This window comes from Stegostoma tigrinum, chromosome 4 (assembly GCF_030684315.1).
Source record: "Stegostoma tigrinum isolate sSteTig4 chromosome 4, sSteTig4.hap1, whole genome shotgun sequence".
In the NCBI taxonomy this organism is placed as follows: Eukaryota; Metazoa; Chordata; class Chondrichthyes; order Orectolobiformes; family Stegostomatidae; genus Stegostoma; species Stegostoma tigrinum.
Window position 1 is genome coordinate 15858681 of NC_081357.1, and position 288358 is coordinate 16147038.

The 288358-nt window shown below is 43.9% G+C and overlaps 1 protein-coding gene across 1 annotated transcript; it reads right to left on the reverse strand.

Annotated features, from left to right (window-relative positions):
- Positions 1–41117: 41117 nt before the first annotated feature.
- LOC125452683 (leucine-rich repeat and fibronectin type-III domain-containing protein 2) lies at positions 41118–223465 on the reverse strand. Its single transcript, XM_048531368.2, has 3 exons — positions 223005–223465; positions 77842–79234; positions 41118–42050 (listed from the first exon to the last, which is right to left on the reverse strand). Exons 2-3 carry the CDS (start codon positions 79212–79214, stop codon positions 41120–41122), a joined length of 2304 nt encoding a protein of 767 aa, XP_048387325.1. The 5' UTR covers positions 79215–79234; positions 223005–223465; the 3' UTR covers positions 41118–41119.
- Between the last annotated feature and the right edge of the window lie 64893 nt (positions 223466–288358).

A 288358-nucleotide genomic window follows, 5' to 3' on the forward strand; every position in this document is an offset into this window, starting at 1 on the left:
ATGAAGGCAGGCGGTTGGAGAATGTAAAGGAGTGAGGAGATTAGCAGAGATGGAGCCCATAGAAGAGAAAAACAACCACACAGATAAAGAGATGGGTGATTATGTGCAGGGGAGAAAGAAAATCTGATAATGGAATTATGGATAGTTTGCTCTTGTATTATATTAATCACTTTGAATCTTGCAATTGTGCTTTCATTTCTTTCATACTACTGCATATAAACTCATTAATGGTGAAGGTCTGCTTGCTGGGCTTGTTTCATGATGTTTGGATGGGCATTAAAGAAGAAGCTGATACTGAAACCAAAACACTGTGTCACAGACATAAGAACTAGAGGGCAGGATGGGAAAATATTGGTTAATTCCTATCCTCCCAAACCGGCTGAGGACAGCATGGGGAGGTGACAGCCTTGTGTTATAAGTACTGCGCTGTTAATCCAGAGACCCGTGTAACGTTCTGGATTCAAATCTAAAATAGAGAGTGTGGAGTTAATACTCTGCTGGTGAATTCATTGTCGATAGTCAAGGAAAGATCCATCTGGTTCACTAATATCTTTCCAGGAAGGAAGTCTGCCATCCTTACCTGATCTGGCCTACATGTGACTCCAGACCCACAGCAATGTGGTTGACTTTTTGCTGCCTTCTGGGAAATAAATGCTGACCCATCTGATGATGCCTCTTCCTGTGAATGAATTTGAAAAGATATGAATTTGGAAGATTCTATTTCCTGAACCTCTTCTCCTCCTCAGTCTATACTGATCATTGCTCACCGCTAGTCATCCCTCTGTCATGAGTGAAAAGTCCTATGGCGACTTTATGCTAAAAATGTATTTGAGCTGGATCGGCCTGGATTTTCTGTTTGTCAGAAAGGTGTTTCTGCAGCAAGATTGGCTGTTGGTCATGTGGAACCCCCAAAAGAGCAGTCTTTTCGGGAACTGGAGGTTCCACTGGGCACTTTCCCCATATCAGTGTTCATTTACGTTGGAGAATTTGGAGATCTCCACTGCAGTTAATTTTATAGATAGCCAGAGAAAGTCGCAAGATTAAAATTCCTGGACAACTATTAAATTGACCCCCAAAGCCTCAACTACCTCTCCCCTGGACCCCTTCCACATTCTGGGCCCTGACCAGATACTCATGTATCCTTATGACCCGACACATCCGTCTGTTCCATACCCAGATACCCTCAACCTTCTCTTGCCCAACTCAACACTGTCAACCCTCCCTGCTGGACCCAGTAGCACCCTTTCCTCGCATTTACCTCAGCTTACCTTAGGCACTCCATAAAACAAACGTGGCACTCTACCCATCTGACACACAATACTTGGCACACTGGAAAACGACCTATCTGGCAATGCCGCTCCCCTGATATCTGACCCGCCTGACACCCTAACCACTGGTTCCCTCTCAACCAGCACTCTACTTGTCTGACGCTCTGAACCCTACCCACTTGGCTTCCTAATTGCACTATTAACTAGGTTAAATAGCAATGGGTTGGGAAAGGGGCGAGATATAATGAGACCTGGTTGCAATATACAGCTGCAGCATGCAGTGAAGAAGGCACATGGTATGTGGGCCATCATAGCAAGAGGATTCAAATGCAAGAGTAGGGATGTCTTGTTGCAATTATACAGGGCCTTGTTGAAACCACAATTTAGCATTTTGTATACAGTTCAGTCTCCTTATCTGAGGAAGGATTTTCTGGTAATGGAGGGAATATAACAAAGGTTTACCAAGCTGATTTTTGGGATGGCAGGACTGACATATGACGGCAGATTAGATGAATTAAAAATATATTCACTGGAGTTGAGAAGAATGAGAAGGATTCTCATAGAAATCTATAAAATTCTAACAGGATAGACAGGCTAAATGCAGGAAAGATGTTCCTGATGACCGGGAAGTCAACAACCAGGGATCGCAGTCTAAGGATATCGGGTAGGCCATTTAATACTGTGATGAGGTGAAATCCAGAGAGTGGAGAGCCTGTAGAATTCTCCACCACAGAAAGCAGTTGAGGCCAAAATATTGAATGTTTTCAAGAAGGAGTTGGTTATAGTTCTTTGGACTAAAGTAACCAAAGTGTATGGGGAGAAAGTGAGTTATAGGGTATTGCCTTGGCCAGCCAGAATGGCAGAACAGACTCGATGGGCTGAACAGCCTATTTCAGCACCTATTTTCTATGTTTTTTTTCTCCCCCTACACTACTGCCATATAGCAGCAGTGCTTATTTTCTTTCTATGTCACTTTGATACTATGCTAGGATTTTTAATTGGGATACAAAGCTCAAACATGATTAGAGTGGTCTATTTTAATGATTGCTAATGAATATTGAGAGATTTGCAGTGACTGAGCTTAATCCTGGGTTGCACTGTTCTTGCACTTGAAACCTTGTAAAGTATAAGTATTTGAGGATATTATCCCTGCTACAAAGCTCAAAATGTGATTTAAACTTGCTTACTGCTAATCTGAAGTTGAAAGCAAATGGCCTGGGTTTGACACAGCCAGCTCAAAGTGTTAAAGTCAAGCGCATTTGACTGAAATGAGTTTGAGCATGAAGCAAAACCAGTGTTTCTTTGAGAGAATTGGCATTCATATCAACTGCTACAGGCCTTGTGTGAGCATAAATAAAGTTGTGAAAGCTACAGTTTATTTCCCAAATTGTTTAACAATTGAATTATTTTTTGGAAAGCAGAATTTGACATAATGTCTTGCTCCTTATTGTTCAGGAAAGATTGTTGAATAAAATTCGTGAGATGTTGCGAGTGCAGAAATGTAGACTGCTTTCATCTACTTCTTCAGGAAACTGACAAAGAGAAATAGACACACAAATGAAAGCAAACTGCTGCAGATGCTGAAAATCTGAAACAGAAACAGAAATCCATGAAAGTATTAATTTTTCATTTCTCTTCTCCACAGATGCTGCCAAACCTGCTGAGTATCACTAGTTATGTCTGTTCTTAATTCAAGTAAAAGTTAACTATTTTCTCAATCTCGATCCAAAACATCAAACTTACCTGCTCCTCTCATGCTGCTTGGCCTGCTGTGTTCATCCACCTTCACAATGTGTTATGTATGATTTAATGGGTTCGATTTTCCTGGATTGAAGTAAAGTAAGCTCATTTGGGCTTAAAGATATATTATACAATCAATAAAAAGCATACACAGTCTTGATCGTTTCATTAGACAGGGAAGTTAAAACTGAAAGTGCTGCAGGTGCTGTAAATCAAGAACAAAAACAAAGTTGCTGGAAAAGCTCAGCAGGCCTGGCAGCATCTGTGAAGAAAAATCACAGTTACTCACAGTCTTCAAACAGAGAGTGGTGAATCTATGGAATTCACTGCCACAGAAGGATGTGGAGGCCAGGTCATTGAGTACATTTAAGACTGAGATAGATAGGTTCTCGATTATCAAGGGGATCAAGGGTTACGGGGAGAAAGCGGGAGAATGGGGTTGAGGAACTTATCAGCTATGACTGAATGGCGGAGCAGACTGGATGGGCCAAATGGCATAATTCCTGCTCCAGTGATAATGGGAACTGCAGATGCTGGAGAATCCAAGATAACAAAGTGTGAAGCTAGACGAACGCAGCAGGCCAAGCAGCATGCTCCTGAGATGCTGCTTGGCCTGCTGTGTTCATCCAGCTTCACGCTTTGTTATCTTAATTTCTGCTCCTATGTCTTATGTTCTTATGATCTTAACATTTCAAGTCCGGTGACCCTTCCTCAGAACCTCAGTTCTGAACAGTCACTGGACCCAAAATGTTAACTCTGGTTTTTCTTCACATATACTGCCAAATCTGCTGAGTTTTCCCAAAAAATTTTGTCTTTGTTAAAAGATGACATTACCTTGAAAACCAATAAATCTAGCACTAAAATAAAACCACCCTGTGTCTCACCTGTTGTTGAGTAATCAAGCAGATTACGTTTTAGAAAATGGAGAGAAAGAAGCAAACTGTACTAATGTTTGGAACCATGTGGGATTGTTTGATTTCTGTGTTAAAGAAATTGTAAAAACATTTTGACAGGTTTAAATTGGGCTGTAAAGTTTCTTCAGAGCTTCTGAATGAGATCACAAGCTTAAAGAACACTGATCTTTTGCCTGGTGAAGTAGAGAGAAGCACACAGATAGAGAATTTATAGGCAGAGAGATAATGGCAAGATGATTTCGGGCAATTAAGCGATTCAAAAGATAAGTAAAAATAGTATAGATGGAGTTTTGACATGCTGAATAATGTGTCTTTGTAGGTGATCAAAACTGTCAAACGGTGTGAGTAAAGTGTCAATATCTGTATAGAAAGGTTCACTTAATTCAGGCAGAGAGAAAATTACAAAAAATCAAAAATAATTTGGTATGAGAGACAAACCAAATGGTTGGAATAACATCAGAGATAATGGGAACTGCAGATGCTGGAGATTCCAAGATAATAAAATGTGAGGCTGGATGAACACAGCAGGCCAAGCAGCATCCCAGGAGCACAAACGCTGACGTTTCGGGCCTAGACCCCTCTCTGATGAAGGGTCTAGGCCCGAAACGTCAGCGTTTGTGCTCCTGGGATGCTGCTTGGCCTGCTGTGTTCATCCAGCCTCACATTTTATTAGGTTGGAATAACATGTTAGGTATAAGAGTCGCATGACGAGGGTCTAACCAAATTAACAAGTAATCCAAAACTGTGCAAACCAATTAAGGTACAGAGATAATAACAAGTTATCAGGGTGATGGGTGTCAAACCAGGACAGAAAGGAAGGTTTTACAGACACGTAACAGTGTGGTGGAGTCACATGTAACATGACATGAACCCAATGTCATAGTTGAGGTTGTCCTCATGTGTCTGGAACTTAAAATGAGAAAAGAAATGAGAACCTACCAATTTGGCACTGCTGTACATTTGGGTGCAAGGTGGAAAATTTGGATTTCTATAACTCTGCGTTTGGCAATAATATCAAGAACACTCAGGAATAATTATCCACCAAATAGGTACAGCTACAGGGAGAGCCTAAGGCACTTTTGAGTCCATGCATAATGTTATTTTGATGCTGTAGAGTGAGGCGATCTATGAAAGGGAAACTTGGGCAAAGGTATTCGAAACGAAAGACATATCTGCGTTAGATGCAGTCCAGAGATAGTTCAGCAGACTGACACAGGATATGGAGGGACTACCATATGAGGGGAGGCTGAGTATTTTGGACACACGCTAATTGGAACATGAAAGAATTAAAAGTGATCCTATTGAAACATGTAAGACTCATAGGGGACATTTCTAGGGAGTTGCTTATATTTCAGCTCCTGTGAAACATCTTGGGATGTTTTATTATTTTGAAATTGTTACACAGATACAAATGTCTTGTTTACTGACTCTTCTTCATGTTTAGCAGGTCTGAGTAGATCTTAAAGTTTGTAGTTTTGTATCACTTTGGAAATTTATTTCCAATGAAGCCAATCTATTTAGCACAATGATGCAAAGCCATCTACTTCACAAGGCTAAAATAGTATCAGAGATAATGGGAACTGCAGATGCTGGAGAATTCCAAGATAATAAAATGTGAGGCTGGATGAACACAGCAGGCCAAGCAGCATCTCAGGAGCACAAAAGCTGACGTTTCAGACCGAGACCTTTAATCAGAAAAGGGTCTAGGCCTGAAACGTCAGCTTTCCAGCTCCTAAGATGCTGCTTGGCATGTTGTGTTCATCCAGCTCCACACCTTGTTATGTCAGATTCTCCAGCATCTGCAGTTCCTATTATCTCTAAGCCAATTTGATGGTAGTGGAGGCGGGGGGAAGGGGAGAGGTAAGGGTGGATAATGTAAGAAATAAAAACAGAAATTGCTAGAAAATCTCAGCAGGTCTGGCAGCATCTGTGGAGAGAAATCAGAGTTAATGTTTTGGGTCCAGTGACCCTTTCTCAGAGCATTCGATGCAATAATGGTGGACAATGTAAGATTTGGATCAATAAACAGCAAATCGGAATATTTTCTCAATGTTGATAATGGATATTATGGGAGAAGCAAAGAGATGTGATGTGCTTTGAGTCAATATACATGTACAAAATTAGCTCAAGAGAGGGTCAGAAGGAGCACTTGGATGCCAAGGCATGTAAGGCTATGGGCTAAGTGCTGGAGAATGAGATTAGAATTTGCTGTTGTTTCTGACCAAACTGAACATGTTGGGTTGAAGTGTCATTCTCACTGCTCTAGACTCTATGCTCCATTATGGACCCAAGAGGAGGTGGAGTGCCTCTTTGATTTTGCAGTCGAAGCTTCACCTGCTTCGATCCAACCCTTCCCGAGTGCATTGTATGTCCACTTTCATTGCAAGAGAGGTTGAGAACAGGAGCGAGGAAGTCTTATTGCAACCTTGGTGAGAATATGCCATGGAGCATTACCTAAGAAAAGATATGCTTTCCTTAGATGGAGTGAAGATTCACCAGACTGATTTCTGGGATGATAGCAGATTGGTTTTCTGAGGAGAGATTCTTAGAATCATAGACTCAACCAGCCCCCTACATAGATTGGAATCACTGGGCCTGTCTTCACAGAAGTTTAGATGGTTAATTGATTGAGTTGACTTGATTAATTTTGACTCGGTTGGTTCATTTATTGTCACATATTACAAAATACAGTGAAAAGTGTTGTATAGCGTTGGCACCCTTGCGCCATTAGACACGGAGAAATAAGCCAAAGCATAGAATATAAAGGCAGAAAAACAAAAAAATAAAGTGTCCAATTCTGCAATCCTTTGTGTTAAGTGCTCCATCATAGGCCATAGGCCTGTTGACCAGGCACGCGTACCCTTTGCCACACTGCTGCCCTTGGAACACAATTGCCGCTCTGTAACACCATCTCGCTTCCCCTGACATCCTGGCCACCACTCCAACCAGCTTCCTCCATCAGGCAACTGCTAGTGAATTCGTAGATTGACATTCATGATGCCCATATGCGTGAGCCACTTGTGGAGAAAGGTGGAGGCTTCACGTTGTATGCAAAATGTTTACAAACCTTGTGATTCAATTTTGAGCTGGTTTTGGGACTCCTGACCAGAGATGAGTGAAGTTAATGTCATGCTGAGTTTAGATGTGGAAACTGGCAAAGATGATCTCATAACCACGCAGCTTTCTTAATTTGAACTTAGTCTTGATGATTAACTGTCAATTATCACGCACAGGAGTATTCTCCATTGTAATGCCTCAACCAATTAGAGTCCACTCACCAATCAATCTTCTTACAATATAAAATTCCTTTTACAATGGTATTCCTTGTGATGATCTTGATGAGTGCAAGGCAAAAAGTTGGGATAAAATGTATCTTTTTGCAGTGATTCTCAGGTTTGAACTCTTTTTAAAATTAATGAACGCAAGCCACATTGCTCACGGTGCCTCCAGCGATTTCTGCTGGCAGGGGGAAAATTAGGCACCAGGGAGATTTATCTAAAGTCTTCTGACGATATAACAATGCATCCCCGCTGACCTCCCTCACCTCAAGTGCTGTTGGCCAACAATGTTGCGGAACACCAGTCAATACAATCCTGGCATGACCAAGGGCCCAGGAGCTCCAGGACATCAAGGCCCCCGCCCTTTATTTACACACATTCACAGTCCTTTTCGAGCAGTCTGCTGGAATTTTCAAGGTTTGGTTGACTACTTTATAGAGGCCCTCACCTTACAGTGTTTAACATCTTACTCTTCATTCTGTAACCACAGTTGCTGTTTTTAGCACTATCACATATCATTTAAATTCCTCTGCAGTCAACGTCATTTGTGATTCATCTACTTGAGTCACTGAAGCCCTGAACCATCAGCTCTGAGGCATCCTTGAAGAATTCCAATAAATATTGTTGGCAAGACCAACATTTCGTAAACTCCGAGTTGGCGTTTTGCTTTAGTTCTTTCCATCTTCTCCCTCTGTCACAGATTTCCATCTTTGAACCACAATAGACGTCAAACTGAGGTCCATAAATTGAAGGCATTTGTTACGAGTTGATTAACAAAAAAAAATACTTGAGCTATTTCCCAGTTTTGAAGGACTGTTGCTTTGAAGCACTGGGAAAGACAGAAAAATAGTCTCAACCTCTGCCCTGCTGTGTCAGCCGTGAATCATTTGGAAGCAATCTTATCTCCTCGAATGAGAAAGTTGACAGTCTACTTCTGTAACTTGAGCAAAACCCCATTGTCAGATGCATCAACTTAGCCATGAGCCATGCAATGGCAAACTCGCATTCTGCCACAGGTGAACAAAGAACATCCCAAGATGTGACATTAAACATGACCAGGGAGTTCCCCCTTGGAGTCTAGCCCAATGCTCAGCTACAATCGACACCAATAGATTACCCAAACATTATCCCATTGCTGCTTGTGGGAACCAGCTCTGTTTGAATTAGGGACAGGCTCAAAAAGGCCTGGCACAGAAGCCAGCCTATTATCCAAACAACAGCCCCGATTACAAGCCTTTAAGAAGTGAAAGGTTCACATGCTTTTGAGCTGAATTGATAGATACACATGGCATTCTGTCACTAGGAACGGAAGATAAATAATGTAAGTGCATGGGCGGCCAAGGAGAAAATCCAGAAGTTCGTTGTATTTTTTCGCATAAATACAGACACTTTATACAGATTCATAGATTCATACAGCGCAGAAAAGGGCCTTTGGTCCATTGAGTCTGCACTGATATAACTACCATTAAAGATGTGCTAATCCCAACTTCCTGCACTTGTCCCATATCCCATTTGAAGTGTTCATCCAAATATTATTCAGAATTGTAAGGTTTCCAGCTTCCCAGGCAATGCATTCCAGGTTCCAACAATCCCCTGAGTGAATAAAAAGTTTTTCCCAAATCCCCTCTAAATCTCCAGCTCCTTACCCTAACACTATGCCCTCTCATAATTTATCCCTTTTTTCCATTCATTCATGGGATGAGGGTGTCACTGGCCAGGCAGCATTTATTGCCCATCTGTAATTACCCAGAGGACAGTTAAGAGTCAATAACATTGCTGTGGGTCTAAAGTCACATGTAGGTCAGACCAGGTAAGGATGGTAGTTCCCTTCCCTAAAGGGGACTAATGAACCATGTAGGTTTTTCCTAACAATTGACAATGGATTCACAGTCATCATTAGATTGTTAATTCCAGATATTTGTTGAATTTAAATTCCACCACCTGGTCTGGTAGGATTTGAACCCAAGTGCCCAGAACATTATCTCTGGGTTAACAGTCCAGCAGTAATACCACTAGGCCATCACCTCCCCCTCAATCAAAAGGAACAGCTCCTCTCTATTCACCTTGTCCATACCCCTCATAATCTTATACACCTCAATCATATCCCCGCCTCAGTCTTCCCTGCTCTAAAGAAAACAATCCAAGCCTATCTGGTCTCTCCTTACAGCTCAATTTCTCCATCCCAGGCAACATCTTGGTGAACCTCCTCTGTGGCCCCTCTAGTACTATCACACCCTTCCTGTAGTGAAGAGACTAGAACTGCAGTCAGTACTCAATCTGTGGCCTGGCCAACATTCTGTACAATTCCAACATTACCTCCTTGATCTTAAACTGTTTGCCATGCATGATGAAAATAAGTATCGCATATGCCTTCATAATCATTTTATTCAAATGCTTTGCTGACTTCAGGGATCTGTAAATAACTATCCCAAGATTCCTCTGTTCCTCTATGCTAGCCAGTGTCCTGCCATTCATTAAATACTCCCTCATCTTGTTTTTGCTTCCAAAGTGTATTACCTTGTACTTAACAAGGTTAAATACCATCTGCCACTGCTCTGCCATTCTGACCAACCCATCTATGGCTTCCTGTAACCCACAACCATCTTCTTTAATATTAACCATTCTACCAATCTTGATATCATGTGAAAATTCGCTTAACAAGATGGCACATTCCACTTTGGATATCAGAGATAATAGGAACTGCAGATGCTGGAGAATCTGAGATAGCAAAGTGTGGAGCTGGGTGAGCACAGCAGGCCAAGCAACATCTTAAGAGCAGGAAAGCCGATGTTTGGGGCCTAGACCCTTCATAGGTCAAGGCCCGAAACGTCAGTCTTCCTGCTCCTAAGATGCTGCGTGGCCTGCTGTGTTTATCCAGCTCCACACCTTGTTACTTTGGATATCAACTACATGTTGGCACCCAATACCATTCCTCCAGCCTCAAAAAAAACCTCTGCAACATCATCTGAAAACAAAACATTTCAGAGGGTAGGAATTCTTGGGCAGGTCGCTCACCCCCGATTCCCAGTTAATGCCCATAATTAATGGGGTTTAAGTTAGCAATGAGATAGAATACATTTGCTTAGGTTTGCATGTTAGAGTAATTAGTAAAGTTAGGTCACATGGGATTCAGGGTGAGCTTGCCAATTGGATACATAATTGTCTCAATGGCAGGAGACAGAGAATAATGGTGGAGGGTTGCTTTTTGGACTAGAGATCCTTGACCAGCATTGTTCCACTGGGATTGGCTCTGGGTCCTCTTTTGTTGGTCATTTATATAAATGATTTGGATGAGAATAGAGAAGACATGGTTAGTAAGTTTGCGGATAATGCCAAAATTGATGGCTTTGTAGACGGTGGAGAAGGTTTTCTGAGATTACAAAGGGACCTTTATCAAATGAATCAATAGGCTGAAAAATGACATTTCGATTTCAATCTGGATAAATGCGAGGTATTGTATTTTGGTACAACAAACAAGGATAGCGCTTATACAATTAATTGTAGGGCCTTGGATGGTATTGTAAAACAGACAACCTAGGGGTACAGGTCCATTATTCTTTAAAGTTTGCATCACATGTGGACAGGGTGGTTAGAAAGGTGTTTGAAATGTTTGTTTTCATTGCTGGGTTCTTTGAGTATAGGAGCTGGGGCGTTAAGTTGAGGTTGTACAGGACATTGGTGAGGCCTCTTCTGGAATATTGGGTTCAATTCTAGTCTCCCGGATAGCGGGAGCTGAAGAGGGTTCAGAGGAGATTTACAAGAATGTAGCTGGGTTTGGAAGGCCCGGCTCTAGCGCTTGTTGTTATCCAGTTGGAATAAAGAAGTGTGAAACAAAAATGAAAAACAACGGACCATATCCATGATCCCTTCCCCATCACATACTCCCTAACTCATGCCTCTACCCATACTCCATGCTCTTTTACTCGCTTCATGCCAATCTGTGGCTTTTGAGTGCCAATTCATCCTGTGATGCACAAATCCACACCAGCCCACTTCCACACCCTACACTGGTAAAAATCTATGGCTCTGTAATGGGGCTGAGAAATCCCAGAATCAGATTCTTGTTGACATTTTGAAAATTATGGAAAGGCGAGATAAGCTGGGTATTTTTTTAATGGGATGTAGGCTGTTGAGAAGTGACTTGATAGGTGCTGAAAAATAGCGAGAGTATATTAGTTGATGGTGGTTTTTTTTCCCTAAAATGGGGAATTTCAAGACTAGAGGGCACATTTTTATGGTGAGAGCAGAGAGATTTAAAAAACAGTTGAGGCAATTTTTTTACACTGAGGGTGGTTTGTATGTGGAATGGACTTCCTGATGAAGTGGTAGATGCGGGCACAATCACAACATTTAAAAGGCATTTGGATGGATACAGGAATAGGAAAGGTTCGGAGCGATATTGACCAGGAGCAGACAGGTACATCTTGTTTAGTTTGGAATTATGTTTGGCATGGACTGTTTGGGTCATGTTGTATGACTCTCTGACTATAAATGAAAGTTGTGATTGAGATTTGAGAAAGCTTTGGAGAGACAATTGGCGAGATGCTTGTCAGGGAAAGAAATTCTATTGGGAAAGAGCAAAGGGAGCAGGACAAATTGGGCAGCACATTCAAAGGGCTAGTCAAGGCACAATGGGCTGAATTCTCATCCAAGAAGTGGGCACAGGGAGTCAGGAGATTTCACAGCTCAGCCTTAGGGGAAAGTCCGCTCAAAATTAGGATTTTTATTCTGCACCCGCACCACCCCGAAACCCACAGAAAGGGGCAGCCTGCCTAAAACAATGCATCTTTGTACTCTAGGCCTTGTTGTTTTCCAGTTGGAATAAAGAAGTGTGAAATAAAAATGAAAATAAAGGACCATATCCATTGTCCCTCCCCCATCACATAATCCCTAACTCATGCCTCTACCCATACTCCATGCCCTTTTACTCGCTTCATGCCAATCTGTGGCTTTTGAGTGCCCATTCATCCTGTGATGCACAAACCCACACCAGCCCACTTCCACACCCTGCACTGGTAAAAATCTATGGCTCTGTAATGGGGCTGAAAAATCCCAGAATCAGATCCTTGTTGACATTTTGAAAACTATGCGGAGTCTCCCCATTCTGTAAAAAGTCCAGTCCAATGGAACATGATACCTCCTTCTGTGTTGTCAGCTTTGATGATTCGGAACAGAGCTGGATTAATATTGCGCCAATGCTTTACGGAAAATGGTTAATGTAGGTCAGCTTTGAGCTGAGCAGCAGATTGCCTATGTTTCCTCATCTAAATGCTTTCCACTTTCCTTGAACAATCTAAAGTTAAACTGAAGACCCGAGTCGAGTGTTTGGCAATTCTCACCACAGGAAGTATTTTAGTCAGTCAGCTGGGATTCCGAAAAGTCAAAAGAATAAGGAACTGGAGCAGGTCATTTAGCCCTTTGAGACTTCCCAGCTTTCCAATTGTTCTCAAAGATCCATTTTTAACCATACTTACCTCTCTCACTTCTAAACACCACGCTGGTATGAGCTACCAGAGATCTAGAAAGTGCTAGAAAAGCTAAAAGGTCTAAAAATTGATACATCTCCTGGCCCCAGTGGGCTACATCTTAGAATTCTGAGGGAGGTGTCTGAGGAAATAGTGGAGGCTTTGGTCGTGATCTTTCAAAAGTCACTGGAGTCTGGGAAAGTCCCTGATGATTGGAAAATTGCCGTTGTAACGCCCTTGTTTAAGAAAGGATCAAGGCAGAAGAGGGAAAATTATAGGCCGATTTGTCTAGCCTCGGTAGTTGGTAAAAGTCTAGAATCCATTGTCAAGGATGAGATTTCTAAATTCCTGGAAGTGCAGGGTCAGATTAAAACAAGTCAGCATGGTTTTAGTAAGGGGAGGTCATGCCTGACAAACCTGTTAGAATTCTTTGAAGAGGTAACAAGTATGTTAGACCATGGAAACCCAGTAGATGTTGTCTATCTAGACTTCAAAAAGGCCTTTGATACGGTGCCACATGGGAGGCTGCTGAGCAAGGTGAGGGACAATGGTGTTCGAGGTGAGCTACTGGTTGGATTGAGGATTGGCTGTCTGACAGAAGGCAGAGAGTTGGGATAAAAGGCTCTTTTTCGGAATGGCAACCTGTGAGAGTGGTGTCCCGCAGGGTTCAGTGTTGGGGCCACAGCTGTTCACTTTGTATATTAATGATCTGGATGAAGGGGCTGAGGGCATTCTGGTGAAGTTTGCCGATGATACGAAGATATGTGGACAGGCAGGTAGTACTAGGAGGTGGGGAAGCTGCAGAAAGATTTAGACAGTTTAGGAGAGTGGTCCAGGAAATGGTTGATGAAATTCAATGTGAGTAAATATGAGGTTTTGCACTTTGGAAAAAAGAATACAGGCTTGGACTATTTTCTAAATGGTGAGAAAATTCGTAAAGCAGAAGTGCAAAGGGATCTGGAAGCGTTGGCCCAGGATTCTCTAAAGGTTAACTTGCAGGTAGAGTCCGTAATTACGAAAGCGAATGTAATGTTGTCGTTTATCCCAAGAGGGTTGGAATATAAAAGCAGCAATGTGCTTCTGAGGCTTTATAAGGCTCTAGTTAGGCCCCATTTAGAATACTGTGTCCAATTTTGGGCCCCACACCTCAAGAAGGGCATACTAGCTCTGGAGCGTGTCCAGTGGAGATTCACACGGATGATCCCTGAAATGGTAGGTTTAACATATGATGAACGGCTAAGGATCCTGAGACTGTACCCATTAGAGTTTAGAAGGTTGGGGAGAGATCTAATAGAAACTTACAAGATAATGTATGGTTTAGAAGGGGTGGACGCTAGGAAGTTGTTTCCGTTAGGCGGGGAGACTAGGACCCGTGGGCACAGCCTTAAAATTAGAGGGGGTAAATTTAAAACTGAAATGAGACAACATTTCTTCAGCCAGAGAGTTGTGGGCTTGTAGAATTCATTGCCACAGAGTGCAGTGGAGGCCGGGACGTTGGATGCCCTCAAGGCAGAGATCGACAAATTCTTGATCTCAGAAGGAATCAAAGGCTACGGGGAGAGTGCAGGGAAGTGGAGTTGAAATGCCCATCAGCTGTGATTTAAATGGCGGAGTGGACTTGATGGGCCGAATGGCCTTACTTCCACTCCTATGTCTTGTGGTCTTATGGTCTTATCTGTCACTCTCATTACATGTCAACACACCCACATCCGTCTGGGAGATATAACTTCTAATTTTGACAAACCTTCATATGATTTCTGCTTTCTGTAAAGTTTTTGATGGCTACAGCACAGAAGAAAAGCCCTTCGGCCCATCATGTCTGTGCCAGTCAAAAACAATCACTTGACTATTTTAACCTCAATTTCTGTTGTATTATGAGCCATTTAAGCCCATTGTACTTGGGCTGACTCTATTTTCCAGCCTGGCTCTCTTACCCAGAGCAGTTTGTGGGCATTGCACCTCAAACCGGTGACTTCAGCAGCTATTTAGCTTGACTTGCCTTTGCAGTACAGAGGGGAAATAAAAAAAAGAAATTGCATTTCTACTTGAGCCATTGCAACTTAGAACACTTTTGATAGTTGGCTGTAGGATGAGTGATAGAGGTCGTCTGAACAGCTATACACCACATGTTCCCAATGGATTATGAATCCCGTTGAGGGGCAGGTGTAGCATTCTGAGCACAAGAAATATGGGAAATGGATAGTTGGTAATGAAGAGGTGCGGGCAGATGTCAGGAGAGCTCCCTTGGGAAAGACGGTGGAAGAAAACAGTAAGCAGAACCCATGAGTGACACTTAGGAGATGAAGTGCTGGGAATGTTATCTTGGGAAGAAGATGGAATAGGGATCTGCAAACGGGAAGGACAGCCTGAAGTGATTGTGGAACAAATCCATTTTGGGTTTCATCTATCAATCAGCAAATGTGCATTGCTTAACGTGTTGACAGCAGCTTGTATTTATATAGTGCCAAGTATTTCAGCTTTCTGCTGTTTGGTGGGATGTGGGGCACCTACAGAGACCCTGCACCAGTGGGGAAAACAGAAAACGCTGAAGATGTTAAAAAAATGTGAGGCTGGATGAACACAGCAGGCTAAACAGCATCCCAGGAGCACAAAAGCTGACGTTTTGGGCCTAGACCCTTCATCAGAGAGGGGGATGGGGTGAGGGTTCTGGAATAAATAGGGAGAGGGGGGAGGCGGACTGAAGATGGAGAGAAAAGAAGATAGGTGGAGAGGAGAGTATAGGTGGGGAGGTAGGGAGGGGATAGGTCAGTCCAGGGAAGACGGACAGGTCAAGGAGGTGGGATGAGGTTAGTAGGTAGGAGATGGAGGTGCGGCTTGGGGTGGGAGGAAGGGATGGGTGAGAAGAAGAACAGGTTAGGGAGGCAGAGACAGGTTGGACTGGTTTTGGGATGCAGTGGGTGGAGGGGAAGAGCTGGGCTGGTTGTGTGGTGCAGTGTGGGGAGGGGACGAACTGGGCTGGTTTAGGGATGCGGTGGGGGAAGGGGAGATTTTGAAGCTGGTGAAGTCCACATTGATACCATTGGGCTGCAGGGTTCCCAAGCGGAATATGAGTTGCTGTTCCTGCAACCTTCGGGTGGCATCATTGTGGCAGTGCAGGAGGCCCATGATGGACATGTCATCTAAAGAATGGGAGGGGGAGTGGAAATGGTTTGCGACTGGGAGGTGTAGTTGTTTATTGCGAACCGAGCGGAGGTGTTCTGCAAAGCGGTCCCCAAGCCTCCGCTTGGTTTCCCCAATGTAGAGGAAGCCACGCCGGGTACAATAGATGCAGTATACCACATTGGCAGATGTGCAGGTGAACCTCTGCCTAATATGGAAAGTCATCTTGGAGCCTGGGATAGGGGTGAGGGAGGAGGTGTGGGGGCAAGTGTAGCATTTCCTGCGGTTGCGGGGAAGGTGCCAGGCGTGGTGGGTTTGGAGGGCAGTGTGGAGTGAACATTGGAGTCATGGAGAGAGTGGTCTCTCCGGAAAGCAGACAAGGGTGGGGATGGAAAAATGTGTTGGGTGGTGGGGTCGGATTGTAGATGGCGGAAGTGTCGGAGGATGATGCGTTGTGTCCGGAGTTTGGTGGGGTGGTTTGTGAGAACGAGGGAGATCCTCTTTGGGCGGTTGTGGCGGGGGCGGGGTGTGAGGGATGTGTTGCGGGAAATGCGGGAGACGTGGTCAATGGCGTTCTCGACCACTGTTCGGGAAAGTTGCGGTCTTTGAAGTACTTGGACATCTGGGATGTGTGGGAGTGGAATGCCTCATCCTGGGAGCAGATCCGGCGGAGGCGGAGGAATTGGGAATAGGGGATGGAATTTTTGCAGGAGGGTGGGTGGGAGGAGGTGTATTCTAGGTAGCTGTGGGAGTCGGTGGGCTTGAAATGGACATCAGTTACAATCCGGTTGCCTGAGATGGATACTGAGAGGTCCAGGAAGGTGAGGGATGTGCTGGAGATGGCCCAGGTGAACTGAAGGTTGGGGTGGAAGGTGTTGGTGAAGTGGATGAACTGTTCGAGCTTTTCTGGGGAGTAAGAGGCGGCGCCGATACAGTCATCAATGTAATGGAGGAAGAGGTGGGGTTTTGGGCCTGTGTAGGTGCGGAAGAGGGACTGTTCCACGTAACCTACAAAGAGGCAGGCATAGCTGGGGCCCATGCGGTTGCCCATGGCCACCCCCTTAGTCTATAGGAAGTGCGAGGAATCGAAAGAGAAGTTGTTGAGTGTAAGGACGAGTTCGGCTAGGCGGATGAGGGTGTCGGTGGAGGGGGACTGGTCGGGCCTGCGGGACAAGAAGAAGCGGAGGGCCTTGAGGCCATCACATTTTATTATCTTGGATTCTCCAGCATCTGCAGTTCCCATTATCACTGATACAATTTTAACGCTGAAGATGTTGCTGCCTGATCTCTCATTTCAGCTGAGTTCTCTTCTGGTTGATGGTGGCGGGAATGTGTCACCCCTTGATGTGGTGCAGACTCTCCCTCCTATTGGGGGTCAAAGTGTTAGATATTCACAATCGGGAATGGGACCCGCACTAGGCAGCCACAGATTTAACAATAGCGAGCCCCTCCCCCGCCACCCCGTACATTATGTGACCTTGTTCAGCATCTCCTTCAGGCACACACTGTTGTTAACTAGTTGATCCAGAATCTGGAAATGGAACCATTGCAGATTTACATTTTTGAAGCTCAGTTGGCAGAGCAGAGTTTGCTGAACTTAAGGATAATTAGCTCATGGAGCAGCTTGATGAGGTAAAACTTGTTGTTCATCAGTAATTATAACCATTAAATTCAACACAGAGTTATAAACTCTGCTTGACATTCAGGTCCAGTAGAATAGCAGGAAAGAGACATTAATAGCTTGATCCTGCCACCCAAGATGTATTTCCACCTCAAGATGTCAAGTGAATGAAAATACTCTTAGCAATTACATAAGAACATGAGAAATAGGAGCAGGCATAGGCCATCTGGCCCATCAACCCTGCTTTGCCATTCAATAAGATCATGGCTGATCTTTTCATGGACTTAGCTCCACTTACCCACCCTCTCACCATAACTCTTAATTCCTTCACTGTTCAAAAATCTTGCTATTTTCACCTCCAAAGCATTCAGCAAGGAAGCCTCAACTGCTTCACTGGGCAGGGAACTCCACAGATTCACAACCCTTTGGGTGAAAAAGTTCCTCCTCAGCTTAGTCCTAAATCTTCTCTCCTTTATTTTGAGGCTATGTTCAAGTTTCACCCGCCTGTGGAAACTGTTGCAGTTGTACAGGGTCTTGGTGAGACCACACCTGGAATATTGTGTGCAATTTTGGTCTCCTTTTCTGAGGAAGGATGCTCATGCTCTCAAGGGAGTGCAATGAAGATTTACCAGGCTGATTCAGGAGATGACAGATCTGATGTTTAAGGAGAGATTGACTAGGTTGGGATTGTTTTTGCTGGAGTTCAGACGAGTGAGGGGGGATCTCACCGAGACTTAGAAAATAACAGGGCTGGACAGTGTAGATGCAGGGAGAATATTCTCAATGGTGGGTGTGTCCCGAACCAGGGGTCACAATATGAGGATTCGGGGCAGTTGATTTAGGACGGAGATGTGGAGATATTTCTTCACCGAAAGAGTGGTGAGCCTGTGGGCTTCATTACCACAGGAAGAAGCTGATGCCAAAAGAGTGAATGCATTCAAGAGGAGACTAGATATAACACTTGGGGTGACTGGGATCAAAGGTCATTGGGAGAAAGCAGGATTAGGCCATTGAGTGAGATGATCAGCCATGATTGTGAAGAATGGCAGAGCAGGCTCAGAGGGTCAAATGTCCTGCTCCTATCTTCTATGTTTCTATCTTTTTATGTTTCTATCTTATCAATTCCCTTCATAACTTTATATGTTTCTGTATGAACTCCCCCTCATTCTTCTAAATTCTAATGAGTATAGTTCCAGTCTACTTGATCTCTCCTCCTAAGCAAGTGCTCACAACTCAGAGGAGTGAGTTGTTATGTAAAATCTACCCAGGAAACAGTGAGGGTGTTACTGTAATGTTGCTAACTTTTTACGCAGTTACATTACATTGTGTAACATTGAGTGATAAAAATGGCTAGGCAGGGAGAGTAAAGTGACTAAGAAAGCGAATGGGATGCTGTGGAGATAGTAGGAACTGCAGATGCTGGAGAATCTGAGATAACACAGCAGGCCAAGCATCATCAGAGGAGCAGGAAAACTGACATTTTGGGCCTAGGCCCTTCTTCAGAAAAAAAAACCTCTATTATGAATGCTATACTTTGTTATGAAAGGAATTGAACATAAAAGTAACAATGGCATGCTTCAGTTCTGCAGAGTATTTGTGAGATCACATCTTGAAAACTGCTTTAGCATCATACTTAACGGGGGTGTAAATGAACTGGTCCAAGATGGGGTTTACTTGATTCATTCCAGAAATGTGCAAGTCGTGTTATGAAGAAAGGGTGGAAAAATTCTCACTGTAAGTTAGAAGAGTGAGGGATGGCTTCTTTGAAGACGATATGATTCATGGGGCTGAGCCTATCCGCAGCAGGTTACTTCAACTTAAGATCCTGAATAAGGTGGACACAGAAAAAGGTAATAAAATGTGAGGCTGGATGAACACAGCAGGCTAAGCAGCATCTCAGGAGCACAAAAGCTGACGTTTCGGGCCTAGACCCTTCATCAGAGAGGGGGATGGGGTGAGGGTTCTGGAATAAATAGGGAGAGAGGGGGAGGCGGACCGAAGATGGAGAGAAAAGAAGATAGGTGGAGAGGAGAGTATAGGTAGGGAGCTAGGGAGGGGATAGGTCAGTCCAGGGAAGACGGACAGGTCAAGGAGGTGGGATGAGGTTAGTAGGTAGGAGATGGAGGTGCGGCTTGGGGTGGGAGGAAGGGATGGGTGAGAGGAAGAACAGGTTAGGGAGGCAGAGACAGGTTGGACTGGTTTTGGGATGCAGTGGGTGGAGGGGAAGAGCTGGGTTGGTTGTGTGGTGCAGTGTGGGGAGGGAACGAACTGGGCTTGGAGGCTTGGGGACCGCTTTGCAGAACACCTCCGCTCAGTTCGCAACACACAACTGCACCTCCCAGTTGCAAACCATTTCCACTCCCCCTCCCATTCTTTAGATGACATGTCCATCATGGCCCTCCTACGTTGCCACAATGATGCCACCCGAAGGTTGCAGGAACAGCAACTCATATTCCGCCTGGGAACCCTGCAGCCTAATGGTATCAATGTGGACTTCACCAGTTTCAAAATCTCCCCTTCCCCCACCGCAGTCCTAAACCAGCCCAGTTCGTCCCCTCCCCCCACTGCACCACACAACCAGCCCAGCTCTTCCCCTCCACCCACTGCATCCCAAAACCAGTCCAACTTGTCTCTGCCTCCCTAACCTGTTCTTCCTCTCACCCATCCCTTCCTCCCACCCCAAGCTGCATCCCCATCTACCTACTAACCTCATCCCACCTCCTTGACCTGTCCGTCTTCCCTGGACTGACCTATCCCCTCCCTACCTCCCCACCTATACTCTCTCCACCTATCTTCTTTACTCTCCATCTTTGGTCCGCCTCCCCCTCTCTCCCTATTTATTCCAGAACCCTCACCCCATCCCCCTCTCTGATGAAGGGTCTAGGCCCGAAACGTCAGCTTTTGTGCTCCTGAGATGCTGCTTGGCCTGCTGTGTTCATCCAGCCTCACATTTTATTATCTTGGATTCTCCAGCATCTGCAGTTCCCATTATCACAGAAATAGGTTCCAGCTTGTGGTGAGTCCAGAACTAGGGAACAGTGTTTAAAAATTAGGGATCACCCTTTTAGTACAGTGATGAGGAAACTTTGTCTTCTTGGAAGATGTAAGTTTAGAACTCTCTGGCTCAGGAGGCAGTGGGGGAGAGGGGAGTGTCATTAAATGATTTTAAGACAGAGTTTGGAGGATTATTTTTAGACAAGAGAATTAAGGATGATTGAGGGTAGATGGGAATGGAGCCAAAATGTAAACAGATCTGCTTAGATTTGATTGGATGGCAAATCAGGACTGAGGGGCTGAATAGCAGCTTTTTACTCCTAGTTTGTACATACCCATGTAATTGTACAAGATGCATTGCACTTCATGGCTGAACTGGTGGCTCGCCATTTTCGCTTATGCCAGGTAGCTTTTCACTGCTTTGCTTCAGAAGAATATGTCCACTTCTGCCTTAAAAGTATTCAAGGATGCTGGTTTGTTCACCTTTCAAGGAAGTAAGTTTCAAAGATCACAAGTTTCTGTGTAGAAAATGTTCTCCCCACCTTCAGTTCAAATGGGTGACCCTTCTTTTGAAACCGTAATGTCTAGTCCTGGAGCCTCCCACAAGTGAAGCATCTTTTCCACAACCATTCTGTGAAGGTCGCTCAGGATCTTATATGTTTCAATCCATTTGCCTCTTACTCTTCCAAAATCCATAAGACAATCTATTCATTCCAGTTACTAGCTTTCACAAACCTTTCTAGAAGTGCTTCCAATTTATTTACATTCTTTGTCAAATATGGAGGTCAATGCCGTGACCTAAATACTCTAATGTGATCTCACCAACATCCTGTATCACTGAAACATAATGCCTGTACTTTTGTATTTCATTTCCCTCATGACAAATGAGAATATTTCATTGGTTGCTCCTTAGATGGCACATTCCAAATTCATGCCCATTCCCATCCAGAAGAACAAAGCAAAATGCAAACCAAAAGAACTGTGGATGTTGTAAATTAAGAACAGAAAAGTAGATGCTAGAAAAGCTCAGCAGGTCTGGCAGCGACTGTGGAGAAAAAAATCAGAGTTAAAGTCTCCGGTCTGATGACCCTTCCTCAGAACTCTAAGCCTCTCACCATCCTAACTTGGAAATCTAACATCCTATCTTCACTTCCACTGGGTCAAAATCCAGGAACATCTTCCATAATCATGCCCTGACTACCTACATCAAATGTATGCAGCGGTTCAAAAAGGCAGCTCACCACTTCCTCCTCAAGGGCATGTATGGATGGGTAATTGATGCTGGTCCAGCCATCTAAGGCCACATCCTGTGAATGAATGAAAAGAAAAGCAACTACTAAACTTGAATGATCCAATCCCCTTGCAATAAAAGGTAGTATTCTGTTGATTTTCCTAATTACCTGCATTCTAACTTCTACGATTCATGCACTAGGATGCCGAGATGCTTCTGCATTTCAGAGCTCTGTTACCTATTATCATTTATGCTTATTTATATTCCTCCTGCCAAAAATTACAATTTATAACTTTCCCACACTATACTCAATATGCCACATTATGCAATTCACTTTAACTGCATCTGTTTGTAACTTCCTTGTATACTCTTTGCAACTCTCTTTCTAAACTACTTTTCTGTTATCAGCAAATTGTGAAATCAAACTTCCAATCCCTTCAACCAAGCCATTTATATACCTTGTGAAAAGTTGAGACTCCAGCACTGATCCTGCGGCATTATGCTCTTTATAACTTACGAACAAGTAAACAGCATTTTTAAGACTGCACTTTGTTTCCTCTTGCCCAGCCAATCTCCTATCTGTTCTGAAGTATTACCACTTACATCATGAGACTTTATTTTCCATAGTAATTTTTGATATGAAACTTTATCTAATACCTTCTTGAAATCTGAGCACCACCTTTATTCATAGCACAAGCTATTTCTTTATGGAACTCAATAAATAGGTTAAACATGATTTCCCCTTCAAATCCTCTCCCTGATTGTTCTTGAACTGTTCTAAGTGTCCTGCCACAATGTCATTAATAATAGCTTCCAACAGCTTTTGTTAGGTTTAAGATTGCAGCCGAATATTCCTCAGACAAGTGTACGAGGAGAGCCTTGTAAAGATCAGAATTGTGAAGAAAAAGCAGCATCTGGTCAAATTCATCATCAGAAGCAAGACTAAGCTTACTGTTAGTGCATGAAGCACAGGATGAACCTTTGCATTTAAGGCATTGATGGTACCGGAAAAGAAGGGAGAATGTTACAGGGAAAAAAAATGGGCAATGGGAATGTGGATGCACAAAGACTCAAAAGGAGTCAAAGGAAGTGGTGTTTGTTATGAGAAATTCAGGTATCCCGGAGTCAGGTTTTAGACTTGGCTCTTGTATATTCTGTTCCCGCACACAAATCTGGAATGGAATTTCATGTGCATAAAAAGGCTGTTATTTTGAATACGGAATTCAATGCATTGTTGTCATCCTGCATAACTTAGCAAGATACATTGTAATTGATGATGAAAATAGAACAGAGCTTTCTTTTAAGAAGGTGAAAAGCTTTAGCTCCTTCAGTTTTATTTGTGAGGCCCACAGGCTTACACTTTGCAAAACAACAAAGGCAACTAATTCAGCACACTGAAAAAGAAGTTGAATCGTGCACTCAGATCGATCAGCAGGAGAGAACCTTTAGCCCACCTTCATACTATAACAGTGAGAACAAGATTGGAGGAAGACCAGCAGAGCAGGAGCAGATCAGGCCTTAAACTGGACATTACAATGAGAGGTTGTTTTTGACATGTAAAACATGTGTGATTTGCATATTGGAATACAGAGTAAAAATTTCCAGTGTGTTGATGATGGCAAATGGGAGGGTGGGGTGGGGGGGTTGTTGTTGCTGCAGACTGTGAGGTTATTTATTGATAAACAGAGCATAAATGAGATAGCAGAATGGAAAGTCAAGTGACACATAATACACATGAGTGTGCTGTGATGCAGAAAGTATATGAGAAGAGTCACTGGAAACTTAATGAGACAGTTCTAATGAATGTGCAATACTTCTGATCCTCATAAATACAGGCACAAAAAGTCAGGTAAGTTGCTTTGATTCTTTCTGCATCTCCACATAGATTATGTGCCCAGTTTTTGGCCACTGCACTGTGGAATGAGGGGCTTTGCAGAATAGATTCATTGGAATGGTTCCAGGGATGAGAAATCGTAGTGACAAGGTTAGTTTGGAGATGCTGGGGCTGTTTCCTTTTACAGTGAAGGGAATCAAGTGCAGATTTGAAGAAGTGTACTAGGGTATGGCAAATTTAGATAAGGAATTCAAAGGAAAGGGATTTGAGGGTGTCAAAGTGACTCCGTGGTTAGCACTGCTTCTTCACAGCACCAGGGACCCAGGTTTGCTTCCAACCTCAGGCAACTGTCTGCCTGGAGTTTGTGCAGTGCAAAGATGTCCCACATTCCCCACAACTCATCCCTTACACCCCCTCCCCACAATAACAATCAAAAAAGGCTCCCTCACATACCACTCCATCAGCCTCTAGGTCCAACGCATCATCCTCCAACACTTCCACCATCTGCAATCCAACCCCACCACCCAAGACATTTCTCCCTCCCCACCCTTGTCTGCTTTCCGGTGGGACCACTCTCTCTGCAACTCCCTTGTCCGGCCCACACTGCCCTCCAGCCCCACCACACCCGGCACTTTCCCCTGCAACCGCAGGAAGTGCTACACTTGCCCCCACACCTCCCTCCCTCACCCCCATCCCAGGCCCCAAGATGACTTTCCGTATCAAGCAGATGCCCACCTGCACATCCGTCAATGCAGTATACTATATCCACTGTACCCGTTGTGGCCTCCTTTACATCGGGGAGACCAAGCTGAGTCTTGGGGACCACTATGCAGAGCTCATACGCTCGGTTCGCAATAAACAAATGCACCACCCAGTCACTCATTTCAACTGCACCATTTCAACTCCCACTCCCATTCCTCAGATGACATGTCTATCCTGGGCCTTCTGCAGTGCTACAACAATGCTACCCGAAGGTTGCAGGAACAGCAACTCATATTCTGCTTGGGAACCCTGCAGCCCAATGGTATCAATGTGGAGTTTACCAGCTTCAAAATCTCCCCTCCCCCTACTGCATCCCAAAACCAGCCGAGCTTGTCCCCGCCTCACTAACCTGTTCTTCCTCTCACCTATCCCCTCCTCCTACGTCAAACAGCGTCCCCATTTCCGACCTACTAACCTCATCCCACCCCCTTGACCTGTCTGCCCTCCCTGGACTGACCTATCTCCTCCCTACCTCCCCACCTATACTCACCTTTACTGGCTCCATCCCCGTCTTTTTGGCTTGCCTGTATCCTCTTCACCTATCTTGTCCTCTGTCCATCTTCAATCCGTCTCCCCCTCTCTCCCTATTTATTTCAGAAACCCCCTTCCCCTCCACCATTTCTGAAGAAGGGTCTATGCCCAAAATGGCAGCTTTCCTGCTCCTCTGATGCTGCTTGACCTGCTGTGTTCATTCAGCTCTACACCATGTTATCTCAGATTCTCCAGCATCTGCAGTTCTTACTATCTCTAAAGAGAACTAAGGGTTGTGTTGAACGGGCAGTTACTCTGAGCTGAGTCCATAAAAAGATCAGCTATGATCTGATTTAATGCTGGAGCAGGGTCAAGGGGCCAGATGGCCTGTTGCTTCTCCTATTCCTTATGTTCTTATGCTCTCGAAAGACTGTGTGCTCCCCAAAATGTTTTGGATGCTACTGGTGTCCTCCTTTATGAAGACAAAATCAAAATTATGTTTGCAATTTGTCTGTCATCCCTTGTTCCCAATCATAATTTCCCCTTGTTTCTGACAGTCATTTTTCTTTACTACACTACATATTCCAGAGCCTGAGAACGTGACTCCTGGTTCTAAACACTCCAGGCCACGGGTAAACATCCTCCCTACATCTAGCCCGACAAGCCATGTTGAAATTTTATATATTTCAATCAGATCCTCTTTTATCCTTCTCAATTCTGGCGAATATAGCCCCAGCTGAATAATTTCTTCTCACAGGACGGCTCCACCATCTCTTGTATAGCCGAGTGAACCATCACCACAGGATTAATTCATGGGATGTGGGCATTGCAGTAGTTGCCCTTGAGAAGTTGTTGGTGAGCTGCCTTCTTGAACTATAGCTGTACATAGACCCATAATGCCATACTGAACGGTGATTCAGGCTTGTAGGGCCAAATGGTCTACTCCTGCATCTATTTTCTATGTTTCTATCTTTCTATGTCCTTAGGGAGGGAATTCCAGGATATTGACCCAGCAACACTGAGTGTAGGGCAATATATTTCCAAGTCAGGATGGTGAGTGACGTGGAGCACCAGGAAAGTGGGGAGTGATCCATCGCAATCCTGACTAGTTCCTTGTAGATGGTGGTCAGACTTTAGGAAATCAGGAGATGAATTATTTACAAGCGAGGTTCCTGGCCTCTGACCTGCTGTTGCAGCCATTGTATTTATATGACTAGTCCAGTTCAATTTCCGTTCAATGATAACCCACAGATTTGTGCACAACCCCCAATGTACACAATATTTTCAGGGCCACTTCCTTTAGTTCTTCGGAATGCAGATTTTCTGGCCAAGGTGATTTTCAGCATTTAACAGAATTTATTTTCTGTGCATCATCTTCTTACTAATACAAATTTCCTTCAATTCAGTGCTCTCACTAGACTCCTAGTTCTCAAACATTTCTGGGAGGTTATTTGTGCCCTTTTTTTGTGAAAGTGGAAGCAAAATATGAGTTCAATTCTACGGCAGCTCCTTTATTCTCCATTGAAGTGCCCCAGCTCAGCTCGGAGATGGCTAGACCTGTCAATCCAAAGGCATAGATAATGTTTGGGGGCCTGGATTCAAATCCTGCCATTGTGGCAGAAATTGAATTCAATTAAAGAAGATCTGGAATTAAGAGTCCAGTACTGACCATGAAACTATTATTGATTGTCAGGGAAAACTCATCTAGTTCACTAATGTCCTTTAGGAAAGGAAAACTGCCATCCCTACGTGGTCTGGCCGACATGTGACTCCAGACCCTCAGCAACATGGCTAACTCCTATCTGCCCTTGGACAATTATGGATGAACAACAAATATTGACCAGACAGTGTTGTCCACATTCTGTGAATGACTAATAAAAAAGATTTTCTGATAGTAAGGGAGCCAACTGTTTTCACTAATTGACCTCTCCTCATATTCACAGAATATTTTACATTCTGTTTCCATGTCTCTGCAACTTTATTCTTATAATCTATTTTTCCCACACTTGCTCAAATACGTTTTATCTTCTTTTGCTGAATTCTAACTTGCACTTAATTACACTTTACATTTTATTCCTTGCTCTGCTCTGTTCTTACAGATTTCAGACTTAGCTCTTGATCATATTTTGACATTTTATCCTATAGTTATAGTTTGCTAAGGCCCTAAGTTTGCTATTATTTGCAAATTTTGAAACAACGTGCACCAAGCTCTGTATAATATATATCCGAAAGAGCAGTGGCCCTAACACTAGTCCTGGGAAACTCCACTATAAACCATCCTTCAGTTCAGAACAATGTTGATTATTACCTTCTGTTTCCTGTTACTGAGTCAACTTCATAACCATATGGTTATTTCCAATTTTGTTAAACAAGCTCTAACTTTGATCTCAAGTCTACTTTCTGTCGAAATAACAGCGCACATCACTATTAATGAGTAAATAATTCTGCTGCTGCTGCTTGTAGCTCCTCTCATAGTAAGCCACACTCATCTATTTTATGTCATGCTCTGTATCTTGTCTGCCATATTTATCATTCAGCTCTGCCTAAACCCACCCTTCTTTTGCTGCCCACCACTTTGATTTTTGATTTGCTTTCATTTGTTATTGTCACATGTACTGAGGTACAGTGAAAAGTTTTGTGTTTCTCATGTAGTACAGGCAGATCATACCATACAAATAACAGAACAGAGTGAGGAATACAATGTTATAGTTGTAGAGGAGGTGCACAAAGAGCAAAATCAACTTTAAATTTAAGGTTTGAAAGGTCCATTCAGAAATTTAATAACAGCAGGGAAAAAGCTGTTCTTGAATCTGTCGGTACATGTGTTTAAGCTTCTGTATCTTCTGCCTGACAGAAGAGGTTGGAAGAGAATATAACCAGGATGGGAGGACTCTTTAATTATGTAGCGCTGCTTTCCTGAGGAAGCAAGAAGCATAGATGGAGTCAATGAATGGAAAGTTGGCTTGCCTGATGGTCTGGGCTGTGTTCACAACTCTCTGTTGTTTCTTGTTGGCTTGGACGGAGCAGTTGCCATATCAACCTGTGAGAGATCTTTGAAGCTTCTTGGCTTGGACCAAATGGCCAAAAGACCGTCATTTATTTTCCTGGATGTCACTTTCTACAACCCTTGTGATTTCAAGCACACCTTTATTTGTCCTATGATTTTTCTATGGAAATTTGTTTTGCGTACACCTTAGCATCCCAATATAAGCTTACACTCTCTCCCACAGATTATTTCTTAAATTGATAAAAGACTTGCATTTACGTAACACCTTTCAGCAGCCTGGGAGCAACCAAAGTGCTTTACAGCCAATTAATGGGATTTTAAATGTACAGTCATGTGTTATAAGAAACAGAACAACAAATCTGTACACAAAGCCCCCACAGAGAGCAATGTGATACTCATCAAATCACTTGTCTTAGTGATTTTGAATAAATATAAATATTTGCCGGCACACTGGAGAGAGCTCCTTCACTTTTTAGTTTTCAGAATAAAGGCATGAAAACTTATGCGTTCCATTGGGAGAGTTACTGGGGTTTTAACTACAGGTCTTTCTGAATTTTTTTTTCATTTACTCATGAGATATGCGTACCACTGCCAAGCCTACTATTCGTTACCCATCCCTAGTTGCCCTTGAGAAGGTGATGGTGAACTGCCTTCTTGAACCGTTGCTGTCTACGTGATGTAAGTAGACCCACAATGCCATTCGCAAAGGAATTCCAGGATTTTGACCCAGCGACACTGAAGAGAAGGCAACAAACAGCGAACTTTGTTTTAACCGGGGTCATAATCAATCAGCATTCTTGATAAACCCTCAAAAAGAAATGATATACTTCAAATACCATAAGCTATCACCACGTGGAGGTGTCGGTGCCGGCCTGGGGTGGGCAAGGCGAGAAATCAGACGACCCCAGGTTATAGTCCGGCATGTTTATTTGAAATCACACAAGCTTTTGGAACACTGTTCTTTCATCAGGTGAAGTGGATAAAGGAGCAGCACTTTGAAAGCTTGTGATTTCAAATAAGCTTGTTGGATTATAGCCTGGTGTCTCTTGACAATCTATCATGATGTCTGAGTATTTAGGACATAAATAAAGTAGAGTAGCAATGTGTATAATCCCTGCATTATTTATTTTGTACTTACACTTTGATTTTAGGAGGTGCGTTGATGCTTTATATTGATTTTTTTAAAGGGATATTGATGTCTCGAAGTTTTGCTGGGTCAGGGTTTACTGCGGTTATGCGTGCCTCTTGATTATCCGGAATATTTGATCAACTGGCACACTCTTGGTTAATAAAAAGTAAGGTGTATTTCCAAGTCAGGATGATGAGTGTCTTGGAGGAGAACTTGCAGGTGGCAGAGTTGCCACGTGTCTGATGCCCCTGTCCTTTGGGATGGTCATGGGTTTGGTAGGTACTCTCTGAAGACCTTTGGTGCATTTCTGCAGCAGACTTATAGATGGTACATACTGCTGCTACTGAGCGTCGGCAGTGGAGGGAGTGGATGCATGGTACCAAACATGTGGCGTCAAGCTTCTTGAGTGTTGTTGGGGCTGCACACATCCAGGCAAGTGTGGAGTATTCCATCGCACTCCTGGCTTGTGCTTTGTAAAGACAATAATAGCACTTGCGCAGTACTGGATTACCAGGCAGTGAATGGCTGTCAAATACAGGAGTCGGATTGAACTCACAACCTTCAGACCCGTGGTGACAGCTATGGCTGGCAATTGCGTGCTTGCTGAATTGGAGTGCTGTTAATACATGGTTTAAGCCAATTAGGATTCTGTTTAAACTCGTCCCAAGCTCTGCCAATATTCCCTCTTGGAGCACAGATCCCTGAGGTCTGTGCATTTCAGCAACTCCTGGAACTGGAAGCCTATGCATCAACATGCATGGAGTGGCTGGGAAGCCACACAGTTTGAGGGTAATATTACTGTCTGCAAAATAGTTTGAATTAAATAGTTCCACTGGACACCTTTAGGAACCAATGCTCAGCTACACTACGTAATTGCACCATGCAGCACATATTATGTGATTTAATTTGATTTGCCCTAATTTCAGTGTAATAGCATGGCGATAGGGATCTACCAAGGGCTCCAGGTTCATCTTCCCAAGGTCACTGGACAGAAGGGCAGTCTGGTAAACAGCTCATTAGAGGGAGGCGATTGGTGTTGAGTTTATCATGTCATTGAAAAGGCAGGATCTTTGTGGTAGCCTCAGCTGGTACAGGAATTGAACTAGTGTTACTGTTCATCACCTGAGTTAACTGTCCTCCCCCATCTGTAAATAAAGAGGGAGAGAATACCACCTTTGTCGAGCTCTTCACACAGTACAATTGGTAATTTTCATGGCAATCCACCTCATAAATACATGTGTTTACAAACTCTCCCTGGTTCTATTGAAGCCCAATGAAAGTTTTCAAGTCTGAAGAAGGGCATTCGTGTTATTGAGGGAGTTGGATTCCTGGGATGGCAGGACTGATATATGAGGGAAGACTGGATTAAATGAGCTTGTGCTCAATGGAATTTAAAAGAATGAGGGAAGTTGTTATGGAAACATATAAAATCCTGATTGGATGGGCCAACTAGATGCAGGAAGAATGTTCCTAATGCTTGGGCAAGTCCAGAACTAGGGGTCAAAGTCTAAGAATAAGGGGTAAGGTATTCAGGGCTGAGATAAGGAATAAATTCTTCACTCAGAGAGTTGCAAACATGTGGACTTTTCTACTACAGAAAGCTGTTGGGACCAGCTTGCTAGATATATTCCTTTTGGAACTGGGCATGGTCCTCACAGCTAAAGGGATTGAGGCGTAGGGGAGAGAAAGCAGGAGATGGAATACTGAGATTACATAATCAACCATAACCATATTGAATGGTAGTGCAGGCTCTCAAATTGCTGAATTGCCTACTCCTACACCTGTTTTCTTTGTTTCTGCATTGCAAGTTTGTCAAGTCTATCCTGTCTTGATGGTAACACTTCCTGTATGCAGCCCAGGAGAGAAAAAAGTTATCCACCACTCTCCCTCGGATCTATCAGAATTTCTACAGGAATTGGGGTGGGGAAAGCCAGCAAAACTCCCAGAAAGTTTCGATCTGTTTACGCACATTTGATGATTTTGAACAATTATGCATGTAAGCTAAAGGAACACATAGCTTACCAGACACTCCTACAGAGGGTGAAGATAGATAAGTCCCCTGGGCCAGATGGGATTTATCCTAGGATCCTCTGGGAAGCCAGGAAGGAGATTACCGAGCCTTTGGCATTGATCTTTAACTCGTCATTGTCTACAGGATTAGTGCCAGACGACTGGAGGATAGCAAATGTGGTTCCCCTGTTCAAGAAGGGGAGTAGAGACAACCCTGGTAATTATAGACCAGTGAGCCTTACTTCAGTTGTTGGTAAAGTGTTGGAAAAGGTTATAAGGGATAGGATTTATAATAATCTGGAAAAGAATAAATTGATTAGGGATAGTCAGCACGGTTTTGTGAAGGGAAGGTCGTGCCTCACAAAACTTATTGAGTTCTTTGTGAAGGTGACCACACAGGTAGATGAGAGTAAACTGGTTGATGTGGTGTATATGGATTTCAGCAAGGCGTTCGATAAAGTTCCCCGCAACAGGCTATTGTACAAAATGTGGAGGAATGGAACTGTGGGAGATATAGCAGTTTGGATCGGAAATTGGCTTGCTGAAAGAAGACAGAGGGTGGTAGTTGATGGGAAATGTTCATCCTGGAGACCAGTTACTAGTGGTGTACCGCAAGGGTCGGTGTTGGGTCCACTGCTGTTTGTCATTTTTATAAATGACCTGGATGAGGGCGTAGAAGGATGGGTTCGTAAATTTGCAGACGACGCTGAGGTCGGTGGAGTTGTGGATAGTGACGAAGGATGCTATAGGTTGCAGAGAGACATAGATAAGGTCTTCCGAGGAAAGGCTGAGGGACTTGGGGCTGCTTTCATTAGAGAGAAGACGGTTGAGAGGTGACTTAATTGAAACACATAAAATAATCAGAGGGTTAGATAGGGTGGATAGGGAGATCCTTTTTCCTAGGATGGTGACGGCGAGCACGAGGGGGCATAGCTTTAAATCGAGGGGTGAAAGATATAGGACAGATGTCAGAGGTAGTTTCTTTACTCAGAGAGTAGTCAGAGAATGGAACGCTTTGCCTGCAACGGTAGTAGATTCGCCAACTTTAGGTACATTTAAGTCGTCATTGGACAAGCATATGGACGTACATGGAATAGTGTAGGTTAGATGGGCTTGAGATCGTTAGACAGGTCGGCACATCACCGAGGGCCGAAGGGCCTGCACGGTGCTGTTATGCTCTATGTTCTATGTTCTATTTAACAAGATCTTGGCTGATCCGTCTGCGTTTTGGATTCCACGTTCCCATCGACCGTTGTTAACATTTAACTCTCCTGCCTTGTGAGAATCTATCCATCTCTGCTTAAAATTTTTGGATGATCACAACTGCACAGTCTCCTGAGGCAGAGATTTCCAAAGTCACGCAACATTCTGAGAGGCAAACATATTCTGCTGATCTGTCTCCTAAACAGGGTGATCCCGACCTTAAATTTAAAAGAGTGCCTCCGAGTAATGGACTGACCCACACACGAAGGCAATCTTTCCACATCCACTTTGTCAAGATCATTCAGGATTCTCCATGCTTCAGTCAAGTCACCCCTGTCTCTTCCAAAATGCGATGAAAACAAGCTCAGCCTGTCCAACCCACTCTTGTAAGACACTCCATTCATTCCAGGTACCTCTTCTGTCTGTTCGGCATTGTAGATACATCGTTCGTTTAGTAAGGAGGACAAAATTGCACACAGTATTTGAGAATGCTCTCACAAATTCCCTGTGTAACTGAAGCATAACATTTTTACTTTTATAAATTCAATTCCACTTGTAATGAAGGATAACATCTTATTACCCTTCTTGATTATGTGTTGTACTAACTTCTTGTGACCCGTGGCTGAACACCTGAAGCTGTAATTGGAATTTTGCAGTTGTTCTCCATGCAACTAATATTCTGTTTTTTTTTAACATTCATCCTGCGAAGGTGAACAAATTCACATTTCCAATACGATAGACCATCTGCGAGATTTTTCCCACTTGGTCAGACAATCTCCATCCATTTGCAATCTCCTTATATCTTTTTTACAATGTACATTCTTACACTTTTGAATTTACTGAACCTGCCTTTGCTCCTCTCATCTAAATCATTGATGTAAATTGTGCAAAGTTGATGCCTTGGTGAGACTTATCTCAGCCTGCCAATCAGATATTTATGCAAACTCTCTGGCGAGTTTTGTGAAGATTTGTAGCTCAGGTTGAGGTTCTGGATGTAAGTTTGCTCACTGAGCTGGGAGGTTCATTTTCAAGCGTTTCATCACCTTTCTAGGTAACATCATCAGTGAGCCTCCGCTGAGGCGCTGGTGTTATGTTTCGCTTTCTATTTATAATATCTATACTAAATAGAAAGCGGGACATAACACCAGCGCTTCACCGGAGGCTCACTGATGATGTTACCTAGAATGGTGACGAATCGTCTGAAAACGAACCTTCCAGCTCAGCGAGCAAACTCACATCCAGATGCAAACTCTTTGTTTTCTGTCAGCCAGCCAATCTTCTATTCATGCTAATTTATTTGCTCCTACACCAAAGGCTTGTATTTTCCACATTTTAGTGCTTTCTTTTCATTCATTCACAGAAAGTAGGTCTTACTGGTGAAGCCAGCATTTATTGCCTGGAAGGCAGTTAGGAGTCAACCACATTGCAGTGTATCTGAAGTTACTTGTGGGCCAGACCATGTAAGGACAGCAGATTCCATCCCAAAAGAATATTAGTGAACCAGATGGGCTCCCCCCCAAACAACCCACAATGGTTTTGTGATCGGCATAAGTTCTTAATGCCTGATATTTATTGAATTCAAATTCCATCATCTAACATACTGGAATTTGGATCCCCAGAACTTTACCTGGGTTATTGGATTAACAGTCCAGCACTAATGCCACTGGGCCATTGCCTTCCCTTGTGCACCTTATCAAATGCCTTCTAGACATCCTCGGCACATCTATAGACTCAAATAAACACAGAGAAGGTTGGAGAAACCCAACAGGTCTGGCAGCATCTGTGTAGATAGAGAAACAGAGTTAACATGCCATTTCTCTCTGAAGGAGTCATATCTGACTTAAAAACATTTTTCATCCCAGATACTGCCAGCATTCTCTGCGTTTATTTCTGATTTCCTGCAGCCACAGTATTTTATACATTGGGGAGGCAATGCCCAAGTGTATTATCACTGGACTATTAATCTAGGGACCCAGGTTATGTCTTGGGGACTTGGGTTCAAATCCCGCCATGGCAGATGGTGGAATTTGAATTCAATAAATATCTGGAACTAAGACTCTAATAATGATCATGAATATATTGCTGATTGTTGAAGGAAAAAAAATCACTCATGTCCTTTAGGGAAGGAAACTGCCATCCGTACCTGGTCTGGCCTACATGTGACTCCAGAGCCACAACAATATGGTTGACTCTTAACTACCCTCTGGGCAATTAGGGATGGGCAATAAATGCTGGCCTTGCCAGTGACACACTCATCCCGTGAAAAAGCAATCTACAGGTTCCCCTTTATCCATTGTGGATGTTAGTCATTGTTGAAGGAAAAAAAATCACTCATGTCCTTTAGGGAAGGAAACTGCCATCCGTACCTGGTCTGGCCTACATGTGACTCCAGAGCCACAACAATATGGTTGACTCTTAACTACCCTCTGGGCAATTAGGGATGGGCAATAAATGCTGGCCTTGCCAGTGACACACTCATCCCGTGAAAAAGCAATCTACAGGTTCCCCTTTATCCATTGTGGATGTTAGTCATTCAAAGAATTTTGACAAATTTATTAAACATGACTTCCCTTTGGCAAAATTCAAGTTTAGATCTTTTCAAGTACCTTGAGCTTTTCTGAGTGCACAGCTAGCACAGACCCTATGACAGACAGCAAACTACCTGGCCTGTGCTTCCCTGTTACAAACATAGAGAATGGTGGGGAAATGTTTGTGTTTGTTTCAGATTTCCACCATCTGAGTATGTTCATAATTACCTGATTCCTTTTGGAATAGCAGTGCTGTATTTGCAACTTTCCAGTGCAGTGGAACATATACTGAAATGTGGGGAATTTGTGAAATTAATAGCAATGCATCTATTACCTCAATGGTGACCTTTCTTAAAATTCTCGGGTGGAATCAAGCCGGACCCGAAGACCAATCAGCATTCAGCTCCATCAAATTGCTTTGTACCCCTTCCTCATGTTTGAGTGAGTGGGCAATTAACTGGCAGATAGAATATAACGTGGGAAAATGTGAGGTTATATACTTTAACAAGATGAATAGAAGAGCCGAATACTATTTAAATGAAGAAAGACAGCAGAAAACTCCAGAACAGAGGGATTTAGGAATCCTCAACTGTGGATCACAGAAAAACCCAGCATCTAATTTGAATGGGTTATGTGGAAAGCAAATGGAATGGAGATTAAAAGCAAGGCACTAGTCAGACCACAGCTGGAACACCAAGAACAGTTTTGAGACCCATATCTAAAGGAAGCAGCACAGAGAAGATTCACTAGGGTGATACCAGCTAAAGAGAGATTTTTTTTGAGTACATAGGGCCAGCACCTATTGAAATATAGAATGAGAGGTAACCTATTGAAACATACAAGCTTCTTAGAGTATTTAACAGGATAGATTATGAAAGTTTGTTTCCCCCTTGTGGGGGTGAGTTTTGGGCCGAAAGGCATAACCTCAGAATAAGAGGTTACATATTTACAACCGAGACATGAAGGAATTTCTTCGCTCAGAGTCATGAATCCGTGGAATTCTTTACTGCAGAGTGCTACTGAGGCTTGATTATTAAGTATTTTCGAGGCTGATTCTTAATTTGTGATGAAATCAAGGCTTATGGAGTAAAGGCAAGAAGGTGGAATTGAGGATTATCAAATTGGATGTGATCTCATTGAGAGGCAGTACAGACTTGATGGGCTGAGTGGCCTAATTCTGCTCTAATCTTCTGATTATAATTTTGCTCTGTTCTTCTCTACTCTGCACCTTGTGGATTTGCAGATAATACTGGAATGGTTTTTGAATCCTCTATAGTGGAGGCAGAAATGGTGCAAGGTCAATTTCAGTTCATATTGGATCACTAAGACAACAGAAAAGACGGAATAACAGGCTGGTCGCTCACAGCAGCTTTAATCCTCATAGGTTTTTCTTGCTTTTTTATTATAAAACAAACAAACTACATTACGACAAAGTCTCGCGATACAATATTTTTCCTTTCCTGGTATAAAATAAATGAATGCACAACCTTCCAGTGAAACTGTCAGATGGTCAGAGAATAAAGAATGTCTCTGTGAGGTGTGATTTCCACCCCCCCCGCCCCAAACCCTGACAACGAACTGTGTCCATGGTATAAGCAGCAATCGCACAGGGGGTTGACCAAAGAACATTGACATTGTGGAGCAGCAATAAGGATGACCCGTGAAAGGGAGTTTGACATACCGACAGTCACTGGCCATGGTGCAGGGCAATTCTGCCTTTCCGTCTGGGGTTGGAGGGGGAGTGAAATAAATAAATAAATATGTATATGTATGTATATATATATATATATTATATATATAATATATGTACACCAGGGTACAATGATTATTCAACAACATTTTCAGAGATATTTATACATGTTTCCCTCATGGTCAGTCAATTGTCCCTCCATTTCCTCTTTCTTCCCCTACCTGGGGCAAAGAGAACGGTTGCTTAGATAAGGCAGCCTTTCGTCAACTGGCGGCTGCATGGCCTTGGATTGAACCAGCTTGCAAGCAGTTCCTTTATTCCCTTTGAAGGAAGTGTCTCCTGAACGAAGAAGCTTCTGTGTAAACTAATGCACAGCAGTGGAAGAGGCTTGAGACCACTGACTTCTTGCCAAACCCATTACTGATCCACTCGTCTACAATCAAGTGATTCTTGGGCATGTATCCACCCTCCCCACTCCTCCATGATTCCCCTTATATTTTTTCTTCCTTTGCTATTTTATCTTCTTGCATCCTTTTGTGACCTGAAACCAAATCAATAGACACTCAGACAGCAGGTTCCTCCCTTTTGGTCATTTCCTTGGAACTCCTATAGGTATCTTATTGACATGGCATTCCATAGGTTCGAACCAAGAGACTATGCAAAACAAAAATCTTTCAGGCAAATACTTGAGAGATGAGTTACTAGTCAAAACAGGACCAAATTCTGTACACTAACTGTAAAATATTGGGAGCAGGGGATGGAGACCGGACAGAATTCAAATGGCTGAACATTCAATTCTTTTCAAGCAATAAACACTCAGCATTACAAACTCTAATACAAACCGATGGCCAGGTTGAGCAACAAGCTACAGGTCACTTTTCCGAGGTGAAGTTTTTGTTAGTGTGAGTGTATTTTGCTTTGTACAAGTGTGCAGCCCTTTACAGGCCTTGATCAAGGCCACTGTTTGACCACAATGGCTGAAAGGCAGGATTAATTTGTTTTACAGTCCAGTCCTTGCTGTTCTCTGATCAATATAGACAGGTAGCACTGCATGATTAGAAAACGTTAATTTCATTTAAGTCTTCCTTCATGTCTCTCTGCTTCAATGTACCACTTTCATCCCAGTGTGTTGGTGAGGCCCCAGATACTTCCTGATTTTAGTCTATCTTCTGGGCTGGGTTCATTGACAATAGTCGGGTTGATCGAAGGATTTATATGCAGCCTCAGTACCTGCGTGTTAAAGAGGTGGGCAGAAACAAGCCAGAGTTTCTACTTACAGGTCTGTCTGCGTAGGAAATATACAAGTGTGAACTTTATATGAGGAGCCAACCATAACTGTTTAATGCATGTCAGACCATGGATTAATTTACAGAATCACTGGGACCAGAGAAGGTGGAAAAGTGTTAATGATAGGCTACGAAGGAGGAAGAGAAAGAAATTGTGGCGAGGGCATGGGTGGGGATTGAAGTGAATTTATTAGTTCATGGGACAATGTAAGACCAGGATTTATTGCATATCTTGATTGGGCAGTGAGATGCTTTCTTGAGCTGCCACAACACACGTGATAGTTTACTTTTCTGTTACAACTTGACACTACTGAGCATTTTGTTAGGCTATTTCAGACAAAAGTTTGGAGTCACCCACTTTGCAATGGCGTTTCTGGCCATAGATAGGTCATTTTCGTTCAGTGTGTTCAGAAAGACAGCTGTAAACCAATGTGCCATGAATTAGTAAGCCAATTCTCATGACAATCTGGCTCATTTGTGGTGGCACATTGGCTCAGTGTTTGGCACTGCTGCCTTACAGCACCAGGGACCCGGTCTGATTCCAGCCTCGGGTGACTGTCTGTCTGTGTGGACTTTGCACGTTCTCCCCGTGCCTGCATGGGTTTCCTCCCACAGTCCAAAGATGTGCTGATTATGTGGACTGACCATGTGAAATTGTTCCAGGGGTGTACAGGGTAGGTGAGCCAGCCATGGGAAACACAGGGTTATTGGAATTGGATGGGATGATCTTTGGAGGATTAGTATAGACTCGATGGGCTGAATGACCTGCTTCCACACTGTAGGGACTCTATGATTATCTTTGCTCCTAGCTTTACATTTCAAATTTAATTGGTTCACTGAATTCACATTTGTAAGTTTCCATGATAGGATATCAATTAATGTTTCTTGTCTATCAGTCGAATCACTGGATTTCGAATCCAGCATCGTAAACCGTGCTAAGGAAAACAAACATTGCCAAAAATGCCCAGTGGCTCAACAATGTCAAAGGAGAGACTCAATTGGGAGCACGTGAACAGGATGGAGGTGATCTGAGACGGCAGATGGAATGGAAGGGATTGGTTACCCCCAAAGGTGCTCTGTAAGTCTGCCTTGGACAATGGCCTAAAGAAATCATAGTGTCAAATCATCCCCACACCCCTGCAGACGGTCTCTCACCAAATTCTCCTTTGCTAAACTGAGAATTATAAATAGTAATGAGCTAGCAAATAAACACGCTCAGTCCACACATTCTGGATCCCATTCTGGAATTTTCCAACCCTTTCCACAAGTGGGTACCAGCTCACATCGACCTTTGAATGGCTTCAATCTACCAAAAAGTCATACCTACATGGTGTGAAACATCACCAGAGGAAATCAATCCATCTCCAAGATCCTTTCATTGACTGAAAACACTTCAGATCAACGGCCAATAAATTTTTTAAACTGGCCTCTGAAGCTTTCGAGACTGATATAGATAGTGGCCAGGCAAGGCTATCAAGGATCATGGGAAAAGTCGATGAAAGGGATTGAGGTGCAGATAAGCCACGAGTAAGGGAGGAGACCCAACGGCCAAGCAGCTACCTCTGCTCACACTATCCAGCCCCTTCACACTCTCTCTCTCTCAAACATTGGATTCTGAGGAGTGACTGAAATAACTTCTAGAAAGAATGAAAGGCTTTACTGATAAGGCAGTATGGCACACAACATCATAAAGGACTGAAATAACAAGGTGCAGGACTGAAGGAACACAGTAGGCCATGCAGCTTTAGAGGAGCAGGAAAGCTGACATTTCGGGTCTGGACCCGAAGAAGGATCTCGGCCTGAAACGTCAGCTTTCCTGCTCCTAAGATGCTGTTTGGCCTGCTGTGTTCATCCAGCTGTACATCTTGTTCAGATTCTCCAGCATCTGCAGTTCCTACTATCTCCGTCATAAAAGATGGGAAGCTTCCAGTGTTGGGGGAAGGGAATTTCATAAGCCTGCCTGCTCCTGAACGCTACCCAGTGGGTTCACAGGCAGTGCAACTGGGCAGACTTTTATCTATGCTTCTCTCTAAAATATTTATGCAACTTCCTTTTGTAATTTTAAGCTTCCTCCTCCATTGCTGCTCACAGCTAAACATTCTATCATTTGTTGACCTGTGTTGAAGAATTTCTTGAATTGCTCCCCTTCGTTCCCTGTTCCGGACAGCGATAATTCATGTCCCTACTTTCTGCAAAAGATTTGGGGCTGGCCGAACAGATGATCTAAAACTTCGAAGGGAATTTGCCAAGTTCAAAGGAGAGAAATTGTTTTCACTAGCGGTGTACTCCAATACGAGCGGCTATAAATCTACCAGTCGGTCATAAATCCAATACTGATTACAGCAAAGACTGGTGAGAATATGGAACCCATTCCCATGGTAGTTAAGGCAAATAGCATTGCTGCACTTAAAGGGAAACTGGATTAGGATGTGAAGGACAAAGATAGAATGATACAGAGGTATATAGGGTTCAACAAACAGGGATTGGAAGGGGGCTTGCATGGAACATGCATATGAGAAATGACCAAAAGAGCTGAAAGACCTGTTTCTGTCCTGTAAGTTCTTGGTAACTTAGCCCCTTTCATCATTTAGGATTTCTTACAAATAAAAGTTCTGCATTTCTGGTGTTGACCCAGCTTGCCTTGGATGGGACCTCTATCCAGCCTCACATGTACCCTCCCTGGCATCTCATGCAAACTAATTATAGCATCCTTCTTTTTATGCATTGGGACTGTGGAGCAGAAACAGGCAATACCATTTACTGCTTGGCTGTGATACACCCTCTGACCTTCCAATGGCCTGCTGACTGACTGGGAGTGAAGCATTAAATGACTTCATGAAGGAGGGGCCGATGGGCCACCCAGCATCCAGTGGAACCCTTATCCCAGGAAGAGCAAAGGAAGTGAGTGACATGACAGGGAGTTTGGGTAAGGAGGGGATTAGGAATGCTGACCCTCTGTTTTGTTGTGAGCGCCAAGGCATCATCAATAGCGCCAACATTGAGACCTCCTCCCTCCCTCTCTGTCATGTCCCAGGCTGGGAGCTGCAGCTAACTGCGACACTGGGCACATTGCACTTGGTTGGTCCATCGACAATTTCAGGCCACGTTCAAAGCCCTGGCTCACCTTGGCCTGCGTTATGAAGGAGCCACAGGGCAAAGGTTATATTTCATCGCTTCTGAGGCCAAGACGGCCATTCTGCATTCCAGTTATTTTTTGAAAAAGTGCTCAAAACATGGGAATCAGAGATGGGTTGGGGGGATAGTGGAAGGAAAATGGCAAATCGGACAAATCTCCCAACTCTGCCTCCCCCTGAGTGCTACCCAGTGTCTTGCACAGACAAGCGTCGTTGGGCAGACTCTGATACCCTTCCCTTTAAAATGCTGATGCAAAACCCTCTTAATTTGAACCAATCACTCACCACCGCCACCACTCCCAGTTTCTCGCTGTGCACCTCCACACCGCCCCTCCAAACCCATTTCCTCTAGCAGTCGATTTGCCTCGCACAGCCCCCATGACCCCCTAACCCACCCCCGCACCCTCCACCCCCAACCTCCAAAGTCTCCTTTCTCAAACGGTGCTCTCCATCACCCAATCCGAGCTGGAGTAGACCCCTTTGGTGATCTCGATGTCATTCTCGTCGTACTGCACCAGCACGCCATTGACTGACAGGCTCCTCTTAGTCCAGATGTTGGTGATCTTCCTGGGGTAGCTGCAGCACTGGCCAGAGGCAAAGTCTCCCATGTCGAAGGAATGGCTCCTCCGGGCCTTGCCCTCCATGGGCAGTGCCAGCAGCTTGTTGAGACGCGACTCGCTGCGACCCAGCAGTGGCTCCTTGTCTGAGTAGTGGGCCAGGGTGGACGCCCGGGACTCGTGAGCCTCCTGATCCTCCTTGCGCTGGCACCGCAGGTCGAGCGAGGCAAAGGCCCCCATGAGGCGGTCGATGTTGTGCCTGCTCGAGGCGGCCCTCCACTTCCGAGACAGGGTGCTGCTATCGCTATGGAGGCTGTAGCAGTCCCGGCTGGAGCCCGACGACGATGACGACGGAGGCGAGGAGAGGCTGCTGCGCAGGGATCCGCAGTTGAACTCCAGCAGCTCATCCCGGCCCGTTGCCTTGGGAGGCTGGAACTGGGGCAGGATCCCGTTGTGGATGGGGAAGGCTGCTGCTGCCGCTGTCTGCGAGCACTCATCGCTGACGGCGGCCATCTTGTCCTGGCCATTGCAAAACTTGTACTTGAGCATCAGTGTGACGATGAAGACCAGCAGCGAGGCAACAATAATACCCCCAATCACCAGGATCATGGTACCACCCAGAAAGTGGCCATGGAAGGACCTGCACCGATTGTAATCCACTCCGGTCACAAATTGGATACAGCCGACCACGTTGGTAGCTGTCAGGGTTGTGGCTGTGTCATCCCATATGGCCAGGACACAGAGGTCATAGCCAGAGCCAGATACCAGGTTCTTCACAACAAAGGCCTTGTTCGAAGCAGGAATCATCCTGAATGAAAGAGGAAACAACAAGAACAGCATTAGCATTGTCAATGTTTTGATTCCACGCAGCGTGGAAACAGACCCTTCGCTCCAACCAGTCCATACTCCCAAACTAAACTAGTTCCACCTTGGCCCATACCCCTCTAAATGTTCACGATTCATGGACTTAACTAAATGTCTTTTAAATATTGTAACTATACCCACATCCACCACTCACTCTCGAAGTTCATTCCACACACCAGCCATTCACTGTGTAAAAAAAAATTGCTCATGACTTTTTTAATCGTTCTCCTCTCACCTGAAAGGTGAGCCCCCTAGTCTTGAAATCCCCCACCCAAGGGAAAAAAGATACCTGCTATTCAGCTTATCCATACTCTCGTGATTTTATAAACTTCTAGAGGTTACCCCTCAACCTCTTATGCTCCAGTGAAAAGAGTTCCAGCCTCTCCTTATAACACAAACCCTCCGTTCCTAGCAATATCCTGGCAAAACCTTTCCAGTTGAATAACGTCCTTCCTATACCATGTAGATCGGAGCTGGACACCATACTCCAGAATAGACCTCACCAACGTTGTGCACAAGCTCAACAAAACGTCCCAACTCAAGGCCTGAATACTGAAGGTAAGGGTGTTAAATGCCTTTCTGACCACATTGTCTGTGTGACACTGTTGGCATGCTCGCCGAGCCGGCTGGTTATCATACAGTCACTTCATTACCATGCTTGGAAACACCATCAGTGCGGCCTTTGATGAAGCAATGTTGTACTCTGCTTGGTATGCATATGATCTGGTCTGTTATAGTGTGCAGATGAACACAGCAGGCCAAGCAGCATCTTAGGAGCACAAAAGCTGATGTTTCAGGCCTAGACCCTTCATCTGACGTGCGCAGTGTCATTTCCAGTTCTGTCCTGCATGGGTTTGTATATCGGGTCCAGTTCCATGTTTGTTTGTTGATATGAGGAATTAGATCCCATATACAAATCCATGCAGGACAGAACCGGAAATGACACAATCCAACTTTACAGACCGGGCCATATAAACGCCAAGTGGAGGAGAACAACATCGCTTCAGCTGGAGTCCGTACTGAAGATGCTACCAAGCATGGTGATGAGACATCTGCATGATAGCCAGCCAGCTCAGCAAGCAAGCCAACAACCTCATCCACAACCCGAGCTACAAATCTTCGCAAGATCCTCAAACTCTGTCGACACGTGATGTAAGTTTCAAAGAATTGTGAACCTGAGCCTCTATGTCTCTCTGTTTTACAACGCTCTCACCCAAGGCCCTATTTTCAAATGTGTAAATTCTGATTGATCTTGGCCGATTAAAATTATAAAGATAAGTAGGAATGGAGGAGGATACCAGCATTCTGCACAGGGACACACAGTGCACAGTGGAAGCCAATTCCATCACAATACTCGAAGGGAGATTAGATGGCTATTTGCGAAGAGCCAATGTGCAGGGTCATGAGGAGCAGTCATGAGAATGGCACTAAGCTGATGTTCCTCCCTGGAATCATAGAATTTTACCTTATAGCAGGCGGCCCATCACATCCATATCTGCTCTCAAAAGAGTTACCCACTAGGCCCATTCTCCAGCCCCATCTCTGTAGGCCCCTGACTTTGTTGCTTTCAAATATATGCTCAGCTTTCTTTTGAAACCTCCCTGTAGAATCTGCCTCCATCACTCTCCCAGGTAGAGCATTTCAAATCTTAGCAACTCTCTGAGTAAAGACATTTATTTTCATCTCACTTTTAGCTGTCTTGCTGACAATCTGGAAATTCTGATGTGCCAACGAGTGAACTAGCACAGGGATGATGGGACAAACAGCCTCCTCTTGTGTTGTAACATTGTCATCATTCAGTTATTTCCATCCCCACTGCAATTCCTATTCTCAAGTTCATCAGTGTGTTTAGACACATCCCATCTGGTTCTTGGAGCCTGATTAATTTTAAGTATTCAATACTACTTTCTCATCTGGTTTCAAACCGTTGTATCAACTGAATTTCCTACTTTCTTACCATGGCCTGAGCTGCACATTCCTCCTCAATATGAGCCAGATGCAACATGTTTGTTTAATCTTACAACCATTGCTTTTGCTTCCAAGTCTCCCATTTTTGGTCCCTAATCTGCATCGGTCCTCCTTTTAGATTAGATTCCCTACAGTGTGGAAACAGGCCCTTCGGCCCAACGTGTCCACACAGTCCCTTGCAGCATCCCACCCAGACCCATCCCCCTCTGTAAGCCCCACACCCCCTGAACACTATGGGCAATTTAGCATGGCCAATCCACCGAGCCTGCACATCTTTGGACTGTGGGAGGAAGCCGGAGCACCCAGAGGAAACCCACGCAGACATGGGGAGAATGTGCAAACTCCACACGGACAGTTACCCGAGGCTGGAATCGAACCTGGGTCCCTGGCGCTGTGAGGCTGCAGTGCTAACCACTGAGCCACCGTGCCACCGCACGCTTTTAATATTTTTTATGCTTTTAGAAGACTTTAGAAATTATTATGTTAGCTGTCAATCTCTTTTCATATTCCTTTTGCTCTGCCTTGTTTTGTGTATTACACTGCCCCGCTGAATATTTAGCCTTGTTTTCAATTGCATTTTCTATCTGACAAATGTCATAAGCACACCTTTTACCCTTTGACATCGTACGTACCTGAACTATCTCTTCTTTGAAGGTAACCCATTGTTCAACTGCTATTTCACTGGACAACTATTGACTCTAGTCTTTTTGATCCAGACCAACTTTTGACTCCAGAGATAATGGGAACTGCAGATGCTGGAGAATCCAAGATAACAAAGTGTGGAGCTGGATGAACACAGTGCTCCTGAGATGCTGCTTAGCCTGCTGTGTTCATCCAGCCCCACACTTTGTTATCTCAACTTTGTTCTCCAGTCTTTTTGATCCAGATCTGACCTTCCCCAATGAAGTTGGACCTTCCCCAATGAAGTTGGAATTTTCCCAACTCATGCTTTGTACTCTGGATGTTTTGCTATTCTTTTCAATTGTTGCATTAATCTTATGGTGCGGTCATCATTACTTGCCATATGGTCTACACTTATTGTACACAGCCCACCTCATTCTCAAGGATCAGGTCCAGCAGTGCTTAAATTCTTTTTGTAGAAATAGATTGTGCAAATTCTTGCCCCTTGACACAACTAACCACCCCAATCTTCTTGGCCCTTTACACAACTAACCACCCCAATCTATACCCAGATAACTGAGCTCCCCCATTATAATGCTGTAACGTTGCATCTTCCTGCAATTTTCCTCACAACTTCGTTCCTCTGCAGCCTGTCCGACTAGGCCTTTAGGTTGCACTGAGCAATCTAGCTGTACCTGTTTTTGTTTCTTAGCTCAAGCTAAATCTATTCTATCCTTGACTCCTCTGGGGCACCCTCTTTCTTCAGGACTGCAATGCACTTTGCCATCAATATGTCAACCCCATCTACTGCCTTACTATTCTGTATTGTTGTGCTATATATCTCTTCCATAAACCTTGATATCCCTACACAGTAAAGATTAAGACTAAAGTATATAATATTCCAGTAGATAACGCCGTGACACTGCTGCCTCACATTGCCAGGGACCTGGACTTGATTTCATCCTTGGGCAACTGTACGTGTGGAAGTTGCACGTTCTCCTTGTGTCTGCATGGGTTTGCTCCGGGTTCCTTCCAGAATCCATGCTCCTTGGCCATGCTAATTGCCCAATAGTGTTCAGAGATATGCAGGCTAAATAGGTGAGCCATGGTAAATGTTGAGTTATCGGGAATGGGTGGTTCTGGGTGTGTTTGGGATGCTCTTCGGAGGGTCAGTGTGGATTGATGGGCCGATTGGGGATTCTGTGATTCTAAGGGGGCTTGAAAGGGTTCAGTTAGTTAATGATTAAAGCTTTGGTCACATTTTCAGCAATAAATATGCTAGCAAAGCAAGCGGGAACCACAGGCTTACAAAGAATGGACAACAACTGAGACATGATAACAATCAAAGCCAGTAGCCTATTAACCACATTATCAGTAGGATGTTTGTATCAGAGATAATGGGAACTGCAGATGCTGGAGAATCTGAGATAACAAAGTGTGGGGTTGGATGAGCACTGCAGGCCAAGTAGCATGTTAGGAGCACAAAAATGAGATGCTGCTTGGCCTGCTGTGTTCATCCAGCTCCACACTTTCTTATCAGTAGGATGGTATTGGTTTTGGATAAAACACAGACAATGCCTATGACAGGCTGTCAGAAAAACTGAACGTAATATAAAACACTTGGAGAGCAAAGTGTGGGAATTATAATGTGTATGTTGTAATGTTTTCCGTTATGATCAGAGGTTTATGGATCTCACCAGAGTGAGTTTTACACTTCCTGAGGCTGACTCTCCTCGCATATACGTGAAAGAAACAATTGTAACCTTATTTCCCTGAGTCCTGTTGTTAATTTGTGGAATTGTCTAATAATTAGATTTGACAGGGTAAATGCTGAGAGGATGTTTCTCTCTTATAGGAAACTAGGGGCATGGTTTCTAAATAACCTATCTCCCAGTTCACAACATGTTGAGGACGAATTTCTATCGCAGAGGGCTCATGTGTTTCTGGAATTCACATTCCTAAAGTGTACTGAAGGCTGGGTCGTTAAATATGATCAAGACTGAATTAGGCCGAATGGCCTACTCCTGTTCCTCCTCATTTTGACCTTATGTGTGCACAGACTGTAGAAAATGTTCTAGATTAGTGTTAACCCTACTCCCTCCTTTCCTCTTGAAAGACTGCAGCGAGCCTCATCACGTTATCACTGTGTCACTACATTGGAAAGCACTTTATGTTAGTTGTATGGAGATTTGCTTCAAGCTGTTCCGGTTCCTACTCTATAACTTCACTGGAAGGTGGCAGAAGGCCTACAAGCTAATGCTATGCACACTTCTACTATACATCCAGCAATGTTCTATGGTGGCCCCGGAGCCAGATCTGTTTGACCCCATCCCAATCATAGTCCCCCTCCCTCTCTCTGGATGACCCATTCATGTGTCACTTTTTATTTCACCTCACTCTCAATCCACTCATTCCCGACTTCCCTCATTATGGACTATCCTAATTCCAAACTGATCTGATTCCTGATCCTCCTCGTTCCTGATCCCCTTTATATTCAACCCTTCTCATTTCTGACACACACTTTGCTGTCCAAATTCTTCCTCAATCCTAATCCTCTTTGTCTTTCCTCCTCTTCATATATCCTCCCTCCTGACGGTCCTTCTTCTCAACCCTCCCCTTCTCCTCGTCTCCTTTCTGCTCTTGATGCGTGTTCCACCTGATTCCACACCTCATGATATCTCTTCATTTCTGACACTCTCTTCAAATTCAGCTTCATCCAGATGCCCTCCTCTTCCTGATTTCCTCTACCTCCCGGCGTCCCTTTTCTCCTGATTCCCTTTCGCTCTTGATCCCCATTCTCGTCCTGATTCCCTGTAATCTCGATCCCTGTCTCCTCCTGAATGCTGCTACTTCCAGGTGCTCCTCTACCTCTTAATCCCTCTCCTCCTCATCTGTTTTCCTCCTGTTACACTCTCCTCTTGATTTCCTCCACCTTTTAACCTCCCCCCGTCTTGATTCCCTCTAATTCCCGATCTGCCCACATCCCCAGTTCTCACTTCCTTTTGATCCCCCTCTCTCACTCGTCCTTTCCCTCTCCCACAACAAATGCAGGTTTCACCAGTAGCATCCATATTCTGAGAAAAAGACCGAAAATGTCTATCGGGTTTTAACTTACTAAGAATTAAACACAATGAGAAATTCTTTGCTGTTGGCTGCTGACTTCACTGATAGTCGCAAGCCACTTCAGCAACAATGTACATTTATGTAGCACCTTCAAACAGAAAACAATAGCAAACCAATCACAGGGGCTTCAATGAAACAGAACTGAACTTCAAACAACATGGGGAGCGATGAGGATCAGAAATGGAGAGTTCAGTCCACCACAGTTTAAGGTCTGATCACCAATAAATGGGCCAAGGGAACAAGATTTTGACTAGAAGCCAGAATTGGGATTGTGCAGGGATAATAGTGGACCGAGGCCAGGGGTTGATGTATGTCTGCATGTATAACCATAAATGGCAAATGAGACTCAGTTCAAGTTAGGTTTAGGGCTTCACATACTATATTCACATATTTTCTGATTTCCAGTGAACATCAAGTCCTGAAGTATTAAAAACAAAACCAGAAGGCCATAAATAGAAACAGGTGTAGGCTGTTTGGCCCCTTGAGCCTCAGTAGGATCAGAGCTGAGCTTACATTCCTCATGTTTACTTCCCTGCGTTTTCACTATAATCTTTGATTTCCCTCTTGATCAAGAATCTATGTATCTCAGACATCTAATTTAGACTTCTGCCCAACAGTTCCCTGTACCAAGATAATAAAATGTGAGGCTGGATGAACACAGCAGGCCAAGCAGCATCTCAGGAGCACAAAAGCTGACGTTTCAGGCCTAGACCCTTCATCAGAGAGGGGGATGGGGTGAGGGTTCTGGAATAAATAGGGAGAGAGGGGGAGGCGGACCGAAGATGGAGAGAAAAGAAGATAGGTAGAGAGGCTGAAGAGATTACAAGAGAGGTTGGTCCGGAGAGAGATTCCCTGAGGTTGATCCGGAGGGAGGAGGGTAACTTCTTCAGGTTAGGCATCCCTGGAAGAGGCTTCGCAATGAGGTTAAAATTGTATCAGTGATAATGGGAACTGCAGATGCTGGAGAATCCAAGATAATAAAGTGTGAAGCTGGATGAACACAGCAGGCCAAGCAGCATCTCAGGAGCACAAAAGCTGACGTTTCGGGCCTAGACCCTTCATCAGAGAGGGGGATGGGGTGAGGGCTCTGAATACCAAGGATTCACAACCCTTTGAGAGAAGAAATTCCTCATCTCTGTCTTACGTTAGTGCCCCTTAACTCTGGTAGCCCTTTCATGACACAGAACAACCTCCGGTATTTGGGTTCAGGATAAAACCCAAACTGGGCCAATCTTAAAACAGTATCTCTTAAATTCAACAAAATGTGGCAGCATTTTCAGGCGCATTACATGTGCAATATAAAATGTTATGCAATATAAAAGTCAATGCAGTTTTCAGACTCCTCACATTTCCCTTTTTCAGATAGATTTCTATTTACAATTGGCAATTGCTGCTCTGAATTTTTCTTTTTGATAAAACACACAGAAAATGCACGTAATTAATTGTTATAGTCATTCAACTGAAAAAAAAACACTTTGGAATTTAGTAGTGGCCCACGGCTTTTTTATTCTGAAAGAAAATCAATCTTGTCACACTAAATGTACAGTACATGCCATCTCATTAAAGTTTAATTTGATTATGCTTCCATTCATTTACTCAGAAAAATTAAAAATGTAAATGACTAGCCTCATGTGAAATATTGTTCATCACGGGCAGTGAAGAGGAAATCAGTGAGTAAATTGAAGAGATTTCATTAGATAGAATTACATTACTCATAAAGTACAGCATATGCCATTCAGCCCAACTGATCTATGCCAATGTTTACACTCTGCATAAATCTCCTCCCACTCTAATTATCTTTTCTCCCTGACACTGCCCTGTAGCTTCCAATTGCCTCCTCCCTCATAAATGCATGAATTCTTGAAAGCATCAATCACTACATGTGATACAAAGTTTCACATCTTCATCACTTGTGTGCAGAAACTCTTCCCAATTTTTTTTCTGGTGTTTTATCCACTTTGAAACTATCTTACATTGATTTGGCCTGGTCTCTCTCTCTCTCTCTCTCTCTTTGTTTTCAAATGTCATGGCCCGAGAGAGTATTGGCCATGAGTTTTCTTTTCCTTTTGTCCAAGGTAGCACATGGCAAATGACTGTCATGGCTCAGTGTTGGCTTCTGCAATACAGTTGACCAGGAAACAATCTCCCTCTTACTGCCAACCATTAGGTGCATTGGAAGGACTCACTGACCGATAGTCAAACAATTGGCCACATTATAAATACAACTTCCATGGCCATGTGGTGGAAGGTGTGTGATTTACATACATTTTAATATCAGTTGTTTTTAAAAATTACCTCAGTTTAAGGAGGATATTGAGTCAGAGAGTCCAACAGCATAGAGACAGGCCCTTCGGCCTAAATGGGTCCGTGCCGACCAAACTCCCCATCCACATTTCCCTGTGCTTGGCCCATCTCCTTCTAAATCTTTCCTATTCGTGTATTCATCCAAATACCTTTTAAATATTGTTAATGTACCCATTTCAACCACTTCCACTGGCATGCGTACCCTCTCTGTGTAAAAGGGGTGCCCTTCAGTTTCCCATGTGTTCCTTCCCATCTTACCTTAATGTGATGCCCTATTGTTTTTGATTCCCCAACCCTGGGAAAAAGACTAAGTGCACTCACCTTACCCATGCCTTTCATTATCTTATACACTTCTATAAGATCCCCCTTCAGTCTCCTATGCTCGAAAGAAAAATGTCCCAGCTTGCCCAATCTCTCCCTATAACTCAGTCCCTTGATTCCTAACGACATTCTTGTAAATTTCTTCTCCGCTCTTTCCAGTTTAATAACATCCTTCCTGTAGCAAGATAACCAAAACTGAACATAATACTGCAAGTGCAGCCTCACCAACATCCTGTACAACTGAAACATAACTTCATAACTTCTGTACTCAATGCCCTGACTGATGGAGGCCAGTGTGCCAAAAGCCTTCTTCACTGCCCAGTCTACCTGTGACTCCACTTTCAGAGAACCGTACACCTGCATTCCAAAGTTCCTCTGTTCATTCTACCATTCACCATCAAACTCCTATCCGGAATTGACTTTCCACAAATGCAACACTTCACACCTATCTATATTAAACTCCATTTCCCCAACTGATCAAGATCCTGCTGCAATTTCTGCTAACCTTCTTCACTGACCATGATATCTCCTATTTTAGTGTTATCTGCAAACTTATTAATCATGCCTTGTACATTCTCATCCAAATCACTGATATAGGTATCAGACAGTAATGGGCCCAGCACCGATCCCTGAGGCACACCACTAGTCACAGGCCTCCAGTCTGACAAGCATCCTTCCGCTATTACTCTCTGCTTCCTACCATCAAGCCAACGGTATTTCCAATTTGCTAGCTCTCCCTAGATTCCATGTGATCTAACCTTCAAGAGCAGCCTACTATGTGGAACTTTATCAAAGGTCTTACAGAAATCAATACAGACCGTGTCTACAGCCCTGCTCTCATTGCCTCCTTGGCCACTGCAACAAAGAAAGCTAACAAATTGGTGAGGCATGATTTCCCACACACAAAACTATGCTGACTATTCCTAATCAAACCCTGCCTTTCCAAATGCATAAAGACCTTATCCCTCAGAATTTTCTCAAGTAACTTACCTACCACACATGTTAAGCTTCCAGGTCTATAATTCCCAGGTTTCCCTTTGCAGCCCTTCTTGAATAAAGGCACAATATTCGCTAGCCTCCTGGCTTCTGGGGCCTCATCTGTGGCGAATAATGATGGAGTTATATCAGTCAGGGCCCCTGCAATTTCTTCTCTAGTTTCTTGTAGGGTTCTTGGATACTTCTAGTCAGGATCAGGAGATTTATCCACCTTCATACATTCTAATACTTTCAACACCTCCTTTACTGTGATATGGATTATCCCCAAGATATCGCCACAAACTTCCCTAAGTTCCCAAGTCTTCATGTCTTTCTCCACAGTAAACACAGAGGAGAAACATTCATTGAGGACGTTGCCCATCTCCTGCAGTTCCACACATACATGTTTATTTTGGTCCTTGAGGGGTCTTATTCTCTCTCACATTATTCATGTTTGGATTCATGTTAATCTTCTCAACCAATGCTATCACATGCCCCCTATTCACCTTCCTGATTTCCTTCTTCAGTAAACTCCTGTATGTCCTATGTACTCCAGGGATTCCCTTGATCCCAGCTGCCTGTAGATGAGACATAGAACATAGAACAGTACAGCGCAGAACAGGCCCTTCAGCCCTCGATATTGCGCCGACCTGTGAACTAATCTAAGCTCCTCCCCCTACACTATCCCATCATTACCCATATGCTTATGCAAGGGCTGTTTAAATGCCCCTAATGTGGCTGAGTTAACTACATTGGCAGGCAGGGCATTCCACGTACTTACCACTCAATGAGTAAAGAACCTGCCTCTGACATCTGTCTTAAATCTATCACCCCTCAATTTGTAGCTATGCCCCCTTGTACAACCTGAAGTCATCATCCTCAGAAAAAGACATTTCACTCTCCACCCTATCTAATCCTTTGATCATCCTGTATGTTTCTATTAAATCCCCTCTTAGCCTCCTTCTCTCCAATGAGAACAGATACAAGTCCCTCAGCCTTTCTTCATAAGGCCTTTGCTCCAGACCAGGCAACGTCCTGGTAAATCTCCTCTGCACCTTTTCCAATGCTTCCACATCCTTCCTGTAATGGGGCGACCAGAACTGCATGCAATATTCCAAATGAGGCCGCACTAGCATTTTGATCATGCCTCCTTCCTTTTTCTGGTCAAAGTCTCAATATCTCTTGTCATCCAGGGTTCCCTCCTCTTGCCCACCTTGCCCTTCACTCTCGCAGGAACATGAAGGCCTTGAACTCTAGCTGTAACACTTTTAAAGGCCTCCCAATGCCAGAGTCCCTTTGCCTGCAAACAAACTACTCCAATCAAATCCTGCAAGCTCCTGTCTAATTCCATTTAAATTTGCCTTTGTCCAATTTAATATCTTGAACCTATGGATCAGTTTTCTCTTTCTCCAACAATTTAAAAATTAATAGAATTATGGTCACTGGTGCCAAAGTGCTCCCTCACTGTCACCTCAGTCACCTGTCCTGCCTTATTTCCCAAGAGAAGATTGAGTTTAGCCCCTTCCCGAATATGACCCTCTACATGCTGTTTGAGGAAACTTTCCTGAACACATTTAGCAAATCTCACCGCTTCTAAGTCTTTAACTCTATGGCAGTCCCAGTTTATGTTAGGAAAATTAAATCCCCTACTATGAAAACCCTACTGTTCCTGCATGTTTCCCCAGTCTCCCTGCTTATTTGCTCTCTTAATTCCCATTGACCATTTGGGGGCCTACAGTACAACCCCAATAACGTCACCATAGCCTTCTTATTTCTTAACTCCATCCACAAAACCTCACTAGATGACCCCTCAGTTATTTCATCTCTGGATAATGCTGTGATACTCCCCCAATCAAAAATACAACTCTCCCTCCCCTCTTTCCTCCACCTCTGTCCTGCCTAAAGCACCTGTACGCTGGCACATTAAGCTGTCAGCCTTGTCCCTCCCTTAGCCATGTTTCTGCAATGGCTATGATATCCCAGTCCCATGTGCATATTCATACCCTGAGTTCATTGGCCTTACCTATTAGCCCTCTTGCATTGAAATAGATGCTACTTAATCCAATGGGCATTCTTCACACCCTGTCCTATTTCATCCTGACCTGCCTCTTCAACTTGCTATTTCTGATTAATGAGTCTCTTCCCAGCCTCACATTTGCCTTCCTGCTGTTGAGGATCCCAAACCCTCTACCAATTAAGTTTAAACCCTTCTTTGTAGCACTAGCAAATCTGCCCACCAGGATATTGGTCCCCTTCCAGTTCAGGTGCAACCCGTCCCTCTTGAACAGGTCACCTCTGCCACTGACTTGTTTAAAAGTTCCAAACCAGAAATGTTTAGTTAAAATACAGAAGGGCTTCTGTGAAACTGAGAAAATCTGAGCTCATTTATAGGAAGGCCATCATATTCTGAAGATGGGACATTGAAGCCACAGATAAATTAAGCCTTATGGATGTGAAAATGAAAGGAATCCTTTTTGGCCTGAAGGTAAATGGGGGCTTGCAACTAATGGGATTACATTTTACCATAAGCTTTGAAATCTTTAGATCCGTGTTGTATGTAAGAAGTTAACAATGCTATTTTATCCTCTGTAATAACCAACAGAAATTTATAATTAAGCCCAAATTGCAGCATTGTCCATGTCTGCATTTCAGCGAAGGATCACCTTTCTAAAACCAAACTTAAAAATTTATAGTATGTTCTATCAAGCCCAATATCAGTCTAGGATCTGACTTGTCTGATAATAACATCAGTTGGGATCATAATAATCCTTAAGTGAAATTTGAACACCGGGCTTCTGGCTTATCGACACGGTTACTTTTATTGAACTACAAAACCACCCTTTCTGGATTCACTAACAGGTAGAAAGCTTCTCTCCAGTTGTACACAATTGAGACCGCTCTTAACTCTCAATCATAAGGTTCTGGGTTTATGACCTACTCCAGTGCTTAAGCACAAACTCAAACCTGATATTTTCCATGTAGGTCTGAGGGAGTTCTGCACTGTCTAAGGTTCTGTCTTATGGATGACACATTAAATTGAGGCCTGGCTAACATACTCAGGTGAATTAAAAAGGTACCATTTTGAAGAAGATGAGGGCTATCATCTCGAGTATCCTAGTCAAATTTATCCTTCATTCAACATCACAAAAAAAAGCAAATGATTTTGTTCTTTGCCACATACCTGTGTTTGAAAGTTGGCTGTGGTGTTTCACATTATAGAGCAGTCACAGCACTTCAAAGGTACTGCACTGGCTGTAAAACACTTTGAGAGGTCCAGTGGCCATGGAAAGTGCCAGGCGAATGCAACCGTTTCTTACTTCCCACACAATGTTTTTATGTCTGGGTATTCATATGTCATTACCTCCTTTCTCACTCTTTTGAGAACTACGTGTGCGATCCATTTGGACCTGGAATCTCTGCCTCCTTCAGTTGGCTCAGAACGTCCTTCTGTCTTAACTCTTAAATTATTTCAATTTTCTTTTGTGCTGTCAACAGTTAATCTTTGATTGCCTCTTCAGTAAACATCAAAGAAAGGTGTCTGTTCAGTATTCCTGTCATTTTTGTATAATCTGTAAGCTTGCCCTGCTCTTTCTCTGGTGGTTCTGTAACTTGTTTAGTTTTCTTTGTATTGCCTGCATATCTGTGGAATATGATATGATTTCTGTTTTTTTTTAATGTATTCTTTGATATCTTACTGCATGATTCATCTTTGCCTTCCAAACCCTCTTCTTAAGATCTTCATATTCCACTTTGGTATCCTTTCATTTAAATATACTTTGACCTTGCATTTCCTTTTGATTCCACAAAATCTTAATTTCTTTATTCATTTTTGTCATTGCATTTTTGACTTTTGATTCTTTTGTCTTGGTAGAAAAATTACCCCCAGATTCTATTGATCTTTTCTTTAAATATTGTCAAATGCAGTTCTACTGCTTTGTCAATTTTTTTTTAATCTAATTTACTTTTCGTGAATGTACGACTTAGGAGCATAAATAGGCTATTTCTCCCCTCAAGCTTGTTATACTATTTAGTAAGGAGGATTTTATTGTGGACTTAACTCCGTTTATTTGATAATCCACGATACAACTTGATTCCCCCGTCAGTCAAGAATCTATTTAACTTTGTCCTCAAATATTTAGTGATCCTGTCTAGGTCACTCTCCAGGGAAGTATGTTCCACAGGTACACAGCCTTCTGAGAGAACCATTAATTTAAACTGCATCTGCTTGTTCTAGTGTCTGTCACAAGCAAGGTAATCATCCTTGCAACATTTGCCTCGCTGAATCCCTTCAGCATCTCAGCTTCTCATCCACTGCAAAGAGATTGCCTCTCATTATTCTAAACTACAGTGGGTACAGATACACCTGGTAATGTCTCCTCGCAGGACAGTCTCTTCATCCCAGCAATCTGTCGAGTGAACTTTCTCTGAACTGCTTCAAATGCGATTTTTCCCTTTCAGAAATAAAGAGACCAAAACCGCACACAGTGCAATTAATCCCACATTCCTCACTTAATTTCTATATTCCTTCCAATATATTTAACTATTTTTTACTCTATTACTTCATTGTTTGCACTTACCAAACCTCTCTCAATCATTACCTTTAACCTATGATAATGTGATCACCATTTATTGACTGTTGATCTGGATTTGCTCTTCTTATTTCAATTATGAGGACATTTAATGTGCCAACCTTGTGGGGCTTCTTTGCATCTATGTTGGGCCAGAATGAAGTCTCGTACACAGCATAAAAACTATTTCTCCCCTTTCACTGCATCTTCATTCTGTTTTATTTGGAGTAGTTTGAATCATTCCCAATTATAATTCGATATTAGGTTTTGTTCATTTCATATATTTCCTTGCATGATCCTCCTTCCATGCTAATTGCACCATTGTGTATAGCAGTGCTGTGGCATTCTATGTTACGTTACCAGCACATTTTCAGTCAACTAAGCAGTGTCTCCAAACGTTTATGGGCGAAGTGACCAGTTACAACCAGAGAGATCTGCTGAAGAGGGCGAAAGAGGGGAGATTTCTCTGAGGGCTTCTCTATTGGAGACATCAATGAAGGCAAGTACATAAGAAATAGGGACAGAAGAAGACAGCCAACCTGCTTCATTATTCAACATGATCTTTGCTGATCTTCTGTCTTAACACAGCTTTCCCACCTGTTTCCTTTATCCCTTGAATGCCCGAAAGACCAGAAACTCATCTATTTCAGTCTTAAAGATGCTCAATGTCAGAGAATCCAAAACCTCTGAGATTAATAAGTCTAAAGATTCACAATACTTTGAATGAAGAAACTTCTCAATTTGGTCCTAAACGATAGACTCCCTATTATGATACAGTGTCAAATAAAAACCAAAAGAACTGCGGATGCTGTAAATCAGGAACAAAAACAAAGTTGCTGGAAAGGCTCAGCAGGTCTGGCAGTATCTGTGGAGGAGAAAACAGAGCTAACATTTCGGGTCTGGTGACCCTTCCTCAGAACTCTGATACAGTGTCTCCTTGTCCTTGATTCCCGAGCCAGGGGAAACAATGTCTTATTATTGACCCTGTTAAGCCCCTCAGAATCATAGATTTTTTCAATGAAATCACTGCTCTATAAGGCCTTAAGAGACAGGAACAGGAGTAGGCCCTTCTGCTCTGACTCTCTTCATGTCCACTTTCCTGTTGTTTCCCCTAAACCCTTGATTCCTCTACTGATCAAGGATCTATCTATCTCATCCAATGCTACACGCAAGGACTTTTTCCCCATAGCTCTCTGTGACAAGGAGTTTCAAAGACTCACAATCCTCTGAGAGAAGAAATTTCTCTTCATCCCAGTCTTAAATTGACACCGTGCTATTCTGAGATTATGCCAGTTGGTCCAAGACTATCTTATGAAGGGAATCATCCTCTCATCATTTACCCTGTCAAGCCCCTTAAGAATCTCTATACATTTCAATGATTCGTCTCTCATTCTTCTAACTTCCAGTCAGAAGAGTCCTAAAGTGTTTACCCGTTGTTCTTAAAACAATCCCTCCATACCTGAGATCATCCTCGTGAACTTTGACTGAACTGCCTCCAGTGAAATAATGTCTTTATTTAACTAATGGGGCAAAAACTGTTCACAGTACTCCAGATGTGATCTCACTAGTATGCAATAAGACTTCCCTACTCTTATATTCCAACACTTTTGAAATAAGGGCTAACATTCCATTAGCCTTCCTGATTACCTGCTGCACCTATGTGCTAGCTTTCTGTGTTTCATGCACAAGCGCACTCAAGTGCCTTTGCGTTGCAGCTTCCCTCCATTTAAATAATACCCTGTGCTTTTGATTCCAAAGTGGAGAACTTTACTTTTTCCCACATAATACACCATTTGCCAACATTTTGCCTACTCACATAACCTATTAATATCTCTCTATAATATCTCTCTGTAAACTGTTTGTATTTCCCTCACAACTTGCTTTTCTAATTTGGCTGTGGGATATTCACTTCCTCCAAGTTAGTCATAAATATTGTAGATAGTTACAGCCCCAGCACTGATCCCTGTGGAACCCCACTGGCTACAGGTTTCCAACTTGGAAAAAAAAAACCCTTATCGCCACTGGCTATTTCCTGACCATTAGCCAATTATCCTCTCCTTGCTAATATACCGTATCCAACACTGTAAGCTCTTATCTTATGACCTAGCCTTTTGTGTGGTACCTTGTCCAATGCCTTCTGGAAGTCCAAATACAACACAACTACTGGTTCCCCTCTATCCTCTCTGGTTGAGACTTCATCAAAATTTCTAATAAATTAGACGTGATTTCCCCTTCCCTTGCTTCAACAGATTTTGATTTCTTCTCAACCTCAGAGTGGACCCAATTTACTCAGCTTCTCATCATAGGACAACTCTGTCATCTCAGGAACCAACCCAGTGAACTTTCACTGTTGCAACCTGCAATGCAAGTATGCGCTTCCTTAAATGTGGAGATCAAAATTACACAAAGTATTCCAGGTGCGACCACCTAAAATCATATAATTATAGAGGAGTTTTTTTTTTGTTTTAGTCCAATTCCCTCGCAAAAACATCCAACATGTCATTTTCCACCCTAATTGCTTACTGCACTTTCTTGCTGACCTTCAACATTCATTATATAAGTCCACCCAAGTCTTCCTCCAAGTTAGTCATAAATATTGTAGATAGTTACAGCCCCAGCACTGATCCCTGTGGAACCCCACTGGCTACAGGTTTCCAACTTGGAAAAAAAACCCTTATCGCCACTGGCTATTTCATGACCATTAGCCAATTCTCCTCTCCTTGCTAATATACTGTATCCAACACTGTAAGCTCTTATCTTATGACCTAGCCTTTTGTGTGGTCTTGGCCCATCAACATTTTCAAATTTCATGCCTTTAAAAATTATTCTATTTTTCCATTCTTGTGACTAGATTTAATAAACTTTCACATGCCGCATTAATCCCCATCTGTTATTCATTTACTTAACTTGCTTATTTCTGTTTACAACATTTTTGTGCCTGCTTCACAGTTTGTACAAGTCCACTTTATGTCGGCAATAAACTGAGAGATATTGCTCTCACTTTCCCTTTCTCTCTCTCTTTCTTCTTCAAAGTTAATAACATAGATTGTAAGTAGATGGGACACCAACACTGAATCTTGTAGCACTTCACTTGTCATCTCCTATCAGCTTGAAATTGCCCATTTTTTCCTACTGTCTGCTTCTGGTCTGTTAGCCAATCCTCCAATATATTACCCTCAACTCCAAACGCCCTTATGTTGTGTTTTAGCCTTTTGTGTGGTATCTTTCAAATTTCGTTTGCAAATTCAAATGTAGTTACTCTTAGTTCTTGTTTACTTCCTTTATTTGTTACACCCTCAATAAACTCTGGTAAATTTGCTAAACAGGTACTTCCCTTTCATAAAAGCACTTGTCTGATCACCCTATGCTATTCCTGATGCATTGTAACGATATCCTTAATAGTCAGTTTTAGCATATTCCCAATGACTGATTTCAGGCTAACTGTCCCATACTTCCCTTGATGTATCTCTCTCTTCCTTGTTAAATAGCAGTGTTACAATTGCTATCTTCCAATCAATTGGAATTGCTCTAGTATCAAGTGAATTTTGGAAAACCATAATCATTGCATATTCTGTCTCTACAACTCGCTGTTTTAAAATGCAAGATATATGTTATCAGACCTTTGGTGCTTTCAGCGTCTCTGGTTTGTTTTCTATGCTGACATTAACTATCTAATTAAATCACTTATTATTTATGTAATTTCTACAGTGAAGACAGACACAAAATATTTGTTCAACATCACTGCGGTCTCCTCATAATAATTTCTCATGCCTCTGCATCTAAGGGAGCAAGGTTTATTTTAGTTACTTTCCTCCAGCTTCCACACTTGTAAAAGGTCCTACAGTCTGTTTTTTGACTGCTGACTAGTTTATATTCTCATATATTATTTTTACCTCCTTACAATTCTGCTAGAAATGGTGACCAAATGAGATTTATCTGTTGCAGTAAACAGAACGTTTTCCATTTATAATGCTGCTTTCACACGTAAGAATGTCACAATGCATTTATTGATGAATTAAGCACTTTTTTTGAAATTGGATAGTCACTAACTTCATGTAGGAAATGCTGGAGACAGTTTGATGTGTACTGCAATCCCTGTCAACGAGCAATGCGGGAATGAATAGATCACCAATTTTTTTTTGATGGACAAAAAGGCTGCTTGTGGAACTACAGAGAATTCCCTCGAATAGCGTCCTGATTTTTTTTAATGTCCAATTTAAGGGCAGATGGAGCCTTTGTCATTACATCTCATTCGAAAACCTGTTTGTCACTATTTCACTTTTTCATGAGATATGAGCGTTACTGGCTAGGTCAGGATTTATTGGCCATTTCTAAATAACCTGAGGAAGATGGTGTGAGGAAGCAAATTCCAGTGTTTCAACCCAGGAACAGCGAAGGCGCTGTGATAATATTTCCAATCAGGATAGTGAGTGGCTTGCAGTGAGTGGAAGGATATTGCAGGTGTTTCAGGGGTCTAAATTCAGTTATAGCTGACAGGGGGACAACTACATGAAGGGAGGCTGTCAACATTATTGTGTCTAAATACATGCTAAAAATGAAACGAGGTAAATGAGCTGGTATTGCAGATTAAAATTGGTGGTACAATGTTGTGGAGAGATGGCTGCAAGGGGATCAGGGCTTGGAATTAAACTCTGTACTTGGATGTGTTTAATGAGGCAGACTTGATTTGGCAGTTCATGGGTGAGGGAACCCATAAGGGCCAGTGACCTTAATGCAAGGATATGGGTCCTATCGAAAAGACAGGAAAATGGGCGGGAGGGGGGGTTGGTGGTGGGGCTGCCCTTTTAGTAGGAAAAGAAATGAAATAGCAAGAAGTGATACAGAGTCGGAAGGCAGAGTTGAGGGACCGCAAAGCAGAAAAGATCCTAATGGAAGCTGTGTACTTCCTCGGGGCAGAAAATAATCAGGAGTTAGAAAAAGTATTTAAGAAGGGAGCAATTCCCATAATCACAGGGGACTTCAATATGCAGCTGGACTGGGAAAATCAAGTTGGTAGCGGATCCCAAAAAAAAGAATTCAGGGAATGTCATTGAGATTTTTTTCGGTGCAGCTTGTGGTAGAGCCCACAAAGGAACTGGCAATTCTGGTTTCCATGATATGTTAAGAGGCGGACTTGATTAAGGAACTTAAAGTAAAGGAGCTAGTGGCCACAATATGATGGTATTCACTCTGTGGTTTGAGAGGGAGAAGCTGGAATCAGATATATTGGTGTTATACGTGAGTAAAGGTAATGGCAAAGACATGAGGGAGGCGCTGGCCAGAGTTGGTTGGAACAGGAACCTAGCAGAGGAGACGGTAGAGCAGCAATGGCAGGAGTTTGTGAGCATAAAACCTTTAAAAACCAGCAGAGGAAAGCTAAAGGAAAAAGCAATAAGTGAGGGAAGATAAAATATAATGGTAGGCTAGCTAGTAATCTAAAAGGAAAGAGCAAGAGTTTTTGACATATAAAAATGAAGTGGGTGATGCAAGACTGGACATTGGACTGCTTGGGGAATGAAGAAATAGCAGAGGAACTCAATAGGTATTTTGGTTCGGTCTTCATGGTGTAAGACTCCAGCAGCAAATCAGAACTTTGACAGAGGCGATCATTATGAGAAAGTGCTGAGGAAGCAGAAACATCTGACGGTGGATAAATCACCTGGACCAAATGGAATACACTCCAGAGTGTTGAAGGAGATAGCTGACGAGATTGTGGAGGCATTTGTGGTGATCTGTCAGGAATCACTGGAATTAAGGAGTGCCCTAGGATATTGGAAAATGGCAAATGTAACACCCTGTTTGAGAAGAAAGGGAGGCAGAAGATGTGAAATTATCGGCTGATTAGCCTGACCTCAGTCATTGGTAAGATTTTGGAGTCCATTATTAGTGATGAGATTACAGAATGCTTGGAAGTGCATGGTAGAATAGAGCTGAGTCAACACAGCTCAAGGGGAGGGTATGCCTGTTAGAATTCTTTGATCAGGTAATGAGCAAGCTAGACAAAGGAGAGCCAATGGACGTGATGTGTTTAAATTTCCAGAAGGCTTTTGACAAAGTGCCACACAAGAGGCTGCTGCAAAAAGGTATATAACCTCATGGTAATAAAATGTGAGGCTGGATGAACACAGCAGGCCAAGCAGCATCTCAGGAGCACAAAAGCTGACGTTTCGGGCCTAGACCCTTCATCAGAGAGGGGGATGGGGAGAGGGAACTGGAATAAATAGGGAGAGAGGGGGAGGCGGACCGAAGATGGGTTCAATGTGGACCCATATGGTACCATATGGTATCAATGTGGACTCATATTCCGCCTGGGAACCCTGCAGCCATATGGTATCAATGTGGACTTCACCAGTTTCAAAATCTCCCCTTCCCCTACTGCATCCCTAAACCAGCCCAGTTCATCCCCTCCCTCCACTGCACCACACAACCAGCCCAGCTCTTCCCCCCCACCCACTACATCCCAAAACCAGTCCAACCTGTCTCTGCCTCCCTAACCGGTTCTTCCTCTCACCCATCCCTTCCTCCCACCCCAAGCCGCACCCCCCGCTACCTACTAACCTCATCCCACCTCCTTGACCTGTCCGTCTTCCCTGGACTGACCTATCCCCTCCCTACCTCCCCACCTACACTCTCTCCACCTATCTTCTTTACTCTCCATCTTCGGTCCGCCTCCCCCTCTCTCCCTATTTATTCCAGTTCCCTCCCCCCATCCCCCTCTCTGATGAAGGGTCTAGGCCCGAAACGTCAGCTTTTGTGCTCCTGAGATGCTGCTTGGCCTGCTGTGTTCATCCAGCCTCACATTTTATTATCTTGGAATCTCCAGCATCTGCAGTTCCCATTATCTCAAATAACCTCATGGTGTTGTTGACAGAGTGCTGGCATGGTTAGAAGTTTGGCTGACTGGCAGGCGACAGAGAATAAGGCTAAAAGGGACTGCCTTGAACTGCCAAATAACAAGTGAGGGATGGCCTATAATATGATTTAATGAGGCAGATTATAAGTCATCCCTTCGTTAGTTATTCAACTGTTGATAATAGACTTACACCAGCTTCACACGTTTCTTCACCTGCAGAGACTTCATTATTCGACACTCCATTCACACTAGTCGTATGATTGTTTTGGTCTCCTGCTGTTGATCTCTCTGCCCATAAATTCTGTGTCTGTGTTCTCTTCTCTTACTTCACCTGACAAAGGAGCAGCGCTCCGTAAGTTTATGATTTCAAATGAACCTGTTGGGCTATAACCTGGTGTCATGTGACTTCTGGATAACAGTGTGGAGCTGGATGAACACAGCAGACCAAGCCACATCTTAGGAGCACAAAAGCCGATGTTTTGGGCCTAGACCCTTCATCAGAAAAGGGGGACTGGGAGAAGGTTCTGAAATAAATAGGGAGAGAGGGGGAAGAAGATCGAAGATGGATAGAGGAGAAGATAGGCGGAGAGGAGACAGACAAGTCAAAGGGGTGGGGATGGAGCCTGTAGAGGTGAGTATAGGTGGGGAGGTAGGGAGGGGGTAGGTCAGTTCAGGGAGGACGGACAGGTCAAGGAGGCGGGATGAGGTTAGTAGGTCGGAAATAGAGGTGCAGCTTGAGGTGGGAGGAGGGGATAGGTGAGAGGAAGAACAGGTTAGGGATTCGGGGATGAGCTGGGCTGGTTTTGGGATGCAGTGGGGGAAGGGGAGATTTTGAAGCTGGTGAAATCTACATTGATACCATTGGGCTGCAGGATTCCCAAGCAGAATATGAGTTATTGATCCTGCAACGTTCGGGTGGCATCGTTGTGGCACAGCAGGAGGCCCAGGATGGACATTTTATCTAACGAATGGGAGGGCGAGTTGAAGTGGTTTGAAACTGGGAGGTGCAGTTGTTTATTGTGAAGCGAGCGTAGGTGTTCTGCAAAGCGGTCCCCAAGCCTCCACTTGGTTTCCCCGATGTAGAGGAAGCCAAAATGGGTACAGAGAATGCAGTATACCACATTGGCAGATGTGCAGGTGAACATCTATTTGACGTGGAAAGTTTTCTTGGGGCCTGGGATGAGGGTGAGGGAGGAGGTGTGGGGGCAAGTGTAGCACTTCCTGCGGTTGCAGGGGCAAGTGCTGGGAGTGGTGGGGATGGAGGGGAGAGTGGAGCGGACAAGGGACTCCCAGAGAGATTGGTCTCTCCAGAAAGCAGACAAGGGTGGGGAAGGAAAAATGTCTTTGGTGGTGGGGTTGGATTGTATGTGGCGGAAGTGTTGGAAGATGATGCGTTGTATCCGGAGGTTGGTGGGGTGGTATGTGAGGATGAGGGGGATTCTCTTTTGGTGGTTATTGTGAGGACGTGATGTGAGCGATGAGTTGCTGGAAATGCGAGCGACACAGTGGAGGGCATTCTCGACCGCCTCGGGGGGAAGTTGCTGTCCTTGAAGAATGAGGACAACTGGGATATACGGGAGTGGAATGTCTCATCCTGGGAGCAGATGCGGTGGAGGCGAAGGAATTGGGAATAGGGGTTGAAATTTTTGCAGGAAGGTGAGTGGGAGGAGGTGTATTCTAGGTAGCTGTGGGAGTCGGTGGGCTTGAAATGGATGTTGGTTTCTAGGTGGTTGCCTGAGACTTTATTTACACTGTATATTAACGAGCTGGGACGAAGGAACAGAGGGCATTGTTGCTAAGTTTGCAGATGACACAAAAGTTAAGTGGAGGGACAGATATTGTTGAGGAAGTGGAGATGCTGCAGAATGACTTGGACGGGCCGGGAGAGTGGGCACAGAAGTGGCAAATGGAACACAGTGTGGGAAAATTTGAGGTTATGCGCTTTGATGGGAAGAATAGAGGTGTGGCTTATTTTCTAAATTGGGAAAGGCTTTGGAAAGCTGATGTACAAAGGACTTAAGGGTTCTAGTTTGGTGTTCTCTCAAGGTTAACATGCAATTTCAGTTAGCAGTTAGGAAGCCATATGGGACATTAGCATTCATTTCAAGAGGGCTAGAACCCAACAACAGAAAGGCATTGCTGAGGCTGTATAAGTCTCTGGTCAGTCTGCATTTGGAATAGTATGAGCACTTTTGGGCCCTTTATCTAAGGAAAGATGTTGCTGGTGTTGGAGGTGGTCCAAAGAAAAAATACAAAAATGATTCCAGGGATAAAGGGCTTATCATATGACAAGTGGTTGAGGTTTCCGGGTCTGTACTCAATAGAGTTCGGAAGGATGAGGGGGGATCTGACTGAAACGTGCAGAATCCTGAGAGGCCTGGATTGAGTGGACGTGGAGAAAATGTTTCCGCTAGTAGGAGAGACTGGGACTTGAAGGTACACCCTCAGAATGAAGGGATGGCCCTTTAGAACTGAGATGAAGATGAATTTCTTCAGCCAGAGAGGGGTGAATCTGTGGAACTCATTGCTGCAGAAGACTATGGAGGCCAAGTCATTGAGTGTATTTAAGGCAGAGATAGGCAGGGTTTTGGTAGGTAAAGGGATCAAAGGTTATGAGGAGAAGGCAGGAAAGTGGAATTGAGAAACATATCAGCCATGATCAAATGGCAGAGCACAGGCTTGATGGATGCTGGTCAGCCTAATTATGGACTGAGAAACACAGCAAATGTTTTGGGTCCAGTATGGTTTAGAGAATCACGGAATCCCCACAATGTGGAAACAGGCCATTTGGTCCATCCGGTCCGCACAAACCCTCTGAAGAGCATCCAACCCATCCCTATCCCTATAAGCTTGAATTTCTCATGGCCAATCCAACTAACCTGCCAGAGTTTGGACTGCGGGAGGAAGTCGACCCAGGCGCGGTGATAACATGCAAACTCCACACAGACAGTCAGTCGAGGGTGGAATCGAACCCCGGTTCACTGAGCCACCGTGCCACCCTATCATTTTCACAGGCCCAGAAGCTGCCGGAGCTGCTGAGTTTCTCCAACACTCTCAGCATTCGCTTCAGGTTTTTAGGATCTGCAGTAGTTTACTTTCAGTGCAAGAAGTGAATGTGGAAGGTTGTGGGTGTGGTACCTGTCAAGGGGGCTGCTTTGTCCTGGATGGTCTCAAACCTATTGAGTGTTGTTACAGCTGCATTCACCCAGGCAAGTGGGGAGTATTGCATCACACTCCTGACTTGAGACTAGTAGATAGTGGGCAGGCTTTGGAGAGACAGGCAGCTCATTGTCAACACTACAGTGAAGTGTAAGCCTAGATTCTGTGGTCAAGTCTCTTGAGTTAGAAACTCCTGATTCTGAAGTGAGACAGCTATTACTGAATTATTCTAATATCATGGGATCTGACAGTTCAAAGCAGTTAATAGGTTGTCAGCGCTACAACAGTATTCTCTGAAATGTTGGCCAGGCTGCACACAGGATGCCAAAGGATCTAAAACTGGTGAGAGCAAGCCAGGTCAATGCTCTGCCTGGTCGTCTTCAGCAAACAGCCAAAAATAATGGCCAGGAGCTAACACTAGCTATCAAATCAGATGATCAGTCTGAACAGATTGAGCAGGTGGGCCAGATTTCACCTTTCCCCCCTTCATCCTACTCCCTTCCTCACCAGCAACATCAGTGCGGTGAAAGGGAAACAAAACCTGTTTTGTTTCATTTGTATCAGAGAATAGTAGGAACTGCAGGCGCTGAAGAATCTGAGATAACAAGGTGTAGAGCTGGATGAACGCGGCAGGCCAAGCAGCATCAGAATAGCAGGAAGGCTGATGTTTCTGGCCTAGGCCCTTCTTCAGAAACCTTTCTGAAGAAGGATCTAGGCCCGAAACGTCAGCCTTCCCGCTCCTCTGATGCTGCTTGGCCTGCCGTGTTCATCCAGCTCTACACCTCATTATCTAGAACACATGGGACTGAGTTTTGTCAGCTCGACCGCCGGGGTGAGCTTTTGTATTACAAACAGGAAAGGTGGGCAGGTCAAATAAAGAAAGTTCATTTCACAAGTGAACCTCTCTCTTTTGGCAAACACATTGTCCCACTTTGATCCCCCATGGCCATGGGGCTCCTCCACATAAAATGCACACATGTATCCTGATAGGAAACACAGCAACGTTACATTTGCCCAGAGTGGCAGACATGCCAAACAGGTTGGTCACTGATACAATGGACGACAGGAGAGGAAATATCTGTCAGGAAGTGAGGTTAACAGTCAGTAACGAGAAGATTTATGGGGCCAATGGCAAGGGATGCCACAAATTGCCCAGGGGAAATTCAGAAAACAAGCTTCCAGACCAGTCATCTGAAGCAAAAGACATGGAGCCCTTTCAAAATAAGGCTCCAATCTTGGGGGAAGATGGGGCATTGGTGGGAGCAGGGGGTGCAGGGTGGGTGGGTACAGGGTGGGTGTTGGGAGGCTATGTGGGTGGGGAAGGGCATAAAGTGGGGCAATCCCAATTTGATGGAAATGCAAAAATGGAGCAAATCAGCTTGGTCAGCCAGTGCTGCGTTGGGGAAGGCAATAGCCTCGTGGCATCATTGCTGGACTGTTAATCCAGAGGCCCAGATAATATTCGGGGGACCCAGGCTTGAATCCCACCGCGGCAGATGGTGGAATTTAAATTCAATAAATATCTGGAATTAAGAATCTACTGATGGCCACGAATCTATTGTCAATTGTCAGAAAAACCAACCTGGTTCATCAATGTTCTTTCGGGAAGGAAACTGCCTGTTGAGCTTTAAATTTGTTTAGCATTTATTTGTTGCGCTTAAAGAAAAGGAAGGACATATTTTTGGTTTTGACCTTGAGTTTGTAAGGTTTGTTGCCAGAAAGTCTCAAATGTGTTTATATGTGCATTTCTATTGTGGGTTTACAGGGTAGGTGGCCTATGGGGGGGCAATGGTCTAGTGGTACTGTCACAGGACTGTTAGTCCAGTGATCCAGAAAACATTCTGGGGCCCAGGTTCAAACCCTGCCATGGCAGATGGTGAAACTTGAATTCAATAAATATCTGGAATTGAGAGTCTAATGATTACTGTGAACCAATTCTTGGAAAACCCATCTGGTTTACTAATGCCCTTCAGGGAAGGAAACTGCCATCCTTACCTGGTCTGGCCTACATGTGACTCACAGCAACGTTGTTGACTTGGAACTGCCTTCTGGGCAATTAGGCATGGACAATAAATGCTGCCTGGCCAGTGACATCTTCATCCCATGAATGAATATAGAAAAGCATACAGACACAAGGTTTTACTGTGAAAGTGATTGCATTTCCTGGAGCTCTGCTTCATGAAATATCAGGGGAAGGGATGGTGTCAGGGATCAAGGGTCCAATGCATTAGGGATGGTCGACCTCTTAAAATGAGAAATATTAGAACATGAATTGTATCTGACAAGGAGCTGCTGCCTCAGCTCTTCAGAGGCAAAAACATTTCTGTTCATTGGCTGCTTTCAGTGACCTGGCAAGCAAACAGGACATCTACAGCTGACCCAACTCCACCAATGTGAGAGCTCCTACTCAGCACTCACATGCTTTCTTCCATCCCCAAAGTAACCCACAGCAATGCTTAATTTCTTCTTTTTACATCATGCAATGCCTCAATTTTCAAATTCTCTTTTTTGTTTCAGATCACTCCGGCAGCCTACCTTCTCGCTATCTGTGCCACCTCCCCCAGCCTAACAGCCCTCCTGTTGCAATCTGAGATTCCCACCAGAGCTCTTGACTATCTCTGATTGACCATGGGGTTTTTGCCTTTAGTAGAAAACAAGCTTCCAGTCCAGTTATCTGAAGCAAAAGTCATGGAGCCCTTTCAAAATGAGGCTCCAATCTTGGGGGATGATGGGGCATTGGTAGGAGGAGGGGGTACAGGGTGGGTGGCTACAGGCTGGGTAATGGGGGGCTGTGGAGGTAGGGAAGGGCTTAAAGTGGGGCAATCCCAATTTGATGGAAATGCAAAAAATGGAGATAATCAGCTTCGTAATCAGCTCTGTAATCTTCAAGTAATGTACTGCCTCGCATCAATCCTGAATTTACCCTGAACCTCATACCAATGTCCCTTTGATGTTATGATCAGAGAAAAATGGTGCTCAGCATTAATCCCTCCCATTCCAGTTTGTGGGGTGAAGGGGTTAAGTAATTCATAACTTAACATCTCAAAATTCCCATTGCTATTGAAACCTGCTGGCAATAAATATGGGCAAGCTGCATATTGGACAGCAGATTGATATTGACACGACCACTCAAAGGCAACTTTAGCCACAATGCCTCTATGTAAGATCTCTCCCCTTAACTCCTTTCCGAGGGCTGCGATGATGTAAGAAGGCAGCTTACCACCACCTTCTCCAGGGCCATTAGTTAACGGGCAATCAATGTGAGACTAGCCAACAATGCTCACATCTCATAAACAATTTAAAAATAAGGTCTTTTATATTCTTTGCCTAACGTTGCAACTTTTAGTGTATTTTCCCAATCAACCATAATCAACTTGCCCCTGAAACCAAAGGGTTTACTTTTGGTCAGATTTAAGATGTTAGTTTTGGATTGAACTTTAATGTTTTCAAATGGAAAATTCTAACATATTACGTTTGCACTTCTCTAAAAGTTCTTAACCAACAGCATTATTAATGATCCCTTTCTCACTGCGTAGTATGGAAATCTAAAATAGCCTGTTACCCAGCTTGCTCCTCAACGTACTGCTCGTGCAAAAAATCTCAAATATATTCTTGGGCTTTATCCTCCAGCGCATTGATGTTCATTACGTTTATCCAGTTGACATCCAGATTGAAGTGGCCCAGGAGTACTGCATTACCGTTGCTACATATTCCACTAATTTCCTGATTTACACCATACTCTACCCAACCAATACTGTCTGCTAATCTCCAAACAACTCCTATCAATGGCTCCTGCCTATTAGCCCCACCTAAATATGTTCTACATCTGGTTTGAATGAACAAAGAGTTGGAGGTGCTGGTGTTGGACTGGGGTGGACAAAGTCAGAAGTCACACAACACCAGGTTACAATCCAACAGGTTCATTTGGAATCACACAAACGTTTGGAGCGCTGCCTCTCACTGTGCCTGACAAAGGGGCTGTGCTCCAAAAGCTTGTGCGATTCCAAATAAACCTGTTGGACTGTAACCTGATGTTGTGTGACTTCCGACTTAAATGAGCTAAGATTGACTGTTACTGTCATATTGCTCCCAACTCCCTATTTAAAACACTGTCCCACCCCCTTTCCCCTCTTTTCCCCGTCCTTCCTAATTATCAAATGCCCTTGGGCTTTCAGCTCCTAGCCCTAGCTATTCGAAGCTACATAATAGGAATTAAATTGTACATGTTTGCCTATGTTTGTGCCAACAAATCACCTACCTTGTTGTGAATGCTGCACGCAGTCAGGTAGAGTGTTCTTAATGTTGCCCTTTCAACAACATAGCGTGGTTGATCTTATAATTCAGTCCTCTGACACCCTGTCAGGAACTAACAGTTTCTGTCAGTCTTTGAGGGTTACAAATGAATTCAGTAGTCAGAAGTGATTTCACCAGAACACTGTATAGATTCAGGGCACTGGCGTCAGAGATGTACTTTGCTATCTGGCAATCTATATATACATATCAACATACATTTTAATGTGTTTGTAGCTCCTGCTCTGAAATGATTGAGATTGACCCATGTTGAGTCTGTTAAGAGTCAGCTCTCTAACAAACTCTTCCACATTTAGATCATTGTTCTGTTCCGACTGCCCCTTTTGTCCCCCCAAAAAAATAGAGTCATCGAGGTCTATCACTCAGATAAAGTGCCTTTCAGCCCGTTGAGTCTGCACCAGTCTAAAACAACCAGCTAATTATTCTAAGATAAATAAGTATGGAGCTGGATGAACACAGCAGGCCAAGCAGCATCTTAGGAGTGCAAAAGATGACATTTCGGGCCTCGAACCTTCATCAGAAAAGGGGGAGGGGGAGAGGGTTCTGAAATAAATAGGGTGAGAGGGGGAGACTTTTCTAGCACTTGGCCCATAGCCTCGCATGCCTTAGCTTCACAAATATCTAAACACTTCTTCAGTGTTATGAGGGCTTCCGTCTCTACCACCTTTCCAGGCAAGGAGTTCCAGAATCCCACCACACTCTGGGTAAATATATAATCCTGAAAATCTGCCCTAAATCTCCTATCCCTTACCTTCCATGCCCCTTACCATAGACAACACAAAAGTAGGTGGAAAGGCAGGTTGGAAGATGACTACAAACTGTTTATAGGGGGGTATTGATAGGTAATGTAAGTGGGTAAAACATTGGCAAATGGAGTATAACATGGGAAAATGTGAAGTTGTTCATTTCAAAAGGGAGAACAAAGGGACAGAGTATTATTTAAATGGAGAAAAATCTGCAGAAAGCTCAGCACAAATGATTTGGGGGTACTCGTCCATGAAACGCAGAAAGCTAGCACTCAGGCACGGCAGATAAATCAGGAAGGCTAATGGAATGTTGGCCCTTATTTCAAAGGAGATGGAGAATCCGAGTCAGGACATTTTACTGCAGCTGTACAAGGGGCTGGCAAGACCGCCTCAAGAATATTGTGATCAGTTTGATTCCATTATTTATGAAAAGATACCATTTAATAGGGGGCAATTCATAGAAAGTTCACCAGGATGATTTCTGTTATGGAGCGACTGATTTATGAGCAAAGGTTAAACAGGTTGGGACTCTACCCAGTGCAATTTAGGAAAATGAGAGGTGATCTCATTGAAACATATAAGATTATTAAAGGGCTTGATAGGGTAAATGCTGAGAGGATGTTTCCCCTCATGAGACAGTCTAGGACTACAGGGCATAGTCTCAGAACTAAGGGATGCCAATTGAAGGCTGGATGAGGATGAATTACATCTCTAAGATGGTTGTGAGTTTTCAGAACTCCTCGCCACAGAGAGCTGAGAGGGCAGAGGTATTGTGTATACTGAAGGCTGAGATAGAAAGATTCTTGATCAGTCGGGGAATCAAAGGTTATGAGGAAAACAAGAGGAAGTGACCATGAGGAATGTCAGGCTAGCTATGATCCTATTAAATGGAGTAGTATACCCAAGGGGCTAAATAGCCTATTCATATTCCAAATGTTTATTGTCTTATGGAATGTCATACCTGAAGTGGATGACATGGGAACTTTAAAGAGCAGCACTTCAAATGGAGAGATGCCATTCAAAAAGCTAAAATGTAACCTCCCTGTGGGGTTGTGTCCCAGTGTGGACATGATATAAGTTGAAAGAAAGGCAGTTCTAGGCACAGATATGTTCCTGCTTTACCCTTCCAGAAATGCACAGGAAAGAGAGTTACAAACCAAATGCATCCCCTGGCCTGGGGATGCTAGTGTGCTGGAATGTGCCAGCGTACTAGCATGCAGCCATGTGTTTTGAGTTACACTGTACTTACTCCCACTTGACACCCCTGTGTGGAAGCGTAAAAAGAATTAATGTGTATCTCTGATAGTTGGTAAGATGCCAAACAATAATATCACTGTTGAAGAAAATCAGGCAAACACTTTTCGGTTCAATTCTTTTCCTGGGTTTGCAGGACTGACGTACAAAGAGAGATTAGATTGCTTATGACTGTATTCACAGGAGTTTAAAAACCATATCATTTAGAAATCTCAGAAATTTTAACAGGGCTAGATAGGATCAATACAGGGTGACTGGGGAGTGTGCGGAACCAGGGATCGCAGTGTCAGGATATGAGGTAGGCTATTAAATAGTGAAAAGTGAAATAGTGAATTACTTCGTCCAGAACCTACGCAATCCTCTTCCACAGAAAGCACTGAGTCCAAAATATTGAATATAGCTGGATATAGTTATTAGGTCTAAAGGGATTAGTGGGAGAAAGCAGGAACAGGGTACTGAGCTGGCAGATCAGTGTTGATTATTTGGAATGGCACAGCAGGCTCAAAGGGCTGATTGGCCTCATCCAGATCCTGTTTGCTATATTTATATCAAACTGCAGACTGTGGAATCTCCAAATAACTATTCAGCTGCAGAAGTCAGTGCTTGCCTCAGTCACTCTAACATCATCAAGGTTTCATAATCTATTCACCAAGGATTTGCCAAAGGCTGACGTGTATTCTTTTATTACTTCTCCTTTTTGGATTCACCCCTTATTTTTAATCTGTGTGCATGTGGCTCTCATTTTATTATCATTTCTCCTTACTGTTAGCTAATAAAAATCAGTCTTTCTTGGAAACAACAATGCCTGATTAAATTAGCTCAATTTGAAACATAAACGAATAACATTTGTGCTGGCAAAACGTACGCTGCATAGAAGGATTTCTTTATAAATTAACTCTCATCCGAGGGAGGGGTTGAATAAACAGGGAGATTCAGTCATCCCACCTGACCTGGAACCATAATGCACTGGAGATACATGCCCAGGGACCGGTTGGAACAGAATCTGAATAAGTATATGAGCCGTACTTCAGTGTTCACTAACCTCTTGGAATAATCAGCTAGCACTTATGAAAGTCAAGGTAAATTCATATATCCTGCTGTCCCAGTGCTAAACCTCTTAAACATAGATGATGGAATTTTTTTTATCAGTTTACCTGCTGTTAAAAATGTATTAGTTGCAATTATTAGGCTGAGCACAAAAATTCTTTAATTTTGGGTTCATTAAAAACCCTGCTGCCCTTGTCATAGCTCACACTGAGTCCCATTCCTCCAACAGCCCTGTGCTTCCTGATCCACCCTGAGTCCTGCTGAAGCAATGTCTTGATTTTAAAAGTTTTCAAATCCATCCACAGCCTCAAATGCCCCCTGCTTCTGTAATCTCCTCCATCTCACAACCCTGTGAGATAACTGCATTCCTTGAATTTTGACGTCTGAAGCCATCTCAATTTCATTGTTTCACCTTCAGCGGCCGGGCCTTCAGTTGCCAAGATCCCAAACTCCGCACCTCCCACCCGACTCCTGGACATTCCTGCCGGAGCATCTCTGCTCCGCCTGTTCTTTTTTCTTTCTTTTAGCTTTTTGTTTTCCTCTCTTTTTGTCTTTTTCTCTCCCCTTAGTATGAGAGGCAAATACTTGAGCAGCAGCAGGCACCAGCAGCAAGTCTTTGGAAGAGCAAACCACAGAGTAGTGTGTGGCCTGCATGTCTCAGAGGAGCACGGGGAAGCAGGGACCAGAGTGGCATGGGGAAATAGGCGCCGGAGCGCCGTGCGAAAATAGGCGCCAGAGTGGCGTGGGAATGTAGGCCCCAGAGTGGCATGGGAAAATAGGCCCCCCCGGCGTGGGGAAGCAGGCCCAGAGCAGCGTGGGCAAACGCTGTGGGGAGGCAGGCCCGGAGCGGCGTTGGGAATTAGGCTCCAGAGCGGCATGGGAAAGTAGGCCCTGGAGCGGTGTGGGAAAGTTGGCCCCGGAGCAGTGTGGGGAAGCAGGCCTGGAGCACTGTGGCGAAGAAGGCCTGGACCAGTGTGGGGAAGCATTCCTGGAGCGGCATGGGCCAGACGTGTGGGAAGCATGCCATGAGCGGTGTGCGGAAGCAGGCCCCAGAGCTATTTGGGGATGCAGGCCCGGAGTAGTGTGGGGGGCCAGGCCTGGAACAGAGTGGGGATGCAAGCCAGGCCTGGAACAATTGGGGAAGCCAGGCACTGGAGCAGCGTGGGGAAGCCAGGCCCTGGAGCAGCATGGGAAAGCAGGCCAGGACAAGTGTGGGGAAGTAGACCCGGAGCAGCAAGGGGTTGCATTCCCGGAGCGTCGTGGGCAAGACGTGTGGGGAAGTATGCCCGGAGGGGTGTGGGAAGCCAGATGCTCAGCAGCATGGGAACGCAGGCCTAGAGCAGTGCAGGGAAGCAGGTCCCAGAGCACTGTGGCGAAGAAGACCTGGACCGGTGTGGGGAACCAGGCCCCGGAGTGGTATGGGGAACCAGGCCCCAGAGTGGCATGGGGTAGCAGGCCCGGAGCGGTGTGGGTAAGCACTGTGGGGAAGCAGGCCCCGGAGTAGAAATGGGAAGCAGGCCTTGGAGCGGTGTGGGGAACCAGGCCCCGGAGCAGTATGGGGAAGCAGGCCCCGGAGCGGTGTGGGGAAGCAGGCCCCAGGAACGGCGAGGGGAAGCATGCCCGGAGTGGCGGGGCAACCGGCATAGGGAGGCCTGCCTGAAGTCGCGTGGGGAAGCAGGCCCGTAGCAGCATGGGGAGGCAGGCCCTGGAGCGCCGTGGAGAAGCAGGCCCCAGAGTGGCATGGGGTAGCAGGCCCGAGGTGGCGTGGGCAAGCACTGTGGGGAAGCAGGCCCTGGAGTAGAAATGGGAAGCAGGCCCCGGAGCATTATGGGGAACCAGGCCCCGGAGCGGTTTGGGGCAGCAGGCCCCGGAGCGGTATGGGGATGCAGACCCCAGAACAGTGTGGGGAACCAGGCCCCGGAGCGGTTTGGGGAACCAGGCCCCGGAGCGGTATGGGGAAGCAGGCCCCGGGGTGTAAAGGGGTAGCAGGCCCCGGAGCAGTACGGGGAAGCAGGCCCCAGAGCGGTGTGGGGAAGCAGGCCCCAGAGCGGTGTGGGGAACCAGGCCCTGGAGCGGTATGGGGAAGCAGGCCCCGGAGCAGTATGGGGAAGCAGGCCCCAGAGCGGTGTGGGGAAGCAGGCCAGGAGCAGTGTGGCAAGCGGCATGGGGAACATGCCCAGGTAGCGTTAGGAAGCAGGCTCAAAGCAGCGTGAGGTAGCAGGCCCAGAGCGGAATTGGGCAAGCGGTGTGGGCAGGCAGGCCTGGAGCAGTGTGGGAAGCCAGGCCCGGAGCAGAGTGGGAAGCCAGTCCCCGGAGCAGCGAGGGGAAGCAGGCCTGGAGCAGTGTGGCGAAGAAGGCTTGGACCAGTGTTGGGAAGCATTCCTGGAGTGGCGTGGGCAAGATGTGTGGGGAAGCAGGCCCTGGAGCAGTTTAGTGAAGCATGCCCCGGAGCGGTTTGGGGAAGCAGGCCCCAAGTGGCGTGGGCAAATGGTGAAGGGAAGCAGGCCTGGAGCAGCGAGGGGAAGCAGGCCTGGTGCGGTGTGTGGAAGCCGGCCCGGAGTAGCGTGGGCAAGTGGTGTGGGGAAGCAGGCCTCGGAGCGGCGTGGGCAAGCAGGCCAGCAGCGGTGAGGGGAAGCAGGCCCAGAGTGGCATGGGAAAGCAGGCCCCAGAGCACGTGGGGAAGCAGGCCCCAGAGCAGTTTAGGGAAGCAGACCCCAGAGCACGTGGGGAAGCAGGCCCCGTAGCGCATGGGGAAGCAGGCCCCGGAGCGCGTGGGGAAACAGGCCCTGGAGTGGTGTCGGGAAGCAGGCCCTGGAGTGCGTGGGGAAGCAGACCCTGGAGCGTGTGGGGAAGCAGGCCCCGGAGCGTGTGGGGAAGCAGGCCCTGGAGCGTGTGGGGAAGCAGGCCCTGGAGCGGCGAGGGGAAGCAGGCCCTGGAGCGGCGAGGGGAAGCAGGCCCTGGAGCGCGAGGGGAAGCAGGCCCCGGAGCGCGTGGGGAAGCAGACCCCGGAGCGCGTGGGGAAGCAGGCCCTGGAGCGGCGAGGGGAAGCAGGCCCTGGAGCGCGAGGGGAAGCAGGCCCCAGAGCGCAAGGGGAAGCAGGCCCCGGAGCGCGTGAGGAAGCAGGCCCCGGAGCGCGTGGGGAAGGAGGCCCCAGTGCGGTGCACAGTCAGCGAGTCTTGGGCAGAGACGATCACTGGGGAGAGTTTGGTGTATTCACTTGGAGACCTTACCCTGGAGCAGCTGGTACGGAGGGGTCTGGGACTTGGTGTGGAGGGTGGACGTCTTTTGGGCTGTGGTTTGTTGCATGTGGTCAGACCACGTGCACAGGTCAGCGCTGAGCTGTTACGCTGTCATGTCTATTTGAAATTTCCTGCCTTGGTTACAATGTCATCCCTGTAGTGCTGTCCTGTTTTTAACTTATTTTTCAACCCTGTAAGCCATGTTGTATCCTAGAATCGGTACTTATATTGAAGATGTCACCATAAGAAGGTAGATATTGTAAAAGCTTTTCACTACAATAAAAAGTTATTCTATTCTCATATGCTATTCCACCCCTCTACCACATCTTCGTCCTTTCAGACACTCCTGAAAACCTATCTTTTTCACTGGAGCGTTCAGGCCATCTGGCCTAATTGTTTCTAAGGAGTTTAGGTGATGTGTTTTGCTTTATAAAGCTTTCGTGAAGATCCCTGCAACGTTTCATAAATGCAGTAGGCACATGAGCTGCCGTTATTCATTTTGTTTTATAGAATCATAGAATCCCTACAGTGTGGAAACAGGCCCTTCGGCCCAACCAGTCCACACTGACTCTCAGAGCATCCCATCCGGGCCCAACCCCTACATTCCACTTAATCTGTACATCCTTCAACACTATGGGCAACTTTTCATGGCCAAGCCACCCTAACCTGAACATCTTTTAGATTCTGAGAACTTTCATGGTGCTGAAAGACACCGCATCTTGTACACACCAGCCATCAAACATCCATCTATTCCAACACCATTGGCCAGCATTTGGCCTGCAGACTGGGACGCTACGGTATGTTGAGTGTTTTAGGGACACAGCACGACGTCTGGCTGGCCGTGCTCGCGTTTATGCTCCTCTCACTTTAATAAGTCTGACCCAATCAGTGTGATCCATCACTTCTTTTGAAGGGAAGGCTCACAGAACTGCAGATGCTGGAAACCTGAGGCAAAGGCGGCGAACGCTTGAAAGGCTCAGCAGGAGAGAGAAAGGCAGAAAAAACCCTTTTGGGTCCGGAGAAACCCTTCTTCAGAACTCGAATGTAATAATCTACACCAGATCAAATTTAATATTAATTATATGGAATTAAATAAATCAGATATTGAATTAATTCATAACATTAATAAAGCCAAATTTAAAATTAACCGTAAAATTGATGTAAAGTGAACTTAAAATTAATTAATTTGATCTAAATAATATTAAATTCCTCTCTTCTCTGCACTTTGCTGCCATCACACGCTCACCTGTAGACGAGCACCTCATCGGATGAACTGTTGTATTGAAGCTGGTACATCTTGACCTTGGGTGCGGAGTGACCCACTGACCACTTAACGAGGGCACTGCTGGCTGTCACTTGGGACACAGTGACCTTCTTCTCCGGGGCTGCCTTGCCCTCGCCCCGGTGCGACCTGGTGGAGCCGGTGATGTCGGAGAGCCGGGAGTCGGGTGGCAGGTTCCTCCCAGTGCCATTGCTGAGGTGCGGCAGCTGGACGATGGACAGCTCAACTGAGGCGGTGGCCTCCCCAGCTGCGTTGGCCGCAATGCAGGTGAAGGTGCCGTAGTCCTGCGAGGTGGTGATCAGGATGTCCAGGGTGCCGTTCTCGTAGACGACCGTCCTGGAGGAGTTGGCGAGGATCCTGTCGTCCGGCGCCACCCAGTGGATCACCGGCCTGGGGTCCCCGATGGCTTTGCAGCGCAGAGTTGCCGTCTGCCCCTCCAACACCAGCACCTTGAGGCTGTGCTGAGTGATGAGAGGCTGCTCACACACAAACTCTTCCTCCGAGATGTACCAGAAATAGCGTCCCTTGAGGTGAGCCGGAGAGGCGCAGGTCTCCATGTCATCCTCCCGGCTTAGCCGCCTGAGCCAGAGCAGCTCGCAGTTGCAATGGAGTGGGTTCCCCCCTAGGGTTAGGGTCAGCGGCGGGAAATAGGGCGTCGTGGACATGAGCAGCATTTCGGACCTGGCGAAGATGGGGTCGGGGTGGAGCTTCTGCAGCCGGTTGGAGATAAGGTCCAGCCTGGCCAGCTTCTGCAGCTCGGTGAAGGTGCCCTCGGGGATGTAGTCGATGAGGTTGTGATCCAGGCTCAGGGTGTGCAGGTTCGTCATCTTGCTCAGTGCCTCCCAGGGCAGGCTCACCAGGTTGTTGTAGGAGAAGTCCAAATCTTCCAGCGTCATCAGGAAATCATCGAGCGCCCCGTTTGCCACCCGGTGAAGCTGGTTGTTGTTTAAGCTCAAGTGCTGCAAGTTCAGCAGGCCCCGGAACACATTGCCACCAATCTCCGTCAGCCTATTGGCATCCAGGTGCAAGGACCGGAGGCTCTCCAGATCCACGAACGAATAGGGCTGGATGTAGTCAATGGTATTCCGGGACAAAGTCAGGTCAACAAGGCCACTCATATTGGCAAAGTCCTGCCGGTTTACGGAAAAGATGAAGTTGCCCCCCAGTCGGAGCTCGACAGTTCTCCGATCGATGTTCGGCGGGACAAACAGAAGGCCCTTGGAGGGACACAGAGTCCCCAGCGACTCCGACAGGTTTTGACACACACAGTATTTGGGACAAGCATAGACTGCCACTGCCATTCCAATCATCAACAGGCTCCAGAGCAGCTTTTCCATTGTAGATCACGCAGACGCACCTGAAACAGAGGCAGACAGTGTGAGGATTCTGGGCGAAAGGCAGATCCACTCGAGCGTAGGAGGCTGAGGGGTGACTTTACAAGAGGTTTATAAAATCATCAGGGTGACGGACAGGGTAAATAGCCCAGATCTTTTCCTCGGGGTAGGGGAGAGCAAAACTCAACGCTTAAGGTGACAGGGGAAAGATTTAAAAAGGACCTGAGCGGTAACATTCTCATGCAGAGGGTGGTGTGTGTGTATGGAATGAGCTGCCAGAGGAAGTGGTGGAGGCTGGTACAGTTTAACATTTAAAAGGCACCTGGAGAATATGAAGGGTTTAGCGGGATATGGGCTGAATGCTGATAAGTGGGAGTGGGTCAGAATGGGATGACTCGGAGAGTTGATCTGAAGGGTCTGTTTCTGAATGAGTCTATGACTCTATAAGTGCAGCATCTGCTAATTAACAGTATTCAACCTCTCTCTCCCTTTGTCTCCATCATGTGAACTTTATTGTTTCTGTATTTTTTTCAGTAGAAATTATCATCACTGTCTTTTAAAACAAAATCACAGAATATGAACTTCACTACCTTGGGCAAAATTAATTGCCAGGAATCACATGTACACCAGACCAGGGTAAGGCAACATTTTGCTTCCCTGAAGGACATTATTGAGCCAGGTGGGTTTTCCCTGACAATCTTCATCATTGGATTCTTAATGTTTGTTTAAGGATTGGTTGGATTTGAATGTGGGTCTCCAGAACGTTACCTGGGTTGTTGGGTTTGTGGTCTCGGGACAAGACCATTTGATCATTGCTCCACCCACCGTCCCCCTCCCCGGTCCCGTTGCCCTAATCTTTCTAATCTTTTGACATACCATCACCACCCCACCACCCAACACTTATCCTCCTCTGTTGCACTGCTGTGTTAAATTGAAGATACGTCACACGGTCACTCACCACTTCTGAGTGCAGATATTTTCCTGGGAGTTACGTCCGGTTGGTTAATTCAGTTGGCTAGATCGCAGTGCAGAGCGACACCAGTACTGCGGGGCTTAATTACTGTACTGACTGGAGTTACCATGAAGGTCCTGCCCTCTCTACCTTGCTGCTTGACTGAGGTGCAGCGACCCTCAGGTTAAATTTGCCACTCGCCGTCTCTCTTTAATTGAGAGAGCGCAACTATGGCAACTTCAAACTCATATGTTCCCAAATATTCCATCATTCAAATATGAAATCCCACCAGTAATTAATAAAAGATTATCAGTTAGCCATGCAATTAGCTCATGTGCAATTTCTAGCGGTCCCAGATATTAAAACACAGGGATTTGTCCTCTGCATGTAAAAGGATCATGTTCAGGCATTGAGATAACAAGATGTAGAGCTGGATGAACACAGCAGGCCAAGCAGCATCAGAGGAGCAGGAAAGTTGACGTTTCGGGCCTAGACCCTTCTTCGGGAAAAAGAGTCTAGACCTGAAACGCCAGCTTTCCTGCTCCTCTGATGCTGCTTGGCCTGCTGTGTTCATCCAGCTCTACACCTTGTTATCTCAGATTCTCCAGGATTGGCAGTTCCTACTATTTCATGTTCTGGCATTGTTCATTTTTCTGAATATAGAAAAAAAGCATCAAGAAAAACATTCCTCCGGTATATTCTCTGTGGCAATCAGATTCAACTTGACAAAGAAACAGCTACCCTTTCCCATCCAGCCGGAACCATTGCTGGGCTTCTTATGAGGTGATGGCAGTGTCCTTAGCTGTGAACCATGAGCCCTGGGCTCAAGTCCTACCTGTTCCAGAGGTGCGTATTAACATCCCTAAACAGGTTAATTCAAAAATATCTAAACAATTACCTTCGAGAAAATAATTTGTTCTTTTGCAAATTTCTCCTCTGGAACAAATAAGTGCAGGATGGAAACTCCAACAGGATCTGTCTTTTTCTCCACTGTACTCAAGTTTTGTTCTACTAAGGTTATTGGTGAGAGGATAAAATAGTTTGTTTTATGACCTAGGATTTACCCTCTCCGTTTGAGATTGATCTTCAGCTTCTGAAGATGCCAAGACAATTCTGGAAGTTTGCTGGCACTCTCCCCATTTCGGATTGAGAAGGATAGTCAGTGAATTGCCCTTTTTGTGATTAACATCCAAGACTGACGAGATAGACTGAAATTACTTTTTCCTGCTAATGTACATCCTTCAGTTTTCCAACTGATTCCGTGCCAAAAGTGCAGACGCAACCATCAACCGCACGGTCAGTGGATTGCATCAAATCACAGGACAAGTGATGCAGCAGGAATAACTGTTTCCAAAGCAAAAGCAAAACATTGCAGATGGTAGAAATCTGAAACAAAGAGAAAATGCTGCAAATACACAGGAAATACTTTGGGAATTTCTGCAGGACCGTCAATGTTACAGATCTTCAAAGATAGCACCAGTTGTTCTCTCCAATGTTAATTTCCTCTGCTTGTTGCTGGCACCCAACAAGCGTTGACTGTTGACCCTGCAAGACTCAAATATAAACTGTCTGAACAAACTTTCTGCTGCTAATTGGGAGGTGAGAGAGCAAAACGCCTGCCAGCATCTCACTAGGTAGCTATCATTCTGCTCGCCTACTGTGTTCTTTTATTTATGGTATTTGCTGCGTGCTAGTCAGCCTTGTGCAGGAAGTGTGAGGTGATTATGGCGAAGGACGAGAACTAAGGTGAGTCGGTAAATCATGTAACCAACAGCGCAACTCGCGAACCAAACAGGCTGCAAAATAAATTGTTACAGAGACAGTAGGAGCTGCCTATGCTGGAGAATCTGAGATAACAAGGTGTAGAGCTGGATGAACACAGCAGGACAAGCAGCATCTGAGGAGCAGGAAAGCTGAAGTTTCAGGTCTAGACCCTTCTTCGGAAATGGGGGAGGGGAAGGGGGTTCTGAAATAAATAGGGAGAGAGGGGGAGGCGGATAGAAGATGGATAGAGGAGAAGATAGGTGGAGAGGAGACAGACCGGTCAAGGAGGCGGAGGTGGAACCAGTAAAGTTGAGTGTAGGTGTGGAGCTAGGGAGGGGATAGCTCAGTCCAGGGAGGACGGACAGGTCAAGGAGGTGGGATGAGGCTAGTAGGTAGGAGATGGGGGTGGGACTTGAGGTGGGAGGAGGGGATAGGTAAGAGGAAGAACAGGTTAGGAAGGCAGGTACAAGCTGTGCTGGCTTTGGGATGCGGTCAAGGGAGTGGAGATTTTGAATCTTACGCTCGGTTCGCACCAAACAACTGCACCTCCCAGTCGTGAACCATTTCAACTCCCCCTCCCACTCCTCAGATGACATGTCCATCCTGGGCCTCCTGCAGTGCCACAACGATACCACCTGAAATTTACAGGAATTGCATCTCATATTTCGCTTGGGAATCCTGCAGCTCAATGGCATCAATGTGGACTTCACAAGCTTCAAAATCTCCTCTCCCCCGACCACATTCCAAAACCAGCCCAACTCATTCCCGCCTCCCTAACCTATCTACTCCTTCCACCTCCAACTCCTACCTATTAACCTCATCCCGCCCCCTTGACCAGTCTGTCCTTCCCAGACTGACCTATCTCCTCCCTACCTCCCCACTTCCACTCACCTCTACTGGCTCCATCCCCGCTTCTTTAACTTGTTTGTCTCCTCTCCACCTATCTTCTCCTCTATCCATCTTCTATCCACCTCCCCTTCTCTCCCTATTTATTTCAGAACCCACTTCTCCTCCCCCATTTCCGAAGAAGGGCCTTGATCTGAAACATTGGCTTTCCTGCTCCTCTGATGCTGCTTGGCCTGCTGTGTTCATCCAGCTCTACACCGTGTTGTCTCAGGCTGCAAAATGAATATGGGAAGGACTGAAAAAGAGGGTGAGTTATAGTATGGGGGGATTTAATGTCAAAGTAGGCAGACAAAGCAAAAGAGAGTGAGGGAGAGAAAGATTGAAGGCAGAGGAGGTGAAAAGAGCCAATTTTTAAAAAAAAAGTTTATGCTTCTAAATTCTTGCTGAAAAATTCAAAATTTTCAATTTTCATTTCCACAATTGTTCACTTTTTAAGTGGTTGGTTAGCAGTGTTAATACCATTAAGAGGGTACATTGGCATGTGTAGGAACACAGAAAACAAGAGCAGGAGCAGGCCATACAGCCCTTTGGCCCTGCTCCTCCCTTCAGTATGATCATGGATGATCATCTAACTCAGTCCCCTGTTCCAAGTTTCTCCCCATACCTTTGATCCCTTCAGCCCTAAGAACTATATCTGATTTCTTCCTGAAAACATTCAATATTTTAGCCTTAACTATGTGTTGTAGCAGAGAATTCTACAGGCTAACCACTCCCTGGAGAAATTTCTCCTCATCTCAGTCCTAAGCAGCCTATCCCATACCCTTAGATTGTGACTCATACTTTTGGATGTCTCTTCCATAGGGAACAGCCTTTGCGCTGTTAAAATTTTATAGGTTTCTATGAGATCTCACCTTCTTCTAAACCGCAGTGAATATCAACCCAACTGGGGAGGCGATGGCCTTGTGGTATTATCGCTGGTCTGTTAATCCAGAGACCCAGATAATATCTTGGAGATCCTGGTTTGAATCCTGCCATGGCAGATGGTGGGATTTGAATTCAATAAAATTCTAGAATCAAGAGTCTAATGATGACCATGAATCAATTGTTGGGGAAAGAAACCACCTGGTTCCCTCATATCCTTTAGGGAAGGAAACTGCCATCTTTACCTGGTCTGGACTCCAGACCTACAGCAATGTGGTTGGCTCTGAACTGCCCTCTGGGTCAGTAGGGATGGACAATGAAATACTGACCTAGTCAGAGATGTCCAAATCAATTCATTAAAAGAAGTTCAATCCCTCTACATATGTCAGTCCAGCTACTCCAGAAGCCAGCTAGTTCATGTTTTAACTTCAAATAAATGTAATGGGATGTTTGCGGGCAAACAGAGAAAGCTTCTAAGAAGAACCAGAAATATGGCATTTTTGCGAGGGAAGCAGAAGCTGATGCAGTTCAAACAGCAAACTTTGGATATTATCAATGAGCTAGCACAGACACATGCCTCATCTTTTGTCATTATATCGATTATCCTCACAGAACAGGAAATGCCACTAGCTGTGCTACTTTTGTGCAAAGATATTCCAACTCAAATAACCAGGCCTCACCACTGAAACAGTGAATGGATTGTGTGTGAAGCAAGAGAGCAGGTAGGGTCACTAGCCCCCGTAAGCATTCCCTGTTTATATATAAAGAATGATATGTGTTTCTTGTGGTTGGTTTGCCTGGGTGAAAAACACCTCATGATTCAGCTTGACAGTATAGAGCAGATCACTATTAAACAATCCAGTGCTCCTGGATGCACATCCTCTATTTTCCAAATTGCGGAATCAAAGGCCCATTCCCTTGTTCATTTCCTTACTCGTCCCCATTATAAAAAGGCGCTGCCATGGCTAAAGAATGAGTCAACTTTTACATTGACGAATGGGACCCGTGTTGCTGTACATCTTAGGCTGATTTCTCTTTACTTCGACATCGTTGTTGTCCATTCCCTGTAATAAGTCCATCACTCAAGAGACATTAAATGTGAGTGCAAGTAAATGATGCTTTAGAATAACAACAAAATGGAATTAAAGTGGGTAGGGGGGTCTCATTTATAAACCAATACAGCTCATAGCTTAAGATTGAACTTCAGAAGGCACAACAAGCACCTATCTATCATAGCTGGCAGCTTTCTATGAAGTTTGCCTGCTGCTATGGTAACACAAGGTCGATTTGTTTGTTTTTAATCTCAGGAGACTACCATATTTGAATGCCATATCACCTCTCTGTATGGGGCACGCAAAAAAATACATTACATAAAAGTTGCAACCGACTGATGGAATGGTCGTTCAAACCTCTGGTGTGCTGAATTATAAACGTAAGGACAAAAGAATTGGAGTTACCGTCATGCCTTTGAGCCTATTTCCCATGTCAATGATATCATGGATGCTCTGCATACTAACCCCATTAGTCTACCTCTGCCCAAGGTCATTGGAATAATGAAAATCTGCCAATACTAAATGCAAAATTGGCAATGTTCACAAGTTTATTTCTATTTGCAAACTTAAAAAGACCATAACACATAGGTGCAGAAATTAGGCGATCCGGCCCATTGGGTCTGCTCTGCCATTCAGTCATGGCCGAGAAGCTCCTCAATCCCATTTTCCTGCTTTCTCCCCATAAACCTTGATTCCCTTCAATCTTCCCTTTCTAATAAAGGTTCACAATGTATTATATTGCCTTTCTTATATTCATTCACAAGACCTCAGAGTCACCAGCATTTATTTCTCATCCATAATTGTCCAGAGGGCAGTCAAGAGTCATTGCTACTGGGTCTGGAGTCAAATTAGGCCAGACCAGGTTAGGATGGCAGATTTCCTTCCCTAAAGGATATTAGTGAACTAGATGTTTTTTTTTAACAATCAACATTTACATAGTTGTCATCAGGTAGCTTTCTATTGAATTTAAGTATCACCCTCTGACATGGTGAGATTCAAGCCCATGTCCTGAGAACATTAACTTGGGTTCTGGATTGCTCGTCCAGTGCTGTTATCATTATCACTGATCACTTGAGAGAGCTTGGTCCCAAAGTGGAAGAATGAAGTCTTGCTTTAAAATTGATTTGTGTTTATTTATTGCGTGTTAAGAAAAAGAAGGACATAGTTTTACTTTTGCCCTTCAGTTTGTAAGGTTTGCTGCCATAAAGTCTCAAATGTGTTTATATGTGCATTTCTATCGAGGGTTTACAGGCTAGGTGACCTGAGGGGAGGTAATGACCTAATGGTATTATTGCTGGACTGTTAAACCAGAGACCCAGTCAATGTTCCACAGAGATGATGGGAACTGCAGATGCTGGAGAATTCCAAGATAATAAAATGTGAGGCTGGATGAACACAGCAGGCCAAGCAGCATCTCAGGAGAACAAAAGCTGACGTTTCGGGCCTAGACCCTTCATCAGAGAGGGGGATGGGGAGAGGGAACTGGAATAAATAGGGAAAGAGGGGGAGGCGGACCGAAGATGGAGAGTAAAGAAGATAGGTGGAGAGAGTATAGGTGGGGAGGTAGGGAGGTGATAGGTCAGTCCAGGGAAGACGGACAGGTCAAGGAGGTGGGATGAGGTTAGTAGGTAGATGGGGGTGCGGCTTGGGGTGGGAGGAAGGGATGGGTGAGAGGAAGAACCGGTCAGGGAGGCAGAGACAGGTTGGACTGGTTTTGGGATGCAGTGGGTGGGGGGGAAGAGCTGGGCTGGTTGTGTGGTGCAGTGGGGGGAGGGGACGAACTGGGCTGGTTTTGGGATGCAGTAGGGGAAGGGGAGATTTTGAAACTGGTGAAGTCTACATTGATACCATTAGGCTGCAGGGTTCCCAGGCGGAATATGAGTTGCTGTTCCTGCAACTCATATTCCGCCTAGGAACACTGCAGCCTAATGGTATCAATGTGAACTTCATCAGTTTCAAAATCTCCCCTTCCCCTACTGCATCCCAAAACCAGCCCAGTTCGTCCCCTCCCCCCACTGCACCACACAACCAGCCCAGCTCTTCCCCCCCACCCACTGCATCCCAAAACCAGTCCAACCTATCTCTGCCTCCCTGACCGGTTCTTCCTCTCACCCATCTCTTCCTCCCACCCCAAGCCACACCCCCATCTACCTACTAACCTCATCCCACCTCCTTGACCTGTCCGTCTTCCCTGGACTGACCTATCCCCTCCCTACCTCCCCACCTATACTCTCTCCACCTATCTTCTTTTCTCTCCATCTTCGGTCCGCCTCCCCCTCTCTCCCTATTTATTCCAGTTCCCTCTCCCCATCCCCCTCTCTGATGAAGGGTCTGGGCCCGAAACGTCAGCTTTTGTGCTCCTGAGATGCTGCCTGGCCTGCTGTGTTCATCCAGCCTCACATTTTATTATCTTGCAATGTTCCACAGACCCAGGTTCAAATCCTGCCATGGCAGATGGCGGAATGTGAATTCAATAAATATCTAGAATTAAGAATCTAATGATGACCGTGAATCCATGGTCAATTGTTGGGAAAAACCCACCTGGTTCACCAATGTCCTTTAGGGAAGGAAACTGCCATCCTTACCGGGTCTGGACTCCAGACCCATAGTAATGTGGCTGATTGTTACCTGCCCTCTGGGCAATTAGGGATGGGAAATAAGTGCTGATCTAGCCAGAGATATCCACATCCCATGAGTAAATAAAATAAAAAGAGAAATAGATTTCAAGGAACAATGAGGTGCCTAATGACAGAGGCAGGCATTGACAAAAGTTTTCAGATGAACTTAGCAGCGTGCAGGTTCATTCAGAGAGAACATGTCTATAGTAACATTTTTACTTTTAGTTTAGGAGTCTCCAAAAAAAGTCAGCACTGGGGGAAGAAGTCCTGAATTTCTCAGAAGGAAACACTGGATTAGAAGTGTGTAGAAGTGGCACAGTGATTAGCACTGCTGCCTCATAGCACCAGGGACCTGGGTTCAATTCCAACCTTGGGCAACTGTCTGTGTGGAGCTTGCAGATTCTCCCTGTGTTAGTGAGGGTTTCCTCTGGGTGCTCTGGTTTCCTCCCACAGTCCAAAGATGTGCAGGCCAGGTGGATTGGCCATGTTAAATTACCCATAGAGTTCAGGGGTATGTAGATTAGGGGGATGGGCCTGGATGGAATGCTCTGAGTGTCGGTGTGGGACAAAGGGCCTGTTTCCACACTGTAGTGATTCTAAGTCATGGATTTAAGTGGCATATGTTAAGCAATAAGTGAGTTAGCAGTTTGTTCAGGAGATTCAGAAAGTGACATTAACTTAAGAAAGCAGCATCAAGTAAAAACATACATTTGCTTAGAGGAAGCCAACTGAAAGGCCAAGTGACTCTTCACTGACGTTTAAGGGTCCACAAGGCTATTGATGGTGTGAAGTGTTGAATGCTTCTTTCTGCTATTTGTAAAAATGACTGCTTCAAATTGTTATCATATCGTGTAACATAGTTTGCACATTTTCCTTTTAGTTGTAGAACAAATTTTATGTGTTTTTAAAAAAGTTAGTTGTCAGGCATTTGAAAATATGTTCATATGGTTGCTCTTACCAACAATGACATGGACAGATGCATCTGCAGCTGGCATATTAGTAAGGATGAGCTCGAGTATGTTCTTCCCACTTGCTGGTTCCCTCACCAGTTGCTGCAGACCCAGTCTATCAGTCTAGTTTTCTGAAGAAGGGTCTAGGCCCAAAATGTCAGCCTTCTTGCTCCTCTGACGCTGCTTGGCCTGCAGTGTTCATCCAGATGTACACTTTGTTATCAGTTATGTCCTTTAGGACATGACCAGCTTAATCAGTAGCGCTGTTGCTGAGCCACTGTTGGTGATGGATATTGAAATCCCCCACCCAGAGGGTGCTCCCTTGCCACCCTCAGTACTCCTCCAAGTGCAGCTTAACATGGAAAAGTACTAATTCATCAGCTGAGAACTTGGGGGAAGGGTGTGGGGTGGATTTAGTAATCGGCAGGAGGTTTCATTTCCCAACTTGATGTAATGCCATGATACTTCACGAGGTCCAGAATCAATGGTGAGGCTGACCAGAGCCATTCCCTGCCAACTGTATACCAGTGTGCCACCACTTCTGCTGGATGGTAGCATCTGGGACATTGACTGCCAGATATGATCCCATGAGCATGATTATTTCAGGCTGTTGACTGACTAGTCTGTGAGATAGCTCTCCCAATTTTTGTACCAGGGTTGATCAGGGCTGCCAGATGTTGGTGAGGAGAATTTTGCAGGATCTACAGGGCTAAGATTGCAATTATCATTTCACGTGCCTACATTGGTGCCTGGTCCATTTTCACTCCTTTTACTATCAGTTGATTAAACAGAGTGTCTTTCTTGGTCAATTTCTGAAGGCAGTTAAGAGTCACCCACATTGCTGTAGGTCTACGTGTAGGCCAGATTAAGATAGGATGGCAGATTTCCTTCTCTAAAAACATAGAGATCCTACAGTGTGGAAACAGGCCATTCAGCCCAAAAAGCCCACATTGTCCCTCCAAAGGACATCCCACCCAGCCTTGTTCCCCCATCCTGGCATTTCCCTTATCTAACCCAAACATCCCTAGGTACGACAGGGCATTTCTCCATGGCCACTCCACCTAACCTGCACAACTTTGGACTGTGTGAAGAAACTGGAGCAAACACAGGGAGAATGTGCAAACTCCACACAGGCAGTCACCTGAGGCTGGAATTGAACCTGTGTCCCTGGCACTGTGAAGCAGCAGTGCTAACCACTGAGCCTCCATGCTGCCTATCTGGGAGTCCAATCAATTTTTATGATAATGGTTTTATGCTCACCTTTGGATTTTTCATTCCAGATATTTATTGAGTTTAAATTCCATCAGTTGCCAGATCATTACCTGGGTCTCCGGATTACTTGTCCAGCAGTAATATCATTACACCATCACCTTGTTCATTCCTGGACTGAGATTTCAGACATACCTTTCATACTAAGAGAGTAAAGTGTTAAGAATGAGTTAAGTCATTTATTAGGTTCCCAGTTTCCACTGACTGATGTTCAAAGTAACTGGAAAGTTTTGATTTTCTCTTCATCTGCTGAGAAGTTGCCTTTTTGTCTCCCATGACCATCAGTCATGTTTGCTGCTACATAATCAATGCTAGATATTTGGCTATAGAGAATAAAAGATCATAGACTGATGCTGTATGGAAAAGATACATTTGGTCCATCAGAGCATACAGGCCTTTGAAGCAGGAATACAATTATATCTACACAGTGTTAATTCCATAATCGTACAGAACACAACTATCCATTTTTGTTATGCATTGCTCACAGCACTGAGTTGGACAGTAACCCTTAGCTCCTGAAGAATCCAAGTGATTTTCAGAGCTTTGACAAAGCAGTAAGAGAAACAATGGAAAATTTGAACCTTGACACAATAAAGCTGGGAAGATCACTAGACCATCAGAAGTAGAGAAGGAGAAGGCTACCAGCCCCCCTTTAGCCTGCTCTGCTATTCAGTGTGATCAGGATTCCTCCAGTTGTGGCCCTAACTCCACTATCTACCCTGACCGTTGACTCCCTTGCCAATTGGAAATTTAATTCAGAGTTGAACATATTACGTGACCCAGCCTCTGGGGAAGAGAATACATAAGACTAACAAGCTTCAAAACAATGCAATTCCTCCTCAACTCCATTTTGAATTGTGCCCCTCTGTTGACAAATCGCCCATGAGGTGATCGAGCCTCACAGTATCTATCCTGATAAGCCCACTCTGAAAGTTTTACATTTCAATAGGATCATACCTCATTCTTCCAAACTTCAATGCCCAACCCCCTACCCAACCTTTCCTCTGAAAGATACAGATTCCTTCCAGCCAGGAAAGAGGGTTGTGAACCTTCTCTGAGCTATTTTCAATGCAAGTTTGTCCCTCCTTACGTAAGGACAGTCAACCTATCCAGGTACAGTCTCACAAGTGCATTGTACAGTTAAACCCATTCCACAAGCTTTCTTCCTAACTTGGCCTGGAGCCCACCTGTCTAGTAGCATAACATTGGGGAAGTATCAATCTTATAGCAATATGAAGGTAGTGGGCTAGTTGTAGTTGAATTTACATAGCCCCTTAACACACCCTGCATCAACAGCCCACCTGCACATTTCCTCTTCCCATTCCCCCACTAAACTACATCCACAGACGTGTAAATATCAGTGGGTAAATGGACAGGCAGAAAACACAAGGATTTAGTATTCACTGAGGTCAAATATAATGCTGCTCTTTCTCTTTGATAGTATTGATCAGGGGAATCATATATTTCCATTTAAGCTACAGTCTCTACCACTTACCTACCCTTGTAACCTTATGTAAGAAATGCACAAACCTTCATGATTGAATTACCTGACCCCTACAGTACAAGGAAAATATCACTGTACCAATGGCACAGTTAAGTGCATTTGGTTGAACGGTTCAAGACCAAGTTTCCGGGGAAGAACAAAGTGTTATTTGCAAACCTCTAGTGCAAATTTCTACTTGTCATGAATCAGAATCAAAATTTGACTTCAATGATATATTGAATGCAGTGGAGAGAAACAGAGAAAGCTATGTGGGAATTAGGGACCTGGATTAGGCCATGTAGTCTATTAGGGCTGGTCAGCTATTCAGCAAGGCTGTGAATGAGCTTTTCCTCCCTGTTCCCCCACCCACTGATGCTGCTAATGCATCAAAATCTTATTGGAGGTCAGTTAGCTGGATAGGCTGGTATGTGATGCCTAAACTGCAGATTTGGTTCTGCTCCATCTGAAAATATCCATGGAGGCCCCATATTCTCTACCTCGCCCACCTTCCCTGATGTGTGGTGTCTGTCAGGTTAAGCTCATCACTGGCTGACCCTCTCCCTCTCATGAGAGACCAGGCCTCTCGGACTTTACCTTAAAAGATCTGCAAGCTATCATGCCAAGCATTTCACAAAGAGCGCCCATTTCAAGGAGATCATGCCTGATTTCTTCTAAACTCCACTTAATGTAGGCCCGTTCTACTCAATATTTCTTCATAGGATGTTTGTTTCCTTCCATGGAGAAAATCTTCATTTTGCTCACTTTAAGACAATTGTGCCCTTTCTCCGGTAAGAAGACCTGAGATCTATAGACCTCCTGTTGTCTCAACAATGGTACACCAGGCATTATTTCCTTAACCACAGTGTCCCACCCACTTCTGGAAATGGCTAACATTTATTCTTGATTGTTGTCTATATGTTTGTACAAATATTGAGTCATGGGATGACCAAATAACTGGCAAGGCAAAAATCCAAAACTCATCCAAAACAGAAGACAGTGAGGAGCTACTCTCTTGACCTGCTGCAGTCCATGTGGATGGGTACGCCCACAATGTCGCTGGGGCAGAGGTTCCAGCATTTTGACCCTACTACACTGAAGTAACAGTAAAATATTTCCAAATTAAAGTGGTGAGTGGTTTGGAGCAGAACTTGCGAATGCTGGTGTCCCCGTGCATCTGCTCAGCTTGTTCTTCTCGATGGTAGTGGTCGTGAATTTGGAAATTGCTGCTGAAGGAGCCTTGGTGAGTTGTTGCAATGCAATCTGTAGATTATCCATTGCTGCAGTGGTGGATGGAGTGGGTACATAAGGTGGTGGATGGGGTGCAAATCAAGCTGGCTTCTTTGTCTTGTGTGCTATTGAAATCCTTGAGTATTGTTGGAGCTGCATCCATGCAGTCAAGTGGGGAGTATTCCATCACACTCTTGTTTTGTACATTGTCGATGATGGGCAGGCTTTGGAGAGTCAGCTGGTGAGTTGCTTGCTGCGGTATTCTTAGCCTCTGACCTGCTCTTATAGCCCTCGTATTTATACAGCTGGTCCATTTCAGTAACTGGCTGGTAACAGTGCGGATTCAGCAATTGGAATGCCATTGAATGGCAAGTGGTGATGAAGGACGTAGGAATTGTCCGGCATGTGTGTGGCATCAATGTTACTTGCCGCTTTTCAGCCATAGCCTGATTGTTCTTCAGGTCTTTCTGCATAAGGGAAAGTACGCGAGCTGTTACGAATGATGAATAGCTGAATGTTGTACAATCATCAGAGAACATCAGCTCTTCTGTTGGAGGGAAAGCCTTGGACAAAGCACCTAAAGATGGTTTGGCCTTGTACACTACCCTGTGAAGTATAGCAGAATTATAACCCGCAGGACTGAGATGATTAACCTCTAGAAACCACAACTATCTTCCATTGAAGTGGGTATGACTCCAACCATTGAAGACTTTCTCCACAATTTATATTGACCCCAGTTTTGCCATAATTGTTCATATACTGTCTTGATGTTGTTTCATTTCCTTAAGCCATCTGCTGTGGTCTTCCATCTGCTTTGTCCTCTATGGCATTGGATAGTAGCTGGAGATAATTTGCCATTCATCAAATCAGAATGGGATAGTACTACAGGAAACCATTCAGGCCAAATCAGAATGGGATAGTACTACAGGAAACCACTCGGGCCAAATCAGAATGGGATAGTACTACAGGAAACCATTCAGGCCAAATCAGAATGGGATAGTACTACAGGAAACCACTCGGGCCAAATCAGAATGGGATAGTACTACAGGAAACCACTCGGGCCAAATCAGAATGGGATAGTACTACAGGAAACCACTCGGGCCAAATCAGAATGGGATAGTACTACAGGAAACCATTCAGGCCAAATCAGAATGGGATAGTACTACAGGAAACCACTCGGGCCAAATCAGAATGGGATAGTACTACAGGAAACCACTCGGGCCAAATCAGAATGGGATAGTACTACAGGAAACCACTCGGGCCAAATCAGAATGGGATAGTACTACAGGAAACCACTCGGGCCAAATCAGAATGGGATAGTACTACAGGAAACCATTCAGGCCAAATCAGAATGGGATAGTACTACGGAAACCATTCAGGCCAAATCAGAATGGGATAGTACTACAGGAAACCACTCGGGCCAAATCAGAATGGGATAGTACTACAGGAAACCACTCGGGCCAAATCAGAATGGGATAGTACTACAGGAAACCACTCGGGCCAAATCAGTACTGGCTCTTTCAAAGAACAATCCAGGCAGTTCAACTCACCAGCCTTCTCACTACATTCTTGCAATTTTATTTCTTCTTTAAATATTGTTTCAAAATTCTCTTTTGAAAGTGACTACTGAATCTGTGTTAATGTTTCAGGTCTGGTGACTTTTCTTCAGAGTTCTGTCACTGGACCCAAAATGTTAACTCTGATTACTTTTCTTCACAGATGCTGCCAGACCTGATGAACTTTTCCAGCAACTTCTGTTTTGTTCCTGATTTACAACATCCGTGGTTCTTTTGGATTTTACTACTGAATCTTTGTGAGACACCCTATTAAATACTGCTTTCCAAATCTTATGAGGGAAACGTTGGTTTTCGTCTAATTTTTTGGTTTCTTAACTTTAATCCAACCACTTTTCTTGTCTCTGTGTGTGGGGTATAAAGTCACAGAATCATTACTGTACAGAATCAGGCCATTCTGCCCATCAGGTCCCTGCTGGTCACCTGTCCCTGGTTATGTTGTTCTACTGCCTTATTCCTTGTTGCTTCATTCCCCAGCTCAGTTGTACGCCTCATTAAGCTGGGATTACTCAGTTTTGAAATCTGTTCAACCTCAATAACCCCTTAACCTTGCTCTGTTTGCTTAAGCTCATTACATGATGGCACAACATTTTGCAATGTGGCCTCACAGTGCCAGGGATCTGGGTTCGATTCCAGCCTTGGGCAAATGTCTGTGTGGAGATTGTACATTCTCTGCCTGTTTGCGTGCTCCTGTGATAGTCAGGAATCCAAAGATGTGCAGGCTAGCTGGATTGGCCAAGCTAAATTGCCTGTAAAATGCAGGCTAAGTGGATTGGCCATGGGAAGTATAGGGTATGGAGGGTGGATCTGGGTGTGACGTTTTTCAGAGGGGTGGTGTGGGCTGAATGGCCTGCTTCCACACCGTAGGGATTCTATGATTTCCCTCTTGCTGTTTCAGTAAGGCCATAATCCCATGTTCAATCTTTGTCATTAATAAATGGTAATCACCTTCCATGTATTTTTTAATCCAATGAGGACTTCCTACAAAAACACCACACAGCCTCAAATCTGAGATTACTGCAGAGATACAATGCTTTCAATCTTCAATTAGCCACAACAACTTGTAACTGTGACACATTTTAATGCACCAAAACATCACAAAATACTTCACAGGAGAATTATGAAACAAGATATCAGACTGAAAAATGCAGTCAAAGAGATACGTTTGAAGGAGTGATTCCAGTTGATTCCAGTTTTACTAGCGCACTGTGATGGCATGCTCGCTCAATTATGGCCTTTGACATCAAGAACTGTCATTCTCACCTCACCTCTGGAATTCAGCTCTTTTGTCCACTCTTGAACCAAAGCTGTATTGAGGTCAGGGGCTAAATGGCCCTGGCGGAACCCAAAGGTGGGCATCAGTGAACAGTTTATTGCTGAGTGCCACATTATAGCACTGTTGATGACACCTTCCATCACTTTGCAGATGATTGAAAACATGCTGTTTGATTGGAAATTGGTTGGGTTGGATTTCTCCTGCATTTTGTTGGGGAGAAAGTATCTGGGCAATTTTCCATATTGCTGGATCGATGCTGGATTTGGCATTGGTCATCAATGCTATTATCAGGCAATATGATCGCCCAAAGACAGTAGGAACTGCCAATACTGGCGAATCTGAGATAACAAGGTGCAGAGCTGGATGAACACAGCAGGCCAAGCAACATCTTAAGAGCAGGAAAGCTGACGTTTCGGGTCTGGACCCTTCTTCAGAAATGGGGGAGGGGAAGAGGACTCTGAAACAAATAGAGTGGGAGGAGACGAGTGGAAAGTTGATAAAGCACACGTAGGTGGAGCAGAGACGAACAGGTCAAGGAGGTGGGGATCAAGCCAGTAAAGGTGAGTGCAGGTGGGGAGTTATGATGGGGGTTGGTCAGCCAAGGGAAGGTGGATAGGTCAAGGAGGCAGGGATGAGGCTGGTAGGGAGGAGGTGGGTGTGGGGGTTGAGGTGAGAGGATCGGATAGGTGGGAGAAAAGAGAAACAAGTCAAGGAGGCGGGGACGAGCTGGACTGGTTTTGTGATATGGTCGGGGGACGAGAGATTTAGAAGCTTGTGAAGTCCATATTCATACCATTGGGCTGCAAGGTTCCCAAGCAGAATATGAGTTGCTGTTCCTGCAGCCTTCGGGTGGCATCATTGTGGCACTGCAGGAGGCTCAGGGTGGTCATGTCATCTAAAGAGTGGGAGGGGGCGTTGAAATGGTTTGCAACTGGGAGGTGCAATAGTTTGTTGTGAACCAAGCGTAGATGTTACACAAAGCGGCCCGCAAGCCTCTGCTTGGCTTCCCTGATGTAGAGGATGCCACATCAGGAACAATGGATACAATGTACCACATGAGCAGATGTGCAGGTAAGTATCTGTTTAATGTGGAAGGTTTTCTTGGGGCCAGGGATAGGGGTGAAGGCTAGAGGCAGGCGTAGCGCTTCCTGTGGTTGCAGGGAAAAGTGACAGGGGTGGTGGGGCTGGAGGGGAGTGTGGAGCAGTCAAGGGAGTCACGGAGAGAGCGGTCCCTCCGGAAGGCAGATAAGGGTGGGGAGGGAAAAATCTCCTTGGTAGTGGGGTCAGATTGCAGATGGCGGAAGTGGCAAAGGATGATGTGTTGAATAAATGATTGCCCAAGATAGCTTCACAGTACCCAATATTACTACACAGAGACAGAGATCTGAATTAAATTAGCCTTACTACTTCTGTTATCACAACAGAGTAAAATTAAAACATTCAAAGATCTTCAAAGTTGACCCCAATGGTTCCTAAGCAGAGATTTTTGAATAACCAACATCAGACTCTGCAAATAATCAATTCTAGATAACAAAGTGTGGACCTGGATGAACACAGCAGGCCAAGCAGCATCTCAGGAGCACAAAAGCTGACGTTTTGAGCCTAGACCCTTCATCAGAAAAGGGGGATGGGGAGAGGATTCTGAAATAAATAGGGAGAGAGGGGGAGGCAGACTGAAGATGGATGGAGGAGAAGATAGGTGCAGAGGAGAGTAAGGGTGGGGAGGTAGGAAGGGGATAGGTCAGTCTAGAGAGGATGGTCAGGTCAAGGGGGCGGGATGAGTTTAGTAGGTAGGAAATGGAGGTGTGGCTTGAGGTGGGAGGAGGGAATAGGTGAAAGGAAGAACAGGTTAGGGAGGCGGGGACGAGCTGGGCTGGTCTTGTGATGCAGTGGGGGGAGGGGAGATTTTGAAGCTAATGAAATCCACATTGATACCATTGGGCTGCAGGGTTCCCAAGTGGAATATGAGTTGTTGTGACATCATTGTGGCACTGCAGGAGGCCCAGGATGGACATGTCGTCTAAGGAATGGGAGGGGCAGTTGAAATGGTTCGTGACTGGGAGGTGCAGTTGTTTACTGCAAACCAAGCGTAGGTGTTCTGCAAAGCGGTCCCCAAGCCTCCGCTTGGTTTCCCCAATGTAGAGAAAGCCACACCGTGTAAGTGGATGCAGTACCTGTTCTTCCTCTCACCTATCCCCTCCTCCCACCCCAAGCCGCACTTCAATTTCCTACCTACTAAACTCATCCCGCCCACCTGACCTGTCCGTCCTCCCCGGACTGACCTATCCCCTCTCCACCCATACTCTCCTCTGCACCTATCTTCTGCTCTATCTATCTTCAATCCGCCTCCCCCTCTCTCCCTATTTATTCCAGAACCCTCACCCCATCCCCCTCTCTGATGAAGGGTCTAGGCCTGAAACGTCAGCTTTTGTGCTCCTGAGATGCTGCTTGGCCTGCTGTGTTCATCCAGCCCCACACTTTGTTATCTTGGATTCTCCAGCATCTGCAGTTCCCATTATCTCTGAATCAACTCTAGACTCTAGATTGTAGCTTAAACAAAAGACTTAACAATTTTTCATCAATACAGTAATTAATATCAACATTCAAATCCAATGACATTTGGGTTTAGCAGTATTTACGTAAATGGCAGACAGACAATCAAACAACATTAAAGAATAGCAAAGAAAATTAGATTTGTGTGACTTCTAATTTAGCTTTCTATTCTCTGAATGTCCAAGAGCTGACAAAAGGAAATTAGGTAGGGAGCTTTCAAATCTTCATGCTGTAGCATCAACAGACAACCTCCTTCTCACAAAACCCATGTCAATTCTAGACGTCTCCTAACAGGCCAGAGGCCGGGGTTCCATTCAATATCTGCTGTCTGTTTTAACAAAAGATTTCTCTGAGGCTTGCTGGAAGCAGTTCCCCAATCCTGGTCTCATTAATAGTCCACTTCGACTATCAGTTTAAACACACTGCTCTCCCCCAGTGACAAAGTGTCTGATGAACCTTTTGATCAAGAATCAATGTTCAAGAAACTTCCAGGCTCACCCTCATAAATAAACAACAGCTTTTTCGTTCTTTTTCTACTTAACACAAGCTGCTGCCCCCAGTCCAAAGGTCATTTTCAGCTCACAGTCCTTAATTCACAGCTCCAAATCAACATTGATGAAAGAATAAAATAAAAGTAATGAAAAATCGGCAAGAGTTCCAACACCGGTGTCATGACCCATTTCTTGATATCACATTCACAGAATCAAACTGGTGAGGGTTGACATCAATGATGCTGAGGACCCCAGAAAGAGACCGAGTTGGAACATCCACTTGGCACTTCTGGCTGAATTTGAATGCAACTGCTTCAGCCTTTTTCTTTCACACTGATGTGTTGGGCTCTTCCATCATTGGGGATGGAGGTGTTTGTGGAGCCTCCTCCTACAGTAAATTGCTTGACTGTGCAACACCATTCATGATTGGATGTGGCAGGACTGCAGAGCTGAAGATCTTAAATTTTGGCTGCGGGATCATTTGGCTTTGTCTGTTACTTGCTCCTTGGCACATAAGCAGTCCTTTACCACACTGACATCCCATTTTTAGGTATGCCCAATGCAGCTCCTGGTGTGCCCTTCTGCATTGCCCATTGAACCACGTTTATTCTCTGGCTTGACGGTGGTGGTAGAGGGGTTATACATTATGATCAAATAATGTTCTACTGCCAATAGCTCGCAGTGCCTCATGGATGCCTGGGTTTGAGCTGTTGGATTTATTTGAAATGTATCTCGTTTAGCACAGTGATAGTGCTGCACAGCAAAATGGTTATTATGGAGACAACTGAGAAAACTGCTTTGTTGCTGTCTAGGGTATGAGCGCACCATGAAAACTAGCAGAACAAAAGTCCAACAACAAACAAATTCAGTGTCCTAACGAGTAAGAACATGCAGTAATCATCAATCATGGTTAATTAGCTATCACAGGCAGTAATTCACCTATTCATTTCCCCAAAATGAATAAATAAAGCTCTAGGCTGCCAAATAAATAGACAACAGAACAGACAAAAAAAAATGAATGGAGCTCATCATGACAGACTCCTGGGGGACTATTCAGTAAACACACTATATCCTTCACATCTTTCCATGATGTTTTTTAATGTGTTTGAGGTAGTAGTTGAGATTTTAAGACTTTTTTTTCTCAGAAAGTGGCCCAAACAAAAGTATAAACCAGGAATGCAAGTAGACCATTTAGCTCCTTGAGTCTAACCTGCCACTTGACAAGGTCTGATTGTGACCTCAACTCCACTTTGCTGCCAGATCCCCACATCCTTTGATGCCTTGTTAGTTAAGTATATATCCAATAACCCTGCCTCCATGACTGCCCTGGGGGAGAGAATTCCCCACTCACAACCCTCTGAAAATAAAACAAAGTGTTTGATTTTTTGTCTTATGCAGGGGACCCCCTTATTTTTAAACTGTTGGCCCTAGCTGTAGTCTCTACCTCAAGCAGACGAAGCATCCTTTCAGCATTCACTCAGTTTGAGTTCCAACCACATTTCATATTTTTCAATAAGGTCACCTGTCTTTCTTCTAAACCCCAGTGGAGACAGGGTCAAGCCACCCAGCCTTTTTTCATCAGAAAGCCTCTTCATTTCAGGCATGGGACATGCAACCAATTCAAGCAGTCAAACTGACACGAAGGCAATTATAACCTTTCTTAAACAAGGAGACCTGAATTATGCATTGTGCTTGAGTTCTGGTACCACTAATGTAGTGTACAATACAGCAAAATGTTCCTATTTTAATATCCCATTCCTCTTGCAAGAAATGGCAACATCCCATTTCCCTTCTTAATCTCTTGCTGTACCTGCAAACTAGCATTTTTCAGTCTAAACCAGGATGCCCTGATCCCTTTGTGCCAAAGAATTCTATCTCTTCATTTAAATAATATGCTACTCTTTTTATTCATCCTGCCGAAGTGGATAACTTTTTGCCCATTGACTTAATCTACCTCGACACGCTTGCATGCACCTTGTTGCTTGCTCACACTTACTATCCAACAATTTTTGTGTCATCAGAAAATTTAACAACCATACAGTCATATCCCATCATGCATTATCCAGTCATTACTATAGATTGGAAGCAGTTATGACCCCAACACTCATTTCTCTGGTACTCCACTTAGCACAACCTACAAACCTGAAAATGATCCATTGAGGCTAACCCTCTGCTTACTGTTAGCTGACAGATCCTCTATCTATGTTAACATTGCACCCCCTAATACCAGGATCTCCCATATTATGCTGTAACGATAAATATGCCACCTTTATGAATGCCTTCTGGAAATCTAACGCCATGGCTATCAGTTCTCTATGACATGGGTGACATTGGCAAAGATGCATTTTTTGCCCATCCCTTGCTGTCCTGAGTACATCATGAGTTAACCATGAGAGTGACAGTAAAGTCACACATGAACTAGCTCCATAGGGATAACAGTCTTCCTGACCTGAAACTGTTGAAATTTTACAACAATCTGGCAGGTATTTTATGGCCACTTTGCCAGCACACAAATCACTTAATGAATTCTACAGGCCAACTTGCAAAGGAATTTCAACTAAAGAAAATAAAACGCAGGAGCAGAAGTAGGCAATTCTGCCCCTCGAGCCTGCTCCACCATTTCATACGAGCATGGCTAATCTCATCTCGGTCTCAGCTCCACTTTCCTGCGTACACCCCATATCCCTTCAACCTGTTACTAATTACAAATCTGACTATCTTCTCCTTAAACTTAGGTTTGTCCCAGCATCCACTGAACTCTGGAGTAATGAATTCCATAGAATCATGACACTTTGAGATAGATAAACTCTCCTCATCTCTGTTTTAAATTGCTAGCACTTATCCTAAAACTATGACCCTCTCAGTCTAGATTGTTCAACATCAGGAAATTTGCTTTCTACGTGTCCTTTGTCAGTTGCCTTCAGCGTCTTATGCACCTCAAACAGATCTCCTCTCATTTTTCTGAACCCCAGACAGTCTGATTTTCTGAAGAAGGGTCCCGACATGAAACGTCAGCATTCCTGCTCCTCTGATGCTGCCTGGCCTGTTGTGTTCATCCAACTCCACACTGTGTTATCCCATCTATCTCTGCATTGTTAACTTAATTCAATAGTCAGCAGGCTACTTCACCTGCCCGTAAAGAGAGGCTCAGCTACAAAACACTGAGTACAAAGCTCTGGAGCAGGTAGGACTTGAACCTCGGTGTTATGGCTCAGAGGTAGTGACACTACACCAGGAGAGCCCCAAATTGGTACAACTTCCATTCTTCAATGGTCTCAAACCACCAAATTCTCACCATCAGCCAAACGCACTGGCCAATAGAAGAGGAAAAAATGGGAGAAGCCTCCAGTGGAGATGGTTTCCATGGAAAGCATTTAATGGCAAATTTTTGGAAGTAGTGTTAGTTGCTGATGGGATACAGCAGGAATCACTGCTAATCTGTCAACCTTTGTTCAGTGTTGATCAGAACAAACCACATAATGTGCTGATATGAGAAGGTTAGTCTCACACCAGTATGTAATCCCGTACAGACAGTGAGTGACTCTGATGCTGGGCTTAAGCACGGAGCGCACTGGAAAAGGAGAACTTCTTTCAGTCCAACCTGAACATGTATCGTACAGATACTGGACACCTGAAATGGAAAATCTTCCTTGGCTGCACACACAACTATCTGGCAGAGAAACACAAGTTTCACCTTGATTGTGACTCAATACATGCTCATTACGTGTGTTTTTGTTGAAGATATTCAAAGTTCAGGGCTTTTAACTTTTAAATATAAACAACTTGGTTTACATTAAATATGGTTGACTCTGAACTGCTGTCTGGGCAATTAGGGACGGTCAATAAATGCTTCCTAGCCAGCAACACCCTCATCCTGTGAATGAATAAAGGAAAAAAATTGGGATCAGTAGAATACAAAGGTTTCCATAAGCATTTTTGTTCAATGTAGCGTCCAAAAAGGAATCATTTTTACAGATTCAAATGGCCATTAAACAAAACAACACATTAAGCTAATAAAATGTGAGGCTGGATGAACACAGCAGGCCAAGCAGCATCTCAGGAGCACAAAAGCTGACGTTTCGGGCCTAGACCCTTCATCAGAGAGGGGGATGGGGTGAGGGTTCTGGAATAAATAGGGAGAGAGGGGGAGGCGGTTCCACAAGCAGAGGTTCACCTGCACATCTGCCAATGTGGTATACTGCATCCACTGTACCCGGTGTGGCTTCCTCTACATTGGGGAAACCAAGCGGAGGCTTGGGGACCGCTTTGCAGAACACCTCCGCTCGGTTCGCAATAAACAACTGCATCTCCCAGTCGCGAACCATTTCCACTCCCCCTCCCATTCTTTAGATGACACGTCCATCATGGGCCTCCTGCAGTGCCACAATGATGCCACCCGAAGGTTGCAGGAACAGCAACTCATATTCCGCCTGGGAACCCTGCAGCCTAATGGTATCAATGTGGACTTCACCAGTTTCAAAATCTCCCCTTCCCCTACTGCATCCCTAAACCAGCCCAGTTCGTCCCCTCCCCCCACTGCACCACACAACCAGCCCAGCTCTTCCCCCCCACCCACTGCATCCCAAAACCAGTCCAACATGTCTCTGCCTCCCTAACCTGTTCTTCCTCTCACCCATCCCTTCCTCCCACCCCAAGCCGCACCCCCATCTACCTACTAACCTCATCCCACCTCCTTGACCTGTCCGTCTTCCCTGGACTGACCTATCCCTCCCTACCTCCCCACCTATACTCTCTCCACCTATCTTCTTTTCTCTCCATCTTCGGTCCGCCTCCCCCTGTCTCCCTATTTATTCCAGAACCCTCACCCCATCCCCCTCTCTGATGAAGGGTCTAGGCCCGAAACGTCAGCTTTTGTGCTCCTGAGATGCTGCTTGGCCTGCTGTGTTCATCCAGCCTCACATTTTATTATCTTGGATTCTCCAGCATCTGCAGTTCCTATTATCTCTAACACATTAAGCTATATTTCTAATAGGATAGGATTGAAAAGCAGGGATTTGTGGTAAACTTGACCAAATCTTGTTTAGACCATGAATCTGGTTTTAGTTCTAAAACAGGTGTGGAAGTGTTAGAGAGATATGTATGTTTTACAGCCACCAAAGGTGTTTTTTTAACCTAATGGAACCTTAACCCTGATAACATAAGAAACTGGGCATGGGCAATGCAGTTTTGAAGAATCCGACAGATCTATATATGCTCACTGTAAAAACATCACTTTCTCTGGCAGACCAGTGTCTAGACTAATGTTATTAGATGAGACCTGAGGAGTATACTTCTTGTTGTGTCCTGCTCCAAGTGATCCAAGTTAGAATGGAGACTCAGATCTTGTGATGCTCAAATCACATGCTATATATAAAGGTCACCACAGTCTGATTGAGCCATTGGGCTGCTCTACGTTTAGAGGAGGAGAAGCCATCAATGGTGGTCTAAGCTGAAGGTGACCACACCTCACGCGAGATGAGTGGTTGAGCAGGAAGAATCCTTCATGGTAACCTCAGCTGATGCAGAATGAAATCCACGCTATTGGCATTACTTTGTATTGAAAACCAACCTTTCTGTTGGCTCAGGTAACCATCACCGAAGCAGTTTTATGACACGCAACAAAACACAATGGATGGGATGCAAAGAAAACTTACAGGAATGATGCCAAAGTGCGTACGAGGAAAGAATTGCTTGCCTGGGTCTCTACATTTGAATAAGGAAGTCTGAAGAGAAAGAGAGCTGCTTGACATTATGGAAGATTATGACGGAATGGATGCAGAAAGAATGTTTTCGCTTGTGGGAAAGAGCATAGCTAGAGGGCATCATTACAAGGCAAACACTAAGAAATCCATGTGGGAATTCAGAAGAAACACATTTGTACAAAAAAAAACTTCAGTACAGGGCACAAAGGCTGTGAAAGATAGTAGGATGGGATGAATCAGAGCATCTGCCCAAGCTCACTGTTTGGGGCCCTGTATGAAAACCAGTGAAACCTGCAGATCTGGAGACACCTAAAGTATAGATTGGAAGGAGAACCTGGAGAGATATGATGTGAGTGTGAGGCAGGTACAGCGTAAATTACCCTGAGGAAGCTCCTACCATGGAAACCGGAGGATATGGCAGTATTATTCCGCGCGGACTTTCTTCAACACTGTTATGCATTGCTGAAACGCAGTTCAAGTCTCACCTTCATCCAGAAATGTGGTGATGATCACTGCTCCATACAGTCAAATTTTGGTTGACTGCTGATGGTCTGTGTCTTTTGCTGTGCAACTTGCCCCAAGATGCATATTATCACCCAGGAACAGCTCTGGTAGTCCCTCATACTAAATAAAAACTCTAGTTCTGGAGAAGAGCCACTGGATCTGAAACGTTTACTCTGATTTCTATCCGCAGATGCTACCGCTGAGATTTTCTGTTTTGGTTTATATAATAAAAAAACAGCTGCTTACTTTTTATATCCTCCCTCATTTCAGACTGGATTAGACACGTTGACTAATTGATGCATTGTCAGCTACTGATTTGCTACGAGAATTTATGAAAATATATTAACAGTGCATGAACATCATTAATGTACAACATGGCAACAAATGAATTGAATTGAATTAAAAGATTTATTCTCACTTGTATTTAATGCTTTGAAAAGCTTCAATTGTTGCCATGCTCTGGCACAATTTTGAACAATTTAAAATTAAATAAAAAGATAGAAATGAAAGAGAGACAACACAGTGTGGAGCTGGAGGAATTCAGCAGGCCAGGCAACATCAGGGGAACAGGAAAGTTGACGTTTCGGGACAAGGCCCTTCTTCAGCAAAAGGTCTGCTGTATTCCTCTAGCTCCACGCTGTCCTAATTCTGACTCCAGAATCTGCAGCCCATGCTATCGCTAACTTAACAGAGGCCATCTTTGTCCTTTATGTCCTACACCATTTCGATATTTCACTCTTCCACTACCGCCTTGGGTCCTGAGATGGCTCACAATGACACTTGGGCCACCACCCCTTCACCCAAGCTTCTCTGCCACCACCACGGACCCACCAACATCAGAGTCACCATTCTTCAGGGTGCCATCTCTTTGGCATTGGTCTCATCTCATCAACACCACCATGAATGGAGATGCCCCACCAAGAGCACCTCTCTGCTTCTGACGCCAGACCCATCAAATTCAGAGTCGACACTGTTCAGGCGCCATCTCTTCACCGCTGGGCCCGCACTCACCCTATCGCTGATGAAAGGTAAGAAGGAAGAGAAAAATTAAGAGAAAGAAAAGCGGATGGTAAAAGGAGTGGACAAGCCCTGGGCCCAGGGCCCTGAGCGCTGCTTCCTCCTGGGTCGGAGTGAGTGTGTCAAGGAAATAAATTGTGATTTCAGACAAGTTCCATGTTGTTACCTGCTCCTGAATTGCAGGCAGCACAAAAATGTTGTAGTTTAACCTCACCACAAGGTGTCACATTTGCATATTAATTTTCCTCCAAGAGCACCTTCCGAACATGAAACTTAAATCATCTCAAAGTACAACAACAACTGAAGCATGGGAACATTCTCCCCAAAGCATACACCATCCTGACTCGGAACTTCATCACCTCTTACTGGGTCAAACTCCTGGAATTCTCTTCCTAACATCAAGGAACTAGGTTTAACTCGAGTAATGGCTCACCACCTTCTTCTCAAGGGTACTTTGTGATGGGCAAGAAATCCCTTGTTGGGGATGCCTGCATGCCACGAATGAATTTTCAAAAAAAAACACATCAATCTTGTCATAGCAATGATGTGTAGCAAATAAAGGGAAAACTAATTAATGACTGCAAGTCAACCTCTCAGATCCAAAAGGTGAATGAGTAAAACGGTGGAGGTCCCATCCCTTCAGGTAGTGAATTGTTATAAAATACAAGCTATAATATTATTTAAAATCTTCATTTTTCTCTTGGCATTCTTTTCTCTTTCTCTCTGAATCTAACCTTTCTGTCCCTAGTTTCAATTTCTTGCTGCACCTGGGGTGATATTGAATAAATCCATTCTAATTCACACTACTCAGTGCTCCCCCTGCTTTATTTGTCAATCCTGGATCTCATTAACTCTGGAGATACACTTTTTGTTCGCCCTGGTCGCAGATGTCCAACTGCCCTCGCTGCACTATTATTGGTTCTATTTACCGCAATGCTGAGGGATAAAAAGTATTTAGAGCTGAAAGCGGCAGGAAAATATCTACCCCTGCGTGTGTGTTTAAGTCATCTAGTCTAATGAGTCCCTTGCCCAAACTACATGATCAAAATAAAAATATGAAACTGAAGCAAAGGACAGTCGATTAATAGTCATTCTTCAATAATTACACGTGGGAATTCTGTCTGGCTACCTCTGAAAAATTTCTGATGCATTTAGATGAAGGGTCACTGGACCCGAAACATTAACTCTGATTTCTCTCCACAGGTGCTGCCACACCTGCTGAGCTTTTCTAGCAATTTCTGTTTCTGTTTCTTAAAAAAATTATCCCATACTGTAAAACAAACTGAATAACAAGCTCCACATATTTCCACCTGCGTGAGGAAACATCCCAGTGAATTCTGGTCTGCTTCGGCAAAGTTAGCAGATCAGTGTTGATGTTATACATATATCATGCTATTATTCTTGCAGAGAGAAGTGTGTTGCGAGAAACAATTCCCATTACTCTTGTTAAACAGGAAAGCTGAGGCTAATAATCATACTTGTCACAGCAGTCTAACCAGCCTGCTATTTCAGAGCTTGGCTTGAACAACTGTTAACAAGATTTCCCATGAAGGTGACAGTCAAATTCACATAGCTCCATAGAAATAACTCCAAACTCAAAGTTTATCTCATCTTTCTGCTTCCCTTTTTGATTACCCTCCGTTCGCTGATGCCCTTCCTATTCTACTGAGTCATCTGTGCCACATTGGGTAGAGGTGTATGTGGTTGGCACCAGGGACAGAAACTCGACTGAGATTGACGAAAATAAATGTCACCGTGAGAGATGGGCAGGAGTGCTATCCTGCAGCCTGGCCTGTTCCTGTTGTCAATCTGCCGCAACTCGGGAATTGTTCAGCATTGCCCTTCCCAAAACTTTTCCTTGTTAAACGCAGTGATCCACAAACTTATGTCACAACTTCACATTCGGCCTATCGAAGAAATCTGTAATGAGAGAGGTGTTGGGGCTGAATGCACATTGAATATGGAAGTTAATGCAGTGGAAAGTAAGGAAAAGGGGAATCCTGTTGAGGCACTGACAGGGGGAGGAAAGCGATGAGAGCAGGATGCAGGAAATCCTGTAGCCAATGATGTAACCCCTTACACTAGTTTTTATGCGGTATCATTTTCCCCCTCACATAAGGATTCCTAGCGACTGTGGCTGACTGGCCCTATGTCCCCTATTACAGCACCCTTCTGTGTTAATGCCTCTTCCTCCTCTCTCCAAATACTCCTTCCAGATAAAGCAGTGATTGACTTGCACACTTTTCACTTTAATACGTTGCATTTGCTGCTCACAGTGTCATAATCCTTGACCATGGTGTGGCCAAACACACTGGGTTTTTTTGCTTTGTAAAACACTTCCTGCAGGCCTGTGATTTTAATTTTCCATCTTGACTTCTAGCTAACATCTCTGTCCTCAGCTTGCTGTATAGTTCTAGTGAGGCTCAACATGAAATCAAGGAACAGGACTGTACCCTCAATTAGGCACTTTATAGCCTTCCAGACTTAATTCTGACTCACTAAAAACTCTGACCATAAACTTTGTTATCTTCTGTTTTTTTTGGGGGGGGGAGTGGGGTTTAAAACTGTATCAGAGATAATGGGAACTGCAGGTGCTGGGGAATCTGAGAAAACAAAGTGTGGAGCTGGATGAACACAGCAGGCTAAGCAGCATCTTAGGTGCTCTGAAGATGCTGTTTGGCCTTCTGCGTTCATCCAGCTCCACACTTTGTTATCTCTTATCTTTGGTTTTGTTTCCTTTTTTTTGCTTGTTTTGACTTTTCCTTTACATTTGTTTGCCAATAGCAATGCATACGTGGCCTAACCTATATTTTCTGCTTCTTTGTCCCTTTTTATTGGTACATTACCATTCCCTTTGATCCTGGAAGACTAATTCTTCAGCCATCAATCCCCCATCTCTTCTAACTTATCACCGACTTTCCTTTGTCCCTACCCCACCCACTCCTTGCTGTTACATTCTTAACATTGCCCCATTATGGTGAATGGTCACAGGCTTGAAGCATTAACTCTGCTTCATTAACATCATTCCATTGTTGCTGCCAAACCTGCTGGGTATTTCCAACATTTTGATTTTTGATGTTGGTTTTGATGAGGCTTTCTGGCCCGGTGGTTTTTTTTCCTGTCCATAATCCAGAAGCTCTGACTTCAAGTCCCACCCTAGGATCTGGAATTCGCTGTAGCTGTTTTGTTTGACAGATCCTTGCTGCTATTTATATCGGTGAGATCTGGTAAACTTGCTTGCATTGGTAGGGGATGTACAGGGCTCCATCAGAGTAGAGAAAAAAAAAATGCCTGGTAGTCTAACAAGAAGATGATCTTGTATTTAGCAAGGTGTAGCTTATTGCATGACAGCAATCAGGTCTAGATTGCATTGGAATAATAGGACCATAGGAACATCAAGCAATGAATAAATGAAAAAAGGAAATAGTAAGACAGGAACAGGAGCGGGCCATTCAGCCCATCAAGTCTGCTTCACCAATAATAGATGTTTGAACACATTAATGCTTTTTACTCACACTATGCTCAGAACCCTTAACAACAATGATAAGCAAAAATGTGTTGATCTATATTTTAAATATCCTCAAAAACTGAGCTTCCACAGGCCTCTGAATGGACAATGCTAAATACTCATTTACCCTCTGAGTAAAAAATATTTCTCCTGATCTTGGTCCTACATCATGTTTCTCTTATTTCAAAATTGTGCCCCTTAGTTCTAGACTCTCCAAATCAGGGAAGCATTTCAACCTGCATGTACCCTGCCTGTCCCTTTAAGTATCCTGTCGGTTTCAATGAGATTACTTCTCATTCTTTGAAAATCTACAGAATACAGACTCAATTTTCCCAATTTCTCTCCAGTGGACTATTTCAGGACAAGTCTGGTCAACATTTGTTGCACTTCCTCTATGACAAGAATATGTTTCCTGAGATAAGGAGATTAAATGTGCCAACAATATTCCAAGCACACTCTAACCAAGCTTCCGTACAACTGAAGCAAAACCTCGCTACTCCTGGGCTCAAAATCTTCTTGTTATAAAGGATGACATTCCATTAACCTTCCTAATAGCTTGCTGCATGTTAGCCTTCAGTGACTTATTGATAAAGACTCACAAGTCACTTTAAATGCCCACATCTTCCAAACTCACACCATTTAATAAAAGCTCTGCAAATCTGCCCATCCTACCAAAAGGGGATGACCTCACATTTTTCCACAGTATCTTCCACCTTCCATGTTTTTGCCTAATCGTTCAATCTGCCCAGATCCTCCACCAAACATTTTACATTTTCCTCAAGACACATTCCTGTTTAGCGTTGTTTCATCAGAAAATTCTGAAATATCCACAAAAGAAACCTCCACCAAATTTCTCAAACATGATTTTCCATTTGCCAACCCATGCTGATTATGCCAAATGGATAACTTTTATCTATGTGTCGATTTCTCATGTCCTTTAAGCTATATTTTAGCACTTCCCTCATGACTTTCATGTTACTTCCGCTGTTCCTTTCTTTGGTGTAGGGTAACATTTGCAAGCTTCCAATTTCTAGGAATAATTCCACAATCTGGTAATTTTGATAGTTGATTCCCAATGCATCGAACAGATCTAAAGCTACTTCCCTCAGTAATTGGGATGCATATTATCAGGGGGCTTATCAATTTCAGTTCCATTAATTTCTCCTGTCCAACTTTATTTCTTGCCTAATTTCCTTGAATTCTTCATTCACCCTGGATAGATACTGTTGGAAGGCTATAAGGAGGCCTCAATGTTAGGTTTCCCTTCTTTGAGGTCCAAAGCTGTACTCATATAGGCTCTATCACATATAGACCAGAAGAGTAAACACATTACATTTCCTTTCCTAAAGGGCGTTAGAGAACTATGTGCATTTCTGCAACAATCCTGTAGCTTTGTTGGTTGTCATTGTTATTAGCATTTTATCCTGGATTAGTTAATTAATTGAACTATATTTCCTGAAGTTATGAGGCTGGATGTGAATACAGGTGTCTGGATTACACTTCTAGTGATATTGTCACTACCTTACTGACTCCAGTATCCCACTGTGGCTTCAATATTGATATTATGGCATTTAACCCAGCTTCCAGGAGTCAGAAACCTCGCAACGATAACATCATTACTGTGAAGTGGAGATGCTTTGTCCAGCTCTTAACTCATGACTTGAAATTAGGGTGCAAATGTTACCTGTCCCAACCTGGACAATGTCCCTGACAAAGACAGTTTCATCAGAAGTGTGGAATATAAAGTTAAACTCTACAGGATCATCATCAAACAGCCCTATCCTAGCCCTTTTGGGAGAAGCTCATTGATGAAGCAGCTGAAGACTCTGGGGACTGGGGCACCACCCTGAGGGGCTTCTGCAGAGATGTCCTGGAACTGAAATGATTGGTTTCCAACAGACCGCAGCCTTCTTCCTTTGTGTGAAGTGCAGCTGCAGCTTTTTTGATGGTTTTCATAGCATTGCTATGATCAATCTTTAGCTCGTATTCATCAGTGTGATACATAAGATCAAGTGTTGCCATCATGTTGAGGACAGCTGCTAACTCTCACCTTTGCTCTTGCTTTCAGTCTGGAGCAAGGCTGGAATGAGATCAGAGACCAACATAGCGCTGGTAGAGCCTAAGTTGAATGCTGAGAAGCAGATCCTTGGTGAGTAGCAGTAGCTTGATGAGACTTTTGATAACCTCTTGCTACCAGATGGCTGGAGAAGTGTGATAAGTGGCTGATAAGGGATTAGTCAGCTTGCTCCAATTTCTTTGTATGGAGAGTGTATCTTGCCAAATTTCTACATTGCTGATAAGTATCAGTATCTTAGTTGCACTGGAACTGCTTGGCAAAGGCAGCAGAGAAATTCAGTGTTTGCAGCATCATGGACAAAATATGTCAGTTCTTGAAGCCTTTGCTAAATTATTTTTGTTCAGGTATGTTGTGTCACAATTCTGGAGCAGGTGGATCTTGAACTCGGACTTACTGGCTCAGAGATGGGGTACTGCCACTCTACCATATGACCTTCTAAAACCATTGTTTTGTGTGTTCAGCCACATCTTAAAGCAAGAGGAGTAAACTGAATGAATTATGCCTGATAAGGAGGTTGCATTGAAGATCTACAGATAGGTTACTTTTAGCTGAAGTTATCTTCCAAGTGCCAGACCTGGTGAGGATGGTAGATTTCCTTCCCATTAGTGAACAATGTGAGTTTTTACAGCTATCAATGGCATTTTCATGGTTTCCATTACTGAGACAAGCTTTTGCTTGAAGATTTTCATTTGTTGAATTCATTTTTTTTCCCTTTATTCACTAGCCAGGCAGCATTTTGTGCCCATCCCTAATTGCCCAGAGGGCAGTTATAAGTCAACCACATTGCTGTGGGTCTGGAGTCACATGTGGGCCCGACCAGATAAGGACTGCAGTTTCCTTCCCTAAAGGGCATTAGTGAAACAGATGGGTTTTCCCCTGACAATCGATAATGGGCCTATCGTCATCACTAGATTCTTAATTCCAGACATTTATTAAATTCAAATTCCACCATCTGCCATGGCAGGATTTGAACCTGGGTCCCCATAACATGATCTGGGTCAACAGTCCAGTGATAATACCACTAGGCCATCAACCACCCTGAATAATTTCCACTTGTTGCAATGGTGCAATTTGAGGCCACACCCCCAGCTCATTCCCGTTAGCCTCTGGATGATTCATCAAGTGAGATTATCATGACACCACCATCTCGACTTAACTCCATTGGTACTGTTCGGCGATATGCTGGTCAGGTTCCAGGTAAATATTCTGTATCTTGTTTGAAGCCGGGATTGATCTTCCAAATTAAGATGGAGATTGAAGATTGACAGATGCATCATGCACGAGAACACGGATTGAAGTTTGGACACGGCTTAGCTACTAGGGCTAAGGTTGCCCTTGCTGTGGAGAGGAAACTTCCACTTCACAACAATCCTGCAGTGGTCACTCCAATGACTAATGTCTTGGCATATGTTAGTGACATGTGATTTGCTCAAGTAAGCTACTTCGTATGCTAACTTTTCATCACTTTTTTCTACAAAAACAACATACCTCAGTACAACACCTTTACTAAATATTCCGGGGGTACCATTATAAAACAAAATGTGTCACCAAGCCACAAATCCAGTGACATTATCACTATGTGACCATCTCAACCACACTTTCAAATATTGTCTCTGAAGGGCACTGTGTAGTTGAGAAACAGAAGGGGGGCAAGGGCTGTTTGATGGAAGGTGCGTGATTAATATGTATTGAGATCATTTATTTTTGTGATTGGATTTTGAACTATTGGCACATTGCTTTTGGTTTGTGGTCTTTATGAGAGTTGGCTCAATAATTAGCCCAGTTCTAATGAAGAGTCACTGGATGTGAGACATTAACTTTGCTTTCTCTCCACAGAAGCTGCCAGACTTGCTGAGTTTTGCCAGCAATTTCTGCCTTTGTTTAAGATTTCCAGCGTCTGCAGTTCTTTATTTTAATGATTAACTTGCCTGTCTTTCTAGAGCTTTTTAAAAAAAACCTATATGTGTTAAAGAGCAGCTTATTCAAGTGATAATGTGAGTTTGTTCGTTTTGCTTGCTTTTGGTTTAGGACAATGAAAAATGGATTTTTCTAGGAAAAGCACATAAAATAGCAAGCACTTGCTTTCATTTTACAAATACCTGGTTGAAGGAAGATGTAAGGACAATTTCTCCTGGAGAAAGTATAGTTAGAAAATAGATTAACACACTCTAAGCGTAATTTGAAAATTCCAGGCCTGAAATGTTTGGCCAGAACTCCAAAGAGCTTACTTAACGCAAAAAATATTTAATGCCAGTTCCGTGAATAATTAAAGAAGAGGTTATCAAGGTCTCAAATTGAAGAATTAAAATAAATAGTTAAGTCAAACCAAGAGATGTGTCAGAAGAGGAAACCCATTGATATTTGCATAATGCATAGTGATTATATGAGGTATAGATGAGACTTTGTTTTGCCATGTGTTTTGAATTTTTTCAAGTTGTATTATATGTTATTAGCTTCATTTATTCTGTTTTAACTTCATTTCCTTCAGTACAATCAACTCCTGTTTTATTGTTAAAATCAAAACAGTTGAGGCATGCTGACAGAGGAATGCAGGGATATGGAAGATACAATATTCAAGATGTGAAATTCACAGGGGATATACCAATACAATAGAATAGAAGAGTTGAGAAAGGACAAAGAGAGAAGAAGTGAAATGGAGGAAGAAAATAGGATGAACATTGAAGCTTTGTGCGCTCAGAGAGATATGGGAAAAACATAAATTACAGAGGATGACCTGGTAGCATCAAACTGTAGGGACAGATGGTGGCTTGGTGGCAACCTCACTGTACTAGTAATCCAAAGGCCCAGGCTAATGTTGTGCTCAAATATGAAATTGAATCCCACCATTGAAAGTTGGTAATGTTTGGACTTAGCGACAGCTCGGGCTAAAGAGCTGTCAATCATGTAACGTTTGTTGTAAAAACCCACTAATTAGGGAAGGAAACTGCCATCCTTACCTGGTCTGGCCTACATGTGACTGCAGACACACAGCAACATGGCTGACTCTCATCTGCTCTTAGAAATGGATGAGAAAGCTCTCCAGATCAAGGGGCATTAGGGATGGACAATAAATGCTGGCCTTATCAATGATTCCCACATTCTATGAATGGATAACAAGAAGGATGCATGCATTCTAGTTAGGTGTCGGGGTGTGGAGGCGATGGTGAGGGATCAGCTGTCTCCACTATTACTTTGTGGACCAGATTAATATCAACAGCATGGGGTTCAGTTTCTCATTCTAGGTGAAAGGCCAGAGGGTGGGACCTGGTCTCCATAGCCTAACATTAGTTTAAATAATCACAAAACCTTGTCAAAAGACAAGACAGCAGAGAAAACAAGATGTATACACACACACCATACACAAACACACACACACATACATTTTGTCATTGAAAATAAGCATCGCACATGAATGTGCTTTAAAAGGACTAATGCCTCCTTTGCACCCCATTCATGGACCCTCCTTCTGAATACCTCCTATGTGTCATTTTCTTCCATCCTTTGTTAAATCATTCCCTCACACACCAATCACACACAAGGACTTGCAGAGTAATAGCACGGGTTCTTTATCTGAAGATATAATTGTGTGCAGATAATGTTTGATAAGTACTGAACATCCAATCACCATCATTGCTACTTCAGATCAGGATAATATGCCGTAGAACAAATACATCATATTCTGTCTCCAGTATGTAGTAACGCTGATGAGTTAGGTGGTCTTCGCCCACTATTAGTGGAGGGTTTCCATCTGTCTGATCAGCTGTGTTTCCTGACATCATCTTTGTCAACACTACAATGGTGCCCAAGCTCATATCCTAGTGCAGCAGTAAGTCTGTGACCACTGGATCCATTTTTCCCAGAATGTGAACTATCTGAGGGGAACTAAAGTGATCTTTAGTTGTGAGGTTTGAGTGTAATGGGGTGCAATATCTGAGTACTCATTGTGAATACCTGTCGTGGATTCAACTTGTATAGCTGCCCCACCACTTTTGCTTTTGGAGGTATTTACATTTAGACATATAGAGTGGAAGGATGTTTGTACTTGCACTGGTATCTGATTTTGCACAGAGTCTATGCTGACTCTGCATCTGTGGGAATATAACTTTGATGGGGGCAAAGGCTTCTGCCAGTATCACTGTGTCAATGAACCCCTTTGATGTACATGCTGTTGAATGTTGGCTCACTTTGAATTTCAATGGTCAGGGTCTTTTTCATTATCTGATAATGTTGCGCAGAATACTGTAACCGTCTGACCTCTACTTGCAGCTTCTCTCGGTGTGGAGCCACTTGTCTTTATCATTGCCTTCTGAAGTGGTACTTCCAATGTTCTCTGGCGCCACATGCCTTACATATAGCATTAACAGCCAGGCATTTTCTAGATGCATGTAAAGGATTGCACCATGCACACTGCTTAACAGAGTTGCCTGTATTGACTGTCAAGTCAATGGTGAAGGAGTTACACAGACCCTGCAGGCCTTGTCCACCCATCAGTTTGGCTTTGTGTTTGCATCTGCTTCATCGCATTGTAGCATTAGGGTGGGTTCACAATGTCCGTGTGAAACACTTCTAGTGAGATCAATGTAATCAAGAGCTTGCTTATTTTAGCGGCTAGCTCTGCTGCTGTAACTTCACTATCCTGCACTTATTTGTGCATTTCCTAAGTATTAATCAATTGTTGGTTGTGGAGATATAAGTTCGAATCAGGGAGTTGAGCTTCATTTGTAATTGACCCTTTAAGTATTGATCATAATTTCTATCCACTTTTCACATGATGGTCAGATAGACCTGATGTATTTACTCTGTAGAATCATATTTTGCCTGCAACAATATCAGTTTTGTTGGTTTGTTTATCTGGTTCAGAAATATTGAGATTCAGAAAATGCAGCTCAATTTCTTCTGAAAACAAAAAAAAACAGACCCTTTCTTTTTCAGTTGAATGTCAGAAATTTTGTGGGAACCTTTTAATCACTTTTTGCTGGATTTTTAATGCTATCTGGCATAATAACAACTTATGCTTCCAACTCGATTAAAGGCAACTGAGCTCACAACTGCATTTCCTATAGTGGCCACTACATCAGCCAATTATAGATTATTACTTGACTGCAATGATGGCGCAGTTGAGCACTGATTTTTCATTCTCTCAATTTAACTGTTCACACATAACTAGTTTCAGTAGGAAATTGACTGCATGCTTCCAAAGTGAAGGAAAACAGTAAAGAAATTATAGGTTTCTGTAGGAATTTTTAGTGGATAATTCTTCTTCTCAGCACAGTCTATAGAGCTTAGCTTCAGTAGCAACAGATGTTTATCTTGCTTTTGAGTTCTACTTAAAGTGGTCTTATTCCCGACTTTCCTATTTACGTAATGTTTCTTCTTAAACTGTACGATATATATAATAGGAAAGGTGTTGTTAAATTTGAAAGGGTGCAGAAAAGATTCATAAGGATGCTGTCGGGGCTGGAGGGTTTGAGCCACAGGGAGAGGCTGAATAGACTTGGGCTATTTTCCCTGGAATGTTGGAGGCAGAGGGGTGGCCTTATAGAGGTTCATAAAATAATGAGAGGTATGGATAGGGTGAATAATCAAGGTCTTTTTCCCAGGGTAGGGGAGTCCAAAACTAGAGGATTTAATTTAAGGTGAGAAGAGAAAGTTTTAAAAGGGTCCTAAAGGGCAACTTTTTATGCAGAGGGTGTTGCGTGTATGGAATGAGCTACCAGAGGAACTGGTGGAGGCTGGTACATTTAAAAAGTATTTGGATGGGTACATGAATAGGAAGGGATAAGAGGGATATGGGCCAAACGCTGGCAAATGGGACTGGATTAATTTAGGATATCTGGTTGGCATGGACAAGTTGAGCCGAAGGGTCTGTTTCCGCAATGTACAAATCTGTGACACTCACCATGTAATGTTCTTCTCTTTGGTATAAATTTGTTCAGTGCAAAGAATAATTGCAGAAACAATGATGTGGATTCTTTATTTGGACATAAGGCTATTTACAGATAATATTTAATGGAAAACAAGTATAATCCATCTAGTGTCTATCACTGCTGCTTCAGGCTGCTTAACATGTCTAATACATAACACGCCTCAAGGTTTTTGCTTAAATCCATCATGGTATGAGGGCGTTGCTGGCTTGGCAGCATTTATTGTCCATCCCTAATTGCCCAGAGGGCAGATCAGAGTCAACCACATTGTTGTGGGTTTGAGCCATACATAGGGCAGATCTGGTAAGGATCGGAGATTTCCTTCCCTAAAGGACATCAGTGAACCAGATGACATTTATCATCATTAGACTCTTAATTCCTGGTTTTTATTGAATTTAAACCTGCCATTGTGGGATTTGAGCTGGGGTCACCAATTAACTGAATGTATGGATTAATACTCCCTTGGTAATACCAACGTGCCATTGCCGCCCTGCTAAGGTAGTAATGTAAATGGTGTGCTGTGACTCATTGAAAGTATAAAACACAGGGCAATTCATTTTGTTAGAGGAACCTCGTAAGTATTACACTACTTTATGCCCTTTCATTAATCTGTGGAAAAAAAACTGGCCCTGATTTAGTACTTCTGCAAAAGATTGTATTCTTTTTTCTAGGCATCTTTGGAAGTGGGAGGGCAGGTAGTTGCAATGAAAGCATAATAGAATTGTGGGCTTTACAAGGGGAGCATAGATTAAAGAGGTAATGATGTAGTCAGACAAAACGTTGCTCTGGCAGAAGTTAGTGTACCATGTATCTTTTTGTGTTCACTATTAAAGAGGGTGATTAAAGCTAAGGGGAAAATAATGCGAAGGACTGGACATAACAAATAAAGGAAGAAATATAATATACTGCAATTATTTACAAAAGAGTAGTGAAAAAGACCAGATTTAACAGATAATTTCTTTCTGATGAGTGAATGGGAAAATGCATTTTTCTCTGGTTGATCAAGAGACACGGATTTACAAAACCGAGGAGTAATATGGAGAGAAAGTACTGTGCCTGGAGAACTGTGAAAGCTGATTTGACACATGGCATGGATAAGGCAGATACTCTTTTTTATTCACTTGTGAGACATTGGCATCACTGGCTGGCCAACATTTAGTGCCCATCCTTTGTAACTTTTAAGGGAAATAGACAAACTGAGCGAAGCAGCAGAAGACAAAAGATAAAGGTGGAGAGAGAGAGAGAGAGAGAATAAGGCAGCAGGACTGGCCTTTAGTTTCAAACTAGTCTAGCGTCCTCCAGAAAAGAGTTGATGTGGACATCATGAACCTCACACTCTTTAGATTTGAGGGGCTGAATGGTTTGCATATACCGTCATGTTGCATCCTATACTCTAGGCTGTAATGATTTTTGGGAGAGACTGACCAGTAAATGTACCTCCAGTTTCATCATGAAGCCTTTATTTTATGAAACACACAGCCTTTCATTGTGAACAGGTTAGACCCCTCCTTCTGTGAGATTCTTTGGCAGAACAGGAGCAGTGTTAATCACAGACAAAACATTTTATTTCTTCTGCTCAGTTGCATACTTGGAGCAGATCCTGGCAATTTACCTTGGCTGGTTACTGGAGACAGGCCACCAAATCATTTGCGTGGCTTATTCTCTACACTTTCAGATTCCTTAGAGCACAATTTGCAGTCTGTCCAACATCTCAGTGAATATTGATGCAAGCTAGCCTTGTTCACACTCACCATGCTACCTTATATCAGGAACACATCTGAACTAACCACAAGACTCCTATGACCACCGGACATCAGAGTAGCACACAAACCCACCTCAACCCTACGCCAACTGCTCACCCAAAGCAAAGACCCCTACCCACTATGGACTGGACCAATGTCACATACAAGATTCCCCGCAGAGACTACAACAAACTGGAAGGAAAGTAACAACAAGAGTACATAAACATTAATTGGCTACAAAAAGACAAGGCCAATACTCATCCACCTCTATCCACATGGATAAGAAGAACCTCCAATTCGACTGGGACAACACCGAGATCCTGGGACAAGAAAAGCAGAGACAAGCACGGGAAGCCCTGGAAGCCTGGTACTCCACAAAGAAAGCCATCAACAAGCACATAGAGCACAATCCTCACATATACTCCACTGCGAAGGAAAACTGGAAGTGAGTTAATCCAGCTCAACGGACGCCGGAGTTTAAAAACCAGGTGGGAAAACATAACGGCGCTTCATCGGAGGCTGCACTGATGATGTTACCTGGCAGGGCAATGAAACGTCTGTGGAAAAACAATGAACCAGCTCGGCAAGCCAACCAACTATAACATCCACAACCCCAGCTACAAATCTACTCTAAAACGTTAGACTATTAATGCAATTTCACCATTCTGTTAACAGTAGACTATTATGAGCCACATGGTCCTATGATTTCAGTTTGCTGAATTTTATTATTTTATTCATTCATGGGATGTAGATATCGCTGGCCGTGCCAGCATTTATTACTGTCCCTCGTTTTCCTTGAGAAGGTGGTGGTGAGCTGCCTTTTTGAACCTTTGCAGCCTACGTGCTGTGCATTGACTCGCAAGGTTCTTAAGGTGGGAATTCCAGGACTGTGACCCAGCAACAATAAAGCAACAGCAATACACTTTTGAATCAGGATGGTGAGTGGGTTGGAAGGGAACTTACAGATGGTGTTCCCATGTATATGCTGCCCTTGCCCTTCGAGATGGAAGTGGTTGTGGGTTTCGATGATGACTAAGGATCTTTGGTGAATTTCTGCAGTACAACTTGTAGACAGTACACATTGCTGCTACTGGGCGTTGATAATGGATGGAATGGATGCTTATGGGTATTATGCCAATTAAGCAACCTGCTTTGTCCTGGGCAATGTCAAGCTTCTTGAGTGTTGTTGTGGCTGCACTCATCCAGGCAAATGGGGAGTTTTCCTTCAGGCTTGTGTTTTGTAAATGATGGACAGGCTATGGGAGTTAGGAGGTAAGTTACTTGCTGCAGTATTCTTAGCTCCTGCCCTGCGGTCATAGCCACTGTGTTTACATGATAGGTCCAACTGAGTTTCTTGTCATTGGTAACCCCAAGGATATTAATAGTGGGAGATTCAGTGATGGCAACATGATTGAATGTGAAGGGTGATGCTTAGATTGTCTCTTATTGAAGATAGTCATAGTCTGGCATTCGTGTGGTATGAATGTTATTTTCCACTTGTCAGCCCAGGTCTGAATAGTGTCAGGATCTTGTTACATTAGAAGGTGGGCTACCTTAGTATCTGAGGAGTCACGAATGGTGTTGAGCATTGTGCAGTTATTGGCAAACATCCCAACTTCTGACCTTACGATGGAGGGTAGGTCATTGATGAAGTAGCTGAAGATGGTTGGGCCTAGAACACTACCCTGAGGAACACCTGCAGAGGCGTTCTGATGCTGAGATGACTGACCTCCAATAACAACAATCATCTTCTGATGTATCAGGTATGGTTCCAACCAGCAGAGAGTTTGCCCCCCAGATTGCTATTGATTCCAGTTTTGCTTGGGCTCATTGATGCCACACTCAGTCGAATGCAGCCTTGACATCAAGGGCTGTCACTCTAAACCACTTCTGGAATTCAACTCTTTTGTCCATGTTTGAGCCCAGGCTGTAATGTGGTCAGGAGCTGAGTGGCCTGGTGGAGCCCAAACTGGGCGTCACTGAGCAGGTTATTGCTGAGTGCGTGGTGCTTGATAACACTGTCAATGACACCTCCCATCACTTTACTGATGGTCGAGAATAGACTGATGGGGTGGTACTTGGCCGGGCTGGATTTGTCCTACTTTTTGTGTACAGGACATATGTGGGCAATTTTCAGTATTGCCTGGTAGATATCAGTATTGTAACTGTACTGGAACAGCTTGGCGAGGGGAGCAGCACGGTCTCGAGCGCAAGTCTTCAGTATAATTGATGGAACACTGTGAGGGCCCAAAGACTTTGCGGTACGAAGTGCCTTCAACTGCTTGACTTTATGACCTGAAATGAATCAAATTGGCTAAAGACTAGTGCCTGTAATGCTGCAGGCCACTGGAGGAGGTTAGGGGAAGACCTCAGCCTTCTCTTTTGCACTGATGTGCTGGGATCTTCCATCACTAGGGATGAGAGTATTTGTGAAGCCTGCTCCTAGCAGGCAGTTGGTTACTTGTCCACCAATATTCACAACAGCATGTGGCAGGATCAGATCTGATCCTTTGGCTGTGGGATCGCTTAGCTCTGTCTATCACTTGCTGCTTATGCTGTTTGGCAGTGCATATTGCTGCATGGTATCTTCCTGGTGCTGATCCCAGCATGCCATCCTGCTTGGCTTTTGTTTAACAGTTTCTGTTACAAAAGTCACTGAGTAACAGCAATGTGTCAGTGAGTAACATACGTGCCTTCTGAGTCATAAGGTAATGAGTTACAGCCCCACTCCAGAGATTTAAACAGTCTCTTTTGACACTCCAGTGTCACACTGAGCAAGTACTGCGGTTTCAGAAGTGATGCATTTTGGATGAAACTTATAAACGGATGTCCTATCTGTCCTCTAGCATGGAGACAAGAATATACATCACACAGTTGTGTAACAGTGTGTGCAATTACACTGGTGAAAATTTGCCACTCAACAATTATGATTAGAGTTGCCTTATTGTTGTCAAAGTGAGCTTGCTGTGTCCAACTGTTGCTGCATTTCCTAAATTACGATACAATTCAGGGCAGCGCAGGAACAGGTCCTTTGGCTCACCGAGCTTATGCTGATTTAGACTCGCTGCCTACCGCCTATGTGTGGTTTCTACCCCTCTGCTCGCCTCCTGTTCTTGTGACTATCCAGGTATGCTTAAACGTTGCTAATGTGCCCACTTCTACCACCTCCACTGGCAGTGTGTTCCAGGCACCCACCACCCTCTATGTGAAAACCTTTACCTGGACTTCTCCTGTAAATATCCCCCCTCCTATCTTGAACCTGTGCCCTTGTGCTGATGACCTATCCGCCCTGGGAAAATCCACTATATCTATACCTTTCATAATTTTTTAGACTTCTACCAGGTCAATCCTCAGGCTCCATTTTTCCAATGAAAACAATCTGAGTTTATCCAATCTCTCCGCACAACTAAATGCCTCCAGACCAGGCAAAATCCTGGTGAACCTCTTCTGCACCATCTCTGACTATACTTTATAGCTAAGCTTTAAAATTATTCCACTGGCTGCAAAGTGCATTTTCAGAACCTGATGACTTGAAAGATGACACATAAATAACAAAATAAACAAAGAACTGCAGATGCTGGAAATCAGAAGCAAAAACAAAAATTGCTGGAGAAACTGAATAGATCTGGCAGCTTCGGTGGAGAGAAAGCAGAGTTAATGTTTGGATCCAATGACCCTTCTACAGAAGGATCTCACTGTTCTGAAGAAAGGTTAATGGATTAAAATCTTAACTCTATTTCTCTCTTCACAGATGCTGCCACACCCACTGAGTTTTTCCAGCAATTTCTGATTTTGATGCATAAATAAAACTATTTTTTCTCATTATTAGTTCAACCAACCACATCCTTCCATTACTTTGTGTATGAAAACTGTACAAGTCCATATTCAGTTGCAAGTTTCGTTTTCAACAGCTCAAAAGAAAACAATTTACGAATGAGTTGAACACCATAGAGGAAGCAGAAGTAACTGTCCTCGATATCTAGGCAGCATTTAACCAAGTGTGGCATCATGGGAACACTTCACCACTGATTGGAGTCATACCTGGCACAAATCAAAATTGTTACAGTTTATGGAAGTTAATCATCTCAGCTCCATGCTTTTTTAAATGTTCATTTTATAGGATGAGGGCTTCACTAGTCGGTCAACAGCACTTTCCACAACCTCTACCACTTCAAGGGGCAAGGCCAACAGAAGCACTGGCGATTCACTATCTGTAAAATCCCTCCAGACTGCAAATCATCCTGACTTGGAAGGATATTGCCAATCCTTCAATGTCACTGGATCAAAATTCTTCCTATCGGCACAATAGGTGGCCCGAGCACTCCAGTGGTTCAGGAAGGTGGCTCACCACAACACGCAGTAATATTGGAGATTGCGACCTCAAGTGTTGAGGTGAGATTTGCAAAGGAAAAGTGAAAGGTTAAGCCTTTAGTGCAGGATACTGATAAATGCAATGATGGCCAGAGTGTGATGGGAAGGACTAGAGTGAACAAACATCAGGCTACATGAGCAAGTATGACTAGACTGGGGTAAAATAGATTTAAACTATGAGGGAAGGGAAGGTTGGGTGAATGGGGATTTAGAAATCCAATAATTAAAGCTGAGGCAATAGAAAAGTATGAAAAGAGAAACTGAGCAGAACCGGAAATAGTATAGAGTTCAACGGTAATATTGCATCAGAGACTAAGGTCCATGCAGGAATTAATAGGAGGGAAAAAAAATTGATGCCGCTTTATCTGAATGCATGAAGCATCTCTCACAACAGATGAACTCATGGACAAATACGGCTCATCAGCATGGCAGAGACAAGGTGACCAGAGTTATAAAATAAATATTCCATGGTATCCAACATTTTAAAGGAAAAAGGCAGAATATAAAGTAGAGAGGGGGATCTAATAGCAAAGAATGGCATTAGTTCATTAGTGAGAAAGGATATTGGCTTAGAGTATCAGGAGGTAGGATGGCAATAAATGGAAATTATGAATACCAAGGGTCAGAAAATGCAGATGGGAGTAGCTTGTGGGTTCTCCAACAACAATATAATGTTGACAGGTCATTAAAAAACAGTTGGAGTCTGCAACAAAGGCAATATCATAAACGTGGGTCATTTTAATTTTCATATTGACTGGAACAATCAAATTTGTAAACGTGGCCTGGGGGCTGAGTCCATAACATGTTTTCATGACAGAGTCCTGTAGCAAGTGGCTATGGAGTGAAATCAGGACAAAGAGTTGTGTATTCAGCCAGGATTAATTGGTAGTGTTGCAATACCCATGAGCAAACAGTGATCATACTTCAACCGAAGTCCACACCAAGTTTGAATGTGATATACTTCAACCCAACCAAGAATCTAAACGAAAATGAAAAAAAGTCTGAGGGAAGAGCTGCTTAAGATTGATTGATAAATAGAGTAGAAGAGCAGTTCAGATCAAAGAGTAAGAAATATTTCAAGACGTAATCGAAAATATTCAACAAAAATACATTCCTGTGAAAAACCAAAGGCTGGCTTACAATTGAGATTAATGCATCACTTAAAACAAAAGAAGCTGCAGAAAGCATGAAGATTGGCAGAGGCTTAGGTCTCAATTAAATATTCCACCGAAACAATTACAGATAAGGGAGAAAAATGGATTATGAGGGAAAGCTAACCAGAAATATAAAAAAAAGATTGTAAAAGCTTTAACAAGTAAATAAAAGAAAATAAGGAAGTAACTTTAATTAGTAACTTTAATTAAAACATTGGTCACTTGGAAGCAGAGACCAGAGAAATTAAGACGGGATATGAGAAAATGGCAGGGACATTGAACAAATATTGTTTGTCTGTCTTCACAGGAGATGACAAACATTTAAGAGCAGAAATTGGTAGTAACGTAGAGGCTAATAGGGGTGAGGAAATTAATTTACTTTAGTATCAGCAGACTAAAAACATAAACGCAAGGAAGTAAGGTCTGACCAATCCCCAGGACCCGAAGACGAATCTACTGGGGGTTTTAATTACAGATGTAGTGGATGAGCTGTTATGTATTTTAACCGTGAGAGATAATGGGAACTGCAGATGCTGGAGATTCCAAGATAATAAAATGTGAGGCTGGATGAACACAGCAGGCCAAGCAGCATCTCAGGAGCACAAAAGCTGACGTTTCGGGCCTAGACCCTTCATCAGAGAGGGGGATGGGGGGAGGGAACTGGAATAAATAGGGAGAGAGGGGGAGGCGGACCGAAGATGGAGAGTAAAGAAGATAGGTGGAGAAGGTGTGGGTGGGGAGGTAGGGAGGGGATAGGTCAGTCCAGGGAAGACGGACAGGTCAAGGAGGTGGGATGAGGTTAGTAGGTAGCTGGGGGTGCGGCTTGGGGTGGGAGGAAGGGATGGGTGAGAGGAAGAACCGGTTAGGGAGGCAGAGACAGGTTGGACTGGTTTTGGGATGCAGTGGGTGGGGGGGAAGAGCTGGGCTGGTTGTGTGGTGCAGTGGGGGGAGGGGATGAACTGGGCTGGTTTAGGGATGCAGTGGGGGAAGGGGAGATTTTGAAACTGGTGAAGTCCACATTGATACCATATGGCTGCAGGGTTCCCAGGCGGAATATGAGTTGCTGTTCCTGCAACCTTCGGGTGGCATCATTGTGGCAGTGCAGGAGGCCCATGATGGACATGTCATCAAGAGAATGGGAGGGGGAGTGGAAATGGTTTGCGACTGGGAGGTGCAGTTGTTTGTTGCGAACTGAGCGGAGGTGTTCTGCAAAGCGGTCCCCAAGCCTCCGCTTGGTTTCCCCAATGTAGAGAAAGCCGCACCGGGTACAGTGGATGCAGTATACCACATTGGCAGATGTGCAGGTGAACCTCTGCTTAATGTGGAATGTCATCTTGGGGCCTGGGATGGGGGTGAGGGAGGAGGTGTGGGGACAAGTGTAGCATTTCCTGCGGTTGCAGGGGAAGGTGCCGGGTGTGGTGGGGTTGGAGGGCAGTGTGGAGCGAACAAGGGAGTCACGGAGAGAGTGGTCTCTCCGGAAAGCAGACAGGGGTGGGGATGGAAAAATGTCTTGGGTGGTGGGGTCGGATTGTAAATGGCGGAAGTGTCGGAGGACCCACTGCATCCCTAAACCAGCCCAGTTCATCCCCTCCCCCCACTGCACCACACAACCAGCCCAGCTCTTCCCCCCCACCCACTGCATCCCAAAACCAGTCCAACCTGTCTCTGCCTCCCTAACCGGTTCTTCCTCTCACCCATCCCTTCCTCCCACCCCAAGCCGCACCCCCAGCTACCTACTAACCTCATCCCACCTCCTTGACCTGTCCGTCTTCCCTGGACTGACCTATCCCCTCCCTACCTCCCCACCCACACCTTCTCCACCTATCTTCTTTACTCTCCATCTTCGGTCCGCCTCCCCCTCTCTCCCTATTTATTCCAGTTCCCTCCCCCCATCCCCCTCTCTGATGAAGGGTCTAGGCCCGAAACGTCAGCTTTTGTGCTCCTGAGATGCTGCTTGGCCTGCTGTGTTCATCCAGCCTCACATTTTATTATCATGTATTTTAACCGTGTCTAGATTCTGAAACAGTAAATTTAAATCATTATTCAAGAACATAAGGAAAAAGAAAACTGGGAACTATGGGCTGAAATTCACCACATTTTGACTCAGTCTGAGTTTGAGAGAGCTTTTCATCACGATCACGGTGAGTTTTCTCATCCTATTTTACAAAACTCTCGTCATTAATTACTTCCTTAGCTGTTAAAGTGCCTCTCAACTGCAATTTACACCCTACGTTACCATGTGCTGTTTTCGGAACAACTCGCCACTTGGCAGGTATTCCAGAGTTCATCAGGGTCATTGCCAGTGATGTGGTCAGATAAGGACTGTCACTCTGCATGGATTGTGAAATTTTCCCCGGAAGTGGCAGGCAGGGGTCAAATTGCTCCCCCACTTTGCAGGCAGGGTTCTGGATTAAATTGGTCTCTGACATTCTGAGGAATACCCAGCACTGCAGGAAGAAGGTCATAGACCATTTGCAGTCTGCCAGTATACGTTGCGACCATTTTCTCTCTGATCCCTCCCACTCACTCAATCTCTGCTACTGCGCTCACTTCCCAGTCATGCTCTACCACTCACAGTACTGCTTCCAACATCTTCCCCACTCACGGTCACCCACCACAACTCCCTGACACTGCTTATATATTAGCCTATTCGTGTTAAGCTCTCAACTGATGGCATTATGGGACAGGTCAGATCCCAAAATAAAACCTGGCTTGGTATATCATATGTTGCTTTTTGTTTGGTTAGTTAATATGGTGGCCAGTCATTGAGACATGAGGCTGCAAATTTCCTTTTACAAGAGAACATAAATTTGTTACACAGATGATAAAAACAAAAATAACACAAGCTAACGAGATATAAATGAACCATTTGGAAAGTTCTTAAAATACACAGCAAAACATAGTTTTCAACTTATTTCCCAGCACCATCAATTTATAAGAATTCCAATCCTGAGAAAGTATATCCTATCTCTCCACTCCCTTGGGCTCTAATTAACTGAGTTCTGATAGTTTCTTGGCATGAAGTGTGGAAACAATTTCATGAGTCTTTTCAAAATCTGCCATTGTGATCTCTTCCACAGCTCCGTGAGCCTAAGCTTACTCAGTTCTAATATCCTGCAGATTTCTCACCAATGTCTCCTGGTTTGGAAGTGCCACAAACTAACTTTTTCTTTTGAGGTGTCTGTTTTCCTGAAACCACCCTGATCTCTGCAGCTGCAGGTTTAAATGGAGCAAATGGTCCATCTTCAATTCAGAAAATATAAAGATCACAGGTCAGGTGTCAAACCATCTGCAACTTTCTTATGGAATCCAATACAGGTGCTTGTGAGAGCTGGACCTAGCAGATATCCCATGACAGCCTCCATCAACTTGGGCATCCATGGTGTCACTAAAATTGAACTCAACTGTGCAATTTGCTGAGTCCATGAGTTCAATGAATACATGCCATATTGGCACGTGCAGATTCCCATGATATGGTGCTGCAGTGTGAATGTTTATGTTTTTTGGAGCTGTACATTGGTGAATCAGGAAGCAAAATCCAATGAGCACACGGGAACTGCATTGTTATTGATATGCAAGTCCTGTATAGTCATCAAAGATGAAGAAATCCTCAACCATGCAATTGGAAAATAGCTGCAAAGTCGTTGTGGGTATTCATCCAACTGTTTGGCCAGTTCATGTTGTCCAGACAAGGTTATAAATAAGATTTGGCATTAAAACTTTTGTGTGTCTTGGGAAGCCAATAATACACAGACCTGAGGGTGAACCCTCTCGATACAGTTTATGGCGAAATAGCTGAGCATTCCCATTTGATGTACAGAGGGATCAGTTCGCTGGTTTGCCATGGTAACAGTGTGGGTTCAAATCCTTCAATAACTGAGGTTGCTATGGAATATTCCCCCTCTTCAACTTCTCCCCTCAATTGAGACCCTCGCGTTAAACAACCACCGCTCATCTCTCACTGTCTCTCTAATGAGAGAACAGCTCAATGGTTTGTTAAGACTATGGCAACTTATCTTTACCTAAGTGAAGGCACCAAAATTGAAACTATACGCAAGGACAAACTCCTTGCTATCAGATAATACACAGTCCAGCAGATGGCTGTAGGCATGCTTCATGGCATCATCAATTGCATTGCCAAACCACTGCCCTCTACAGTGTGAGAACATTTTAAATGGGCACTGATTACACTGTGGTAATCGATGAAGCAATATAGTGGCATAAATAGATCAATTGATATATTAGCACGGATAGAAGATTGACTAATGGAGAGTAAGCAGAGAGGTGGGGATAAATGAGCATTATCAAGTTGAATTCTACAATCTCACAATTCTACAATTCTACAATCTCTTTTTTTTTTCCTCTTTCAGAGAAGGAGCGGGAGCATCAGAGGAAGTGACGAGGACCAGAGGGGCAGCCGGGAAGGAAAGCAGTGACCATATATATCAGCAAGGCGGCTTAACCCGAGACTCTACAACTGTAGTGTCTCCCACCCGCCCTCCTCCTCTAACCTAGTTAATAAGGTAAGGTTCATTCTAAACTTTCTCTATTGAACATAAGTTTGTTATTAATTTGTTATTATTACTTGAAGTGAGCTTTCTGCTTTAGTATTGAGTGGGTGTTCAGATAAGTGGGGTATGGATGCTAGGGCAGTTGCTTGCTCCTCCTGCAAAATGTGGCAGTTGGGAGATGTGGCACACGTCTCCGCTGGCTACATCTGCGGGAAGTGCACCCAGCTACAGCTCCTTGAAAACCGTGTTAGGGAAATGGAGCTGGAGCTGGATGAACTACGGATCATTCGGGAGGCAGAGGGGGTAATTGAGAGGAGTTATCGGGAGTTGGTCACTCCTAAGGCTCAGGACGAGGATAGATGGGTTACAGTTAGGGGGAGGAAAGGGGACAGACAGACAGTGCAGAGATCCCCTGTGGGCATTCCCCTCAGCAATAAGTATACCGTTTTGGATACTGCTGGGGGGGTTGACCTACCAGAGGAAAGCCATAGTAGTCAGTTCTCTCGCACTGAGCCTGACACTGTGGCAAAGAAGGGAAGGGGGCAGAATAGAAAAGTACTCGTGGTAGGGGACTCGATAGTTAGGGGAATCGACAGGAGATTTTGTGGGCAAGATCGGGATTCCCGGAAGGTATGTTGCCTCCCTGGTGCCAGGGTCCGGGACGTCTCCGATCGGGTGTATAAAGTTCTGAAAGGGGAGGGTGAACAGCCAGAAATCGTGTTACATATTGGCACAAATGATATAGCCAGAAATAGGTTTGAGGATATAAAAAGTGATTTCAGGGAGTTAGGATGGAAGCTGCAGAGCAGGACGAACAGAGTAGTGTTCTCTGGTTTACTACCGGTGCCACGAGATAGCGAGGTGAGGAACAGGGAGCGGGCGCAGCTGAACACGTGGCTACGCAGCTGGTGTAGGAGGGAGGGCTTCAGATATGTTGATAATTGGGATGCCTTCTGGGGAAGGTGGGACCTGTACAAGAAGGACGGGTTGCATCTGAACTGGAAGGGGACCAATGTCCTGGGTGGAAGGTTTGCTCGAGTAGTTCGAGAGGGTTTAAACTAGTATGGCAGGGGGGTGGGAACCTGAGCTGTATACCAGAGGTGAGCGTTGATGCAGGTGAGGCAGTAGCAAGAGGTAGACCAGCTAGTGGGAAGGATTTTCCTGGGAAGGAACCAAGGGATCGGTTAAAGTGTGTTTGCTTTAATGCAAGGAGTATCAGGAATAAAAGTGATGAACTTAGAGCATGGATCAGTACCTGGTGCTATGATGTTGTGGCCATAACAGAGACATGGGTTTCTCATGGGCAGGAATGGTTGCTGGATGTTCCAGGGTTTAGAACATTTAAAAAGAATAGGGAGGGGGGAAAAAGAGGAGGGGGTGTAGCACTACTAATCAGAGAGGGTATCACAGCTATAGAAGCTTCCATTGTCGAGGAAGATCTGCCTACTGAGTCAGTATGGGTGGAAATTAGGAACAGCAAGGGAGTAGTCACCTCGTTAGGGGTTTACTACAGGCCCCCCAATAGCAGCAGGGAGATTGTAGAAAGCATAGGTCGACAGATTTTGGAAAAGTGTGGACGCAGTAGGGTTGTTGTAATGGGTGACTTTAACTTTCCTAATATTGATTGGAACCTCCTTCGAGCAGAAGATTTGAATGGAGCTGTTTTTGTAAGGTGTGTTCAGGAGGGTTTCCTAACGCAGTACGTTGACAGGCCGACGAGGGGAGAGGCCATTCTAGACTTGGTGCTCGGAAACGAGCCGGGGCAGGTATCAGATCTTGTGGTGGGAGAGCATTTTGGTGATAGTGACCATAACACTCTCTCATTCTACATAGCTATGGAGAAGGAGAGGATTAGGCAGAATGGGAGGATATTTAATTGGGGAAGAGGAAACTATGATGCGATTAGACACGAGTTAGGAAGCATGGACTGGGAGCAGTTGTTCCATGGTAAGGGAACTATAGACATGTGGAGATGGTTTAAGGAACAGTTGTTGGGAGTGATGAGTAAATATGTCCCTCTGAGACAGGCAAGAAGGGGTAAGATAAAGGAACCTTGGATGACGAGAGCGGTGGAGCTTCTAGTGAAAAGGAAGAAGGTAGCTTACATAAGGTGGAGGAAGCTAGGGTCAAGTTCAGCTAGAGAGGATTACATGCAGGCAAGGAAGGAGCTCAAAAATGGTCTGAGGAGAGCCAGGAGGGGGCACGAGAAAGGCTTGGCAGAAGGAATCCGGGAAAACACAAAGGCATTTTACACTTACGTGAGGAATAAGAGAATGGTCAAAGAAAGAGTAGGGCCGATCAGGGATAGCATAGGGAACTTGTGTGTGGAGCCTGAGGAGGTAGGGGAAGCCCTAAATGAGTTTTTTGCTTCTGTCTTTACGAAAGAATCGAACTGTGTAGTGAATGAAACCTTTGAAGAGCAGGTGTGCATGCTGGAATGGATAGAGATAGAGGAAGCTGATGTACTGAAAATTTTGTCAAACATTAAGATTGACAAGTCGCCAGGCCCGGATCAGATTTGTCCTCGGCTGCTTTGGGAAGCGAGAAATGCAATTGCTTCGCCACTTGCGAAGATCTTTGCATCCTCGCTCTCCACTGGAGTCGTACCTGAGGACTGGAGAGAGGCAAATGTAATTCCTCTCTTCAAGAAAGGAAATAGGGAAATCCCCGGCAATTATAGACCGGTAAGTCTCACGTCTGTCGTCTGCAAGGTGTTAGAAAGGATTCTGAGGGATAAGATTTATGACCATCTGGAAGAGCATGGCTTGATCAAATACAGTCAACACGGCTTTGTGAGGGGTAGGTCATGCCTTACAAACCTTATCGAGTTTTTTGAGGATGTGACTAGTAAGGTTGATGAGGGTCGAGCTGTGGATGTGGTGTATATGGACTTCAGTAAGGCATTTGATAAGGTTCCCCATGGTAGGCTCATTCAGAAGGTCAGGAGGAATGGGATACAGGGGAACTTAGCTGCTTGGATACAGAATTGGCTGGCCAACAGAAGACAGCGTGTGGTAGTAGAAGGAAAATATTCTGCCTGGAAGTCAGTGGTGAGTGGGGTTCCACAGGGCTCTGTCCTTGGGCCTCTACTGTTTGTAATTTTTATTAATGACTTGGACGAGGGAATTGAAGGATGGGTCAGCAAGTTTGCAGACGACACAAAGGTCGGAGGTGTCGTTGACAGTGTAGAGGGCTGTTGTAGGCTGCAGCGGGACATTGACAGGATGCAGAGATGGGCTGAGAGGTGGCAGATGGAGTTCAACCTGGATAAATGCGAGGTGATGCATTTTGGAAGGTCAAATTTGAAAGCTGAGTACAGGATTAAGGATAGGATTCTTGGCAGCGTGGAGGAACAGAGGGATCTTGGTGTGCAGATACATAGATCCCTTAAAATGGCCACCCAAGTGGACAGGGTTGTTAAGAAAGCATATGGTGTTTTGGCTTTCATTAACAGGGGGATTGAGTTTAAGAGTCGTGAGATCTTGTTGCAGCTCTATAAAACTTTGGTTAGACCGCACTTGGAATACTGCGTCCAGTTCTGGGCGCCCTATTATAGGAAAGATGTGGATGCTTTGGAGAGGGTTCAGAGGAGGTTTACCAGGATGCTGCCTGGACTGGAGGGCTTATCTTATGAAGAGAGGTTGACTGAGCTCGGTCTCTTTTCATTGGAGAAAAGGAGGAGGAGAGGGGACCTAATTGAGGTATACAAGATAATGAGAGGCATAGATAGAGTCGATAGCCAGAGACTATTTCCCAGGGCAGAAATGGCTAGCACGAGGGGTCATAGTTTTAAGCTGGTTGGTGGAAAGTATAGAGGGGATGTCAGAGGCAGGTTCTTTACGCAGAGAGTTGTGAGAGCATGGAATGCGTTGCCAGCAGCAGTTGTGGAAGCAAGGTCATTGGGGTCATTTAAGAGACTGCTGGACATGCATATGGTCACAGAAATTTGAGGGTGCATCCATGAGGATCAATGGTCGGCACAACATTGTGGGCTGAAGGGCCTGTTCTGTGCTGTACTGTTCTATGTTCTATGTTCTAATCTCAGTTCTGGGGCATTAGCTATTTACAATGTATATTAATGAGTTAGATGATAAAACACAGAGTAATGCATTTAAGTTTGATGACAGTATTAAATGCAAAGTGTGCAGCAATGTGATAAAAATAAATTATGTAAGTGGTCAAGAAGACGGCAAATGGAGAATAATGTGGGGAAAGTGCAGTTCATTGACTTTGGTTGTAAGAGCAGAGAAGCAGAAAGGTGTGAACTTTGTAAACTTGTAACTGAATATTCAGAGAGATCTGGGTGTGCTCGTATAACGGCTAGAAAAAAAGATCAGGTGCGGGTGCAGCAAGCAGTTCAGTCAGCAAATGGCATATTGGCCTTTGTTACAATGGGATAATAATTAAGAAATGTTGCCATAGTTGTATAGGCTCTTGGTGAGATCAGATCTGGCATGCTGTGTACAGTTTTAGTCTCCAATATATAAGGAAAGACATACTTGCACTGAAGGGAGCACAGTGAATGCTCACAAGATTGATCCATGGAGTGAGAGTGTTGTCCTATGATGGGACGCTGATTCAACTGGCCCACCATTTTCTGCAGTTTAAAAGATTGAGAGGTGATCGCATTGAAACTTACAACATTTTGAAAAGGTTTGTCAGAGTGGACACTGATATGCTGTTACCCCTGTCCAGGGAACCAAGAATTAGGGACTACAGTTTCTGAATTAGAGACTAATCATTTAGCACTGAGATTGAAAGTTCTTCACTCAAATGTAGGTGAGTCATCGGAAATCACTATCCTATAGGGTGGTGGATGCTCCATTTTTATTTCAGGCTGGGATTATTATCTCTCAGGGAGTTGAGGGGCATGCAAGAGAGTGGATTTGAAGCCTAAGGTCAGCCATGATGCTATCACATTGGGGTGACTGCATTTTCACTCTCTCCTCAGAATTAACCCTGAGCTTCTAATTGCTTGTCACTTCAACACATCCCCACTTTGCGTTCCGAGTGTCAGGGTGCCAGCGCATGCTCCAGCGAGGATCAACGTGCACTGGAGGAAACATACCATGCCTTCTGTCTCAGTATCTTACAGCCCTCAGGACTCAACACTGAGTTTAACAGTTCCATAAATTCAGTACCCTTCTCCATGTTTGTCGCTTTCTCCTCACACCCTTTGGTCCTGTGTTGTAAGGACTTCTCCCAGCTCAGCCAACACATTTTTAACCATTCATTCTTCTACAAACGACAACACCAACAGCTATTTCAACTCTCCCTCCCACTCCCTGGGTGACATGTCCATCCTGGGCCTCCTCCAGTGTCACAGTGATACCACCTGGAAACTGGAGGAGCAGCACCTCATATTCCACCTTGGGAGCCTACAGCCCGATGGCCTCAATGTGGAGTTTACCAGTTTCAAAATCTCCTCACCCTCAGCCTCATCCAATCACCAACCCTTCCTCTCATCCCCGCCTCCTTGACCTGGCACAACCTGTCCATCTTCTCTCCCACCTCACTGACCAGATCCAAACACTGCCTACCTGCATTCACCTATCACTATCCCACCTCCCTTCCCCAGCCCCACCCCTCTTCTCTCCATTTATCCCTTTCCTGTCCCCATTCCTGAAGAAGGGTCCCAACCCAAAATGTTAACTTTCCTGCTCCTCTGATGCTGTCTGGCCTGCTGTGTTCTTCCAGCTGCACACTGTGTTATCTCTGACTCTCCAGCATCTGCAGTTCTCACTGTCTTACTATTACCCATCCAGCTTTTCTCGCTCACTCTGTTTACCATTAGCAATCTTTTTATTTGACTATCTCTCTCTCTTTCTGGGTTCAATCTCTATGTATTCTATTTACTAACCCAGCCCCTTGCCCTTGACTCCCCCTTCCACCAGCATAAAAACCATCCTTTCCCAGCTATTTTCAGTTCTAATGAAGGGCCATTTGACTCAGAATGCCAGTTCTGTTTCTTAGTCTACAGATGCTGCCAGGCCTGCTGAGATTCTCCAGCGTTTTCCATTCTTGTTTCAGATTTCCTGCATCCACCGTGAGATAGCAAGAACTCCTGACGCCGGAGTCTGAGATAACACAGTGAGGCCCTGGAGAACACAGCAGGCCAGGCAGCATCAGGGGAGCAGGAAAGTTCGATGTTTCTGGTCGGGATGCGTCTTCAGAATATTTTCTGCCTGCAGTGTTCCTCCGCCTCCACACTGTGTTATCTCCTGCACTTACTGTTCTTTGTTCTTATTATCACAATGGTATTAACTTGGCCAAGCAGCCTATGAAAATCATACTCTGCTCCTATTTGTTGTGCGCTCATGTTCTTATGAGGCAGTAAAGGATACCGATGAAGCTGGGTCAATTCATTTGATAGAGGACTCAAATGCTGAACACTTTCATCCCGAAAGTATTGAAGCGGTAAACATTATTGGACTCAAGAGATCTACATCCAGCTTGAGAAGCAACTGGAAGATATGATGAGAAAGCAATTCAGATGGAACACATTGCAAGAGGAGCTGGTGGAAGCAGACACAGTAGCTGCACCTAGACAAATATATGAATACGAAGGGAATAGAGGGATATGGATCCTGGAAGTGAAGACGGTTTGAGCATAGTAGACCAAAATGTGTCAGCACAGGTTTGGAGGGCCAAAGGGCCTGTTCCTGTGCTGTATTGTTCTTTGTTCTGTAATTAAGCAGGCTCATCAGATCGAATCGCTTCTTCCTGTTGCTTGCAACTCCCGTCTCCCTGTGTCTGCTGCTAAATTCCTTTGCATACAACTTAAGCATACAAACAAATTCAAACAGTGAGTTTTGTAAAGATCTTACGCTGCCTGTAGTTAAGGAAGGATAAGCTTACTTTGAGGAAGTGTAACAATGATTCACTAAGTCGATTCCCGGGAGTAAGGATCAGGGTAGTCTAGACCCATATTCCCTGAATTATGGACCAATGAACAATGATTTTATAGACTCACCCTCTGGGTGGAAAAAACTGTCTCAAAATCTTGTCAAAACATTCTGGTCCTTAACTTGAATCAGTGCCCCCTGGTTGTTGAATCTTCTACAAAAGGGGAAAAAAAAAGATTCTTACAATCCATCTTGTCTATTCTCCTGTACAACTCAATCAAGCAACACTCCCACCCCCACACCAAACCCCCCACCCACCACCATCAGCCTTCTCTGCTCCGAGGAAAACATTTCATTGAAACTTAGCAAGAGCTTAAGGGAACTGACAGGCTAGAAGCTGATAAAAGGTTTCCTCTCACTGTGGTGTTTAGAGCATAAGGCTAACAATCTCAGAATAAGAGACTGTAATAAAGGAAGGATTCTCATTTCAAAAGGTTGCAACATTGAGAAGCCTCTACTGTGGTGAGTTGAGGATGCTCAGTTATTAATTAAATTCACGTCAGACAGCAAGAGCTTTTTGGATGTCACAGGATACAGGGGAGGTATGGGAAGGTGAAACGGAGGTAATGGGCCATTTGAAGAGCAGAGAATGCACTCTAGGGGCCTGTTCCTGACTGTTTGATTGATTGATTGTATTGTCACATGTACTGAAAGACAGTGAAAAGCCTTGTTTACGAGTGGTATAGACAGATCACAGCAAGCTAAGGATGTACAGATCAGAAAGACTTAGTGGTATGCAGGTTTCATTGCAAGTTGCAATATTTGAGGCTAAAGTCCATTCGTCAGTCTGATAATGGCTGGAAAGAAGTTGTTCCTGAATCTCCTGGTGCGTGTGCTCAGGCTTCTGTATCTTCTGCCTGATGGAAGACGTTGTGGGTGGTCATTACCATAGCCCGTTCAATCTTTCATGATGTTGGCCACTTTTCTACAGCAGTGAGCTGTGTAAATAGAGTCCATGGATGGGAGGTTGGCTTCCATGATGGTCTGGGCTGCGCACACCACCTCCTGTAGTTTCTTTCAGTCCTGGGCAGACCAGTTGCTGTACCAGGCCGTTATGCTCCTGGACAGTATGCTTTCAGTGGTACATCTGTAGAAGTGGGTGAGCAAACTTATGGGCATTCCAAATTTCCTGAGCTTGCTGAGGAAGAAGAGGCGTTGTTGTGCCTTCTTGACTGTCGCATCCATGTCGGAAGTCCAGGACAGGTCATCGGTTATCGTCACTCCGAGGAACTTAATGCTCTTCACCCTCTCAACTTCAGTTCCCTTGATGTAGATGGGAATGTGTTCTCCTCCTTTCTTTCTGAAGTTGGTGATCAGTTCTTTAGATTTGCTGATGTTGAGAAACAGGCTGTTTTCATTGCTCCACATCACCAAGCCCTATGCCTCCTTTCTGTATTTTTACTCGTCCTATTTCTTATATTCCAGTGAAAAAAACCCAAACATTTGTAGGGAGTGTATAGTTCTAGGGCACAGCTGCACTCTGGACTCTCACTGTTTCCAATCTGAACAGGCTGTAGTATACTGATAACAAGATTGCACATCACAAGCAGTCTGAGATCACCTTATTCCTGGGCTTGGCTGCATTACCCCACAGCAAATAGAAGAATCTCAGGTGAAGAGGATAGCTTGTCCACAAGACACCCAGTCAAATGTTCCTCTGCTTGAACACATGGCCCTGGGAACTCTCTCAATCTCTTGCTGTAAGATTAATGGGACATCAAATAGAATGCCAGAGAGACGCATCATTTTCATGTTATCCAAGGAAAGATACACCAGTATTGGAGGCAGCCCAGAAAAGGTTTTACTAGACTCATGCCAGAAATGGAGGGGCTCTCTTTTATGAGGAGAGGTTAGGCTTGTGCTTATTGGAGTTTAGAAGAATGAAACATATAAGATTCTCAGGGGTCTTGATAGAATGGATATAAAGAAGTTGTTTCTTTTGCAGGAAAGTTGAGGACCAGAGGCCATAATCTGAGAGTAAGGGGTCACTCAGTGAGGGTAGAGATGGAGAGGAGGAATTGCTTCTTTCAGAGGGTAGTGAATCTATGGAATTCTTTACTGTGGAGGGCTGGAAAATTGAGTGTACTCAGCTGAGATAGATTTTTAATCAGGACGGTTATGGGGAAATAGAAGAAAAGTGAAGTTGAGGATTACTAGCTCAGCCATGGTCTCATTGAATGGGAGAGCAGACTCGATGGGCTGAATAGCCTACTTCTACTCCTACATCTTATCACCTTTTGTCAAGTATTTGAAGGGAGTGGAGAGATGACGTTTCAGCCAAACCCTACACCAGCCTCATGTGGAGATGTGGATAACTCCCATGGAAGCTCAGAGTGCCAGTGAAATGTTTTCACTTTCACGTAAAATGAACCTGTCGTGGAGACTTTAAACATTGGGTCTTTTGGGGTGAAAAGCGCATCACAAGCAGATTTTGAGTCCATGAAAGTCTTCAGCACATCCGCAATTTCCACAGAGTGAGGAACCCTCTGACAGCAGTATTAAAGATTAATGGAACAGTTTCAATTACAAACATATTGTGAAAGCTGGCAAAACAACGAGGTGGAGTTGAGGAGGTTTCATTTTAAAGCCAGAGTCTTTACAATCCTGAATGTATTGCTTGAAAACAGCCCTGGAAATAGATTCATTCTCAATTCCAGAAACTCAAAAAAGGAAGAACTGGGAAGGAGGAATACTTGGGCATTTTATCAAACAGTTGCCCAGGCACATTGGGCCCAAAGGCCTCCTTCTGTGCTCTATGTATGACTCTAAATGTAACCATGGCATTGAGCATTCATCAAAGCCTTAATACAGTCTCATTTCTCCTCTTACATTGCCTGTCCCAGTTCCCCTCTTGTTGACCTACAGGGAAGCCATGGGAGATTGTAAAGGAGACAGAACAACACAAATAACGAGAGAAATCTTCTCCTGATGTGGCTTGTTTACTGTCTCTGATTGTGATGAAGAGGAATCACTTCTGTGTCGAGTGCTGAGGACAATAAGCAGTAAACTGTAAAGGGGAACTGTGCCTTGCACAGGATCAGTGAACACATCAGGGAATTACACCTTGTCAATCCGTGATTTGCTCTCCTTGTATGATGGACGAAGGAGGAAATCGATGAATAGGACCAGTACCACTTTGCGGACCGTGTTCTTGCCATGACTGCTCAAGCCGAAAATCAGCCTTAAACTGAAATACCAATATCAAATTGGAGAGTCCTGTGCAGTAAATGGAAGACAAGTCATTCCAGGTGGAAAGATTTATCCTCGCCCTTTCTGTGCTCTGAAGCAACAGCCTTTTCTGGGTCCTTTCCAACACTCAAACATCTCAGGTCAACAGGCTTGGGTTTCACTTTTGCTGCCCTGAGATGATCAGGGTTAGACCACCCTACAACCACCTCTGATCCTGCGCCATGGCTCCCCTCCCCCCAAAATTCATGTCCGTGCTCATAGGTCAGTCTTTAACAGGAATAGCATTGCAGTATCCAATGGAGCAAGGGAAATAAATGGGAGAAAAGGATTTGCCAGATGAAGGACAGTCATGTCTTGGCTAATACATGTGACCTGACAGTGGAGAAGGTCATGTCCACTATAATCACTAGCTGCTGCTGGATTAGGGGTCAATGGTGGGCCTGAGGTGGTGACAGGGAACGTAAGAAGATCATTACCATCCAAGTGCCTATAATGGAGCAGGAGATACAGAAGCTTGAACACATGCACCAATAGGCTCAAGAACGTCTTCTTACCTGCTGTTAGTAAATTGCTGAATGAACCTCTGTAACTTCAAAAATATTGATCGTGCTAATGTTGATCTTGCTTTGTGCACCTACTGTGCAGCTGTAATTTTGTATGTTTTTTTTGAGATTTCAAAAATATGCTTAATTCATAACAAGTCTTCAAGTATATGTACATTGTCACAAAAGCTGTTCTGTTCTGTACATTTGCATTTCAAACAAATAAACAAAACATTAGACTTTGAAAAAGCCAAATACCTCTCTTACATATACAGGGCTAATATTTACATATATTTGAGGCACTAGGAGTGTCCAATAACTGAATGGGCCCCTGTTTACCTTCAACAGGAAGACCTCGGACTGGGCCTTTTGGCACAGGGGGTCCTTCAGGAAGAGTTGTTTGGCTAATTCCTGGGACGTGGCAGCTGCCCCAAGTTTTAGTGCATCCCTCAGGACATGGCCCTGGAACTTGGAATGTGCCAGTCTGGTACACTCAGTCAGGGTCAACTCCTCATTCTGGGAGGCCAACATGTTTCAGGCAGCCCAAAAAGCAATCTTTCACTGAGTTGATGGTCTCTGTGTGCATCCTGGGAATGACTGTAGAGTGCAGAGTCCTGCATCATGGACCTACTCGGATGAACCTTGACACAAATCACAGCATTCCTCACTTTATCTGTGCACCCTATGACTTGTATGTCCTTGTTCGCCATGATCTGCCTGTACTACTCACAAAAGTTTTCACTGCACTTTGGTATATGTGGCATCAATAAATCAAATCAAAAATAAATCAAATCAAGTTGGATTCCAACATTCTCCCAATAACTGATGTAAGGCTTACAGGTCTCCACTTCCCCCTTGCTCTCCCCTTAAATCGATGGAAATTTATGCCCTGGCATGTATTTTCCTAAGCCACCTCAGCTAATTCCTGCCTTCATAAGTTTCTTTATTCAAATTTATTACCTTTTCTTCACATTGAATTATCTCCTTTCAAATATAATGCAAAACTTGATCATGTTATGGCCGCTCAACCCCAAAAGTGCTTATGCAATAATGCTGTTAATTAGCCCTTTGCCATCACATAATACTTGATCAAAAATAGCCTGTGCTTTCATCGGTTCCTCAAGAAACTGCTGTAGAAAACCATCCCTGACACAACCCACAAACTCATCCTCCGCGGCTTCAGTGCTCACTTGCAGACTGAAGGCACACACAATGACTGTGTTGCCAACTCATAGGAAGGAAAACTCAAGTTGAAGAAGAGATATGTAATATTAAAAAGAACATAAGTTGCTGAAAGTGCTTGGCAGGTCATGCAGAATGTATTGAGATAAACAGAGTTAACTGTTCAGTTTTATTACATTTCATTGGATCTTGCACCAACCTGAATGCTACAACTTTTACAATCGGAACATAGAAGAAGATAGGGGCAGGATAGGCCATTCATCCCCTCATGCCTTTTCCACCATGATTGTGGCTCATCATCTGACTCAGCTCCTAATCCCACCCTCCCCAATATCCATTGATCCCTTCAGCCACAACAGCTACATCTATCTCCTTTTTGAAAATACATAATGTTTTGCCCTCAGCCACTTTCTATGGTAGTGCATTTCACAGTCCCACCGCTGAAGGAATTTCTCTTCATTTCCATTCTGAATGCTTTACCCCTCACCACCAAGTACATCCTTCCCACATCTCACCTGTCTGTTAGAATGTCACAGGTCCACCCCTCATTCTTCTAAACTCCAGTGAATAAAATCCTAATCAACTCAATCTCTCCTCATGCGTTAGTCCTGCCATCCCAGGAGCCTATTTAGTGAGCATTCACTGCACTCCTCTTTTACAAGAACTCAGATGAGGAGAGCAAAACTGCTCACAATATTCCAGTTTGGTCTCACCAATGCCCTGTATAAATGCACCAATCCTGTACTTGAATCCTCTCACTATGAAGGCCAACATGTCGTTTGTCCTCCTCACTGCCTGCTGTACCTAGGTTCATGGGGTCTGTCAGATCTTGTTGAACATCCTGTCAATTTACAGCCGAATAATGATCTACCTTCTTATTTTTGCTACAAAAGTGGATAACCTCACACTTATCCACATTATACTGCATGTGCCATTAATCTGCCCACTCACTCAGCCTGTCCAAATCTCACAGAGGCTCTTCTGCATCCTCATCAAAGCTCACCCTTCCACTAGATGTTGTTTCATCTGCAAGTTTTGAAATGTGACATTTAGTTCCCTCATCTAAATTATTAACATATCTTGTGAATAGCTGGGTTCCAAGTACCAATACCTGTTGTGGTCACTAGTTACTGCTTGTCTCTACAACCAAACCATCTATTAAATTCTGAACCTGCCCCCTTTCCAACATCTGACATATGGGGAGACCCAGCTGGGTGTGACCATTCATTGATACTCCCTCAGCCCCACACCCTGAAGCCACGGTGATCCTAACCATGGATAGACACCCCTCCTGCATGACTCCCTTCCCAGCCATGTATTACCATAACCCCCCTTTTACAAATGCTTCACAACTACGATCTCCACCCCCTCCCAGTCTGCGACCCTCAACCTGAAGGGTTGAGTCTCCTCCCAGCCACAGCAGATCCTTCATGTACCCCTTCATCCGCTTAGCTTCTGTAGCCAAACCTGATGACTGAACGTAGCCCATCCCCAAAATTATCCTCTGTGGGTCCTCAGGAGAGACAGTGCCCCAGTCCCTGATCTGCAGAGGCACATTCTGCCCTTGACTCCAAAACAACTTTAATGGGGTTGTTCCCCTAAGGTATTGGGACATGGCTGCCTACTTTTAAGAACATAAGAAAGAGCAGCAGGAGTAGGCCATCTGGTACGTTGAACCTGCTCTGCCATTCAATAAGATCAAGGCTGATCTTTTCGTGGACTCAGCTCCATTCACCCACCCGCTCACCATTACCCTTACTGCTTTTATTGTTCAAAACTCTATCTACCTTTGCCTTAAAGTAATTCAATGAGGAAGCCTCAACTGCTTCTCTTGTCAGGGAATTCCATAGATTCACAATCCTATGGGTGAAGACATTCCTCCTCAACTCAGTCCTAAATGTGGTCCCCCTTATTTTGAGGTTATGCCCCCGAGATCTAGTTTCACACAACAGTGGAAACAGCCTCCCTGCTTCTATCTTATCTATTCCCTTCCTAGTTTTACATGTTTCCATAAGCTAACCCCCTCATTCTTCTAAATTCCAACGTGTATAATCCCTGTCTACTCAATCTCTCCACATAAGTCAACCCTCTTAACTCTGGAATCAACCTAGTGAACCTCCTCTGCACCCCCTCCAGCGCCAGTACATCCTTTCTCAAGTAAGGAGACCAGAACTGCTGGCATACAGAGCAGATGTGAGATTGACGTAACATGCTGCCATACAGCAAGAGGGACAGCCGCTGCCCAGCAAGGCAAGCTGTCTGATGGTGTGGCAATACCAATTGGCAAAGTAAGACAAGGCTTGGATGGTGCAAGCATCAATGCGCAATGAGAATAAGTGGTAAAGGAGCAAGTGAGCAGCCTTGACATGTAACCTGGTCCGACCGTGTGAGTGTATGTACAAAGTGCCCATACAATGCAGGCCTGAGCTTCCCAAACAGCCTCCAAGTGGATCAGAGAGGTGCCATGATAGTTGTAAGAGGTTGGCAAATGTCAGATGCCAACGTCTGTGGACTGGGTATGCATGCAGCTGGCACCTTCGGATCATGCCCTGAGTTGCGATCTGGTGCTGATCAATTTGGAGCCTCCCTGCAGCTGATAGCCAGCTGAAGCTGCTCTGACTCTCACTTCGAGGATTATCAAAGTTGAGTTTGTTTGGCACATTTGATAGGATAGGAAGCTGAATATTAATGAGGCGAATTGTGCTGTTAACCAAGCATTTATCAAGTTATAATCCCCCACTCATTGCTGCCGAGATAGAAATGTGCCTTGTTGCTTGGCAGATGCTTGAAAGATGCAACGAGTAACTTGCGACGTCAAGGCAGACCTTGCCAGACTTCCTGTCTGGTTCTGCCAAGTATCTCACTCTGCCCTACATTGCTTAAGTCCCTATAAAGCTCTATTCAATGAAATGTCATCATTCAGGAATGGCATCAGAAAGCAATTTTTCATACAAGGAGCCATAGAAACTACACAGCACACTTGACGAAAGTGAGGAAACCATCTAACCAATGCAGCTTACAGAAATGTCACTGTCAGGTGTTGATTTGATGAAGGTATGAAACAATAATTGGAAGTCTGTGCATTTCTCTTTGCCTATCTATCTATCTGCCTGTCGATCTATTTAAAAACCAAAAGGACTGCAGACACTTTAAATCAGGAACAAAAACAAACATTGGTGGGAAAGCTCAGCAGGTGTGGCAGCATCTGTGACACCAAGTCACAGCTAATGTGTCGGGTCTAGTGCTGTCACAAGACCTGGCATATTAGTTCTGTTCTTTCTTTCTTTCCTTCCTTCTGACTTTCTTTCTATCTTTCTTTCTCTTTTCCTTTCTCTTCCTTTCCTTCTTTGTTTCCCACTTTCTCTATTTCTTTCTCTCTTTTCCTTCTTTCCTTCCTTCCTTCTTTGTCTCTTTCTCTCTCTTTCTTTCTCCCTCTCTCTTTTTCTTTCTCCCTTTCTCTTTCTTTCTTTCCATCTCCCTTTCTCTATTTCTCTGTCTCTTTCTTTCTCTCTATCTCTCTATCGTTCTCTATCTCTCTTTCTCTATATATATCTGGCTCTCTCTATAGCATGTATATTTATATCTCCATCTATCTATGTATCTCATGGTCTTTCTGGTATCTTTCTCTGTTTCTGATTTTACCTATCTGTCACGAAAGCTGCTGGAAAGAAGTTTCAACTTGATAGGATTTGCTTTCTCTGTTTTCCTGTTTCCATTTTCAAACATGTCACAACGACTATCCTGGAAGACCCACCAAAGCGACCAGGCCACACACTACAACCTACCTGCCTGAAAACACAACCTGCCCGAGGCCTGTTGTGGCTTTCACTGTCAAACTGACTAGCAGGAATAGAAAAAGCAAAGGCATTTACATTTTAAAAAAAACAGGATGGTACACGTACAGTTTGAATTAAAGATGAATCAGAGCATGGTGAGAAATCAACGAATGTAGAAGTATGGAATTTTCAGTGCTAAAGAACGACAATCAGCCAACTGTGACTGTGTTGACAGTGTCCATGTGGTGCCACTTCAAAAATAATACGGGGAGACAAAGAGGGGAAGAATGACAGAAAGAAAGGAGCGCCCATAAATTTTATTCTGCAGATTCAATCAAGATTACTTACGCTTCACAAGTGGAGTCTATCAAACTACAGTAATTGGAACCTTAAGTGTCAAAACAGCAATAAACTGCTTTGCATAGTCTTGCAGTCTCCAAGTGAGCTAATACTAATACTTCTGCAGTTTAATCTGCCATTAAAAACAAATCTCCTTTAAGTTAACATGCATGCTGACACGTGAACACATGCCAATGGACACATTTCCCACATGTGTGCTATACATGCACACAATATATGTACACGTGCAAGCATGAAACACTTCGCCGCGCCATACAAGCCTATAAGCACACACAGAGCAATGAGATGTGTTCATACTGGTGCTGATCACATATGTGTGTGCCTATGTCCATGTACAAACACACCCATGCGTAGGAGAACCCACATATGAAAGCACATCTCTCACAAAACCGCCAAACATATGCTGGATTAAATTGTCAAATTCTGAATTTTGTTGCTTTAATCGTACAATTTGAGACATGAGGCAGCAATGAGGAGCTGCGAAGCGTGCATTCATCCTCTCTGTATGACTTTACCTATCTATTTGTTTCTACCCGAGTAACATGATAAAGCACCATAAACATGGCAGCTTAGTTTGTATAGTTATCTGGTTGTCTGTCTGCTAACTGTGCACCCGACTGTCTACTCATCTATCCATTCTAAGCAAGTTCGAAAGGCTAAAAGTCTCAGGGTGTATCGAGCAGCAAGCTTATAGAAGCCTAAGTGTCTGTGCAGACGAGTCAAACCGAACCAGTTTGGATTACTTCCGACTTGTGACTCTGATCTACACTTATCCTCATTAATAAGGATTTAGTGTATATAGGTTAATACCCCATTCCCCGCCTCCTCCAGCAAACATTGATCTGACTAGACATCTGGCTGCAACAACTCAGTGTGCATCATCAGTGGAATTTATTCGAGCCTTGTGGGACTGGTCTTGAACTGATTACAATACCTGGAACGGGACAGAGCTGTTGAATCTTCACACTAAGTTAGCTGTTACCACCAAAGATGAATCAGTCATGTCTTAATGGCTTGCCCCTCCGAGACACACCAGCGACAAAAGTCTGAAATCAATTACAGTGCTGATGGATTATGCCTGTATCAGAGGTGCCACTTTTGACATTAAAACGAGGCCCTATTGTCCTACCAAGGCCCTATCAGGTGGGCACCTCAGATCCCAAGGCATTATTCAAAATAGACCAGATCCGTACACGTGAGTGTCCCAGTCAAAGATTATCCCTTCAACAAACTCATAAAACCATTTTCATGTTGTTAGTTATGGGATCTTGCTGTGCACTAACAGGCAGTCAATTTTCCTGTAGCACAACAATAATAAGAATACTATTGAGCTATAATACTTCAAAACATACTTTAATTGGCTGCAAGCCATACTAGATTGTTCTGAGTTCATGAGAGATACTGTATAAATAGATCAGCGATAACAATAATATGGTTATAAGAGTAGTTCTGACTCTAGGAACGCTGTTGACCTCCTGACTCCCCAAAGCCTGTCCATTATCTACAAGTCCTAAATCAGGAGAGTGATGGAATACTCTTCACTTGCCTGGATGAGTGCGGTTCCAACAGAACTCAAGAGACTTAACGCCATCCAGGACAATGCAACCACATCTTCAAACATCCACACTCTCCGCCACCAACACTGAGTCACAGCAGTGTGTACATGCTACCCTGCAGAAATTCACCATTCAAAGATTGCTAGACAGCGCCTTCCAAACACATGACAATCTGAAAAGCCAAGGGACGGCAGATACATGGGAACACCACCACCTCCAAGTTCCTTCCAAGCCACTCACAATCCTGACTTGAAAATATATCCTTCAGCGTCGTTGGGTCAAAACCCTGGAATTCCATCCCTCAGGGCATTCTGGGTCAACCTACAGCACACGGTTGTCTGAGTTTCAAGAAAATGGGTCACCACCACCTTTTGAAAGGAAATTAGGCATGCACAATTAATGCTGGCCTAACTAGCAATACCCACATTCCTAAATAAATTTTCAAGGAGCGTGAAAGAACTGGCAGCAGAAGTAGGTAAATCCGCCCCTTCGACTCGTTCTACCACCAGACAATGCTGCAAGTTCAGGACCCTTGGAGAAAGCTAACTTCTCATCACTATTTAACATCTGCTGCCCCTTATCTTAAAACTATAACGTCTCAATAGACATTGACACAGTTCTATTTTGTGCTTCTTTTTCTTAAATTGCTTTGGGATGCGTTATAGTGGAATGTAATTTGTCGTTTAGTTTGTCACCAAGCCAGTAGAGATTCATTGAGAATGGCAGCATTGTATTGGACATCAAAGCCCCTCTCATGGGATTTGGGTCAAGACAGTCAGGATGCAATACCATTTACATCTCTGTGAAATTGCTGTCTGAAGCAAGAGCCCAAAATTTAGAACAGATAGCTCCAAAATATACATTCTTGATCTTAAAATTAATGGAAGGCATCCATTTCAACATGCTTTGACATAAAAAAAAGGCCATTGTAATACCTCAAACCCACCAATCCTCGTTTCTGTGGGCAATGAATACACAGCGTTTAACTATCTCGTTTGGCCCCTTGCTCTTCCCATCCATAAGGATATTAAAAACAATGTCGAATTTTCTGGAAGAAACGTTCTGTCACTTCCTCAAGCACCAATTAGCAACTCTTTTACATGACGTACTAGGCCAGATGTAGCACTGAGCGAGTGATTTGCATTCTTTTGATTGCCTCAGTAGTGACTCGGTGTAAGGCAGGAACACTGAGTCAGTGCACTGAATATAGCGAACTCCTACACTGGCATGCTGTTGTTAGAAGGAGCACTGTATCAACGAAGAGCAAACTGTAAGACTGTAATACCACCTTTGCTGGCATCACCACTTAGTAGCTTTCTGTTGATTAGCTATATTAACTCATGAGCTATTATTGTTCAGGTTTAGTGCATTGAGGGGTAACATTTTAAAAAATCTTTTCAGTGGAGTGTAACTGGCTTTCTTTGAAGCAATCAAAAACCCTGTGATATTGTCTCATTGCCAATGACCTGACTCCAAATGCCTGATCATAAGCCCATTGAGATAATGTATGAGTGACTGCACCTTAGATGCTCTGTCATCTTCCAGTATTCTTACTGACAAAATTGACCCTTTATCATGTCACATTTTACTGAAATTCATTTTACTGTCTGACCTGAAAACTGTGTGACTGCTCACTGCACTCAAGCTTCTCGCCTCACAACAACATCCATCAATGTCAGAAAAATGATTTAGTTACTTGCCTTGTGGCTTGTGGGAGCTTGCTCTGCATAAATCTGATTCTCTGTTTCTTCACATCAGAACATTAAATATGTTTCTTTGACTAAAGTTAGTTGTGTTGTTTTCAGATTATGAGCTGCCTTGTATCCACTTGCCTTTGTTGATTTATCCATCATTATTTGAGCTCTTCATTTTCTCTCCGACTTCATCTCCCAGCACATGAAGCACTCGCTTTGCCTTCCAGGTACCTTGTCAAAGGCTGGTCGTCAGTAGCTACCCTGCGGTTTGTGTCAATTGTCCAAATTATATCAGGGAGAGGGAAATTGTCACCTGCCGTGCTGCCAGAGCCCTGGAGGTCCGAGGAGGTAGGTGTGTGTGTGTGTGTGTGTGTGTGTGTGTGTGTGTGTGTGTGTGTGTGTGTGTGTGCACGTGTGCACACACTATCCATGGAGCATGCCCAGAAACATTGGTGCCTGGTGTTAAGATAGCAGCCTGATGGAGCAAGCCATGTGCTAGAATCATCAAGTTACCACTCTGAGCTTCCTGCCTGTAATTCATAGAATCCCTACAGAATGGAAACAGACCATTCGGCCTATCAAGTTCACACCGACCCTCTGAAGAACATTCCACCCAGGCCTACCTCCCTACTCATCCCCATAGCCTTGCACTTCCCATGGCTAATCGAACTAGCTTGCACACCTTTGGGCTGTGGGAGGAAACCGGAGACACGGGGGGAACGTGCAAACTCCACACAGACAGCTGCTTGAGGATGGAATCAAACCCAGTTCCCTGGTGCTTGAGGCAGCAGTGCTAACCACTGAGCCACCGTGCCAAACTGTCACTGATTTCTATCCAGTGGCTGGGAGAATGGAAAACTGCATATCAATGAGGTGTGACTGGGTAACAGTATGGATGTGAATCCATGCTAACGTGTGCAGGTAATTCCCTCGCCTGTCACTCCTGAGAATATCGTCTCGTCATTCAACACTTGTTTGTAAAATGGGACTTCTTGCTCTCAACATAGAGAAGATTTTCACTGTCTGTCCTGCATGATTCTCCCAAATTTCGCAAAATTGCCCATTTCATTGAGCGGCTGAGACAATTCTACCCAGAGCTTGGGATAATATACAGTGCGAGGTGTACAATCCAGTCATTATGGCCTATAGGTACATGACATGGGCAGGATTAAAAAGGAGATTCTGTATTGTGAAATGAGGAGCTAGGCATCAAATTAAAGAATAGAACCTAAAACCCATATTCCCTGGATTATCACTTGAGCCGTGTACAAATTGCCACAGGGCGAGTCAGGTTGGACAGATGAACGAATAGCTCAAAAACTAATGTGAGTGAAATGGGTTCCAGTTTGTGGGGCGCTGGCACCACTAATGGGGAAAATGCAGTCCGTCCTGATGGGACAATCTCCCCCTGAACCTTGCCAGCATTCTTAATAAGGAAGTAGAGAGGATTTTAAATACTGAGGGCTAGCGCTCATAACTGGGGAAATTTGATAAATCAAAGAACATTGTCAAGTTCAAAGAGGAAGGCACTAATACAAGGAACCATAAACAGAGCATGGCAGGAAGGGTAAAGACTATAATTCTGAGAGTAAACTAACAGAAATTTTAAGAAGAATAAAAGGACGCATGTAATATTTGAGACAAAGCGGATGAATTTGAGAGCACAAACTGAAATACATACTTACAACATGGCTGCAGAATGACATGGATTAGAACAATAATATTGAACACTTAGGAATGACAGGAAACTAGGAAAGTTAGCTCTGTTAGTGATTGCTGATTTTATTAATGCACTCATTAAGATACACAAGGGTATTCCTATAGCCCTACTTATGTCAAGGTCAATCTTATTGGCAACCTTGTGCTCACAGCTCACAGCCGCTAAGTTTGAAGTCCCGAGGAAGGGTCATACCCAAAATGTTGACTGTTCCTTTCCTCCAGATGGTGCCTGGCTTGCTGTGCTCTTCCAGCCTCCTCTTTGTCTACCCTGGATTCCAGCATCTGCAGTTTTTTTTGCCTCTAACTCTGCTAAGTTTGATGTTGAGACAGGGTCTGTACGACATCATCCTCCATGGTGATGGGCACACTGATCGTATCACCACTCACCTATACAAGAAAAGACCCATGTCCACCGCCATTCACACTGACTGGTGGCCAGTTTTCCTCAGATTACCCTGGAAGAGAAAGTTGTCTCATGCTGCTACAATTTGGTGTATCCACCAGTAATTATTTCCACCTACAGGATGCTTCCTTCAAACCAATTTTGTCCACAACTCGAATGAGTAATGTGATTTGGGAGGCTCAGTGCAGGTGTAAAGACAAGTCTGTAGGTCATGTGTCCCAGTGACCATACCTGACAACATGTCCTATCCATCATTTGCAGCAGGCAACATTCTGATCACATTCAATCTGCTCATGATTTTAAGCCTCAGAAAAGTATATTACAGGTGATTCTACTGTTGGAAACCATTTATTGAATAATCCAGACTGTGCTAATAGTTGCACTCCAAATCAATTTAAGACCACTAGTTGGTCTGACAGCATGATGCATTTGATTATGCAAAAGCTTATGTTTGGAAATATAGTAAGACCCTGTTCTATGTTGTCAAAAGTAACTTGTACATTCATTGTGCCTTTTAGATAAAAAATGCCATGGCAACAGCCAATCTCTGCTGTTTCGCTATGGCAACACAGTGGTCATTCAGAAATTGCCTGCATGGTTTGAGAATTAAGACCAGCAGTTGCAGTTGACTTGCTGTATCTCCATGCCAACGATGGCTGGGCCAATCAGCACCCTCCTCTCATGCTGTATAAAATGCGGTCCCTTTTAGCAAGTCTGTTTCTTGCAACATACTCCTGAAGGGTGCAAGACATAAAGCTTCAATTTCCTGCCTCCTTTTAGCAACTTATAAAAGATGATTAATTCTTAATCTTATTGTGAAGATGCCTGTGGGGAGCAGTGACCAAAATATGAATGAATTTTATACTCACTGTGAGGGAGAGAAGAGTAAATCCAAGACTAACTTCCAAAAATATAAGGACAATAAAAAGGCATGAGAACAGAGCTGGCTAAAGTCAATTGACAAATTAGATCAAAGGATAAGTTAATAAGAATTGTGGTGGTAAACATTGACGGGGATATTTCTGAATACACAGAATATACAATGGAATATATCTTATAACTTCAAAAGTGATAGAAGCAGGGGTGGGCCATTTGGCCTGTCAAGCCTGCATTGCCATTCAATAAGATCATGGCTGATCTATTCATGGTCTCAGCTCCTCCCACCTGCATTACCCCCATAACCTTTAATCCCTCTACCATGCAAAAATCCATCTAATTGTGTCTTAAATCTATTTAATGAAGCTACCTCTACAGACAATTCCATAGATTCATCACTCTCTGGGAGAAGCAGCTCCTCCTCATCCCTGTCCTAAATCTACTCCCCCTAATCTTGAGGTTATGTCCCCTAGTCCTGGTCCCTCAGACGAAACAACTTGCCTGTCTCTATCTTATCTATCCCTTTGGTAATTTTATGTTTCCATAAGATCCCCTCTCATTCTTCTAAATTCTAGCGGGTACAGTTCCAGGCGGCTGTACCTCTCCTCATAGGGTAAATCCCTCACCTCCGGAATCAGCCTGGTGAATCTCCTCTGCACCACCTTCAAAGCAAATATATCCCTCCTCCAGTACAGAGGCCAGAACTACGCACAATATTCCAGGTATGGCCTCACCAGCACCTTGTACAATTGTAGCAGACCCTCCCTGCTCTAAAAACAATCCCTCCAGCGATGAAAACCAACATTCTGCTGGCCTTCCTCATTGTCTCTTGCACCTGGAACCCAACTTTTAGTGATTCATGTACAAACAGTCCTGTCTCTCTGCACAACTGCATGCTGTAATCTTTCACCATTTAAATAATAATCTGATCTTGTTTTTTCAACTTCCAAAGTAGATGACCTCACATTTACCAACATTGTATTCCATCTGCCAGATCTTTGCACAATCACTTAACCCATCTAAACCTCTCTGCGGACTCTCCACATCCTCTGTACTGTTTGCCTTTCCACTCAATTTAGTGTCGTCAACAAACTTAGATACGTTACACTCGGCTCTTCTTCCAAATCATTTATATATATCATGAACAGTTGCAGCCCCAACGCAGCACTACGTTCAACACTGATCTCCAACCAGAGAAACACCCATTTATTCCAACTCTCTGCCTTCTATTGGTTAACTAGCCCTTTATCCATGCTAATACACTCCCCGCAATTCCCTGCAATTCCCCGCAGTTTTATCTTACGGATGAGTCTTTGATGCGGTACCTTATTGAATGCGTTCTGAAAATCCAAGGACACAACATCTATCTGTTCACCTCTATCTGGATTGTTATATCCTCAAAGAACTCCAGTGCATTTGTCAGACACGACCTTCCCTTCCTGAATCCATGCTGCGTCTGCCTGATGGAACCCTTCCCACCCAGACGTCTCGCTACTTCTTCCTGAATGATAGACTCAAGCATTTTACAAACACAGACATTAAGCTAACTGGCCTGCAGTCTTTTGCCTACATCCTTTTTTAAAGAGACATGACATTCACTATCTTCCAGTCCATTGGGGCCTGCCCAGAGTCCAGTAAACTTTGGTAAATTACCACTAATGCATCTACCATAACTTCCGCCATTTCTTTCAGCTCCCTGGGATGCAGTCCATCAGGACCAGGGGACTTATCCACCTTTAAACCCCTCTAGTTTTTTGCAGCATTACCCCTTTAGTGATAACAAATGAATTGAGATCCTCACATCCCATCGTATCCTTACCATCATTCTTTGGCATGTTAGGCACATCTTCCAGCATGAAGACTGACACAAAATAGTCATTCAAAGCCTTGGCCATTTCAGCATTACCCAATATTAATTCCCATCCTCCAAGGGACCGATGTCCACTTCAGCCACCATTTTCCGTTTTTAAATATTTATAAAAACTTTTCCTATCTGATTTTATATTCTGTGCTAGTTTGCATTCATAATCTGTTTTCCTTTCTTTATTGCTTGCCTCATGGCTCTTTGTTGCTTTTTAAAATTTTCCCAATCATCCTGTTTCCCACTATCCTTGGTGACTTTGTAAACCTGAGCTTTTAATTGGATGCCTTCCTTTATTTCCTTAGTTACCCATGGCTGGCTCTTCCTATCCTTACTGTCCTTGTTTTTGACTGGATAATTCTGAGGGGTGGACCCAGAATCAGTGGTTAACCTGAGAGGCTACAGTTGTAATCAAATTAAAAGAAAAGACATACAATTGTGCAAAGGAAGGTGGCGAGTATTTTAAAATTTAAACATTTTTTAATGATGTATGACCAAAACATCAATAAGAAATAAATAATTAGAATATAAGTAATACAGACAGTGAGCGTTTCTATAAATATGTGATAAAGAAAACAGCCAACAAAGTTAACATTGGTCCTATTGAAAGTCAGGCCCGAGAATTAATAATGAAAAGTAAACAGCTGGCAGATTAATTGAACAGGTATTTTGCACTAGACTTCACCAGAGAGAATATAAGTGGCATCAAAGAAGCAGCTATAAATCATGAAATGGCATGGTGGCTCAGTGATTAGCACTGCAGCCTCACGGCACCAGGGACCCACATTCAATTCCAGTCTCAGGAGACTGCCTGTGTGGAGTTTGCATACTCTCCCTGTGTCTGCGGAGATTTCCTCCCACATTCCAAAGATGTGCAGTTTGGATGGATTAGCTATGCTAAATTACCCCATTGTGCCCAGAGATATACAGGTCAGGTAGATTGGCCATGGGAAATGCAGAGTGATAGGGTTTGGTCTGGATAGAATTCTCTATTAAGGGTTGGTATGGATTGATGGGCCAAGTGGTCTCCTTTCACCCTGTAGGGACTCTATTAAAAATACTCAGGGAAATCACAGATACCAGGGAAGCTACACTGAGTAAATTGTTGGAGCTGTGGGTTGACAAGTGCTGGGATCCTGATGGACTTCATCTTCACATCTTGAACGATGCGGCTAATGAAATGATTAATGCATTGGTTTTATTTTTCCATAAATCCCTTGATTCAGGGAAGATTTCATTTGACTGGAAGACAGCAAATGCTAACTCCTTTACTCAAAAAGGGATGGAGACAGAAAGCAGAAAACTACAGATCAGTTAACATTTGTCGTGTGGAGAAAGTAAGCAACTGTTTGTAAAGGTGTGATGTCAAGACATTTGGGCGTGTTCAAGGTCATTAGGCAGAGTTGACATGGAACAGTGAAAGGGAAAAATATGTTTTGGCATTCTTTGAGGAAGGAATCAGTGCTGTGAATGAAGGGGTCCTGGTGAATGTGCAATACTTAGATTTCCAGAAAGCATTTGAAACGTTCCCACATAAGACTATTACAAAAAGGTCATTGCCGAAAACAAAAGGTAATGGTGTATGAAGTAGCATATTGGCAAGGATAGTAATTGGCTAGTTAACAGGAAGCAGCGAGCAGACATGGTTTAGTCATTTCTAGGTTAACAGAATGTAACAATTGGTTTTGGTTTTACAATTTATATAAATTACTTGAAGGGACAGAAGGGGCTCTTGTGGTGCCATGGCTGTGTCCCTGTGTCTGAGCCAGGAGGTCCAGGTTCAAGTCCCATGTGCTCCAGAGATATGTAATAACATCTCTGCAAGGGTTGATCAGGATAATATCGTAATATAGGGACAGAGGTATGTTGCGAATGAGACAGAATAGATTGGAGAGTAAGTAACAGAGAGTACATAAGGATGCTGCTGAGAGTTGGAGATAAGTTGAGTGAATGTGCAAAGGTCTGTCAAAAGGTGTACAATGTGTGAAGCTTTTCATTGTGGCAGAAAGAAGACTGTAGAAGCATAATATAAAAATGATTAGAAGTTGCAAAGCTTTGAGATGCAGACGGATCTGGCAGAGGGATCTGGCTGTCCTAGTGCATGTTTTACAAAAAGTTAGTATGCAACTCCAGTCAGTAATGAGAGAAGCTAATATAATGTTATCACTTATTTCATGGGCAATTGAATATTAAGGCAGGAAGCTTATGCTTCAGTTATACAGTTTACTGAGGAATTGCCTTTTGGAGGGTTCACCTCATTTAAGGAAGCACTTCAGAGAAGTTCCCCAAGTTTATTTCTGAGAATGAGTAGATTGCCTTATGAGGAAAGGGGAACAAACTAGACTTGACTCTGGCAAAGCTCAGAAGAGTAAACTTCAACTTCATTGAAAAACAAAATCCCAAAGGGTCTTTACAGTTTGGATGTGGAGAAAATGTTTCCTCTTCTGGGAGAATCTCTAACGAAGGGCTACTGTTTAAACATAATAGATTTTAAGCAGGGATAAGGGGCAATGTTTTTCTCTGAGAGGACCTTGATTCTTTGGAACATTCTCGCTGAAAATCTGATGGAAACAGAGCCCTTTGAGACTGCTGAGAGACTAATGCATAGACTTTGCTAAGCATGAGGCGAAAAGGTATTAGTGGGTAGGTGGGAATGTGGATCTGAAGTTGGAAACAGATGATTATGTGGCCCTAGGATATCATACTGTTTTATGGGCATCCTCTAAATGTAATTGTTGTTGCTGAAAGGAGGCAACATGTTGTATCATAGAATCATAGAATCCCTACAGTGTGGAAACAGGCCCTTCAGCCCAACTAGTCTACACTGGCCCTTGAAGCCTCCCATCCAGACCTAGCACCATATGGCCCACCTAATCTACACATCCCTGAACATTATGGGCAATTTAGCACAGTCAATCCACCCAGCCTGCACATCCTTGGGCTTTGGGAGGAAACCACAGCACCCAGAGGAAATACACACAGGCACGGGGAGAATGTGCAAACTTCACAGTCGCCCGAGAGTGGAATTGAACCCAGGTTCCTGGAGCTATGTGGCAGCTGGGTTAACCACTGAACAGTCAGATAGAAGGGAGGGCAAGAGGAAAACTGGAAGGGAAACTGTCTACGCTTATTTCCACGTGCCTGCCGGGAGCCAGCCGGGGTAGGTCTTATGGACAGCTAGCAACAGAGCAGACCCTGAACACTTTAACCCAAAATAGAAGAGAGCTGAACTGAACATTTGGTTTAGACTCAGTGTGAAGGCACCATAAACCAGATTGGCATCATTGGCTTCAGGAGGGGATGGCAGGTAACATGATCTAGGGAATTTCCTTCACTGGACTGCACTCTGCCACTTCTATGGAAAACCTAATTCTCAAATTCGGCCAGGTCTCCCATTAAGCGCTAGCTCGACCTGGATTTATATTGCAATTTCTTCACTGTTATTGATTCAAACCCTGGAATTTCTGAACATCACTGAAGGTGTTCTCGTAGGCCCACACACTTCAGTGGCACAAGGAGGCAGGTCACCAACATCTTCTCCAGGGCAATTAGGGATGCTCAAAAAATATTAGCCTTACCAGTGTCGCTCACATCCTGTGAATGCCTATCAACTAGTGAAAACCGCATGGCAGAACCATCGATCCAAGTTTGCTTCTGTTGCCCACACCCAGTTGACGGTAGAAAGTTGGAGAAAAGAAGCCTTGAAATGTCTGGCCCTGCATTAATCCTTTCCATTTCTGCCCTAACAAAAATCAGTGCAGTTTCAAAAGGAACTGGAGCCAAAGACATTGCAACAAGAAGAAAGCTGTAAATCTCAATCACTTGCTCGCTGATGAAATCTTCTGCCAAGTGTTATAATCTTCCGACAAATGTTTATCGCCACATGCCACTATGTGTTATGCGGTTTCATTTTGTCACTTCTTGCAGTGGGAGGATACTGTGGCACCCCTGTGATGTAGTGCATTCTGGGAAATATGGCATTGTCAGTTCTATTTCCATTTAGAAATTTGTTTTTTTTCTCCTTTCCCCCTGTGGTGGTAGCCTTCTGATCAAGCAGTGCAGTACAGTGATTCAACAGGAACCTTCGTACCTAACCGAGTGTCTATTTATTTGTCTCTTCACTGAGATAGGTCAAAGGGAGCTACTTTCACCATCACTGACTTCATTATATCTGCCATACAAGTAGGAGGTGGCCATTCAGCCCATTATGCCTGCTCTACCATTCAGTTAGATCTGTACCTTAACACCATTTCCTTGTCTTTTGCTTCTAATGAAAGGACGCTGGGCTCAGAACGTTAACACTGTTTTCTCTCTATATCAGGCCAGCTGAGTTTCTCCAGCAATTTCAGATTTTGCTCCATTTCCCTGCTTCAGTTCCATTCCCCTTGCCAAAGGATGGAATCTTAGCCTCAAAACTTTTCCAGGAATTGGGAGTTCCAGATTGTCACTGCTCTGTCTGAGGCAGAGTGAGGACAAGGTCTGTTGAGGAACTGAACATCCCATTGGCTCTGCTTAGTCTTACCATTAAGATTATGATGCTGCGCGTTTTATTTTGGAGCTATTATGCTGACCAGCTGTTGTAACATTGATGGAAGGTTGGCATAGAGGGACATCCTTCCCCCTGACGAAAGCTGCCAGGCTCAATTTGGTAATACGGTACCAGACACTGTTGGCCATGATCCTCCAGAAAGCTACAGGAGAGGGGGATTTGACGATCCTTGTGCATATGCTAGAAAAGCTGACATCCAAATTCTGCATTTAATAAGGAAAGCAAATGAAATATTGTCCTTTATTTCAAAGGGATCTTTTAAAATTCACTCATGGGTTGTGGATGTTGCTGATTGGCCAGCCTTTATTGCCTGTCCCTAGTTGGCCTTGAGAAGGTTGTGGTGAGCTGCCTTCTCGAACCTGTGCAGTCCACCTGTTGTAGGTTGAGCCTCAATGCTATTAGGGAGAGAATTCCAGGAATTTGACTCAGCAACAGTGAAAGAATGGTGACGTATTTCCAAGTCAGGATGGTGAGTGGCTTGGAGGGGAACTTGGAGCTGGTGGTGATCCCATGTATTTGCTACTTTGTCCTTCTTTATGGAAGTGGTCATGGGTGTGGAATGTGCTATATGAGGATCTTTGATGAATTTCTGCAGCTTGTGGACAACACGCACTGTTACTACAAGGCATCGGTGGTGGAGGGAATGGATGTTTATGAATGTGATGCATTAAAGTTAGCTGCTTTTTCTTGGATGGTGGATCTGCATCCATCCAGGCAAACAGTGAGTATTCCATCACACTCCTGATTTGTGTTTTATAAATGGTGGATTGGCTTCGGGGAGTCAGGAGGGGAGACCTACTCTTGCAGCCACTGTGTTTACGTGGTGAATCCAGTTCTGTTTCTAATCAATGGTAATCCCCCGGATATTGATAGTGGGAAATCCGTGATGACAACACGATTGAATATCATGGGATGGTGGCAAAATAATCTTTGGAGGTGATCATTACCTGACATTTGCTGGTGCAAATTTTACTTGTGACTTGTCAGCCCAAGCCTGGATATTGTCCAGATCTGGTTGCATTTGAACATGGACTGCTTCAGTATTTAAGGAGTCACGAACAGTAGTGAACATTGTGAAATCAACAGTGGACATCTCCACTTCTAACCTTATGATGGAGGGATGGTCATTGATGAAGTAGCTGAAGATGGTTGAGTGTAGAGCACTAGAAGTGAAGTCTAAAAGTGGGGAGGTCTCACTAAAACTATACAAATGCACTAGTTAGACCACAACTGCATTACAGTAAGCTGTTCTGGACTTCTTATCTAAAAAAAATTGAAGGCTAAACTGGCTTCGGAGGCAGTCTAGAGAAGGTCCACTGGGTTGATACAAGATATGTCTTTATTGGGTCTGAACTCATTGAAGTTTGGAAGAATGAGAGATGACCCTATTGAAACAAGATAAGATTCTTTGGGAACCTGACAGGGTTGGTGCAGAGAGGTTGCTTCCCCTCGTGTGTATGGAAAGGCAGTAGAGTGGAGCTGCGGTTTATCAGATTAACCATGATCTCATTGAATGGCACAGGAGATTCCTGGGCTGAACAGCCTACTTCTGTTCTAATGGTCCAATGGTCTAATCATCAAATGGTTTCTTTCAGGGAGGAAGGTCAGCAGAACCCCTAAAGATATAAGATCAATGACTTCAAAAAGTGTAATTTGCCTCATTGCTTTAGGGCCTCAATCTTTTGCCCCCAGGGAGAACATCAGGAAAATTCACAAGAAACCCAGTGTTTTAACTACATTGTCAGTATCACTTCATGTATTCAAACAGATGAGACCATTAGGCAAATCTAACACAGGTCATTAACAAAGCAGGAAGAGGAGGACAATACGTTTCCATAATCCTTCGAGGTGACCCATTCCCAGACAGTGGGGCCAATGGTAACTGTGCTTTGGTTTCTAGATTTCCTCAGGGGGAACAAGATAGAATGTGTGCCTTTGATTTCAAAATTCCTACTTTTGTATGTTATCTCAAGATTTCTAGGGTATTTCCAAGGGGAGGAGGGCTAGTCAAGTGTTGCAAACTCTGATTGCAGATATTGTTGGAGGTTTTTGTCACGTGAACCTCTTGTCTACAAATTTATGTCCCCACTCTCCCCTCCTTGTTCAGCCAGCATGTCCATTCGCACAGTATTTTATAAACCAACAATATTCCATTTGCCTTCCGAATTACTTGCTGTACCTACATGCCAATACTTTTCGAATCACATACTAGGGCACCCAGATCCCTCATTCATAAAGTTTTCTCTTCATTCAAATGCTATGTTACTTATTTTTGTTCTTCTTGTGCCCTCAGCTGGACATTCCATGCCCCTTTGTTACCTATCAGAGCTTTTTTTTGAGGGAGTAACGCACAATGTGGATAAAGGAGAACCTAAGGACGCACAGTCCTTTGATTTGCAGAAGGCAATATTTCCAAAACAATCTAAGATTGGGAAGTGTTGATGTTCAAAGAGTTCTGATGAAGCGTCACCTAGACTTGGGATGTTAGTTTTTTTTCCTGACTTGCTGTGATTTCCAGCATTTTTTTGTTCTCAGTACATATTCCAGCATTTGGGCAATCTTCTCCTTCACTGGATTAATCTCTGGGATGACAGAAGTGTTTTATGAAGACAGATTGAGGAAATTGGGCCTGCATTCTTCAGAGTTTTAAAGAATGAAAAGTGATCTCAATTTAATTTGCAAAATTCTTACAATGAAAGGTGATCTTGTTGTAACTTGCAACATTCTCAGTGGTTGTGACAGAATGGATGTAGATAAGATGTTTCCTCAACCATTTCATGAAACTAGAAACAGGGACATAATTTCAGATTAAACGATTGGGGGTGGTGAGACCAAGTCTGGAGTGTTGAGTACAAGACTTTAAAACATTAGACGCAAATCAGAGAAGGTTCACTCAACTGATATTGAGGAAAGGGGTGCAGGGATTGGGAGGTATCTTGTGAAGAATATTTAGGCCCACAGCCATTGGCATTTAGAGGAATACAAGAGGACTTTGTTTGGATGAATGGTATCCTGAGAGGTTGACAGAGCCACGTTACCATGCTTCTTCTTGATAGAGATTACAACTCAAGGAGACAGTTTAAAACTGAAGGGTCATCCATTTAAGATGGGAATGAGGATCGATTTGTATCTCTGAGAGGCTTGTGTCTCTATGGAAATCTCTTTGCCTTAGAATTGTGGAGACAGTCATCAAATAATTTTAAAACAATGGTAGATAGTTTCTTGACAAAACAGGGAGACAAAGCCTACTGGAGGTAGACAAGAATATGGAGTTGAGGCAACAGTCAGATCAGTTATACGTTGTTGAGTGCCAGAGAAAAGGTGAGGGGCTGAATGGCCTAATCTTGTTCCACATCTGTATGTTTTGCATGTTTGCATATAGATTGTTTATACTCTCTTGACAACTTATTGTTGCACTTGGTGTCACCAGAAAATTTAACACATCTGATGATGATGGTGACAAGTGCCACATTGAGGCTGTACAGGACATTGGTTAGGCCACTTTTGGAATACTGTATTCAGTTCTGGTCTCTCTTCTACAGGAATGATGTTGCTAAACTTGAAAAGTTGCAGAAAAGATTTACAAGGATGTTTTTGGGATTGGAGGGTTTGAGTTATAAGGAGAGGCTGAATAGGCTGGGGCTATTTTTCTCTGGAGCATTGGAGGCTGAGGGGTGACCTTATGGGATTTATAAAATCATGAGCGGTATAGATAGGGTCTTTTTACTGGGATAAGGGAGTCCAAAAATAGAGGGCATAGGTTTAAATTGAGGGGAAAGCTATAAAAGGGACCTAAAGGGTAATTTTTTTCATGGTGGAGATGGTGCGTGTATGGTATGAGCTGCCAGAGGAAGTAGTTGAAGCTGGCACGATGACACTATTTAAAAGGCAACTGGATGGGTATCTGAATAGGAAAGGTTTAGAGCGATATGGGCCAAATGCTGGCAAGAGAGACGAGATTAATTTAGCAAATCTGGTCAGCATGGATGATTTGGATGGAATGATCTATTTCTGAGTGTACAGTTCCATGACTCTGTGACTCTAAGTCCTGCGGGTGGACTGGTCGACAGTGGATTAATTCATGGGGAGAAGGTAAAGTTGCTATAGGCCTAACAAAACATAGGGCATCTCTCTCATTACAGAGAAACAATTGGTCTTTTAACCTGAAAGGATAGTTTGAGAAGGAGAGAAACTTCACCCAGCACAGGACTAGAAACCAAACTGTTGACAACACTGTGCATCATAACCAGTCATCCAGCCAACTGGGCTAGGCTCAGTGGAATGTCTGGTCCTTGATAGTCCCTAATTTTTGTATGTTAATCCTTCCCCCACTGAAGTTCAGCTTCCCAGGACTAAGGGTTCCACAAGACCCATCCAGCTATGAGTGAAATACATGGGACAATCAACCCAGGCGAGGAAGCAATCAGTTGTCATGTGATCAGATGTCACATGGTCAGACATCATCAAAACATCACCTGATCAAACCTCCAAAGGGGGACTCCAACCAGAGTTGGCACACCCACTTTGGGATATGAGGTACAGAGTTTGGAATGCAGAGGAAGACCAATGCTTTGCCTTGGAATATTTTGTTAGTGATCATCTCTTCTCTGGCCTGGCTGAGCATAGAATCAGCACACACAAAACATTCCTACACTCCTACTGAAATGAAAAAATAAACACAAAAATACTATTTTCATAGAATTACAGAATTGTTACTGTGTAGAAAAAGGCCATTCAACCTGCTCCAGCTCCATCATCTTGTGCCAACCTCCTGCCTTTTCCCCGTATCGCTGTGTGCATCATTACTATCCACATAAACATCCATTGCCCTTTTTGAATGCTTTAATTGAAACTGACTCCATCACATTTCCAGGCAATGTATTCTGTGCCTTAGCCACTTGTTATGTAAAAACGGTGTCTTTCCTTCTGGTCGCCCTTGCTTCTTTTGCTCATAACTTTCGGCCTGTGCCCTCTCATCTTTGTTACTCTTCCAAGCGGGAGCAGTCTTTCCTTATCTACTGTCTCCAGCCCACTTGTGGTTTTGAATACCCTTGTCAGATCTCCTCTTAGCCTTCTTTTCTCCAGGGAGAACAATGCCAACTTCTTCGATCTGTCCAAATTTCAATCTATTAATTTAAATTATGCACTGGAGGACACTGAATACTCCTTTGAAGTTACCATCCAATGAAATAAGATAACTAATAATGGTTTGATATGTTTTTAGAGGCATCATCACGTGACTCCCCCAGTTCAAACCATCCCATCGTCCGAGGGGTTATCATTGATCTCTTGGCACCCATCATTGTGGTGCATGACAGATCGATCCATGGTAGGCTCACCTTTACCCAATTTGATGATTCCTGACTATCAGTCAAAGTGAAGTTTCCCACCTTCCGATATTTTTGCTCAAGTTTTCAAAGAAAATGGAGGAGAATGTATTTAAAGGTGTGATTCTTTCTCTGCAGCTTTACTGGTTTGCACCTAATTCTTGGAAGTTCCAGGCCATTCCTGGATGGGTGCAAACCATGACCTGACCCCAGCTCCATCTCGATGATCGATCAGTTCATGCTCAAACCCATTTGTCCGCACAAACATCACAGAAATCCCAGCCGTACCACACGCGGTTTTGACAGAATAAATAAAAAGAACATGACCGGTGACAGAAGGTTTGCTAATCAGAGGACATTGATTGAAGAGTGTCTGGAATAAAAGTCAGACATGACGTGACAAAAAAGTGCTACTCTGTGAGCTGGAATGCGCTATTTGCAAGGACAATGGAAGCTGATTCAAGATGAACTTATGGAAGCTAATTAGGTCAAAACTTGAAGAGGGGAGAGCCGCAGGGCTCCAGGGTAGGTAGGGACGAAAATGCTGGCACTGTAATGATGGGCAGAATGGTCTCTTTCTGCACTACCTTTCTAAAGTAGATGGAAATCAGCCTCAATGAAAAGTGCTGGTTTATTATATTTTACTGTGGATCCTCATCACTGAGGCACTAAGTGTTAACGAAGGGGGTTACCAGCTGCTGCTGTTATTAATTATTCAGCGGCAACTATTTCTGCTAATGTTAATCTTACTGTAATAAGCACAGGAAGCAAGGTAGAACCTGACAATCCCCGTGGTGCCTGGCATCGCTCACTGCTAAATTGTTTGAGGCAGAAGATCTCATTGGCTGTGTCTACCTGGCATACCCTGCGGGCGCTCAAGGAGTGTCGTCGTCAAGGTAACCCAGGGCTTCTCCCCAGTGCTGATTCCCAAATGCTCGAGTGTCTCGATCTGAAAGCAGCCGCTTTCATTTTCCCAGAGGCTATATGCCACGGTGGCATGTTGCCATCTTGGATACTGGGAAGAGGATACGTTGCTACTGGAAACAAGTGGGCTTAGATGCGTTTATCTTTGCTTTGAAAACCACTGCCATGTCAGCAAAACTCCCGAAAGGGCCACCATGACTAGGGGTTAATTCGCACAAATCAGTTTGAAACAGCATTGGATGAGAGAGGCAAGCCATATGAATGGCCAAACTTTAACCCTGATCATCCCCTCCATCCATTGCCCAGTGACATCAGAATAAAATCAAAGACTCATCTCTTCACATTCTTTCCCAGGAAACTTTACATCCAGCAATGTACACTCTACAGTGTAGTCAGTCTTCAGAAAACAGGAGATCGGGTAGCCAATCTGTGCAAATTATGGTCTCTTAGCTCTTCTAGAGTGATAGGACTTGAGGGGAGAAATTTTGGACAGGAGAATGGTCTGTACTTGTCATTAAAATAGCAACGTGGGAAATGTTATGATTCGACTGAGGAGGCAGGCATACTTCCTGTTCGACATCTCATTGAAAGGACAGCCTCCCTGACAGTGCAGTTTTCCACTAGAGTCTCAGCTGAAACTTTGAGCACAAGTCTTCTGAGTGGGCCTCAAAGTCACAACCTTCTGACTCAACAGCAGGTGAGACTAAATGCAGCTCAGTGACTAATTTGCTTTTCCAGGATGCAATCAGCTGGACCAGCCCAGATCGAGAATCAAAGGGGCACATCTAGCTGGTGCAGGAAGCCACGCTGTCACAGACAAGTGGGCTCTAAGACCTCTGTACTTTTTGCTGTAACCAATCTAAAATTCAGAGATTCTATCCAGCTCTCTGATTGAGGTCTGCAAAATCATGAGAGATATAGACATGGTGGATAGCAATAAGTTTTTTCCCAGAGTGGGGGACTCAGTTACTAAGGATCACAATTTCAAGGTGAGAGGGGAAAAGTTTAAGGGAGATATGTGTGAAAGTTCTTTACGCAGAGGGTGGAGGGTGCCTGGAACGCATTGCTGGCAGAGATGGTAGAGGCGGGCACGATAATGTCATTTAAGGTGTATCTAGACAGATACATGAATGGGCAGGGAGCAGAGGGATACAGATCCTTGGAAAATAGGTGACAAGTTTAGGCAGAGGATTTGGATCAGTGCAGGCTTGGAGGGCTGAAGGGCCTGTTCCTGTGCTGTGATTTTCTTTGTTCTTTGTTCTTTCTCACTACCTCACTATTTGGTTCAACCGAGTCATTGAGAATTCTTTGGTTTTGGAAGCAAGTAGTCTCTTGCAAATCTTATTTCCATGATACCTGGGATTAAACGTGTCTACCTCGAACCAAAATTAAATTAGTAAAAGATACATTTTGAATGAATGATTGGAGTTGGAGTCCATCCAGTGTAAAATGTTCAGCACATTGTAAATCTTCAGCCTTAAATGGCACTGGGTTTAATGAATGGAATATTTTTGGGCCACACACTGTTCCCAATACTGCAGGATGTTGCATCTCCCCCAACCCTGACCTCTGCTAAAAGTTACAGCTCAACTCTGCTATGCCACCATGGTCTTAGTTGGGGATTTGCTGAGTGATCGCCCAAAGAAGAAAATTGAACAACAACCCTCTCAAAAGTACAATGCCATTTAGATGGTCAACGAATCACAGCCAGACAGATCAATGATCACAGCCCTGCATTCCCTCCAAAGCTAGAACATCCTTCCTCGGGTAAGGTGACCAAAACTCTAGACAGTAGCCTAGGTACAGTCTTCCCAAAAATAGCAAAACATCCTTTGCTCCTGTACTTGAATCCTTTCACTGTGAAAGCTAAAAGGTATTTGCCTTCTTCACCTCCAGCTGCATCTTAATGTTTACTTTCAGCGACTGGTGTACAAGGACATCCCGGTCATGTTTCATCTCTCCTTTTTCCTAACGTATTTCCATCCAGATAATAATCTGCCTTGCTATATTTGCGACCAAGTTGGATAACCTAACTGTTACGAGAAAAGATTCAGGGGTCTCACACTGTGCTGTCCTAACCACAATCATAAGTTCTTCCAGAAAAACAATTCACTTGTGAGACTTTAATAGCTCAACAAATTCCCAGTTTAGTTTCATTGTGCTTCTCCTGCCATGCCTTTGTGTACTCATTCCACTTGTTTCGATCTCTGTGTCCACCTCCTCAATACATTCATCCTCCTGTACTCAAAATCTTTTGCTATGAAAACCAATTTGCCTTCATCACTGCCTGCTACAACTTCCTGCTTCCCACTGGTTTGCCAATGCCGACCAGTGCTAACGATCTCAAACAGAGATTGGACAAGTACACGGAGAAATAAACACTTAGGGTAGGGTGGAGAGATGAGAAATTGGACGGGAATGTTCCACAGTGAGAGAGTTTAAACTCAAAAGGCTGAATGGCCTCATTCAGTGCTGCTTTGCCTCCACATGATAACACATATGATAGTATGTATAACTAATACATAATTTTGGCTGTACCCAGTCTCTGAGCACTGCTTGGAATGTGTGACCTGATTTAACTATGAAACTTGAAGAAGTTGCAGAGAAATTCTCAGTATTTAAAGTTAATTGATGCATTTCTGATACAGTTAGATATACATGAAGCCAAATTGGGGATTTGCCAAAATTTCATGAGTGATGTTTTCTTTTCCAGGAGAAATTAGGATGATGTTTACAACAAAGCCTATTACCTCTCCTCATGAAAATTCAGCATCCTTTCAAATCTTGGACTTTGAGTAGTTAAACAATCACAGCTAACATGTAGGCTGGCAATGCTGAAAACTATATTTAATATTCTGGTGAACTCTCACTGTCATTTATCAAGTTGGAGCGGGAAAATGCAGAGGCGGTACGTCATCACTTCCACACGTTAAAGAAGTTTTAATTAGGGCAGAATCTGGTTTCTAGCGAGGCTTTAGATCGCACTTTCAAACCAGTATCACTCAGCACAATTTCCAGCTTTCCCTTTCCTTCCAGTTTCAATAAACGTTGCAGGTATTTTTTTCTGGTTTACATTGCCAATGGAGAACCTTAAAGTACAACTTCCATTTTGACAGCATCTTTCAGTTGCTTCACTCATGGTTAGCAAAATAACAAAACAAGTCTGGCCAAAACGCAACACCTTTAGGGAGAGGAGAAGGAGCAGAAATGTTTGCAAAAATAATTTTAGCATTTAGGATATTGATAGCTCAAGGTATGACCTCCAATAAGATGGAAGGAGTGCAGGATATGCAAGGCAAAAACTATAGGAACAACCAAATCTTGGAGAGTTGTAAGGCTGGAAGTCAGGTCAATGATTAGGATGGCTGAGGCTCCAGTAGGATTTGAAAAAGAGGTCAATTTCCTCAATGTTCAATTCTCTGCTTGGAGCTGAGGCTTTAACGTCGGCGGTGTGGACTCATGAGGCACTCCCTCAATTAAAAATGCCACATGCATTCATAAAGCACTTTTCATAACTTCAGGCACTTCTCAGAGCACCTTATGGCAAATGAAGTATACTTCCAGTTATAATGAGGAAACTGGGAAAGGAATTAGTGCGCAGCAAGATTCCTCAAACAACAACGATAGGTACCAAACATTTGGTCGTTCGTCAGAGCTGATTGGCATTCTGCAAATCAGTTAGAACTCTACTGTTTCTTTCTTTAGCAGTGCTATGGGATTGTGAGAGTGCAGTTAGAGCCATGCTTTAATGGCTCATCCAAGTGTGATGCTCCCGAGGGCACCTTCCTAACTTACTGGAGTGTCTCTTGGACACCTGACCTTCTAGGCCCATGGTGTGAGTACTGATGCTGAAGAAATACATTTGTACTCAGTACTAGCTGACCGTAACTGTGTGACTTCTAGCTCTGCATGAAAGTTCCATTTTCGTTTGTGATGGCCATTAAATGCATTGCTGAAACAGGGTGCCACAAATGTGAAGCTGAGTTTGAGCACATTTTCGGAGCTATACGAGAGACAACAACTTCAAATAAAAAAAGAAATGCAAGGAATGATCAGACTGTCGACACAATTTGAAATGCTGCGTTAGACTGAATGGATGTGAATTTTACACAAACTGCTCATGTGGAAATGAAAGGGGAATTGAGACAATATTAGATTGTATTTTCCATTCTCTTGCAAGACATTGAAACACAATGGAGTTAAAGGACTGAGCAAACAACAGTAGCAGTCTTAACAGCAGCACTGGAGAAAACGAATTCCAACCTAAACCTTGTTGAGGGGCAGAGAACTCCAGCAGGAGAGAATTTAAAAACTTACAAGACATACTGTGAATCTTTTATCGAACATATTTATGCGTTCAAAATTAGAGCTAAAAGGGAGGAAACTATTGAATCAGTGTATGGAGGCACACTGACACACCTAGATGAATCCTGACAGTCTGGAAATGGAAGGGTGAATTTATGAGGGACAAGACCGTGTTCAGCAGATTCGGCTATGAGAGAACGTCTGCGGCAAGAGAAGAAAACTACACTCAAAAGATCCTGTGTTGCAATGCTGTCAGCCATTAGGGTAAGTATATTCACAGGAGAATAGAGGAACTCCTACTGACTGATGAGCGACATTCCAGGTCAAAGAACAGCAACATCTTGGAAGAAAAAAAATTCCATTAGGGCCAACAAAAAAATCAAAGCCAGAACATAGGTTGTAAATATTGTGGAGAATATTATACAAAGGAAAACAATTCATGGGAAAGCTGGCTGAAAGTAGTTGGATCACTTTGGTGCACAAGTGTTTAGTTCGAAAGAAGCAAAGCAATCTTATAAAAATAGCATTTGGACATGTGTCAGCTCATGATCCTCATGAATCAATGAAGCTGAGGTGGAGATGGTTGACAGCATCAAGTTCCTTGGAGTGAGGATGACTGATAAACTGTTCTCACCCACCCACATTGACAGGCAGGAAAGCACACCACCTCTACTTCCCCAGGAGGCTAAGGAAATTCAGCATGTCCACCAAAGGCTCTTACCCATTTTTATAGATGCACCATAGAAAGCCTCCTATCCAGATGGATCACAGCTTGGTAAGGCAACTGCTGTTCCCAGGGCCAGCATGAAACAACAGAGAGTGGTGAACACAGTCCAGTCCACCATGCAAACTAGACTCGCTTTCCTTGACTCCATCCATACTTTCCACTGCTTCAAGAAAGTAACCAATATAATCAAAGATCATAGGAACTGGAGATGAAGGAGAATCTGGATGAACACAGCAGGCCAAGCAGCACCAGAGGATCAGGAAGGCTGACGTTTCAGGTCTAGACCCATACCCTTGGTTGTACTCTCTTCCACCCTCTTCCATTGGGCAGAGGATATTAAAGTTTGAATACATGTACAAATAGATTCAAGAACAGCTTCTTCAAGGCTGTTATCAGACTTTTGAACAGAACTCTTAAATCTTTCTCTCTCTCTCTCCACACCCTCTCCACAGCTGTAACTCTATTCTGCACTCTGTTCTGCTATCCTGGTGCAAGTTGTATGATACAATCTGCCTGCACGGTACAAAAAATAAAAACTTTCACTCTATCTAGGTACATTTGACAGCAATAAATCAAATCATCAATGGGTTGGCACTGTCAGCTTTAAATAATATAACTGATTTCTGCTTGTGAGCGTCAACTGAATGTGAATGAATTCACATGAGTACCAGATTTTCATTGAACTGCATGCCCTTCATAGATGTGTGCAAGGTAGCTCAGCATGGTGACCCAAAAATGAAGCATTTGAAGATGAGACTGAGTTTGCATGACAGAACATAGAAAATAATGACAAGAGTAAGCTATTTAGTCCCGTGATAATGGGAACTGCAGATGCTGGAGACTTCCAAGATAATAAAATGTGAGGCTGGATGAACACAGCAGGCCAAGCAGCATCTCAGGAGCACAAAAGCTGACGTTTCGGGCCTAGACCCTTCATCAGAGAGGGGGATGGGGAGAGGGAACTGGAATAAATAGGGAGAGAGGGGGAGGCAGACCGAAGATGGAGAGTAAAGAAGATAGGTGGAGAGAGTATAGGTGGGGAGGTAGGGAGGGGATAGGTCAGTCCAGGGAAGACGGACAGGTCAAGGAGGTGGGATGATGGTTTGCGACTGGGAGGTGCAGTTGTTTGTTGCGAACTGAGCGGAGGTGTTCTGCAAAGCGGTCCCCAAGCCTCCGCTTGGTTTCCCCAATGTAGAGGAAGCCGCACCGGGTACAGTGGATGCAGTATACCACATTGGCAGATGTGCAGGTGAACCTCTGCTTAATGTGGAATGTCACCTTGGGGCCTGGGATAGGGGTGAGGGAGGAGGTGTGGGGGCAAGTGTAGCATTTCCTGCGGTTGCAGGGGAAGGTGCCGGGTGTGGTGGGGTTGGAGGGCAGTGTGGAGCGAACAAGGGAGTCACGGAGAGAGTGGTCTCTCCGGAAAGCAGACAGGGGAGGGGATGGAAAAATGTCTTGGGTGGTGGGGTCAGATTGTAGATGGCGGAGGTGTGGGAGGATGATGCGTTGTATCCGAAGGCTGGTGGGGTGGTGTGTGAGAACGAGGGGGATCCTCTGGGGGCGGTTGTGGCGCCCTTGACCGCGTCTCCCGTATTTCCCGCAACACATCCCTCACACCCCGGCCCCACCACAACCGCCCAAAGAGGATCCCCCTCGTTCTAACACACCACCCCACCAGCCTTCGGATACAACGCATCATCCTCCCACACTTCCGCCATCTACAATCCGACCCCACCACCCAAGACATTTTTCCATCCCCTCCCCTGTCTGCTTTCCGGAGAGACCACTCTCTCCGTGACTCCCTTGTTCGCTCCACACTGCCCGCCAACCCCACCACACCCGGCACCTTCCCCTGCAACCGCAGGAAATGCTACACTTGCCCCCACACCTCCTCCCTCACCCCTATCCCAGGCCCCAAGGTGACATTCCACATTAAGCAGAGGTTCACCTGCACATCTGCCAATGTGGTATACTGCATCCACTGTACCCGGTGCGGCTTCCTCTACATTGGGGAAACCAAGCGGAGGCTTGGGGACCGCTTTGCAGAACACCTCCGCTCAGTTCGCAACAAACAACTGCACCTCCCAGTCGCAAACCATTTCCACTCCCCCTCCCATTCTCTAGATGACATGTCCATCATGGGCCTCCTGCACTGCCACAATGATGCCACCCAAAGGTTGCAGGAACAGCAACTCATATTCCGCCTGGGAACCCTGCAGCCATATGGCATCAATGTGGACTTCACCAGTTTCAAAATCTCCCCTTCCCCTACTGCATCCCTAAACCAGCCCAGTTCGTCCCCTCCCCCCACTGCACCACACAACCAGCCCAGCTCTTCCCCCCCACCCACTGCATCCCAAAACCAGTCCAACCTGTCTCTGCCTCCCTAACCGGTTCTTCCTCTCACCCATCCCTTCCTCCCACCCCAAGCCGCACCCCCAGCTACCTACTAACCTCATCCCACCTCCTTGACCTGTCCGTCTTCCCTGGACTGACCTATCCCCTCCCTACCTCCCCACCTATACTCTCTCCACCTATTTTCTTTACTCTCCATCTTTGGTCCGCCTCCCCCTCTCTCCCTATTTATTCCAGTTCCCTCTCCCCATCCCCCTCTCTGATGAAGGGTCTAGGCCCGAAATGTCAGCTTTTGTGCTCCTGAGATGCTGCTTGGCCTGCTGTGTTCATCCAGCCTCACATTTTATTATTTAGTCCCATGAGCCTGTTCCACAACTCATTCCACAATATGACCATGGCTGATTATCAAACTCACGTGCCCTGTTCTTGCTTTCTCTTATTTCATCATAGAATCCCCTACAGTGTGGAAGCAGGCCTTCTGGCCCAACACGGCCACACTGACCCTCAGAACATCCCACCGAGACCCATTCCCCTTATCTACACATCCCTGAATGCTACAGGCAATTTTGCATGGCGAATCCATCTAACCTGCACATCTTTAGATTGTGGGAAGTAACCAGAGCACCTGGAAGAAATCCAACAGACACAGGGAGAATGCAAAATCCACACAGACAGTTGCCGGAGGGTGGAACTGAACCCAGGTCCCTGGCACTGCGAGGCAGCACTACTAACCACTGAGCCACTGTGTCGCTTTTATCCCTTCAGCCCTAATTCCTTCTTGAAAACATGCAATATTTTAACCTCAGCACTTTCTGTGGCAGAGAATTCCCTGGGTGAAGACATTTTCTTAAATGGCCTAGCCCAAACTGCGATCTCTTGTTCTGGGCTCCCCAGGCTTTGGGGAACATCCTTCCTACATTTACCCTGTTAGGATTTAATCAGTTTCTACGGGATACCCTCTCATTCTCCTAAATCCCAGTGAATATAGTTCCAACTGACCCAATCTCTCTTCATATGTCAGCCCTGCTATTCCAGGAATCAGTCTGGCAAACCTTTGTTACATTCCTTCCATAGCCCGAACCATCCTTGCTCAAATGAGGAGACTAACATTGCACACAATACTCCAGGTGTGGTCTGACCTGTACAAGTGCAGATAAACATCCCTGCTTCCATGCTTGCCATGTAGACCAGCATACCGTTTTCTTTCTTCAATTCCTGCTGCTCCTGCCTGCTAATTGTATTGACTGGTGTACAAGGACACCCAGATCTCACTGTGCCTCCCAATCTATCACTGTTCAGATAATATTCTGCCTTTGGAGATAGTAGGAACTGCAGGTGCTGGAGAATCTGAGATAACAAGGTTTAGAGCTGGATGAACACAGCAGGCCAAGCAGCATCAGAGGAGCAGGAAGGCTGGCGTGTCAGGCCTAGACCCTTCTAAGCCCGAAACATCAGCCTTCCTGTTCGGCCTGCTGCGCTCATCCAGCTCGACACTTTTTTATCTCTAATAATCTGCCTTTCCTGCTTTTGTCATCAAAGTGGGTTATTTCACATTTATCTGCATTTTAGTAATCTGTCATGCATTTTCCCACTCACTCAGCTTGTTCAAATCATGCTGAAACAAAGAAACAAGGAAACACAGAGGATGGGAGCAGGAGCATGCCATTCAGCCCTTCGAAACTGCTCCACTATTCATCACAATCATGGCTGATCATCCAACTCAATAGCCTAATTCTGCTTTCTCCCATAACCTTTGATCCCATTCGCCCCAAGTGCTATATCTAATTGGCTCTTGAGTACATTCAATGTTTTGGCATCAACTTTTGGCAATGAATTCCAAAGGCTCACCACTCTTTGGATAAAGGAATGTCTTCTCATCTCCATCCTAAATGATCTACCCTGAATCTTCATACTGTGACCTCTGGTTCCAGACACGCTCACCATCAGGAACATTCTACCTGTATCTACCCTGTCCAGCACTGTTAGAATTTTATAAGTCTCTATGAGATCCCCCCTCATTCATCTGAACTCCAGCGAAAACAATCTCAACCTAGTCAATCTCTCCTCATACATCAGTCCCGCTATCACTGGAATTAGCCTGGTAAACGTTTACTGACTCCCTCGAGAGCAAGAGCATCCTTCCTCAGAAAAGGAGGCCAAAACTACACACAATACTCCAGGTGTGGTCTTACCAAAGCCCTGTACAACTTCAACAACACATCCCTACTCTTGTATTTGAAACCTCTCGCAATGAAGGCCAACATACCATTTGCCTTCTTTACCACCTGCTGCACCTGCATACTTACCTTCAGCAACTGGTGCAGAAGGACGCCCGCTGCACACTCCCCTCTCCCAACTTACAGACACTCGGGTGGTAATCTGCCTTCTTGTTTTTACTTCCAAAGTGAAGAACCTCACAGTTATCCAAATTATGCTGCATCTGCCATTAATTTGCCCACACACCCAGCCTGTCGAGGTCACGCTGAAGGATCTTTGCATCCTTTTCACAGATAGAATTCTTTGAGGAAGTGACAAAGTTGATAGATGAGGGAAGGGCTGTGGATGTCCTGTACATGGACTTCAGTAAGGCATTTGATAAGGTTCCCCATGGTAGGTTGATGGAGAAATTGAAGTCGCATGGCATCCAGGGTGTACTAGCTCGATGGATGGAGAACTGTCTGGGCAACAGGAGACAGAGAGTTGTAGCGGAAGGGAGTTTCTCAAATTGTAGACCTGTGACCAGTGGTGTTCCACAGGGATCTGTGTTGGGACCACTGTTGTTTGTGATATATGTAAATGATCTGGAGGAAGGTGTAGGTGGTCTGATCAGCAAGTTTGCAGATGACACTAAGATTCATGGAGTAGCAGATAGCGAAGGGGGCTTTTGGAGAATGCAGTAGAATATAGATAGATCGGAGAGTTGAGCGGAGAAATGGCAGATGGAGTTCAATCCAGGCAAATGTGAGGTGATGCATTTTGGAAGATCCAATTCAAGAGAGAACTATACAGTAAATGGAAAAGCCCTGGGGAAAATTGATGCACAGAGAGATCTGGGTGTTCAGGTCCATTGTACCCTGAAGTGGCAATGCAGATCAAGTGGTCAAGAAGGCATATGGCATGCTTTCATTCATCCGACGAGGTATTGAGTACAAAAGTGGCAAGTCATGTTACATTTGTATAGAACTTTGGTTCGACCACATTTGGAATACTGCGTACAGTTCTGGTTGCCACATTACCAAAAGGATTTGGATGCTTTGGAGAGGGTGCAGAGGAGGTTCACCAGGATGTTGCCTGGTACGAAGGGTGCTAGCTATGCAGAGAAGTTGAGTAGATTAGGATCATTTACATTCGAAAGACAGAGGTTGAGGGGGGACCTGATTGAGGTCTACAAAATCATGGGTATAGACAGGGTGGATAGCAAGAAGCTTTCTCCCAGAGTGGGGGACTCAATTACTAGGGGTCATGAGTTCAAGGTGAGAGGGGAAAAGTTTAAGGGAGATACGAGTGGAAAGTTCTTTACGCAGAGGGTGGTGGGTGCCTGGAATGCGTTGCCAGTGGAGATGGTAGAGGCAGGCACAATAGTGTTATTTAAGATGTATCTAGACAGATACATGAATGGGCGGGGAGCAGAGGGATAGAGATCTTTGGAAAATAGGTGACAGGTTTAGATAGAGGATCTGGATTGGCGCAGACTTGGAGGGCCTAAAGGCATGTTCCTGTGCTGTAATTTTCTTTGTTCTTTCTTCTATTTGTTCACCCTCTCACCCAACTTGGTATCTTCTGCAAAATTGGAGGTGTTACATTTTTCTCCTCATCCAAATCATTAATACACATTGTCCCAGCACCGATCCCTATGGTACCTCAACCTGAAGCATCTCTGCATCTCTTCACAGCTGAAAATCCCATCAAGCTTCATGCTGCTTGTAAACATGTAGATATTACAATTAGTTCCTTCATCTCAATCACTAATGCATGTCGTGACTAGCTCGGATCCAAGCACTGATCCCTGCAGTACCCCACTAGTTACTGGCTACGCTTAATGAAAAGATTAACTTATTTCTTCTCTTTGCTTCCTGTCTGCCAATCAGTTCCCTATCCATTACAGTCAACATTCGTCAACTGTGCTCTAATTTTCCATGCTAACCCTTTGTGCGGAAGCTTATCAAAAGCCTTCTGAATGACATTCATCACAAGAAGACAAATGGAGTTGAGAGCCCAATGCAAAGGGAAAAATTAAGATCTGTAATTTGTTATGGACCTGACCAAACCAGATACTCCACTTCCCAAACATATTTGGAGAAGGTAGTTTACAGCCTAACATTTTCTTATTTTAAATGTAGATGTGAAATGCTGTGTTCCAGATGCAATTTGACTGGTCAAACTACTTGATGTTAAGCAAAATTGGAGGTGTTACATTTTTCTTTATTTATTTAAACACTATATTTAAAAAAACAAAGAAAGGGGAATTTAGAATAACAACACTGTTGGAAAACTTAACAGAATAATAGATACAGTAACTATTACTAACTAACTGTTCCAATATTGTAATACCCAATAAACACACCCTTTGGCGAAAAAGCAAATTCAGAAAAACGTGTTTTGTATCATATACAATCGAGCAACCTCGGAAGAGAATCCCCAGCTTTAGGCTATAATCGAGACAGGGGAAAAATTAGCTTCCATTTCTTCAAGCCCTCAGCAGCAATTGCTGAATCTCAATGCTAACATAACTAAATCCTGATCTGTGATGGCTGACTATTCCCAGCCAGGCTGCTTCTATTATTTCAACTTCAAAGAAAAACCTAAGGCCTCACAAGCTGCTTACTCCAGTGGCTCTGGTACAATGCTCACTAACCCACACTTTAAAACCTTTCTTTTCTAAAAATAATGGATAAAATACACCTTTCAAAGTCACGACATCATGACAAGTTCTAGACAGTAGATGTTAAGCAAAATCCAATTGTCTCATTTGAAGGAAGACTAAAGCTTGTATTGGTAATCCTACTCTTGCCAGAAGATATCTGCAGCATTTCGCAGGCCGTTAAACCATTGACAAAGCTGATAGATCATAGAAGACAGCAAAGATATCCTTATAGGTCTTAAACGCCTTCCTGGTGAGCACCACCTCAAAGCAAATGAGTGCATGTGACAAACTCAACATTTGTGATTGGAGTTCCAGCTATCATCCAGTGCAGCCTTAAAGACAACATTGAGGAACCAGGGGACCCATTGACCTGGGAGATCCTCAACATAAAAAAGGAAGATAAGGAGGCTAAGAAACCATTTCCTTTAAAGGAGTTGGCTGCTGCTGGTATTTAAAAGATAGCAGAAGGGACAGTCATCAAAAAGAAGAAAAAGCACAATGTATAAATGGAGGGGAATAATAATGAAACACTACAATTGAACATGCCTGAAGTCAAGTACACAGGTCATGCAGTGACCTTGGCAAGACAGGAGCTGTTGCAAAACCATTGCAGCAACTAGCTGTGCTGGTTCTTTGAATTACCTACAAAAGATTTTGCTTCTTCTCATCAGAGTTGGAACCTCTTCAAAACTGCTCAGAGGCAGCAGCTTTCAATTGAAACAAAAAAATGCTACCAACAATTGCTCAACATATTTCATAAGTTACTAAACAAGAAAGATGCTGAATTGCTATGGTCAAGCGCTCATGAGAGGAGCAATACTTCCCAAGAAAGAACATTGCCCCAGTAACGAGCAAGGGCCAATAATAATATTGGAAACAGAAAGTGCTGGAGAAACTCAGCAGGTCTGGCAGCATCAGTAGAGAGATAAACAGAGTAACATTTCAAGTCCGATATGATTATGTTTCGGAACTCATCACAGCTCTGCTATTACGCTGATGAATGGGCTCTCTAACAATGTTAGTTTTGCTGCACACACGTCCTAAGCAGTGTAACCTATATGCCTCACTCTGTTTAACCACCCTATGATCTGTATGCCCTTGCTTACTATGATCTGCCTGTACCACTCACAGACAAAACTTTTCAGTGTCCTTAGGTACATGTGACTACAATAAATCAAATCAAAATCAAATCAAACTCATATTCATGACATGAGAAAACCTGAAAATTGGAGAGACAATGGTTGTAACATCTGTTCAGAGGCTGATGGAAGTGGCACAGATAAGAATCATCATAGGTTTGTTCGTGATTAGTTTTTGGCTTGATGATCATGTATGTTAGGTAACAAATCAGAGCGTGTGCACTTATTATTGAAAGGGAGATGTTTGGAGTAAAATAAGTGATACATGGTACACTATCTGGCTTATATTAATCACGTAACTTCTACTCTACTGTAAGTGCTTTAATGTTAGTTTGTAGCAGCTATTAAATACATTGTCTGAAGCAGCTACTACTGAACGAAGGTTGACATGAAATCTATCATTCTGCATAGAGCGGTGTGGGCTTTTAAGTCTTGACAAGCCTGGTAAACATGAGGCTGTTCAGTTTCACATTACCCTCCAGTAGAGTTGATATTTTTTAAGCCCTGTCCTTGTGCATTCTTCAAAAAAACACACAAAACGTGTCCCCAATTTCAGACATTGCCCGCAGGGATGGCTTGCTGTTGAGCCGACAATTGTAAACCTCTCATTGTCCTTGTAGTCACAAGAGATCATGGTCCAGTCTTTTTAAAGATTTGTTAACACTGCTAAAAGTTACATCCCATCAGTACCAAACAGAATTCTTGCCAGCTAGCCACAGAATTTACAATCATTCTACCCATTTTCATAACATATGGTGCTGTGGTTCAGAATATCTGTCAACCCCTAATGGTTAAACCACTTTCCAAGCATCACTGTCCAGGAAAGTGATCTTGTGGAAATCCCTTTGAGCCACCAGTAAGTACCTGATTTAGGCCATCTCATGCATGGCAGTAGAACGAAGGGGTGGGGGTTGGGGGAATGAGGTCCTGTTTATTTTAATGCTTGCCATCACATCTAGAATAAATAGTGGATGCTTCTGCCCAAGATCTTTTCCTGATATTCGTATGTAATTTGAAGTTAATGGCTCAATCAGTTACAATACATCGAGTTATTGTAAAAACTCCCAAAGAGTGAAGTGCTAAAGTACAAATACAAATACAAATTTGTTTGGAAGAAGGATTTTTTATGTCGTAATTAAGAGAAGGATTCTTCCCACATCTATTCTGACTTCAGGTTCACTTGAGAATTGATCACCAAGGCAATTCAGTTATAAGAAATGTCATAGTTTGCTGAGAATCCTCTGTTCTTACCAGACTTTCACTGCAGTGAAAGTATCAACTCAGCTAAGGATCTGCAAGCCTTCCACAAAAGAGGCTGAAATCATTACAACTTGATTTTTTTTTGTAAATCTGTATCTAATCTTTATGTCTGCAGTAGAATTTGTGAGATGTTGTGTTAATAACCTGCAAGGAACACATAAGGTATAACATAATCTTTATTTTTAAATTCACAAGGACTGTGGCTGGAATTATTCAAATTCAGAAAGCACACTGTGGGTAACAGAGTATACACCCGTCACATAGAAAAAATACTTAGATCATAAAAATGTAAGACTCTGTCCATGACCTGGGTATGTCAAGCAGAAATTCTAGTCAATGGAAATAACAAGACTCAAAAGTGGAAACTGCTCAGTGGTGGACAGGCAAGATATTTGTTACAGGATTTTAAAATTTATTTGTGTGACGTGGATGTCACGGCCTAGGCCAAAATGTATTGCCTAAGTGCCCAGAGGGCAGGGAGGAGATAAACACATTGTAGTTGGTCTGGAATTACATGTCGGCCAGACGAGGTAAGGAAGACAGATCTCCTTCTCGAAAAGTCAATAGTAAACCAGATGATTTTCTGCAAAAATAAAAATAAGGTGACATAGTCATGACTAAGCCTACACTCTTATCCTAACTATTTATTGAATTAAAATTTCACCACCTGCCAATGTAGGATTTGAAGCCAGGTCTACAGACATTAGCCTGAGGTTCTTTATTATTAGTACCAATGACATTATCACTATGCCGCCTCATTAATATTTTAAGGACAGTTTGACAGTTTCAATTCTTTTCATAACTTCTCTAAATGTTCCCACTCTTTCAGTGAATGTTGACATTTTGTCGAGACCAGCATTGATTTCTCATTTCCAGGTGCCCTGGTGAAGGTAGTGGTGAGCTGCCTTCTTCAATCCCTCTGTAGTCAACTTGCTGTAGATAGGCTCACATTGCAGTTAGGGAGACAATTCCAGGAATTTTCCCAAGTCGGAATGGTGAGTGGCTTGGAGGAGAATTTGCAAGTGGTGGTGTTCCCCTGTATCCACTGCCCTTGTCCTTCAAGGTGGAAGTGGCAGTGGGTTCGGAAGGTGCTGTCTGAGGCTCTTTGGTAAAATTCTACATGCATCTTTTAGATAGCACACACTACTGCTACGAGTGTCGGTGCTGGAGGGAGGGGATGCTTGTGTGGGTGTGGTGCCAATCAAATGGGGTGCTTTGTCCCAGGTGATGCCAAGCTTCTTGAGTGTTGGTGAAGCTGCACCCATTCGGGCAAGTGGGGAGTATTCCATCACTCTCCTGACTTGTGCCTTGCAGATGGAGGACAGGCTTCGGGGTGTCAGGAGGTGAGTTACTCACTCCTAACCTCTGACCTGCTCTCGTAGGCTCTACATTTACATAGCTAGCCCATACAAATATTGAGTTCAAGCTGATGGCTTTTTTTGGCAATGTGTGAGCCGAAGATTTGGTGGAGTCACACTTGACATGAGGCTGAGTGCGTTTTTATGCTGTATCGTACCAAACTTTGCTCATAAACTGGCGACTAAGCTCTTGCAAGGATAAGCCAAATGGGCCAAAGGGATTGGGCCAGTAGGTTTGAAATTGTGAATACAATCCATATCAAAATACAGCAGGGTCAAAAGGAAAAGCCACGTGTCCCCTCTTATATTCTTTAAAATGTTATTCAACAGATTCCAGAGAGGTGTGAAAGGTCGGGATGGGCACTGAGTCTCATACAGAGCACCAGCCATGAGACGGGCAATGACAGGAGCTGGTGCTGGCATCTGAGTGGGCCACATGTGTTGGCACTACCTATTAGTCTACTGTCACGCTCTGGCTGACAGCTCACTCTCAGCTGCTGTTCTCCCCACTTGCTGAGCTGTGAATAATCTCCATCGTAACCATATGACAAACCGATAGTCAGAGGCTGGGGCACCTCGCCAAAAGGGGAGGAAAAACTGCAAAGAAAATCTTTTCGGCTTGTCGGAAATGAACTCAGCGGGATATTGGAGCAGGCTGTGAGTCCTCTCAACTGCAGATAACCCAGATGGGCCTGGAAACAAAGTGAGTGAAGAGAAACCCTCGAGGTAAGATGAAAAGAGAAATATCAGAAGACAATTCTGTGATAAAAATAGAAAGTGCCAGTACTCGCTGTATCTGCTGTCTATTTCATAAAGGTGGGCTTTATTGACAAACCCTAATTGCCCAGTGGACAGTTTAGAGTCCATTATATTGCTGTGGCTCTGGAGTCACATGTAGGCAAGCTCAGGTAAGGATGGTAGAGTTCTGTACCTGAACAACAATAGTGACCTAGATGGGTTTTCACAGCAAACAACCATGGTTTACATGGATTCAAATCTTATGTTTCCTTGTGGGTGAGCTGCAGTTTGGTCCAATTTCATGTAGGGTTTCTCTCTGCGAGGCCTAGTGAGATCTTTCACCTCACCTTATCAAACTTTGAGGGGAGGTGATGGCCAGTGGTATTATTGCTGAACTGCTATTCCAGAGTCCAGACAACATTCTGGGGACCCAGGATTGAATGCCGTCGTGGCAGATGGTAGAATTTGATTTCAATAAATATCTGGAATTAAGAACCTAAACAATGACCATATATCCACTGCCGATTGTTGGTAAAACCCATCTGGTTCACTCATATCCTTTAGGGAAGGAAACAGCCATCTTTCCCTGGTCTTGTCTACATGTGACTCCAAACCCACAGCAATGTGGTTCACTTAACTGTCCTCTGGGCAATTAGGGATGAGCAATAAAAACTGCCTGGCCAGAAATGCCCTCACCCCGTGAACGAATAAAGGAAAAAAAATCACCTCATTAACAATTTACCCTCCCCCTTACAACGGCCCTCTCACCAAATTCTGGCTCAACTGTACCACTTGCTGTTCCAGGAACGATTCGCTGGATCGCCGGCACGGGAGCCATCTTTAAAAGGTTGCTGTACCCTCTTCACAAAGATAGTCAGTCTGGAGCCCTCCACAGTTCCTTATATTTGCCCCCAGACATGGAAACTTAGCACCAATTGTTTGGTAGATCCTGGTGGTCAGAGTGGTACAAACACGGGGCATTCTCAACCCTCAGTAGAGTAGGTCAGGGCACTAGGCCATACCAATCTGTTCCAAGGCTGCCCCCTGGGGTCAGTGCAGTTTCAGCTGGCTGAAGGAATGCCCAACAAGGGAAGGAAAATGGCCTTTCCACTCAGCTTGCATAAGTATCACCATCTTTTCTCCATGGCCTCACCCTCGCCCTCACTACCTCTGTTATTGCACCAACTCTCAGCAAGGTGCATGCCCTCGCTCTCTCATTACTGCCTGCAACACCTCCCTTCACTCACATCCGCCTCCGGCAGCACTAAGCCTGCATGCCATTAACAGCATCTGTGGTGCCTGCTCTTTTGCTTGGGAGAAATTCTTCACCCCACCACCAGTAACAGCTGTGCCACCCACTTTCACCTCTCTTCATCTATGTCTGTAGCGCATTCCCAGAAGGAGAACAGCAGCCAATAAGACAAGAAGATGGGTGGTAGGCTGCTCGACATTCAACTCTTCAGCCTTTATGTGGAAAGGACCCTGACTAGGACTACTCGGAGTGGCTGACTGAGCATGTCCAAGCCCTTTGGGCCTGGCATTCTAAGGCTGCTTTGATGAGCTTCTGTGGATCACCCTGATCAATGAGTGGCCTGACAGTGGGACTGTAGACAATCATAACAAGCTCAAGGCTATGGGGAGAACAAAAAAAAAAGAACTGTGGATGCTGGCAATCAGAAACTGCTGGAAAAAAAACTCAGCTGGCCTGGCAGCATCTGTGAAGAGAAAACAGAATTCACGTTTCAGGTCCAGTCACCCTTGTTCAGAACCTGAGCTATTCAAGGTTAAGGCCCTAGTGCAAGAGATTGGGATGAGTGTAGTTAGCCATATATTTTTGGTGGTACAGACTCGAATGGCCAAAGGGTGCCTCCTGTACTGTATGTTTCTATGATCATATGCTTCTTGGCTAACGGCCAAGGTAATACAACAGTACTGAGGGCCTGGCATCTCTGGCTGAGGTGTAAAGTACAGACAGACGAGGCAAGACAGGAAAACTGTGAACATCCAGGTAGACTCAGAATCAGTGAGCATTATGGCTGTGAGTTAACAGCCTGGCGGTGTAACCTCAAAGTCCATGCTGAGGGGTGCGTGCGTCCCTGAGCACAAAGTGGCCTTGCAGCATCACAGTACAATGATGCTCAAAGTTGCAACATTGTAGTGACCTGTAAGTGGATTGGAGACATGCCTTATCAGTTCTTAGAGGCTGGCACATGATGGACGCCAATGTCTACAGAAACGGGGTGTGCGTGTCTGGCACTCATGGCGTGCATCCTGCGATGTTGGTGAGCCATGCCCAATATGGAAGTCGCTTAGAGCAAAACAGTGAGTTTAAGTCACCAGGCACCCGCTCTGACTTTAATATTGAGAAATCTCAGGACTTAGGTATCGGCTGGTGGGATAGGAAGTTACATATTAATGAGGCGGGTTATAAAAAGTTAACAAAGTTATTAACAATCTCACAGAATCACAGACGTCCGACGGTGCACATAAAGGCCCTTCAGCCCATCGTGCCCGCACTGGCTCTTCAGACGAGCATCACCACCTTGTGCCAATCCCCAGACTTTTCCTTGTACCCTGTCATTCAGTGCTCAAACCATCACCTGTGCCTTTGTCAGGAAAATCTTATCGCAAAGGAACAGGTGATAGTTTGAACAGTGAATAGAGAGAATTTTCAAAAGCAGCGAAGATGGGAAGCGCTGGATGATACAAAAATGCCACCTTATTGAAAAGACATTAGAAAAATAAAGTCCTGTAATGCCTTGAAAGTCTCCAAAACAGTCTCCATATCTCTTCAATAAAATGAGAAAAGTGCCACTAACAGCAGCCACAGGTAGATAATCAAAAGTAATCCACAAACAGTGGGGAAATATCACCTTAAAGCACAGGCAATTGAAGAAAGGAGTCAATCATATCCAATACCCATCAGTCATAGAATCTTTCGAGTAGGCGTTGCATGTCTGTTTTGCATGGTTGCCCAGGCAACAACAGCAACTTGTCTCACATTGCGTCTTTACTCTAGCAAATGGTTCCAAGTCGCTTTGCAGGAACAGCATCAGGCTTAAACTAAAATCATCAGAGGCAGCATCTTGAAACATAGCCAAGCCATCAGAGGCAGCATTGTCAATGTTCCGGGAACAATGGATCGCTCATTTAACTGAGCCCAGGAACAGATCCACCAGAATTTGGGCACCTTTTCCACCACGTGACCAAAGATGAGCTTGATAGATTCAGTTCATTCCAGACCACAGCTGCTACAACAGTGTCCCTCAAATTAAAAGTACCAATGGCATTCTAAATTAAAATAACTTCACATAAGGAGCTCCAATAACATAATATGACCAGCAATGGAAAATTCAGCTGGTGGAAAGCAATAGGCGGTGGAAAGATCTGAATGAGTCAGGGGATCACTACACAGTCTGACTTCATTGTTACTCAAAGTGACATTTGAAGGTGGTAACTTTAACCGTAATTTTCTAGCAGGACAGTTAGAGATACAGATTAGGACAGCAAATTTTATGCATGTACATTGACAAGTAAAATTTAGTAGCAAATGCAACAACTTACTGTTCTATAATGTAAAGACAGTAACTTCTAAATTTTATATTTTTAAAAACTGTAGACTAAGATGTGAAGAAGGTGTTTCAAAACAAAGTGTCTGAAAGAGTGGCTGTAGTTTTGAAAAACAAGTTACCTGACAGCAAACATCTTGCAAACATCTGTTTGAACAAATAGGAATCGAAGTTTAGAATGCATGTGATTATAGCAAAGTAGATACATTTGCTGGCAACAAGAAGTTGTTTGGGTCTATGGATGAGTGACCAGTTTTCTTTGTGCCTGCCAACAACTGAGCGATTGGTTCGCAGGTAACTGAGCCACTTGGAGCTGGGAATAGGTTACAGTTAGACAGAGAGAGAGAGTGAGGCAGAGAGAGAAAGAAGTGTTCAGCTTTTGTCCCGCTCAAAAGTCATCTCTTAGTTCTCTGCAGTCAAAAGTCCCTGTAAAACTGAAGAAAAGCAGGTTATCTTTCCGGCAACAATTGTTGTAAGCTTCGACTTTTCACAGGCAAGTCAGAAACCTTTTACGAGTGAATCAGCCACCTTGCATCTCTCACCAACGAGTGGAAGCATCCAAAGGAAGATAACAGAAGCAACATGCTGTAGAGAGGAGAAACTGTAAAGATCATCTCAACAACGTTATCTGGGAAGAGAAACATCTGAACTGTCTTTCCAGTTTTTCCTTTCTGTCCATAATCTATTTAACCCCATCTGTTTGTCTGTCTCTGTGTGCACAGGGAGGTGTTTATACAGAAATTACAGTTTGAATTGTCAGTTTTGGCTGATTGTTTATAACTTCTGTCCTGTCTGTCTCATTATAATAAATAAATGAATAGTGATTCTTGTTTCGTACAGAAATGTGCTTTCTATCAATCTAGGTGTGGAAATCAGATAAACTGGGGAAAGTTGTGTACTGTATAAAATCTTTAACTTTTGTGATGACTCCAGGAGTAGTGGGGCTTGATCTGCAACATACAATGTCAGTGAGCCCTAACAATAGCAATTTTAGTAACAACATCCCAAGATGCTTCTCAGATGAGTTACAGAACAAAATTTGCCATAAAGAAGTCATGGTTAGGGTAGCCAATAACTTGGTGGAAGAGGGAGAGAAAGGAGGGGAAAAAAGTGGAAAAATTGAAGGTTGTCATTTCAGAATTACAATTTAGGCCACTGAAGGTAAGTTTGTACAAAAACTGATTCAGGGTGTAAAGCTAACATTGCAACTATCTTTATTGAACTTGTTCAGTCACACTAAGTTAGACAGCAACTCTTAGAAGTCAACACATGTGTAGTAAATGCAATAATGTTGAAAATGCTCCTGAGTTGATCTGCTCCACTCCAATTTGTGTTACAGAAGTTCCTTACTAACTGACTTGACATCAAAATGCACTGGGCTGTTTGAACATAGAACATAGAACAGTAGAGCGCAGTACAGGCCCTTCGGCTCACCATGTTGTGCCGACCTATTATCCTCTTCTAAGATCAAACTTACTTGTATACCCTCAATTTTATTATCATCCATGTGTCTATCAAAGAGTCACTTACATGTCCCCAATGTATCTGACTCCACTACCAAAACTGGCAGCACATTCCACACACCCACCACTTTCTGTGTAAAGAACCTACCTCTGACATCTCTCCTCGACCTTTCTCCGATCACCTTAAAATTATGCCGCCACCTGATAGCTATTTCTGCTCTGGGAAAAAGCCTCTGGCTATCCGCTCTATCAATGCCTCTCATTATCTTGTACACCTCTATCAAGTCACCTCTCATCTTTCTGCGCTCCAATGAGAAAAGCTTTAGCTCCCTAAACCTTTCCTCAAAAGACCTGCCCTCCAATCCAGGCAGCATCCTGGTAAATCTACTTTACACTGTCTCTAAAGTTTCCACATCTTTCCTGTAATGAGGCGACCAGAACTGAATACAATATTCAAGGCTTTTGTAGAATCGCAGCATAACCTCACAGCTCTTAAACTCAATTCCCCTGCCAATGAAAGATAACACACTAGATGCCTTCTAAACAACTCTATCAGCTTGGGTGGCAACATTGAGGGATCATGGATGTGGACCCCCAGTTCTCTCAGTTCCTCCACACTGTCAAGAATCCTGCCATTAACTCTATATTCTGCATTCAAATTCGACCTTTCAAAATGAACCACTTCACATTTTTCCAGATTGAATTCCATTTGTCACTTCGTTGCCCAGCACTGCATCTTACCAATATCCCGTTGCAACCTACAACAGCCCTCTACACTATCTACAGCTCCACCAACCTTTGTGTCATCAGCAACATTACTAACCCACCCTCCCACTTCCTCATACAAGTCATTTATAAAGATCACAAAGATCAGAGGTCCCAGAACAGATCCCTGTGGAACACCACTGGTGAGATCCAGGCTAAATATTTTCCATCTACTACCACCTCTGTCTTCTATTAGATAGCCAATTCTGTACCCAGATAGCCAAATTTCCCTGAAGGCCATTAGACCATAAGACCATAAGACATAAGGGTGTAAGTAAGGCCATTCGGCCCATCAAGTCCACTCCACCATTTAAATCATGGCTGATGGGCACTTCAACTCCACTTCCCTGCACTCTCCCCATAGCCCTTGATTCCTTTTGAGATCAGGAATGTGTCGATCTCTGCCTTGAAGGCATCCAACGTCCCAGCCTCCACTGCACTCTGCAGCAATGAATTCCACAAGCCTACCACTCTCTGGCTGAAGAAATGTCGTCTCATTTCAGTTTTAAATTTACCCCCTCTAATTTTAAGGCTGTGCCCACGGGTCCTAGTCTCCCCGCCTAACGGAAACAACTTCCTAGCGTCCACCCCTTCAAAACCATACATTAACTTCTAAGTTTCTATTAGATCTCCCCTCAACCTTCTAAACTCTAATGAGTACAACCCCAGGATCCTTAGCCATTCATCATACGCTAAACCTACCATTCCAGGGATCATCCGTGTGAATCTCAGCTGGACACGCTCCAGGGCTAGTATGTCCTTCCTGAATTGTGGGACCCAAAATTGGACACAGTATTCTAAATGGGGCGTAACTGGAGTCTTATAAAGCCTCAGAAGCACATCGCTGCTTTTATATTCCAACCCTCTTGAGATAAGCGACAACATTACATTCGCTTTCTCAATTACAGACTCTACCTGCAAGTTAACCTTTAGAGAATCCTGGACCAACACTCCCAGATCCCTTTGCACTTCTGATTTGTGAATTTTCTCACCATTTAGAAAATAGTCCATGCCTGTATTCTTTTTTCCAAAGTGCAAAACCTCACATTTACTCACATTGAATTTCATCAGCCATTTCCTTTACCACTTTCCTAAACTGTCTAAATCTTTCTGCAGCTTCCCCACCTCCTCAGTACTACCTGCCTGTCCACCTATCTTTGTATCATCGGCAAACTTCGCCAGAATGCCCCCAGTCCCTTCATCCAGATCATTAATAGTTAAGGTGAACAGCTGTGGCCCCAACACTGAGCCCTGCGGGACACCACTCGTCACCAGTTGCCATTCCGAGAAAGAGCCTTTTTTTCCAAATGTCTGCATTCTGTCAGACAACTAATCCTCAATCCAAGCCAGTAGCTCACCTCAAGCACCATGGGCCCTTACCTTGCTCAGCAGCCTCCCGTGAGGCACTGTATCAAAGGCCTTTTGGAAGTCTAGATAGATAACATCTACTGGGTTTCCCTGGTCTAACATACTTGTTACCTATTCAAAGAATTCTAACAGGTTTGTCAGGCACGACCTCCCCTTACTAAAACCATGCTGGCTTGTTTTAATCTGACCCTGCACTTCCAGGAATTTAGAAATCTCATCCTTGACAATGGATTCTAGAATTTTACCAACAACCGAGGTTAGGCTAATCGGCCTATAATTTTCCATCTTTTGCCTTGATCCTTTCTTAAACAAGGGGGTTACAACAGCAATTTTCCAATCATCTGGGACTTTCCCAGACATGCCTCCTTACTTTCTGAATGAGCCTACCATGGGGAACCTTATCGAATGCCTTGCTAAAATCCATATACACCACATCTATTGCTCCAACTTCATCAATGTGTTTTGCTATATCATCAAAGTATTCAGTAAGGCTTGTGAGGCATGACCTGTCCCTCACAAAGCCATGCTGGCTGCCTCGAATCAAACTGTGGTTTTCCAAATAATCAAAAATACTACCTCTCAGAATCCCCTCCAATAATTTCGCCACCACAGAAGTAAGGCTGACTGGTCTGTAATTCCCAGGGTTATCCTTACTCCCTTTCTTGAACAAGGAGATAACATTTTCCACCCTCCAATCATCTGGTACTGCTCTAGTGGACAGTGAGGATGAAAAGACCATCACCAAAGGTGCAGCGATCTCTTCCCTTGCTTCCTGTAAAACTTTGGGCATATCCCATCTGGCCTGGGGGACTTATCTATCCTTATGTGATATCGAGCACCTCAGCCTGTTTCACACTGTCATCACAAACTAAAAGGTCCCTCTCTCTAGTGAATACTGAAGCAAAGTATTCATTAAGGACCACCCCTACCTTTTCCAACTCAAGGCACAATGTTCATTCTGGCCATCCTCTTGTTCCTCACATAAGCATAGAATACCTTGGCATTTTCCATAATCTTGCCTGCCAAGGCTTTTTCATGCTCCCTTATAGCTCTTATATGTCTATTCTTCAGTTTTTTCCTGACTAGCCTGTTGCCCTCTAGAGCCCTGTCTGATCCTTGCTTCCTCAGCCTTAAGTATGCTTCCTTCTTTCTCTTGACTAGATGTTCCACATGTCTTGTCATCTAAGGTTCCTTCACCTTATCGTCCCTTCCTTGCCTCAGTGGGACTAACCTATCCTGTACTCGCAGCGAATGCTCCCTGAAACAACCTCCACATTTCTATCGTGCATTTCCCTGAGAACATCTGCTCCCAATTTATGCTCCACAGCTCCTGCCCAATAGCATGACAATTTCCCCCTCCCCCAATTAAATACTTTCCCAGATCACCTGCTCCTATCCCTCTCCATGACTATAGTAATGTCAGGGAGTTATGAACACTTTCACTGAAATGCTCTCCCACTGAGAGATCTGGTGTGGTTCGTTGCCAAGCAGCAAATCCAATATGGCCTCCCTCAAGTTGGCCTATCTACATATTGAGCCAGAATACACCTGACAAAATCTGCTCCATCCAAACTCTTTGTACTCAGGAGATTCCAGTTGATATTAGGGAAGTTGAAGTCACCCACAACAACAACTCTATTGCTTCTGCACCTTTCCAACGTTTGAAGTGGCTGTAATTATTTATTCGTTATCTTTTCACACACTGGAGAATTAGACTTGGTGCTTACGTTCAGGAACTAGCGTGCGAGGAAACCCAGATCTTCTTGCACCTTCCCCTTTCCCAATCCATTACATTTATCCACATTGTACCTCGTTATCTTCTCTTCCAAGGAAATGGTTACAGTTTTTCCAAGTTCTTTCCCTCCTCCTGAGGGGACCCACTGATAAGTCACCTCTGATCCCTTTCTAAGGCCCTTATATTATTGATTTCTGCCCTGCCTCAAATCATCCACTTTGCATACAACATTGGGACTTTTCTACTCAGCCCTTTAGTAAGTATCCCTGTTCTTATTGGTTTATTTTGACATTGACTCCCAAGTTCCCAACGCATCAAATTTGCCTTTCCACTTCTCTATGGCCTCAACAACCACAGCTATGCAATGATATTCCCAGTAAAATGTTATTCCGAGGAGGAACCTACACAGGGTTCCCACTATTTCATGGCATACATTCCCAGCACTCGGGACTTCACATGTTAGTTAAATATGCCCAGGGTTTGCTGATGAAGAAAGTTGGGAAAAACAAGACAGGCAACAAAACAGGAATCTGCCTGGGAATACGGGGAATGTAGGAGAGTGGATGCAAAATTTATTGAAGGTCCCATTTCAACCCAGTGTCATAGAGTACCCAGAAAAGAGATGAAATCAAGAACTAAAAGGCAAGTGTTAAAAAAAAACACAGCAAGACCTGTGCTATTGTTTGAAAAAGGATCAATACTAATCAGAAGAGACATTCTTTGAAGTCCTTGGCTTTTGCAAAATCTTTATCAGGCAGAAAGATGCGTTACTCTCAATTCCAGAAATTTACATGACTGTGACAAAGTTAAAATTCTCATGGGTGCTCCCTGATCCCCTGGTGCCTCATTGGCAGTATATTGGTGGAACTTCCGGTGGGAAGAAAGAGGATTAGAGGCCATGGGTAAATGTGGTGGCTGAGAGATGAACAGATTAACAATTAGTTGGAGGACATGGGTTTAAGTCCTACCACAGGAAGTTCAAAGTATCATCCATTACGTTAGAAAAAAGCTGTTCAAGTCCACTTTCCCTGCACTAGCTATTTGCAGGTGCTATCCAGTAAATCCCACTGCTCATCAAATTGCTTCCATTCAGGGTTCCAGACCATAACACTTTTGAGAGACAGACATTCTGCCTGTCTCCCATCTGGTCTTTTGACTGGTTGATGTTCTCGAGTTTTAAATTGAAGCCAATAGACCTGATCGTTTCACAACGACCTGATGCTACCAAACTAAATGGTCACAGAAACTGCAGGACTGTCTGAAGGACTCAGAGTTCAGTCAGCACACTCTCCAGAGAAACCAGCCTGCAGTCTGTTTCGCAGCCTACCCTAAATGCAACATCAGTCCCAAAATACGTACGAAACATGTCTCACTGAAATCCCTTTGAAGTCAATTAATCCTGAAAGCAAGACAGAGTGACTTGGGAAAAAAAAATCTTAATCAGACAGAATAGCTTGGGCAGACAGAAATTTGGTTGGAGCGCGGATAATTCTCTGGTGCATTCTCCATGGCAACGCCTTCACCGGACAGCACCCTCTTCTCGTGCAGTAAAAAATTGCTGTTGTCTTAGAGATTTGGTATCCTTGTGGCTCTGTACTGCAAGACAGACAACATGTCTGTTTTGTCAGTCAAACTGAAATGCTACACATATACGTCATTTCTCAAGAGTACAGCAGATATAGAGCATGGCGGTGAATTGGCCTGCATTCAGAATGCTAAGGCAAGGATGACAATTCTGATGTTATATAGTCCTTCCTTCAGGCATTCCATTCTGCAAAGTTCTTTAACTATACAAAATGCCTTTTTGAAGGATCCCCATCAAAATGTCTCAATGATGAGCAGAGTAGGTGCCTACAATTGCGATGCACCACCAAACCCTTTCCAAAAACCCTGCGCCAAAGATGCCTCTGAGGCCCATGAACCCACTCCTGGCAATCGATGGGCTCTCAGCTGGAGCTCATGTTGCTTCTACAAATCTGCGTAGCTCGGTTAAAACAGGCACAGATCAAAATCTACCCTAGCGTGGCAATTTGCAACTAGGGGGGTTGCCCTGACGTACAAATGTGGGCGAAGCTGGGAAAGACAGCTCTGGTCTCTGAAATGTCAGCTTCCCTGCTCCTCTGATGCTGCTTGCGCTTTGCTGTGTTCATCCAGCTCTACGCCTTGTTAGCTCTGGTCACCACACTACCAGGTAGGTGTGGACACTTTGGAGAGGCTACAGAAAAGGCATACCAGAATGTTTCCTGGAATGGGAGGTTTTAAGAAGAAAAATTGGATAGACTGGGTGTGTTTTCATTGGAATGCAGGAGGTTGATGGAAGATTATGAATGGCATGGGTAGCCTGGAAAGTACGAAGCTATTTCCCAGGCTGGAGGGATCAATTACAAAGGAGCACAGGTTCATGGTACGGGGGGAGGGGGGAGTTTAAAAGAGATGTGTGAGGCAGGGTTTTTCCTGCTGAGAGTGGTGAGTGCCCGGAATATGTTGCCAGAGGAGGTGTTGGAAGCAGACACAATAGCAGCATTCAAGGAGCACCTGGGCAAATACACAAATGGGAAGGGAATAGAGGGATGTGATCCTGGAAGTGAAGACAGTTTTAATATAGAAGGGCAAAATGTGTCAGCACAGGCTTGAGGGGCTGGAGAGCCCTTAGAACACGAACATAGAACATTACAGCACAGTACAGGCCCTTCGGCCCTCGATGTTGTGCCGACCTGCCATACCAATCTGAAGCCCATCTAACCTACACTATTCCACGTACGTCCATGTGCTTGTCATTATTCCACATACGTCCTTGTTGTTTTGTTCTTTGTTTTTGATCTTGTTCAAGACAAAACAAAGGCATCATAGCTTAATCAGAGAGGAGGATGTGATGAAATGACAGTGTAGCAGATTTACATTGGCAGCTTTGATTGCAAAAGGCAGATATATTAACTTTGAAAAGTTCACCTCATAAGATCCCCAGAGCGTCCCCAGAGCCAATTAAGTAATGTTGAAATGTTGTCATGTCTAAAATGCAACAATCAATTTGTACACAGAAAATTTCCATTAACAGCAATGACAATGACTACCAGACAATCTGCTCTTTTTATGTCTTTGACTGAAGAATAAATACCAGTCAGGAGAATTCTTCTGATGTCTAAATTAGTACCAAAAGACCCTTAATGGCTATTTGTGGGTGACAGTCGGGGATTAATAATGCAATTGGAAGGAAACACCCCTGACTAGAGAATACTACAGAGGTGTGGAGTTTTTGGGTTAATTTATGTCTCTGAGTGAGACTTAAACCCACAACTTTCCGACTCAGAAGCAGGAGTTTAACACATTAGAAGAACTGGAAGTATTACAAACTCAGGAAGACATTGTAGAACACCAGGAGGACATAGACATGTTGGTGGAGTGGGTGGATAAGTGACAAATGAATGCAGAGAAGTATCAGGTGATGTATTTTGGTGGGCAGAACATTAAAAGACAATATAAAAGAGAGGACGGTTCTAAGGATGGTTCGGATGGATCTGTGCGTGTGTCTGCACAGATCATTGAAAGTGGCAGGACAGGGAGAAGAGCAGCAGGGAAAGCATGCTGCTTGGTCTGCTTTTATTAATTGGCACATAGAGTATGAGGTGATGTTGAATTGGTCCAAGACACTTGTTAGGCCTCAGCTGTAATCCTACATACAGTCCTTGGCACCGCATTGTAGGAAAGATATGAATGCATTGCAGAAAGTGCAGAAACAGTTCACAAAAATGGATACAGGGCTGAGGAATTTCAGGATGAGGATAGATTGAAGAGGCTGGGACTGTTGTCCTTGGAGAGAGGAAGGCAAAGAGGGGATTTGATTGAAGGAGGGGGAATAGGGAGGGGGAAACTGTTCTTACTTGGAACAGGAACAGGATCAAGAGGGCACTGATTTCAAGTGATCTGCAACAGAAACAACTGTGAAGTGAGGACATTAATAATTGGGGTATTGTGGCAATGCGTTGCCTGGAAATGCGGTGGAGGCAGGTTTAATTGAGGCGTTCAAGAAGACATGAAAATAGTGTGCAAGGGTATGGGGGAATAAAGCAGGCACCTAATCATAATGATTCAGAGATAGTGGGAACTGCCTATGCTGGAGAACCCAAGATAACAAGGCGTAGAGCTGGATGAATCCAGCAGGCCAAGCAGCGTCAGAGGAGCAGTAAGGCTGACATTTCGGGTTTAGACCTTTCTTCTCCTGATGGCCTGTTTGACCTGCTGTGTTCATCCGGCTCTACACCTTGTGTAACTAGAAATTAATGCTCCTTTAATGGGCCAAATGGCCTCCTTCTGCTCCTTAACACAGCTCCGATCCCATGATCTGAGGAGTAGTCAATGGAGGCCATTCACTGAGTGTCTGCCTGCTGAGCCCAGCCACGAATCCACCCGTCTGATTCCAGCAAGAAAACCACCTATTTGCCTTCAAATGGAGCGATCCAGAATTCAAAAGTCTTGTGACATCTCGTGACTGTGAAAGCTCTCATTTGCGTGGCAAATGCATTTATCCTCTATCCCTTCCAAACTGGTTACAAACGCCGGGCCTCTGAACTCTTCCCCGCACTGGCACTCCGGATGAAAGTCAGTGCAGATCACATCCCACCTGGGGCCATCCCAGGTCCAGGCAGGTTTTAACATTAAACACAAGTCACGGAAGCATTTGCCTACCAATAAGCAAAGTTTGATTTGAGCTGTTCGATAGTTGAATTATTCATGGCCAGCACTTGAGGGAGATCAGGCTTTGCAAGTTTAAAGTGGCAGCACACTCTGTGCAGTGATGAAAACAGCTTTTTGATACCTGCTGGTGAAATGTTACTGAGTTATATAACTGCTTGAGATGGCAGTCCTGTGTCAAAAATAGACAAACTTGCAGTCCCTCCAGGCATTTACAACACGTGGCTTATCACTGTGAAGATTCTCTCACATTCACCTGGCACCAGGGATACGTTATGAGAAAATTATAACTAGCCTGTAGATGAATGTTAATAAAGTAATCAAAAAACTTGCATTTATACAGAGACGTTCACAACCCCTGGACGTCCCAGAGTGCTTCACAGTCAATGAAGTACAGATTTGAAGTACACTCAGTAATTAGTTAATTTAATCCATCCAATAATCAGTTACAGGTGACGAACACAAGCCATTCAAATTGCTCACCCGCACCGAATTGAATTTGATTGCTGTTTTCTCAGGATGAAAGACAGTCATGTCCTGTCCAACATCATATTCAAATAAGCTCCTTAACTCTCAGAAGCGCTTCAGAATAACAAAGAATGCATTTGCAAAGTGAGGATTGTTTTGGCGCTGATAAACATGACAGCCAATTTTCGTTTATCAGCATCCGGACACAGGAATGAGACCCGCGTTGGCTGAGCTTAAAAATGATAATGCCATGAAGGACATAAGAAACAGAAACAGGAGTAAACTACTCAACCCTTTGAATCTGCTATGCGATTTAATGTGCTGACCATATGTTGATCTTAATTCCACCTTCCTGCCTTTAGTCTCCAAAAATCTTAACAAATTCAACCTCAAATATGCCAAACAATTGAACATCCCTCACAGCCCTTTGACGGTATAGAACTCCAAATATTCATAATCCTCTAAGTGAAGATATTTCTCTGCATCTCAGACTCAAGTGGCCAATCACTTTTCCACAGGCTTCCCCATGGAGGTAACCTTTCTGTGTCAATTTAGCCAGGTTTTGTTAATACCTAAGTCCTATGGTATGATATTGTCCTGTGATATTGTCCTCTGATATGTCACATGCAAGTTATCTGTGCTTTTCGAAATTCACTTTTGGACAGTTTTATCACTAAGCCAGCTAACTGCAGTTGTTTAATTGATTCTCTAATTGCCTCACACTTCCCACATTTTATCATTTGTAATGACATCTTCTAAATAAACTACACACTATGGTACTTCAGCTCCAACTTGATCCATGAGTCTTTGGAGTGTAGCTGGGGCATTCTAAAACCCAAATGATATTTCCTACTGTTGAATAATCCACTTTACAACCAGTAGGACTCAATATTGCGTTTGACAACTTCAGAGCACGACCTCTGCCCTCCATTTTGGTTCTCCATCCGAACCACGTATTGTTGGTTTTATTTGCAGCAGAGTGCAGCCATTTTCTGCTTTTCATACCAGCCTTTATCTCCTTTATCATTGTGAGCATTTACTTTGTCTTTTTCTCTTGTCATCCCTTGCCATCAGTTCCACTCACAATTCCTTCCCCTCCATCAGTTACATTAAAACCACCATTTTCCAGACCATCCAGCTCTGAAGATGACTGATATTGGACTCAAAATGTTATCTCTGTTCCAGTCTCCACAGGTGACGCCTGACCTGCTGACTCTTTTTGGTACTTCCTGCTTCTATACTGATATAACCCACTTGATGCAACAAAGGTGGACAATATACATGCAGATGCAGATTTCCTTTTCCTTCCCAAGAAGCCTAATTAGATCTTCCCATTGTCTTTCTCCTAAATAAGAAGACAGGATGTCCAACTGCCCTGGCATTTCCACATTGGCTGATCAAATTGTAAGAGATTCAATTCACGAAACAATCTACTTCTCCTCAGATCTCCCTCTTACCGTTTCTGTCATCCTCCACCACCCTATCACAACTTACACTTTCTCATTTTCTCTGCAAAGATGTGGCTTCAATGTGTTCATGTGACGTAATCGACTCTTCTTTCTGTAATCAGGGCTATCTATGAAGGGTCTAGGCCCGAAACGTCAGCTTTTGTGCTCCTGAGATGCTGCTTGGCCTGCTGTGTTCATCCAGCTTCACACTTTATTATCTATGAGATAAGTCACTTTACTAGCCCTCCTAATCACTTTGTGGGGGCCAATGAATTTCACTTTCAGACGTTCACCTTGAAAAACAATAATATAAATATTTTGTCTCCTACTTGAGATGGTTCAAACGTGGCAAGTGTCTCAGCCCATTCCTTCATTCTCACATGTGAACTTTTTAAAATGCTTCTGTGAAATTTTTTATCCTCCAGTTAAGTCTCTTGAGAAACATGGACACGTAATTCAATATTTAGGATTCATTTTTTTTGACTAAAGAACTTTTGCCTTAACCAATTTTAATGGGCCTCTTATCTTGTGACTACAATCAGTTTGAATGCATTAAACCACATTAATTCATTTGGGGAATCTGTGGTAGCAAACAGTAAAAAAACTAATTCATTATCTCTGTCCTGTGGGTATTCATGACAATAGCCATTAATCACTGTTTCAAGAGTTTGATGGTATCTCTGTGAAGCTGTGTTTGTGGATGCTACGCATTATGCACTAACTGTTTTATACACAGATTTCTGGTTATTCCCTGGAAATCTTTATGTATGAAGTTGGATTGAATTTCAATTGGTAGTCCCTAATGAGTGAAAGATGTTGAGTTAATCTTTCCACAACTACCTGAGCTATCATTGTCTCTAAAGGAACGGCTTCTGGAATTGATTGTCATAGCTAGAATTGTAGGGATATAGTGGCTTGTTCTAATGGTCTTATACAATCTACTAACACCTGACTGAATGCTCCTTCAAAAATTGGCATGAGTATTAAAGATGCCTGCTTGATTGCAGGTTGAAGGTCCCTGACAAATATCATTATGATGCCTTAATCAGGGAGAATACCTGTTTATCAATGCTTAAACTCTCCATATTGCTACGTGCATCCCCATAGGAATTTCTTCCACTCCTTAGAATATCTCCAAGCAAAATTTGGGTGATATTGTGATCTGGTGGAAGAACTGTCCATTCCTTGTCCACATGTTTGGGAGGATATCTCCACTTCTTCAACAGAAACCCCGTGCGTAAGATAATAGGATTCTGGAAGTCGTTCAGTCTCAGCTTTAGTGGGAGACACTTCTGCAAAGATATTTAACTTACAATCTGCTTTCTCAGTCTCACTCAGTGATGACATGCCAAATACAATCATTGAACTTTCTTAAAATAACGCTTCAGTTATTCTGAAATCTACCTGTGGTATTGCTTTGAGCTCAGGTGATGGACTTTGTTTGACCACTGCGTTGGCCACTGCATACGATAGACCAACACAGATGCAGATTGTTCCTGTGACTGTTCTATTTAACCGCATTCTGTGATTATGGGTGAAATTATAACTTTTACTCCAGCTGAAACATTCCCATGTAAAAGAATCCTTTACCTTGCATTTTGGTAAGGCTTGTACAAGTTTACTGGACTTTAAATTGTGACTAGGATTTTCTCCAGAACCCTTTTTGTTTCTGAGGTCTTGGTTTATAGCTGTATAATTTTCAGCTTAAATTCTTTTTCTTTATCTCTCAAGCTCTTGCATTTCCTTCACCAACCATCCCATTTGCATCCCTTTTGATTCCATCTTCCCTTCTTTATCTTTGTCTTCACTTTGAATTTCATGTTTCCTTGTGGTCAAACCATAATTCAGTGTGTACTGATCCCGATGTCTCACTACTTGGAGTGCTTTGTATTTCCTATCTCTCTATTAAGCCTGAATCCTATGACAGTAATTCATTTTAGCCCCTGGTATGCAATTCCACTTCTAATCTGCTTGCAAACTCAATTCTGCCTGGCTTTTGTGATCTCTTTTTATTCTGCCAAGGGTTAGCTCTGCCACCTTCAGGAAGGCTTTAACAGTTTTGGGCAAAACCAGATGTCTACTTATCCTTTGCAACTCACTCCAGCTCCATACCCAATTGTATGTCTCCTTTATTGTATTGTTTGACGCAAGCCCTGGCACATTGTCATGGTTCACCAGAGTATTGTGCTGGAAATCCAGGCCCACGATTCCAGTCTTGTCACAAATGTAACAAATTTGATTAAGCCGCTAAATTGCCCAATATTACCCTGTCACATTCAGGGTAAAATAAAAAAATGTGCGCAAGTGTTTTTTATTAATGAATAAGAAGATAACAATTTATTTCAATTAAACATGATTTGCTACCTCATAATTCTACTCCTTTCAAAATTCCCACAACAGACAAGAAACAAGTATAACAGGTGGGAAAGGGAAAGAAAGGCCAGAAAAGCATAGTTCTGAATTACAAATGTTGATAAAATGTTTTCTTATAATCATTTGTTTGTATCAATTGATTGATTCTCAGCTTCTCATGCACTGGTCAAGAATTTGCCCTTGTCGATGAAGGTGATTTTCCTCTTTTTCCTTCCAACAAGGGAATTTGCAGAGACCACCCTGAGAAGTAATAAATCTCTTTCTCTCCCTTCTGTGCGGAAAATTAACACAAAATCTTGTCGCTGTTCTCATGCATTGTTTCCCTGTAAATGCCTTTATCAAGGAGTAACTACAATCCTGGCAATGGCCACTGTGCCTGGTGGCGCTGCTGAGAATAGAGTGAAAATTCGAGCCTCTGAGAGGCTGGACATCTTCTTTTTTGGTGACAGAAGCCAAGCCCGCATCAGTTAACTGGTCAGATCTGAGAATGTCAGCAGAGGCAGGTCAGACCTTCCTGCTCTGCCTTTGCAAAATGCCTTCGTTGTCTCCTTTAAATCTTTAAAGAAGCAGTTCGGTCACCTGGAAAGATCAGACAAGCTAGGGATGCTTTCCTTAGAGAGGTTTGAGAGGAGGTTTGAGAGAGATAAGAGGAGACCTGGACAGAACAAGAGGGAGAAACTGTTCCCCTTAGCAGAAGGGTCAGGGTTGGGAGGACATACAGTTAGAGTGAATGGTGGACCAAACAGCAGAGATATGCAGGAGAAAACAGAAAATGCAGCAAGCATTTGATCTGGAGGCAGATTAAATCGTGGCTTTCACGATGGAATTTGGATAATTATCTCGGATTGTGGGACAGCCTACGATGTTGTCATATGAATATCTGAAAACAGGCAGCAAAGCAGAGGAGTGAGGATTGATGAGTACTCTAGAGAGACCAGTGATGTTGTAGCCATTGTATAATTCCATGATTCCTGGAGGAGAACTGACTGGGAGAGACAAACTGGCAAGCGAGCAGCGGTCTATCTAGTAATATCCCTGCCCTTAGTGAAACATCCAAAGGGCTTATAAAGAACAAGGAGCAGTCAGGCCATGGGTGTGACCATGGGACAGTAAGTATGACTCTGAGCCAAGGAAGAAAGGGATGCAGAAATTCACACTTTGAATTCCCAGCTCTTCTGTAAATTACACTTCACTGTCAGTAGGAATTTATGATCTGGCAGCTGATGTTGAAAGAGGGTGAGGTTAAAAGGATGGGAAGAGCCCAGAATAGAACATAAAACAACAGAACACAGACTGGATGGTCTGATTCTTTTCTGTGTACTGAATGTAATTCTATTGCATGGGGATTTCCAATACAAGATGTGCACTGTGAGCAGGAGAGTAAATTTAGCCTCTTTTGTCTGAGATTCTAGTTCTGATGGAAGATTGATCTACTCACATGTCCTTGAGAAAAGCCAACAACAGAAATGTATATTAGCTTTAGTCCATCGCTCTGAAACAATTTCAAGACATTGCTTACAAGATCCTCCCTCTGAAGTTGTGCTATCAGGCATCAGCCAACAGAGGTCCTCAATGAGCTCTTGGTATTGGCATTTCAGATTCATGTATTCATTCTTTCAGGCTGTGGGCAAGGGTTGTCAGCGCTAATCACTGGGACACCAGAGGCTGGCATATAGGTGAAATAACATGGTTTGTGTGGTATTGTCCCTGCCTCTTGGTAAGGAGGCCAGGGCTCAAGCCCCACTTGCTGCAGAGGTGTGTAATACCATCTCTGTTGAATTTTCATTAAGAAGATGTTGCAGCTCAGAGGAAGAGGTAAGGAAGGCACAATTCAGTTGGCCGAACAGTGAGTTGCTCCAATATGATGTACACATTTGGTGGCCAATCACAACACATGGTTCAGGTGGTGTGTGAAGCTTCCAGGAGCCAGGCAGGCAGAGTTGGCAAGTCTTCTACACTTCCACTGTGGGCACCCAGGGCTGGAAGTTTGAGGCTCCCTAGGATTGAGGCTGGAAGCAGATTAGGTGCCAAAATTTTATGCCTGCCCAGCCTTCTGGATCCCAACCTCACTTCAGATGGCAGCCATTTCTGATGAGAGGGATTTTGGGACCTGCAGGGCTATCTGTCCTCATGAGATGAACAGCCGGCTAGGCTCTCTGATGAAGGGTCTAGGCCGAAACGTCAGCTTTGGTGCTCCTGAGATGCTGCTTGGCCTGCTGCGTTCATCCACCTTCACACTTTATTATCTCGGCTCATTGAGAGTTAAGTTCAGGAAATGGGCGAGGGTTTTCCAATGAGCCTCCAGTTTCCTGACAGAACATGAGGCGGTTCAACAATCCGGGAGGGGACGACAGAAATCATACATGTAATGGCCTGGCTGTTTTCTCCATTGTCATTGCCTGGCACTAATGCAGTGCAAATGCTACATGCCACTGGACAATCCAAGCTGGAATGTTGTCTAGGGCTATGGACATGGACTGCTTCATTGGGCATTGTAAATGAAACCGAACACTGCATGATCATTAACAAAAATATCTGCTTCTGATCTTATGATGGAAGGTCATTGATGAAGCAGCTTAAAATGGTTGGGCCCAGGATACTGCCCTGAGGAACTCCCACAGACATGTCCTGGAGCTGAGGTGACTGACGTCTAACAATCTCAAACCTCTTCCTTTACGCCCCAGGTACCACTCTAGTCAGTGAAAGGCTTTCCCTTTAATGCCTATGGAATTGAATTTTGCCCACTGTTCATTATGCCCCATTTGGTCTATTGTTGCCTTGACCTTCAAAAGCAGTCACCCTCATTGAGAGGTTAACTGATTTCTTTCTATTTGCATCAAAGCTGCAATGAAGTTTGAAGCTCAAAGTCCAGGCAGAGCTCATACTTAGTGTCAGCAAGCGGGTTATGTTTTTGTAAGTGCAAGTTAATGGACCTGTTGCTGATGCTTTCCATAAATTTCCTGCTGAATCAGAGTGAGGGCAGTTTTTGGCAAAATTGTATCTAAAGTCAGCAAACCATAGAGCAACAAAACAAACCCTTTGGCCCAATTCATCCATGCCGACCCGGACTAGTCCCATTTGCCTCTGTTTGGCTCATACGTCTCAAAACCCTTCCTATTCAGGTACCTGTGCAACTGTCTTTTTAATGTTGTAAATGTACCCACTTCCTCTAGCAGCTCGTTCCATTTAGGCGCCACACATTGATTGAAAAAGTTGCCTTCAGGTCCCTTTTAAATCATTCCCCTCACACTTTAAATCCACACCGTCTAGTTTTGGACTCCGTGACCCTGGGCAAAAAACCTTGGCTATTCATCTTATCAATGCCCTTTATGATTTATAAACCTCCATAAGGTCACCCCTCAGCCTCCGATGCTTCAGAAAGAAAAAAAAATTTCCAGCCTTTCCAGCCTCTCTTTACAACTCAAAACCTCCAGTCTCAGCAACATCCTCATAAATCTTGTTTGTACCCTTTCCAGTTTAATAACATCCTGCTATAGCCTCCGCCTCGGACACGACATAAGTAAGCAAATTTCTCCACTGTCCTATAGATACATATGGGCTGAGCAGTGTTCGATGGAATTTAATTTGGATGATTGTGATTGCATTTTGATAAGGCAAACCAGGGTAGGGCATGTGCAGTTAAAGGTGGGATTCCGGGGACTGTTGCTGAACAAAGAGACCTCGGGGTGCAGGTTCATAGTTCCTCGAAAGTGAATCACAGGTAGACAGGATAGTGAAGAAGATGTTTGGTATGCTTGCCTTCATTGGTCAATGCATTGACTATAGGAGTTGGGAGGCCATGTTGTGGCTGTACAGGAGATTGGTGAGGCCACTTTTAGAATATTGCATACAGTTTTGATTGGCCTTCTATAGGAAAGACGTTGTTAAACTTGAAAGTGTGCAAAAAAGATTTTGGAAGATATTTCTGGGACTGGAGGGTTTGAGCTATTGGGAGAGACTGGATAGGCTGGGGCTACGTTCCCTGGAGCATTGGAGGCTGAGGGGTAATCTTCCAGAGGTTGAGAAAATCATGGAAGGGCATGGATAGGGTGAATAGCCAAGGTCCTTTTTCCTAGGGTGGTAGAGTCCAAAACTACAAGGCATCGGCTTAAGGCGAGAGGAGAAAGGTTTAAAAAATGACCTGAGGGTTAATTTTTCACGCACAGGGTGGTGCATGTATGGAATGAGCTGCCAGAGGAAGTAATGGAGGCTGATACAATTGTAACAATTAAAGGATATCTGGATAGGCCCATGAACAGGAAGGGCTCAGAGGGATATGGGCCAAATACTGGCAAATAGGACTATCAAACATTGGGATGTCTGGTTGGCTTGAATAAATTGGTCCAAAGGGTCTGTTTCTGTGCTGTAAGCTCTATGGCTCCATGACTGTATGCACTGGAACAGCTTGGCTTGGGTTGTGGCTGCTTTTGGGGCACATGTCTTCAGTACTATTGCCAGAATGTGTTCAGGGCCCATAGCCTTTGTGGTAACCGGTGTCTTCAGCTGTTCCTTGGTACCCGATGGAGGGAACTGAATTTGCTTAAGATTGGTGATAGTGGACCCTCACAATTAAGGTATCTAATCCTTGGTATTATTCTAGTAACTGTCCCCTGCAGCCTTTCAAAAGTCTTAACATTCTTTCCAAAATCTCCTGAAATAGACAAAAAAAAAACAAAATTTTACAAGCGTTGAGAACACTGAAACAGGCACCCCTTTATATGAAGGTACAGATTCTCTATGCTGTTTCAGTAGACTTAATAACTTTCCCTGCCAGTTTGAAAGGCTGATTGCTATGAACTGGATGTTGCTGCCTGTCAGGGTAATGGAAACACAGTTCTCTTCGCCAGGACTCCAAATGTCCCAGAGCCTTGGACAGTGTGTGTTAACTGACAGCGAGATGCAGACTAATTGCTCCAATTCTACGGCATTAGCAGGACCTATTTCAACTGTGAGGTGAGCATCAGCATTAGCCTATTCTTGTCTGATCCGGATTATATGTTGACAGTCTAATTCTGAGAAGGCAGGAAGTGCTTCTGAGCTCATTTCAGAAACAGAAGATTGATCCAGTTTTTTTCTGATGTCTTTAGTTCTGTTTCAAAGTTTTCCCAGATAAATATTCCCCTGGCAATGAAACCACATTTTTCAGTCATTCAGGTGTCAGAGCTGTACTTCGTGGAAGCAGACCCTTCAAGCCAACTAGTCCTTGTCGACCAGATAGCCTAAATCAGTTGAGTCCTATTTGCCAGCATTTAGCCCATATCCCTCTGATCCTTTTGATTCATGTACCCTTCCAGATGCCTTTTAAATCCACCACCTCCTCTTACAGCTCATTCCGCATGTCCTCTGCATTTTAAAGTTGCCCCTGAGGTCTCTTTTAAATTTTTCCACTATCACCTCAATCTATGCCCTCTAGTTTTGGACTAGCCTACCCTGGGGAACAGACCTTGGTAGTTTGCCCTATCTGTGCCCCTCATGATTTTGTAAACCTCAATAAGGTCACCCGTCATCTCCAACTTTCCAGGGAGAATAGCCCCAGCCTATTCAGCCTCTCCCTATAGCTCAAACCCTCAGCTGATACCTTGTAAATCATTATGCACCCCTTAATGAACAGAGTGGAAATGGTTTGCGACTGGGAGGTGCAGTAGTTTGTTGCGAACTGAGCGGAGGTGTTCTGCAAAGCGGTCTCCAAGCCTCCGCTTGGTTTCCCCAATGTAGAGGAAGCCACACCGGGTACAGTGGATGCAGTATACCACATTGGCAGATGTGCAGGTGAACCTCTGCTTAATGTGGAATGTGATGTGCAGGTGAACCTCTCCCCCTCCCATTCTTTAGATGAACCATTTCCACTCCCCCTTCCCTTCTTTAGATGTACTGCACCTCCCAGTCGCAAACCATTTCCACTCCCCCTCCCATTCTTCAGATGACATGTCCATCATGCACCTCCTGCAGTGCCACAATGATGCCACCCGAAGGTTGCAGGAACAGCAACTCATATTCCGCCTGGGAACCCTGCAGCCTAATGGTATCAATGTGGACTTCACCAGTTTCAAAATCTCCCCTTCCCCAACTGCATCCCTAAACCAGCCCAGTTCGTCCCCTCCCCCCACTGCACCACACAACCAGCCCAGCTCCTCCACTCCACCCACTGCATCCCAAAACCAGTCCAACCTGTCTCCGCCTCCCTAACCTGTTCTTCCTCTCACCCATCCCTTCCTCCCACCCCAAGCCACACCCCCATCTACCTACTAACCTCATCCCACCTCCTTGACCTGTCCATCTTCCCTGGGCTGACCTATCCCCTCCCTACCTCCCCACCTATACTCTCTCCACCTATCTTCTTTTCTCTCCATCTTCGGTCCGCCTCCCCCTCTCTCCCTATTTATTCCAGAACCCTCACCCCATCCCCCTCTCTGATGAAGGGTCTAGGCCCGAAACGTCAGCTTTTGTGCTCCTGAGATGCTGCTTGGCCTGCTGTGTTCATCCAGCCTCACATTTTGTTGTCTTGGATTCTCCAGCATCTGCAGTTCCCATTATCTCTCAGCTTCTACACTTAAGGTATACAGCTGTTCTCCATCTCTTTCAGAATGATTCAACAGCTTGACATCCAATACCGGATGGGCAGATATTTCTTCCAATTGGATATTGGAATAATCAAAACCATTGTCTCCGATCTCCCCTCTCCGCCAACCCTCCACAATCTCCGTTCCCTCACCACTAACTCCAACCCTGTCCCTGAAAATAGATCAAGGCGAGTCCAGAGCACTTGCAAATTACATGTTGCATTTTCGACCTTGGGTTTCAAACTACGCAGGCTTATCAGAACCAGGAGCCTGACTTCCAACCACTTATCATCATCTGACTTCTTCTGTCTCCATTCTTCACCTCATCAGCTTTTGAAACTCACATCCCTACTTCCGCTGTCTCTTACCTGGATCATTCCAATGCACCCCTGAGCCAGCCCATTTTCTGAGCCAGTGGTTTCACCTCCGACTCAGAAGATTGTTAGTTTAATGCCCACTCTAAACCTGAATGCAAAACTCTCAGCCTACTGTCCAGTGCAGCACTATCGGTGTGGGCACCTTTCAAACATTAAACCAAGGCCCATCCACCTTCTTGGGCTCACATAGAGATCCTAAAGTGAAAGATCAAAGATGAATTGTATAGTTATTTCATGTTTCCTGGCCAGTATTCATTGTCCAAACATCAGAAAAAAAAAGATGGCTATTGTTAAATTTTTGGAACTTGTTGTCTTTAAATTAATTTCCGTGTTTCCATGCATTGCGATTAAGCTTTCAAAAGTACTTCAAATCTCTGCTTCCAATCTTATCTCACATGGAGTCACATTCATACATTTATTCCCTCTGCATCCCACTTCTGTCGAGTGTTGGAGATGGCCAACAGGTGCTTGTCTTGCCAAAGACTCCCAGATTTCATGAATATATGCAAGAAAATATTTCTTTTTGACCTGCCCCTTTGGTCAACCTCTGTCTTCAATGTGTGGCACAGTGTCAACAGTTTTTGATGCTGTCCCTGCAAAGCACTTTGGGAAATGTTGGCACTGTAAAGATGCTATATCAATGTAAGTTGTTAGTGTTATCACTGTAAGTCAGTGGATTCCACTACCTGCCTGCTAAATTGCAATCACAATCCAATCGATCAATAACACATTGGGTGCAGTGGGGAATATTTATCCTATGCCGTGCTGCTGGTGCTACGAGAGCAGAATGAGAGGCAGCTTTCATCTGAGGCTAACCGGTTTCCCAAATCTCATCTGGAAGCGTATGTTTCTTACAACAGTTGCTTCAATAATGGAAAAGTTCCGATTCCCAATACTGAAATCCCTCACACACGCGTGAAAGATAATCACAAATAAATCTGATTAACCTTCCCATCATGATTATTTTGTCAACATTGTTCTCATCTTGTCCTAACAGTAAGTGCTGAAGAAACTCAATGCAGGAGCCTATTGAGCCTGACAACAGAAAGCAAGTGGGAATCAGCATCAGAGAAGCAGTGATTAACTTGGGTTCTTCTGCCCTACATGTTATTACAAACTGCAGGTTAATCTGCCTGCACCCCCATGCCAGTTTTAATAAATCCTTTGGGCTATTAACTCCCTAGCAATGACCCTGACCACTTGATAATGTCTTTGTTTCAATGAATTAGCCAAGACAGACCAGTACCAGCAAAACAATCAACATTTTGGTTTTTTGCATTTTACTTTTAATCGCTGTATATAATAATAGTGTAGGTTGGATGGGCTTCAGATCGGTATGACAGGTCGGCACAACATCGAGGGCTGAAGGGCCTGCACTGTGCTGTAATGTTCTATGTTCTATGTTCTATGACACAGCCACAAGTCCCAGTCAGAATGGGAGTTCCTGTTAGTCCCCTCTGAATAACCATTGGTATAACATAGAAATATTGAAGATAGGAGCAAGACTATACTGCTTAGCCCTTCAAGCCTACTTCAATCATTCAATATGATCATGGCTAATCATCTGAGAATCCTACCAACTCACCACTCTCTGGGTGAACATATTTCTCCTTATCTAAATGTTGTCCAAGACCGGGATTGATTTTATACACAGCATTCAAATTAAATGACTATCCCAGGTCTGAAATGTCAGCTTTCCTGCTCCTCTGATGCTGCTTGACCTGCTGTGTTCATCCAACTCTCTGCCTTGTTATCTCATATCCTCCTTCCACATCAGTAGAGTGGCATTGGGAACCTCCATTGCAGGTTTTGGAGTAGATTTGGAGGCTGCGCTGATGATGTTACCCAGCGGGGTAATGTAACGTCTGCCGAACAACAAGCCAGCTTGGCGAACCGGCCAACCTTAACAACCTCCATCGCAGTTGTCAGCCGTCAGCTCAGTGTGTCGTGGCTTATGGCTCAAACACGGACTGAAATGGGCAGTTGCAGCGAATTTCCTCTCACCGTCAAATCTTCAGCTCGCACAAAGTGAACACAGGCCTCGCTCATCTTTCGTGGTCATGAACACGATAATGTTTAGGGTGAGATTAAAATGGCCAGTTTGTAACTAAAGGCTGGGTACCTCACAACTCTTGTCTGTAATCTAGAACCCAGACAAGTAGCTAGGATGCTGTAACAGTGTATTGGGGCAATTCCCATTTTCCAGCAACCTGCACCCCCACTCCATCCTCAAACCCCCAAAATCAGACTAACATCCCAGTTTCTATCTCAAGAGAGTATGAGTGCATAAATAAGGCTTGACACCAGCTCCTAAACCAGTGAGCACTACTACCCAGAAGAATGAGGGCATCAGTTGCTGGAAACATCTCTGTCTACATGATACTTCCCATCCTTGTCTCAAAGACTGGGACACAGATTCAGAGTTCCTTCATTGTCACAAACCTGGGCTCCCCCTCGTGAAGAGTTTGGAAACTGTGTGGACTGCAGTGGCTGACCACCACCTATCCTAAGGCAACAAAGGATCGGTAAGAAGAAGTGCCTACTAGCAATGCCCACACCCTGAGATCGAATTGCCCAAACAAGATAATCAAGTGACAAGCAAAAGTAGTGGAGGAACTGAATGAATGTGAGGAAAAAGATTTTGATTATCGGGTATAGTGACACTCAGTGGGGAAGGCAAGTGGTACATTGGCCTTCATCATGAGGGGTTCAATTACAGGAGCAGGGATGCCTTGCTGCAATTGTACAGGTCATTGGTGAGACTACACCTGAAGTATTGTGCGCAGCTCTGCTCTCTTATCTAAGGAAGGCTGTCCAGCAATGGAAGGAGTGATAGTTTATTAGACTGAATCCTGGGATGGCAAGACTGAGGCATGAAAAGGGATAGATGAGTTGGTTAATTCTGTATTCACCGAAGGCGTGCATTTCATTAGAAATCTATAAATTCCAACAGGGCCAGAAAGGCTAGATACAGGAGGATGTTCCAAATTGTCAGGTGTTCAGAACCATAGATGATAGTCTAAGAATAAGGGGTGGATCATCTCGGACTGGGATGAGGATAAATTCCTTTACCCAGAGTGAGAGAGTGTATTAGTTTATAAAATCATGAGGATCATAGATAAGTTGAATAGCCAAGGTTTTTTTTTCCCCAAGGTAGGGGAGTTCAAAACTAGAAGGAACAGGTGTAAGGTGAGAGGGGGAAGATTTAAAAGGGGCCTAGGGGACAACTTTTGCATGCGGAGGGTGATGAATGTATGGAATGAGCTGCCAGAAGATGTGATGGAGGCGGATACAATTACAACATTTAAAAGGCATCTGGATGGGTACATGAATAGGCCAAATGCTGGCAAATGGGACTAGGTGAATTTAGGATATCTGGTCAGTATGGGCAAGTTGGGCAGAAGGGTCTGTTTCCATGCTGTACATCTCTATGACTCTACAGTGAGCTTGTGGCGTTCCTGGCTACTCGAGGCCAATGTTTTCAAGAAGGAGTTAGGTATAGTCTGACCTAACGGAATCAAAAGTTATGGGGAGAAAGTAGGATCAATGCACTGAGTTGGACGGACAGTCATGATCATATTGAATGGCACAGCAGGCTCGAAGGGCCAAATGGTCTACTCTTGTCCCTATTTTCTATGCTTCTATGCCAGGTTTCAAAAGAAGCATTCCCAAGGTAAGAGGCCTAGTGAAAGCAGAGTGACATATTGCCCGAAGGCACGCACACATAGACACACCTCAGAGATGACACAGCAGGAGATACACGAGCAGGAAGATGCAGTGGAAAAAAACTGGAACTAGATTCAGGACAAGTGCAGCAGAGAAGCACAAGAGGAGTTCGCTTTTTACATTAAGAACAGCTTTGCATGCTGATTATGAATAGACCTAGTCTCCAGTTCAGAGTTTGCCGCTGTCAATTAAAGCCCAGTACTTGAAGAATGGGGAGAGAGACATTTCTGTTCACAGCACATTTGTCACTGAATGAGATGCTTTGAGGCCTGCGGAGCATCAGTCGCTCAGTAGGTTTGAGACTGAGAGTGATAGATTTCCACAGAGTGAAAGCACCAAGAATATGAGTATAGCGCAAGGACATGGCATTGAAGTAGAAAATCAGCCATAATCTCATTGAATGAGGGAGTGAGTTAAAAAGGCTGAATGGCCGATTTTTGCTCCTATTTGTTATGCTCTTGTAAAGAATGGGTGAGGCAGGGCCAACGGCATCTGTAATGGGAAATTATTGGCAAATTTCTGAAGGCCTGGAATATTTAGGACTGTCAGAAAGTGGGAGGCAGTGAAATTAGGTTGAGATTTCACACAGTAAGTGACTAGCAAGGATACAATGAACAAACTCACTTCCTTCTGTATGGCAGAATTCAATGGCTTCCAGCTGAAGATTCGATGACAGCCAGAAATCCTGCACAGGCACTGAAAATTTAGAAACAAACCCTAACCCTACCCCTAACCCTAACCCTAAACCTAACCCCTTTTCATCAATGGCAGCATTGAAATGTGCTGATTTAATAGTGGATAATACAGCAACATAAATACGGAAGTGATGAACCAGCCCCTGCACTGTAAAGTCCCTGCCATACCTACCTTCTGCCTTAATATAGAGTTTGCAATTCCTTCACATGCTCAACTGTGTGTTCCTTGTTTGTCTGCCAGGCAGAAAGCGTCCTCCCACCCTTCCTTCTATACACGGCCCAGTCAAGTAATCAAACTGCTAGTTTCAGAGACACATAAAATATTACTGAGAAAGTACTTAGGTCTAGCTGTGAGGTACTTGGGATAGGTTTATGTAAATATCAATTGATTAACTCTGAAGGTGCAGTTGTCAAATGGGTCAGATACTGAGAATGTTATTTCAGTTGGCTGGAAGCCCATAATGCAGGTACAATTCCCACACTCGCTGAGGTTACCATGATGAACTCTCCTTCTCAACTTTTCCCTCACTTGATGCATGGTAACCCTCAAGTTAAACCAACACCAGTCATCTCACTTCTAATGCGAGAGTAAAACTGCAGCAACTTTACCTTTATGATAGTTAAATGAGATAGAGGCCTATAGTCATTGAGTTGTACAGCACAGAAATGGACCCTTTAGTCCAGCTCATCGATGTCAACCAGATATCTTAAATTAATGTCAACCTATTTACCAGCATTTGGCCCATATCCCTCTAAACCCTTCCTATTCATGTGGAATCTTGGGGGCCGCTTTGCAGAAAATCTTCACTTGGTTCGCAATAAGCAACTGCACCTCCCAGTCACGAACCATTTCAATGCCCCCTCCCATTCCTGAGATGACATGTCCATCATGGGCCTCCTGCAGTGCCACAATGATGCCACCTGAAAGTTGCAGGAACAGCAACTCATATTCCGCTTTGGAACCCTGCAGCCCAATGGTATCAATGTGGACTTCACAAGCTTCAAAATCTCCCCTCCCCCCGCTGCATCCCAAAACCAGCCCAGCTGGTCCCCACATCCCTAACCTGTTCTTCCTCTCACCTATCCCCTCCTTCCACCTCAAGCCACACCTCCATCCCCTACCTACTCACCTCATCCCATCCCTTTGACCTGTCTGTCTTCCCTGGACTGACCTATTCCCTCCCTACCTCCCCACCTACACTCACCTCTACTGGCTCCATCCCCACCTCTTTAACTTGTCTGTCTCCTCTCCACTTATCTTCTCCTCTATCCATCTTCAATCCGCCTCCCCCTGTCTCCCTATTTATTTCAGAACCCTCTCCCCCTCCCCCTTTTCTGATGAAGGGTCTGGGCCCGAAACATCAGCTTTTCTGCTCCTAATATGCTGCTTGGCCTGCTGTGTTCATCCAGCTCCACACTTTGTTATCTCGGATTCTCCAGCATCTGCAGTTCCCATTATCTCATGTACCCATCCTTTTAAATGTTGTAATTGTATCCAGCCTCCACCACTTCCTCTGGCAGTTCATTCCATACACACACCCTCCTGTGTGAAAAAGTTTCCCCTTTTAAGTCTTTCCCCTCTCACCTTACACCTATTCCTTCTAGTTTTGGAGCCCCCTGGCCTGGGGAAGAGACCTTGGCTATTCATCCTATCTAAGCCTCTTATGATTTTATAAACCTCTGTAAGACCACCCCTCTGCCTCTGATGCTCCAAGGAAAATAGCCCCAGCCTCTTCAGCGTCTTGCTGTAGCTCAAGCCCTCCAAACCCAGCAACATCCATGTAAATGTTTTCTGCACCATTTCAAGTTTAACAACATCTTTCCTATAGCAGGGAGGACAGGATTGAAGGCAACATTCCAAAAGTAGCATAACCAATATCCTGTACAGCTGTAACATGATATTCCACCTCCTATACTCATTGCACTGACCAATAAAGTCAAGCGTACATTGAATTCAGAAAAGTGTGGATAAAAAGAACAATATTTTAACTATAAAGGAAGCATGGACATAAAGGATATTGGGCTGTAACTACACAATGGTTGAAAGGAATAGATATTCTAGTACTGAAGAAGACAGGGCACTGATCTAACAATATCATAAACATAGACAGCTCATCTTAACATATTTCACTGCTTTACAGTTCCTCTGAGACAGACTTTGCTGTGCTATAAAATTAAATTGTTCTCCAACTATTAGCTCTGACTGTTTACAAATTAGTTTTCTCATTGATAAGAGTCTATTATTAAGAGGCAGTAGAAGTGAAAAAATAGCACCGAATATTGTTTCAGACTTAAAGCTGCATGCTTTTTTTCTGCAAGATACTTGCTGATAGTTTGTGGTTTCTGGGCTTTGCCTGAGGACAGATTTCGAAGCTATGTTTGGACTCATTAAAGTTTGCTTCTTACAAATCGCTGATTATCTGATTAAACTATATATATAAGAAAAGGGCTGATTGCAAAGTAACGTCATCCAAGTGTATAAATGTTCATTATTCAGGGCATTTTCTCCAGTTATAACACTGGCTAGTAGCAATTAAGAGTAGCTGCTAACTTTAGTTTCAACCCTGCAAGCATTTAACATCAATGGTCTGTTAAATTAAGAAATATAAGAGGCAATTTTCCAGACCTTGGCCACTTGGGACCATATGTTAACTGAGAGCAAAGGTCAGGAAAAGCAGAGTGGAGATCTGTACTTAGTGGTTGTTGCAATGTTAGTGTGACAATTCTCAATGAGTTGGAAGGTCGGACAATTCTGGAGATAGCAAGTAGAAGTAAAATCAGGATGACACACAGGAACAGTCTGGGAACCGAAAATGAAACAAGAAGCAGTTCACCTTAAATGTTGAAATGCTCGAAATAATTGGGCTTCGAAGAGAATTGAAAATCCGGGTATAAAGTTGATCAGAATATCACAAGTAGGTAAACAGAACCATTAGAAGGTTAATGGAATGCTGACCTTTATATCCAGAGGAATAGAATACCAAAGTGATAGACCACGACAGTATCTTAAACACAGATAGCTCTTCTTACCTTATTGTATTGCTTCATAGTTCTTATATTGTGCTATTTATGGGGAGGATAGGACTTGGGAAATAGGCTAAAATGTCGAGTCAGGTCCTCCTGGAGTGAAAATAGGCAATTGTTCTAGGGCAGCACAGTGGCTCGGTGGTTAGCACTGCAGCCTCACAGCACCAGGGACCTCGGGCTCAATCCCACCCTCGGGCAACTGTCTGTGTGCAGTTTGCACCTTCTCCCTGTTTCCTGCCACAGTCTTAAAGATTTGCAGTTTAGGTGGGTTGGCCATGGTAAATGCAGTGTTACAGGGGAAGGGGTGAATCTGAGTGGGATGTTGTTCAGACGATCAACCTGGAATTGATGGGCTGAATGGCCGGCTTCGTCAAAACTGTAGGGACTCTACACGCATAAAAATGTGGCAAAATTTTGAAAACTGTTTCTTACTCACAGCAACTGATGCTCTGCATACTTGAAATCTGAGAATATCAGGCCAAAAGATATTTGAGGATCTGGGGCAAAGACAGATAACCAGAGTGAGGTCAAAGATCATAGAATCTCTCCAGTGTGGAAACAGGCCATCAGCCCAACACGTCCACACCACCCCTCCAAAGAGCATCCCACCCAGACCCATTCCCCTAATTTCCCATGTCTAACCCTCCTAACCTAAACATCCCTGGGCACTATGGGGCAGTTCAGCGTGACCAATCCACCTAACCTGCAAATCTTTGGACATGATCTCTTTGAACTGAGACCCAAGAAAATTAATAGCCTGCAGCTGTTCTTAGTAGAAAACAATCACTCATGTAGGCTGGTGAGCAGATTTGACATAAAACTGACAGGTGACCAAAAGCAGAGAGAAAGAGAAAGGTTAAGAGACTTATACAAACATCCAAACTCAGGAGCAGAAGTAGGCTGCTCAGGCCCTTATGTCTGCTCTGCTATTTAGTAAGGTCACAGCTGCTCTTACTTGAACCACAAACCTGCTTTCCCACCTCCTCCCAATTACCTGTCACCAAATTTGCTCCAAAAGAATCCAAGATAACAAAGTGTGGAGCTGGATGATCACAGCAGGCCAAGCAGCATCTTAGGAGCACAAAAGCTGGCATTTCGGGCCTTCGATGAAGGATCTAGGCCTGAAATGTCAGCTTTTGTGCTCCGAAGATGCTGTTTGGCCTGCTGTGATCATCCAGCTCCACACTTTGTTATCTTGGATTCTCCAGCATCTGCAGTTCCCATTATCTCTAAAAGAATCCATCAATCTTTGCTTAAAAAATATTCTAGGACTCTGCTTCCACCAACTTTCCAGAAACAGATTTCCAAAGACTCGCAATCCTCTGAGAAGAAGAATTTTTCCTAAACTGCTTAAAACAGGCAGTGCCTGGATTTTAAATGGCGGCCCCTAGTTCTAGGTTCTCAGATGAGAGGAAGCATTTCTCCACAGGGAAGATCCCTTAGGATTTTCTTTCAGCGATATTGAGGATAAAAACAAAATAAAGAACTGCAGATGCTTGAAAAATGAAACAAATTCAGAAATTGCTGGAGAAACTCGACAGGTCCGGCAATATCTGTGGAGAGAAAGCAGAAAATTCACGTTTCAGGTCCCGTGACCTTTCTTCTGAATTTCTGCTTTCTGTTTTTTTCTATCCAGACACATTGCAAGATAAAGGATTCCTTCACCTTTGATGACCATTCAGGATGTGCATAACAATACCAATGCAGCGCTTATGTGCTCTTTGATGTTCATTCATGATTCACCAATGTACCACTCAAAGAAGATACAGACATTTACACTGCAGCACTATATCGTGAGGATCTGGACCTGCTGATATATTGTGAATTAGTATTCACTGAACTCAGCAAATCGCACAGTTGAGTTCAGGTTTAATGATGTGACACCATTATGTATGCCCAAACAGATGGAGGTTCTCGTGGGAGATTTCTGCTGGGTCCAGCTCTCGCAAACATCCACGAGAAGCGAGTCTTGGAAGGGTCGACACAAGATCGGCAATCCTTGCATTTTCCAAAATGAAGATGATTCATTTGCTGCAATTAAATCCACAGCTTCGGAGGTCAGGGCAGTTCCAGGAATACAGCAGCAAAACCAAAAGTTTCTGGAGAAACTCAGCAGGTCTGGCAGCATCAGCGGAGAGCAAACAGAGTTAATGTTTTGGGTTCAGCGACCCTGCTTCTTAGTTTTTGTTTTTGTTCCAGTGGATACAAGGCTAGATCGTCTTAACTTTTCTCAAAGTGAACCTCCCCTACCCCAATCAATTCTAGATTTCAATTTGGTAAGCATTCTCTGGGCTGCCTCCAAAATTTACATAAGTTGACCCATATAGTACACAGAATGCCAGATGTGATCTCATTAGTTCCCTAGTAATTGAATCATAGCCCCCCTACTTTCATACACAATTCACCTCATGATAAATGATAATATTCTATTAGTTTTCTCAATTATTTGTTGTACATGCATACAAAACTCTTTATAACTCCTACACAGGGATCCCCAGATCCATCTGCATCTCAGAGCTCTGCAATCTTCCACCATTACATTATCCCTTGTTTTTTTTTTAGAAAAACCCTGCCAAATGAACAATTTCATATAACACTCCATTGCTCTATCTTTCACTGTACCAAGCTGTCTCTTTTTCGACCCTCATGCTCTCTACACAACTTACTTTTCAACTTATCTCTGTGTGACTTACTTACATTGTAAACAATTGCAGTCCCGGAGATACCTATGACATCTCACCAAGACACATTCATGCCTGCCCTCGGCTTCCACTTAGCCAGACAGTCCCCTATTTGTGCCAATGTGTTACCTCCCATGAGCTATTGTTTTCCACCATAATCTTTAATATGGCATGTTACCAACTGCCTTCTGAAAATCCAAATACTGTACATCCATCAGTTCCCCTTTATCTACAGCACATTACCTCCTCAAAAAATTCAAATAGTTTGGTTAAACATGGTTTCCTTTTGACAAATCCAGGTTGAAGAAGTCATCTGCAGTGGGAATAATGGATCTGAGGAATAAGGCAGCTAAAGGGACCACTGGAGAGAATGTACAATTGAAGTGTCTTGGAGAATCATCAAGCCGGAGGAGCTTATTAAGATGGTGGCTTTGAGTAGACGGAGGTGGCATGAAAATCAGTTCTTAACATCCTCAAAAAGGTTGCGCACAATGGTGTATCTGAATAATATTTAAGCCCTGAGTGCTTAATAATTTCAGGACTTAGAATCCCAGAAATGGTTTGGGAGGGCGTGTGCGAGATGAATGGGGAAGGAGGGGAAATGGGAGCAAGTGAATGAAGGTATCAGGGAGGATAAAAGCTCCTCCTTTCTCAGATGTAATTTGTAGCAGCCTCCAGCTTTGAGGACAATGGAGGGTACCTCTAGTAGACTGTCTTCTAGTATCTGGCAGTCTTGCTATATTCAGCACAGCACAGTTTCATGTTGGCTCCCAGAGCAGGCACTGTCCTCCTCAATCTACAAAGAGGCTACAGCCCTCTTCAGAATCAGGCTCTTGTTGCCACTCACCATATTGAACATTTAGGTCACCTTTAAAATGGGTGTGGCATCAACAAATTTTGCTTAAGTGAAGGAGAGAAAACTCAGGGTTTCCAATATAAATGTTTGTGAATACCACAAATCACAGTTGCAAAGCCCTTTCTGCACTGAATATTTCTCAACGGTTCACACAAAACAATATGTGCACCATCGATAGTTTTCAGGAAATTGATAGCCAGCAAGCAAAATAAAAATATAAGCCACAAATATACAAGGATGCTAGAAAAAGGACAGGATTTCATCATCAACACAGCAGAAATAATGAATCCAACTATTATTTCATTGATTTGTACAAATAAGGAATGTTTAACTGTTGCTACAGAAGGTAGTCAGCAATTCCTAAGACTGTCAAATGCAGGACTGAAATCCTCTGGGTTGTACTCAGTACTGAGTTAACACAGGAAGGATTGTGTTAACACACTGGTGGGCTAAAAATAATTTATATTGAGATGTGTGAGAGAGAACGAGAGAGAGAGAGAGAAAGGCAAGCAGGGATAGGCAGATGGAGATAACAGGAAGGGAGAGGCACAAATAGAGAGAGAGAGAGACAGACAGACAGATGGAGAGACAGGCAGAAATGCAAAGCAACAAGAAACACTGAGGGCGCACTAAAACACAGTGAGTTAAAGCAGGGCGAGCTTGAAGGACCAAATTTATCCTGCTGTTCTCCCCCCACCCGTCCCACCTCTGTCCCAACTCAATAGCACATGGTTGTAAATGCCCCTGAAAATTTGCCCAGGACTCCTGCCTTAGCTTTATGTATAGGTGCCCAAGGCATTTGCTTGCGCTCATTCCTTCGCTTAAAGGAGCAAGGAGAAAAACCAGAGGGTGCATTTTAATCGCACTCTGACAGATGCGAAGAAGCAGGAAGTGGGCCCTCAGCCCCCAAGTCTGGGTTTCTGCCGGAGCTTTTGCCATTTCAATGAGTGCTGGAGCAAGCTTGATAGCTAATGGAACACTCAGTAGTGAAATCAATCTTATAGTGTTGGAAGGGTACGCGTCTGTCCTGACTCCCCCATCCCCATATTCTCCAATACCCACAGTTAGAAACCGGCCACCTCCCTGACCCCACCCTGCCTGACTTCAAATCAGATCCCTCAATCTTCCAGAACAGATGGCGGCTTATCAGCTCCTCATATGCTGGTCATCTAGAGGAGAAAGTGTTTTGGGGCAGTTCTCACCTTCGGCAGCCCAGTACAAGCAAGCAGCTGGGAGAAACAGGGGGATAAAATTGACCAGGATTCAATTGGATGCTGTTGGCTTAGGCCCATCACCAGCTCAGAGGCAAACCAACCCGACTTAGGGAGTAAAATAGATGGAGAATCACAGACTGAGAATTGGAAAGTTCCAAGCCATGACAAGATATATATAGAATTCATGAAGTTGCAAGCGAACAATCTCACAGCAATACACAGGTGAAAAAAAAGTAATAACTTCAAAAAAATAAACCAATGGCACAATTTTGGTTTTGATGTGAATCTTTCCTGCAGGAATGAGGATGAGATGCACACAGGATTAAGACAGCAAATTATTCTGTGAAGATCCCTTGTTCCCTTTCAATATTAAACGCAGTAAGATTCTACATAAATATCACAGTGACAATGAAGGTGATCTAATGCTATTCGACAATGCATTTTTTCTCCTCTCTCGCTCTCTCTCTCTCTCTCTCTAGGTTCCTCTTGGAAACTTATGAATATGTAAAAATATATTTTTATTTAAATTAATCCTATTGGATTGCTGGCAAAAAAAACAAAATTAGTTAAGTATTTTGTGCTGTTCCCAAAGGCAAAACTGTCAAGAAAAATCTTTTTAAAGAAAGGAAGCAAGATGAAATTAATAGTGGTGAGCTTAATGCAAGAAACACTTTTGTAAGAACAAGAGTAGACCATTCAGCCCAGTAACCCTGCTCCACCTTCCAATTAGATCATGGTTGATCTGTACCTCAATTCTGCCAACTTGCCTCAGTTCCGTAATCCTCAATCCTCTCGGCTTTATGAAAATTCAATCAATCTTTAATGTTGGCTTTTTCAAACAGAAATAGTCTTTGGCAAGAAAAAGTTCTGGATTTCCATCACATTAGTGTGAAGAAATGTTTCCTGATGTCATCCTTGAATGGCTTAGTCAAATTTTGTGTTTATTCTCCCCAGTTCTGAACTCTCCCATTACAGGAATTAATTCCTCTCTACCTATTACATCAGCCCTAATGGTCATTCTGAACATTGCAATGAGATCACCCCTTAATTTTCTGCCCTCAAGTGGATACAAGCCTAGACAATGCAAACTGTCCTATTAATGCTTTATTTTGCAATGTAATGGTTTTAGTCCAATTTTGTTATAAGAACTCTCTGCTTTCTCCTCTCCGTCCTTTGTGGGGAGCGACAGAATGGTGGTGGTAGAAACAATGAAGCATAGGGGACAATATCAGGGAACAAGGTTCAATTCCACCCTTGGGTGGCTAACCATGTCGAATTTACACCCCATGTCTGTGTGGATTTCCTCCGGGTGCTCCGGTTTCCTCCCACAGTCCAAAGATGTGCAGGTTAGATGGATTGGCCATAGGAAATGAAGGGTTACAGAGATAGCATGGGGAGGGGGGAATGGATCTGGGAGAGGTGCTTTCTTTGGAGTGTCAGTGTAGAATTGATGGGCTGGATAGCCTGCTTCCCCATTGTAGGGATTCTTTGAAAAAAATGTAGGAACAGGAGTACACCTTCCAGCCTGAATCCGCCATTCTATGTGACCAGCTGAGGGAAAGGTCTGAAACGGGGGGATGACAGAAGAGAGGTGAGTGATGGTAGGGGAAGGAGAGGGTCAGGCACACTGGGGAAGTTTGCAGTGAGTGGTGGTGGGACAAGGGTTGTGTATGTGATAGAAGCGCAGGGTTTAAGAGTGGAGAAGGGCAATTATGAAGACAAGGGACGTATATGGGGGCACGGGAGGTGGAGGAGGGTATCACTTGCATTCACTGAAACATCATTTGTTTTTTCTGCCCCAAGATGGCAGCAGTGGAGTAAGCAGCTTTCAGCCCGAGCCCAGGGCTCCTTGGCTTTTCTTTTTCACTACCTTTTGAATTCCACTTACCATCTTGAGGAGAGGCTGATCAAGGTGGTTCAGAGGTGAATTTGGGTTCCCCGAGGCGGCAGCAGAGGAGGGAGGCTGTTTGGGCCCAGTATGGGTCCCGGCATCGTTGGCGGTGGCAGCATCGCCCAGCATGCGCTCGTGGCAACGGCAACAGCGGTGGAGCCCAGGTGGCGCTGAGGAATGGAGACTCTGCGATGGCATGGCCAAGGGAACCCAGGGCTGGCTGAGTGCTTCTTGATAGCGTTGGTCCCAGCATCCAGGAGGAAGAGCCTGGATCCAGGGCACATGGCTCAGCACTTAACAAGAAGCACTGTGAAGCTGGACTTTTAACTTTATTTCCTTATTTTCCAACTTTATATTCTACATCTTGGTTTATCTCCTGTGTTTTTAGATGGCGCCAGAGTGTGGCACAACATCCAACAAATTTCATTGCATTTGTAACAAATACATGGAACAAGTACATGTGGCAATAAATTAATAAATCAATCGTAAATGATAAATCATTTGCTACCCAACCCAGTTGGTGAACGTGGATTGTCACAATCCAAATTGAACTCAAGCTCATCATTTTTTCTCCTTCAGCACCGTCTCTTCACTGGCAATGTGACCAAGACTGAAAATCCACATAGGATTTGTTTTTCCAGCTTTTGTGATCCAGGGGTGCTGAGGGATGGTGTGCATCCAACCCCGGTTACAAATCCCACAGAATGGTCTATACATCCATCGGCTTCACACGTATCTTTTAGGGTGACAGATCTGCCTTCCCTCACCCTGTCTAACCAAAACATGACTCCAGATCTGCAGCAAGGCGGCTGGCTCTGAGCTACCCTCCAAAACTTGCCAGTGGTAGGCAATCCTGTACCGGCTTCTCAAGGGCAGTTAGAGGGTGGCAATAAATGCTAAGTGGCACCCACATCCCCTGCGAACAAACATCCCAACAAAGATTACCTGAAATGCCCAAGAGGTACACACCCCCCCCCCCCCAATAAACCCCACTGCCCCTCCTTCCTACCCACGCCCATCTATGACTACAATACAATCATTTCCAGAGCAAGCAAGCAGTAGGAGGACACCCCTCTATTTCTCCCTTGCTGCCACCTCCACTCTGTGGAGACGCTTGTAATACGATGCCATCACTCTTGGAGTTAAAATCATGAGGATTTCACTGGGAGAAATTACAGAGAAACTAGCTGCACTGGAAGAATTTTCAGTAACCAGAGAACAGAAGTGATAAACAAAAGAGTCAGCGGTGGAATCTATTTAGCTAACACGTCACGATGATCGGGAACACGCTGCCTGAAACGTTGGTGGGGTCTGGTTCAATTGTAGCATATTTATTTGCTTTTAGAGTGGGACAAATTGGAGAGGTCTTTGAAAGACAGGTACCAGCACAGGAGGCTGGATAGCTTCCCACCGTGCTGTACGATCACAAGGCTGTATTATCTTAAAAAGTACCCAACAGACAGTCCTTACATAATAACATTTCCTCCACTCGTCCTCTTGTACCTGAATGCGTTGCATTTGTGCTTCAGAGGATGAATTGTCAAAGGGAGAATTTGAATTTAGAAGAGTGTCATAGAAGCCGATCAAATTTTAAAAGGAGAAGACAAGATAGATGCTGGAAGGATGTACTCAAAGGCCAGCGAGTCCAGATGTCGGGACCATGGTGTAAGGTTACTGGGACAGACTGAGATGAGGAGAAATTTCTCCACTTTGAGAGCCTGTTGAATTCTCTGCATGACTAGCCAAAACATTGAAAGTTTAAGAGAAGGGCTTAGGTCTTGTCCTTAAGGCTAAGGGGATGAAAGAGTATGGGTGCAAGTAGCAAACGGCTATTGATTGGATGAAACCTTGTAGAGGTTAATAAAATCATGAGGGGCATGGATAGGGTGAATATCCAAAGTCTTTTTCCTAGGGTAGGGGAGTCCAAAACTAGTGGGCGTAGATTTAAGGTGAGAGGGGAAAGTTTTTTAGGGACCTAAGGAGCAACATTTTCACGCAGAGGGTGGTGCCTCCGTGGAATGAGCAGCTAAAGGAGGTGGTGGAGGCTGCTACAATGTCAGACTAAAGGGTTTGTTTCGTGCTGTACAACTCTATGACTATCAGCAGTGATTTTATTGAATGGGAGAACAGGTTCGAAGGGCTGAATGGCCTGCCTTTTTTCTATGAGAATTTACTTCTCAGCAAAGCGCTTCCAAAGGAGCTCGTGTAGGGGCCAGAAGACCATTTGCACATGTGCACATTACAGTGGGTTTGTCAGCAAGGGGTCACCAATGTAAAATGTTTTAGGCAGGCACACCCGTGCTTAGTATGACGATACACCGAGCCACAGTGACAGGCAGCATATTCTGCTGGACACTTAGCGCCGTGTCAGCTCTCCAGCTGCAATTAAATAGCCTGGTCAAACCATTCATCGAAGAGTCTGACGTGAAATTAAACTGAATTAGAACAACTTCCAGAAACAGTGCAGCCAGACAGGGAAAAGGCAGTTGTTTGGCAAGAGCAGAACAAGAACGATGGGCCGAAAGTGCTATTCCATTCTGTGACTGGAAAATGAGAGCCAAAATGTCATCAATTGCCCCTGCCTTTGCAAGAGCAACTAGGGAAGGGCAATAAATTCTGGAGTTGCCAGGAGAAATGGAATAGAAGAACCAGTAGCTACAGACTGTTTCTCTCAAGTCTACTTGCGATTCCTGGCAATCCACTTCAATTTATAGGAGAGGCAGGCAGAGGTACAGTTGGAAGAAGACCCAAAATAGTTAACAGCCCGTGGAGCCGAGGGCAATATATTTGTGTTTTATTGGAAAGGCTTCCTGAATGTGTCTGATTACAGGCAATCAGCATGGTAAATCTGTGAGGCACAGGAGAAAGCACTACGTTAAGTGGGGGGGAAAGAGACTTACTGGAACAGTATCAAGTCAGAAGGGTTAGAGCAACAATCGGGAAAGGAGAAGGTTGAGTCGTGGTCCTGGTATAGGCTTCGGAATTAATGAGTTTTGGGGGGAGGGTGGTAGGGCGGAGACTCAGTCATAGGAGAGATGGGGTGATACAGAGAATAAGATAGTCAATACGGGGAAAAAAGGAAAGGAATTCAGCAGAACTTCTTTTTCACACTGGATGAGCTGGCTAAAACAGTAGGGAGCAGTTGAGGTGATTACAAGGCAGATGCTTTTGGGAAAATTGTAGCATCTGAAGGGGTGAAAGACCAGGGGATGGGATTGGATGAAGTGGGGAGGAGGGAGATAAAGTGTGGAGTTGGGTGGAGCAGAAGGCTTTCGGATCTAGATGGAACAAATGGCCTGTCTGCGCGCACACACTGAGCAAGAGAGGCTAACTCGGTCCGTTTGTGTCTCTCAGTCCCTTGCTGTTCTTTGGTTAGTTAAGTCAACGTGTGCGTGTGAGTGAATGTTGGTGTGAGAATGTGGAGCACACCGGACCCTCTCTTCCTGGAACCAGCTATAAAGTTCAGAGAGGCAGCGGGGAGCTATTCCATTCTCCTGGTTTACCCTTATCCCTCCCGGGGGAGGATTACGAGGAGGAGGAGCCGCTTGGCCTGTCTCCCCAGAATGGCGGGACGGTGCAAAGTAGAGCCGGAAAATGTTTTATTCTCCCTCTCAAGAACTAGCACTAACGACACGTGTCACCCAATTTCAATGGAACAGCCCGCTTGGCAATTGTCAGTTTCGTAGTTGGGAATGAAACTGCAAGTAGAGAAATTGCATAGCCCGTGCTAGCCAGCACACACACACACACACACAACAAATGAACACAAAACCATGCTGAGAACAGCCCTTACCTTGACATAGGATTGTGTAGTCTTGGTTGGAGAAAGGAGAAAGTTACTGTTCACAAAATCCCGTCAGGTCCAGTCCTCGGGAACACTTGAAAGCTTCATTCTTTCTCTCTCTCTCTCTCTCCTCACGGTGAAGGCAAACGCGCTCAGCTCCGCAGGAGCTCGTCTCACTCAGCTTCCATTTATATCCAGGGTGCAGTTTGTATGAGGATTGAATTTGTTGCAACTTCCTCTCCTCCTCCTCTGTCTTCCTCCTCGTTTCTTCGTCAAAATGGTCTGGAGTCACTCAAATCCACACCTGGAAGATTCTCCCTGAAGAAGTCTCAGCCTCATGCTGAGCACACACACACACACACACACACACAAAGCACCCTCGCTCCCTCCCCAAATCCACGGAAACCGAGAAACACACTCCCACTCTCTCTTGCTCTTCAGAAGGTCTTCTGTCACTCTTTCTCTCAGCCTCTCCCCCACAATTCACTCTTCCCCCATCTCTCTCCCTCTCTCCCCCTCCTCTCGCTACCTCTTTCACGCCCTTTCTCTGATTCGCTCCCCCCTTTCAATCCCTCAACTCCTCGGGTGACCCCCCCACCCCCCAAGCCCAATCTCTCAGAGTCTCTCTGTCAGCCTTCTTATCTGGCTCACTGTCACACACTTGCACTCTGCACATCGAAAGGAAGCAGACACGCACGCATTGGGAGAAAGAGATGGACACACACACGCACGCACAGTTCTCTCCCTCCCTCTCTCCCTCCTTCTGCTCCCTTATCCAAATCCTCAGCTTTCAGCAGTAGCAGTCTGATGAGGGAGGGTAACGGAGACACAGACAGGCAGAGAGGTAGCATTGCAGCGCTCTCTCCATCTCTGTACCACACACAGCTCTAGGTGGCAGAAGGCACCTAGCTCAGAGCTGAGAGAGAACCCAGCTGGCTGTCCCTGCGCAGCCCGAGCTGCCTCTCAGATAGAAATCTCACCGTCAACGTGAGCTCTATCTGGGAACATTCCCTGGGGCAGCCCCAGACTGACCTATTCTGTTTTGGGGCTGGCTGGTGTTACGTTGGAAGCACAACCAAGCAATCGGACCTGCCAGTTTTCTTTTCTCTCTCTCTATTTTAAGTGGATGTCTATGTTATTAAGTAGCGAGTCGATGTACTCCTCAACTGACCGATTTGCGTAGACTGAGCTGAAGTAACCAAAGCGGAGAACGGGGATTGACGGTGGCTCAGAGGGGAAGGGAAAAGGGCTGGATTTATATAGCCGCGCTCACGGCTTCAGACAAGCTCCTGACAGCCAGTGGAAGTCATTTCCAAGTGCAGGCACTGGTATGTAGGAACTGCAGTAACCAGTTTACAGTCAGTAAGGTCCCACAAACTGCTGCGACCAGAAAACCTTTAGGAATGATACAGGCGGGAGGGATAGATGTAGCACAGGAGAGGGTGCAGAATTCCATTGAACTTCTTAGTAGATTACTATAACGGAATCTTTTAGGGAAATTTCCGAGACCCCCTCTTCCAATGATGGCACACCCCTCGCCGTACCCCAAATGCCACACTTGGACCCTCCCTGCTGTACTGTACCGGGACTATCAGCTTGGAATATATCTTCCAGTCATAGAGGGGGACTCCAATCCATTACTCTCTGACTCAGTGATGAGGATGCAATTGTGGGAACCCCCAGCTTATGACTGAGAAAAGCAAAATGGTATGGAGGATAGCACTTATTGGGAAGGGTCTGCTGAACCAGAGGGTGCAGTTCATAGTTCCTCAAAGGTGGAGACACAGGTAGGCAGGGTTGTGAAGAAGGTGTTTGGCACACTTGCCCTTATGGTCAGTGCATTGACTACAAGAGTTGGAATGTCATGTCGCAGTTGTCTAGGACATTGGTTAGGCCACTTTTGGAATTCTGCATTCGATTCTTTTCTCCTTGCTACAGGAAGGATGTTGTTAAATTTGAAAGGGTGCAGCATAGATTGACAAGGATGTTGCCAGGGTTGGAGGGTTTGAGATCTAGGAGGAGGCTGAATAGACTGGTGCTATTTTCACTGGAGCATTGAAGGTTGAGGGAGGACTTTATAGAGGTTTATAAAATCATAAGGGGCATGGATAGGGTGAATAGGCAAGGTTTTCTTCCTTGGATGGGGGAGTTCAGAATTAGAGGGCATAGGTTTAAAGTGAGGGGATAACATTTTCACACAGAAGGTATGGAATGAGCCACCAGAGGAAGTGGTGGAGGCTGGTACAATTGCAACATTTAAATGGCGCCTGGATGGGTGTATGAATAGGAAGGGTTTCGAGTGATATGAGCCACATGCTGAGGCTAGATTAATTTAAGATGTCTGGTTGGCATGGATGAGTTGGACCGAAGGGTCTGTTTCTGCGCTGTACATCTCTATGACTGATATAAATAACTTTGAGGCACTAGGGGAATCGAGTGTACAGAACATCAGACTGCTGTTAATGTAACCATTCACTGCCATCTTATTGAACATTTGTGGTGCTAGATTGCTTCATCCTGTCCTTGTAACTGGGATAATCCTTTACTAAATCTCTGAAAGATTCATTCTGATTGGCGATCACTGTTAATTGATATATCAGTGTAAATAACAAATAATTTTTAAATTTTAGTGGCAATTAGTGTGATAGTTGGCTTTCCCCAACCAAAAAGTGAAGTCGCTCCCTTAACCAGATATCAAAGAAACAAAGAAAATTACAGCACAGGAACAGGCCCTTTGGCCCTCCAAGCCTGCGCCGATCAACATCCTCTGTCTAACCTGTCATCTATTTTCTAACGGTCTGTGTCCATTTGCTCCCTGCCCATCCATGTACCTGTCCAAATATATCTTAAAAGACGCTAACGTGTCTGCGTCCACCACCTCCACTGGCAAAATGCATTCCAGGCACCCACCACCCTCTGTGTAAAGAACTTTCCACGCAAATCTCCCTTAAACCTTCCTCCTCTCACTTTGAACTCATGACCCCAGTAACTGAGTCCCCCACTCTGTGGAAAAAGCTTCTTGCTATCCACCCTGTCTATACCCCTCACGATTTTGTAGACCTCAATCAGGTCACCCTCAATCTCCATCTTTCTAATGAAAATAATCCTAATCTACTCAACTTCTCTTCATAGCTAGCACCCTCCATACCAGGCAACATCCTGGTGAACCTCCTCTGCACCCTCTCCAAAGCATCCACATCCTTTTGGTAATGTGGCGACCAGAACTGTACACAGTACTCCAAATGTGGCCGAACCAAAGTCCTATACAACTGCAACATAACCTGCCAACTCTTGTACTCAATACCTCGCCCAATGAAGGAAAGCATGCCATATGCCTTCTTGACCACCCTATTGACCTGTGTTGTCACCTTCAGGGAACAATGGACCTGAACACCCAGATCTCTCTGTTCATCAATTTTCCCTAGGACTTTTCCATTTACTGTATAGTTTATTCTTGAATTTGATCTTCCAAAATGCATCACCTCCCATTTGAATAAATCTAACCTGGCTTGTCTTCCTTTTCATCCCATTCTTCCAAGTGTACAAACAGACAATGGAAGCATGGATATAATCTCAGTGGATTTTCAGAAGGTTTTTTGGTAAGGTATCACACTGAGGTTAATGAACTTGCCTGTAGTGTTGGGGCTAGTGTATTAGCATGGATAGAGAATTGGCCAACAAATAAAAGATAACGTTGGGATAAAAGGGGCATTTTCAGGATGAGAACATGTAAGTAGCGGAGTGCCAGAGGCATCAGTGCTGGGTCTACAATTATTTATAGTTTACATTAATATCTTGGAAAAAGAAAGTGAATGCATTGTAGCCACATCTGTGGATGACTCAAAAATAGGTGAGAAGGCACATGGTGAGAATAACACAAAGCGGATATAATCAGGTTAAATTAATGAGCAAAAGTTTGGCAGGTGGAATATAATGTGGGGAAGTGTGAGGTTATTCACTTTACTAGATAGAATGGAGAAGTCATACATTTTCTGAAGAAGGGTCCATACCCGAAACGTCAGCTTTCCTGCTCCTCTGATGCTGCCTGGCCTGCTGTGTTCGTCCAGCTCTACACCTTGCTATCTCAGACTCCAGCATCGACAGTTCCTACTATCTCATACAGTTATAGTGTCATACAGCACAGAAACTGGCCCTTTGGCCCAATTCATCCATTCTGACCAGTTTCCTAAACTGAACTAGTCCCCTTGGACTGCATTTGGCCCATATCCCACTTAAACCTTTCTTACCCATGTACCTGTCCAAATGTCTTTAAAATGTTTTAATTGTACCCACCTCTACCACTTCCTCTGACAGCCCTGTATACACACCACCCTCTGTGTGAAAAAGTTGCCCCGCAGGTCCCTTTCAAATCTTTCCCCTCTCATCTTAAACCTATGGCCTGTACTTTTGAACTCACCTACCCTGGGAAAAAGACCTTGGCTATTCACCTTATCTATGCCCTTCATGATTTTATAAACCTCTGGAAGATCACCCCTCAGCCTCCTTTGCTCCCGGGAAAAAAACGTCCCGGCGCAACCAACGTCTCTTTATAACTCAAACTATCGATTCTCGGTAACGTCCTACTGAATCATTTTTGCAAACTTTCCATTTTAATAAGCAGAAGTTACAGAACAGACGGCTTTGGGAGTCCTCATCCAAGGATTACAAAAATCCAGTGTACCAGTTCAGACAGCAAATGAAATGTTAGCCTTCATTTCAAAGGGAATGGAATACAAAAGTCGGAAACTTTTGCAAAAATGGTACAAGATTTAGTTGGAATGCTGTCTCCAGTTTAGGTTCCCTCAGACTTGAGGAGTGATAGAAATCTACTGCCCAGAAAAAGGCCTTTTGGCCCATCATGCCAGTCAAAAACAGCCAACTAACAATGCTAATCTCATTTTCCAGGCTGTGTATGCTTTGGCATTACAAGTCCAAATCTAAATACTTCTTAAATGTTAAAAGGGTTTCTGCCTTTACCAGTCCTGCAGGCATTCTCACCACCTTCTGGATGAAAAAAGCAATGCTGGAAATCACAGGAGAGAGAGCAAAGCTAGCCTTTTGAGTCTTGATGATTCTTGAAGAGTCATCCAGATTTGAAACGCTAGCTTGACCTCCCTTGAAAGATGCTGCCTGGCCTGCTGTGATTTACAGCATCTTTTGTTTTCAGCAGATATTCCAGCATCTGCGGTAACTTGCTCCTTCCCTCACCTCTCCTGTGGACCTTCTGTTGCCTATCCTAAATCTATTACCCGCCCCCCCCCACCCCCCACCCCGGTATAATCTCAGATTGGGAGGATGCCCATTCAAAATAGAGATGAGGAGGAATTTCTTCTTTCAAAGGGGAGTGAAACTGTGAAGTCTTTATCACAGAGGGCTGTCGAGGCTGGACCATTTAGCATATTCAAGGCTGAGATAGATTTTTAATCAAAGTCAGAAGTTACGTGACATCAGGTTAGAGTCCAACAGGTTTATTTGAAATCACAAGCCTTTTGGAGTGCTGTTCCTTTGTCAGGCGAAGACACCTGTAGTCACTTCACCAGATGACGAAGCAGCACTCCGAAAGCTTGTGATATCAAACAAACCTGATGGGCTATAACCTGGTGTTGTGTGATTTCTGACTTTGTCCACCCCAGCCCAACACCAGCACTTCCACTTGAAGATTTTTAATCAGTAAGGGAATTGAGGGTTATGGGGAAATGGCAGGAGAGTAGAGTTAAGGATTACCAGATCCGCCATGATCTCATTGAATGGTAGAGCAGATTCAGTAGGCTATCTCTGTTCCTGTGTCTTATGATTTTATGGTAGCAAGCAGGTCCAAAAAAACCAAGGTATACCATGGTTGAGTGTTCCTTCGCAATATCTGATCTGTGTCATAACTTAATTTTCTGGCCTTTGATTCGAAATGCTTACCAAATACAAAGCTGTCACTCTCAGACCTGAACTCCCAGACCCAACATCCATTACCTTTTCATGGCACTGAGTTCTATATTGTCACTTAACGTTATGTGAAAGAATCCTTCCTGATTTAGCTCCCATTTTAAGATAGTAACACAATATTCAGCAATCCCTCAAACAGAGGCAGAAGCTTCCCTGTAGAGTTTTATTATTCGATTAGATTGCCATCTTCACTCTGTTCAAACTAACGTAACTATCTAGACCTGGATATGTGTCAATACCTTCTCCAAGGCTGCTATACCCTTGCTGAAGTTTTGTGTCTCAGGTCTGAGCTCTGGCAGGCTCTGTTCGTTTAGCTCAGCTGGATTGAGATGATCCTCAGGGGACCCATCCTTACTGAGAGGAAAAGAGTTCACAGAATTTAAAATGCTGCTGCTTGCTCATCATTGCTACATTATGTTGAATGACTACTATTAGCTACTCATTCAGCAGGCCCTTCTGAGTGGATATTTGTGTAAGAACAATGGAAGATATGGGAGCATTTAAACAGCACAATTAGTGTAGAATTTCTTGCAAAGTGCTTTACAGAGTCTAGGTCTTGCGAGTTGGGAGAAAATTAAAGTGAAGGTAAGTATATACTAGCTACAAGAGGCAACTCACCAAGGCTCCTTTGACAATATGTTCCAAAACCACAGCAATGTGGTTGACTCTTAACTGTCCTCTAGATGGGCAATAAATGCTGGCAAACAATGCCTATAAGTATAAAATCAAAAAAAAATCTATCCTCCTCCTTCTACACAGCAATTACTACTGCTACCTTAGCTAATGGGCAGACAGGTCCTGAAATCAGGGTTGAGAGAGACTCGGTCCCATTCTGTTACTTGTATGTAGCGTTGAGGGACAGTTGCCCAGCAGCAGTCCCCATCCTTATTAAATCCAAAGATTATGATTGAAATGTTTTGGGATTGCAGCTTTCAATTTAGGACAAAATCGAGGAATGAAGAGGGAGCCATGTGACCTGCTGTGAACCCTGCCTGACGACAAGCCTGGTTGGCTTGCTTGTTAAACAGAAAAGGGCTGTAGCTTGTTTTACTGTGAAGAAACTTCATGATCCATACCTATAGATAACGACAGGAACATCTGCACTGACTATAGGTAAATTGCTGGTCTCACAGGAAGCTGTTAGAAATGACAGGTTTAATTTCCAGAAATGCTTCAAGTGGGCAATTTAACTTCAAAATAGGACACAGTTGGATGGTCTAAGCCATAACTAATTAAGATTTTTATCGACATATACGATTCATGTGATATACGTTGTCATAACATCAGAGCAGTAGAAAGCCATGTTGGGATCAGATCGTGTGTTTCCTCTGAAGATATCCCTGAATCTCACAGACAGTCAGTCTGCCATAAAGAAACTGTGTGTGTGTGTGTTAGAGAGAGCGAGAGATACGGAGAGAGAGAGAAAAAGAAAGAGATCATATCTTGATTGTTTCTGACACAGATTGGTGCTTGGATAGTGTTTGGTTTGCAGAGACCAAGTTTGTGAAAATATATGAGAGGCTGGAAGATTCACCTAGCTTTGGTCACAGGTAGAAATTTCCGCAAAGGTTTTTAGAGGGATCAAAATGATTTGGTGAGAAAAGAAAAGGAAGCAAGTCATCAGATGCTGAGAATAGCTTCAAACTTGTTTCTGGCAAATGAAATATCTACATAAGATACAGGATAAGTAATATCCATAGAGAGAGACTACTTTGTCATTTTAAAAGTTGTGAAAGATTTTTAACGCAGTTTAGAGCATTATTTGTCTACTGATTAGTGATTTAAACAATGTTGTTCTGGCTTGCTCCTTGCAGTGAAATCCTTGGAATTTGAAACCTTGTGTGGTTGTTCCAATTAGTCACTCAAAATTCAGATTTGCTTTTGCAAGTTATTTGCTTCAATGTGGATCATAACAGTAAGGCAGGAAATGGATAGAAAAAAAGGACACAAGGATTTGGCGTATCTGTCTATTTCCCCACCGCCTCCAGTACACACCCCCTCAATTCAGAGGAATATCCAGTCTGATTGTCTCAATGTTTTTAACAATGGGATGCATTTCATGCCAGGCCCTCCAAAATCTGCAGTCATTCAGACAAATGTGCACCTTAGCTTTCCTCTTGTGCTTTCTTGAAAAGCTTATACCTCATTGAGAATTGAAAGGGCCAAGAGACATTCTCTGAATCCTGCATGATAACAAGATTTGCTTGCTAAAGATTGATGAGTGACCTGGCTGGTTTTACTGGTGAATGATGCCCACGAGAGTGGATAAGAGCTGAGGTGACTACTCTGACAATAGATAAGCTTCTTGATTCTAAATCTCACTGGGAAATGTTAGGAATATTAGGATTTCTCAATGGATATACTGAATCTATCACAGTCAACCTGTCTATTGGGAAGGCTGATGTCCAGCTTAAGCTAAAATCAACTTTCTTTTCCCACTGATTTTATTCCTTGGCTTAGTCACATGTGCATCCAATTCTGATAATTTGCGCATGACAAATTTTCAGCATGTGCACTGCTGCTGTCTGTGCTTTTAGGTGCCTTAAGCCATAAGTTTTGAGGTTCTCCATCTGCCTGCCCTCTGTTAAGACATTGCATGAAATGTCCTTGTTTGATCCAACTCTGCCCTCTTGTCCCCTTATGTGCCTCAGTATGAAATTGTGTTTGATAATGCACCTTACTATGCCAAAGGTGCTACATAAATGCAAGCTGTTGTGAACATTGCTTGCACATCACTTGTGTTTTCTACCAAGTGGATCTCTTCAGCTCAAGAAGTAAATCAAAAAGGTGCTAAAGAGAGAGGTAATAAAATCATTATTTTTTACAATTGCAAAAAAAATTCATATCGTTTATATGTTAATCCTTACTTTGGTGAGAATACTTCTCGAATTAATTTTTCACCACTTCTCCATCATCTGGTTCAATTATTTGAAGCTCTGTGTTCCCATGGTGACCACCTGTTCCCTGGGGATTGCAGAAAACAAGGCAGCACACATTCACTTATGGCAACGACACCTCGGCAGACATGCAGGAATCAAACAGGGTCAAGAGCTGATGGTATCCCTAAGGACTGGACTTATTTCCATAACTATTAGTTAACTCCTTTAATATTCAAACTTTCTCTATGGTAAGCAATACCATGTCACTCTACCACTTCAGGTGGTATGGTGGCTCACAGCACCAGGAACCCAGGTTCAATTTCAGCCTGGGGTGACTGTCTGTGTGGAGTTTGTATCTTCTCCCCGTGTCTGTGTGGGCTCCCTCTGGGCGCTCCAGTTTCCTCCCACAGCCCAAAGATGTGCAGATTAGGTGGGTTGGCCAAGCTATAGTGCCCAGGGAGGTTTAGGTTAGATGTGGGAATTACAGGGTTAGGGGAATGGGTCTGGGTGGGAGGCTGTTTTGAAGGGCAGTGTGGACATTTTGGGCTGAATGGCCTGTTTCCACACTGTAGGGATTCTATGATACTCCCTGCAAAGGGGCAAACCTTTGCTTTTTTTTCAGAACTAGCTTCCAATTCTTTCCTTGCATGGTTTCAATTTTCAAATGTCATTTTAAAATCCTAAACCTGTGGTGGCTGAAGAATAACAATGATATAGAACTTACAAGTGAGAGCTTTACTTCTGTATCCCATTTTTTTGCAGGCAGGTGGGAAGTACAGTGTACTGTTGCTGTGTCACCCACCTGCCAGGATGAGGATCTCTGCACTTTTCAATACAAATTAATGGCTTGGACTTAGGCGTACACAATGCAATCACAATTGTGGCAGGTGGTTTAGATTCATACAGCATGGAAACAGACCCTTCACTCCAAACCTTGCATGCCAACCATAATCCCAAACTAAAGTAGTCCCACCTGTCTACAGTTGGCCCACACCACTCCAAACATTTCTCATTCATGTACTTATCTAAATGCCTGTTAAACGGTTCATTCCATGCATGAACCACTCTGTGTAAAAAAAATTGCCCCTCATGGATTTTATAAATCTTTCCCCTCTCACCTTTAAAGTATGCCCGCTGGACTTGAAAAACCCCAACCTAAAGACACCTACCATTCACTTTATCCCTACCTGTCATGATTTTATAAACCTCTGTAAGTTCACCCCTCAACCTCCCATGCTTAAGTGAAAGAAGCCCCAGCTAACCCAGACTCTCCTTATAACTCAAACCCTCCATTCCCAGTAACATCCTGGTAAATCTCGTCTGAATCCTCTCCATTGAAATAATATCCTTTCTATAACAGGGTGACCAGAAATGGCCCGACCAGCTTGACACTCAGCAAGGAAGTAAATAGTGACAATAGACTTCAAAAGGACAAACATAGGCTTATGAACTGAGTAATCACTTGGCAGAAAATGCTTACAGAGACATTTGAAGAGCTTATGGGAAACAATAAGGCTAGATAGGGTATATAATGGAAATTTTACACTTTTACAGGGACTAAAGGGCAGAGAGACCAGGAGGCAGTATCTACAGCTTTTTGAGCTGAGATGGATTGTAAAAAAGTTGTGGCATCCTTGGGCAAATTGCATAATAGAATAAAAAGAAATGAAAATATTATGCTGGACCCATTTCAGGCATTGGTTAGGCCCCATCTGGAAGATGGAATGAGTTCTCCATGTCACAATTCCAGAAGGATGTCAAGCCCTTGGAGAAAACATTGAGAATATTTACAAAAATGTTGTCAGAGCTGAGGGATTTCAGTTACCTGGACAGATTAGACACTCTGCATTGCTGTCCTTAGAGCAGAGAATGGGAAGATTTGATGGAAATGTATGAAATAACGTGGGGTTTTGAGAGAGGATGCAGGCAATTACTATTTCTAGTAGCAGAAGGTCCATAAATGGAAAACATAAATTAATGATAACTGGCTAAAGAGTCAGAGTGGAGATGAGAAGGTGCTTGGATTTATCCACCCAATGAACTGTGGTGGAAAGTGCAGCCTGAGAGATTGGTGAAGGCAAATTCTGTGCTGAACTTCAAAAGGGAATTGGCAGTAGCTTGAAGGGGAAAATTTGAGAAGCTGTGGGGATAGACCAGTAAGTGGGGTTAACTGAACAACTCTAACAAAATGCCAGCTAAAATGTCTCCTCTCACACTGTACTACCCTGTGATGACATTGTCTTTGTTACCAGAGACAACACCAAGTGTAGGGTTGAATCACAGATGTCAGGCAGGGTTAAGTGCTATTGTTTTCCATATGGCTACCTCACACTCATCCTATCTCCCATCAAGGCTCATGTGCCACCAATCTCATTGTTACATGCCAACAACTTCCCTCACTTGCTCTCACGCACTTCAAAACCCCATCCTCCAAGCCCTGCCTGGCCTCTCTGCTGCCTATTTACTCACCCTTGGCAGCTCACCACCTTTCCCCCTAGCAACAGTGCTAAGAACTATGCCACCCACTGTTCGTTCACTCAGTCTCTCCTTTTCTCTCAATCCCAGAGAAAACAGACAGCAATCGGGCCAAAAGAGCCAAGATAGGCACTGCGTTGTCTAATATTTGCCTCCTCACACCCTATGAGGAGAGGATCCTGACTGTGAGATCCACATGTTGGCTGACGGATGTGCGTAAGCCTCTTGGTTGATATTGGAGGCCACGTTTGACTTATTGTATTGGAACCCTGACTTAAGGCTGTTCCCCTTCACTTGACAGAGGGCTACTGACAACTGTGATAAGCTTCCTGGCTTTGTGTTGGCCACAAGTGAGGTCCTGAGAGCCTGGTACTATGGCTAAGCATGCAAAGCATAAACATCCTGGCAAATACAGGGTGAGTGGAAAGACAGAAAGCAAGTTAGAGCCCAGTTGAATCCTTGTGCTGGGTACCTGTACCACATCATGTGTCCAGCAAAATTTGGAAAATTCAGATCAGCAGTTCAGAATTCACAGTTGGTGAGATAGTTCTTGCGCTAATCAGTACATTGCTTCTCGGTCCTCCTTCTCTGGATGCTTCCACTGGTTTGCAGAAGGCACAGGATGGCTGGGTCATACTTATAAGAGGTCTCCAATTTATTAGTCACAGCTAACAGCAACTGCTGAAGAAAGTAGAATCTTTTTTTCCTCAGGCTTTAAGTGGATTTTACTACAGTGAACACAGAGATCTCCTAAGGTGGTGGAAATCACATGGACCCTCTCAATCTTGTTCCCAGCCCTAAGTTGTTCAATGACTTGAGAACCATAGACCATAAGGCCAGAAGAAATAGGAACAGAAGTGGGACATTCAGCCCCTCCAATCTGCTGTGCCATTCATTGAGGTCATGGCCAATCCAATAATCTTTGATTCACTTTCCTGCCTTTTCCCTCATAACTTTTAATTCCTAAATGTGCTTAATGGGTACAGCCTCTACAGCCCTCTGCGATAAAGATTTACACAGATTTGCAACCCTGTGAGAGACGGAATTCTTCCTGATCTTTGTCTTAAACATGTAATACCGTATTTTGAGATTATTCCGTATGGTGCAAAACTCTGCCGTAAGAGGAAATAAACCTTCCCACATCTATGCAGGCAAATTTGCTAAGAATTTTAGATAACAAAGTGTGAAGCTGGATGAACACAGCAGGCCAAGCAGCATCTCAGGAGCACAAAAGCTGACGTTTCGCGCCTACACCCTTCATCAGAGAGGGGGATGGGGAGAGGGTTCTGATATAAATAAGGAGAGAGGGGGAGGCGGACCAAAGATGGATAGAGGAGAAGATAGATGGAGAGGATAGTATAGGTGGCGAGGTGGGGAGGGGATAAGTCAGTCTGGAGAGGGCGGACGGGATGAGTTTAGTAGGTTGGAAATGGAGGTGTGGCTCGAGGTGGGAGGAGGAGATAGGTGAGAGAAAGAACAGGTTAGGAAAGCGGAGACAAGCTGGGCTGGTTTTAGGATGCAGTGGGGGGGAGGGAACGAGCTGAGCTGGTTTTGGGATGCATTGGGGGAAGGGGTGATTTTGAAGCTTATGAAGTCCACATTGACACCATTGGGCTGCACGGTTCCCAAGCGGAATATGAGTTGCTGTTCCTGCAACCTTCGGGTGGCATCATTGTGGCACTGCAGGAGGCCCATGTCGTCTAAGGAATGGGAGGGGGGAGTTAAAATGGTTCGCAACTGGGAGGCGCAATTATTTACTGCGAACCAAGCGGAGGTGTTCTGCAAAGCGGTCCCCAAGCCTCCGCTTGGTTTCCCCAATGTAGAGGAAGCCACACCGGGTGCAATGGATACAGTACACTACATTGGCATATGTGCAGGTGAACATCTGCTTAACATGGAAAGTCATCTTGGGGCCTGGGATGGGGGTGAGGGAGGAGGTGTGGGGGCAAGTGTAGCACTTCCTGTGGTTGCAGGGGAAGGTGCCTGGTGTGGTGGGGTTGGAGGGGAGTGTGGAGCAGACAAGGGAGTCACGGAGAGAGTGGTCTCTCCAGAAGGCAGGCAAGGGTGGGGTTGGAAAAATGCCTTGGGTGATGGGGTTGGCTTGCAGATGGCAGAAGTGTCGGAGGATGATGTGTTGTATCCGGAGGTTGCCAATGTAGTATACTGCATCCACTGTACCCGGTGTGGCTTCCTCTACATTGGGGAAACCAAGCGGATGCTTGGGGACCGCTTTGCAAAACACCTCCGCTGGGTTCGCAATAAACAAATGCACCTCCCTGTCGCGAACCATTTTAAATCCTCCTCCCATTCCTTAGATGACATGTTCATCATGGGCTTCCTGCAGTGCCACAATGATGCCACCCGAGGTGCAGGAACAGCAACTCATATTCCGCTTGGGAACCCCGCAGCCCAATGGTATCAATGTGGCCTTCACAAGCTTCAAAATCTCCCCCTCCCCCACGGCATCCCAAAACCAACGCAGCTCGTCCCTTCCCCCACTGCATCCCAAAACCAGCCCAACTCGTCCCTTCCCCCACTGCATCCCAAAACCAGCCCAGCTCGTCTCTGCCTCCCTAACCTGTTCTTCCTCTCACCTATCCCCTCCTCCCACCTCAAGCCACACCTCCATTTCTGACCTACTAACCTCATCCCGCCTCCTTGACCTGTCCATCCTCCCCGGACTGACCTATCCCCTCCCTACCTCCCCACTTATACTCTCCTCCCCACCTATCTTCTCCTCTATCCATCTTCGGTCCGCCTCCCCCTTCTCCCTATTTATTTCAGAGCCCTCTCCCCATCCCGCTCTCTGATGAAGAGTCTAGGCCCGAAAAGTCAGATTTTGTGCTCCTGAGATGCTGCTGGGCCTGCTGTGTTCATCCAGCTTCACACTTTGTTATCTTGGATTCTCTAGCATCTGCAGTTCCCATTATCTCTAATCCTAAGAATCTTGTCTGTTTCAATAATATCACCTCTCTTTCTTTTTGACTCTGATGGCTGCAGACCCAAACTACTGAATCTTTCCACATAAGGCAATCCTCCAAAATACGGGATCAACCTCGTGAACCTACAGCAGACTGCCTCTGATGTCAATATTTCATTCCTTGAAGAAAGGGAACTAAAACAGTTTACAGTATTTAGTAGTGACTTAACTATTGACTTGTATAATTTTAGCAAGTCTTCCCTATTTTTATACTCCATTCCCTTTGAAATAAAGGCCAACATTCCATTTGTCTTCCTATTAACATTTATGCTCAGTAGCTCGGCTTTTAGTGATTCATGCATGAGGGCTCCTAAATACCTCTCTTCTGGAACATTCTGTTGTTTTATATTTTCTTCTCCATTTAAATAGTATTCAGCTCCTGTATTCTTCCTGCTAATGTTTGTACCTTCTCACTTTCTTGTATTTTCTTTCATCTGCCAAATTTTTGCTTACTCACGTACCTGTCTATATCCCACTGCAGACTCTATGTGTTATCCTCATCACCTGCCTTCCCAATTATTTTTGTGCCATCTGCAAATGTGACTATTACATGTTCACTTTCCTTTTCCAGGTCAATAATGTATAATGTAATGTATTGTTGCCCAGCACTGATCCCTGTGGCCTTCTACTGGTTACAGGTTGCCATCTTGAAAATGGCTGTTTTAGCGTCAACTCTCAGCCTTCTATCAGTTAACCAAACCTCTATTCACTCTGATGTATTATCTCCAATACCATGGGGTCTTATCATAGTAAGTAACCCAACATGTGGCACCTTAACATGCACCTCCAGACATCCAAATATATTACATCCATTGCTTCCCCTTTATCTATCCTGCTTGTTTCCTCCTCAAAGAATTCCAATAAATTCACCAGGCATGATGTCCCCTTCATAAATTCATGATAACACTACTTGATCATGTTATATATTCCCAAATGCTCTGCTATTATCTCCTTTATAATAGATTCTAACATTTTCCTAGTAAAAGATGTTAAACGAACTAATCTTTTTAACTCCTCTTTTTAAGTAATGCGGCACAGATAATTTTCTAATCGTCTGGAACTTTTCCGGAATCTGAGGATTCTTGGAAGATTGCTAATAGTACATCAATTTTCTTTGCAGTTACTTCTTTTAACATCGTATGATGCATCCCACCAAGTCTGATGGCTTTCCTTATATCCATGAATAGGAGAGGCCTATTTATTCCCTATTGGCCCTATGCACTTCACATTCTCTCTGGCTTTGTAGTTTTTGTTGATTGGAATTTCTTATTAACTAGTTTGTTCATGGTCACTAATACTTTCCAATCACATGATCTTCTGCTGTAGGTGGTCTTCCTAGTTTGTACTATATTTCTTGTACATGTTAAACAATATCTTTCAACTTGCCTTTCATTGCTTTCTGGAGTACTACTGTTAGACCCCCCAGCTGCTCTGAAATAAATCCTAATTTCAAGGCTTCATGATACCAATCCGGGGACCGAACCTCCTGTGTCTCATCTCGTACACACATTAACTTTTATATTTTCCAGCAGCCTCCCTTGCTCCATCTATGATTGCCACTTTTCTCCACAGATTAGCTCCTTCTGATTAATATTTGAATCCAGTATGCATTTTCAATAGGTGTCTATTGGACCAATGGCCAAATTTTGACTATCAGAACTGATCATTGGACAAACTGTTAATTACAGTAGTTCAAATGAGACGTACATGACTCCTCGTTATTTTCTATAAATCCTTCACAATTTGTAATCCAAGCCAAAAAACCTCAAAGAGCCTGGTTTCCAATCTGTGCAATTATAATTTTGCACCTTTCCCGATTCTTCCCTCTTCGGTCTCTCTCCATTTTTTTAACCCCCCCCCCCCCCCCCCCACCTCTGATGATAAACTTTACCTCCCAGATTGGATCTGGTTTCTGATGACCTCACTTATCTTCAGGCTCACCAAAGTCTTTCTGAGACTTTGGCTTTAGTGAAAATTATTCCACATGTATGCAGTGCATTCAAGTAGTACAATAAGTAAAACTAATTGTGACCCCTGTTCACGGTGAGTGCTGATCAGTTATTACTGATGAAATTTGCCTGTCAAAAATAAACCTAACTGATCTGGAGTGTATTCTCCCACTATCTGCAACTAATTCTCAGCCTGTGGCTTTAGGAGGTTAATACCATAAGACATAGGAGCAGAAATTAGACCATTCAGCCCATCGAGTCTGCTCCGCCATTCAATCTTGGCTGATAAATTCCGCAACCTAATTTTCCCACATTTTCCCCATAACCCTTGATCCCCTTGATAATCAAGATCCTACCTATTTTTTAAAAGAAATATGTACAGGGAGGTTTTAAGACTGAACTGTCTACTTGAAAAAGCCAGTAAAGTAAACAGATTGTGAGGCCTTGGGTTTTTTTTTTCTAAATTTGGAACAATAGAAGCCACCTGGATGGGTGTGGCCACTTCTCACAAACCAGGATTCCTAGTTTCTTAGTTTTTTTTAGCTTTAAGCAGTTGCTGTTGGAGTCTCTTAGATGCTGTTCATCCAGCTCCACACTTCGTTATCTCGGATTCTCCAGCATCTGCAGTTCCCATTATCTCTTATCGCTGTTGGAGTCTCAACAGGATTGCAAGTGTAGTAAATGTCTCCTGGCTGTGATGCTCTCTGACTTTTCTCTTGATCTTTTTCCTTCTGAGTGGCTGGAGTTATCTGGGAGACAAATCTATTTTCTGAATTTTGCCAAGGGGTGTATTTATGGGATATTACTGTATTGGAACAGTTAATTAGTTGTAGCTACTGTATCTGTTATTCTGTTAAGTTTTCCATTAGAGTTAAGTTATCCTTTATTGTATTTTAACTATAGTATTTAAATAAATTGTGCTTTGCTTGACATGAGTAGTTTGATCAGTTGTATTGCACCTGGAACATTACACTTTACATTTGCTTATAAAATAAGGAGAAGTTAGGGTCTAGGCTACCTTTAATTATTTTGAGGGAGTCTGGTCTGGTCCATAACAGTAGTATACCTGATCATTTACTGTTTGTCTGATGTAGTAAAATTTTATGAACTATTTTGTCTGATACTGCATGGTTCTTTTCACAAATCCCATTGCTAAAAGGTTTTCTGAAGTGACATTCAGAAACATATGTTTATGTGTGCACAGACGTTTCTTAATTCATCAATAGCAAACTCCTCCCCCGTTAACAGTGGAAATTCTGTCAGAAGTCCATGCTCAGCCTCAGCCCGTTATTTCATGGCTTTATTCACCATCATTTGATTATCTTTACTTGTAGTATTGTTGAAATTAAAGCAAAATAATGTGGACGCTGGAAATCTTGAACAAACACAGGGGATAAGAGAAACTCAGCAGATCTGGCAGAATCTATGGACAGAGAAACAGAGTTAATGTTTCATGCTGGGTAAAATTGATCTCCAGAACTGTTCTAAAGATGACTCATGCTGGATTTGAAACATTAAATCTGTTTTTCTCTCCACAGATGCTGCCATATCTGAAGAGTTTCTCCAGCATTGCCTGTGTTATGTATTGCTATTGACTGATAAAATTTGGTTTAAGTTTTGTTTTTAACTCCCCGACATTAAATCCATGGCCACTACCTCAGTTAAAACTTTTGCTGAGGACAGATTTACAATGGCCCCAATGGTATCCTTTGATTTTTTAAAATATAAATCTCACATCTATCACTTTCCTCTCCTAAGATCATATCATATTGCACATCCCCTATTCTCGTATTCCTTGCTTTTACTTTTAGCTTTTAGGGGAGAAATGAGCAAATTGCTGATATAATTTTACTCAACTGACTTATGCCTTCTCAATTTCTACTCCTGATATCAATAACTTCTTTAATTTCTTGAGTGGTGAATTAAGTTGCATTGAATTCATACAACAGTGCCCCAATTTGTGTAAATTGCAAATTCACAGATTTCCTGAGTACAATAATTTATTTTTTGAATCCAGTTACATCTATGCTTTCTTCATCAATGGCTGACAGCCATGAAGAATTCTCCCTCTCGACGTCTCCCCTCAACTAAAGCATGGTGACCTGACCCTCAGGTTAAGCCATCTCTCTGTCTGTAATGAGAAATCAGCCATATGATCTGGTAGGACTATGGATACTTTCGCTTTACTGCTGCCCCTGTTTCACACTGGGCTGCTGGTCACTGGTGTCCTTGCTCCTAGCCCTGGACCCTGGTGCCCCTGCTTTGGACTGCAACCCCACTTCAGAGGCTGGGGCCCGGTGTCCATGGCCATGGCAAAGTGGTTCACCAGCTTCATTCTGATGACATTGGTTGGCTGTGGGTATCAAAGGCTGTCCATGTATCTCATTATCTTGTCCATCTCAATCAGGTCTCCCCTCAACCTTCTCTGCTCCAAAGAAAACAACTTGAGCATATCTAATCTCTCTTCTCGGCTCCATCCCAGGCAACATCCAGGTGACTCTCCTCTGCAGCTCCTCCAGTGCAATCACATACTTCCTGAAGTGCAGTGACAGAACTGCACACAGTACTCCAGCTATGACCTAACCAAAGCCCTGTACAGCTCCAACATAATCTCCCTGCTATTATGATCTATGCCATGACATATAAAGGCAAGTGTCCCATGTGCCTTCTTAACTAAGTTATTAATCTGGCCGACCACCTTCAAGGATCTGTGGACAAGCACCCCAAGATTCCTCTATTCCTCTGAGCTTTCTCATGTCCTAGTATTCATTGCATAGTCCCTTCTATTGTTACTTCTTCCATTTGTCAGAGTTCAATTTCATCTGCCACTGATCTGTCCATCTGATCAACACACCTACATTGTGGCACGGTGGCTCAGTGTTTAGCACTGCAGCCTCACAGCGTCAGGGACCCGGGTTCGATTCCAGCCTCGGGCGATTCTCTGTGTGGAGTTTGTACATTCTCCCCGTGTCTGCGCAGGTTTCCTGCGGGTGCTCCGGTTTCGTCCCACAGTCCAAAGATGTGCAGGCTAGGTGGATTGGCAATGCTAAATTGCCTGTAAGTGTCCAGGAGTGTGTGGGTTACAGGCGGATGGTTCTGGGTGGGATGCTGCACGGGGCGGTGTGGACTTGTTGGGCCGAAGGGTCTGTTCCCACACTGTAGGGGATCTAATCTAATCTCCCCATAACCTAAAAACTTCTTCCTCACTGTCAACCACCCAGTCAATCATTGTGTTATTCACAAGTTTATATTCGCCCCCCCCTTGCCAAAGTTTTGTCTTGTTTATTGTTTATATTAATTACCATCAATAAGGGACCAGGACCAATCCCTGTCGTGCATCATTGGAACCAGCCTCCAATCACACAAACAGCCTTCTCCCTCCACCTTCTGTCTCCTGGCAATTTTGAATCCAACTTTCCATGCTATCTTGGATCCTATGTGCTTTTACCTTCTTTATCAGAGTCTCATAAAGGATCTGGTCAAAGACTTTACAGAAATTCATACAACTGATAGCAACTGCCGTACCTTATCTACAGATGTGGTCACCTCCTCAAAAAATTCCATCAAATTTGACCTTCGTCTGACAAAGCAAAGCTGGCTATTCATTAGCCACTCTTGTTTTAGCTTTTATTAATAGAGGGATCGAGTTCCGGAACCAAGAGGTTATGGTGAAGCTGTACAAAACTCTGGTGCGGCTGCACTTGGAGTATTGTGTACAGTTCTGGTCACCGCATTATAAGAAGGATGTGGAAGCTTTGGAAAGGGTGCAGAGGAGATTTACGAGGATGTTGCCTTGTATGGAGGGAAGGTCTTACGAGGAAAGGCTGAGGGACTTGAGGCTGTTTTCATTAGAGAGAAGAAGGTTGAGAGGTGACTTAATTGAAACATATAAAATAATCAGAGGGTTAGATAGGGTGGATAGGGAGAGCCTTTTTCCTAGGATGGTGATGGCGAGCACGAGGGGGCATAGCTTTAAACTGAGGGATGAAAGATATAGGACAGATGTCAGAGGTAGTTTCTTTACTCAGAGAGTAGTAAGGGAATGGAACGCTTTGCCTGCAACGGTAGTAGATTTGCCAACTTTAGGTACATTTAAGTCGTCATTGGACAAGCATATGGACGTACATGGAATAGTGTAGGTTAGATGGGCTTGAGATCGATATGACAGGTCGGCACAACATCGAGGGCCGAAGGGCCTGTACTGTGTTGTAATGTTCTATTTCCTCTCAGCCTTGTTATACACAAAAGAAAATTTTGTTTAAATAAGAATTTGAGTTCACACTTTAGTGCGAGCTTTATTTCAGTTATCAACAACGTAAAACGCACACCCCATTGATTACTATCTCCTCATATTTATACAGCCGGATTGCCCTTAAATAATACAGGTAGTTCTCCTATAACGTGACAGCTGCATTCCTGTGTGACCTCACACTGCAGAAAATTGTCATAGAAAATCGCGTTATAGGGAAATCACTATAGAAAACCGTTATACCCATAGAAGAGAAAGTTTGCGTTATCCAAACAGTGTCCACTATTCATCAATCATGTTACGGCCAATTTGCACGCGTTAAAGCAGAGCTGCCTGTATATCCATCAGCTGTTCACACATTCCATTCGATCTCAGGCATTTCTTCAGACCATACATTAGGTGACAACACACACTGTTGCTGCTGTGCATTGGTGATGGAGTGTGTTAATGTTTGTGGTGCCAATCAGTTGGGTTGCTTTGTCCTGGATGGTGTCAAGCTTCTTGAGGGCTTTTAGATCTGCTCTCATCCAGACAAGTGGGGAGTATTCCATCATACTCTTGGCCTCTGCCCTGTAGATTGTGAACAAGCTTTGAGGAATCAGCTGAGTCACTCACCTTATGCCTTTGGGATGGTTTTGCATTCTGTTCTGCCAATCTCTTCTCATGCTCTGTCTTTGCTTCTCATATTTGCTTTTCAGTTACTCTACGAACCATTGATACTCAGCCTGATTCTCAAATACATTCTCCTGTCATCTATCACGAGACAGAAAAAAGGCACTTTTTTTCCTTTATCTTCATCTTTGTCTCTTTTGTCATCCAGGGACTTCTTGGCTTGTTTATCTTTTAACTTGTGGAATGTGCGCATCTTTGGTTGGTTTAGCATTAAGTACAATCCCCAGTTGCTCCTTGGTGAGTTGTCTTCTTGAAATGCTGCAATTATACACTGCCGTTGGACCTACAATGTTTTAGGAAGGGAATGCCAGGATTTTGATGCAGCGACTTTGTGAGGAACGGCAATATATTTCCAAGTCAGGACAATGAGTTTTTTGGAGGGGAACTTGGAGGGGATTGTGTTCTCATGTATTTGTTGCCCTTGTCCTTCTAGATGTGAGTGTTCATAGGTTTGGAAGGTGCTGTCTGAGGATTCTGGGTGAATTTCTGTCGTGCATCGTGTAGGTGGTACGAACTGCTATGACTGAGCAATGGTGGAGGAGACAGTGGGATGTTTGAGGATGTGATGCAAATCAATCAGGCTTTTTGAGTGTTGATGGAGCTGCATTTGTCTAGGCAAGTGGGGAGTATTCCATTATTCTCATGACTGGCGCCTTACAGATGGTGAACAGAGTTTGGAGAGTTACTTTCTGCAGGATTCCTAGCCTCTGACCTGCTCTTGTGACCATTCTATTTGTACAGCTAGTTCAGTTCAGTTTCTGTTCAATACTAACTCCCAGAAAATTGACAGTAGGGGATTCATTGATGGTACTGCCATTGGATGTCAAGGAGTGATGGTTAGATTTATGGATATCCTCCCATTTCCTTTTGGAGGAATATATCTTGTGTGTGTCCAAATTATTCCTTCATTAATGTTAGCCACTTGTTCTGTTTCCAGTCTTGCCTCCCAATCTGGCTCAGAAAAATTCCTACCCCATTGAAGAATACTTCCTAATCTTAATATGGATTTTTCTTCCTTCATTTCCACAGTTGCCTTCATCTTTATGAACAATGGAATACCATCTTGTAATTATTCAACTCCTGACATCTCTGCTCTGTCCATAGAAAGACTTCAAACTTCCAATGGCTTGCCATTTCAATAAACCATCTTGCTCCCATTCTAACATGTCCATTGTAGGCCTGCTACAGTTTTCTAATGAAGCTCAGTGCAAACTGGAAGGACAATACTTCCTTTTCCATGTAGACACTTTACAGCCCCAAGGCTCAATATTGAATTCCACAACTTCAACCTCTGTCCTACGTTGTTCTTAAAATCCCCTACCTTCTGTGGCTGTGTCTTTTCAGCAGAGTAGAACCATTTGTCCTTCTCACATCTTCACTTAACCCCATTCCCTATCTCTTTTTTACCACCATTCACATTTCCTTTGTCTTTCACTCCAGTCACTGAGTTATAGAATCATACAGGAGGTGCAGCGTGGAAACAGACCCTTTGGTGCAACTCATTCACATTGATTAAATATCCTAAATTAATCTAATCCTATTTGTTAGCATTTGGCCTACATCTCTCTAAACCCTTCCTATTCATTGCCCTATATAGATGCCTTTTAAATGCTGTCATTGTACCAGCGTCCACCATTTCCTCTGGCAGCTCATTCCATACACACATCGCCCTCTGCATTAAAAAGTTGCCCCTTTTAAATTTTTCCAGTTTCACCTTGAACCTATGCCCTCTAGTTTTAAATTCCCTCACTCTGGGGAAAAGACCTTGACTATTCACCCTACCCGTACCCTCACGATTTTATTAACCTCTATGAGGTTATCCCTCAGACTCCGATGCTCCAGTGAAGATAGCCCAATCCTGTTCACCCTCTGCCCATCCACAGTCAGTTCCACTTTATCCTCCTCTGTTGTGTCAATGGTGCCAACATTAATTTCCAGTTCCTAGATAACAAAGTAAGGAGCTGGATGAACACAGCAGGCCAAGCAGCATCTTAGGAGCACAAAAGCTGATGTTTCTGATTTGTTTTTCTGATGAAGGGCCTAGGCCCGAAACATCAGCTTTTGTGCTCCTAAGATGCTACTTGGCCTGCTGTGTTCATCCAGCTTCACACTTTGCTAGCTCGCATTCTCCAGCATCTGCAGTTCTCAATATCTCTGGTCACAATTTCCAGTTCCTTTTCAGTTTTGAAGAAGACTTGAAACATTGTTTCTGTTTTTTTGCTCTCCACAGATGCTGCAAGACCGGCTGAGTTTCTCCCTTGTTTCTTCTGCTCTTGTTCCTCTTCCCTAGTCTGCTGCTTTTCCCTGCTGCTTAAAATCTGTTCATTTCTATCATCTTCCCAAAGTGCCTCGATGTGGCTCTGTGGGGGACATTCTCACCTCTGAAATAGAAGGTTGCTCTGTGTATACATTTGCACAGATGAAGCAGGCTGATATTCCCAGTGTAGCACTGAGGAAGTGTTGCACTGTTTCAGATGCAATCGGTAGGATGCGGTGTCAGACCAAGTTTCCATCTGCTCCTTCAGGTGAATGTGTAATACCCCATGGCACTATTTCATAGCAAAGTAAGAGAGTTTGCCTGGTCTTTGTGGTAAAATGTACCTCCCACTGACTATTGAATCATGATTGCACTGCCAAATACTGGAGTTGGAAATTTCTTCTTGCGATTCACACATGATAACACTTAGTATGTACCTCAACTTTGAAAAAAAATGCTTTGGGAAATTCTGAGGTTGCGATGGGCGCTGTCAAAATGCAGCTCTGTCCTCCTTTCAGCCTACTCTAATGAAGAAGAATCAATGTAAAATGATAACAGTTTCTCACACTCACTGTGGCTATTGCCTGACGCCCTGATGTGTTTTGAGCATTCTCTACTTTGCATTTCTGTTTTGATTATACAGTCTGCAAAACACACAGACACACACGTGTGCACACACACACACACACACACACACACGCACACACACGCACACACACACACAGACACGCACACATGCACACACACACACACAGACACACACACACAGACATACACACACACACTCACACACACACACACACACACACATACACACACAGGCAGACACAGACACAGCCACAAACACACAGAGACACACACACAGACACGCAAACACACAGACACACACGCGTGCGCACACACACGCACGCACACGCACACACATACACACACAGACACGCACACATGCACACACACACACAGACATACACACACACACACACACACACACACACACACACACACAGGCAGACACAGGCACAGCCACAAACACACAGAGACACACACACAGACACGCAAACACACAGACACATGCGCGTGCACACACACACAGCCCCACACACTCACACACACATGCACAGACACACACGCACACACACACACACACACACACACACACAACCACAAACACACAGACACACACACACACACACACAGAGCCACAAACACACAGACACACACACAGACACACACACACACAGACACATGCACAGCCACACACACACAGCCACACAGCCACACAGCCACACACACACGCACACACGCGCGCGCGCGCGCGCGCACACACACACACACACACAATCATGTAACGATACTGGTATAATTATCACCTGGGGATCATTGTGTCTTGTTAACATCTACTTGAGTTAAAGTGGATCACAGTGGGTAATTCTGTTAAGTGCTCTGACTGGTTTGAACCAGTAGTGAGTCACACTGTTCAAAATTGAATGTTTGTAAAGCATTGATCAGATCCAAAGGCATAGGCCAGCTTTTATTATGTTAAAAGAGCAAGCTGTAACCGCAGCTTCTCCTTGAGTCAATGCTTTCTCGGCGTTCCTCAAAGTATATGTTCAGAGGCTCAAGTGAAGGTACGTAAAAAAAAGAGCAGACTCTGAATCCAAGGGAACTGCGATTGGCAATTCCACCTCTCAGGCCTTTTCTGTCATTCAAGGATATCATGGCAGATCTGTACCTCAACTTCCTTTACCCACTATTGATCAATTGAAATCCATATTCCCATCTACTCCTAAGAAACTTTCATCTCCTTGCTGAGCTAGAATCTCTGCTTTAAACAAACTGTAAAACCTTGTCCCACTGCCCTCTTGGGAAGAGAGATTCAAATACTTATGGTTCTTTGTTAGAATTTCACTCCTCTCTGCTAGAAATGTGTGACTCCTCATCTTTGACCTGTGACCCTTAGTTCTAGGTTTTCCCACCAGAGTGAACTCTCCCACATCTACGCTGTCATGACTGGCCGGGACCCTGCCTGTTTCAATCAAACCACTTCTTCCTGTCTTAAACCCCCTTGAATACAAGCCTGGACCATTTAACCTTTCCTCTTAAGATAACCTGGCCATTCAATGTTTTCCATGTATTAACATTGTCCTACCAGTGCCCAATGCTAATCAAACACCTCCTAACTTTTGTATTCAATTCTTGGAAAGGCAAATCAGGGCAGGACTTATATACTTAATTGTAAGGTCCTGGGGAGTGTTGCTGAACAAAGAGGCCTTGGAGTGCAGGTTCAAAGTTCCTTGAAAGTGGAGTCGTAGGTAGATGGGGTAGTGAGGAAGGCGTTGCCTTTATTAGTCAGTGCATTGAGAGCAGGAGTTGGGAGGTCATATTGCGGCTGTACTGGACATTGGTTGGGCCACTTTTGGAATACTGAGTGCAATTCTGGTCTCCCTGCTATCAGAAGGAGGTTGTCAAACTTGAAAGGGTTCAAAAAAGATTTACAAGGGTGTTACCAGGGTTGGAGGGTTTGAGCCGTAGGTAGAGGCCGAATAGACTGGGGCTATTTTCCCTGGAGTGTAGGAGGCTGAGGGGCGATCTTATAGAAGATCATGAGGGGCACAGATAGGGTGAGTAGCCAACATCTTTTCCCCAGGTTGGGGAATCCAGAATAGAAGGTGTAGGTTTAAGGTCAGAGGGGAAAGATTTAACAGAGACTTAAGAGGCAATGTTTTTCACACAGATCATTGTGGGTGTATGAAATGAGCTGCCAGAGGAGGTGGTGGAGGCTGGTACAATTAAAACATTTAAAAACCATCTGGATGGGTTTATGAATAGAAAGGGTTCAGAGAGCTATGTGCCAAATGCTGGCAAATGAGACTAGATTAATTTAGGGTATCTGGTTGGCATGGATAATTTGTACCTAAGAGTCTATTTCCATGATGTACAGCTCTATGAATATATGACTCTAATTCACCTCACTGTAAACAAAAACATTCTATTCACTTTCCTAATTGCTGGGCCTGCACTATAAGCTGTTGTGTTTTGTGCACCAGGAAACCCAAATCCCTCTGTATCTCAGAGCTCTGCACCCTCTCAACATTTAGATAATACACACCTTTATTATTCTTTCTGCCAAAATGGGCAATTTTGGAAAGGGTTCACGCCCAGAGTGTAGCTCCCACCACACTATCCTCATCAAACATTTTCAGTTGGTACAGTATGGAGTTAGATATATAGGAAAGCTTTTTTTACACTGTCTCATCAAACACTCCCAGGGCAAGTACAGGTAAAACTCGTCTATATTGTCACAATAAAAATATTAATCATTTCAAAGTGAGAGATAGCAAGAACTGCAGATGCTGGAGTCAGAGACAACACAGTGTGGAGCTGGAGGAACACAGCAGGCCAGGCAGCACCAGAGGAGCAGGAAAGTTCACGTTTTGGGTTGGGACCCTTCTTCAGAAATGGTGGAGGGAAAAGGAGCTCAGGAATAAATAGAGAGAGGAAGGGTAGGGCTGGGGAAGGTAGGTGAGTGCACGTAGGGACTGGCAGGGATTGGTCAGTGGGATGGGTTGGGTGGATGGGTGGGAGAGAAGATGGACAAACTGTGTCAGGGCAAGGAGGTGGGGGTGAGAGGGAGGGTTGAACATGGAATGATGTCGTGGTGGGGAGATTTTAAAACTTGTGCACTATGAGTAGTGGCGGTATCTTGGTGCTCAATCATAAATGATGTTCCTTTTCTGTTGGGCTTCCTGAGTTTTACATTGGTGACAATTTTCCCATGTATCTACTGCTTTAATCCTTTCAAGGTTTGGAAGAATCGATCTAAGGAAATTAGGTTTATCTTACACGTTGCATGTGACGCAAAGAGTGAACGTTAGTCGATTTGATTCCAATCAAGCACATTGCTTTGTCTTGGAAAGTATATCAAGCTTCTTGTGTGTTGTTGGAGCTGCACTCATCCAGACAAATGGGGAATGATCAATCACACTCATAGATAATGGAAAGCTTTGGGAGGCGTCTACTTGCTGTTGAATTCCAAGCCTCCGCTCCTATTGCCGCTGCATTTATTTTTGGTCCAATTCAGTTATTGGTCAATGTTAAGCACTAGAATGGAGATAGTGGGGGATTCAACATACTGCCATTGAATGTTAATGGGCAACAATTAAATCCTCCCTTGCTAGGAGTGGTAATTGCCCGGACATTGATAAATCAGTTGAAGGTAGTTGGGCCTAGGACACCATTCTGAAAATCATGGAACCCCTGCAGGGTGGGAGCAACCCATTTTCCCTGTGGAATCCACACTGACCCTCTGAAGACAATCCCACCCAGATTCATCTCGCCACCCTATCCCTGTGACCCTGCATTTCCCATCACTCACCCACCTAGCCTACACATCCCTGGACACCATGGGCAATTTAGCATGACCATCCACCTAACCTGAACATCTCTGGACAGTGGGAGGAAACCAACAATACCCAGAAACCCATGCAGACAGTTGCTTGAGGGTGGAAACGGACCTCAGTCCCTGATGTTGAGAGACAGCGATGCTAACCACTGAGCTGCCATTCTGCCCCTCATGGACTGATGCCCTTGGGCTGAAATGATAGGCCTCCAACACCTGTAATCACCTTTCTACATGCGATGTATGAAGCGTACCAGCAGAGAGTGATTTCTATCGACTAAAAGATATAGCATACCAACTCGCTCATGTGTCTGAAACTCTCTGGACAACACAGTTATTGACACTCAAAGGATGTTATACCAGTGTGATTTACCATCAAGCTCACAAAAATCACAAAGGTCATAATAAATAATGGCCTCATTGGCCACATCATGCTCACGTCTGAACAATTAATTTAAAAATAAACTAAAGCTTTTGTTAATCCGTCTGGATTGAAATTCCCTTCATAGTCACCTGAATGGCTGCATTGATTCTAATCATCGATGCATCAGGTTCTGCATTTGGGAGTGCCATGATTTTTAACAACTAAACATTCACACACCTGACAGCAACCATGTCGCCAAATTGTAACCTCGGCCTGACACAACTTTGTCATCCTTTAATCTGGGAGTTTCCTAAAACCTGCGTTTTCATTCCCAGCAACTGTGCTGAATGCTAATCAACAGCCTGATTCAACCCAGGCCTTATCTTAAACAAGAAAGACTTAAAACAAAATCAGATGTTTTATTTTTATCTTGCTGCAGAACCCCAGAAACGTCGCAATTTATTCTCCTGCACTACATGCGAACAAAAGCTTCACTTTGGGGAAGATGCTACACTTGAGAGACTGTTTCATGCATGTCAATATTGGAAGCTCCCAAAGCAGCATTGAACAAAGTGCAGGGATTTCGAAATTCATCTGCAGCCTAAGAAGTACTTTTAAAGGGTTACAATTGGAGGTTTGGCTGCTAGCGGAAACAATACAAGCTCCAACAAACAGCAATGTGATCAATGACTTTTTTCTTAACGGCGTTACTTGATGGATAAGTGCTGGCTTCCAAATGATTCCTTAAAAAATCTTTGGTGGGAACTTTCACATTAATTTGAGGAGATCGACAGTGTCAGTGAAAAGCAGCCTCACCTGTTTGCATCCCCAGCAACAAATCAGTTCCACAGCTGTCCCGGTCAGCTTGAGCTGATGTGCTGTACAATCGGGCTTGAAAACTTGTGATTCAGAACTGAGTGTTCTACCAACGAACCAAAGGCTACTGTGTTAACATTGCTCAACGTGTAAGTTCACAACGCATCAATAGTGTGGGTAGTTTATTACCAGAATCCAATTGTTGAAACCATCTTTATTTAGCCACTAATGAAAATTGGCTTTCAACATGATGCTTGCAGTTGTGATCAATGTTAACATGACTTGATAGAATTCACACAGATATAGTGTCATTGTTATTCTTCAGTTTGATTTATCAGATTTAGTAAAGGCAGATTACAGGGAGCTTTAGTTTGGAGCTGGCCACTTCCGAATCCACAGGCCCAAAGACATTAACGGGAAACTCAAAAAGAAATTGAAAGCACACGGCAGGTCTGGCAGCACCCATGGAAAGAGAAATTAGACATTTGTGGACGGAACATTTTTGCAGAAACCAGAAACATTTGATTTCCTTAAGGGGAGTTCTTGTCACTTTCCCTCCGAGTATTTTTCCTGCAGGAAGCAGTATTGAAACAGAATAACAAGTTATTTATTTCATCACTGTTGTTACGAGCTTTCCATACATGGTGTGGCGACACAGTACTGACCACAATAAATAACAGTATTTCACTTGACATTGAAAGGCTTTCAGAATTCCTAAGTGAAAGGTTCGACATAAGCATAAATCATTTACAGTTTCCATGAGGTAAGGTCATGACTGGATTAGTTCCAGACAACAGTTTGTGTTTACACAGTTGGTAGCTGGGAACAAGTCATTTCTTGCCAGTCTTTTAAGTTCATCAATTAAAGGATTTGAGAGCTTAGATCTGTTGGTTGGCGTGTTCGACACGTGCCAAGTTGATGACACACTCTCAATGACCCTTGAACACAGAGCTGGCAACACCACACACAACCTGAGTGTGAGTTGGTTGATCTGTGGTGTCAATGTACTTACAGGATGGGTAAGGCATCAAACTACAACCATTATGTGCACCATGGTAAATGACTACAACTTATATATCACCAGTTTGCAATTATCAAAAAGAGGCAATAGATTAAAAAGTGAATTTGAAGTGGACAAATGTGAGGTCATCCACACTGGGTCCAAAAAAGAATGGAACTTGATGCTTTCTAAATGGAGATGAACCAAAAACAAAGTTTTCGGCTCTGAAGAAGAGTCACCAAACTTAAAAATATTCACTCTGCTTTCCCTCTACATATGCTACCAGACCTGTTGAGTTTCTCCAGTAATTTTTGTTTATTGTTTGAGATCTTCAACATCCTAAGTTTTTTGTTTTATTTAAAACATCTTATGGTTCCAGCATATATAGATCATACAAACGTAATAAATAAATATAGAAGGCAGAACGTTAAATGAAATGTCAGCCTTATATGTAGGGGAACAGAGTTGAAGGAGTATACGAAATGTTGGTTAGACTATGCCTAATTGCAGCAGTTCTCTGTCCCACAGCTTAAAAAGATACATTGTGCATGCGGAGCATACAGTCTAGATTTATTGAAATGATACCTAGCATCCAACTGGTTTAGTTCCAAGAAAAGATTAAATAAACTGCAACTGTATTCACTGGAATTTAGAAGGTTGAGGAATGATTTGAGTAAACCTTCTAAGAAGTTAAGAAGGTCAGATAAAGTAAATTCAGAGGAGCTATTTCTGATAACTAGGGAGTCTGGAACTGAAGGGCAAAGCCAAGAAGCTAGAGCCCAAATCTTTCCTAAAGCATATTCATGCAAAGGATGGTTAAATTTTAGAAGTCTTTTCTGTAAATGAAAACTGATGCCAAGTAATTTTAAGATGAGATTAATCATTCTTTAATGCAAAAATAGACTGCAGATGCTGAAAATCAGAAACAGAGACAGAAATCACAGAGAAACGCAGCACGTTTGGCAGCAACTGTGGAGAAAAATCAGAGTTATTGTTTTGGTCCAGTGACCCTTCTTCAGAACCATTCTTGTTTGATAAGGTTTTTGACAAAACTCACTTCTACAGACACATCACATTCCTCGGTGACCGCCTCCAGCTCAGACTCGCTCCATGTGGGTTCTAACTCCAGTTTCGTCCTTTGCGTTTTGTGTCCACCCAGGATCAGAGGTATTTCCATGATATACAATGGTTTTCAGACTGGCTGCTCTCACCACATCCTGAGCTGCACACAGTGCCATGTGGTATCTTTTCTGCACTCTCAACCTCTCTCTCTCTCCCGATATAAATCGTTTGTGCCTCACACTGGCTCAGAACTATTTTGTCCCTAATTCCACTTCATTCTCCTGCTCATTCGATGTTCTAACATCCTTGCTACTTTCTTTTCAAGCACTAAGAAACACGAGATGTGCAAGTAGTTCTGAAGAAGCGTCACTGGAATGGAAGCATTAGTTCTGCTTTCGCTCCACAGATGCCGTCAGACGTGTTCAGTTTTTCCAGCAATTTCTGTTTTTGATTATTTTTTGTTAGTGGTAGGTATCAATGGATACAGGAACAAAGACAGTTCTCCTGCTGCTCAGCCATGATCTCATGGAATAGTGGAACAGGCTCAAAGGGCTAAATGACCTGCTCCTGTTGCTATGTTCCTATTATGGGGTCATGCTTCAGCTACATTAGTACAAGGTCTGGACTGAAGCTTCAGTACAGTACTGAGGAAGTGTTTTACAACAGAAGTCTTGTCTTTCAGATGAGACATTAAAGCATGATTCTATTTACTCCCAGCATGGGAAATGCTGGAGAAACTCAACATCTGTGGAAAGCAAGAATGAGTTAATGCTTTGAGTTCAGCGACTCTTCTTCAGAACTCCATTTACTCTCTCAGAAAGCTGTTAAAAGTCTTATTTTGAAAGCAGCCTGTCTAAGGAGCATTGTATGTCATGCTAAAGGTCTTACTTTGAAAAAATAGAATGGAAGTTCTCCAGGATGTTTGGGCCAATATATAATCCTCAACCAACTTTGCAAACATAATGTTCTCAGTTTTGCATTGATATTTATAATGCAAGACTCTGCTGTACATTGCTAATCGTACAAACTCCTTTGGCAGCATTGTAAAATACAAAGGGTGGCCTTGAACAGTGAAAGTGCTCAATATATACAAGTCTTTTTATACTTCTGATGATTTCTGATCTTTCCAGCTTTTCTTTATTACTTATTCCATCTTACTTCAATCTCCTCATTTTCCTTGAGTGCAGGGATTTTCATTTACTTCCTCTCACACTTTCTTACCAAACAGGAAGAGACAGCTATGGAGCTGCAGCTATCCCAGTATCCTTGGCAGCAATGAAAGATGGTTATTAAAACTTTAGGTCCTTATTGACACAAAAACAATGGAAATATTATGCATTTCGCACTCCAGTACAGCAGAGATCAGGATTTTGAAGGTGCCAGGAGATTTCAAATAGCTGTACCAGATAGAGCCATTGAATCATACAGCTGAATAGCATTGAAGCAGTTCCTTTGGCCCAACTCATCCATACCAATCACATATCCTGAATTAACCTAGCCCCATTTGCCAGCATTTGGCCCATATCTCTTTAACCCCTCCTATTCATGTACCCAGGCAGATGCCTTTTAATTATTATAATAATAATACCCTCCACCACCTCCTTTGGCAGCTCATTTCAAACACACATCATCCTCTGTGTGAAAATGTTGCCCCCTTAGGTCCCTTTTAAATCTTTCCTTTCTCACCTTTGGCATGTGCCCTCTTGTTTTGGACACCTCTACCCTGGGGGAAATACCTTGACTATTCACCCTGTCCACATCCGTCATGATTTTATAATCTTCTATCAGGTCACCACTCAGCCTCCAATGTTGCAGGAAGAGTAAGCCCAGCCTTCTCAACCTCTCAAACCCTCCAACACTGGCAGCAACCTTGTAATTATTTTTTCTGAACCCTTTCAAGTTTAGTGACATTTTTCCCATTGCAGGGAGACCAGAATTGAATGAAGTATTCCAAAAGCGGTCGATAAGACAATAAGTTAAAGAATCAGAGGCAATACGAGGAATACATTTTTTAACACAAGTTTGGTATGATTTAGAACTTACTGCTTGAAAGCGAGTCAATAATAACATTCAAAAGATGAAACAAAGAAAGTTTAAGGGTCTTTGGAAAGAGTCAGCGAGCAGAATTAATTGGATAGCTCTTCCAAAGAACAAACACAGTCATGAATGATCTCCATCTGGGCTCCACTGCTCAATGATTTTATCAGCCTATCATCTTACAGTTTGGTGAGGAGAGCTGAATTAGCTCTGCTCTTTTCAGCCTCCCTCAGTTAGCTATGACAAAAAATTACACTCTTTTTAGCATAAGCCCTTACTTCTCTCTCAAATAGAAATGCAATTGCCCAACATCTACCATTTCAGCAAAGAGCCAGTTATAAGGTTTTCTTGAATGAAAGAAAGAGTAATTTTGTTATGTGCTAAACCCAAGAAAAACAGACACAATGCACTGTTAAGCATTCATAAACACAATTAGAAAATTAAGAGGCGCTAAGGAGGAAATGCAATTTACATTATTTACAGTGTTGTTGAGGTGTAAAGCTTTTATCCTGAGGCTGCAGTTGTTCAGTTGATGCGTTCTATCAGCAGCAGTAGCAAATGTATTTGGCTATCCTTTGTGTTCTCAATCTCCAATTGATTCTATTTAATCAGTTCCGTCTTCTATTTCATTCCTCAGAGGCTGAAAGTCCACTTTCTACAGCTGATCCAGTCACAAACCCTTCAGCTCAACAATGTGAAAAGCTGTTCCCTGAAATATTGGATAACAAAGTGTGAAGCTGGATGAACACAGCGGGCCAAGCAGCATCTCAGGAGCACAAAAGCTGACGTTTGAAATTAGGTTTGGCATATTTCAGTGTCTGAGCTCACCGTTTCCAAGTTTGATAATTGTCGATCACATTTCCAATATGTGAAACTTAACAAACAGAAATAAATTTAAATCGAATTCTTCAGGTTTGGCCAGGTAGACACATTTCAGTGTTTTTTCCCCATAAATTAGTATATTTCAGCTCTAAAAATTGTTTCCACGAAGCTTGGCTAAGCTGTCTGGTCAGCTGATTTCGGAATGCAGTCATTTTAAATCCGCGCTTTCTCTGCTGGTGATCATTTCAGTCCATGAATCTACCAGGTATTAAAAATCAAATGATGGAGTCCAAGCATCAATAGTTCATGTTTTATTATGATTTTGGCAAACTTTAAGTGCCTTTTTTGTCTTACCCATACTTGGCTGAAATGTTAATAAACCTTGTAATCACTGATGTGGCTGTTCCTCCAACTAAAATCATTACCCCTTGTCTTCAGCAGCAAATCCTTACCACTGTAACGTCTCCAATTGCTGTTGATATTCTCATATTAAAAATTTGCGTATTTGTCTTCACCTTTATGAACCTCCCGAAGCCCCTGTTCGTAGACCAAGTTTATATTGTAATCTTTTTGTTCCAGATCAAGTCAGCTTTCCTTACACACATTTATTAAACATTGTGAGGAATTAATATATTGCTGAAAAGAAAATAAATTGACACCATACAACTTGCACTCAGTAGGACAATGAAACAAGAGACATAGAAGCAAAAGTAGCTGGAAAAGCTCAGCAGGTCTGCCAGCATCTGTGAAGAGATACCAGAGTTAATGTTTTGGGTACGGTGGCCCTTCTTCAAAACTGCATTTTTTTAATGAAAATTTGGGGTCATGGTGCAGGGGAAGATAGGAGGAGGTATCTGAGAGCTGGCCCTGAGACTCTGCAATGCAGAGGTCAGTACAAAGTACAACAAGTATCATGTAGCAATAAGGTTGTCTCCTTTTGGCAATGGTCATAGCCTGGCATTTGTGTGGTGCGAATGCTACTTGCCACTTGTCAGCCCAAGCCTGGATATTGTCTGGGCCTTGCTGTATTTGAACAGTGACTTCTTAGCATCTGGGGTTCTTGAATTGTTCTGAAAATTGTGTAATCATTGGCTAATGTCTGTACTCTGATCTTATGATGGAGAGAAGGTTATTGACTAAGCAACTGCAGATGGGGTACTACCCTGAGGAAACACAATCAGCTTCCTATATGTGGGAATGGCTCCAACCAGTGGAGCATTTTCCCCCTGATCCTCAGTGACTGTAGTTTTGCCAGATGCCACACTCAGTTAAATACAGCTTTGATATCAAGGGCTGTCACTCTCACCTCACTGCTGGAATTCAGCTTTTTTCCATGTTTGAACCAGGGCTGTAAATGAAGTTGGGAGCTGAGTGGCCCTGCCAGAAGTCAAACTGGGTGCCACTGAGCAGGTTATTGCTGAGTAGCTGCTACTTGATAGTACTGTTGATGACACCTTCCATCACTTTACTGATGATTGAGAGGACACTGACGGGACAGTAATTGGGCAATTTTTCTCATTGAGTAGATGCCAGTGTTGTATCTTAATACTTGTGTTTCTAATGTTCTATAGTTATTCTTACAGAGGAAAAAAAATCACATTCCCAAGACGATTGAGGTTAGTCATGCTTAACATTTCATCACATTTAATGTGACAATCCTGTCTGCTTTGCCAGGCTTTCATACTGCCCTCCCTCACTGCTTTACTGCTCTACCCACTTAATGTCATTCCTGGCCAGCCTCCTATTTCCATACTTATTCTCATGTCCACCTCCTTCTACTTTCCACCATTATCCATTTTGTCTTTTTATCACCCACTTCTAACTCTCCGATCCCACCTCTTCCCCCTTTGTTATTTTCCTGCTTTTCTTAGGCTCTGTGTCCGTTTAAAGGCTAAGAAATCTCAAATACATTCCTGTGGGATGAAAAGTCACTGCCTTGAAATTTTATCTCAATTTCTTGCCATGGATGCTGTCTGACCTGTTGAGCATTTTATGTTTTTATTACGGATAATTATTGTCCATTTATCTTTGCCAATTGAAAAGACTTGACCTTGAACAACAGTATATGACTAACAGGCAAATATATTTAGCATGTACGGTATATTAGGAGGATATGATTATAAGTGCAATCATCATAAGGGCTGCAGTGAAACAGAATTTTCAGCAGTCTACTCACTCGAGTCTAGCTGTGATCAATGGAACATGACAGAATTTAACTGCAGTAACAAAACATACACTCAGTCCTGCAAGTTAAAAGGGATAGTGATTAAACATTGTGGCTGCATTAGTTAATTCAATGGATTCTAACACTCACATGCAACAACACATGAGTCATTCTTCCCAGTCTGCATCGAATCAAAGAGCACAAATGGAAGCCATTCAGCCCATTGTGCTGGTGACAGCTCTTTTCGAAAAGGTTCTCCAATTACTTGAATTCTGCTGCCAATTAATTTTCTGTCGACTATTTCTCCCATCATCCGTTTTGAGCGTTGCATTTAAGTTCGGACAGATCACTGCACAAGAAAATAACGTTTTTTTAAAAATTAATTCATGTGATGTTAACGTTGCTGGCTCGGCCAACATTTATTGTCCATCCCTAATTGCCCAGAAGGCAGTTAGAGTCAACCGCATTGTTGGGGGAACTGGAGTCACATGTAGGCCAGGTCAGGTAAGGACAGCAGTTTCCTTCCATAAAGGACAGGGGTGAACCAGACAGGTTTTTCCCCAAAAATCAGCATTGGATTCATAGTCATCACTGGAATCGTAATTCCAGGTACTGACTGAATTCAATTTCCACCATCTACTGTGGCCGGATTTGAAGCCAGGTCCCCAGAACATTATCTGGGTCGCTGAATTAACAGTCCAGTGATAAAACCACTGGGCCATCACCTCCCACATCAAGTTGGGTGACCATAGTCCCACTCTGTCATTGCAGGGAGATGATAGGTGGTGATTTAACCTGAGGGTCACAGCATCTCAGGTACAGGGCAAGGTAGGACATTGATGGTTGCCTCTGGCAATTAAATCCAGATTGTGGGCATCATTTTGCATTGCAAATCAGCAGTTCAGCCGACTAAGCTAACCAACCCTCCAATGGGTTGGACTAAAACAAAAGGAAATGCAGATACTGGAAATCTGACAGGCCAGACTCAACAGACCTGGCTACAACTGAGGTGAGGGAGACAGAATTAACATTATGAGTACAGTGTAGCTCTTCTCCAGAACAAGAAAATGCTGAAGACTGGCTACTGGGCCAAAAAATTAACTCTCTTCTCTCCACTTGCTGAGTTTCTCCAACAGTTTCTGAGTTTGTTTGTCTCTGATGAACTGGAACAGGCCGAATGATAGCCATTTCAGTAGGGTGCAGACTCAGATCTCTTCTTGTCATGTCATTGCTGAATTGTTGGGATTTTTTACATTTAGCAGTGAGGGGTTATTGTGGGTAAATAGGAATGAAATCAGCCATGGTCTTACAGTCAAAGCGTCATAGAGATATACAGCAGTGAAACAGACCCTTCGGTCCAACCAGTTCATGCTGACCACATATCTTAAATTAATCTAATTTTATTTACCAGAATTTGGCTCATATCCCTCTAAACCCTTCTTGTGCGGGTATCCATCCAGATGCCTTTTAAATGTTGCAGTTGTGCCAACATCCACCACTTCCTCTGTCAGCTCATTCCATATACACACTACCCTCTGTATGAAAACGTTGCCCCTTAAGACCCTTTTAAATCTTTCCCCTCTCATTTTAAACTTATGCCCTATAGTTTTGGACTCCCCCCATCCCAGGGAAAATACCTTGTATATTTACCCTATCCATACCCCTCACAATTTTATAAAATTCTATTGTTACCCCACAGCCTCTGATGCTCCAGCCCATTCAGCCTCTCCCAATAGCTCAAACCCTCCAATCCTGGCAACATTCTTGTAAATCTTCTCTGAATCTTTTCAAGTTTCACAACATCTTTCCAATAGCAGTACTCTAACGTGGCCTAACCAATGTCTTGTACAACTGTAACATGATCTTCCAACTTCTGCACTCAATGCTTTGATCAATAACAGCTAGCATACCAAATGTCTTCTTCACTATCCTATCGACCCATGACTCCACTTTCAAGGAACTATGAACCTGTACTCCAAAATTTCTTTGCTCAACAACACTCCCCAGGACCTTACCATGAAGTGTATAAGTCCTGCCCTGATTTGCCTTTCCAAAATGCAGCACCTCGCATTTATGTAAATTAAAATCTATCTGCCACATCTCAGCCCATTGGCGCTTCTGATCATGATCCTGTTGTGCTCTGAGGTAACCTTCTTCGCTGTCCACTACACCTCCAATTTTGGTTTCAACTGCAAATCTTTAGAACATAGAACATAGAACATTACAGCATAGTACAGGCCCTTCGGCCCTCGATGTTGTGCCGACCTGTCATATCGATCTCAAGCTCGTCTAACCTACACTATTCCATGTACGTCCATATGCTTGTCCAATGACGACTTAAATGTACCTAAAGTTGGCGAAGCTACTACCATTGCAGGCAAAGCGTTCCATTCCCTTACTACTCTCTGAGTAAAGAAACTACTTCTGACATCTGTCCTATATCTTTCACCCCTCAATTTAAAGCTATGCCCCCTCGTGCTCGCCATCACCATCCTAGGATAAAGGCTCTCCCTATCCACGCTATCTAACCCTCTGATTATTTTATATGTCTCAATTAAGTCACCACTCAACCTTCTTCTCTCTAATGAAAACAGCCTCAAGTCCCTCAGCCTTTCCTCGTAAGACCTTCCCTCCATACCAGGCAACATCCTAGTAAATCTCCTCTGCACCCTTTCCAAAGCTTCCACATCCTTCTCATAATGAGGTGACCAGAACTGTACACAATACTCCAAGTGCGGCCGCACCAGAGTTTTGTACAGCTGCAGCATAACCTCTTGGTTCCAGAACTCGATCCCTCTATTAATAAAAGCTAAAACACTGCACACCTTCTTAACAGCCCTGTCAACCTGGGTGGCAACTTTCAAGGATCTGTGTACATGGACACCGAGATCTCTCTGCTCATCTACACTACTAAGAATCTTACCATTAGCCCTGTACTTTGCATTCTGGTTGCTCCTACCAAAGTGCATCACCTCACACTTGTCCGCATTAAACTCCATTTGCCACCTCTCAGCCCAGCTCTGCAGCTTATCTATGTCTCTCTGCAACCTACAGCATCCTTCGTCACTATCCACAACTCCACCGACCTTAGTGTCGTCTGCAAATTTACTAACCCATCCTTCTACGCCCTCATCCAGGTCATCTATAAAAATGACAAACAGCAGTGGACCCAACACCGACCCTTGCGGTACACCACTAGTAACTGCTTTCCAGGATGAACATTTCCCATCAACTACCACCCTCTGTCTTCTTTCAGCAAGCCAATTTCCGATCCAAACTGCTATATCTCCCACAATTCCATTCCTCCTCATTTTGTACTGTGGGGAACCTTATTGAACGCTTTGCTGAAATCCATATACACCACATCAACCGGTTTACTCTCATCTACCTGTTTGGTCACCTTCTCAAAGAACTCAATAAGGTTTGTGAGGCACGACCTTCCTTTCACAAAACCGTGCTGACTGTCCCTAATCAATTTATTCTTTTCTAGATTATTCTAAATCCTATCCCTTATAACCTTTTCCAACACTTTACCAACAACTGAGGTAAGGCTCACTGGTCTATAATTACCAGGGTTGTCTCTACTCCCCTTCTTGAACAGGGGAACCAAATTTGCTATCCTCCAGTCGTCTGGCACTATTCCTATCGACAATGGCGAGTTAAAGATCAATGCCAAAGGCTCGGCAATCTCCTCCCTGGCTTCCCAGAGGATCTGAGGATAAATCCCATCCGGCCCAGGGGACTTATCTATCTTCACCTTCTGAAGGATTTCTAATACCTCTTCCTTGTGAACCTCAATCCCACCTAGTCCAGTAGCCTGTATCTTAGTAACCTCCTCGACAACATCGTCGCTTTCTAGAGTGAATACTGTTGAAAAATATTCCTTTAGCGCTTCCCCTATTTCATCTGACTCCACGCACAACTTACCACTACTATCCTTGATTGGGCCTAATCTTACTTTCGTCATTCTTTTATTCCTTAAATACCTATAGAAAGCCTTAGGGTTTACCCTGATCCTATCCGCCAACAACTTCTCATGTCTCCTCCTGGCTCTTCTGAGCTCTCTCTTTAGGTCTTTCCTGGCTACCTCGTAGCCCTCAAGTGCCCTAACTGAGCCTTCACATCTCATCCTAACATAAGCCTTCTTCTTCCTCTTGACCAGAGATTCCACCTCCTTCGTAAACCACAGCTCCCGCACTCTACAGCTTCCTCCCTGCCTGACAGGTACATACTTATCTAGGACACACAGGAACTTTTCCTTGAATAAGCTCCACATTTCTAATGTGCCCATCCCCTGCAGTTTCCTTCCCCTTCTACGCTCCCTAAATCTTGCCTAATCTCATCGTAATTGCCTTTCCCCCAGCTATAATTCTTGCCCAGTGGTATACACCTATCCCTTTCCATCACTAAAGTAAACATAACAGAATTGTGATTGCTATCACCAAAGTGCTCACCTACCTCCAAATCTAACACCTGGCCGTGCTCATTACCCAGTACCAAATCTAATGTGGCTTCGCCCCTTGTTGGTCTATCTACATACTGTGTCAGGAAGCCCTTCTGCACACTCTGGACAAAAACTGACCCATCTATAGTCCTCGACAAAAACTGACCCATCTATAGTACTCGAACAAAAACTGACCCATCTATAGTACTCGAACAAAAACTGACCCATCTATAGTACTTGAACAAAAACTGACCCATCTATAGTACTCGACAAAAACTGACCCATCTATAGTACTCGAACAAAAACTGACCCATCTATAGTACTCGACAAAAACTGACCCATCTATAGTGCTCGAACAAAAACTGACCCATCTAAAGTACTTGAACAAAAACTGACCCATCTATAGTAATTGAACAAAAACTGACCCATCTATAGTACTCACATCCCATTCATTTATATAAATGGCAAAAAGCTGTGGACCCAGCAGTGATCCTTGAGGCACACCACTGGTCACAGAAACTCCAGTCTGAAAAGCAACCCTCCACCTTCCTCTGTCTTCTACCGTTGAACCAGTTCTGTATCCAAATAACTAGTTGTCCCTGTATTCCGTGTGATCTAACCTTGCTAACCGGTCTACCATGAGGAACCTTGCCGAAAGCCTTACTGTAAAATTCATGTAGATCACATTTACTGCTCTACCCTCATCAATCCTCTTTGTCACTTCTTCAAAAAACTAAATCATGTTTGTGAGGCACGATTTCCAATATACAAAACCATGTTGATTATTCCTAATCAGTCCTTGCCTTTCCAAATACACGTAAATCCTGTCCCTTAGGATTCCAACCAAAAACTTACTCACCACTGATATCAGGCTCATTGGTCGATAGCTCTTTCTTACCACCTTTCTTAAATAATGGCACCACGTTAACCAACCTCCAGCCTTCAGGCACCTCATCTGTGCCAATCGATGATACAAATATCTCAGCAAGGGGCCCAGCTATCACTTTCCTTCCTCCCAACAGAGTCCTAGGGAACACTTGATCAGGTCCCAGGGATTTTTACACCTTAATGTGTTTTAAGACATTCAGCAATCCTTTCCCTGTAATAAGAATATTTTTTAAGATGTTGCTATTTATTACCCCACGCTCTCAATCTTCAATATATTTCTCCACAGTAAACACTGATGCAAATTACTTGTTTAGTATCTCGTCCATCTCCTGCGATTCCACACATTTGTGGCCTTGCCCTATTATTCCACCAGTACAGTGGAGCAGGATCAAGGGGCTGGGTGGCACATGCCTGTGCCGAAATATTATGTTCATGTGTGAAATCGGTTTAAACTTTATTGGAATTTCAAAGTTAGGCTTGGTTTCAGACTTAGATTCCTAAATATGCTCAGATTGCAAGTTATGGGAATCATCCTGAATTTGGATATTGAGAAAACTAGGGCCCTTCTGATGAGTTAGACATTGTTTTCAGGGGAGTCTAGCAACGTGTAGGGATCCTGGAGTTAGTGCATACCAATATGCACAAGATTTCTGTTCATTTACCATCCTGTCAGAAGTACTGGCGATTTTTTTTTTGGAGATAGGCCTTTAATTCACATGCAGATTGCATACCTTATCTCATCATGTAAATGGGGGAAAATAGAACATGCTTACTTGCTTGGTCCTCTGAGTAATCTGTGGATTGAGGGATGCTGAGGCTATAGTTGAGGACCAGGCAGAAACTTCAAAGGCTGTTTTCAGTGATGTAATGAATTACACTGCGATTGATTACAAAGTGATTAATTGCCAGACGATTGATTATAGCATGATTGATTACAGAATGATCAGTTCAGATTGCAGGGCACATGAGTATTGTAAAATAGATTTCCGGGTGATTGATGACAATGATTAATTGTGATCTTGGTCAGTGATCGATCCCAAGGTGATTAATTAAAGTGATTAATTGTGATTTCACTGTCAGTGACTGATGGCAAGGTGATTAATTGCAGAGGGATTGATTAGACTGACTAATCACAGGCAACTGATATCTGAGTAATTGATTACTAAAGGATCACGGTGATTGCAGAGCAATTGATTGTAGGGTGATTGATTACAGTGTTATTGATTGTAGAATGATTAATTACGGAGTGAATAACGATAGAGCGATTGATTGTAGGGCAATTGATACATTGTGATTGATTACAGAGTGATCAGTTGCATGGTGATTAATTGCAAAGTAATTAATCAATCATGGATAGTCATTGATTGTTGAGTGATCAGTTACAGAATGATTGGTAACAGGGTGTTTCAGATGGGGAGAAATAGTATAAGATTTTTTCCCCCTTTTTCCTCAACTCTTGGCTGCCTGCGAGAAGATGTATATTTTTAAGAATGTTTGGAGTGATGTGACTTCTAATGAAAGAGAGAAAACTGATGTCTTGGTGTATTTGAATCAAAGAAATTCACACAACACCAATACAAATACCATGAAAATACTCACTCCTCTTAAACACGCAAACACAAGAAAAGATTAATTTTAGAAACGAAGGATGTACTTGGGCTATTAACAAAATAACAATAAATATCACATGTTCAATTTAGTACTTTAGAATGCGAACAGTTTGGGCTGATCAGTTCTTTATCATAGCTATTTGTAGATAAACAGAGATTGAATGTCTCTGCATTTTTCCAATTACACTGTGGCCAAATGTCTATAGAGATTAATCTTGCCAGTAAAGATAAATTACTGCCTAAGAAGACTGTTGTTTTAGGCAGGGTCCTTTCTTCTTTTTGTGGATGGTTTTGTCAGCCTCCAGACTGAATTAATCTTGCGGGCAATGAATGACGAAGATGTGTTACTTGAAGTCAGTTTTGATCATTTGACTAGATGATTTATACCTATATTGTCCATACAAATGATTCGAACTGATTCAAAGCCATTCCTAATCTATAGGGATGATGGTAGACATTCACACCTACTTGTCATAGCAAAAGGAGATATGGAGCAGACAAGTTAAGTTTCATACAAGCAAGGCATAAAACGGGATGCTGGAGATCTTTTCAAACAGGCAAATACAGAAATTATTGGAGAAACTCAGCAGGTCTGGTCAGAAACTGCAGAGAAAACAGAATTAATGTCTCATGTCTAATGACCCTTCTTCACAAAAAAGTTAAAGTTCTATTTGTAGACACTGAGCCTGGGGCTCCATTATACTTGAGTTTTTGTAAATGCCTAGAGAATAGAAGCTGTAAAATCTCAAGTATATTTATGCCTGGAATGCCATTGCAAAGTGGGTGTTGGTTGTCCCCCCCATAGACATCGACATTCCATGTAAATGAATTAGTCCTTTCATTCTGATCAGACTATCAGCTCCCACATTCACAGCAGTACCTTGTCCATATTAACGGGTAAGGTTTCATTTTTGGATTGCAGATGACTGAATATGGTTGGTATTTTAAAAAGTTATGAATGCGACTTGCTTTCTCCCGACATGCCAAGCGTTTTTGCAGAGTAATTGAGCACACAGCAATTGATTTCAGGGCAATTGAACTCAATGTGATCATTTGTCAGGTGGCTCTACCAGCAAGACTGATTGCAAAGAGATTGATTGCAGAGTGATGATAGGTTAGAGGGTGGCTGGCCATTGGCAAATGATTGCAGTGTTCAACCTCAGGTCAATTAATTGGACGTTGATTGATTTTGGGATTATTGATAACAGAATTATTGTTTGCTGTGATCAATTATTGGAGATCTATTGCAAAATGAACACTTACAAATAAAAATGATGACAGAATGATCAATTACGGGGTGATTGATTTCAGAGTGATCATCACTCCACTTGGTACAGTGTTCTCTTTCGAACTGAAATGTTCAGTGTCTTGTCTTTCTAGAAGGAAAACAAGGAAAATCAACACTAATCATGCAGTACACAACTTGTCATAGATTGCCAACCTGAAAAGGTCACTGTTATCTCAACTCAAGATAACAAAGTGTGGAGCTGGATGAACACAGCAGGCCAAGCAGCATCTCAGGGGCACAAAAGCTGACGTTTCAGGCCTAGACCCTTCATCAGAAAGGGGGATGGAGAGAGGGTTCTGAAATAAATAGGGAGAGAGGGGGATGCGGACCGAAGATGGGTAGAGGAGAAGATGGGTGGAGAGGAGAGTGTAGGTGGGGAGGTAGGGAAAAGGTAGGTCAGTCCAGGGAGGACGGACAGGTCAAGGATGCAGGATGAGGTAGTAGGTGGGAAATGGAGGTGCGGCTTGAGGTGGGAGGAGGGGATAGGTGAGAGGAAGAACCGGTTAGGGAGGCAGGGATGAGCTAGGCTGGTTTTGGGATGCAGTTGGGGGAGAGGACGAGCTGGGCTATTTTTGGGATGCAATGTGGGAAGGGGAGATTTTGAAGCTTGTGAAGTCCACATTGATACCATTGGGCTGCAGGTTACCCAAGCGGAATATGGATTGCTGTCCCTGCAACCTTCGGGTGGCATCATTGTGGCACTGCAGGAGTGGCACATGTCATCTAAGGAATGGGAGGGGGAGTTAAAGTGGTTCGCGACTGGGAGGTGCAGTTGTTTGTTGCGAACCGAGCGGAGGTGTTCTGCAAAGCGGCCCCCAAGCCTCCACTTGGTTTCTCCAATGTAGAGGAGTCTGAACTCTCTGTCTTCTATTAGTTAGCCAACCCTTAATTTGTACTGATTTACCACTTTCAACACCATGGGCTCTTATCAAGTAGCCAAATATGAGTCTTCTGAAAATGCAATTATGTTACATAAACTTCTCCCCCTTTCTTCATCTTGCTTGTTTGCTCCTCAAAGTGTTTTGTTAATTTTTTTTCAAGCATTATTTCCCCTTTACAAAGCCAAGCCGCTTAGGTTTGAGGTGATTAGGAAATGGCAAGAACTGCAGATGCTGGAAGTCAGATTCGATACAGTGTGGAGCTGGACGAACACGACGGGTCAGGCAGCATCGGAGGAGCAGGAAAGTCGCCATTTCAGGTCAAGACCCTTAGTCAAGATGATGGGTCTGAGGAAGGGTCACCAGACCCGAAACATTAACTCTGTTTTATCATTCACAGATGCTGCCAGACCTGCTGAGTCTAACCTTGTCATCACAGGTGTTAGGCTAACTGGGCTGTAACTGCCGGTTTTTTCCCTCCTTCCCTTTTCAAACAAGGCATTAGTGGCAGTTTTCCAGTCTTTTCAGGCTGCATGATAAGAATTCTTGGGAGATTGTTGCCGATGCCTCTGCATTGCAGCTTTTTCCTCTGATATTTGAAGACGCGTCCCATCAGGACCATAGGTTTTCAGAGCCCAACTGCTCTTTCTTTTCTTTTCCTTTTGTCCTTTTCTCAGTGTTTTTTTAAAGTTTTTGTTTCAGCTACCTTCTAAAGAGAGCATTTTGACGGGGAGGTGGCTTTGATGAGGTTCAGAGCGGCAGTGTCTTCAGAGGTAGCGTGGTCACAGAGTTGGTCAGGCTGTGAAACCCGAAGCTGTACCACAGAAGTGGCACGACGTGTGAAAGTCTGAGCGAGGCTCTGGTTGTGCAATGGAGTGGGCTGGTCAAGTCAAGTGCAGGATTGTAGCGGCAGAGAAGCGGAAGTTGGACTCTCTCTTAAGATTTTTGTTTTATTTTTTATTTTAAGTTCATGAGGAAAGCACTGATTCTTGGTGAAAGTTTTAACTTTTAACTGCGTTTTAAATTGAATACGCCTGATAATAAATGATGCAATTCAATTCATTCAAGAAATGAGTCATTCATTTTGCCTTTTTAGTTTACTATTTATTTCCCTTTGACCCCATTTACTGTTGTTTTTCTGTGTTTCTTTGACACTCTGCGCCTCTGTGTACCACTCTGGGTGATGTTACCCGAATGTCTGCCTTGTGATACTTTTTGATTTTGTAAGCTTGCATTTCCCAGTCTCCCAAGCTACCCCTTTGCCTCTTCCACTTTATAACCTTCACTGCCCTAGCTTTTGGAGCTGCCAGGTCACTGATCACTACACAGTTCATATGAAGCCCATCTCACCAGAAAAAAAAAGCCCCTTCTAACACAATACTGGTGCCAGTGCCCCACACACTGAAAGCCATCACACCTACGCTAACTTTTGAGCCACACACTTAACTCCAATGGCTTCATTACACTAGTTTCCCTGTGGTTCAGATAGTAATCCGGAAAGCATTAGCTCAGAGTTTCTGCATTTTCAATTACTTCCTAAGTGCAAAACCTCGTTTCTAGCCCTACCAATGTTGTACCAACATTGTCAATGCCTATTGGATCCCTCCCTTTCTCTTCAAGTTGTTGTTCAGCCCCAAGGACATATTGTTAACCCTGGCATCAAGGAGGCAACACAGTCTAAAGACTCAAAAACAGAAGGTGCCGCAAAAGCTCAGCAGGTCTGGCAGCATGTGTGAAGTAAAAACAGAGTAAACATTTTGGGTCTGTGACTCATTGCTTCAGAGATCTGTATCTATGCCCCTAATTATGCTGCTCCCTACCACAATTACATTTCTCTTTCTTTCCCCTGTTTAAATAGCTTCCTGTACCAAGGTGAAACACAGAATCCCTACAATGTGGAAACAGGCCATTCAGCCCATCAGGTCCACACCAACCCTTCAAGCAGCATCCCACCCCTTACCCTTTAACTCTGTGTTTCCCATGGCTAATCCACCTAGCTTGCACACCCCTCGACAATATGGGTAATTTAGCATGGTCAATCCAACAAGTCTGCACATCTTTGTACAGTGGAAGGAAACCAATGCAGCGAGAAGAAACCCACACAGAAACAGGGAGAATGTACAAACTCCACACAGACATCATTCAAGGGTGGAATCGAACACGGGTCTTTGGCATTGTAAGGCAGCAGTGTTAGCCACTGAATCACTCTGCCGTAGTCATTTTGCTTCTTCTCCTGACTGTCGGTACTCTTGGCCACACAACTTGGAAAGACCTTGTGACTGTAGAAGAACTGCAGAGTTTGAGGCTGCTTAATTACAACTCCCTGTGTCCTCACATCTATCTCACCTGAAGTCACATCTTCCTGTTCCTAATCACAGTACAATTTGAACCTAGGCTGAGGGCTGTCACTGCCTGCTGGAGAAAAATACCCAGTTAACTTATCCCTTCCCTGACGTAGCACAATGTCTGCAGCTCAGACTCTAGTTCCTCAACTCAGGCCCAAAGTTCTTTGAGTTACAAACATAATACAGTTGTGTTCACTCGAGATCACATTAGTGTTCAGCAACTCTTACGTGTTGCAGCAATAATACATCACCTTTTCAGCCATCACATTCATATTTGATCTAGTTTATAAATCAATGACTCTAGATTCCTTGCCATTTACACTTGATTATAATGTTGTTGTACTTCTGTAGAACTTTGAAAACATCACGAGTATCCATACTGAAGCAGTAACTTTTACTGAAAGAAAGAGAGAAGTAAAACACTGGTGACCTAACTACAGACTGAAGACCTTTGTTTTATTTTAAAGGCCTGAAATACATTCACCAATTATACTCACCAATTAAATTTCTTTCCCTGCATGTACAGGAAGCCACTCACAACTTGTCTCAATGTACATCAACCTTTTGATCCACATTTTTGATCCACTTCACTCACACCTTGCTCTGGAGAAATTACTCCTTCCCGTAAACCTTAGTTCAAACACCTCTGTCCCCTTTTACACCAAGCTTCCATTTTGAACCGAACTTCCAATGTTGTCCTCACTCAGCCTTCATCTCACCGAAGTCTCGTGTGCACTGACCGTGCTCCTCACTGACCTTGCTGTGCAACAAATCCCTTCCTAATATATAGAACTGCTGAGAATCACTTCCTCGCTGCAGTGATCACCATCTCATCTGGACAAAAAGTTCCAGGGTGCTAGAATTCTAACTACCACAATCAAGCAGCTTTCTCTTTAAATTGAGCCATTTTAAATTACTTAAAGGCTACTGCCTGAATCTGTCTTAAACTCTAAAACTGAACTTGGGAAGGGTCTGACACATCTTAATATGCCCTTAATTCCTTGCTCAACCATTAATTAAACACTTTTTTTTCAATTGTTTTGAGAAAATTACCTCCTCTCCAAGTTTTTTTTTCTCTTACTCATGAGGAATCCTCTTAGTTAGAAATAGAGACCTTATTTCTGGGTCATACCTGATCATAGACTAGTTATAGCACGGAAGGAGTCATTCAGCCCATCAAAGTGCTAGTTTTCTTTGTGAGCAAACCAGCTCATTACACTACCCATAGCCCTGCTCTTTCTTTTTCTCTTCAAACACTGATTGAGTACTTTGCAAACACTGAATGAGTGAGCATTTACAAATTCTGGGGCCAAAGTCCTGTGAGTTGCCATTTTAATTTGTGGAAGCAATGGCCCAATGGTATTATCAACAGACTGTTAATGCAAGTAATGTTCTGGGGACCCGGGTTTGAGTTCCATCACCGCAGATGGTGGAATTTGAATTCAAAAGGATTCTGGAATTAAGAATCGAATGATAACCATGTTGATTGTTGGAAAATCCCATCTGGTTCACTGATGTCCTTTAGGGAAAGAAGTTGCCATCCTTACCTGTTCTGGCCTACATGTGACTCCAGATCCACAGCGATTTGATGGGCTCTTAATTGCTAACTGGGCATGGGCAATGAATGCTGATGCCCTCTTCCTATGAATGAATTTAAAATAACATGCTCCTTGATGCAGGTGAAAGGTTGCAGCGTTAAGCTGCCAAGCAACATGGCGTCTGCTTCAGGTGAATTTTACAAAAGCAGCTCAATGTGTCAGTGTGGTGATCTCCTGTTTCGGAAGGTGTGTACTGGGCGGGGGAGGTAGGGAGTGTGGGGGTGGTGGGAGGGGTGCGTTTGGTAGTGTGGATCTCTAGTTGAGGCTTCCTATTTAGTGTTTAAGAAGTGACGATTCTATCTGTGAACGAAGGCCCCCCTTTTGTATGACTGGTCCATCAAGCACACTGGAAATGTCCAGACTGATTGTTGTTAGCCTTAACCCGAGTTAAGTCCATTCTTCTGTTTCCATGACTACCCAAACTATCCTCCCACAAAACTCTTAATGTCTGACAGAAAGTATTTTCCACTTCAACGGCCTGGCTTACATTTGAACTCAAATCCCAGATGTGGAAGGCTGCAGTACTAATCAGTGCCTTAATGACAAATTTTGCCTCATGTCTGTACATTTTACTTGTACCATAAGAACTGAACCTTGACAGGTTGACGTGAAGCTAATTCCTCTCAAATGATTTTTTAAAAATTGTTCACCACCCAAAGTCCAAAGAGATGATAGTGCTGACCTCTGGATTGCCCTTGCTCGAGTCATCCAACAAAAACACTTATTCTCCTTTGTCAGGCAAGATGTAATCAACAATTTGCTCTTTCTGTTTGTAATTAGAGGACTCCTCCCTTGTCACCAAAATCATTCTGTTGAGTCAAATCTGTAAGCTAAAGGACCATAATTGCAGCACAGAAGTCAACCTGGAGTGTAGGTCAAACCCACTTCCCCATCTCCAAAGCAGGGCATTAAAGCCAGTCCCCTTTCCTGCCTTGACATATGGTTCTCACATTAGCGGCCAGCATCAATTATTCTCCCCAAAATGCGCATTTTATTTACCAGTGCCTTTTTACTGTGGGTTAAGGGACTGAACAGGCAGTGTGACTGTGTTTTTAAGGTTCATGAGTGTCCATATCCATTCTATGCTTTGGAAGCTGATGACATTTTGGAATCGTAACTTCCCACTTTTTCTTTTCTTTATTCATTCATGGGATGAGGGCGTCTCTGGTTGGGCAGCATTTATTGCCCATCCCTAATTGCCCAGAGGGCACTTAAGAGTCAACCACATTTGCTGTGGGTCTGGAGCCACATGTAGGCCAGACCAGGTAAGGAAGGCAGTTTCCTTCATACCAACTTGTTATGCTCATTGCATGAAATTGCCCTGCAATTTTGAAGCCATATTTCATGGCTTCAAAGGTCGACTTAAAGAATGATTTTGAACCAACACTTTCCAATAGGTGATAATTATCTCTGGGGCAAGCAGAAACTGAACTCAGACCTATGAGCACAGAGGTAGGATGAAGGGTCTAGGCCCGAAACGTTTTTTGTGCTCCTGAGATGCTGCTTGGCCTGCTGTGTTCATCCAGCTTCACACTTTATTATCTTGGATTCTCCAGCATCTGCAGTTCCCATTATCTCTGGTAGGAATATTATCACCATTCTACAAAATCACCTTACGCACTCACATCTACAGTAAATAATATTGTGCACATAACTTATAACAGATTATTTGCATATTGCATAGAAGTAGTATATTTCACTCAATATAGGAAATACTGAACATATAATAAGACCAGGTAAATAGGAGGCCATTCGGCCCCTTGAGTCTGCTTCCCGCATTCAATAGGATTATCGCTGATTCAACATACCTCACACTTTCCCCATGACCCTTGATTTCTCCAACTGATTAAGTATCTATTTATTTCAGCCAATACTATAAACTAGGACTCTGCTCCCACGTATCTCCATGGTAAGGAGGTCCAAAGAGACACAACCTTCTGAGAGAAGAGTCTCCACCTCATCTCCGACTTTAATCGTCATCCTTTTATTCTAAGACTGTGCCTTCTAGTCCGAGACTCTCCCATGAGGGGAGACATCCTCGCAGCATTTACACTATTAAGTCCCTTAAGAAGGCAATATGTTTCCAAGAGATCACGTCTCTTTCACTCTTCTAAATTCTAAAGACTAGAGTCCCAACTTGTTAAACCTTTACTCATAGGTCAATCCTTCCATAACCAGTGGAAATCCCAGTGAACGTGCTCTGAACTCGCTACAGTGAAATAATATCTCGCCTTAAATAAGGTGATGAAAACTGTTCACAGTACTCCAGATGTAGTCTCACCTGTATATAGGATGGGCTGAAGGGCTAAAATTATTGGTGATACTCGACAGTGCATGACCTTGAATGTGAACCTGCGAATATTCCCATGTGTACCACAGACAACACAATGAAAAGCTTAATAAAGTGTGAAGCTGGATGAACACAGCAGGCCAAGCAGCATCTCAGGAGCACAAAGGCTGACGTTTCGGGCCTAGACCAGCTAGAAACGTCAGCTTTTGTGCTCCTGAGATGCTGCTTGGCCTGCTGTGTTCATCCAGCTTCAGACTTTGTTATCTTGGATTCTCCAGCATCTGCAGTTCACATTATCTCTGATCACAATTTTAACTTCATTGCGAAGCCTCTTCCAGGGATGCCTAACCTGAAGAAGTTACCCTCCTCCCTCCAGACCAACCTCAGGAATCTCTCTGCCACTGCAACTCTCTTGGCTCTCTGATGAAGGGTCTAGGCCCAAAACATCAGCTTTTGTGCTCCTGAGATGCTGCTTGGCCTGCTATGTTCATCCAGCTTCACACTTTGTTATCTTGGATTCTCCAGCATCTGAGTTCCCATTATCTCTGATCACAATTAAAAGCTTGTTTTCTGTACTCGCAATCAGCTTTGTCTTCTGTATCTACCTTTTCTGAGCTGGCTGTTTATTACACTGTATAAGAGAGACGGAGTTTCATTCCAAGTTGGATTTCACTTCGGACAGGGATAATGGATTATGCCAGGAATGAACCTAAGCCTCCAGACCAGTCATCGATGAAGGTGTCCCCAATAAACAGAAGGGCATATGAATTGTTGTTTTTTCCTTTTCTTTTCTCTTTTTTTTACTGTTATTATAATCACTATTATTACATAATAAACAGGCAGATTTAAGCAAATTGCTTTTGTTGTGACTTCTCTTAGCTATATTTAACAAAATCCAAAAGGAGCACTTGGATACACTCTGTGGTGCAAGACACTATTGGCAACAACAATGGGATTCAGGAAAGTATTCAAGAGAACGGAAAAGCAACCTGATGCTCCGGACACCTTACGGATTCCAGGATGGAATGTGGCACTCTGAATTTGGGTCTGTCACTAACTTATTAGCACAATTAGGAACTCCGCAAGAGTGGGGGACAGCTATGACCACAGAAAGAGAGGAAAGAGGGTTAGTCATACAGGATGCAGTATATGAGTGTCTGCAAGAAATAGGCTTCTGCAAAAGCAAGGGCAGTGTACCCCAAGTGGGATAGATATTGTTAACAGCTTTGTGTTCTACCTGTAGACAATTGGAAGAGCGCCAAGCCAAAAACAGGCAGCTTGAGACCACATTGATGCTGGTAGAGCAGCATAAGATCACTCTAACAAAAGCAGTTAAGAGAGCACAGGAGAGAGCCGAGAAGGTGGAGAAGAAACAGAACCACATAGAATGCCGTCTGGCAATAGTACTACAGAAAAAGAGAGCAAAATGGTACATTTGGAAAGTTGATCCAGTCAAAGTGCACATTTTATTATAATCTCACAATGGGACCCTGATCATTGTGATGGGGACATTTGGAATTCATCCTACTCAGACTCTGAATGGGCACATGGGGGAGGCGATATTATATCTTCAGAGACATCCTCGGGAAAGGGATGGACAGCACGACCCATCATAACATAGGAGGGCAGGACCCACAAAATGTGAGGACAATGAGAGATTACTCTTTGTCTGAATCACAGGATTTGAGGTCACAGTTTAAGCTGAAGCTGGGTGAACCTTTGGTCTCTTGGCTGACCTTGTCATGGGACCAGGGTGCCACCCATATTATGCTGAATGTCACAGGGTGAGGGAATGTGGGAGCACTAAGTGTTGAAGCAAACTGGATCAGTGCGGAATACACTGACACTAGCAGTAGGAAACAAGTCCCCTTCCCCAATAGACTGGGAAGGTGATATTGAAAAATGGTAGCGCACACCAGAAGGTATAAAACATTTGAGGGATTGGCTATGCAAGCGGGTATGTACTCTCCACAGTTTCAGGGTCCAGACCAGGAATCTTTCACAGCTGGCATGAGGAGCGGGTTAATGCGAAGTGGTTCGAGCTGGATGAGAGGTGTTCTGTTAGCTTTATTAGGGCCAGGCAGAGGGACTGATTGTCAGAGGTGGCCAGTTGGTATGGTATGTCCATTCCACACCCCATTAATTGAACTGTGTTCCCTTAAACATCCCACAGGAACATGAACGTGGCAATTAGTTCCATATAATGACACTGATTAGAACAGATTCCCTACAGTGCGGAAACAGGCCCTTCGGCCCAACAAGTCCACACCGCCCCTTGAAGCATCTCACTCAGACCCATCCCCTTATAACCCACACACCCCTGAACACTATGGGCAATTTAGCATGGCCAATCTACCTAGACTGCACATGTTTGGACTGTGGGAGGAAACTGGAGTACCCAGAGGAAACCCACACAGACAACGGGAGAATGTGCAAACTCCACACAGACAGTTGCCCGAGGCTGGAATCTAACTCGGGCTCCTGGCGCTGTGAGGCTGCAGTGCTAACCACTGAGCCACCGTGCCGCCATTCATACAGATTTTATCTGAAAGGATTCTCCAATTAACCATTGTTATAAGGATATATATACACTATCTACAATGCCCAAGTAGACAGATCATATCAGTGAGGGAAATGGGAAGATGTACAACACTTCTGCACCGCCGTTGGGGTATAAAATCTTCCACCAGTTGTCAACTTGACTCAATTGGAGCAATTTCATATTAGTCAAGAACTAGCAACAAGAGGGTGAAATATACATCAAATGAAAGTTGCCAGGTCATATGCAGATGGCCAATTAACACAATTTTCTGATTCCATCACAGCCTTGACCGTACATCAATGCTGAGGTACATTTAAGGTTTGATCCCAAAAGAACACCACGATCATTAATTTGATGATACACCCTATTATTATATTATACATATTGATGATAGTTATTTTCATTGTAGTTTTAAATTTTTGGTGTAGGTTACATTCTCTCATTACACGTTCTCGTGTGGCTGTCACTGATTTGCGCTTGTAACATGCATTGTCAAATGTCATTGGGGTGGATTGTATAGGATGGGTTGAAGGATTAAAAAATTAATGATAATATTGGACAACTGCATGACCTTGAATGAGACCTGTGAACATTCCCGTGCAGAAAACACAAGTAAAAACTTGTTTTCTGCACGAGCAAGCAGTTTTGTCTTCTATATCTGCTTTCTCTGTGCTGGCTGTTTGTTACACTGCATAAGAGAGACAGAAAGTTTCATTCAGAGTTGGACTTGACCTTGGACCAGGACTGAGAATGGTGCCAGGAGTAAGCCTAAAACTCTAGAGCAGTCATCAATCATAGGGTCCCCAACGGGCAAAAGAGCGTGAGACTTTTTTTTCCTGTCGGGAAGCCGGTGAGCACTGTTTTTGAATCTATGAAAAGCTTACTTCGAGTGTCAGTGTCTTCTATTTCTGGTTGCAGGAGCAGTGCGAGCGGTAGCTTGGACCAGGGGCCTGTCGGGAAGTTGGTGAGTCACTGTTTTTGAATCTTTAAAGAACTTATCTCATGAATAGGCAGAGGGACGCTGAGCAGGAGCCGACACGGGACTGGTGAGTGACTGAGGTAATATATTTGTGTGGTTGCGTTACCCGAAACACTTCTCGGGCAGTGTCTCCCACCCATCCTCTGCCTCGAACCAAAAAATAAGGTCCTGTCCACCAGATTGGTAAGGTAACTAGTTTATTTTTTATTCTTTATTTTTTAACAGTCTTGGAAATTTAGAATAATGGGAACGAGGTCAGGGCAGTTGAATGTTCCTCCTGCAGAATGTGGGAGGTAAGGGTCACCACTAGTGTCCCTGCTGACTAACTCTGCGGGAAGTGCACCCAACTCCAGCTCCTTGAAAACCGCGTTAGGGAACTGGAGCTGGAGCTGGATGAACTTCGGATCATTCGGGAGGCAGAGGGGGTTATTGAGAGGAGTTACAGAGAGGTAGTCACTCCTCAGGTACAAGAAAAACGCAGATAGGTTATGGCCAGGAGACAGAAAGGGAACCAGCAGACAGTGCAGGGATCCCCTGTGGCCATTCCCCTCAACAATAAGTATACCGTTTTGGATACTGTTGTGGGGGACGACTTATCAGGGGAAAACAGAGGGGCACAGGTCTCTGGCACAGAGTCTGTCCCTGCTGCTCAGAAGGGAAGGGGGAAGAGGAGCAGAGCAGTAGTCATTGGGGACTCCATAGTTAGGGGGACAGATAGGAGGTTCTGTGGGGACGAGAGAGACTCACGGTTGGCGTGTTGCCTCCCAGGTGCCAGGGTGTGTGATGTCTCTGATCGTGTTTTTGGGATCCTTAAGGGGGAGGGGGAGCAGCCCCAAGTCGTGGTCCACATTGGCACCAATGACATAGGTAGGAAGAGAGATGGGGATTTAAGGCAGAAATTCAGGGAGCTAGGATAGAAGCTGAGAGCTAGGACGAACAGAGTCGTTGTCGCTGGTTTGTTGCCTGTGCCACGTACGAGTGAGGCAAGGAATAGGGAGAGAGAGGAGGTGAACACGTAGTTACAGGGATGGTGCAGGAGGGAGGGTTTTGGATTCTTGGATAATTGGGGCTCTTTCTGGGGTATGTGGGACCTCTACAAGCAAGATGGTCTTCACCTGAACCAGAGGGGTACCGATATCCTGGGGGGGAGATTTGCTAAGGCTATTCGGGTGAGTTTAAACGAATTCAGCAGGGGGATGGGCACCAAAATTGTAGTTCGACTATAGAAAAGGTTGAGAGTAGGGAGGTCCAAAATAAAGTTTCAGGGAAGCAAGATGGCACCGGCAAGCAAGACGTTGGTTTGAAGTGTGTTTACTTCAATGCCAGGAGTGTCCGGAATAAGGTGGGTGAACTTGCAGCATGGCTTGGTACCTGGGACTTCGATGTTGTGGCCATTTCGAAGACAAGGATAGAGCAGGGACAGGAATGGTTGTTGCAGGTTCCAGGGTTTAGATGTTTCAGTAAGAACAGAAAAGATGGTAAAAGGGGCGGAGGTGTGGCATTGTTGGTCAAGGACAGTATTACAGTTGCAGAAAGGATGTTTAGGGACTCGTCATCTGAGGTAGTATGGGCTGAGGTTAGAAACAGGAAAGGAGAGGTCACCCTGTTGGGAGTTTTCTGTAGGCCTCCAAATAGTTCCAGAGATGTAGAGGAAAGGATAGCAAAGATGATTCTCGATAGGAGTGAGAGAGACAGGGTAGTTGTCATGGGGGACTTCAACTTTCCAAATATTGACTGGGAACACTATAGTTCGAGTACTATTGATGGGTCAGGTTTTGTCCAGTGTGTGCAGGAGGGCTTCCTGACACAGTATGTAGACAGGCCAACATGGGGCGAAGCCACATTAGATTTGGTACTGGGTAATGAGCCCGGCCAGGTGTTAGATTTGGAAGTAGGTGAGCACTTTGGTGATAGCAATCACAATTCTGTTTACTTTAGTGATGGAAAGGAATAGGTGTATACCACTGGGCAAGAGTTATAGCTGGGGGAAAGGCAATTACAATGAGATTAGGCAAGATTTAGGGAGCATAGGATGGGGAAGGAAACTGCAGGGGATGGGCACATTAGAAATGTGGAGCTTATTCAAGGAAAAGCTCCTGTGTGTCCTAGATAAGTATGTACCTGTCAGGCAGGGAGGAAACTGTAGAGTGCGGGAGCTGTGGTTTACGAAGGAGGTGGAATCTCTGGTCAAGAGGAAGAAGAAGGCTTATGTTAGGATGAGATGTGAAGGCTCAGTTAGGGTGCTTGAGGGCTACAAGGTAGCCAGGAATGACCTAAAGAGAGAGCTCAGAAGAGCCTGGAGGAGACATGAGAAGTTGTTGGCGGATAGGATCAGGGTAAACCCTAAGGCTTTCTATAGGTATTTAAGGAATAAAAGAATGACAAAAGTAAGATTAGGCCCAATCAAGGATAGTAGTGGTAAGATGTGTGTGGAGTCAGAGGAGATAGGGGAAGCGCAAAATGAATATTTTTCAACAGTATTTACTCTAGAAAACAGCAATGTTGTCGAGGAGAATACTGAGATACAGGCTACTAGACTAGGTGGGATTGAGGTTCACAAGGAAGAGGTATTAGAAATCCTACAGAGGGTGAAGATAGAGACGTCCCCTGGGCCAGATGGGATTTATCCTCGGATCCTCTGGGAAGCCAGGGAGGAGATTGCCGAGCCTTTGGCATTCATCTTTAACTCGTCATTGTCTACAGGAATAGTGCCAGACGACTGGAGGATAGCAAATGTGGTTCCCCTGTTCAAGAAGGGGACTAGAGACAACCTTGGTAATTATAGACCAGTGAGCCTTACCTCAGTTGTTGGTAAAGTGTTGGAAAAGGTTATAAGGGATAGGATTTATAATCATCTAGAAAAAAATAAATTGATTAGGGATAGTCAGCACGGTTTTGTGAAGGGAAGGTCGTGCCTCACAAACCTTATTGAGTTCTTTGAGAAGGTGACCAAACAGGTAGATGAGAGTAAACCGGTTGATGTGTTGTGTATGGATTTCAGCAAGGCATTCGATAAGGTTCCCCACAATAGGCTATTGTACAAAATGAGGAGGAATGGAATTGTGGGAGATATAGCAGTTTGGATCGGAAATTGGCTTGCTGAAAGAAGACAGAGGGTGGTAGTTGATGGGAAACGCTCATCCTGGAGACCAGTTACTAGTGGTGTACCGCAAGGGTCGGTGTTGGGTCTACTGCTGTTTGTCATTTTTATGAACGACCTGGATGAGGGCGTAGAAGGATGGGTTAGTAAATTTGCAGACGACGCTGAGGTCGGTGGAGTTATGGATCGTGACGAAGGATGCTGTAGGTTGCAGAGAGGCATAGATAAGCTGCAGAGCTGGGCTGAGAGGTGGCAAATGGAGACTAATGCGGACAAGTGTGAGGTGATGCAATTTGGTAGGAGCAACCTGAAGGCAAAGTACAGGGCTAATGGTAAGATTCTTAGTAGTGTAGATGAGCAGCGAGATCTCGGTGTCCATGTACACAGATCCTTGAAAGTTGCCACCCAGGTTGACAGGGCTGTTAAGAAGGCATACAGTGTTTTAGCTTTTATTAATAGAGGGATCGAGTTCTGGAACCAAGAGGTTATGCTGCAGCTGTACAAAACTCTGGTGCGGCCGCACTTGGAGAATTGTGTACAGTTCTGGTCACCGCATTATAAGAAGGATATGGAAGCTTTGGAAAGGGTGCAGAGGAGATTTACTAGGATGTTGCCTGGTATGGAGTGAAGGTCTTCCGAGGAAAGGCTGAGGGACTTGAGGCTGTTTTCATTAGAGAGAAGAAGGTTGAGAGGTGACTTAATTGAGACATATAAGATAATCAGAGGGTTAGATAGGGTGGATAGGGAGAGCCTTTTTCCTAGGATGGTGACGGTGAGCACGAGGGGGCATAGCTTTAAATTGAGGGATGAAAGATATAGGACAGATGTCAGAGGTAGTTTCTTTACTCAGAGAGTAGTAAGGGAATGGAACGCTTTGCCTGCAACGGTAATAGAATCGCCAAATTTAGGTACATTTAAGTCGTCATTGGACAAGCATATGGATACACTTGGAATAGTGTAGGTTAGACGGGCTTGAGATCGGTATGACAGGTCGGCACAACATCGAGGGCCGAAGGGCCTGTACTGTGCTGTAATGTTCTATGTTCTTTTTAAACTTATTATTATCATTATTATTGCTTAATAAACAGCCACATTTAAACAAATTGCTGTTGTTCAGTCGCCTTTTCGTCATATTTAACCGAATGCAGAAGAATTGTTTGGTTACACTCTGTGGTCCATGTCCACAAGTACCTTGCATAGTTGCAGAATGATCTCCCTACACCTGTACTCCAAACTCCCTCGAAATAAGGGCCAACATTCCTTTAGCTTTCCTGGTGACCTGCTGGACGTGCTGCAAGTTCGATTTTAGCCCCGGGTGACTACTTGCACGGAGTTTGCACATTCTCCCCGTGTCTGTGTGCATTTTCTTTGTGTGCTCCAGTTTCCTCCCACAGTCCAAAGATGAGCAAGTTAGGTGGATTGGCCGTGCTAAATTACCCCATAGAGTTGGGAGTTGTGCTGTTGCAGGGAAAAGGTACGAAGATGGGTCGGGGTGGGATGCCCTTTGGAGGGCCGGTGCAGACCTGTTGAGTTGAATGGCCTGTTTCCGCACTGGGGACCTTCTAATTCTAATTCAGTATCTCTAGTTCACCTGTGTGCTAGCTTTCCGGGTTTTGTGTGCAAGCTTCCCCCACCCCAACCCAGTCCCTTTGTCTTGTGCCTTTCTGCAGTCTACTCCATTCCAAAGTGGACATCACATTTACCACATTATACACCATTTGTCTTACTTACGCTGTGAATAAACTGTTTGTATCCTTCTTGCAACTTGCTTTTCCACCTATTTTTGTGTTGTCGAAAATTTGGCTACATTACGCTCACTTCCTTCCTCCAAGTCATTAATATATGTTTGAAGCAGTTACGGGTTACAGTACTGATCCCTGTGGAGCTCCACTGGTCACAAGTTGACACCTGAAAAGGACCCTTTATTTGTCATTCACTGTTTCCTGCCCATTAGCCGATTCTGTATCCATGCCAATATACTACATCTGACACTATGGGGCTCTTATCGCATGACTTAACCTTTTGTGTGTACCTTTTTGAATGTCTTCTGGAAGCCCTAATGTACTTCATCTACTGGTTCTCCTCTATCCACTCTGGTAGGAATTAGTCAGACATGATATCCCTTTCATGAAGCTATCTTGATTCTAATTGATTCGATTATGATTTTTCAAATGTTCCTTAATTCCTTAATAATAGATTCCATGAGCTTTTCCAACAATAGATGTTAGGGTAATCAGGCTGTAGTTACCCGCATTTTGCCTCTCTAACCTATGAATGTGGCATCACATGGTAGTTTCCAACTCTCTGGTACTCCTCCAGAATCCAAGGATTGTAGGAAAATTACAATCAATGTATCCACGATCTCTGAGGAAGAGTCACCGGACCCAAAAATTTAACTCTTATTTCTGTCCACAGATACAGCCAGACTTGCTAAGCTTCTCCAGCAATTTTGGTTTTACTTTCTGATTTACAGCAGTTTTTCAGTTTTTATTTCGAATTTAACTCAGTGCCACATCACTCCTAGGCATGCCCAACTTGAAGAAGTTCTGCTCCTTTCTCCGACAGGATTTCTGTTCCAATCTTTTTTTCTCGTCCACCATCATTCTTTTCACTGTCACTCCTGGTGTTTGACCAGGTATTTGCTAAAACTTGTCTCCACAGCCACGGCTCTGAGGAAGGGTCACCGGGCCCAAAACGTTAACTCTGATTTCTCTCCACAGATGCTGCCAGACCTGCTGAGCCTTTCCAGCAATTTCTGTTTTTGCGTCCACTATCTCTCTAAGTACTTACTTAGGTTCCTCGGATGCAAGCCATCAGGGCCTGGAGACCTATCTGCCTTGGGCTCCATTAATTTCTCTAATGCTCCTGCCCTAGTGATGGTACTAGTACTTAAAGCCAAACCTATATCTTTTCGATGAATGTGATGTCCGAAGTATTGAAGTGCCTTTCTCTGTAATGCCTAGCATGCTATCTATAGTGTGAAATATATCGTAAATAACCATAAAACCTGTATACAATATATAGGCTCATGATCCCATATAGCACAGAAAAGCACAGCGACAGAAATTTACATTTATGTAACGTTCCAAATATTGAAAGGCTCGTTTTCAGTGATGAAATGAGATGATGGTGGATCTCAAGTGAAAGAAGGTTGCAATGGATGGCAGAAGCTTGGTTGAAAGTGGCTTTTGCTAAAAGGCTTGAAAAGGGAGATGGAAAATGGTGTTGGAAAAGTTGAGGAAAGCAATTCTAGAAGAAAGCAGTGGTTTGAACCATTGAACATTTAACCACTAATGGATGGGAGGCTAGCCTGGCAGTTGGTGATGGAAAAGCAGAGACATCCTACGGCAGACATAGGCAGGGGTGAATACCCAAGGGGTGTATATGTGAGGACAAAAATCCTCATTACCATGACCTGGAGTCAATGTATGTTTGTAAGGACGAGAGTGATGCAAAGCAGGACTCCATTGTCAATCAGGGTGCAAGCAGTACAGGTTTGGATGAGCTGAAGTTTACAAAGGGTACAGATCAGCCAGATAGAGCGCAGAAATTTGAAATGGATAAATATTTTCAACAAAAGGTGAGCTGCAACTGGAACAGAAGGCACTGCATAGGTGGAAGTAAGCAAACTTTCTTATGGAGTCAATATGGGGTCAGTAGCTCAGTGTTGGCCCAAATTGTGTATTGGGTTTTCCAGTGGCCTGCTCACCTGACACAGTTTCCTGTGCTGCAGAATGGATTTGATAGCTATCACTTAGAGATTGTAATGGGAGCTGAGGATGGCAGCTTCATTCTTTGCGCTGTTGAGTGGCAGAGAAAGTTACAACTTGCACAAAACTGGATTTCAGACTAGGAATCTGGCATTAGAGAAATGGTGGCAAGCTAAAACCTGGGAGTTCTCAAAGCACGTGTGGATGTTGATGAAACATCTATGTTTGAGATAATCAAGGGATAGGAGTCAATTAGGAATAGAATGGGACCAAAGTTAGATCTACGCAGGTCATCAGTTTATGGTGCAATGGTGTTGTGAAGAGAATTGAAATTTGGAAAGGGGGAGATGCAACAAGACCCAAGGGTCCTTGTATATCAGTTGCTGAAAATAAGCTTGTAGGTGCAACAGATAGTGATGAAGGCAATTGGTCTGTTAGACTTTAAAGCAAGAGGATTTGAGCATTAGAGCTGAGGTGCCTTGCTGTACAAGGTCTTGGTGAGACTGCAACTGGAGTATTGTGTGCAGTTGTCCTCTTTATCTGAGGAAAGACATTCTGGTACAACAAAGGTTTACCAGACTGATTCCTGGGACGTCAGGGTTGATGTGTGAAGAGAGATTGGTCATGACTACATTCATTGGAGTATACAAGAATGTTCCAGATAACTGATAAGTCTAATGTTAAGGCTCCATTTTTCCAGCAGCAGCGGGAGCTGTGACAGCAAGGACCTGGGGGTTGCCAGGACGGTAAGTTCATCTTTTCGGCAGCAGAGCTGAGTGGGATCAGCCTATTGCGCTCTGGGAAGGTGAGTGAACTGATACAGTTGAGCAGTGGCTAAACCTGAGACACGACACGTGTAGTGTCTCCCACCCATCCTCCGCCTCTAACCGAAAGAAAAAGACTCTGTGGTGTGTTGAGAACGTAAGGTTTTTCTTTTCTTTATCATGTGCTAGTAGAAGAGTGATTAGTAAAAATGTTTTCATTTCATTCATATATTAATTGATATTACGGTAGGACTAAGCTAAGCTTAAGAGTAAAAATGGCAGGAGATCCCAGACCCGTGTAATGCTCCTCTTGCTCAATGTGGGAGGTCAGGAATGGGGCTGATGTCCCCGACTCCTTCACGTGCAGGAAGTGTGTCCAGCTGCAGCCGTTGTTAGACCACATGACGGCTCTGGAGCTGCGGGTGGACTCACTTTGGAGCATCCGCGATGCTGAGGAAGTCGTGGATTGCACATTCAGCAAATTGGTCACACCGCAGATTAGGATTGCTGAGGGAGAAAGCAAGTGGGTGACCAAAAGGCAGAGGAAGAGCAGGAAGGCAGTGCAGGTGTCCCCTATGGTCATCTCCCTCCAAAACAGGTATTCCGTTTTTGGATAACAAGGTGTAGAGCTGGATGAACACAGCAGGCCAAACAGCATCATAGAAGCAGGAAAGCTAACGTTTTGGGCCTAGACCCATCTTCATTTCTGTGTTCATGACCTGCTGTGTTCATCCGGCTCTACACCTTGTTATCTCCAGCATCAGCAGTTCCTACTATCTCGGATACCATTTTGGATACTGTTGGGGGGGATGGCTCACCAGGGGAAGACAGCAGTATCCGGGTTCATGGCACCGTGGCTGGCTCTGCTGTACAGAAGGACAGGAAAAAGAGTGGAAGGGTGAGAGTCAGAGGGGGTTCGAGTGTAAGTGGAGTAGATAGGCGGTTCTGTGGTCGAAAACGAGACTCCCGAATGGTATGTTACCTCCCAGGTGCATGAGTCAGGGATGTCTCTGGTCGACTGCAGGACATTCTGAAGGGGGAGGGTGAACAGCCAGCTGTCGTGGTGCATATAGGCATCAATGATATAGGGCATAAACAGGATGAGGTCCTACAAGCAGAATTTAGGGAGTTAGGAGCCAAGTTCAAAGGTAAGACCTCAGAGGTAGTAATCTCAGGATTGCTACCAGTGCCACATGCTAGTCAGAGCAGAAATGAAAGAATAGGCAGGATAAATGAATGGCTTGAGAGATGGTGCAGGAGGGACGTGTTCAGATTTTTGGGACATTGGGACCGCTTCTGGGGGAGGTGGGACTATTGCAAATCCGATAGTCTACATCTGGTAAGGACTGAAACCAATGCCCTCTGGGCTGCTTTTGCTAACGCTGTTGGGGAGGGTTTAAAATCTGATGGCAGGGGGATGGGAACCACATGAGGAGGTTAGTGGATAGTAAGGAGGTAGTAACTAAAGCCTGTAAGGAACTAGATAATGAAGCCAGTGTGACTAAGGGGAAGAGTAGGCAGGGAGCAGATGATGAACGCCAAGGGGCAGGTGGCCTGAGGTGCATTTGTTTTAATGCATGAAGTGAAGTAGGTAAGGCAGATGAACTTAGGACTTAGATTAGTGCCTGGGAGTATGATGTTATTGCTATTACTGATGCTTGGTTGGGGAAGGGCAAGATTGGCAACTAAATATCCCAGGATATAGATGCTTCAGGCGGGATAGAAAGGGAGATAAAAAAGGTGGAAGAGTCGCATTACTGGTCAAAGAGGATATCACAGCTGTGCTGAAGGAGGGCACTATGGAGGGCTCGAATAGTGAGGTTATGCAAGGGATTCAGAGAAAATAAGTGAGATTCTTAATGAGTACTTTGCGTCAGTATTTACTGAGGAGAGGGACATGACAGATGTTGAGGTTAGGGATAGATGTTTGATTACTCTAGCTCAAGTTGGCATAAGGAGGGGAGATGTGTTGGGTGTTCTAAAAAGTATTAGGGTGGACAAGTCACCAGGTTTGGATGGGATCAATCCCAGGTTCTGACGGACACAAGAGAGGAAATAGCTGGGGCTTTAACAGATATCTTTGCAGCATCCTTAGACACGGGTGAGGTCCCAGAGGACTGGAGACTTGCTAATGTTGTCCCCTTGTTTAAGAAGGGTTGCAAGGATAATCCAGGTAATTATAGACCGGTGAGCCTGACGTCAGTGGTGGGGAAGCTGCTGGAGAAGATACCAAGGGATAGGATTGACTTACATTTGGAAGAAAATGGGCTTATTAGTGATAGGCAGCATGTTTTGTGCAGGGAAGGTCATGTCTTACAAACTTGATAGAATCTGGATGTGAGTTTGCTCGCTGAGCTGGAAGGTTAGCTTTCAGACGTTTCATCACCATTCTAGGTAACATCATCAGTGAGCCTCTGACGAAGCACTGGTGTTATGTCCCTCTTTCTATTTATCTGGTTAGGTTTCCTTGGGCTGGTGATGTCATTTCCTGTTCTTTTTCTCAGGGGATGGTAGATTGGCTCCAAGTCAATGTGTTTGTTGATGGAATTCCGGTTGGAATACCATGCTTCTAGGAATTCTCGCGCGTGTCTCTGTTTGGCTTGTCCTAGGATGGATGTGTTGTCCCAATCAAAGTGGTGTCCTTCCTTATCTGTATGTAAGGATACGATTGATAGTGGGTCATGTCGTTTTGTGGCTAGTTGATGTTCATGTATCCTGGTGGCTAGCTTCCTGCCAGTTTGTCCAATGTAGTGTTTGTCACAGTTCTTGCAAGGTATTTTGTAGATGACATTCGTTTTATTTGTTGTCTGTATAGGGTCTTTTAAGTTCATTAGCTGCTGTTTTAGTGTGTTGGTGGGTTTGTGG

Coding starts and splice junctions, on each gene's coding strand:
- LOC125452683 (XM_048531368.2), bottom strand. CDS start 79,214: ATGGAAAAGCTGCTCTGGAGCCTGTTGATGATTGGAATGGCAGTGGCA. Junction 42,051..77,841: donor GATGAGGTGCTCGTCTACAG/GTGAGCGTGTGA, acceptor TCTTTCATTCAG/GATGATTCCTGCTTCGAACA.